This window comes from Schistocerca americana, chromosome 4, assembly GCF_021461395.2.
Source record: "Schistocerca americana isolate TAMUIC-IGC-003095 chromosome 4, iqSchAmer2.1, whole genome shotgun sequence".
Classification (NCBI taxonomy): Eukaryota; Metazoa; Arthropoda; class Insecta; order Orthoptera; family Acrididae; genus Schistocerca; species Schistocerca americana.
Window position 1 is genome coordinate 126,968,934 of NC_060122.1, and position 288,358 is coordinate 127,257,291.

At 42.2% G+C, this 288,358-nt stretch overlaps 1 protein-coding gene across 1 annotated transcript; it reads right to left on the reverse strand.

Annotated features, from left to right (window-relative positions):
- Positions 1-34,254: 34,254 nt before the first annotated feature.
- Positions 34,255-205,871, reverse strand: LOC124613298 (carboxypeptidase B-like). The gene is made up of 7 exons (XM_047141994.1): positions 205,653-205,871; positions 132,144-132,455; positions 105,145-105,232; positions 74,007-74,152; positions 66,069-66,125; positions 64,789-64,873; positions 34,255-34,463 (listed from the first exon to the last, which is right to left on the reverse strand). Exons 1-7 carry the CDS (start codon positions 205,869-205,871, stop codon positions 34,255-34,257), a joined length of 1,116 nt encoding a protein of 371 aa, XP_046997950.1.
- Between the last annotated feature and the right edge of the window lie 82,487 nt (positions 205,872-288,358).

The window sequence follows — 288,358 nt, forward strand, 5'->3', positions numbered from 1 at the left end:
ACAGTGAGTTGTATTTCTCATGTTGTTATCACATATATAACCTTACTTTGAAAAGTGTATTTAAATGTAAAGTAACATGGTGTAATAAATATTCCTGACCTACCAGTTTTTTAACAATCAAGAGAAAATTAAAAAAAAGTATCAGTGTCAGTTATTTTCACACAGGGAAAAGACTGTAGTTTGTCTTTTAATGAGTCAGAAATTTTAATACTGGCAGAAAGATTGTGGTTTTGTTATTCAATGACTCAAAAATTAAGGAGACATTTTGCTTTTATGAAAGCAAATTACATAAACCAATAGTGAGATGTGATACTGTGAACACAAACAGCTCTGTGTAATATTTTTTGGGAGGAGACTTTGAAAACAACTGATAATATACTCTCCTGGAGCAATTCATCAAGCAAGATGGATGGCAAGAACAATTTATTGCATAAAATGTTTCAACTGAGATCACAAACTACCCACTGAAAATAAAAATGCATTAAGAAATGTCTCTATTTTTTGTCATAAGTGTTCACGTCAACTCGTGACTTCAGTGCAGTGGCTCTGTTAAACATATCCTAAAAAGCAAGCATGGTATTTAATTTTGATTTCATGCTGTTCTCAATAAATTTTACACAGACTAAAAAAATCATACCCTGAATTTCTCGGTAAATAAATTTCTCACTGTAGTCAGTGTGGGTTAGTGTCATACTATTGAGATGAATTTTTTTCCCATAGCAAATCTATCTTAGGGATGAGAAGGAAAAAGTCTTTCCTTCTCACCCTATATGGTAAGTCTCCCAAGACCTGTGATTCTGGGTGACTTTCCCAAAATCTACCCCATTTTCTAGACCTCTTCAGTTCATTTCCTTCATTCATGTTCCTTCCTGACCAAGTCTTCTGCCTGAAGAGGGAGCCACTGGCTCCTAAAGCTTGCCAATTACAACAGTCTTTCATGTGTGTGTTCTGCTGCTGTTTGGCGAGTAGATTTTTTAATCTGTCCAGTTAAATAATTTTGGCAATAATTGACTGTTCTCTTTGTTATATTACTACTCAGTCATTTTAAAACTTTCGAAGGAATATATCTTACCATTGCTGGCTGTGTGTGATACTGTTCTAGGTGCCACAACAATCAATTTGTCATGAGGTCTCTACTGTTGTCACTTGTAAAGTCAGAACACATTGCTTCATTTCCAGAGTACAAATATTATTGTGACCTGTGTCAGCTCATTCCTTTATTGCATGATAAGTAGTTAAATAAAAAAGAACACAAAATACTGTTTTTTATTTTTTCATGTACAGCTCACAAAAAGGTGATGGGAGACATACAGAGCACCACAGAGTTTAGTCATAAATCACAAAAATAAAATGATCAGAAATAAATATAACAGTTGACCAAAACTGTAACATGAAACCAAAAAAGTAATTTCACTGTGTTGTTAGAAAAATGTACTTGTGTACGTGTTAAAAAGGCAGGTAAAAAGTACTTGTTATGCAATACATTGTATACAGCGAAGGATTACTTGGGTAACACTGAGTAAGAGCTTCGTAAAAAATGTAGCACAAGTAAAAAGTAACTATAATATTCATAAAATGTCTATGATTGTACACAACAGTTTCACACTTTATATTATTTTGCATCTTCTTCTTTTCCTCTCCTGGACAACCTTATACTCAAGGTAAAGTAGGGCACAACACCAATACCTTAACCTCTTTCTGAGCTCAACATCTCACTCATTATTGAGGGATGCTGACGCAGTTTTTTAGGCTAGCTTATCTCTAATGTAAAACTAACATAATAGATTTATGCTTTGTGAAAGTCAGGTGGTAATTAAAGAGAATATCGATTTCACACTGAATCTCAGACTCCATTTCATCATTATTCAACAAATTTATGTAGTAATGAGAGAACGTGCTGCGTACATTGTGTCCTATTGCAGTGCACATCAATAGCAGTGCTGCTGAGAGATGTAAGAATACAGAATAGAAATAAGTTACTTATGTAGCATTCACCTCTCACCACAAGGGAGGTTTGAGCTTATTTATATTATAAATATATCATAATGGCCTTACCTAAAGCACAATACTCAGTGCTAAAACATGAAAAGTCCATATACTTTATTATTTAATTATTTATTTACTTACCTAATTGGTCTTTGTCACTTTCAGATTACAAAAATAGTTATAAACTAATATAACTTTCACACTTAATTTATAAGGATCACAAATAATTTAAGACTGTGTAACAAATTGCACAAAACATAGATAGTAAACAGACTAGAAGTAATTAAGAAAAATGTTTTCTATAGCTCTGAGAGAAAATAAAAAATAAAAGTATTCCCAGTCTTCAATAATATAAATTCTGACTTTAAAAAAAATTGTAAGCTGCTTTATGACATAAATTTCTGTAAACATACTTTTCTAGTTCTTCTTTGGTATGTCTGAATAAACAGCAGTAATTGACTTCTTTCATGTACCTTACTCAGAGAGCAGAGGACAGATAAAGGAACTATGTACTGCAATTCTTCTTCAGTTATTTTTATATCAACATCACAAATTATACCTTGATGAGTTATTACATGGCTTGGTATACAGGCATCTAATTGACGAGTGCAAAAAACTGGAGTTTCAAGTAACAAATTATCTGCTCATGTTCAGTTTTGATCCTGCTTCTCCCCATTGATATAATATTTATAATGACACTCTTACACTTGGAATTTTTGATGAACACAAGCTTGTCCCCCAACCCCCACACCTGGGGGCTCACAACCCTTTGTAAGTATGTGCTTGGCTGCCACAGGGCCCTAAACTTTGCAGCATTACTTCTTTTTCATGCTGCATGCTTATACTTCCAGTATTCCTTGCTCACTCTGCCTCTTCATGAGATGGTTTTCTTGCTGCCAACTCAGTTTGGACCTGGTTTATGACTGGGCCTGAAGGTGCCACTTCCAGCTTAATCTACAACTTTTCATTAAATAAGCACATGGTCCCCATTTTTGTGTTTGATGGGCCACCAGTTTTCAAAATTTCCCAGAAGTTTTGATCATACAGGGGAGGTCATCCAATGCTGCAGTGTGGGCTCCACCCTTGTGCTTTTCCATCTATGCACACTTTCCTTTAATACTGTAATAAACCAACAACCCAGCTAGGTAGCCATCCAAATGTGGGAGGGTGGTGGGGGGTCATCAGATAAACGCGTGGGGTAGCCTCCTGATGACGCAGGGGTTGGACTGTTGGGACCTGAGCTGCAAACTCCCCATGCATGCCAAGGAGTATGTGCTCACTGTGATTGGGGCATGGGGACTCTTAGAAATGGATTACTGGTCAGGTAGCTCCATTGTGGCCATACGGCCCCAGCAGTCTCTATGAAAGGACACCCTCTCTCTTTCAATGCAGAGAGGTGTGACTCTAAAATTTTCCCTTCCCTTGCTATGCCATGGGAGGAACAGAGGGCTAAGAGCCAAGCAGAGAAATGCTCCCTACAGTACTTGGTTTGTAGAAGGACTGATGGTGATTCCTTCTTGGCCACAAAACCCTTGTTCTTTGTGGAGAACTTAGAAGAAAAGTTTGGAGAAAATGAACAACTAGTCAGTTCTAATGAAAATGGCATCCCCTGCTCAGCCACAGGCACTGCTTGCTGGTAAGAAGCTGGGTGACATACCGGTGACTGTTACTCCCCATAACAGTCTAAGTTTAGTTCAGGGCATCATTTTCCACAGAGCCCTGCTATTACAATCTGATGATGAGCTATGCACCAAGTTGGGGTGGCGAGGTGTACATTCTGTCTATCATACACATAAAGGACAATAAAGTTGCTACCAGTGCCTCTGTCATGGCCTTTGAGGGTGACCCAATGATTGAAAAGGTATAGGTGATGGTACACCGAAGCAATGTCAAACCATATGTTCCTCCCCCTATGCACTACTTCAAGTGCTTGAAATCTGAGCACATGTTCTTACATTCCAATGTTAGCCCCATCTGTAGTGATATGGACAAGCACTGCATGGGAATACTCCCTGTGCATCTCCGCTTAACTGCATCAGCTGTGGAAAGCATCATTCTCAACCTTACCAAGAGGCCAAAAAGAAGTACGAGTGGCTGCACCCATCATGTCAACTAATGTCATGTGCTACAGCTGTGATGACATCACCCCCTTTGTTCACAGTACTCCTGCCTGTTACACCTCCTACAGTGGGCCCTCAGGGCCACTAAAACACACCTGACCCATGATGGTTGGGGGCTCACCTCTTTCCCTCTTGCTGCTTCCCCCATGCCTAGTTTGGGAAAATGCCTTCCCACCTGCCAGGGACATTGGTCCCCATCTCTCAGCCAGAGACAAACCACCATTATACATCTTCTTTTGCCAGGAAGGGGTCCGTCCCTAGGGACACTTTCACTAAGGATACTGCCAGTTTACAACTGTACACGAGCCATTGGTTCAAGGAGCCACAGGCTTCTGGTTGCAGGGCTTTATGATCAACATCTTTACCTGATACTGATTTAGAGAAGCCCTCACAATCATCACAATACTCTAAGAACTAGAAAGACAAGAAAAAGTCATCTGAGAAGAAGAATATTCCGGTGGCCCCCAAGCAACCAGATCCTGCCTGTCCCACTCCTTGGCCAAGGTGGAGATTCCAGTAGCCCCTGAGGACCTGAATAATTGAATTTACTTGTCACTTAGACATTACAATTTTAATAGAACTTCAAGAACATTAACATAAAAATATACAAGTATGGTAACAACATACAAAAAAAAAAAAAGAAGCTAGTGATTATCATATCAAAGATTATTTCCATTCTTACATTAACATGGTTTCACACTTTTATAGAAACAGCAAGTATTTAAATGTGAGCAGTTACACATATTTATTATATCAGGGAAATATTAATTGCACTTTTATTGTCAATGATTCATAAACTCTTCAATACTGTAAAAACTTTGCTCAATAACACATTTTTTAATTCTCTTTTAAATATGTGCAGTTTTGGTATTACTTTTAGTTATTTGGGGAGAGCACTGTAGAGCATTTTGGGTTGGTATAGTACACTTTTGTGATACATAGCTGTTTTATGAATTTCTCTGTGAAAATCATTCCTATTCCTCATTTCATAGTTGTGAAATTCTCTGTTTAATGTAGAAAATTCCTCATGTTCTTTTAAGAGACATATGCTTTCATATATGTATAAGGATGGTACTGTCAAATTTCATAGAAGCTCTCCTGTGAACATTGCAGTACTAGTACTCCTGAAAGATATGATACTGCAGACACATGGCTTAGCCACAGCCTGGGGAATGTTTCCAGAATGAAATTTTCACTCTGCAGTGGATTGCGCATTAAAATTAAACTTTCTGGCAGATTGAAACTGTGTGTTACACCGAGACTTGAACTCAGCACCTTTTCCTTTTGCGAGCAAGTGCTTTACTGACTGAGAAACCAAGCACAACTCATGAACCATCCTCACACCTTTAATTCTCCCAGTACCTTGTCTCCTACCTTCAAAACTTCGCAGGAGCTCTCCTGCAATCCCAGGTTGGAGACAAGTTAATGGCAGAATTTTTAGGTGTATGGGTGGATCCTGAGTAGTGCTTTGGTAGTTCAATTGGTAGGGCACTTGGCCAAAGAAGCATTACCCCTTCATTCAAATTAAATCAAGGACAGAGTTTCATCTTGCTGAGTTCTTTTCTCACAAATTTTCAAAAAATGTTTTCAAAATGTGACGTTTCACCTATTCTGTCACTCTCAAATTATTACTAAATATCATATAACGTATATGGGATAAGCAAAAACAAGGTATAGATAACAGTGATTTTATTGTTGTAGCATGACAGCAGAACTTGTATTTCATGACAATGTCTGCACATCAATATTTATAAACCTGTCTTTATATGAAGTGTTTACAAAGAAAATTTAGCAAAATAGTTTAGATTACAGGCCGGAATTAACGTACTTAGTTAAGAACTTGTCATTTTCCTCATAACATGAATGAATTGTCTTTGTGACAACATTTTATAATGTTTTGCTTCTAAATTTATCTATCATTGAACCATCAGTATGGTAAATAAAAATATGCTATAACAAAAAATATCCTGCAAAATAGAGCAAGAAATAATTTTTGTTATATAGGATCATCATGGAAACAGTGGTAACATAAATAGGATAGACCCCAGACAGGAATGAGTAAAAACAAAATTGAAGAGCACAGTGGGAACAGAACCCAGATAGGAAAGATTTAGAACAGAGTGCATCAGAAATTAAGAATGGATACACCAAGCTAGGGAAGACACCATTTGTCATACGGTGAACCCCTACCTATATTTTTCTACTAAACTATCTGTTTTATCACTCATTTAGTCCTTCGGTTTTGATTGTTAAAAACATTTCACATTCATTAATCTTCATGTGACATAATAGATTTTGGTATACAATAACATATGACAAATTACTTTTGAAGTCTTCCGAATTATGTCACAGGACGAGATAAGTAGCTCATTCTTACATGTTTTCTTGAAAACTGAATTATTTTGTTACTTTTGTAGAAAATATTAGCCATAATCATGGCAAATGTATCAAAAACACTGAAAACTGCTTTAAGCACCGTTCATTCACAATTTGTCACTGCTATATTTACAATTTTTCTTTCATGTCTACATAAAGTACACTGATTCAGTGGGGCAATATGAAAGTCGAAAACACACACAAAATAATATTAAACACAAAAAATATCTTTCATAGTAAACACAAGCAAATTGCATACAGTACAAGAAATTGCAGTTATTTTGTGAGAAATGGTGTATTTTCTTCCATACATATTTCCAAAACTGGTTTCATGGGTGACCAATAACTCTTGGCTGCAAAATGTGCTACTCTAATGGTCATTTTTCAGCTTCCAGAGTCTTTTTTTTTACCATAAATATCATGATCAAAATTAACATGGAAATTAATTCACGAGGTCTTACTACTTTACAGTCAACAACAAGATATTTAATACATGTAAGTTATTTCCTACTAATACAAACTCTTTCTCATGCCAATGCTATGTAATCATATACCTGTAAAATAAAATGCAGACTTTTCAGTAAATCAGATCCAACTCAAGCTTCCATGAATGTCAATCATACAATCAAAGGCTAGATTAGATTAGATTAGATTAGATTAATACTTGTTCCATAGATCATGAATATGACACTTCGTAATTATGTGGAATGTGTCAGGTTAATAAAACATGTCTGTACAAGACATTACATTACACAAAATATTGCATGACGCTAATGTTTAAGTTGTTGTCGTTCGTTTTTTTTCCCTTAATTTATATCTAAAAATTCAGCCAATAAGTAGAAGGAGTTTTTTTAAATGTTAGTTGGCTATCTGACAGGCTTTTGATGCTGTTTGGTAGGTGACCAAAGACTTTTGTTGCAGCATAATTTACCCCTTTCTGTGCCAAAGTTAGATTTAACCCTGCATAGTGAAGATCATCCTTTCTGCTGGTGTTATAACTATGCACACTGCTTATTGCTTTTGAACTGGGTTGGATTATTAACTACAAATTTCATAAGTGAATATATATACAGTGAGATTACTGTGAGGATCCCTAGATCCTTAAATAGATGTCTGCAGGATGACCGTGGGTGGGCTCCAGCAATTATTCTGATTACACGTTTTTGAGCAATGAATACTTTTCTACTCAATGATGAATTACCCCAGAATACGATGCCATACAAAGCAGTGAATAAAAGTAGGCATACTAATCTAATTTACTGAGATTCTTATCACCAAAATTTGCAATAACCCTAATAGCATACATAGCTGAACTCAGACATTTCAGCAGACCATCAGTTTGTTGCTTCCAGTTTAACCTCTCATCAATGGACACACCTACAAATTTTGAAAATTCTATCTTAGCTACAGACTTCTGTTCAAAGTCTATATTTATTACTGGAGTTGTGCCATTTACTGTACGGAACTGTATATACTGTGTTTTATCAATATTTAAAGAGAGTCCATCTGCTCAGAACCACTTAATAATTTTGTGAAAAACATCATTTACAATTACGTCACTTAGTTCTTGGTTTTTAGATGTTATTACTATACTTGTATCATCAGTAAAAAGAGCTAACTCTGCATCTTCATCAATGTGGAATGGTAAGTCATTAATGTATATCAAGAACAGTAAAGGAACTAAGACTGAACCCTGTGGGACCCCGTACTTGATAGCCCCCCAGTTTGAGGAATCAGCTGATGTTTTAACATTACATGAACCACTTATTTCAACTTTCTGCATTCTTCCAGTTAAGTATGAATTCAACCGTTTGTGCACTGCCCCACTCAAACCATAATGATTTAACTTATCTAAAAGAATTCCATGATTTACACAATCAAAGGCCTTTGAGAGATCACAAAAAATACCAATAGGTGATGTCCGGTTATTCAGAGCATTTAATATTTGATCAGTGAAAGCATGTATAGCATTTTCCATTGAAAAGCCTTTCTGAAAACCAAACTGACTATTTGTTAGTACTTTATTTTTAGAAATATGGGAGGCTACTCTTGAATACATTACTATCTCAAAAATTTTTGATAGAGCTGTCAGAAGAGAGATTGGGAGGTAGTTGTTGACATCCGACATATCCCCGTTTTAATGCAATGGTTTTACAAGGGCATATTTCAGTCTATTGGGGAAAACACCCTGCTCCAAAGAGCTATTACACATGTGGCTGAGAATCCTACTTATCTGTGGAAATGCCATCAATTCCGTAAGAGCTTTTACTTTTCAGTGAGTTTATTATTTTACTGATTTCAGAGGGAGAGGTTGGTGGAATTACAGTTGTTTCAAACTGCACAGGTATGGCCTCTTCTACTAGTAGCCTTGCCTCTTCTAGTGAAGATCTAGATCCTATTTTCTCCACAACATTTAAAAGATGATTATTGAAAATATTTTCAATTTCTGATTGTTTGTTAGTACACTTGTCATTCAGTTTTATGGCACTAAAGTCTTCCTGTGCTCTTGGTTGCCCTGTTTCCCTTTCAATCATCAGATGACGTACCTCTCCTTCGGAGATTTTGGGCCAGGATCAGGCATCTCTTTCGATACCAGACTGCTGAAGGTGCACCAGGTATTACTTTGGATGGCACTGTTTACACTGACACAGGGGTCATTGCCAAACATTTTCTCTGCTCTATGCTCAAGCTACAACATCTGAGCATTATTAACCTGCCTTTCATATCCAAATCACATATTGGAGTGAATGCATTACCTTTTACCACACACATTATAGAGAAATATAATGCTCCATTCAGTGAGTGGGCGTTTGTTAGTGTCCTCTCCCACTATCCTGATAGAGCCTCATGCCCAGACTGTATCCACCACCAAATGATGAAGCACCTAGTAGTGGATCGTCAGCATTATATCCTTGCCATCTTTAAAAGCAACTGGATTGAGGGTGAGTTCCCTTTGCAGTGGCAAGAAAGTATCATTGTCCCAGTATTGAAACCTGGTAAGCACTCTCCAGTGATGGACAGTTATCACCCAATAAGTCTCACCTATGTTACTTGTAAGTCACTTGAATGCATGGTGAGTTGGCAGCTGTTTTGGCTACGTGAGTCTTGGCGTCTTCTGGCTATCTCCCCAGGTGGTTCTCACCAAGATTGTTCCTCTGCTCATTATCTGGTTTACCTGGAGTCTGCTACCTGAACAGCTTTTGCCCAATGTCAATAGCTTATAGCTGTCTTTTTCAGTCTGCAAAAGGCTTATGACACCACATGGTCATATCATATCCTCGCTACCTTACCAGAGTGAGGTTTGCGTGGTCTGCTCCCCATTTTCATCCAGAACCTCCTGTTGCAGTGTACTTTCTGGGTTCAAGTTGGTCCTTGCCACAGTACCCGCTAAATGCAAGATAATGTGGCCCCAGGGCTCTGTACTGAGTGCCATTCTCTTTCTAATAGCCATCTATGTTCTAGCAGTAGTAGTGGGTTCCTCGGTATCACCCTCCCTGTATGCTGACAACTTTTACCTCTACTATTGCTCTTTTGGTGTGGGTGTCGGTGAAAGTCAGCTGCAAGACTCCATACGAAAGGCACAGGCTTGGGCCCTCGCTCATGACTTTCGATTTTCCATCACCAAGACTCATGTCATGCACTTCTGTCAATGTCGTACCATTCACTCGCAACCAGAACTTTACCTCAGTGACCAGTTATTTGGGACTTATCTTCCACTGTAGTTGCAGGCTATCTCATTGTATTCCAGTGATGAACTCTTCTCATGTGGTCAGCCGAGTAATGTCGTCATCTTGTCACAATGTTCTGATGTGTTTTTTACCATCACTCTCAAGCAAGGTGTTGGGATGCTATCTTCTTCTGAATATGGGCAAATCATGCACCTCTGGAAACAGGAGGTGCTGAGCAGCGCAGCTGGTGGTGGGGGATCACGGGGCAGGTCTGGTATGGGTGTTGAGTCCCGTTCACTGTCCATTCTGTCCATGGATGCCGCCACCTTCAGAATTGTCATGTGACTATATAGATATGTGCTGCACAGCATCCCGACCCCATGCATGATGATGAAGAGTACAAAGTAATCGAAATGCTGTGACAAGATAACACAACCACTCAGCTGACCACCCGAGAAAGAGTTCATCACTAGTCTTCTGTTCTCAGTTGACATAGATTCCCCATCTTTGTCTGCTTCACGAAAGTACTGGCTGCACCTTAATGCTTTTCACTGCACGAGTAACACCAGCTGGGTTACAGACTACACTACCCTTCTGCAGCAGCCCTGGTACAGCCCCACCTTGATTGTGGAAGTCAAGCATATGGTTTGGCATCAGACTCAGCATTGCAGATACTAGATCTGATACATCACTGCTGGGTTTGAATTGTGACAGGAGACTTTCGAACTAGCCCTGTGAACAGCTTACTCAGGGAGGCTGGTATCCCTCTATTGTAGTTCACGTGCCAACAACAGCTTGTCAGTTATGCTACCCACATTTGTAGCTCACTTAACCACCCAAAGTTCCGTCTCCTCCTTCATAACACAGTAATCCATTTCTCACAATGGCGGTCCCAATCAGGGATTATGATAAAAATCTGCATCTGGTATATCTTCTCTGAACTCCTCTCCTCTGGATCTACCCCTGTACACCTCCACGGTGCATCCATCGGCCACATCTTCACCTTGATCTGGCACAAAGTCCGAAAGATTCAGTTCATCTTGAAGCCCTGTGCCGCCAATTTTTCTCCATCCTTGGCACATCCAAGGTTCCGAAGTTATCTATTCTGACAGTTGCTGGTCGTGTAGGCTTATCTTATACTACTGAACTGATCTACTTGCTGGATAATTGCAGTGTCTCCACTGCTGAGGTGGTGGCCACCTCTTGAGCATATCCTTTCCTACACTGGTGGGGGGGATTTTTTTCTCACCTGCAGTGAGTATTGAGCAGTTTGCAAGCCATCAACCAGTGCTACCTTTGCCATCTGTTAGTCACTGCTATCCAGGATTCTCTGTACATCCTTGAACAGTGTGGATACTCAATGACCTTGATCTGGACCCTTGGCCATGTTGGGATCCTGGGGTATGAGTTCACTGATAGCCTGGCCAAACAGGCTCTAGAAAACCGACTCTTGGGTCAATATTCTGGAAACAGACATCCAGTCAATATTATACTGTGAAGTTTTAGGTGCCTGGAATAGTGCATGGAATATGGAATGGCTTATTCTGACTTTACCAAACAACCTACAGGTGATGAAGTAGATTATGAATCTGTGGAGATCCTCCATGCTGGCCTCTCACAGGGACTCTACTATTCTTTGCTGATCCACTTTGGCCATACTTCATTGACTCATAGTATTCTCCTCCATAGCAAGAAGCCATCACAGTGTTGTCAAGGCTGTTTAACAGTGATCCACATTTTACTGGACTGTCGTAATGTAGCCAGCCTGCAGCGGACTCATAATCAAACTTGCTACCCCAGGTATTAAGTGAAAATGCCCCAGTGGCTGACTTAGTTTTACATTTTATTCATGAAGCAGGCTTTTACCATTCTCTCTAAGGGGGGAAGGGGAAACTTAACCTTATTGGCCCACTGAGGAGATGGCAGAACACTCTGTTGCCTCCTCTGCCCAGACTGGACTACAGCTGATTGGGCTTGGTGGTCCATCCCGATCCTTGCTCTACCTGCTCTATTTACTTGTTTTACTCTTCTTCCGCCTCCCACCCCCTCTCTTGTGTGGTCTGTTAGACTTGTTCATCTTTGATCTCTCTGTGCTTCTCTTGAACTGTATATGCTGCCAGTCTTTCTGAGGCAATCTCAGAGTAGAGTACTTCTGGCAAGTGGCAGAGGCTGGGGGATGTATGTCCCTTCATTGCACTCTGCTTTCAGGGGCTTCTGGCTTCTCCCTAGATAGAGCACCTTGCTTGCCTTTCCTCTTCTGTCTCCCTTTCTTCTTTTCTTCTTGCCTCAGCTTCGCTGACAGTGGTACACCTTGGGGTTTTCTTCCCCTGGGTTCTGTGCAGTAAGCTGTCTCTGATCTATAGCCATATAAACTTGTCTGTTTGAGGATGAAGGGACTGATGACCTGGTAGGTAGTCCCTTTAAGCATCCAACCTACCAAGCAAACAACAAGCTTGCCAATTGTCACTAGATGCAATCTTCCAACATTTCCTGTGCTACCTTCCATATGTATATTGAAAGTAGTGATGTAATTATCCATAAAACAGTTGTTTTTATTAATGAAATATAGGTTTAGAGATGAGGGTTTACCACTGATTAGTTCACAAGGTACTACACCACTGCAAACACTTGACATATGATGGTTTGAAGGTGAATACAAAGTTCCCTAGTGCTCTGAGGGTGTGGTCTGTATTATGCACAACAATGCAAACTTTGCCCCATATTGAGTTGATTATCTTGTTCCCTTGCAACTTCAATAAGTTTATCCATCTTCTTGCTTCAACATCCGCTTTGTTGTGGGACCACTGTTGCACTGGCAGATGTGGAGACAATATCATTGCTGACTGATGAGCATAATACATACTCTAAATAAATTTTTTCTGAAAACTATTTTGCAGCATGCACAGTGTTTATATCAGTTTGGCAATAAACGAATTCTTTGTTAGTGGGAAATGGGCTAGTGCTTTGTTAATATGCAGCAAATTTGAGCTGCAGATCATTCAGTGTCCGGTAAATAATATACTTTTTGTAAGCAAGCTCATTACTCATCCTTACTGGAATATTTCTGTCATAGTCTTTCCCAGATGTTGGTTTCTGATCTCAAAATACTCAAATAAAATCGATTTTATACATATAATGCGCTGGCTTTCTGTGGGTTTGGTGTTCATAATATGTTCACTGATGAATTGCTCTAAATTGTTGCCACAGCATGTTATAAGTGCACTCTTAAAGTGAGCATTATTATGCCTCAAATAAATGAATTCATCTGTTAACAAAGTGATGTTCTCATTTATGTCACATTTCTGCATGAGTATTTGATCTAAATGTAAATACCCATATTTTCTATTTTTGTACAGTGTTTACACAACTATATTAATATGTTACTTTGCATTTATAGCATATAATTCCATTTGCTGCTCATTTTCCACATCAACAACCGTTTAACTGTAAAAATATGGGTGTAATCATGATAAGATGAGGTTGTTATACAATTAAATTGATTACAATGTTTTTTCCGGTTTTACTGTTATTATTTGGACCACTTTTGAAACCATGTAACATGAGATGCATTAATTTTTATTATGACTGTTAAGTTTATTCCAACATAAACAGTTTTCCATTCTAGTATTAGTTAAATTCCCAGAATTGTGGAACTCACAATACATTTTTGTACATCTTCTATGAGCCACCCAAAGGCTTTTGTAAGGTCTCACAATATACCGACAGGCTAATGTGAGGTCTTGTATTGCTCTCTATATAGACAATCCTTTATGAATGCCAAACTAAGAGGCAATTAACACATTCTGCTCAGTTAAATGAGTCAGTACTCATCTTTGGTCACTTCCTCAAAGACTATCGCAAAGACTGGAAAGTGTGATGTAGTTTATCTAATGTTTTCTAGATGAATGTTACTAGAGAATACTTAAGTCTGCCAGGAAATGTGTACTGAGTCACTGACAGATTTGAAAGATAGATAATTAATTGTAATCCTATCAAGGTAAGGGGGAGGAGAAAACTGGGAGGGGAGGGAAGAATGACTGAGCTAGTTCTGCCATCTTGGATTTTGACTGGCTTTTTCATTTTAAGAAGGACTGAATAACAGAAGATGCAGTGCAAAAATAATCATTAAAATTTTTTGGCTGTTATTTTGCAAATTCTGCCAATTTTTAGAGTTTTGGGGGATTGTTACAATTTGCCTTACCATCATATTCCACTGCCCATACTTCTCCATGGACCATCATTCTCCACTGATCTTTATTCTTCCCTGACCATCATTTTCCACTAACCCTAATTCTCCGCTGAGCATCATTTTCTCTATGACCATCATTCTCTGTTGACCATAATTCTTCCTTGACCATCATTCCCCATTGACCACAATTCTTGATTGACCATAATTCTCTCCACTGACCATAATCCTCCAGTGACCATTATTCTCTCCACTGAACCTAATTCTCTCCACCGACCACAGTTCTCCACTATCATAATCCTCGACTGACCATAATTCTCCATTGACCATCATTCACCAACAGACTATTGATCATCATTAGCTGTCACAAGTAAGTATTGTTTAGCAAATATATTACAAGGAAAAGATAGTCATATCAGATAACAAAATAAAGACAATATGGGATATAGTGAAGGAGGAGACCGGTAGAACCAGACATGAAGAGGAACAAATAGCATTAAGAGTAAATGATGCATTGGTGACAGATGTGTATAGTGTTGCAGAACTTTTTAACAAACATTTTATAACTGTTACTGAAAAGATGGGGTTGTCAGGTTCGGTAGATGCTGCTATGGATTACCTTAGACCAGACATTTCAAGTAACTTCCATAATATGAATTTGACCCTCACTACCCCAACAGAAATAATGTCCATCATAAAATCTTTAAAATCAAAAACATCTAGTGGGTATGATGAAATATCAACAAAGTTAATTAAAGAATGTGATTCTGAGCTAAGTAACATATTAAGCTATCTGTGTAACCAGTCGTTTATCAGTGGAATATTTCCCGAATGGCTGAAATATGCTGAAGTTAAGCCACTGTTTAAGAAGGGAGATAAAGAAATAGCATCAAATTTCCGTCCAATATCACTGTTGCCAGCATTCTCAAAAATTTTCGAAAAAGTAATGTACAGTCGTCTTTATAACCATCTTATCTCAAATAACATACTGTCAAAGTCACAGTTTGGATTTCTAAAAGGTTCTGATATTGAGAAGGCTATCTACACTTACAGTGAAAATGTACTTAATTCATTAGACAAAAAATTGCAGGCAACTGGTATATTTTGTGATCTGTCAAAGGCATTTGACTGTGTAAATCACAATATCCTTTTAAGTAAACTAGAATATTATAGTGTAACAGGAAATGCTGCAAAATGGTTCAAATCTTATATCTCTGGCAGGAAACAAAGGGTGTTATTAGGAAAGAGACATGTATCAAGCAATCAGGCATCATCCAACTGGGAACTAATTACATGTGGGGTCCCACAAGGTTCCATTTTGGGGCCCTTACTTTTTCTTGTGTATATCAATGACCTTTCATCAGTAACATTACCAGATGCCAAGTTTGTTTTGTTTGCTGATGATACAAACATTGCAATAAATAGCAAATCAAGTGTAGTCTTAGAAAGATCAGCCAATAAAATATTTGTAGACATTAATCACTGGTTCCTAGCCAATTCTTTGTCACTAAACTTTGAAAAAACACACTACATGCAGTTCAGAACTTGTAAGGGGTGTCCCAAGAGTATATGTCTAACATATGATGACAAGAAGATAGAAGAAGTGGACGGTGTTAAATTCTTGGGATTACAGCTTGATAATAAATTCAACTGGGAGGAGCACACCACAGAACTGCTGAAGCGTCTTAACAAATCTCTGTTTGCAATGCGAATTTTGTCAGACATAGGGGATATAAAAATGAAAAAGCTGGCATACTATGCTTACTTTCATTCCATAATGTCATATGGGATTATTTTCTGGGGTAATTCATCAAGCCAAGCTAAAGTTTTCCGGGCACAAAAACGTGCAGTAAGAATTATATGTGGTGTGAACTCAAGAACATCCTGCAGAAGCCTGTTTAGTGAACTAGGGATACTAACTACAGCTTCCCAATATATTTATTCCTTAATGAAATTTGTCATTAAAAATATATCACTTTTTCAAACCAACAGCTCAATTCATGGAATCAATACTAGAAATAAGAATAATCTTCACAAGGATTTAAAGTCACTTAGTCTTGTACAAAAAGGTGTGCATTATTCAGGAACACACATTTTCAATAACTTGCCAGCAGCCATAAAAAGCTTAACAACCAATGAAATTCAGTTTAAGAGAAGCCTAAAGGATTTATTGGTGGCCAACTCCTTCTACTCCATTGATGAATTTCTGAGGAAAACCAACTGATTTGTATATAAGTACAACATAACTTCTGCACAATTTCAGTGCAGTAATGTGTTCACTGAAAATTTGTGTGTGTGTGTGTGTAAGTATAATCTAACTTCTGCACCATTTCAGTGCAGTAATGTGTTCATTGTAAATAAGTATTACAGTAGTTGTATTACATGTTTCTTACCTTATAAATAAATAAAAAACTTTTTTATTTTAAATTCAGTGCAATAGTATTTGTAAAATGACTCTTAGTGTTCATTAAAAAATGACGATCATTCCACTTGGGACCTGTGGAATGGTACATTAGCTTATTTGTTTTAGTTTAAATATTTGTCATGTATTGTTGTTTTTCTGACATGTTCCACATCCTGGAGGACCTCCTCACTACGGATCAATTGGAATGAAAGTAAATCTAATCTAATCTAATCTAATCAGGCCAAACATCTCACGAAATAAGCATCAAACGAAAAAACTACAAAGAACGAAACTCATCTAGCTTGAAGGGGGAAACAAAATGGCGCTATGGGTGGCGCGCTAGATGGCGCTGCCATAGGTCAAACGGATATCAACTGCGTTTTTTTAAATAGGAACCCCCATTTTTTATTACATATTCGTGTAGTACGTAAAGAAATATGAATGTTTTAGTTGGACCACTTTTTCCGCTTTGTGATAGATGGCGCTGTAATAGTCACAAACATATGGCTCACAATTTTAGACGAACAGTTGTTAACAGGTAGTTTTTTTAATTTAAAATACAGAACAAAGGTACGTTTGAACATATTATTTCGGTTGTTCCAATGTGATACATGTAACTTTGTGAGCTTATCTCTGAGAACGCATGCTGTTACAGCGTGATTACCTGTAAATGCCACATTAATGCAATAAATGCTCTAAATGATGTCCGTCAATCTCAATGCATTTGGCCATACATGTAATGACATTCCCCTCTACAGCGACTAGTTCGCCTTTGGTAATGTTCGTACATGCATTGACAATGCGCTGACGCATGTTGTCAGTTGTCGGTGGATCACGATAGCAAATATCCTTCAACGTTCCCCACAGAAAGAAATCCGGGGACGTCAGATCCGGTGTTATGAAATATGGCTATTCAATACCGCTTCAACCGCACGCGAGCTATGTGCCGGACATCCATCGTGTTGGAAGTACACCACCATTCTGTCATGCAGTGAAACATCTTGTAGTAATATCGGTAGAACATTACGTACGAAATCAGCATTCATTGCATCTTGTAGTAATATCGGTAGAACATTACGTACGAAATCAGCATTCATTGCACCATTTGGATTGCCATCGATAAAATGGGGGCCAATTATCCTTCCTCCCATAATGCTGCACCATACATTAACCAGCCAAGGTCGCTGATGTTCCACTTGTCGCCGTCATCGTGGATTTTCCGTTGCCCAATAATGCATATTATGCCAGTTTACGTTATAGCAGTTGGTGAATGACGCTTCGTCGCTAAATCGAACGCGTGCAAAAAATCTGTCATCGTCCTGTAATTTCTCTTGTTCCCAGTGGTAGAACTGTACACGACATTCAAAGCAGTCGCCATGCAGTTCCTGGTGCATAGAAATATGGTACGGGTGCAATCGATGTTGATGTAGCATTCTCAACACCGACGTTTTTGAGATTCCCGATTCTCGCAAGATTTGTCTGCTACTGATGTGCGGATTAGCCGCGACAGCAGCTAAAACACCTACTTGGGCATCATCATTTGTTACAGGTCGTGGTTGACGTTTCACATGTGGCTGAGCTCTTCCCGTTTCTTTAAATAACGTAACTATCGGGCGAACGGTCCGGACACTTGGATGATGTCGCCCAGGATACCGAGCAGCGTACATAGCACACACCCGTTGGGAATTTTGATCACAATAGCCATACAGCAACGCGATACCGACCTTTTCCGCAATTGCTAAAAGGTCCACTTAACACGGGTAATTTATCACGAAGCAAATACCGTCCGCACTGGCGGAATGTTACGTGATACCACGTATGACTATAACAGCGCCATCTATCACAAAGCGAAAAAATTGGTCCAACTAAAACATTCATATTTCTTTACATACTACACGAATATGTAATAAAAATGGGGGTTCCTATTTAAACAAAACGCAGTTGATATCCGTTTGACCTATGGCCGCGCCATCTAGCTGGCCAGCCATAGCGCCATCTGGTTTCCCCCTTGAAGCTAGACGAGTTTCGTTCTTTGTAGTTTTTTCGTTTGATGCTTATTTCGTGAGACATTTGACCCGGTCACTATCAATGGACCACCCTGTACTTATCGACTGCTGTAGCGTTCATTTGTCAACAGAGCATCCGCAGAGTTACAGTCACCTGTCTAAGTTCACACAACAGAATAATGGAACAATAAATTTAAAATTAGGCAACACGAAAGATATTGACTTTAATCGTTTCCCTTCTGTAAAATCGATTTACAGTAGTAACAAGGGTAACACAGTTAGCTGCTGCCGAGCTTATCCTCTTTCTCTTCTGGACTAACAGGCTGTGACAGCAAAGTATGTATCAAGTTCAGCTGTATAGCCTGTGACACCTGTCTCGAAGATAATCTCGCTGAACATGGTATTAGCCACTCCATTAGAAAATCACAGTGATCGCCTTTAATGGCCGTAAGCGATATAGAACTCGTACCAGGTGGTCACACGACCCACCACCACAGACGTAAATCGTACATCAGCACGTGGAAGTACTGTGTCCGGGCCTGTCGGTTGTGTGGAATCAGTGGCGCGAAGTCGGTCGACGTGAAGACGTGGCAGAATAACAGCGAGCAGTTGTTACATCTGGACATGCCCGTGACCGTACAGGGAATAAAGATACCCGAATTGCTGATCTATCAACACGGACTGCCGATGTGTCTACAAGGAGTGATGTAGCATTCACAGCCACGTAATATGGCGTAAATAGCGTGGTCGTGAAAAGATCGTAAATACCTTGTCAACGACAGTGATTTTCAGATCCAGCACAAACTGCTACTGGTAGTGAATACAGGTCCATGTTAACCAGTTTTCGAGCAAAGGTATCTAAAGAAACTGTTGGCAATGGACATTTGGAGCCATGTACCTCACGCAAGGGCACTGCTCATAGTGGCACGAAAGTCTTCAATAGACCACATGACACAGAAACTGGACGGTAGTTTACTGGAGGTTTGTCTGGGCACACGATTCCTGATTTCGGCTCTTTTGAAGTTATCCATGGCATCGAGTTCACCGACAGCCCAATTAGGCATGTAACCCACTGTATCTAGAAGCTTGGGCTTGTTTTTGGTATTGTGATTCGAGTCAACTTATTCAAGTGAGCATGAAGGGGAACTAGGATGTTACTCTTTCTTCTACATTTGGTATCTTGTGGACTGTCTCATTTTCTGAGATGACAACAGCCGTGTTCATGGGCGGCACACATACGTTCCTGCTATGACGAACAGTCGGGCACACTATCACACCTCGAATGGCCTGCTATAGCACTCGGCCTTAGCCCCATACAAAATGGCACTGAGTAGTAGCTCTTCAGGATCCAGTCATCAGTTTGGACGTCAGCTGGATATAGTGTAACTGGAGTAACTTGTGGATTGGTTCAAATGGCTCTGAGCACTATGGGACTTAACATCTGTGGTCATCAGTCCTCTAGAACTTAGAACTACTTAAACCTAACTAACCTAAGGACATCACACACATCCATGCCCGAGGCAGGATTCGAACCTGCGACCGTAGCAGTCGCGCGGTTCCGGACTGAGCGCCTAGAACCGCTAGACCACCACGGCCGGCGTAACTTGTGGACTCTCTTCTTCAGTGAACTGATGACACTGACAAGTCTCTAAGCGGCGCTACCAAGTATTTGCGTCATGTGTTGAGGGTGATTGCTTTTGCGTGCTTACATACACTATATGATACGGACACTCCTTCGTAATGTGGAATTGACTTCTAGGTGTCACGAGAGGCGAACTCGCCAGTATAAAATGCGGAAGGAGGAATTGTGTTGTCAGTAGAGAAGTAGAAACGGCAGATAGGGCCTGTCAGGAAGGCTCAGTGACTTTGAACGTGGAGTAGTATTTCTTTCTCGCGTGAGTAATAAATTCATCAGCGACATGACAACCGTTTTAAAGCTGCCCAAGTCGACTGTCGTGAATCACTCATGAGTTGCAAACTGCTACTTGCAGGCCAGCTACCTCCAGCGAGTAGAGACTTAAAAAGGATGATCCACAATGGTCCTGCAGTTGCTCATAAGCCAAAGTTTCTACAGTAAGTGCTAAAAGAGCTAAGCGACACCTGGTGTGTGGTAAAGAGCGACGCCACTCGGCAGAGAATCACTGAATGACTTGAAACGAATGCTTTGGAGTGATGAATCAGGCCATACCCTGAGGTGATCCGAGGGGAGGGTTTGGGTTTGGCGAATGCCTCGAGAACCTTACCCACCACCATGTCTAGTGCGAACACTGAAGTACAGAGGAGCTAGTGTTGGGTACAGATGTGGATTTCGTGGGTAGTGTATGGTCCCCTTATTCCGCTTTAGAAAACGTTAAGTGCGGAGGGATGTGAACAAATTCTACGCATTCTGTGCTGCATGCAGTGGATGAACTGTTTCAAGATGATGATTGTTTCTGTCACCATGGTAGTGCATCCTGTCACAAGGCAGCGTTTGTGTGGCAACATTTTGTGGGCAATAACATTCCTGAAATGGACTGGTCTGCCAAAATTCACAACCTAAAGCAAATGGGATAGCTTTGGATGAGCTATAATCGTTACTTCTCTCCAGATCCCAGCGTTCAACATTATTACCTACTCTAGTTCGACTCTTAACGTAGAATGGGCTACCATTCCTCCATGGAGGAAGCGTCTCCAGCAGAGTTCAATCCATCGTACAGGCCAATTGTGGACACACTCGATACAGTGTCCACTGGTAGGTGTCCAGACATTTTTTGATGAGGTGCTATACAAACTATTTCTGTTGAATTAACACCAAATGACGTGTCTTTCCTGCAATGGGATCCCGAACACCTTTTCCTGGCTCTTTAAATAACGTGGATTTAGTTATTTGAAACGAACTGTCATAGCACACATGTTCCACTGGGGTCAGATCTAGAGATCTCTCTGCGCTCAGGAATACAGCACGCAGACAGTTCATACAGAGGCGAGCTATTTTTAGAAGAGTATTATCATTTTGAAAGCTATAAAAGTGAAGAAAGATGAAAAAAATGGGACTTAACAGGAAGGCAGGAGGATAGGGAAGCCTACAAGACTGCGAAAAAGATGGCAAAAAGAGCAGTGGCAAAAGCAAAGGCTGAGGCAATGGAAGAAGTGTATGAAGAGCTGGAAAGAAGACAAAACGGCAGGCAACTCCTACGGAGTGCTGAAGTAAGAGATAAGGCGACCAAAGACATAACATCAATGAGCTGGAAAAAAGATGAATCAGGTGTAGTATTACACGACCTTGAGAACATCCTGAATAGGTGGGAGTACTTTGAAAGGCTATTGAATGAGGAAAATGTACGAGAGAAGTATGAGGATGGAGATATAAACGAAGGAATGGCCTAAAGTAGGGAAGAAATCGAACACACGATGAAGAAAATGAAAAATAGGAAGTCCCTAGGGGCAGACCAGATCCCAATAGAAACATAGAAAAGTCTGGGAGAACAGGGTATTGACATTCCCTGGGATCTAATGCAGAAGATCTGGAAAGGAGAAAGAATGCTGCATGCGTGGAGAAGCAGTATATTGGTTCCCAAATGTATGGGGAAAGGGGATATCCGAAACTGTGGCAATTATAGAAGGTAAAACTGATGTCCCACACAATGAAAATCTGGGAAAGGATAATTGCGAAGAGATTGTGTCTAGAAATTGAAGTAAGTAAAGAACAGTTTGGGTTTACGTCGGGAAGAGGAACAACTGACACAATATTTGCACTAAGGCAACTGATGGAGAGGCACAGAGAAGTACAAGCTTAACTCCATATGGCTTATATCGATCTCGAGAAGGCATATGACAGAGTGCCGACACAAGAGGTATGGAGATGTCTCAGAAGTAAGTGCCTGCCAGAAAAAAATATATCAGGGTAGTGGAAGACATGTGTGAAGGTGCAATGACAAGAGCTAGGAGGAGTGCAGGTGCAACAAAGTCATTTCCAGTGAGAGTAGGACTACATCAGGGATCTGCTCTCAGCCCATATCTCTTTGACCTTGACATGGATGTACTAGTCAAAGATGTAATAAAAAGGAGGCACCTTGGAGCATGATGTTTGCCAATGTTGCTGTAATCTGTGAACCCACCCAGGAAGCAGTTCAAGACAAGCTTTAACAGTGGAGAAATGCTCTAGAGGATAGGGGAATGGGAATTAGCAGGGTGAAAACAGAGTTTAAGTGTACAAAAGATGCCAGAGATCTATATATTAACCTGCAAGGAGAACAACTGACACTGGTAAAGAAATTAAATACCTAGGCTCTTACATGCAAGTGATGGAAGACTAGAGGCCGAAACACATCACAGGACAAGTAGTGGATGGATGAACTGGGGGAAACTGAGAGGAGTACTGTGTGATAAGAAGGTTAGCTGCAGAATAAAAAGAAAGCCTTACAAGTATGAGGTGAGGCCTCCAATGCTGTATAGTGCAGAATCTTTGCCAATTTCCAAATCCCAAGAGAAAAAGATGGGAGTGACAGAAATGAGAATGTTAAGGTGGATGACTGGGGTAGCACGAAAGGATAGACTAAGGAATGAGTATATTAGGGAACAGTGAAAGTTGGGCCCATAGGGAAGAAGATCCAAGAAAGTAGGCTAAGATGGTATGGACATGTCTGCACATGCACAAGAAAGGAGTACTACATGGGGAGAAGAGTCGAAGACCTATAGATTGAAGGATCAAGGAGAAGAGGAAGACTGAAACTGAGATGGAAAGACAAGATAGCAGAGGACCTATGGGAGAAAGGATGGCTCAGAGAAGAACCACTGGATAGGTATTTATGGAAAAGAAGGATCCAGCAAAGCAACGCCGACCCAATATGACGTAGGAAGAGGCTGAGATGATAATGACGACGACGACGATGATGATGATGATTATCACGCTGAAAAATTCCATCAAAGGCAAAAACGTATGTATGCAGGATGTACATGACATAGCATCGCGCTATCAGAGTTCTCTCAGTCAGTACTAGACATGACGTGAAGTCATTTACAATGGGTCCTCACACTATTACACCAGGAAGACGCTGGTGTGTCTCCTCCAAACACTGGAGCATCATATTCGTAAATGATGTTTTCACAGGGTAGTGCAGAACTGCGATTAAGGGCTGAACACCACGCCACGCATTCATTACTAATCTACGCTTTCTTCTCACGGCACCACTACCAATGAAGCCGTTTGTGTTGTGGTGTTAATGGCAGCCTACGCACAGGTTGGATATTTTTCGATATGACTGCCGCTCGTCTCTGACCAATGGCATGAGATGGCAGGCAGTCCATTACTTGTTCTCAGACGGCAGGTACAGATGTGAACTCAGAATGATGTGCTGGGTGCACAGTACAACGTCCTCCCTTGCGGTGGTCAGGTGTGGTCGTCCAGATGCTCGACAACATGTACGCTTGCATTCACATTCCCGTGTAGTCCGAGATTGGATCACTGTCACATCCTAATGTTTCACAAATCTTGATATTACAAGATTAGACCAGCTGGGGCAACCCAATTTCCAACGTCTGACACGCGGTGATAACGTTGACTCAGATGAGTACACTGCATCTACGTATCCTTCACAGTGACCACTGAAAATGTGTCACTTTTGACACCCCTTATATGTTCTGACAAGACTTGAAACGAAACTACACACGAACAGCACTAATGTACTCTCTTGTCAATCAATTTGCCACAGAAAATTGCATCTATAATCGTTTGCATGCCCGTAGGCAAAGTGTACGTGTACAAAGTTGTATTGACTTAATGACCATTTCTTCTGGGTCTTCACTTTTTTTACAGGCCGTGCAGTACACCTGAAGAAACGTTTGGACTCTCTTCGTTGTCGAACTGAGGCCACGAAGAAGGCTGGACGGCATTGGCCGGTATTAGTGTACTGCGTCCTGAAGCTGCCTAATTTCGTGGAGTCGACAACTAATGACACCAGCATGTCGCAGAAACTCTTCCTGCCTCTTTAAATATACACTCCTGGAAATGGAAAAAAGAGCACATTGACACCGGTGTGTCAGACCCACCATACTTGCTCCGGACACTGCGAGAGGGCTGTACAAGCAATGATCACACGCACGGCACAGCGGACACACCAGGAACCGCGGTGTTGGCCGTCGAATGGCGCTAGCTGCGCAGCATTTGTGCACCGCCGCCGTCAGTGTCAGCCAGTTTGCCGTGGCATACGGAGCTCCATCGCAGTCTTTAACACTGGTAGCATGCCGCGACAGCGTGGACGTGAACCGTATGTGAAGTTGACGGACTTTGAGCGAGGGCGTATAGTGGGCATGCGGGAGGCCGGGTGGACGTACCGCCGAATTGCTCAACACGTGGGGCGTGAGGTCTCCACAGTACATCGATGTTGTCGCCAGTGGTCAGCGGAAGGTGCACGTGCCCGTCGACCTGGGACCGGACCGCAGCGACGCACGGATGCACGCCAAGACCGTAGGATCCTACGCAGTGCCGTAGGGGACCGCACCGCCACTTCCCACCAAATTAGGGACACTGTTGCTCCTGGGGTATCGGTGAGGACCATTCTCAACCGTCTCCATGAAGCTGGGCTACGGTCCCGCACACCGTTAGGCCGTCTTCCGCTCACGCCCCAACATCGTGCAGCCCGCCTCCAGTGGTGTCGCGACAGGCGTGAATGGAGGGACGAATGGAGACGTGTCGTCTTCAGCGATGAGAGTCGCTTCTGCCTTGGTGCCAATGATGGTCGTATGCGTGTTTGGCGCCGTGCAGGTGAGCGCCACAATCAGGACTGCATACGACCGAGGCACACAGGGCCAACACCCGACATCATGGTGTGGGGAGCGATCTCCTACACTGGCCGTACACCACTGGTGATCGTCGAGGGGACACTGAATAGGGCATGGTACATCCAAACCGTCATCGAACCCATCGTTCTACCATTCCTAGACCGGCAAGGGAACTTGCTGTTCCAACAGGACAGTGCACGTCCGCATGTATCCCGTGCCACCCAACGTGCTCTAGAAGATGTAAGTCAACTACCCTGGACAGCAAGATCTCCGGATCTGTCCCCCATTGAGCATGTTTGGGACTGGATGAAGCGTCGTCTCACGCGGTCTGCACGTCCAGCACGAACGCTGGTCCAACTGAGGCGCCAAGTGGAAATGGCATGGCAAGCCGTTCCACAGGACTACATCCAGCATCTCTACGATCGTCTCCATGGAAGAATAGCAGCCTGCATTGCTGCGAAAGGTGGATATACACTATACTAGTGCCGACATTGTGCATGCTCTGTTGCCTGTGTCTATGTGCCTGGTGTTCTGTCAGTGTGATCATGTGATGTATCTGACCCCAGGAATGTGTCAGTAAAGTTTCCCCTTCCTGGGACAATGAATTCACGGTGTTCTTATTTCAATTTCCAGGAGTGTACTACTGGCCATTAAAATTGCTACAACAAGAAGAAATGCAGATGACAAACGGGTATTCATTGGACAAATATATTATACTGGAACTGACATGTGATTACATTTTCACGCAATTAGGGTGCATACATCCTGAGAAATCAGTACCCAGAACAACCACCTCTGGCCGTAATAACAGCCTTGATACGCCTGGGCATTGAGTCAAACAGAGCTTGGATCGCGTGTACAGGTACAGCTGCACATGCAGCTTCAACACGATACCACAGTTCATCAAGAGTAGTGACTGGCGTATTGTGACGAGCCAGTTGCTCAACCACTATTGACCAGACGTTTTCAATTGGTGAGAGATCTGGAGAATGTGCTGGGCAGAGCAGCATTCGAACATTTTCTGTATCCAGAAAGGCCCGCACAGGACCTGCAACATGCGGTCGTGCATTATCCTGCTGAAATGTAGGGTTTCGCAGGGATCGAATGGAGGGTAGAGCCACGGGTCGTAACACATCTGAAATGTAATGTCGATTGTTCAAAGTGCCGTCAATGTAAACAAGAAGTGACTGAGACGTGTAACCAATGGCACCCCATACCATCACGTCGGGTGATACTCCAGTATGGCAATACGAATACACGCTTCCAATGTGCGTTCACCGCAATGTCACCAAACACGGATGCGACCATCACGATGCGGTAAACAGAACCTGGATTCATCCGAAAAATGACGTTTTGCCATTCGTGTACCCAGGTTCGTCGTTGAGTATATCATCGCAGGCGCTCCTGTCTGTGATGCAGCGTCAAGGGTAACCACAGCCATGTTCTCCGAGCTGATAGTCCATGCTGCTGCAAACGTCGTCGAACTGTCTTGTAAACGTCCCCATCTGTTGACTCAGGGATCGACATGTGGCTGCACGAACCGTTACAGCCATGCGGATAAGATGCCTGTCATCTCGACTGCTAGTAATACGAGGCCGTTGGGATCCAGCACGGCGTTCCGTATTACCCTCCTGAAACCACCGATTCCATATTCTGCTAACATTCATCGGATCTCTACCAACGCGAGCAGCAATGTCGCGATACGATAAACCGCAATCGCGATAGGCTACAACCCGACCTTTATCAAAGTCGGAAACGTGATGGTACGCATTTCTCCCCCTTACACGAGGCATCACAACAACGTTTCACCAGACAACGCCGGTCAACTGCTGTTTGTGTATGAGAAATCGGTTGGAAACTTTCCTCATGTCAGCACGTTGTAGATGTCGCCACCGGTGCCAACCTTGTGTTAATGCTCTGAAAAGCTAATAATTTGCATATCATAGCATCTTCTTCCTGTCGGTTTAATTTCGCGTCTGTAGCACGTCATCTTCGTGGTGTAGAGATTTTAATTGCCAGTAGTGTACTCTCTTGACATACCACTCACAGTTTATATTCTCTCAGTAGTTGTCACTCGAGTTGCAGTGTTGTATCCAACGGCATAGCGAACTATCAGTCTAGGCATTAGCTCCCAATGGCTTCTCGACTATACGGTTTGGCTGACATGCAGTCAGGGCGGGAGTGTGGAACGTAGTGTCTTCTAATGTTTCTGAGGTAATTTACTCTGACTGAGATATCCCCAGCATAGTTCAACATCAAATTTTGGGTTAATGAAGAAGTAAACTTCCCATTTTAAGGAGATGAAGGATAAATAAAATTCACTCAAGAGTCAAGCAAATAATACTAACCGGAATTAAGCGTATTTATTAAACCAAGCAGTTGTCTTTGAGACTGTCGGAAGTGCCGATATCTATATTTTTTTCTCTCCGTTTACGTCAACGTATGTGCATCCAGAAGTCCTTCACTAGACTCACAGATCCTCGCTCGTTTCTTCATTGTTCCTTTCACGTCAGCAGATTGTAACGAATGTAAGTTATTCGGAATATGCAGAAATGTTCCCAAGTCTTTATTTAACGAGAACTTGTTTTCAGCGTGTTCTCTTCATAGAGGCCAAGAGAGTGCTCATTGACTGCAAGCATTTGCTTATAGATCTTCCAAACCGGAAATCAGAATTTATTGCACGTGACGAGAGGTAACTATCTAAATAGGGTGCACAGCTATTACAAAATGAAAAACTTGATACATGAAAATGCCTTGCGGTACTTCCGTATAGGATTTCCGATGAGTCAGAAATAAAAGGAAAGTATTACCAGTTTTACTTCACGAATGAGTTAGCCATTCGAAAAATGAGGTGTTCAACCATCAATGGAGAGATAAAATGCCGGAGGCAGTGGCCGAGCGGTTCTAGACGCTTCAGTCCGGAACCGCACGACTGCTACGGTCGGAGGTTCGAATACTGCCTCGGGCATGGATGTGCGTGATGTCCTTAGGTTAGTTATGTTTAAGTAGTTCTAAGTTCTAGGGGCCTGATGACCTTCCATGTTAAGTCTCATAGTGCTCTGAGCCATTTGAACCATTTTTCAAGAGATACAATGTTAGGAATTATTGGGAGAGACAGGAAACAAAGAAATTCTCCACGGGATAAAGAGGACTGAAATACATAATCATGACTGCAACGAAAATGGCGTGGAATTGGTAGGCGAGTGGATGGTGGTTTGACCAATAAAACTCTTTATTACATGCAAGTGATAGCGGAAGATTGAGCATAGTTGGTGGAAGGTGCATGACGTTAAAAAAAAAAAAAAAAATTCATCAGTGACACGGTCAGGTAAAGCTGAAGACAGCACCGCATAGGAAAGTCGAGATGAGACTTTTATTCAACAGTGTACGTCAAATATCGGACTATGGTGATGATCTCATAAATGTGGAAGTATTACGAAATAGTTATAACACAAGTTATTCTCTTAAGATATTTTTGATTCAAGACTCAATACAATTGAAACCTTTTTCTCCGCCCCCTCCCCTCTCAACCCAATAACATCACTTAATCGCCCGGGTACAATTGTCCCAAGTTGAACCCACTGGCCTACTACATATTCTATCCTCTCTGTAGCTCTATGTGTAGCGGGTCTGTTTCATATTAAAAATTGTACTTTGCCCTTCGGTGTGTCAGCGAATAATACACTACTGCCCATTAAAATTGCTACAACAAGAAGATGACGTGTCACAGACGCGAAATTTAACCGACAGGAAGAAGATGCTGTGATATGCAAATGATTAGCTTTTCAGAGCATTCACTCAAGGTTGGCGCAGGTGGCGACACCTACAACGTGCTGACATGAGGAAAGATTCCAACCGATTTCTCATACACAAACAGCAGTTGACCGGCGTTGCCTGGTGAAACGTTGTTGTGATGTCTCATGTAAGTGGGAGAAATGCGTACCATCACAACTTTGATAAATGTCGGATTATAGCCTATCGCGATTGCAGTCTATCGTATCACAACATTGCTGCTCGCGTTGGTCGAGATATGACTGTTAGCAGAATATGGAATCGGTGGTTTCAGGAGGGTAATACGGAACGCCGTGCTGGATCCCAACGGCCTCGTATCACTAGCAGTCGAGATGACAGGCATCTTATCCGCATGGCTGCAACGGATCGTGCAGCCACGTCTCGATCCCTGAGTCAACAAATGGGGACGTTTGCAAGATAACAACCATCTGCAAGAACAGTTCGACGACGTTTGCAGCAGCATGGACTATCAGCTCGGAGAATATGGCTTTGGTTACCCTTGACGCTGCATCACAGTCAGGAGCGCCTGCGAATGTGTACTCAACGACGAACTTGGGTGGACGAATGGCAAAGCTGTACCTGTACACGCGATCCAAGCTCTGTTTGACTCAATGCCCAGGCGTATCATGGCCGTTATTATGGCCAGAAGTGGTTGTTCTGGGTATTGATTTCTCAGCATCTATGCACCCAAATGTCGTCGTCAAAATATAATCACATGTCAGTTCTAGTAAAATATACACTACTGGAAATTGAAACAAGAACACCGTGAATTCATTGTCCCAGGAAGGGGAAACTTTATTGACACATTCCTGGGGTCAGATACATCACATGATCACACTGACAGAACCACAGGCACATAGACACAGGCAACAGAGCATGCACAATGTCGGCACTAGTACAGTGTATGTCCACCTTTCGCAGCAATGCAGGCTGCTATTCTCCCATGGAGACGATCGTAGAGATGCTGGATGTAGTCCTGTGGAACGGTTTGCCATGCCATTTCCACCTGGCGCCTCTGTTGGACTAGCGTTCGTGCTGGACGTGCAGACCGCGTGAGACGACGCTTCATCCAGTCCCAAACATGCTCAATGGGGGACAGATCCGGAGATCTTGCTGTCCAGGGTAGTTGACTTACATCTTCTAGAGCACGTTGGGTGGCACGGGATACATGCGGACGTGCATTGTCCTGTTGGAACAGCAAGTTCCCTTGCCGGTCTAGGAATGGTAGAACGATGGGTTCGATGACTGTTTGGATGTACCGTGCACTATTCAGTGTCCCCTCGACGATCACCAGTGGTGTACGGCCAGTGTAGGAGATCGCTCCCCACACCATGAAGTCGGGTGTTGGCCCTGTGTGCCTCGGTCGTATGCAGTCCTGATTGTGGCGCTCACCTGCACGGCGCCAAACACGCATACGACCATCATTGGCACCAAGGCAGAAGCGACTCTCATCGCTGAAGACGACACGTCTCCATTCGTCCCTCCATTCACGCCTGTCGCGACACCACTGGAGGCGGGCTGCACGATGTTGGGGCGTGAGCGGAAGACGGCCTAACGGTGTGCGGGACCGTAGCCCAGCTTCATGGAGACGGTTGAGAATGGTCCTCACCGATACCCCAGGAGCAACAGTGTCCCTAATTTGGTGGGAAGTGGCGGTGCGGTCCCCTACGGCACTGCGTAGGATCCTACGGTCTTGGCGTGCATCCGTGCGTCGCTGCGGTCCGGTCCCAGGTCGACGGGCACGTGCACCTTCCGCCGACCACTGGCGACAACATCGATGTACTGTGGAGACCTCACGCCCACGTGTTGAGCAATTCGGCGGTACGTCCACCCGGCCTCCCGCATGCCCACTATACGCTCTCGCTCAAAGTCCGTCAACTGCACATACGGTTCACGTCCACGCTGTCGCGGCATGCTACCAGTGTTAAAGACTACGATGGAGCTCCGTATGCCACGGCAAACTGGCTGACACTGACGGCGGCGGTGCACAAATGCTGCGCAGCTAGCGCCATTCGACGGCCAACACCGCGGTTCCTGGTGTGTCCGCTGTGCCGTGCGTGTGATCATTGCTTGTACAGCCCTCTCGCAGTGTCCGGAGCAAGTATGGTGGGTCTGACACACCGGTGTCAATGTGTTCTTTTTTCCATTTCCAGGAGTGTATTTGTCCAGTGAATACCCGTTTATCATCTGCATTTCTTCTCGGTGTAACAATTTTAATGGCCAGTAGTGTAAGTTTAAGAATACTGATCATGCTGTCCAGCGACAAACCAGTCACGTTCTGTTTGACGTTAATGACACACACTGGCAGATCTCTTGTCACTTTTCGCTGCCGGCTTTTCATTGGCGGACTTTAAGTGTAACATCCTTGTGGGGCCACACGCATTGTCACACCCGCAGCCCCCGCTTGTCAGTCCGCACGCCATTCGTTCGTTTCTTCCGTCAGTCGACTCGACCGAATCGAGTTGTTGTACTTTCCTCCGTATCACTCGTGTCCGCGTCATCGTATTTTATACGTTTCTGGCACATAGGTAGCTAACACATAACTACGAGAAAAGTCGCTGCGATTCTAGTGATCTCGATACGTTATTCTGTCCGGCATTCGTTCGAGGAAAGTCGCGAATATTCCACTGTTTTGTGATGAAAAAGAGGCTAATGGGAGAGATTCTTCAATACAAGCAAACGAGCATAGGCGCTCTTAATGATCGTGATTCTGTTACGCAAGTGCTGTATGTTTGTCACAGATCTGACTATCCTACTTTGCACACGCTGTACAAAATATTTGCTTGTCTACCTGCATCTATTGCTACAGCAGAAAGAAGTTTTTCAACATTGCGGCGTACAAAGACATGACTGAGGTCGACAATGGAGGAGGATCGACTTAGTAGCTCAGCTCTGTTGAACACTCACCCTGACACTGATTGTCCTATTGACGATGTAATTAACCAAATTGCCAGAACAATAGGCGCATAGAATTCATCATTTAAGGAAGAGAACGACAATGTAACTTTTTTTTGTATCATGAGAGGGCATTGTCTTGTATATATTGTATAATCAGTTTAAATAAAACTTTTTTAAACTTTGCATGTGACTATTTTTTATTACAGTAAAAGCAAAGGCAGCTCAAGATATCTTTAGCGCCCCCTCCTTGAAGCTTTTCTGTGCCCGCCACTGCATACAAGTGGCAAAGCGCCTTCAGAACTCGCATTGGCTATTTCACTCTGCACCGTGAATAGGTTATTGTTATTACACTATTCGACACCTGCACAGTTAAACTTTATCTGGCTAAGTTTTATGGAATTTCGAATTTCAAAAATATTGTTTCAGGTTGAGCGGTATATTATTTTTCGGCAAGGACCATTTGCCAATTGTGTATTACATGGTGTAATTACCAAGTTCCGTACTTGAGCAAAAGTGTCACCTTTATTTAAGGTTTCAAAGTAACCTGTGAAACAGGCGCTACGGACAGATAAATTATACGATAAATATAACAGTCGAGCTAAACATTCTACTCATTTTTATTTCCCTTGCTGCGTCTTTCTTTAAGTACAGATTAGCATGTAAGACCACATTGTACTGAAATTCATTTTTGTTTCATGTTTGGTGACATGGGACCACACATGGGAGAAGAGCGCACTCTGAAAGCTGATAATGGAGACGGGATACGATGTGTACTTACGTCACGGTCCTACACAATTCGGTGTGTGGCCAACAGCTGATTTCAGTAGTTCAGTCCAAACTATATGAGTAAATAATGTATCTGAGTTAATGTTCGTTTTATTGAGAAAGGAAAATGTGTTGAAAAATATATTAAATGAATTGAAGTGTATGTGTTGTAAATATCATTAAAATGGTATCAAGTGGACAACATTTTTTGGGAATGCAGCAATGAAATGTAACTGGCTCAACACTAATTGATTTAAGGCTGGATAGGGGTAAAAACATGGCAGTGTGTGTGAGAACATGTATTGAATGTTTGCTTGTAAGGTTCTGCTTAATGGATATCAGTAAAACTGTACTGTGAAATGATGAATATTCTAAGTTCAGAAGAATCAGAACTTTTGTGAATTTATATATGGAGGATATATTTCTAAATGTGGGTTTGTGGAGTCCCGGCTTGCTCAGAAACAGTTTTTCGTTTCAGTTTTCATTGAACTAAATGTTATAATTGACACTGTGCACTTTTTATTGCCTTCTATTCCATTACTAAAAATATTAATGAGCGCATTGTGGTCCAGTACGTGATTGCACAGAGACGGGTTTTTATTTACTAAAGGAGAAATCTACTAATTTTGAACTCAAAGAAAAACAAAATAAAATAAATGAAAGATAAAATTATTTTTGTTGTAGCAGTTTTGCTTGAGAATGTGTTATTTCATTTGTTCATGTACCACACAGATAAAGTGGTATATTCTTACTAACGATATTTTTATAACTGCAGCCGGCCGGAGTGGTCGTGCGGTTCTAGGCGCTCCAGTCTAGAACCGCGCGACCTCTACGGTCGCAGGTTCAAATCCTGCCTCGGGCATGGATGTGTGTGATGTCTTTAGGTTAGTTACTTTTAAGTAGTTCTAAGTTCTAGGGGACCGATGACCTCAGAAGTTAAGTCCCATAGTGCTCAGAGCCATATGTAACTGCAGGTTTGCGGACATCGTGAAGGAGTTGGCTGAAAATTACGTCCAATCCGTAAACCACAGTACAATAATGTTTTTGTTTCGTCACCGACGTGTGTGTAATGTTTGCGACTGTGCAAGGTTTCAGCTTCCAAATTAATACTTTTATTAAGCTATTTTAGTCACAGCAACTTTTTGGTACACAGCAGTAGGAGAATCAAAGGGCATTCAATGAAAATGCATGTAGGTTGCTCGTTTTTTTAATATCACACATATTTATTATATTCATTGGCAAATTTTTGTGCAACTTGTTGGGGAGAACACCTGCACCACACGGAGCTGTTCAGTCAACCACTCAGCCTGCTCCTCCCGAAGTTGTCAGCGACGTACTGACCAAAAGCTCGGACCGCTTCGAAGAAGGGCGTCACGATGCCAATGATGTCGGATGTGGGGGGGTCGAAGCCGGCGTCGCCGCCCCCTGGAAGCTCCAGTGTGTACGACAGTGCCACACCCCCCACGGCTTTCGCCCAGTCAGCGCTGGTGCCGGCGGCTGCGTCTGGAAAAAAATTAAAAAAAAAATAAAAAAAATAAAAGAAAGTCTTCACCTTATCAAGATCTACAGAATGCACCGCATTCGTGTACAAGAAGTGTTAATGCATGCATTGCATCCGTTAAGAAATGAGCTTTTCATGTATACAAATTACTGATTTAAGTAATCAGTGCACATTAATCACGAAATTACTGTTTCACAGTGAGACCTACGTCCCAACCAGTACAGAAATGGAACAAAACAGTTACAGGAATGCTCTGACATTAAAATCACTAGCTGTATTACACAGTCCAGACACATCACTGTGACCACCTTTTTCAAACGTCAGATTAACTAACTTTTGGAGCGCAGACATGCAGGAAGAGAGTCTGTGAGCTTCTGGAAGATACCAACAGGGATGTGCAGCCACGCCGACTTCAGTGCCGTGCCCAACTGCGCTGGCTTTCTCGAATCAGGATCCGTGGCGCGAACAGCCTGATGCAGGTGGTCCCACAGATTCTCGACTGGGATGAAATCCGACAAGTTTAGCTGCCAAGAGAGTACGGTCGACTCGTCCTGGTGCTGAAGCACGTACGCCGTGAGCTGTGCGACACTGTGCTGTGGGAAAGGAAAGGCATGGGAGGATAGGTGCACACTTGCGTTGATCCATTGCGTCTTCCAGAATGACGAAATCATCTAGAGGTTGCCATGAAAACATTCCCCCATAACCCTCCCTCGGACAGCCTGGATCCCTCTGATGATTGTTACAGGGTGTTAGGTTTCCGACGTTTCACGCCGATGGAGCATAGTGCGTGATTCAGCTGAAAAGGTCACACGTCTTCGCTCAGTGGACATGCAATTGAGGTCATCGATGAACAGCAGTCAGCGTGGGTGCATCGACCAGGGGCCTGCTGCTCTACATCTACATACATACTCCGCAATCCACCATACGGTGCGTGTCGGAGGGTACCTCGTACCAAAACTAGCATCTTCTCTCCCTGTTCCACTCCCAAACAGAACGAGGGAAAAATGACTGCCTTTATGCCTCTGTACGAGCCCTAATCTCTCTTACCTTACCTTTGTGGTCATTTCGCTAAATATAAGTTGGCGGCAGTAAAATTGTTCTGCAGTAAGCCTCAGATGCTGGTTCTCTAAATTTCCTCAGCAGCGATTCGCGAAAAGAAAGCCTCCTTTCCTCTAGAGACTCCCACCCGAGTTCCTGAAGCATTTCCGTAACACTCGCGTGATGATCAAACCTACCAGTAACAAATCTAGCAGCCCGCCTCTGAATTGCTTCTATGTCCTCCATCAATCCGACCTGATAGGGATCCCAAACGCTCGAGCAGTACTCAAGAATAGGTTGTATTACACTTTTATAAGCGGTCTCCTTTACAGATGAACCACATCTTCCCAAAATTCTACCAATGAACCCAAGACGACTATCCGCCTTCCCCACAACTGCCATTACATGCTTGTCCCACTTCATATCGCTCTGCAATGTTACGCCAAAATATTTAACCGATGTGACTGTGTCAAGCGCTACGCTACTAATGGAGTAGTCAAACATTACAGGATTCTTTTTCCTATTCATCTGCATTAATTTACATTTGCCTATATTTAGAGTTAGCTGCCACTCTTTACACCAATCACAAATCCTGTCCAAGTCATCTTGTATCCTCCTACAGTCATTCAACGACGACACCTTCCCGTGTACCACATCATCATCAGCAAACAGCCGCACATTGCTATCCACCCTATCCAAAAGATCGTTTATGTAGATAGAAAACAACAACGGACCTACCACTCTTCCCTGGGGCACTCCAGATGATACCCTCACCTCCGATGAACCCTCACTGTCGAGTACAACGTACTGGGTTCTATTACTTAAGAAGTCTTCGAGCCACTCACATACTTTCCAGCCAATCCCATATGCTCATACCTTAGTTAGGGATCTGCAGTGGGGCACCGAGTCAAACGCTTTCCGGAAGTCAAAGAATATGGCATCCGTCTGATACCCTTAATCCATGGTTCGGAAGATATCGTGTGCAAAAAGTCCGAGTTGCGTTTCGCAGGAGCGATGCTTTCTAAAGCCGTGCTGATGCGTGGACAGCAACTTCTCTGTCTCAAGAAAACTCATTATATTCGAACTGAGAATATGTCCGAGAATTCTGAAGCAAACCGATGTTAAGGATAATATTGGTCTCTAATTTTGAGGATCCGCCCTCCTACCCTTCTTGTATACAGGCGTCACCTGCGCTTTTTTCCAGTCGCTCGGGACTTTACGTTGGGCAAGACAATCGCGATAAATGCAAGCTAAGTAAGGAGCCAATGCAGTAGTAACCGAATTGGAATCCCATCAGGACCTGGCGATCTATTTATTTTCAACCTATTCAGCTGCTTCACAACTCCAGGGATGTCTATCACTATGTCCTCCGTACGGGAATCTGTACGAGACTCAAACGGCGGTATGTTGTACGATCCTCCTGCGTGAAAGATTTCTCAAATGCTAAATTTAAAATTTCAGCTTTCGTTTTGCTGTCTGCCAGGCCAGACTGATTAGTGAGTGACTGGATGGAAGCCTTCGACCCGCCTACCGATTTTACGTAAGACCAGAATTTCCCTGGGTTTTCAGCAAGATCTTTTGCTAAGGTATGACGGTGGTAGTGGTTTTTTTTGTTTTGTTTTGGTTTTAGGGCGCAAAACTTCTATGGTCATTAGCGCCCGGTCCGTGACTTAGGAAACAGTAGAAAGCCGAAATTGAAAACCAGCAGCAATGGGATCGAAAGTCATAAAATTGGAGAAACTAAAAGCAGAAGGAAGGCTTAAAAATCCACTACAGAAAGGGGTTGGTTGTCCCCAAAAAAAGCTGCAAATGACTGACGTCATTTCACTGGCACTAATAAACTTGAGAATGCGGTCGGCTGAGCGCGTGTCATCTGCTAAAATCGACGATATATCAGGCGAAAGCTGTAGACGGGAGCGTAACGGATTAAAATAGGGGCACTCAATTAAAAGGTGTCTTACCGTGCACAGCTGAGAGCAGTGGGGACAGAGTGGGGGAGGATCGCCGCTTAAAAGAAGTCGATGGCTAAAAAGACAGTGCCCTATCCGGAGTCTAGTTAAAATTACCTCCTCCCGACGACGCGTTCGGGAGGAAGAGGTCCAGGCACAAGGAAGAGCTTTCATGTCCCGCAATTTATTATGGGTAAGTGTCGACCAATGCGTGTGCCATAAATGAACAACACGTCGACATAGAACGCTCCGTAGATCGGCGAAGGGAATCGATTGAATAGCTGGCCGAGGAAGAGAGATTGCAGCCTTGGCTGCAATATCGGCCGCCTCATTTCCACAGATACCAACGTGTCCCGGGAGCCAGAGGAACGCCACCGAGACGCCCCCCAGGTGGAGCAAGCGCAGACAGTCCTGAATCCGGTGGACCAGAGGGTGCACAGGATAAAGAGCTTGGAGACTGAGGAGAGAGCTGAGAGAATCTGAGCAGACAACGTACTGTATCCGCTGATGGCGGCGGATGTAGTGGACAGCCTGGAGAACAGCGTAAAGCTCCGCAGTATAAACCGAACGCTGGTCGGGAAGCCGAAAGTGATTTGGGGTGTCGCCAACAATATAGGCACTCCCTACACCTAACGATGTTTTCGAGCCGTCGGTGTAAATAATTGTGGCGTCCGTCATTTGTGCACATAGAGCAGCAAATGCCCGACGATAAACAAGTGAAGGGGTACCATCCTTGGGAAATTGACAAAGGTCACGGAGCAGGCAGATCCGGGGACGGAGCCAAGGTGGTGCTGTATCCCAAGTTGTCAAGAAGGTTTTAGGAAAGCAGAAGGAAAGAGAATGGAGCAGTTGACGGAAGCGGACTCCCGGTGGTAGTAGAGAGGAGGGGCGGCCTACATACCCTACATCAAAGAAGGCGTCGAAAAAAAATGTCACGGGCTGGATTAGCAGGCATGGAAGACAGATGGCTAGCATAACGACTCAGGACTGCTCGCCGATTGGACAGCGGAGGTTCAGCAGTTTCAGCATAAAGGCTTTCCACAGGGCTGGTGTAAAAAGCTCCAGACACTAACCGTAATCTACGGTGGTGGATAGAGTCGAGACGACAAAGAATAGACGGCCGAGCAGAGGAGTAAACTATGCTTCCATAGTCCAATTTCGAGCGCACTAAAGCGCGATAGAGGCGGAGAAGGACCACTCGGTCCGCTCCCCAGGAGGTACCATTCAGGACACGGATGGTGTTGAGGGATCGCAGACAGCGAGCCGAAAGATAGGAAACGTGGGAGGACCAGCACAGTTTTCTGTCAAACATAAGACCCAAGAATTTAGCGACGTCCGAAAACCGAAGGTTGACAGGTCCTAGATGTAAGGAGGGTGGAAGAAACTCCTTACGTCGCCAAAAATTAACACAAACGGTCTTACTGGGAGAAAAACGGAAGCCAGTTTCGATGCTCCAAGAGTGGAGACGATCGAGACATCCTTGAAGACGTCGTTCAAGAAAGCTGGTCCGTTGAGAGCTGTAGTAGGTCGCAAAATCGTTCACAAAGAGGGAGCCCGAGACATCAGAAAGGAGACAATCCATAATTGGATTTATGGCAATGGCAAACAGTACAACACCCAGCACGGAGCCCTGGGGTACCCCGTTTTCTTGGGAGAAAGTACGGGAGAGAGTAGTGTTCACCCGCACCCTAAATGTGCGCTCTGCCATATTTTCGCGAAGAAAAAGGGGCAGCCGACCTCGAAAGCCCCAAGAGAACAGTGTGCGGAGGATGCCTGTCCTCCAACAGGTATCGTATGCTCTCTCCAGATCAAAAAATGTTGCTACTGTTTGGCGTTTCTGGAGAAAATTGTTCATGATATAAGTGGAGAGAGCAACAAGATGGTCAACTGCAGAACGATGCTTTCGGAATCCGCATTGGGCAGGTGTTAAAAGACTACGGGATTCCAGCCACCACGCTAAACGGTAATTCACCATACGCTCCAAAACCTTACAGACACTACTCGTGAGAGAAATGGGGCGACAGCTAGAGGGGAGATGTTTGTCCTTTCCAGGTTTCGGAACAGGAACGACGATAGCTTCCCGCCATCGTCTGGGAAAAGTACTGTCGGTCCAAATTCGATTATAAAGGCGAAGGAGGTAACGCAGACTATGGGTTGATAAATGCAGCAACATTTGGACGTGGATACCATCCGGTCCTGGGGCGGAGGAGCGAGAAGAAGAGAGTGCATGTTGGAGTTCCCGCAAGGAGAAAACAGTATTGTAGCTTTCGCGATTTTGAGAGGAGAAAGCAAGAGGTCGCACTTCCGCTGCACGTTTCTTTGGGAGAAACGCTGGCGGGTAGTTTGAAGAGTTCGAAATCTCAGCAAAGTGCTGACAAAACGAGTTAGAAATTGCGACGGGGTCCACTAATGTGTCATGCGCGACAGTGAGCCCAGAGACCGGGGAGAAACTAGGCGCGCCTGAGAACCGTCGAAGCCGACTCCAAACTTCCGAGGAGGGAGTGAAGGTGTTAAATGAGCTAATAAAGAATTTCCAGCTTGCCTACTTGCTATCGCGGATGACACGACGGCATCGCGCTCGGAACTGCTTATAGCGGATACAGTTGGCCAAAGTAGGATGGTGGCGGAAAACGCGGAGAGCACGTCGCCGCTCACGTATTGCTTCACAGCATGCCTCGTTCCACCAAGGAACTGAGGGGCGCCGGGGCAATTCGGAGGTGCGTGGTATTGAATGTTCGCAGCTGTAAGAATAACGTCGGTAATATGTGTGACCTCATCGTCGACGTTGGGAAAGTGACGGTCACCGAATGTCGCTAGAGACGAAAAAAGTGTCCAATCGGCCTGGGCAAACTTCCAGTGTCGCGGGCGCATGTAGGGCAGTTGAGGCTGCAGTCTAAGGACACATGGAAAGTGGTCACTCGAGTGTGTATCATCAAGAGCGAACCATTCGAAGAGCCGAGCTAGCGGAACAGTACCGACCGCAAGGTCCAAATGAGATAAATTTGTCGTGGAGGCAGACAAAAATGTAGGGTCCCCAGTGTTGAGGCAAACTAGATCTGCTTGGTGGAAGACGTCTAGCAATAGAGAACCACGTCGACAAGGATGTGGAGATCCCCAAAGCGGGTGGTGGGCATTGAAGTCCCCAACCAGCAAATATGGGGGTGGAAGCTGACCAAGAAGATGAAGGAGATCAGCTCGTGCCATTGGTGTGGACGATGGAATGTATACAGTACAAAGAGAGAACGTGTATCCGGAAAGGGAAAGACGGACGGCGACAGCTTGGAAGGAAGTGTTTAAATCGATTGGGTGATAATGGAGAGTTTCATGGAGAAGAATCATGAGTCCTCCATGCGCTGTAGTGCATTCAACAGAGGGGAGATCATATCGACCGGACTGAAAATGAGGGAGAACAAAGCGGTCATGGGGACGCAGCTTTGTTTCCTGAAGACAGAAGATGACCGGCGAGTAGGATCGTAAGAGGATCGACAATTCATCCCGATTGGCTCGAATACCGCGGATATTCCAGTGGATAATGGACACAGGGTGAACAGAAAATGGAGGAATGTGACCAAGGTCGCTGTCAACTCAACGACTGCTCTGAGCTTGCGACCGACAGCATGGAATGGCATTCAGCCGAAGGCAGAAGATCCTGATCCATAGGTTGGTCAGGAGCAGCTCTTGCCACCAGCGATCGGCCGGTTGATCGGCCGCCAGCAGTGCGCCTCGGCGACACAGAAGACGGCCGAGGGCGATTTCCGCCAGGTGGTGCTGTAGATGGGACACGCCTTGGCGGAGAAGGAGAGGAACTGGGTTTCTTTGTAGCCTTCTTGGAAGTATGATGTTTAGAGGAAGGAGGAACCGATGGTTGGGAAGTTGCCGTACGTAAAAACTCTTCACGAGTATGCTCTTTTTTCGAAGTCTTGGTGTCTGACTTTTGGGCTCGAGATTTAGTAGAACTCGACGAAGGGTGAGCCAGAGAGTGGGCAGGCGAAAGTGGTGAGGTTGAACGGGCGATCTTTGCGTTTGCCGATCTGACGACCGTGGCACTAAAGGTGAGGTCGCAAGTCTGCGTGGCCGCCTCCTTTGTTGGCTGAGGAGAAGCAAGGACAGTGCTGTATTTTCCTTTCTGAGGCATGGTGGGCTGTCGACTGGCGAATAATTATCGAGCAGCAAAGGTCGACACCTTTTCCTTTGCTCTAATTTCCTGGATGAGCTTTTCGTCCTTAAAAACGGGACAATCTCGAGAGGAAGCAGCATGGTCACCCATACAGTTGATGCAGCAAGGGGATGGAGGTGGACAAGCACCCTCATGGGCATCCTTGCCACACGTAACACATTTGGCTGGATTTGAACAGGACTGGCTGGTGTGATTGAACCGCTGACACCGATTGCAACGCGTAGGGTTTGGGACGCAAGGGCGAACGGAAATTATCTCATAGCCTGCTTTGATTTTCGATGGGAGTTGAACTTTGTCAAATGTCAAGAAGACAGTGCAGGTTGGAATGATGTTTGTGTCAACCCTTTTCATAACCCTATGAACGGCCGTTACGCCCTGGTCAGACAGGTAGTGCTGAATTTCTTCGTCAGACAATCCATCGAGGGAGCGTGTATAAACGACTCCGCGCGAGGAATTTAAAGTACGGTGCGGTTCCACCTGGACAGGGAAGGTGTGTAGTAGTGAGGTACCAGTAATTTTTGTGCCTGGTGGGCACTGACTGTTTCTAACAACAGGGTGCCATACCGTAATCTGGAACAAGACTTTACAGGACCTGCAATTGCGTCGAAACCTTTCTGAATAATGGAAGGGTTGACCGTGGAGAAGTCGTGACCTTCGTCAGACCGAGAAACAACAAGGAACTGTGGCAACGATGGAAGAACTGACTGTGGCTGAGACTCAGTGAACTTACGTTTGTGAGTAGACATAGTGGAAGGTGAGGAAACCATTGCGGAAGAATCCCCCATGATTACCGGCGTCTCCGATGACGCGCTCCTCCCTTGTGGGGGCCCTCTCTGAGGGCACTCCCGCCTTAGGTGATTGTTCACACCTCAGGTCACACCTCCCGACAAACGGACGGAGGGACCAATCGGCACTTTCGGAAGGTATCAGCTCGGGTAATCACCCCTCCCTAGGCCTGGTCGTTACCAGGGGGTACGTACGTGTCCTGCCTGTCTACCCGGGGTGGGGAATTACGCGTTACCCCGTCACCGGCTACGCATGGAAGTGCGTGGGTCGGCCTTCAGACACGCAGAGGGAGGACGAAAGAGAAAAGGAAAGGAAAGAAGAGAGGTCTCAAACGCCGCAGCGGAGAAGAGGGTAAAGAGAAGAGGTAAGGAAAAGAGGACAAAGGAAGGATGAAGACATACAAGCAAGGAAGGCGAAGAATGCGGTACATTTACAAGCGTCCATCTCCGGACATAGGCACAAACCATACTCCCAGATGGGGAGAAAGGGAAGGAAAGAGCCAGAGGGGAGGGGGGGGGCGAAGATGGGGGATGGGGAAGGATGCGGAAAGGGAAGGTATGCGAGTGCAACTGTCTTTGCTTCCTGAGCATTCTCCGAACTGCGCTGTTAAACCACGGTGGGTCTTTTCCGTCCGTAACCCACTTTTTCGGCACATACTTCTCCACTGCGTGATTTACAATGTGTTTAAAATTTGCCCATAATTCTTCCACTGCCGTTGAGGCCAATACACAGCAATGTTCGCTGAACGGTCATTGAAGAGACATTTGCTAGCCCCTGGGTTCCTCTGGGAGGACAATTGCTAAAGGCTGTTCCACCCCTGTGATCTACAACCAGTGATGCACAACATTGGCCTCAGCGCCAGGATTGGATAGCGCCATTTTGGCATGCACGATATGCACTGAAGAGCCAAAGAAACTGGTACAACTGCCTAATGTCGTATAGGGCCCCACGAGCAAGCAGAAGTGCCACAAAACGACATGACATGGACTCGACTATTGTCTGAAGTAATGTTGGAAGTAACTAACACCATGAATCCTGCAGGGCTGCCGGCCGGAGTGGCCGCGCGGTTAAAGGCGCTACAGTCTGGAACCGCACGACCGCTACGGTCGCAGGTTCGAATCCTGCTCGGGCATGGATGTGTGTGATGTCCTTAGGTTAGTTAGGTTTAAGTAGTTCTAAGTTCTAGGGGACTTATGACCACAGCAGTTGAGTCCCATAGTGCTCAGAGCCATTTTTGAACCTGCAGGGCTGTCCATAAATCCGTAAGAATACCAGGCGTTGGAGAACAGCACGTTGTAAGGCATCCCCGATATGCTGAATAATGTTCATGTCTGGGGAGTCTGATGGCCAGCGGAAGTGTTTAAGCTCAGAAAAGTGTTCCTGCAGCCACTCTGTAGCAATTCTGGAGGTGTGTGGTGTCGCATTGTCCTAATGGAATTGCCCGTCTGAATGCGCAATGGACATGAATTGGTGCAGGTGATCAGGTAGGATGCTGACATACGTGTCACCTGTCAGAGTCATGTCTAGACTTATCAGGGGTCCCATATCACTACAGCTGCACACGCCCCACATCATTACAGAGCTGCCACCAGCTTCAACAGTCCCCTGCTGACAGGCAGAGTACATGGACTCATGAGGTTGTCTCCATACCCGTACACGTCTATCCGATCGATACAATTTGTAACGAGACTCGTCCAACCACGCAGTCATCAACAGTCCAATGTCGGTGTTGATGAGCCCAGGCGAGGCGAAAGCTTTCTGTTATGCATTCATCAAGGGAACACGAGTGGGCCTTCGGCTCCGAAAGCCCGTATCGATGACGTTTCGTTGAATGGTTCCCACGCTGACACTTGTTGATGGCCCAGCATTGAAATCTGCAGCAATTTGCGGAAGGGTTGCACTTCTGTCACGCTGAACGTCTTTAGTCGTCATTCGTCGCGTTCTTGCAGGACATTTTTTGGTCGCAGCGATGTAAAATGATCGTACGGGAAAATCCCCACTTCATAGCTACCTCGGAGATGATGTGTCCTATCATTCGTGCCCGACTATAACACCACGTTCAAACTCACTTACATCTTTATAACCTGCCACTGTAGCAGCAGTGCCGGCCGAAGTGGCCGTGCGGTTCTAGGCGCTACAGTCTGGAGCCGGGCGACCGCTACAGTCGCAGGTTCGAATCCTGCCTCGGGTATGGATGAGTGTGATGTCCTTAGGTTAGTTAGGTTTAATTAATTCTAAGTTCTAGGTGACTGATGACCTCAGAAGTTAAGTCGCATAGTCCTCAGAGCCATTTGAACCATTTTTTTTTTTTTTTTTTTTTTTTTTTTTTTTTTTTTTTTTTTTGTAGCAGCAGTAGGCGATATAACAACTGCGCCAAACCCTTGAAGTCTTATATAGGTGTTGCCGACCGCACTGCCGTATTCTGCCTGTTTACATATCTCTGTATTTGAATACGCATGCCTATACCAGTTTCTTTGGTGCTTCAGTTTACTTTAACCACGACGGCACACAAATAATTGACAAATCTACCCTTTTAGGAAATGCTTCCACCCTTGGACCGAATGACCATGTTCGTGCCGTATTGGACTTGGGCTCCACATTACGACGACAACTGCACCGTTTACTGCGTCCTCCCCGACATGCTTCATATACCCTCCACTGCTAGTATTGGCAACTGCCGTCTGTGAGTGGTTATTGCACGTTGACGTAGAGTGTTGGCGGTAGTTACATTTTTGTGAATGGACCTTATAAAAACATGACGTCAATGAAGTTCAGTACGTTGTACTTTTGGTCTAAAATGATCTACTCTATAAATGTTATATTGTATGTAAAACTGAATGCTTACGGGAAGGATTACTATCTTTTGGTTCAAAAAATCGATTTTTTAGTTGCATTTTTGGATCAATAAAAGTGTTTAGAATCCACCATTGAAACGGTTTTTCCGAATACGGAACGGAAATGTTTGTTATTCGCGGTTGAACAAAGAATGCACCGGCTTGAAATCTGTCTTTTTCACGCACCATTTTTTTTCTTTCGGAGAACGGGTTATTGTAGCGGTGCTTGGGAGGAAACACGCAAAATTCAGATGAAAGTTTGAACGCGTGTGTTTGGAAGTTAGCCCCCAAGTATTTGCATTCTGGCGCGAAGGCTGTGGAGATTGCGACTTTCCTGACAGTGAGCAGCTTCAACGAAGGGTATTCAGCAATTCAGAAATTCTGAAGACCGTGACAACGATGTACGTCACCCTGGAACTCTATTCGACGCAGTTCGCCAAGCATTCGGACGACCACCGGATTCAAGCGGCCGAAAACCTCTTGTCACCGGCCGTACGAGTGGCTCTGGAGCAGCGCAGGATGGTCCATATCGAGCAGAACGCCCTCTGTGAGGAAGAGGAAGGACTAGTTTATGGACCCGGAACAGAAGATTGAACATAAGTTGCACAATATGGCATTTGTATGTAGTCAAAACTTCAAACGCGTTTTTCTCGAAATGTATTTTTTATCACGCGGTACGGTAACTTCAAATCTACTGAACGTATTGGCATGATTCTTTGTTTCCGACGAAGCTAACTTAATTGTCTAGCCGCTGTACCACTTTTATTCCGATCCATCAACTACAGGGTGGTGCATGAAATGTGCTAGCAATTGTTTCTTTCACAATTTACGACGCACATCAGATATCCCGCAGGGATCTCTACAGCAGTACCAGCAGATCTTGGAAAAACAAATGAGTTACGAAATGACGTGTAATTCACGATACTGCCGCTAGGAGACTAGTAAGCGGCAATGGCTCACAATGGAAAACTGACGACACAGCAACGATCGGCAATTGTGTTACTTTTTCATGAAACGAGAAGCCTTGTTGTGACTCAGAGGCGTTTTCGACAACAGTTTAACGCACGATGGGTCCCTTGCAAGAAGACCATCCACAGGTTGTACGATAAATTGATACAGGAAGGAACAGTATTGGAAGCGAAGCGACCTCGGCCTAAGCCGGGTTGTTCGCCGGAGAATATTGAAGCGGTACGAGTTTGCTGTACAGAGAAGACCCGGGAAATCGTGGTGAAAGGCAGCAGTGCAATTGGGAATATCCAGACGCTCCGTTCAACGCATTCTTAAAAGTGACCTCCATATGTACCCATACAAAATGACCTCACTGAAGAACACAAGCGAGAACTATCCTTTTAGAATGGGAGGAGCTACCCCAAAATATAATACCATACGACACAAGCGAATGAAAATAAGCAAAGTGGACTAATATAAGTGTCGAAAGCTCACTTACTTCAGATACCGTTCGAATAGTAAAAATGGCAATATTAAGTCTTTGAACAAGATCCTCAACGTGGGCTTTCCACGATGGGCTTTCCACGATAGCTTACTGTCTATCTGAATATCCAGAAATTTGAACCATTCGGTTTCACTAATCATATACCCATTCTGTGAAATTAAAACTTGGGGTTTTGTTGATTTGTGTGTTAGAAACTGTAAAAACTGAGTCTTACTGTGATTTAGCGTTAGTATATTTTCTACAAGCCATGAACGTATGTCATGAAATGCAGTGTGCTGGTGCTCTGTCCTGCCTTCAGAAACACCGAATGTGATCGCGAGTTTTACCTGATGGACTCTCACACTGTGAAGCCTAGGATAGGACCTGCGTACCGTGAACGCACTGAACTGACCTCTCCCCAGGTCCACGCTGTACTCGTGTACGTCAAAAACTCACATGCTGACAGAATATACTCTCCCCACTGAACACAGCAGAGCGCCATTTCGCCCTCCAGTCGATTCTTTCACAGCGCCAGTGTAGCCAAGCTTGGCAGAGTCGCGATGTCAGTGTCACCGTAGCCTGGCCAGACGCACACGTGATCTCAGTCCCACTGAAAGCAAACGGTTGCCAGTGGCCAATGGGGACACATCAGGTTCAACCTTGTGCTCAGAATTCTTCCCCGAATGATATTAGGTCGACCACTGCTGCTCTCACAATGCGTTGATTTTAATGTGTGTGTGTACTACGTGGACGTCCATAACTTGGTCTACGGGAGTGGGAATGTTCCACAGGCGACTGTTGAAAGAAGCACTGATACATTACGCCGAACACGTGCAACAACCTGTCCGTCCAGCCTCCCGCAGGCCCATGTTGTAACCATGTTCAAATGACTGAAGTTGTTATACTGTAATATGTACTTGTCGGCAGTGTAGACCTGTTCAACTCTAATCTCAGCAGTTATTGCCTGCAGAGTCAAAGCAGCTCATCGATGCATATTCATTGTCGATAGCACAGGTGTGGTCTTTGTAGGTGAGGAGAAAAACTAAAAATGTAAGGGTCCACAGTTGCTCAGCACAGGGCAGCGTTGTGCTTGCAGTGCAGCCTGTTGCCCGAGTACATTAAATGAAATGGTATTTACTCATGCAGAGATCTTCGTGTGACACTAGAGGTGGAGTCGCTGCAGAATATGATAACCAGCAAGAATCTCCTGCGCCCGTGATTGTTCCTCACTGTGGTGGGGTGTCACTAGGTTGAGCATCCACACAGGCACCACACAATCTGCCCCATGCTTGCTTTTACTCCAGCTGAAATTCCCCCCACCCCCACCCCCCGCTCCTCCAGCTGCCACGGTAACGCGGACAGGTAAGCAGAGGAGGCCGCCCCGCTTGTTTACTACCATCGAGCCACATGCCAGTGACCCTTGCCGGAGTGTAGGGTGGCCCTCCACACGCTAGGCTGGGCCGCTGCTCGTCCTTGACCGCTGACTCGGCAGCGTCGCATGCTGCAGGCGACTTCCTAAACTGATTCCCGGACATTCGGCTGCGCTCTTCAATCCACCCCCTATACATTACTAATGCGAACCGTGTCGGTAGTCATTCCCAACGCTCCGATTGACATAACATTTGTTCAACAACATAAAAAATTATTACGAAGGCATACGAAATTTGTATTTGACTTTATAACTCCCACTAATCTGCATAAAACAATAAAAAAATGAGATACCACCTTCTCAATCATCTACTGTGTCTAGATTTCTTAATCTATGAGCCAAAGGGCAGACAACTATTTACAATCTTGCAAACTACGTTGTACCACTGCTGATCGGTCCTTCTGGACTACGACACATATGTATGCAGTCTTATGAAGTTACAGTTTTATAAGTATCCCCACCAAGCTGAAAGAAGAAAATAAACAACATGATTGCACATTCTAAAAGAAAAGTTGATATAGTCTCAAAAAGGACTTGTCCTGGCATTCAGACTAATTACTGAAAATTTTAGGAAGCTTTACTTGTCACCAAATATCTAACTACCACAATTAAATGTAATAGCTAAGTACCGTGCTTAGTGCACCCTCCATCTCGACGATGCACTTGAGGGTTTCCTGCTCGCCGTCCTGCGACAGCGTAATAAGTGTATATATTTCGCGAGCTCGAACCAAAGAAACGACGCAGGTAAGTGTTAGTGATACACACACTCTTGCAAGGACCGATGTCACTTGCCATAAGCTGAATTCTTTTCTCTGCGTGTGCAGACGTGCCGGTGAGGCGTCACGCAGCAGTAACCAATATAACAACTGCGCCAGACAGTAGTGTCGACTGAAGTTGGTCGGGTGTCAAGGTATTTAACTACTCTTTGCTCGGATTGATTCGGGTGGTGAGTCACTTATTTTACTATATTTTCGAAGGTCTGTGTGGGAGAGAAACGCAGGACGAAGCAGCTGTGTGCGACTGCCTCCACCAAGTTCCAGGATGGTTGAGCCTAGGTGACTATGGCGGTGGTCGGGCGCTGTCTCTTTCGAAGGCGTCCTCGGTGACCGGGTAACCCAGGTCTTCCCTCGGTCTGATGGAAGGCAATGAGATTCGTGTAGACCACTGAAGGAGCCAAGAAGGCGTGCGCTACACGCAGGAAGCGGCTGCTAGGGTAGGGGAGTACTTGCGGCGTGCACAGGGGACTTTTTAGGTTAGAAAACCCCAACCTTGGGATCAAAGACGATTTGCCTGTTAGATCAGCCACAAAGACCTCAGAATCTTAGTCCTCGCAGATCAGAGGTAGAAAAGGTTAATATGATTTTAGTAAACTGCAGGAGCATCCAAGGAAAAGTCCCAGAATTAGTATCGATTACTGAAAGTTATAATGCACGGATACTATTGAGAACAGAAAGCTGGTTGAAACTAGACGACAATGACAACGAAATCCTATGTTCAGATTGGAATGTTTATCGTAAGGATAGGTTTGTCGCCAATAATGGTGGCTGTGTGTTTATTGCAGTAAAAAAAGCGATAAAAACTAGGGAGGTTATCACGTATTCCGAATGCGAATCAATCTGAGTGAAAATGAGTATCAAAGAACGGTCAGAAATGGTGATCGGATGCTTTTATAGTCCCCCTGGGTCAGGAGCGCTCCGGACAGAACTTGCAGAATATCATTAGTAATTTTCCTGACCATGCCGTGGTAATAGGGAGTGACTTCAACTTGCCAGGTATAGACTGGGAGTGTTATGCCATCAAAATTGGTGCCAGAGACTGGGATTCGTGTGGCATTGTTCTGGATGCCTTGTCCGAAAGTTACCTTGAGAAGACAGATAGAGAAGCAATTCGTGAGGGTAACGTCTTAGACCTCCTGGCAACAAACAGACCAGAACTTATTGAATCAGTTAACGTAGAGGAATGTATCAGTGATCATAAGGCTGTGACAGCATCTATGGTAGGAAGATATATTTGCTTAGCAAGGATGACAGGATACAAATTTCAGAATATCTCAGCAGTCAGCATCAAATATTCGGTGTTGAGGATGAAGATGTGGAGAACAAATGGAAAAAATTCAAAGGCATCGTTCAATATGCCCCAGACAAGTATGTACCGAGTAAGGTTTTAAGGAATGGTAAAGCTCGCTAGGTAAACTAAGAGCACTTCATCTCAGATTCAAGATAAGGAAGAACCTAGCTGACGAGCAAAAGCTGAACAAAGCGAAAATGAGCGTAAGGAGAGCAATGTGAGCAGCGTTCAATGACTTTGAAAGTAAAACGTTGTCAGCCGACCTGAGTAAAAACTCTTAAGAGATTTTGGACGTACGTAAAATCAGTAAGTAGGTCAAAATCATCTGTTCATTCTCTCAGCGACCACACCGGCACCCAAACGTAAAATAATAGAGGGATGGCCGATACACTGAATTCGGTCTTCCGCTGCTGTTTCACCACGGAAGATCGTAACACTGTCCTTCATTTCAATCGTCGTACGAACGTCTAAATGGCAGATATTGAGATAACCTATCGTGGAACTGAAAAGTGACTACAATCGCTTAATAGTGGAAAGGCGTCAGGACCAAATGAGATACGTATAAGATTCTATAAAGATTACGCGAAAGAACTTGCTCCTCTTGTAGCAGTAATTTATCGTAGATCACTGGAACAATGGAACGTGCTTAACGACTGGAGAAAAGAACAGATCATTCCCGTTTATAAGAAAGGCCGTAAAACACATGCACATAATTATAGACTTATATCGTTCACATCAATCTGTTGCAGAATTATGGAACATGTTTTATGCTAAAAAATTATGACTTGTTTGAAAAATGAACATCTCCTCGATAAAAATCAACATGTGTTTCACAAACACAGATCCTGCGAAACTCAGCTCGCTCTGTTCCTCCATGGGATCCACAACGCAGTGGACAACGGCGTTCATGTTGGCCTGCAGACTTTCTTGCAGATAGAACTCAACACGTCGTTCTTAAAAAAATGTTCAAATGTGTGTGAAATCTTATGGGACTTAACTGCTAAGGTCATCAGTCCCTAAGCTTACACACTACTTAACCTAAATTATCCTAAGGACAAACACACACACACACACACACACACACACACACACACACACACACACACACATCCCCATGCCCGAGGGAGGACTCGTACCTCGGCCGGGATCAGCCGCACAGTCCATGACTGCAGCGTCTCAGACCGCTCTGCTAATACCGCGCGGCTACGTCGATCGTAACGTAACTGTATCGACAGATGTAAAGGTAATATCCGGAGTACCACAGGGAAGTGTGGTAGCACCGTGGCTGTTTATAGTATATATAAATGATGTAGCAGAAAGCGTCTGATGCCCTTTAAGGCTATTTGTAGATGATGCAGTTGTCTACAGTAGCAACGCCAGAGTAAAGTAAGAATTTTCAGAACGACCTAGAGAAAAATGATGAATGGTGCAGGCTCTGGCAGTTGACCCTGAACGTAAATAAATGTTACAAATTGCGCATACCTGGTAAAAGAAATCCACTACTGTACATCTACTCTGTTGATGACAAACAGCTGGAGACAGCGTCTGCGGTCAAATAACGAGGGGTAACTATTTAGAACGACCTTAAGTGGAATAACCACATGAAACAGATAGTGGGAAAAGCAGATACCAGACTCAGATTCATCAGAAGAATCTTAAGGAAAAGTGACTTTTAAGGCTCTCGTTCGCCCGATTCTTGAGTATTGTTCATCTATCTGGGATCACTATCAGGTAGGACTCACAGAGGAGATAGAGAAGATCCAAAGAAGACCGGCGTGTTTAATCACGGAATCGTTTAGCTGGCGAGACAGCGTTACGGAGATACTAACCAAACTCCACTGGCAGACGTTACAGTACAGACGTCACGGAGAGATTTACTACTTAAATTTTGGGACAGGACTTTTCAGAAGGAGTCCGCCCACATACATCTCGCATATTGATCACGAGGAGAAAATTCGAGAAATTAGTGTCAATACCGTCAATCATTATTCCCACACACTATTCGGGAGTATCTGCAGTTCGTGGTCGTGCAGTAGCGTTCTCGCTTCCTGCGCCCGGGTTCCCGGGTTCGATTCCCGGCGGGGTCAGGGATTTTCTCTGCCTCGTGATGACCGGGTATTGTGTGCTGTCCTTAAGTTAGTTAGGTTTAAGTAGTTCTAAGTTCTAGGGGACTGATGGCCATAGATGTTAGGTCCCATAGTGCTCAGAGCCATTTGAACCATTTTTTTATTCGGGAGTGGAACAAGGTTGGAGGAATCAGATAGTGGTAGCGAAAATACCCTCCGCCACACACCATTAGGAGGCTTGCAGAGTATGATGCAGATATAGATGTAGATGATAATAGATTTACAACAAGTGGGGGGTGCACGATCGAGCGTGGATTCTCCCAGCGCGACGCCGTGCTCCCTGTGCTAGGTGCTAGGGCTGTTGGGCATTGTATCGACGTAGTCTGAGAATCTCGACTCGTTGGCAGCAGGGCCTCCCGTGGGCATGGTGTTGTGCCTTGTCGGTTACTCTTCCCACGCTGCGGTCTTCCCGCGCGCGCTTTCGAAGAGCAAGCTGACTGGCTGACAGCTGGCTACACTTGCCAACAAAGGAAGGCGCCACGACTTTGGGGGTGGGCGGCAAGCCTCTCAATTGAAGTACGATTTTTCATGGTGATCTGCAGGGCTTGTTGCGCGTTAGTTTGTATCCTCGACTGGCCGCTATTGGCAGTCATCCGGCTCGGTGGGGTCGGCGCATCTTAATTTTTCAGAGTTTATGGAGAGACAGAATTTTCTAGGCGGATTCTATACCGGACCAGCTGTGAGAGAAGACTTAGAGATTGGACATCTGGTCGAGATGAGAATTATCACTGTCTCGGGAGCCCGGACGGAGTTTTGTAGGTGCTGATTCGTTGTGCCGGTCCGTATAGCTCGCTTTCCATGTCGCAACTTATCGGAACATCTCCACGCCTGCAGCTCGTCGGGCCGGCTAACGATCCTGACTGCAGCCTGCAATGATGCCCATTGCCGATAACTGAGTTAGGACGAACTGAGACAAACGTTTGCTAAAGTATTCTGCAACTGCTGGAAACTACGGATTTTCATCTTCCATGAATCATTTTGCGCTATAAACAGTCATGATGCGAAACGAGTCAAAAATTGCAAATTAATTTGTACATCTGTTTGTACTCTAAACATCACCATATAATTACTTTTCCCCCCGAAGTGAAAACAAGTATAGAGATAGAGTTAGCAGTTCCTACTAACCACCTTTTACACATTACAAACATACACTCCTGGAAATGGAAAAAAGAACACATTGACACCGGTGTGTCAGACCCACCATACTTGCTCCGGACACTGCGAGAGGGCTGTACAAGCAATGATCACACGCACGGCACCGCGGACACACCAGGAACCGCGGTGTTGGCCGTCGAATGGCGCTAGCTGCGCAGCATTTGTGCACCGCCGCCGTCAGTGTCAGCCAGTTTGCCGTGGCATACGGAGCTCCATCGCAGTCTTTAACACTGGTAGCATGCCGCGACAGCGTGGACGTGAACCGTATGTGCAGTTGACGGACTTTGAGCGAGGGCGTATAGTGGGCATGCGGGAGGCCGGGTGGACGTACCGCCGAATTGCTCAACACGTGGGGCGTGAGGTCTCCACAGTACATCGATGTTGTCGCCAGTGGTCGGCGGAAGGTGCACGTGCCCGTCGACCTGGGACCGGACCGCTGCGACGCACGGATGCACGCCAAGACCGTAGGATCCTACGCAGTGCCGTAGGGGACCGCACCGCCACTTCCCAGCAAATTAGGGACACTGTTGCTACTGGGGTATCGGCGAGGACCATTCGCAACCGTCTCCATGAAGCTGGGCTACGGTCCCGCACACCGTTACGCCGTCTTCCGCTCACGCCCCAACATCGTGCAGCCCGCCTCCAGTGGTGTCGCGACAGGCGTGAATGGAGGGACGAATGGAGACGTGTCGTCTTCAGCGATGAGAGTCGCTTCTGCCTTGGTGCCAATGATGGTCGTATGCGTGTTTGGCGCCGTGCAGGTGAGCGCCACAATCAGGACTGCATACGACCGAGGCACACAGGGCCAACACCCGGCATCATGGTGTGGGGAGCGATCTCCTACACTGGCCGTACACCACTGGTGATCGTCGAGGGGACACTGAATAGTGCACGGTACATCCAAACCGTCATCGAACCCATCGTTCTACCATTCCTAGACCGGCAAGGGAACTTGCTGTTCCAACAGGACAATGCACGTCCGCATGTATCCCGTACCACCCAACGTGCTCTAGAAGGTGTAAGTCAACTACCCTGGCCAGCAAGATCTCCGGATCTGTCCCCCATTGAGCATGTTTGGGACTGGATGAAGCGTCATCTCACGCAGTCTGCACGTCCAGCACGAACGCTGGTCCAACTGAGGCGCCAGGTGGAAATGGCATGGCAAGCCGTTCCACAGGACTACATCCAGCATCTCTACGATCGTCTCCATGGGAGAATAGCAGCCTGCATTGCTGCGAAAGGTGGATATACACTGTACTAGTGCCGCCATTGTGCATGCTCTGTTGCCTGTGTCTATGTGCCTGTGGTTCTGTCAGTGTGATCATGTGATGTATCTGACCCCAGGAATGTGTCAATAAAGTTTCCCCTTCCTGGGACAATGAATTCACGGTGTTCTTATTTCAATTTCCAGGAGTGTAGAAACTCCTCTACGGAATAGAAGGAGTTGTAAAGGTGAAAGTTTCTCAATTTATTTTAAAATTTTACCTTGCTGCTTGTTAGACATTTTATATCAATGGGTAAGTGGTCAAAACGTTTTGTTGCAATGTTGTACACCCTTTTCTGTGCTAAAGACAACCTTAATATTGAGTAACGAATGTCATTTTTTCTTCTAGTTTCTAATTATTTAACTCACTGTTCCTTTTGAACTGTAGTGGATTATTTACAAAAAACTTCTTGAGGCAATAAATATACTGTGAGGCAATTGTCAGAACGCCCAACACCTTAAACAGATGTCTACAAGATGGTCGAGGGTGAGCACCACATATAATTCTTACAGCACGTTTTTGGGCAATGGAGACCTTTCTTAACTATGCGTTACCCCAGAACGTTATTCCATGTGACATTACTGAATCAAAATAAGCAAAACATGTCAACTTAGTGATATCTCTCTCTCCCAAAAATTTGCTATGATTCTAGGTCCAAATGTGGCTGAACTAAGTTGTTTTGGGAGTTACAAAATGTGTTTTTTCCAATTTAAATTCTGGTCAATATGGAAGTGTAAGAACTTTGAAGTTTCCACCATATGTATTATTTCATCACCATGTGTCATACTTATCACTGGTGCAGTACCCCTAGAGGTGCAGAGCTGAGTATGATGAGTTTTTGTGAAATTCAGGGTGAGACCATTACAATACTGGTGTCATCTGCAAAATTCTGGTTGTTGTACATTAGACGGTAGATCATTTACATACGAGAAACTGTAGCGTACCAAAGATTGCGCCTTGTGGAACCCCCACACGTGATTTCGCCCCAGTCAGAATTATTTGCCTGTTCTCTGTTGGTTGAATTACTGTTAAGTACAACTTTCAGCACTCTTTTGGTTAGATATGACATGATCCGTTGGTTGGCTATACCATCAGTCCTATAAAACTTCAACTTATCTAGGAGTATACTATGATTCACACAATCAAATGCCTTGGATAGGTCATAGAAAATACCTATCGATGGTATTTTGTTACGTAATGTTTGTAATATCTGGTGTAACATGTAAATGGCATTCTCAGTAGAGCTACCCTTCTGAAACCCAAACTGTGATTTCTTGAGGATGTTACTGTCGCCAAGGTGAGATACTATTCTAGAATAAATCACCTTCTGAAAAATTTTATGACGACGCAATCACCGTAGCTCCACGCACTGTGCCCAGGGTGGATCTGACGTACAAATGGGATTCTTAGATGAGTTCTGCTACCACCCACCCCACCCCGACCACAGTTCAAAAATGGTTCAAATGGCTCTGAGCACTATGGGACTTAACATCTTAGGTCATCAGTCCCCTAGAACTTAGAACTACTTAAACCTAACTAACCTAAGGACATCACACACATCCATGCCCGAGGCAGGATTCGAACCTGCGACCGTAGCAGTCCCGCGGTTCCGGACTGCAGCGCCAGAACCGCACGGCCACCGCGGCCGGCGACCACTGTTCCCCAAGTTAGCGAGTTAGCAATCTGTTCGGATAATCAGCCCACTCACAATAGAGAAAAGGAAGCTACAACGGTTTGAAAAGGTCCCCACTTCAACTTTGTCAACTAATTACTACTTGCTATGTACTGTCGTAATATTTGACCATTGGATTTTTTTTTTTGTTCCTTAAATTAATATATCTCATTGTGACACCAAACCTCGCTATGTCATTATAGAACATCACTAGAATATCATGCATTTAATCTGAAGTTTGATCGGGAGATTAATCAGGAACTTGTAGATAATGTAAAGGATCAAACCATTAAAAACAGGGCCAGACGGATGCTTTCGCATCGCTGAGCAAAATAGTTTCAAATGGTTCTAAACACAATGGGACTTAACTACTGAGGTCATCAGTCTCCCAGACTTACACCTAACTGAGAACATCACATACATCGATGCCCGAGGCAGGATTCGAACCTGCGACCGTAGCATCGGCGCGGTTTCTGACAGAAGCGCCTAGAACCACTCGGCCACAGCGGCTGGCGGAGATTAGTTTCACCTCACCACCAGGAACCCTTTAAACCGATAAGCGGTATACCAGTAGAGATTTGACAGGCAAACTCATGACAAAAAATACTCATGCGGTTGGTACTCTTCGCCTAAATCGCAATGGAATTCCCATAGAAATTGTAGTGAACAAACTGAAATAGCCAGAAGTGATTGCGAACGACAACTGTCCTAGGAATTGTGGTCTTGAAATGAAAGAGAAAAGAAGCGTTGGTTCTTTCGACCAGGTATTCGAGTTAAATGGAAAAAGTGACATCCAGAAGACGGATTTTGGTTCAAATGGCTCTGAGCACTATGGGACTTAACATCTTAGGTAATCAGTCCCCTAGAACGTAGAACTGCTTAAACCTAACTAACTTAAGGACATCACACACATCCATGCCCGAGGCAGGATTCGAACCTGCGACCGTAGCAGTACCACAGTTCCGGACTGCAGCGCCTAGAACCGCACGGCCACCGCGGCCGGCTACGGATTTTGGAAATCCAAAAATTGTTACTGAATATAATATGAGAAAAGCTGTTTACCTTACTGACGACGGTTCAAACCCGTGTCTGGCCATTCAGATTTAAGTTTACCATTATTTTCCTAAATCGCTCCAGGTGAAGGACGGTAGGATTCCTTTGAAAGGGCACGGTCGATTTCCTTCCATATACTTTTGACACAATCCGAGCTTGTGCTCCGTCTCTAATCACCTCGATGCCTACGGGACATTAACCCAATCTTCCTTTCTTCCTGTTGATCTTACTGATCAGATCAGTACATATTGCGCTCCATCGAGGGAGACAGTAAAATGATATCGAAAATCAGCATTCTATCTGTTTTAGGATGTGGCGAATGTGTTATATGTATTCCAAGATGCGAGGGGATGGAAAATGTAGCTCACAATATTTCGGACACAGTTGATAGATGCACCGACACGAGATTCAGAAGACGGAATTCCAGTCAGTATCGAAACAAGCAGCTAAAACCAATCGGGCGCACAGCAGCTAGAAAGTTGTCTAAACGGGCAGTACTTACCTATTGTAAATTGTGGAAATCTAAACCCCATCTCTGTACTGAATATTTTAATTAACTTCATTACAATTTTAAGGGACAGTCAAATGAAAACGTAACTCCCGCCACAACGAGTCCATAGAATGATTCCACACGAAGACAATCGCCACCCATGTTAATACATTTATACCACTGTGTGATGAAACGACCAATTTCTATTTTGCAAAACGCGGGCATCTGCACACACTCTTGCACTTGCCCGTCCTACTGAAACAGACACCCTCGTGTGCCTTTTTTCAGGCCACCAAAGACGTGAAAATCACACGGTGAAAGATCAAGGCCGTAAGGAGATGTTCCCGACCCAAACCGCCGAAGTGTAGCCTTCGTCCGGTTAGCAGTGTGGGGGGCGGCCCTTATCGCACAACAGGGAGACTTCGTCCTACAGCTTTCCTGAACATTTTGACTTTACGACGCGTCACGGTTTCTGCATAGTGTCTTCGTAGCGCCGCACATTGGCTGTGATTCTGCATTCGATGGACTCGACGAGCAGAGTTGCACACCGTAGCGCCCGTCCCTACACTGCGAATCGGACGAAGGCTACGCTTCAGCGGTTAGGTCGCGAAACGCTGCAACATCCCCCGTACGGCCTGGATCTTTCACGATGGGATTTTCGAGTCTTTGGCGAGGCGAAAGACATGCGTGGACGTCGGATTCAGTCGGAAGAGGAAGTGCAAGAGCTGGTGCGGATGTGGATCTGTCAGCAGGCGACCGCGTTTTACAGAATATGAACTGACTGTCTCGTCTCGAAGTGGGACAAATGTCTTAAGGCGGTAGGACGTCAAACAGGCCGACTTTGAGCAGGGGAGGCACCACAGGACACTGTCTATACTTTTACAAATACATTCATAAAACTTTGTCAGCATGACCAGGAAGGATTCAGGATTCACACTCTAAACAATGGAAGTTCTAAAACAAACTTTTTTTGTATGTGACGTTTTTTCACTCACTATTGGCAGCATTTGTTGCTATAGGTACACTTTTCTTTATAGGTAAGAGAGATTCTTCGATGAATTTGGCACAGCATACAAACCATACCTACAGGTGAACGACTAGCGCGAGGTTTGGTGTTCTCGTAAAGATAAGTTATTTTAGATTATAAAACACATAGATTAGTACTGATTACGTGGTAAATAAGTGTATTAGTGTGCCGTTTAAGTGTACCATTAAAGGTTTCATTTCTCATTACGTAATATAGCAGAAAACGCGAAAAGACCGTACAGTCGTATTTTCTGTTTACGTTCTGCTGCAGCAAATCTATAGAATTTCGTTTAGTTGTTCCTTGCTCTCTCCAGCAATTTAACTTAGCGTACCTCTTCATTATTTAACTAGCATTTCCGGAAAGTAGCGTAAAGTTTAACTTGTTGTTTCAGAAACTTTGCACTTTTGTTTTTGTTTACACACAGTTGCGTATAGGCCAAATTTGTGTAACCATATTTTCGTGTTTATCTGTAATTTAACTGACTTATTCTTAATAAATTATTACATTTATCATGAGTGAAAAGTGCTTGACTTGCCGTAGAATTGTTAGGTCGGGGCTTTGGTGTGATGGGTGCTGTAGTTTTTTCCATGTGGGTGACTGTAGTGGCGTGGGAACAGGGGAAGTAAATGAGACTCATCAGTGGTTTTGTAGGATTTGTAGTAGAGATAGGAAGATACTGGAACAGGAGGGGAAAATTGCTGCCCTTCAGGCTGAGTTAGACAAGGCCAGGGGAGATCTTGACAGGTTAAGGAGGGAGAAGGGTAAAGAGAGGTGGGAAGTGGCAACAGGCAACAGGAGGAACAGGCCTAGAACTTTGTCTGACAGCTTTATGGTGAATGTGGAAAATAGATTTGACCTGTTGCTTCAGTTAGAAGCTGGTGAGCCTCAAGCAGTTACAGGTGTAGACAGGGCACAACAAACTTTCAGCAGCAAATTGAAAAGTAAGAATGTAGGGAAATCAGTAAAGAGAAAGAAAGTGTTGTTGTTAGGTAGTTCCCATGGAAGAGGTGTTGGCCAACTCTTGCAGGATGAACTAGGATCAGAATACCAGGTCACCAATTTTTTTAAACCTAGTGCTGGTCTGGAGCAGGTGACAGAGGATTTAGGATCACTTTGCAAAGATTTCACTAAGGAAGACACCGTGGTTATAGTGGGTGGGGCAGGTAACAGTACTGACAGAGATCCTGGGTACAGCATAGAGTGTGACCTGGCGAAGATTGCATCAGCATCGAGGCATACCAGTGTTGAGTTTGTACCTGTTCTTGGGCGCCATGACCGACCTCATTTGAACTCTTCTGTCAAGAGAGTTAATTTGGAGCTGGAACGGCTGCTCATGTCGGGTGCGGGGTCACACATTGGTGTGGTTCATGTTGATTCTGTCAGTAGGTGGGATTATACTAGGCATGGCCTTCACCTCAACAGGAAGGGGAAGGGTAAATTGGCTGGGGAAATAGCAGGAAAGTTAAAGGGGGGAGGCACTGTCATGAGTGGTAAAATACCAGTGGTTATAGGATTCAGAAAAGACCCTTTTTTAAGGTAGGGAGGACAGAAAGAAAACAAATTTTAAGAGAGGTTAGAACTGAGACAAACCTTCAGTTTGAGAAAGAAATCAAAAAACATAATTCCAGCTTATTACATCAACATAAACAGCCATTGGTTAAGAATTTTCAACTGTCAGCAGATATTTTAACTCCATCCAATTTCAAGTCAGTCAATGTGAAATGTCAGCTATCTTTATTGCATCAAAATATTCGAGGACTGAGAAATAAAATTAATGAATTAACTATCTGCATAGATGAATTAGAGTCTTCAAACCCAGCTGACATAATCTGCCTCTCTGAACATCATGTGACCACTGGTATAGAACTTTTAAGTGTTACAGGGTTTAGGTTAGCATCTCACTATTGTAGATCAGAAATTGAGAAAGGAGGAGTTGCCACATTCATCAGGAACTGTCATAAATTTAAGAACATAGACATTCATAAATTTTGCCTAGAACAGCATATGGAAGCATGTGCAACAGAATTAGATTTTCACAAAAAATCTTTCATAATATTAAGTGTATATCGAGCACCTGCAGGTAACTTTAATCTGTTTGTAAACCACCTTGAAGCTGTACTGGCCCATTTAACAACCAAAAACAAAGAAATAGTGGTTGCTGGTGATTTCAATGTAGATTTCCTTAAAGACTCTCCCAATAAGAACCTATTTGAGTTAGTAACACTATCATTCAACTTAATTCCCACAGTAAAGTTCCCCACTAGGATAACCACTTGCTCACAAACAGCCATTGATAATATCTTTATAGAAAAGTCAAATGAACAAAATTATATTACAAAACCAATAGTCAATGGCCTCTCAGACCATGACATGCAGTTCCTTCTGTTAAATGTTAATACTGAACAGGATATAAAATCTGTTAAATCTGAGCTCAAGAGGGTAATCAGTAAGCCAAAAATTGATTATTTTAGGACACTCCTCAGAGACATTCACTGGACTGATGTTTACAGTGCTCATGGCATGAATGAAAAATATAACATTTTTGCTAATAAAGTGCTTACCTTATTTGAACACTGCTTTCCCCCAAAACTTACCAAGGTTAGAGCAAAGTCTACAAAGAAGCCATGGATTACTCGAGGAATAGGGGTATCTTGTAAAACAAAAAGAAAACTGTATCTGTCAATCCGAAACATTTCCAATGTTGATGCTATAGCACATTATAAGAAATACTGCAAAATATTAAAGACTGTAATACGGATGTCAAAGCAAATATATTACAAGGAAAAGATAGTCATATCAGATAACAAAATAAAGACAATATGGGATATAGTGAAGGAGGAGACCGGTAGAACCAGACATGAAGAGGAACAAATAGCATTAAGAGTAAATGATGCATTGGTGACAGATGTGTATAGTGTTGCAGAACTTTTTAACAAACATTTTATAACTGTTACTGAAAAGATGGGGTTGTCAGGTTCGGTAGATGCTGCTATGGATTACCTTAGACCAGACATTTCAAGTAACTTCCATAATATGAATTTGACCCTCACTACCCCAACAGAAATAATGTCCATCATAAAATCTTTAAAATCAAAAACATCTAGTGGGTATGATGAAATATCAACAAAGTTAATTAAAGAATGTGATTCTGAGCTAAGTAACATATTAAGCTATCTGTGTAACCAGTCGTTTATCAGTGGAATATTTCCCGAATGGCTGAAATATGCTGAAGTTAAGCCACTGTTTAAGAAGGGAGATAAAGAAATAGCATCAAATTTCCGTCCAATTTCACTGTTGCCAGCATTCTCAAAAATTTTCGAAAAAGTAATGTACAGTCGTCTTTATAACCATCTTATCTCAAATAACATACTGTCAAAGTCACAGTTTGGATTTCTAAAAGGTTCTGATATTGAGAAGGCTATCTACACTTACAGTGAAAATGTACTTAATTCATTAGACAAAAAATTGCAGGCAACTGGTATATTTTGTGATCTGTCAAAGGCATTTGACTGTGTAAATCACAATATCCTTTTAAGTAAACTAGAATATTATAGTGTAACAGGAAATGCTGCAAAATGGTTCAAATCTTATATCTCTGGCAGGAAACAAAGGGTGTTATTAGGAAAGAGACATGTATCAAGCAATCAGGCATCATCCAACTGGGAACTAATTACATGTGGGGTCCCACAAGGTTCCATTTTGGGGCCCTTACTTTTTCTTGTGTATATCAATGACCTTTCATCAGTAACATTACCAGATGCCAAGTTTGTTTTGTTTGCTGATGATACAAACATTGCAATAAATAGCAAATCAAGTGTAGTCTTAGAAAGATCAGCCAATAAAATATTTGTAGACATTAATCACTGGTTCCTAGCCAATTCTTTGTCACTAAACTTTGAAAAAACACACTACATGCAGTTCAGAACTTGTAAGGGGTGTCCCAAGAGTATATGTCTAACATATGATGACAAGAAGATAGAAGAAGTGGACGGTGTTAAATTCTTGGGATTACAGCTTGATAATAAATTCAACTGGGAGGATCACACCACAGAACTGCTGAAGCGTTTTAACAAATCTCTGTTTGCAATGCGAATTTTGTCAGACATAGGGGATATAAAAATGAAAAAGCTGGCATACTATGCTTACTTTCATCCCATAATGTCATATGGGATTATTTTCTGGGGTAATTCATCAAGCCAAGCTAAAGTTTTCCGGGCACAAAAACGTGCAGTAAGAATTATATGTGGTGTGAACTCAAGAACATCCTGCAGAAGCCTGTTTAGGGAACTAGGGATACTAACTACAGCTTCCCAATATATTTATTCCTTAATGAAATTTGTCATTAAAAATATATCACTTTTTCAAACCAACAGCTCAATTCATGGAATCAATACTAGAAATAAGAATAATCTTCACAAGGATTTAAAGTCACTTAGTCTTGTACAAAAAGGTGTGCATTATTCAGGAACACACATTTTCAATAACTTGCCAGCAGCCATAAAAAGCTTAACAACCAATGAAATTCAGTTTAAGAGAAGCCTAAAGGATTTATTGGTGGCCAACTCCTTCTACTCCATTGATGAATTTCTGAGGAAAACCAACTGATTTGTATATAAGTACAACATAACTTCTGCACAATTTCAGTGCAGTAATGTGTTCACTGAAAATTTGTGTGTGTGTGTGTGTGTGTGTGTGTGTGTGTGTGTGTGTGTGTAAGTATAATCTAACTTCTGCACCATTTCAGTGCAGTAATGTGTTCATTGTAAATAAGTATTACAGTAGTTGTATTACATGTTTCTTACCTTATAAATAAATACAAAACTTTTTTATTTTAAATTCAGTGCAATAGTATTTGTAAAATGACTCTTAGTGTTCATTAAAAAATGACGATCATTCCACTTGGGCCTGTGGAATGGTACATTAGCTTATTTGTTTTAGTTTAAATATTTGTCATGTATTGTTGTTTTTCTGACATGTTCCACATCCTGGAGGACCTCCTCACTACGGATCAATTGGAATGAAAGTAAATCTAATCTAATCTAATCTAAACTCTAGAGTTTATTTAATTTATGAAAAAATGAATGTGCTGTTATATTTTGAACTTCATATTTAGAAAAAAGTCTGAAATTTTATGGATAACAGATTTAGAAACTTCTAGTTTCATACTCCTGTAAGTATGGTTAGTACGCTGTGGAAAATTTATCGAAGAAAATTGTATCTATAGCAACAAATGCAGCTAATAGTTAGTGGAAAATGATGAAATTTCACGTGTAGAAATTTTTATTTTGCTACGTTTTTGAACTTCCATTGCTATGAATGTGAATTCCGAATCCTTCCTGGTCATGCTGATAGAATTTTATGAATTTATTTGTAAAACTATAGTCAGTGGAAATTAAAATGTCCTTTGGCTCCTCTCCTGCTCCAAGTCGACCCGTTTGGCGTCCTACCCCCTATAAAGCATGTGGCGATTACTATGTGTATGGAACCGTTGCATGAACCCGTTGTATCTAGTGCTCGATTTCCATTTCACTTCTCTCACACTTTTTGTTTTCGAACGCTGACACTGGCTTTCCCATGCACTGACGTCGTCCGCACGAAAAGAGCTCTGTGACTCTCCACGACTGCCTTCGTCCAATCGAAAAGTACACTATCAGTCCCACGAGACTGATGGCAGGCTTAACGTGTTAGCGTGATGGCTACTAATTTTTCTCGTGAGCTTGTAAACCGTAATGGTAAGCACACATTTATGTTACTGTACACGTAAAGAAACTTATAGCTGCGGGAGCTTGTCCCGACACAAAAACCCATATGATATACCGGTACGTACACATGGCGCCCGCGAAAGTCCCCACGGTGTAGTTGGGAGCTCCGGCTGCTACCTGCGCGGCGTTGGCGAGTCTCCCCAGTGCGTCCTGCGGAATTAAAATCATTGTGGCATAAGGACGACATGAGATTTAATAACGATGTGAAAACACGTATTACAGTTGACACGTATTACAGTTGACACGGAAGCATTTAACAAGAAGCATGGACAGTGTCCTGAGGAAGATATTGGGGAAGTACTTCATATGGAGCGTGGCATTACACGGAGCTAAGATGTGGACGCTGAGGAAAGAGGAAGAGAGAAGAATAGAAACATTGGAGATGTGGATTTGGAGGAGGTTGGAAGGCGTGAAATGGGCGGACAAGGTGAGAAACGAGAAGCTGTTGGGAAGAGTGGGAGAACAGAGAACATTTGCCTTGGTTACTGGATGAGAACAGATTGTTTTAATCTGGAAGAGGAAATACACTTGGCTTGGGCGCTAGCTGATAGATTGTTTACTGATGGATGCTAGCGAAGGAATGGTGCACGGAAGGAGAAGAGGACGCAGAAGATGCCAAGTGGTGGATAGTATCATGACAGGAAACGATTATGAGAAAACAAAGAGGGTAGCAAATGACAGGGCTGTATGGAGAATTACATGGGAAGACCTGACCTAGAGCAGAACACTGATAATGGTGATGATAATGACGACAGCATAAGGCGTTGTCTAGAGGGAAATTTAAGCTAGTGAATATCTGCTGCATGATACTATGTGGCTACAATTAAAGTGCAGGTACTCTCAGAGATACGGTGTGGGTCTTAATTATCGTACGAAAGCAAAACTTTATAGATACGTTAATATGTTAATGCGGAACCGATTTACGATGAGAAAACAGTAGTTCCAGTCATGGCCACCGGGTGCAAATCTGGCACTGTGAATGCAAGAAACGTATACTAATTATTCCATATCTAATGGATTATGAACTGGGTGTGGACAGGGATGTTTAGACAGTCAGAAAAGCATAATGTTGATTTTATTATTAATCTCCGTTTACAAAATTTGTTCAATAAGAGCACCAAAGACGTCGACGAGATTCTGTACAGCGCCAGATGTGCATCTAGTGGCCAAAATTGGAAACATTTTTTCCAGCGTAAATCAATTCCAAATTGACGCATTAACATACGTGTCATGTTTCACTGCCTTACGATAATTATAGCCCACACTGGTCCTCCACGAGTAGCTGCACTTTACGAGTACTTACAATCGCCAAGCTCATATTAAGAGGGGTCAGAAAGCAGCTTACCAGTGTTTCCCAGTCTTCAGGCGGCTCGGTGGTGTATCCCCACGGGTAAAGTATCAGCTGCAATAGAAATTACATGGTCTTTATATTGTTCACAAACATCAAAGTGGCATGTGGTGCGAAAAGTTAGAATAAGATCAGAGCCGTTGAAATGCTTACCGCCGAAAGGGAAGGAAAGAAGAGGATGGAGTGTTGCCGAAGAATGGTAGTAATTTTCAGTTAGGTGTTCAGTAAATATCAATCTAAGTTACAAGCGGACAACCAGCTCCTAATGAAGGCAGATGTGCATTCCGTGAAATATGAAGCAGCTTTGGACAGCAAGATGAATGGCTCGAAATCAGACTTGGTCAGATCTTAGCTATACCAGTGAGCCGCAATGCGTGGGGATCTGAAGTAGAACAGTGACAATCTCTGTTACAGGCAAATTAAAATTAAAGCTTCGTTTTGTTTGTAGTGTAACGGGAAATTGTAGGAAATTGCAACCTCACCACGAAAGGGATAGCATAAAAACATCTGTAGGGTCTATGATGCAACCATGTTCATCATGTAGGGGCAATTTCAGGTCTGATTAGCTCGTGATATTCAGAATATGCCTTAAGATCAGTGAGAATGGCGTGAACATGTTACCTTTTGTGAAAGAATCAAACGGTAATGCTGATAAATGCATCGAGGAAAGATATCTAATATAATTCAATAACCTATTTAAATAACTCCAAAAATAGACTGTCATCGCGAAAATAATCAGTATCCTTCAAGTAGATACACATCGTTCACCAGGAGACTATGAAGACTCAAATGATTCGTCAGTGAATAGTAGTTGTACTCTTTAGTCCAAAGACTTAATTCCTCTCTACAGTATTAAACTTCTATGCTTCCCTCCATTAATTGCCCATAAGATAACCTACTACTAATACCAAAGGAACCCTCTGCCCTGCACTTTACGTTTTTTCTGTAGATGCAGATGTACAAGACTCGATGGGTGAGCGGATAACTGTACGATAACAACTCAATAAACCTGAGGCGTCATCATCAATGGGTCATACAATTTCTTTTCTTTGTTCTTGCATCTGTCGATGCTTCGTGTGTGTGAACAAAGCCAAGTTGCACCGGGCTTCGGAGCCTGTTTTAAACTATAAGTCCCCCTACAACTGAATAGGATTAAGTATTGTTAAAGGTCTGAGCAACGGGAGGTCATATGATCTGCAGTAGAACCATCGTCGACGGAAGTACAGGATCAGCATACGGAAAAGCGCAAATAGCTTTCGGAAAATTTAAACGAAAATGCGTAAACCTTAAGAGCAAAATTAATTCCACTTTTAAATTCAGAGCAGATGGTCAATAGAGGGAACAAGTACATTGAAGGCCTCTACGAAGCTGATGCATTTTCTGACCGGGTAATACAAGAAGAAATGAGTCCGATTTGGAAAAATATGGTAATCGAGTATTATAACCAGAAATTTACATTGCTTTGGAAAACTTTAGATAAAAAAACGCAGACAGAATTAATAACATACTTTCTGACATTGTAAAATCATTCCTAAAAGTGGAAGCTAAACGATTACTCCAGTTAGAATGTAGAGTCTGTGACATTCAAACTACGCCCTCCGACTTTCGGAACAAAATCATCCAAACAATTCAGCTGATATTAAGGGGTGAAGGAAGAAATATTTATTGCACAGTCAGCTTGATGCTCATGACTCCAAGTATCTGATACAAGTAATACACAGGAGAATAGAAAAAGACCCCACATATCTTAGATGACGTTCAATCTGGCTTCAGGGAAGGTAAAGGTGCCACAGAGGCCGTTGTGATGTTCCCTTGACAATGGAGGCAAATTTTAAGAGGAGTCAAATTAATCTCATTGAATATGTCGAACTCGAAAACGCATTTGATAACAAACAGGTGCATCATGTTTGATGACCTAAAATTTAGGTAAAACATGTAGGGAAAGACGGGTAATGTTAAAACGGACCAAAACTAAGAATACACAAAAAGAATGATGCGGTAGGCTAAGAATGATAGGATTAGGAAGTACGTAAGGCAAGAATCCAGTCGTTCTCCACTACTGTTAAATCTTTTTATCAAAGAAGGAATGATGGAATTAAAAGAAATATTCAGAAGTGTGATGAAAGCTCATTGTGAAAGGACTGAATGATAGGGTTCATTATTGCTGTCCACAGTGAAACCGAATGGAATAAACAGTCTAATGAGCACAGTATATCGACTGGGAGTAAATCAAGCAAAGAAGAAAGTAGTGAGGATGAGTAGTAATCAAATTAGCAGCAAAATCAATATCAAAAGTGAAAAACATGTGGCAGTGAAGGAAAAAAAAAATGGTTCAAATGGCTGAGCACTATGGGACTTAAATGCTGAGGTCATCAGTCCCCTAGAACTTAGAGCTACTTAAACTTAACTAACCTAAGGACATCACACACATCCATGCCCGAGGTAGGATTCGAACCTGCGACCGTAGCGGTCGCGTGGCTCCAGACTGTAGCGCCTAAAACTGCTCGGCCACTCCGGCCGGCAGTAGTGAAGGAATTCTGCTACCTTGGAAGCAAATAACGCGTGATGGATGAAGCAAGTAGGATAATAGGCACAGGCGAAGAGGGCGTTCCTGGCCGAAAGAAGCCTATTTGTATCAAACATAGCACTTAATTTGAGGACGAAACATCTGGGAATATGTAGTACACCATAACACGGAAGTGAATCAAGGCCTATGTTACCACCTCAAAAGAAGAGAATTTAAGTGTTCAGTATGTGGTGTCACAAAATACTAGTGACAGTTAAGTAGAAAGATGGCATAAGGCATGAGGAGTTTCTCTGCATAATAAGGCGGGGAGACGAATGTATGGGTAAAAATAAGAAAAAGAAGAGATACATCGCTGAAATATGGTTGCTCACAGCCACAGAAACAAGACGTTTCAGTCATTAACAGACCATTGTAGGTGTAATATTACGGCATACTGAACAAATAACTATGGAAATTGCTTGAGGTGTCTCTCTGAGATGACATTGCCAGTTCAGAATATAATGTGACAATCTTCTTCAAATCAGTCGGAAACATTAAAAAGAAAAGCTCAGAATTCCACTCCCTAGAGTATGGATGTTACTACCTGTATGAAAGAGAAAAGTTTGGTACCTATTTCTAACGAAGAATTACATCTAGTGTTTAAATATTTATTAGACTCAAAAGAACAAATTCATTACTTTTCCAAGTTTTCTAGTTGAAGCTCGGTGTGCTGGTGAAATTTATTGCTCTCATCCTGAATATGGTGCATATATGTATCTTTTTCAGTATTTTAGTGCTGTTGTTCTTCATATCAATTGGCCCTGTCGTACTTGTCAGAACACCTCATGCACATAATTTACCTTTCATTAATAGCCCAGTCAACCAAAACCAGAACGGGTCGGTTAGGGGGAAAAGATCGCATAATCACATATTTTGTACAGTGGTAGAGGCGGCAGGGGAGGGTGGGGGTGGGGGCATCATGAACAAGATACTGAAAATCCTGACCTCTAGGCTGTGAGCGTTGCGAGAGGGTGGCGTTTAAACGTCACCTTTTTTTATGTTTTCCCGAATAACTAGAAAGCCGCGGCTATTAGCGAAAATGTTTACCAGTACAAAATCAAACTACATTAAATTTCCTACGAAAAAGAGACAGTTAATTTTTTTTCTAGGACTCACATTTTCCACATGGCAGAGGATGAAAAAATAGCAGATTATTCTAAATATTGTTTGAACGGTACAAAATTAATGTTTGTGTTTAAATGTGTCTACGATGTGTAAGTGCAGGCAGAGCATATTAAGAGATAAACTGCGTTGCAGGGTTTTAACAGAACGAATGGCGGGGGGGGATGTGTGGGGTAAGAAGCGCGTGGGAATGAATACCGCTGAATTATGTTCACGCACTTACTTGCTCCATAGCTCTACAAATTGAAAGTCAAGCAGGTGATTTCTCACTCTCCCTAACCCTCTACGTCACAAAAAACAACTACAGGGTGTCTCAATGTTATGCCGACCCACCACACTACTCTTACGAATCACTGACAATGCAGTGCTGGGACATGCCCAAGGTATATTTATTTTACACAAAATGCGTCGACGCTACATGGTATGCAACATGAACCTAAGAAGAGCATATGGTCAGAATCTGTGTATATTTCTGTAAACTGTTCTAAACTGCTAGAGGGGCAAATTGATTCTTAGTTATCCTGTACGGCGGATGCGGCGTTTGTCTGGGAAAGGCGTCTTCCCCAGTACGAGCGCCATTGGCTTTTCAGCTTACAGACAGACTGTACCTCCCCGCATTTCCTGTCCAGTTGTCTCGTGTGAGTAGACGAAATAAATCTTCAGTATTGACGGGGCTGTCCGATACTGGAATAGCACCCCAGGTTTTTACGTAATGGGGAAATTTTGCCTTTACCCTAGGTGTAGGTGGTCTATTGATCTGATATAATTACATTTTTGTGGAGACATATTGTGTCTCAACTTTATTTTCGATAAGGATAGAAGCTGAAGCAATGAAGCAAAATTTGTGTCAAGGCCCGGTGTTCAACCCAGGTCTCCTGCTTACTACGCACATCTACTGTCCAGTACAACACACACAGCTGGATGGAGTAGCACATCTGCCTAGCTAGCAGGAGGTCCACGTCCAAGTCCAAACCTTAGTAAAAATGTTAATCCATTACTTAAGCTTCTGAGACAATGTGCCTTCAGGAAAATTTAATTGCATCAGATCAATAGCAATTAAAAACGTAAATCTTGCTATGCTATGAAAGGAGAAAGTATAAACATGCAGCTAATGAAGTAGGCGAAAGGAATTACAGACGCCAAAAACTAAGATTGGCAGGTAGTGCAAAATGGCATTGCAGGGATTGCTAGATGAGAATCGTAGGTATGTAAAAGAATGCACAACTAACGGAAAGATAGAGACCTCCTAAAAGAAAATTAAAAGAACCTCGGAGAGAATAGGAACAGCTGTATGAATATAAAGAGGCCAGATGGCAAACCAGTACTAACCAAAGCAGGGAAGTCAGAAAGGAGGAAGGAATATTTAGAAAAGGCTTTACAGCTTGAAGACTGTATTATAGAAGAAGAGCAAGTAGTTGAAAATGTGTTGGAAGGTATGATACCTGCGAGAGGAATTTGACAGTACTGAAAGACGTAAGACGAAACAAAGGCCCTGGAATAGACAACATTCGCTCAGAATTTTTGAGCTCCTTCGGAAACCCAGCCATGGCAAAACTGACCTACTAGGTGTGTAAGATATATGAGGCAGGCGAAATACCCTCTGAATGCAGGAAGGATGTAATAATCCCAATTCCAAAGAAGGCAAGTGCTGCAGATCTATCAATTAAATTAGGCATGCTTGCAAAATAATAATACGAATTTTCTTAGAAGAATGGGAAAACCGGTAGCACCTCACCTGGTGCAAGATCAGTTTAGGTTCCAGGGAAATGTAGATACATGCGAGGCAATACTGACCCTGCAACACGCAAGATAGCTTAAGGAAACACCAACGTACCTTTATGGCGTATGTGGACTTACAGAAAGCTTTTGACAACGTTAACTGGAATACCCTCTTTGAAATTCTGAAGGTGGACAGAGTAAAATACAAGGAGCAAAAGGGTATTTACAACTTATACAGGTACCATACAAGAGTTATAAGAGTAGAAGGGCATGAAAGGGAAGCAGTGCTTGAGAAGGGAGTGAGATGATTTTATTCAAATCGTACATTGAGCAAGCTGTAAAGGAAATCAAAGGAAAATTTAGAGCAGGAACTTCATGGAGAAAAAATAAAAAGTTTAAGGTTTCTCGACGACATTATAATTCTGTCAGAGACAGCAAAGGACTTGGAGTAGCAGTTGAACGGAATGAACAGCGCCTTGAAGGGTGGATATATCATGAAGCACCAACAAAAACAAAGCAAGGATAACGAAATGTAGTCTAAATAAATCAGGTGATGGGGACGGAATTAGACTAGGAAACGAGACACTAAAAGTAGTGGATGAGTTGTGCTATTTGGGCAAAAGAATAATTGATGATGACCGAAGTAGAGAGCATATAAAATGTAAATTGGCAATGGCGAGAAAAGACTTTCTCAAGAAGATATTTGCTGACATCGAATATAGATTTGTTAGGATGCCTTTGCTGAAGGTGATTATCTGGAATGTAGCCATGTATCGAAGTTGTTGGGTTGGCAGAAGAGCCAACACCGTGTTACGGGAGGAGGCCGAAATGCACGCGTTTTAGCTCAACCAGGCTGGCGTGAGGAGGGAAGAACTATACTGACGTGAGGTCTCGAACATGACAAGGAATTAGAATTGAGAAAGCGGACGTAGCTAGTTTGATACTTAACTTTAATCAATTAATGATGAACGTCGCTCTTGACGGTACATGATTCTCAATATTATCTGTCAGGATACATTCGTAGTAACTGAATATGGCGCCTTGTTAGGTCGTAGCAAACGACGTAGCTGAAGGCTATGCTAAACTGTCGTCTCTGCAAATGAGAGCTTATGTAGTCAGTGAACCATCGCTAGCAAAGTCGGCTGTACAACTGAGGCGAGTGCTAGGGAGTCTCTCTAGACTAGACCTGCCGTGTGGCGGCGCTCGGTCTGCTATCACTGATAGTGGCGACACGCGGGTGCGACATATACTAACGGACCGCGGCCGATTTAAAGGCTACCACCTAGCAAGTGTGGTGTCTGGCAGTGACACCACAGAAATGAAACAAGGACGATAAATGGTTTGGACAAGAAAGGAATTTATGGCACAACTTGACTAAAAACAGACCAACTGATATGGCACATTCTGAGGGATGAAAGAATTGTCAGATTGGTAAAGGAGGAGTGTGTGATGGATAAAAATTACAGAGGGAGAACAAGGAATGAATAGAGTAAGGAGATTCAGATGGATTGTCAGTGGTTATAAAGAGCTGAGAATGTTGGCGCAGGATAGAACAGCCTAGACAACTGCAACAAAGCGGTCTTCGGGTTGAAGGCCACAGAACAATGTCAGTAAATGATTCTTCAAAATTGGATGAGTTTTCTCTTCCATTATTATTATGTTCATATTTTTGACCTTTCTGTCGACTCTTTCAGAGAGAATGTATGTACATGGTGACGGGTAATAATGCTAAAACATTTTATTGTATTCTACTTCCATCGTTTTAACTTAGCTTCAGGCAGTGGCACGAGCAGTTAGCTAAACCACTACGCAGTATGTGTAGTCGGCTGCCACCCTATTACGCTGAACTAGGGACTCCAAAACGGTGTTGCTGAGTGACAGACGCCAACTTTCTGCCTCAAATCCGCCAATGGGAGGACAGGGAGCCGTCACGTGAGATACGCAGGAGAGTCGGCGACGTAGCGGCTGCAACAGCGGGTCGCTCTCTTGCCTGCCAGCTTCCTTACCCTTGGACGTGTCCACCAGACCTTCCCATTGAGGGCAAAAGGCTCTTTCCGCACTATGTGCGGTTCAGGCAGCGGCCGTAGCCAGTTTTCATGAACATTGTGTCCCTTAGTGGTAGTTCTTGGGAATAAAACCCATTTTTTTTCTGAATCCTGGCATTTGTCATTTTAAGTGTAGGAAAAACACCCCGGATGCTCACCTGCTACCATCCTGAGATGCACAGGAATAAGGAAAGTAGGAGCTTCTGTACGTATCATCGTGTCGACGACGACACCGCGCTTATTAACGACTTCACGGCAGCTCAGTTGAGTAACTATTTTGGATCGAGTCGAGGGTCGTTCTGTGGAAGGATTTAGAATAAAGTGAATTAAGGAAAGCACAGGTATACTTAATCAGAATGAGCGAGAGATTATTGGCAAACCAACCGTATTTGTATAAGTTGATCTTCTTCCTTACTGAAGCGTTAAAGAGTGAGCAAGAAATGTACGAGGAGAGGCACAAGCATGTGCCGAGTCAGTACTTACAGGCCCATAACTGTGGAACGTCAGATAAAGCTTGATGCGATCGGCGTTCGCCAGAATGTAGTCCCTCAGAGCCCTCGTTTCGGGCTCGGAGAAAACTTCAGCGCCTGCGTAAGTAGTCGCACACGGGTCGTCACTAGCACCTACCTCTGGAACAGACACAGACGTAAACACAAAGCTTTAGTTTCGAAATACTTGCTTGAAAACACCCAATAATATTCACGTTCGTCTACAAAGGTCACATTCACTAACGTTCGTAAACTACGGGATTTTTGAGACCCATGAAAATAGGTAAGTGGCTACAAATAACGTATCAAAAATGGTTCAAATGGCTCTAAGCACAATGGGATTTAACATCCGAGGTCATCAGGCCTCTAGACTTAGAACTACTTAAACCTAACTAAGGACATCACACACATCCATGCCCGAGGCAGGATTCGAACCTGGGACCGTAGCAGCCGCGTGTTTCCGAACTGAAGCGCCTAGAACCACTCGACCACATCGGCCGGCTGTAACGTATCAAATGATAGATCTGTAACAGATAATATCTCAAAGCTTTTCTTTAAACACGGTACCGGGAAGTTAGTTTGGATAACCGCCGATAGGGTCGCACTGGCCGTAGTTGCTGAAGATGGCGGCGAACCAGGCAGACAAAGCATTTTACGTGCTTGCCAGTCGCTAGCGAGTGTGCAAAGAGATTACCAGTTTCATCAACAGAAAGTTTACAACAGCATAGAATAGTCGTACAAGAAATTTAGGAAGGATTGCTGTCTTTGCGATGCAAAACTTTCGTGCCGACAGGCCGTGTCTGATCAGACAATGGACCGTGTGGGAGACGAGAAGGGCCATTTATGGCCGAAGAGACGACGGTCGCTAGGGGCACCAGGTTTAAGAGTTCGCTTAAGTACCCATCTGATGGGCCTCAAATTTCACGGAAGGCCTACCGCAACAACGAAAAACTACTTCAGCACGTTACATGTTACAAAGTACCGGGGAGGTTTCTTCACATGTAACATACAACTTACACAGCTAAATCGTGTTTTGTTTAACACGTTCATATGAAATTAGATGACATATGCTGTATTTATTTCCTAGTTCCTCCGATGAAAAGTAGAATAATTTGTCAACTATTCATTTAGAAGTTGCATTAACACCCTTGTAGATACAACTCCTGATATCTTTTAAAGCTTATAGTGAAAACAGAAAGAACAAGCGAATAAAATTATTCTGGGCTTGAGGCCGCATTTTCAACTATAAAATTCCGACGTTTCGGCGACTGTTGCAAGGCGCCTTCCTCAGGGTGTATTGCTAACTGCTGAATGAGCTCTAGTTTGGTTACTTACATATTATGGAGGAGTGCTGTCATTGGATATGACGGTGAGGAGGAAGGGTATTAGGAGTTTACTTTTTGCCTTTGCGTTAGGTGTTTTCATTGGCGGAAATAGGTGTTTTCCATTGGAGTTTCCTCTATTGCTTGACATTGGTGGAAATCGGCGAATAGGAAACTGAGTGGCGACTGTAGCGTAGCGTTGTTTACTAACAGCCTAGAATCGGCTAGGCCGCGTCAGCGCTCTGTGTACCCTCCGTCGCTGTGGCCCACCGCGATCCTGTTGTTTTGCGACAGCTGTGGTTCTGCAAATCTGTCACTGCTGGCAGACAGGACGCTGGAAGTCGGTACCCGTCTTCTCTATTCATATTGTTGGGTCGCTTGGCTATTTCTATAGCCTCTCTAATCTCCCTCCTCAAATTGTTCAAATGGCTCTGAGCACTATGGGATTTAACATCTGAGGTCATCAGTCCCCTACAACTTAGAACTACTTAAACCTAACTAACCTAAGGACATCACACACATCCATACCCGAGGCAGGATTCGAACCTGCGACCGTAGCGGTCACGGGGTTCCGGACTGAAGTGCCTAGAACCGCACGGCCACCGAGGCTGGTGCCTTCCTCCTCAAACTAAACGGCTGTTTCGCCACTACGCGGGCCACTCGAAATTCGATCTTCATTTTGCACTGTTCCTGATGTTCTGCCACTGCTGATTTCTTGTATTGTTTGAGGCGGATATATCTCTCGTGTTCAGTTAACCTTGTGCTTATTGGACGCCCAGTCTCACCTAATAACACCAGCCCACATTCGCACCCGATTTCCTAAACAGCGTTCGTGTTACACCTCCACTACAGAATCTCGAAGAGTTGTGACACCGCTTTACAGCAGGTGTCCTTACCGTCACTCCTGATGTGCTACGTCCTGAATGGGCAGAATTGGACCATCGATTAGGTATGCGCCATGTGAGAAAGACTGGACCCATAGAACATTTATAAACATTGTACAAAAACTTTGAGAGTTTGTCTTTAACATACTGTAACATTCATTAAGTTGTTCTCTGCCATTACCTGTACCGATTTTTTTGTTGTGCTTCATGGATTTCATACAATGTCCAGTCACATCAGTGTGACCACACACCAGTAGCCTTTTGCCGTACGGACCGCTGCGCTAGATTTCTCGGTTGAGGACCATCGTGCGAACAGCCCGATCGATGTGGTTCCACAGATTCGAGGTTGGGGCTTTGGTGGCTAGGCAGTACGATAAACTGATCCCGGTGCTCGTCAAACGACGTACGTACGTTGTAAGCTGTGTGACACATTCCATTGTCCTGCTGCTAGATGCCGTCGTGCTGAGAGAAACAAACTGCATGTAGGAATGGCCGTGGACGCCAAGGACAGGTGCATACTTGTGTTAATCCATTGGGCCTTCCAGAACGACTAAGTTCATCCATGAAATTCCACGAAAACATTCCCCAGTCCATAACACACCATTGTAAGCCCTTGACCCTTTGCTTTCGTGCTTTTCACGTCGTACAGGCCAACGGCCATGTGTCATCTGGAGAATAAAACATGAGTCATCTGAAAAGCCACCTGGCGCAACTCAGTGGTAGTCCAGATACAATAGTGGAGGGCGAATTCCAACCTTCGTCGCTGCAGAGACCAATACACAGCAACGTTCACTGGACTGTCATTGAGGAGACACTGTATTGGTAGCTCTTTGATTTATTTGGAGTCAGCAGTTCAATAGATATACGTCAATGCGCTCGCACACATGTCGTTCATCCTTGAAGTGTATGACCTACGGTGCATCGACTTGCCTCAGCACCGTTTTTTGACACTGCTGCTTTAGCATGCACGGGAAAACTTGAACCACTACGCCACCCGAACTGTTTACAAACTTAGTTTTTCGAAAATACTTCCACCCTAACACCAATGACCTAATCGTTTTGGATGTCAAATAAATCGCCACGTTTCCGTATTACGATAACGACTGTACTGTTTTCGACGTCCCCGCCCCCTCCCACTCCCTGACACGCTTTATGTAGCCTCCACTGCTAGTACTTCCACATGTCGTGTATGAGTGGTTATTGCACGGTGATGCCAAACATAGGCGAGAGCCACATTTGACTGGACCATGTAATCGTTCAAAAATGTTCAAATGTGAGTGAAATCTTGTAGGACTTAACTGCTAAGGCCATCCGTCCCTATGCTTACACACTACTAAACCTAAATTATCCTAAGGACAAACACACACACCCATGCCCAAGGGAGGATTCGAACCTCAACCGGGACCAGCCATACGGTCCATGACTGCAGCGCCTCCGACCGCTCGGCTAATCCCGCGCGGCGGACCATGTAATTACCCTGTACACTACATCATGGTGATGCTGTGACGAGATAACATGCAAATATGTGTAACACTAAAAGATACCAGTAACAGGCAGCATAATGTGCGTGAAACAGTCGCTGCGGACAGACGCATTGATCAAAGTACTTGTACTTGTTAAGAAAGGTCGTCGACTACTGCATTTATTATGGGCTTATATAGCTCATGTCAGACCGCTGCAGCGTTGAGGAACGCTTTTATGCTAACGTATTATTATTATTATTATTATTATTATTATTATTTTTTTTTGGTCCATGAATATCTCCCCTATAATGCACGTGGATTCTAGAAGCAGATATCTTGTGAAAATCAGCTCCAACTCGTCCTCCATTACATCCAGACGAATGTAGATGATGGCGCCCACGGCGAAGCCGCATTCTGTGGCTTGTGGAAGGCATTAGACTCCGTTCCACTCTGTAGTAACATTGTGACTAGATTCTAGACTTCCTAGCAGACAGACTTCAGTGCAGACTTCAGTGCAGACATGGAACAAAACCTGCTTGAAAAACACAAACACACCATAGCACCATCGCCTCCGAATTTTACTGGTGGCACTACACACGCTGGCAGACGACGTTCACCGGGCATTCGCCATACCCACGCACTGCCATCGGATCACCAAATTGTGTACCGTGATTCGTCACTCCACACAACGTTTTTCCACTGTTCAGTCGTCCAATGTTTACGCTCCTTACACCAAGCGAGGCATAGTTTAGCATTTACCGGCGTGGTGTGTGGCTTATGAGCAGCCGCTCCACCATGAAATCCAAGTTTTGTCACCTTCCACCTAACTGTCATAGTACTTGCAGTGAACCCTGAAGAAGTATGGAATTCCTGTGTGATGGACCCTCATCAACTGTCGGCGGTCTCTGTCAGTCAACAGATGAGGTCGGCCTGTACGCTTTTGTGGTGTACGTGTCCCTTGACGTTTCCACTTCACTTCACAGTTGACCATGGGGTGCTTAGGAGTGTGGAAATCTCCCACACAGACGTATGACACAAGTGACATCCAATTACCTGACCACGTTAGAAGTCCGTGAGTTCTGCGGAGCGCCCCATTCTGCTCTCTCACAATGTCTAATGACAACTGAGCTCAGTGATATGGAGTACCTGGCAGTAGGTGGCAGCACAATGCACCTAATTTTTCGGAGTGTCCGGATACTTTTGATCACATAGTGTACCTTACAGCTATTGTGTGGAACGTAATCTCAGTTGGGTGTCCGCCATTATGGGGTCTCCCAGTTATTCTCAATTGTAACACCTTCTAGACTTCTGGCCCACCCATTCTAAAGGAGTTGCATTGTCAGGCAGACCAAGAGAAGGTTGATGCTTGTTACAACTGGAGTTGAGTCTCAACGTTAATAAGTGCAAAGTATTGCTTACTAATGTGCAGAAAGACACATTGCTGCTCTTTTATATGCGGAGCGATCAACAAATTTTTATTTGAGGACGTTGCTGCGGTGTATATGCAACGTATCGCAACTTGGATGCGACAGTATAAGCACCGGCATGTAGACGAGCGATCACTTGGGTATTCGTGTTTTTCCTAGGTGCTCTGGTTTCTTTCGACGTTGTAAGTTTATGCACTAATGTTCCGGTGGATGTCACTCTTAAAATTATTGAAAATAACATTCGACTACATAAAACTTTGAGTGAGTTACAATTGTCAGAACTTATGTCACTATTGCAGGCTGTATTCGATTATAATTACTTTCAGTTTAATGGCAAAATGTATGAGCAACCATTCGGCTTATCAATGGGTTGCCCATTAGCTAGTATCTTAGCCGACATCATTGTGAATGCTTTAGAAGAAAATATTTTCGAAAATAATCCTGTATTATGTAATATGATTACTTTCTATGCTCGTTATGTTGATGGCATACTCAATTCAAGGAAGTGACCAACATCTGCAAGTAATGTTACATGTTTTTAACAGTTTTCACCAGAAAATGAATTTCACAAAAGAGAATTCAGTTTCTTGATTTTAAACTTAAGTTATTTGACAACACGATTAGCTTCGACGTTTTTCGTAAAAATACTTTTTCAGATAATACTACCCCAGCAGATTCTTGTCATCCTCAAGCTCACAAAGTTGCCTTCTTTCATTCTGCTGTTCATCGTGCTCTGAGCACACCTTTAGAACAGAATTATTTAGAAAAAGAAATATCTTTAGTAAAATCAATAGTTACTAACAATGGATACGACCCTAAGTTATGTGACCAAATTGTTAGGAAAAAAACAGCTGTAAAATGTTCAACCTTAGGAGAAAACAGGGCGAAAAATAGTGAGGTTAATAACTTTATTTCTATTGCATTTTTGGGGAACGTATCATATAAGACACGGAGACTTCTACAGAAGCAATACGGTTACAGAGTTGCCTTTTCCGTAAATAATAGCTTGAAGCAAAGAGTGATTCATACTACTGGGGCACGGGAAGAACTTGGTACGAAATCCGGAGTTAACAAAATTTCTTGTAACGACTGCACAAACTATTACATTGGACAGACAGGTAGACCCATTAAAGTAAGATATAAAGAAAACATGCTAGGTAAAAATGGGGAAAACGTATATAATTCCACGTTTGCTGAACATATATGGCTCTTACAGCATACGCCACGTAAAGTGGATGACGTAGAATTGCTACACGAAGTGAGTAAGAGTTACAAACTTGATCTGCTCGAGGAATTAGAGATTTTCAAGCATCTGTTTCAAAAAGATGGTTTTATTCTTAATGAACAGGTGCAGCTTAGAAACAAAAATTCTTGGATAGTTTCAAACCCCTCTTTGCTCTAATGTAATATAGTCTGGCTGACTAGGAGTTAGTTTTCTTACCTGTTGATGCTGGTGAGATGCGCCTTTCCTGTCTTGTTGAGATTTTACGTATTTTTGATGGTTGCTGTTCATGGCTTTCAATGTGTATGTGTGGTTAAATAATTCTGTTATGTTTTACTCATGACGACGGATGGTTTCGTTTTACTATAACATTTTTGTTGTTTTCGCTACTATGTATTCTAGTCTTTAAGTTACGCAAGGTTGTTGCCCTCTCTCGTTTGATGTGTTACCTAGCGCAAGCTCCATCTGCTTGGCACTAGGACGCACGTAAATTGGTTTCATACTTTCTAATGTACGTAGGTGTTTTTAAATGGTTCTCATATGTATTATTTATTAAGACAGAAGGTATGAATTAGAAAAACGTTTAATAATTTTGATGTCCAGACGTATGTATCCATGGGTTTTTATTGCGCGCGAGTGTCTCACGCATACCACAAGTGCCCTCTCTCCGAGAAACTGTCTGCCCTAGGGCTTTAACACCCACTTCACGCTAGTCCAGAGGCGAAGTTCTGATGCTATGCCGTGTTCGCATCTAACTTCTCTTCATAATTATGTTGTATAAATGGAGATGATGTTTTAACTACTGACGACGTCTTTGGCACGATTGTTTTATGTATCTCCACTGCAGGATGTGATTTTAATAAGTAACTAAAAGCTTTTGTGCTTGTAATACTTTGGTAATTCTACGGTAACTTAAGCTACACGTGTTTTTTATTTCTCAGTTATCGTGCTAAGTTTTTGTTGCTGAAGGTGTCTTCTTGTTCAGGTGTATTTTGCTTCTGATGAAGGTACATTTAGATATACCGAAACCGTGGTCAAGGATTGTAATAAATCTTTATCCTGCAACCGTTTGGCTGTTATCATTTACCGTGAAGATTTTCAACAGTTCCCGTTTCAGCCGTGTTTAAAACCTTAAGTCAATATTCGCAACTCCGTCGTGCTGCTGCTAGATATTTCCCACACTAACAAACAGTACCCCCCCCCCTCCCCCCCTTAACCACGGACCTTGCCGTTGGTGGGGAGGCTTGCGTGCCTCAGCGACACAGATAGCCGTACCGTAGGTACAACCACAACGGAGGGGTATCTGTTGAGAGGCCAGACAAACGTGTGGTTCCTGAAGTGGGGCAGCAGCCTTTTCAGTAGTTGCAGGGGCAACAGTCTGGATGATTGACTGATCTGGCCTTGTAACAATAGCCAAAACGGCCCTGCTGTGCTGGTACTGCGAACGGCTGAAAGCAAGGGGAAACTACAGCCGTAATTTTTCCCGAGGGCATGCAGCTTTACTGTATGATTAAATGATGATGGCGTCCTCTTGGGTAAAATATTCCGGAGGTAAAATAGTCCCCCATTCGGATCTCCGGGCGGGGGCTACTCAAGAGGATGTCGTTATCAGGAGAAAGAAAACTGGCAGATCGGAGCGTGGAATGTCAGATCCCTTAATCGGGCATGTAGGTTAGAAAATTTAAAAAGGGAAGTGGATAGGTTAAAGTTAGATATAGTGGGAATTTGTGAAGTTCGGTGGCAGGAGGAACAAGACTTCTGGTCAGGTGACTACAGGGTTATAAACATAAAATCAAATAGGGGTAATGCAGGAGTAGGTTTAATAATGAATAGGAAAATAGGAATGCGGGTAAGCTACTACACACAGCACAGCGAACGCATTGTTGTGGCCAAGATAGACACGAAGTCGTCACATACTACAGTAGTACAAGTTTATATACCAACTACCTCTGCAGATGACGAAGAAATTGAAGAAATGTATGATGAAATAAAGGAAATTATTCAGATAGTGAAGGGAGACGAAAATTTAATAGTCATGGGTGACTGGAATTCGAGTGTAGGAAAAGGGAGAGAAGGAAACGTAGTAGGTGAATATGGATTGGGGCTATGAAATAAAAGAGGAAGCCGCCTGGTAGAATTTTGCACAGAGCACAACAAAATCATAGCTAACACTTGTTTTAAGAATCATGAAAGAGGGTTGTATACATGGAAGAACCCTAGAGATACTAAAAGGTATCAGATAGATTATATAATGGTAAGACAGAGATTTAGGAACCAGGTTTTAAATTGTAAGGCATTTCCAGGGACAGATGTGGACTCTGACCACAATCTATTGGTTATGAGCTGTAGATTAAAACTGAAGAAACTACAAAAAGGTGGGAATTTAAGGAGATGGGACCTGGATAAACTGAAAGAACCAGAGGTTGTACAGAGTTTCAGGGAGAGCATAAAGGAACAATTGACAGGAATGGGGGAAAGAAATACAGTAGAAGAAGAATGGGTAGCTTTGAGGGATGAAGTAGTGAAGGCAGCAGAGGATCAAGTAGGTAAAAAAGTCGAGGGCTAGTAGAAATCCTTGGGTAACAGAAGAAATATTGAATTTAATTGATGAAAGGAGAAAATATAAAAATGCAGTAAATGAAGCAGGCAAAAAGGAATACAAACGTCTGAAAAATGAGATCGACAGGAAGTGCAAAATGGCTAAGCAGGGATGGCTAGAGGACAAATGTAAGGATGTAGAGGCTTATCTCACTAGGGGTAAGATAGATACTGCCTACAGGAAAATTAAAGAGACCTTTGGAGATAAGAGAACCACTTGTATGAACATCAAGAGCTCAGATGGAAACCCAGTTCTAAGCAAAGAAGGGAAAGCAGAAAGGTGGAGGGAGTATATAGAGGGTCTATACAAGGGCAATGTACTTGACAATATTATGGAAATGGGAGAGGATCTAGATGAAGATGAAATGGGAGATATGATACTGTGTGAAGAGTCTGACAGAGCACTGAAAGACCAGAGTCGGAACAAGGCCCCCGGAGTAGGCAACATTCCATTGGAACTACTGACGGCCTTGGGAGAGCCAGTCCTGTCAAAACTCTACCATCTCGTGAGCAAGATGTATGAAACAGGCGAAATACCCTCAGACTTCAAGAAGAATATAATAATTCCAATCCAAAAGAAAGCCGGTGTTGACAGAAGTGAAAATTACCGAACAATCAGTTTAATAAGCCACAGCTGCAAAATACTAACACGAATTCTTTACAGGCGAATGGAAAAACCAGTAGAAGCCGACCTCTGGGAAGATCAGTTTGGATTCCGTAGAAACACTGGAACACGACTTATCTTAGAAGAAAGGTTAAGGAAAGGCAAACTTACGTTTCTAGCATATGTAGACTTAGAGAAAGCTTTTGACAATGTTGAATGGAATACTCTCTTTCAAATTCTAAATGTGGCAGGGGTAAAATATAGGGAGCGAAAGGCTAATTACAATTTGTACAGAAACCAGATGGCAGTTATAAGACTCGAAGGACATGAAAGGGAAGCAGTGGTTGGGAAGGGAGTAAGACAGGGTTGTAGCCTCTCCCCGATGTTATTCAATCTGTATATTGAGCAAGCAGTAAAAGAAACAAAAGAAAAATTTGGAATAGGTATTAAAATCCATGGAGAAGAAATAAAAACTTTGAGCTTAGCCGATGACATTGTAATTCTGTCAGAGACAGCCAAGGACTTGGAAGAGCACTTGAATGGAATGGACAGTGTCTTGAAAGGAGGATATAAGATGAATATCAACAAAAGCAAAACGAGGATAACGGAATGTAGTCGAATTAAGTCGGGTGATGCTGAGGGAATTAGATTAGGAAATGAGACACTTAAAATAGTAAAGGAGTTTTGCTATTTGGGGAGCAAAATAACTGATGATGGTCGAAGTAGAGAGGATATAAAATGTAGACAGGCAATGGCAAGGAAAGCGTTTCTGAAGAAGAAAAATTTGTTAACATCGGGTATAGATTTAAGTGTCAGGAAGTCATTTCTGAAAGTATTTGTATGGAGTGTAGCCATGTATGGAAGTGAAACATGGACGATAAATAGTTTGGACAAGAAGAGAATAGAAGCTTTCGAAATGTGGTGCTACAGAAGAATGCTGAAGATTAGATGGGTAGATCACATATCTAATGAGGAAGTATTGAATAGGATTGGGGAGAAGAGAAGTTTGTGGCACAACTTGACCAGAAGAAGGGATCGGTTGGTAGGACATGTTCTGAGGCATCAAGGGAGGGAGACCAAGAGATAAATACACTAAGCAGATTCAGAAGGATGTAGGGTGCAGTAGGTACTGGGAGATGAAGAAGTTTGCACAGGATAGAGTAGCATGGAGAGCTGCATCAAACCAGTCTCAGGACTGAAGACCACAACAACAACAACAAACAGTATTTGTATAACGTTCTATTTGATGCCATGTAGACGGCATAACAAAGATTCTGTGATACATCCACAGGGTTATAGATGAGGGAGGATGATGGCTGATTTGAAATGACTACATATAGTAGATTGTGTGCTACATGGGGAATCACTTAAGATTGCAACACTAGATTGAAGTCATAAGTAATGTATGCAATCCTATAACCAATAAACTGGCTTTTCAGATCTATAGTGTTACGCTTTCTGACAGAAATTCTGTCTGAGATTTGGAATCAAGTCTTTCTATTCAACCACACACTTCCGCTGGGTCCTATGGATATGACTTTTAATGATTACATCCACTGGTCGATCACATTCATGGCACTGTCATACCTCGAAATGAGTCACCTTTTTTGAACCTATCTGCTAAGGACCCCGCACAGCAAAACTCTAGCATGGTTGTAGAGAGTCTCTCTGCATCTTGTAACTGTTCCTCAGTCTCTACCTCACTCTCCCTGCAGCTTTATCCGTGATATTGTTCCTATTTCAATGTGAGGTCTGTTATATCTACCACTTTCTGCATTCTGTGGAGAAACAGGTTGAGCTGAGTTAATGCGAAAGGACCATGTCTTAACCACTCGGTGCAAATAGGAAAATGTTATCGTAACTCTGCCAACCATGTACAATGTGTAAGTCCAGCGCCAAATGAAGTTTTCTTCTGCAACATCAGGTAGCAGAAAAGACAATAGGAGCAGTTATGGTGGTGTTTCTTATCAGGAAAATTAGGAAGACTCCACATCATACAGGAACTGAAAGAAGGATGAGGATTTTGCTACTGCATGGTGGTGCATTTCCCAACTACATACAGGTACTACAGTCTAAAGGAGATTTGCATCTCTCAGGATGCATTCATGACTATCACCAAAACATTCTCCCCCTCCTCATTTTTTGTACCATCTAACAGAAAAAACTACGAATTATAAAAACTTTCACCACATCACCCAGCAGAGAACTCAATATGACATTACTGTGGCCACCTCTTCTCATATATCAGAAACAAATACCATCTGCGGCCTAACATCGATCCTACATGGCGATACTATTAAATACATAGGTATTAATCCGTTGGAGCAGATGGTCGGTGATCGAAGTCACTTGCAAAAAAATGGTTCAAATGGCTCTGAGCACTATGGGACTCAACATCTTAGGTCATAAGTCCCCTAGAACTTAGAACTACTTAAACCTAACTAACCTAAGGACATCACACACACCCATGCCCGAGGCAGGATTCGAACCTGCGACCGTAGCAGTCCCGCGGTTCCGGACTGCAGCGCCAGAATCGCACGGCCACCGCAGCCGGCGAAGTCACTTGCAAGACCAGTGTAAAGCTTCATCACCTGCACTGCAGGAGGACCACATCCTACAATCACAAGAGAGAGTCACTGTGTTGTTCTTTCATAAGCAGTGTAATACATTGTTCTTCTGATGTAACACATCCAAGCAGTGTAAGACTACAGCTTTGTACACTGCCATACATTTTCTTTTTCCACCATGACTTCAAGGTCTGTGTTACGCTGACATTAACTCTTGTTGAGCCATTCACTCATACAGAAAGCTGGAAATCACATGGTGTAAACTCTTCTGCTGCCACAACACACAGGAAGGTTGAAATAAAAGGCAGAGACAGAGACGGAGACGTTGACAAAAACTGGAGGACACCGCAAGGTATGAAAACTGAAAGAGTTTGCGGCATTGTGAAGCATTTCCAACAGCTGTCCAAAGGTGGTGATCTCTACATTTAATCTCATCTTCCACAGTGATGGGGTAGCAGATCTCTGGGTGTTTTGTTTTTCAAAGAGAACCTGAGCATTGATTCCTCACATTGGTGGTGCATATTGCGCCCAGGTATGTGAGCGCTGTTTCAGTGTCCTAGGTGATACTTACCCTGACCTGCAAACCTTTGGAGACTGCGCCTTTCATTTTAATAACATACAGTGCATAACTACATGTAGAACAATGGGTGTTCTGCAGGAGCCACAGAGTACAGATGGTATGTGCCATCAGTTGTCAGTCCCACTAGTGGAGGGATGGAACGATTTTCAAACACTCCGGCGAAATGTAACAACCTTCATCACACCACTTTTTTCGAATTTTCATCATTTTTACGTATTTCCTTCAATTTTCGTAATTTTTTCAGGTTTTCCGTGATTTGAGCGCATTTTACTCAGTTACTTGAGGTCCAAACTACCACTCTCGACGAGTTATTACGTCAACAAAACCTCTCACTGCGTCGATCTCATGATGCTAACAGAGGATGACATTGCAGAATGGCCATCAATTTCTGTTTCATTGATAAACCAACGCCTCCATTACTTCACGGGGGTCATATACATGTGGATGTACCATGTGCTCTGTTACACAGCCCATATCACATGATAAAAATATTGTTTTCTTAGTGTAGGTGAAAGGGTACAGTACCGCCCGACATTGAAAATAGGTACAACATACTTCATTATTTTTGTCAGAACAACACATTTTTTTGTAAAAGAACTCAATTTCAATTAATACAGCGAAGCCGGATACCAGTGTGGGAAAGAATGACAATTTATTTATTTAATTGATCACATGTGCGCTCCCTCAAAATAAATCCCTACATCCAGTTTGGTGAGATCTGTGAAATGAATGAATGTATGGTCGTCTGCTAACCGCAGATAGTGAATGTGAATATATGATCATCTTTGGACGATCCTTTGGCCACCTTTGGTTGGACCAAAGAGATGAAATTTACCTGAGCTTTGAGCGCCTGAAATGTGGCTGATTAATACGGTAGCAAGGTGCTCCCCCACTTCAGCAGAGGTGCGAGAGGACCTGAAGAACGGCCATGTTTCAGCACTCTGCCGCTGGATCTTGTGTTGTTGAGACCTGTCTTAGTTGTGCTCCGTAAAGACAAAAGAGTGGAGACATGGTATGCATGTGGAATATTTAAGATTAGTTTGAAATAATAATTTCTCTATTTCAGGAACTTTTGTTGGGAGAATTAAATGTCAGGCAGGTAATATTAATAGGATCGTAGTAATCTCCGGAAGTGACCGACGGTCACAATGAAACCACGTGTAGCAATAAGTTGAAATACTTCCGTGTGCTTAAGTTAAGCTGAATTACTAGCGTGTGTACAATAAGTTGAAATATTTAAGAAATAGCGTGTGTACCATAAGTTGAAATATTTAAGAAATGGCGTGTGCAGGACTTGAAATTAGAGACGAGTACTTCCGTGTGGTAAGTACTGTGTGAGTCTCAATCTGTGTATGAGACAAAGGATAAGGTGAAGTACTCGTCCATGGTATCAGTTGAGGACTCGCGTGTGTGATGAATATGTTCTTAATATTACTTTGCATGATATGATTCCGTGTGACGCTAGATTCAAACTCTGAGAGAGAAGCAAGGTGAGTCGGCCGTCTATCCAGCAACGCCACTTGGCTTGGATTGCACAGGAAGACGTGCATATATCTCCAGAGTTCATAGTAGGAAAGTAGAATTACAAAGTGGGGCAGTGTCGTGTGAAACTGGGATAAATACTAATTGAAGTGGGAAAGCTGAAAGTGATAGTGTTGTGACTCTTTATTGCATTGTATTCCATGTTGTAGCGTGGTGCATGTCATGTAATTTGGGTATGTGTGGTTTGCATGGGAGAGTAGCAAGGTGGTTTCAAAAGATTAGTGGGTTATGCTTGTTCCTTCGGTACCGCTCGGTCTGGAGAAAAGTTTCGTGGTGATGATTGTGAGAGTCGAAGTGTGAGGTATAATAAAAGATCCACCATCCTATCCAGAAAGTGCACTGTAGCATTAAATAATTACGAGACCATAAGGTAGAGAATCACCAATGTAAAGCCATGCCCACTGGGCGGAATTTCTCATGTGTTATTGTTGTAGGTTATAGAATTTGTGTGTTTAGGTTATAGAATTTATCGGAATAAATAAGATAGTGAAAAGAAAAAGATTGGTGGACTTTTCCTTCGAACTGTATGTTGTCATGATGTCCCGAATTTATAATGTGTGCGCCATTCATATTCAGTGCGGTGGCCACGTGTTGATAAAAGCCGTTAAATAAAAGAAAAAAGAAAATGTGGTATTGCCAGTGCGTAGTGAACAGTCAGAGTTCTGTAAATTACTGATAGTCAGATGTGCGTTTCCGTTGCGTATTATTCATACAGGAGGTTGATTAGTGACTTAATTGTGAGTACGAGAGTTCATGTTACTCGATAAATAAGAATGAATCCACTCGCTTGGCAGACCACTCATCTTGCAGGCCTGACTGCTTGATGCCACAGTATGAGCAAGGCATGTGGCTGCCTCTCATAGGAAACGGCCATCAGCAGGAAGGAGGTGAAAAAACTACGTTCATTAGCTGAAATACTTTATAAATTCCCCCCCTACTTGAATGGACTCGCAAAGTATTCTCGCAGTCGTAAGATAAAGTACGAATTTCAGAACTATAGCACTCAGTCCTGTTTATCATAACGAGCTACCTCTTCGTTGAACCTGTAGGCTAAAGACCCTGAGCAAAACTCTATATGGCCTGTCTCTATGCACCTCATAACTCTTCCTCTGTCTGTTACAAATTCTTCCTGTAACACTGCCTCCGACTTAATTTGAAACTGATCAGAAGTAGAAGGTTATTGTACCCACTACATCCGACGTCTCCTGGAGGAACAGAACGGGTTTAGTTCCATGTAATCAAGGAACTTCGTATTTTTGCTTTTGCAAAGAGCAGAGCACCTGACTTGTACTGACCGACGCTAGCGATGTAGACCTGTTTCTCATTCCAATACTGTTACTGCCTTTCTGTGAAGACTGTTTCATACCAACCTCACATCAACTGTCCGATTACACACGATTTCTTTGGATGCTTGCTTGCCGAGCAGTTTACCACATCTTATTGGTGTGTAGTAGATACGAGCCTGATACGTTTGAGAGGGTTGTGATATAACAGACGATCAAGAAGAAGAAGAAGGAGAAACATTTGAGTTATGTGTGATGGAGCTGTAGATGGAAGGAGTTTTAGACATTCTACGTAAATCACTTGTGCTGTCAGTTCTGTAGAATTGTTGCAGTGTCTGGATTCCATACCAAAATGGTACTGGGAAGAGAGAAATGATCATAGAACATAAGGACAAACACATAGCAGTGGTGTTTGGTATGTGAACGCCTTGCTGCACTAATTTCGTGAACAGAACAGACTCTCTTCCACACACGCAGCATCTCCCAAGCGTATGTACACACAGGGATTGCAGTACCTCATGAAAACCTGTCACTGACTTAGGATCACTGCAGTTATGAAACTGATGACGTGGTTTATGTTCAAGATGTGGTACAAAAAAGGAGTACTTCACACACATCTTCGTTCATCTAGAGGAGGGTGTTGAAATAGATTTTGTTGTGGCGTAACAAGACAGCTACGCCACACTGAAGTAGCCGAAAGGCACGCGTTAATCTAGAGGGGTCTGAAACAGGATACGTAATGAATGGTAGCAAGAAAAGTACGTAGCTGATGTAATACTTAACTTTTAATCTATCCTTGTTGTATACATCGTTTTTCTTGTTGAGACATGCTTTAGACGATAACTATCAAACTATGTAAGGCTAATGGCGCCTTGCTAGGTCGTAGCCATGGACTTAGCTGAAGGCTATTCTAACTATCTGCTCGGCTAATGAGCGATGCTTCGTGAGTGTAGTCGCTAGCAATGTCGTCCGTACAACTGGGGCGAGTGCTATCCCGTATCTCGAGACCTGCCTTGTGGTGGCGCTCGGTCTGCGATCACACAGTGGCGACACGCGGGTCCTACATGTACTAAATGGACCGCGGCCGATTTAAAGCTACCACCTAGCAAGTGTGGTGTCTGGCGGTGACACCACAGATTTTCTATCAATGTACATGATTCATTACACGTGCATTTGAAGTCCTTTGCTGACACTCACGTGGGGAGGTTTCCTGTTAATGTTGTAAATGGCGGCTTTACGTCAACCAAACTACACTAATTTGTACATGACTCAATCACAACTGGTACACGCTGAAAGAACAACGGAAAACATAGTTAAATGTGTGGTAAATGATCTGCAGCGGCATCCCCCTATGTCTAGAATGCATCAGTCTACCATTAAATCACACCTCGTTACAACTCCTCTCAAGTGATCAATCCATCTACTTTGTATCATCCTTTGACGCAGATCCACACCAATTTAGAGACAGATGGTTCTCTTTTCCAGGAATGAATCAAAGTAAGCAGTCGACGAGACTGTATTCCTAATACCTCAATAGACATATATCAGAATGTTACTAAAAAGCATGCAGCAACTGTTCTTTATGGTATTTGTTAGGTGACACTACATGGCAGTGACTGGTAGAGAGAATGAAGAAGAACAATGTAAATACGGTTTGTTAGGATTTAAAATCCCTAAACAGTCTTGCACAGTGTAAAACACAGCATTCATTCAGCAGTTGTATATTGTAGCCCCCAGCTGGAAAAACAACGCTCATTAGCTATAGAAACTTTATAAAAATCTATAAGGTGATTACTGATAACTTTGGGGTCATATATGGGCATGTGATCGGGTATATATAAATTTATTAATCTACATTTGGCGGTCATCCATATTAAACATTCTATTCCAGCCACCTTATCGCTTTCCGCGAATATGTCTGTTTCCCTGGTTGCCAGTGCTCCCATCTCAATTACACTACTGGTCTTTAAAACTGCTGCACCACGAACACGACTTGCTACAGACGCGAAATTTAACCGACAGGAAGAAAATGCTGTGATATGCAAATGATTAGCTTTTCAGAGCATTCACACACGATTGGCACCGGTGGCGACACCTACAACTTGCTGACATGAGGAAAATTTCCAATCGATTACTCAACACGAGGAAAGTTTCCAACCGATTTCTCATACTCAAACAACAGTTGACCGGCGTTGCCTGGTGAAACGTTGTTGTGATGCTTTGTGTAACGAGGAGAAACGCGTACCATCACGTTTCCGACTATGATAAAGTTCGGATTGTAGCCTATCGCGACTGCGGCTTATCGTATCGCGATATTGTTGCTCGCTTTGGTCGAGATCCAATGACTGTTAGCAGAATATGGAATCGGTGGGTTCAGGAGGGTAATACGGAACGCCATGCTGGATCCCAACGGCCTCGTATCCTTAGCAGTCGAGATGACAGGCATCTTATCTGCATGGCTGTAACGGATCGTGCAACCACGTCTCGATCCCCGAGTCAACGAACAATTCGACTACGTTTGCAGCAGCATGAACTATCAGCTCGGAGACCATGGCTGCGGCTACCCTTGACGCTGCATCGCAGTCAGGAGCGCCTGCGATGGTATACTCAACGACAAACCTGGGTGCACGAATGCCAAAACATCATTTTTTCGGATGAATCCAGGTTCTGTTTACTGCATCATGACGATCGCATCCGTGTGTGGCGACATCGCGGTGAACGCACATCAGAAGCGCGTATTCATCATCGCCATACTGGCGTATCACCCGGCGTGATGGTATGGGGTGCCATTTGTTACACGTCTCGGTCACCTCTTGTTCGCATTAACGGCACTTTGAACAGTGGACGTTACATTTCAGATGTTTTAAGACCCGTGGCTCTACCTTTCATTCGATCCCTGCGAAACCCTACATTTGAGCAGGATAACGCACGACCGCATGTTGCAGGTCCTGTATGGGCCTTTCTGGATAGAGAAAATGTTCGACTGCTGCCCTGGCCAGCACATTCTCCAGACCTCTCACCAATTGAAAACGTCTGGTCAATGGTGGCCGAGCAACTGGCTCGTCACAATACACCAGTCACTACTTTTGATGAACTGTAGTATCGTGTTGAAGCTGCATGGGCAGGTGTACATGTACACGCCATCCAAGCTCTATTTGACTCAATGCCCAAGCGTATCAAGGCCGTTATTACGGCCAGAGTTGGTTGTTCTGGGTACTGATTTCTCAGGATCTATGCACCCAAATTGCGTGAAATGTAATCAAATGTAAGTTCTAGTATAGTATGTTTGTCTAATGAATACTCGTTTATCATCTGCATTTCTTCTTGGTGTAGCAATTTTAATGGTCAGTAGTGTATAACTCGTATTCCTCTTGCTGTCCCATACTCGTTCCCATTTACAAGAATTTTCCTGCACCCAGAAGGAGACATGCAAGTACTCCCTCATTCCTCTCAATTTCCTCCGAATTCTGGCGCAGTTTCTCTCAATTTATACGCATTTTCTATCAATTTTCGTAATTTTATCGTTTTTATGTCACTTCTCGCCACGTATTCTAAATCTGCGACGTAGAATGGCAGGTGCGCTGTGTACAGACATCTGCAAGATGAGTGGGCTGTATGTATGAGAGTCTGCCGTCTAGCGAAGACAACTACTAGGATCACGGTTTAGTGCTACTCAGTATATAACAGTCCACTCTGTCTCGTAGTGGTATTTGTTGTTGTTACTAATCCTATCACGTGGTAGGGCCTTTCCTCCCTCTTAGCCCTGGTGTAACTGAGTGAACAAACTTAGGAATTCTACAGTGCTTTATGAAATACACTTAGCAGACGTGTAGTGGTCAGTAATTCCATAACCATGACGACTATAAACTTACGCCGAAATTTGAAATTCCAACTATGATTTTATACTGCACCACTTCCATTGAGATATAAAATTCACGATAGGTCAATTTATTATTTCCAATAGTGGTACTGCCAGAAAAGACACCAGTCCCACCATTCTGTGGATAATTCAAGGACATATCATGAGATTGAGCTGAAATTTGAAATTCTTTGGTACTTCCAACTATTGGACTTCCTACCAAACTCTGCTAGTAATACCAGTAGAAGGCAAGGGAACAAAAGTCTAGAAGGTTTTGAAAACTAGGCGCTTGTGGGTTCGAATGCTGCCAAAAATACCACTCCTACTATCCACCAATCGGATGCAAGGAAAAACTGCCCCTCACAGAGGGTATCAATTTAATTAATTAATCAATCAATGTGATAGAATGAAGGAATACTTCCAAAAGATCCATCGCTGGTGATTTAGCAGGTATCCACTGCTATGTTTATGACAATAGGAGTTAGTGTGGCACATGACAGATGCTCACTGGGCGGGAAGCAGTCATTTGAGAGCTTGAGAGAGAAAGAGAGAGAGAGAAAGAGAGAGAGAGAGAGAGAGAGAGAGAGAGAGACAGAGAGAGAGAGCACTTGTTTTGATAACAATTTCTCAGGTATCAACATAAAAGAGGTGCCACCACCCAATGCAATGTTCGGAATTCCTAGATCAAAGGAGGCCGATATGTGGTCCGTTTTCGGTGGCTTTTAGTATTGTGATCTGTAATTAGGACATTGCATGGATTTTGACCTCCATGGTTGCACCTGGACAGCAGACACATGCGTGGGACATCCCAATCAGTGGCTGCTATACTGCACTTCATTCCATTCCTCGGTGCTTACAGTTATAATGTCATGGGAAGTGGGCTCGGGAGGCAGATTGAGCTGTATCTAAGTGAGGGAGCCCTGTCTTCTGCTAACTGATTAAATAGATAATATGCACCAATATATTATTGACATTGATTTGAGATCCTACCACTCCAGCTCAGAGTGAGTCTTCATCAACCAACATTTTCTGAGAGGGGTGGCGAGGGAGTGGGTGAGGGGTGGAGCAGGAACATCCTCTGGTGGTGGCACTGTGCACTATCTCAGTCTATCCCTGCCTGTCAATGTGAACACATACCACGAAAATTTTACAACAGGTCAAGACTTGGAATCTGCAGTACTGTAATTATGTAATTAGGACATGTAATTGTTGGATATGATCTTTTCCCGCCAAATAAAGAGATTCAACCGTTGATTATTTAATTTTTCAAATACACAGTATACCCTCTGCTATGTAATTGACATTGACTTCAATTTCGTATCATGATATTCATTCTCACCAGCACATAGTGAGACCTTTTCCCACAAATTCCCAGATGAGAGGGGGGAGGTGAAGTGGGGGATGGGAGGTGAGGTCTGAGGGATTTCGAAGAGGAGGATGGATCCATTAATTGATCAATTTAATTAATTACTCAATTAATTTGATATCATAACTGTTTGTATAGGCAACAGAGAGTGGAGAGGGTTGGGTATTTTTCTGAGGGTGTGGTGGGGAGGAAGCGAAAGGGGTGATGGTTTCATAGAAGAACAGATTATCCACAGAAGGTCATAAATGAACCCTCAGGGGTCACAAACCACTTAGCAGAATCATAGGCTAAGGTGAGGGGAAGGGAACATAAATCAGTCAAGTTAGGCCCTGAATGCACGCTATCCACACTAACAAATTGGTGTAGAATGAACATCACCCTACTACACACACTACAGCCATAAAAGTTCAATCATTGTTTGGAAACATGAAGTCCACTGGTGGCTGCAAATGCTCAGCAAGTAGTCGAATGTAAAAATTTCCAGTCAACGATCAGTTCAGTTGAACCAGAGGACCCAGTCCATTCCATGTAACCATAGCACACACCTTTATGGAGCCACCACCAGTGTACACAGTGTCTTGTCGACAACTTTGGTCAACGGCTTTGTGAGGTCTGTGCCATACTCGAACCCCAGCTCTCATCAACTACGAGTGGGACACATCTGCCCAACCACAGTTATCCAGCCAGCTATGGTCATGAGCCAAACTCTGGCTCCAGTTGTCAGAGACTGTAGTCATGTGTGTGTTTGTGTGAGTGTGTGCATGTGTGTATATTGTCTATTTTGACACAGGTCTTGTTTTCCAAAAGCACACTCTCTGACAGTCGTTTTGCTGTGCCATTCTGAGACTCAGCATATCCAATATATGGTAAGTAGCAACTATCTTTTCATTATATTTTTTAAATTTATAAATCTTTATTAACAGTTACATCTTTAATTAAGCATTTATATTTGCAATGAAAACTGGAATTTTGTATAGAATATGAAATAACCATTTGAACACAAACACTTTTAATGAAAGTGATTGTCTTCTCTAAGTTGTAATTGCATATTGCTTTTAATAAAAACGATAGATACGTGTAACTAAGCATATACTTAATGAATTTTGTGTTTAAATGATTTAAGTGTGCTAACTGAACAGGGAAAAAATGGTAGGAATAATGCCCAAAAAGAGCCGGCCGGTGTGGCCGTGCGGTTAAAGGCGCTTCAGTCTGGAACCGCGTGACCACTACGGTCGCAGGTTCGAATCCTGCCTCGGGCATGGATGTGTGTGAAGTCCTTAGGTTAGTTAGGTTTAAGTAGTTCTAAGTTCTAGGGGACTGATGACCACAGAAGTTAAGTCCCATAGTGCTCAGAGCCATTTGAATGCCCAAAAAGAGACTAGAACTAGGGACCCAATGATAGGTTGTCCCGAGCGCTACAGACTTTTTTCATGTTTATGCATTGTACGCTTCGCAGAAATGATCATAGAACATAAATGTTTGGCGAAAAACTCGGCAGCAACTGGGAACAGAATCCAGGTCACACACATGGCAAGCAAGAATTCTGCTACAAAGACAGGCAGCACACTGGAAACTTAGTTGTCTTTTACAGAGGTAAAAATACTTAGAAAACTTCGAATTCGATTTTTCGAGAATTTATCATGGCTGTCTTCAACTGCTGAGGTCGATTTGTATTTGAATGCTGAACTTCAACGTAAATATAAAAAATTTACAAAAATGCGATTGCTGTGTGGCCTCCTTGTTATATGGAGAGGAATGGATGGATGTAGACGTAACATCAGGTGTACCACGCGGGGTTTGTTGGCAGCACTGCTGTTCACGTTTTTATTAGTGATATAGCAAACAATATTGTTAGTTACCTCAGACATTTCGCAGATGATACAGTTGACTACAATGAAGTGCTGTTTCAAAAACATTAGCACAAACATCCTATCAGATACTGATAAGATTTCAAAGTCATGTAAAGATCGGCGGCTGGCTTTAAATGTTTGCTAATGTAAAGTACCACACTCCACAAAAAGCGAAAAACATAGTATGCATGCGGCATCATGCGCTACCTAATATGTTCCAAAACGCCGCGCATTTAAAGTGCATTTTCTGGGGCTCACACCCTCTGGTTCTATTGGTAACAGAAATGAATATTTAAGTGTTTTCGGTAGCGCTTAGGATAGAGATCACTTGTATACTGAAGGATCACCTTGCTTTAACTGTTCTACTGTACAGGTACAAAGTTTGAATAGTACACATTACCTCCATCTCGGGAAAATGGAGCACCTCGGTTGCTTCTGTTTGCGCTGTATGTAGTCTCTGGTGTGCCTTGACGTGCCTGCGGAGGTACATGTAGTTGAAGGCCGATTCTTGATAAAACTTGAAAAACATGGTTTTTTGGGTACCAATACGGAGCCGCGGATTCCAAGCCGCCTTTGCACAGAAAATGGCTTGAATTTTGACGATATATTTTTAATATCAACCATGAACAAATGGTTCAAATGACCCTAAGCACTATGAGACTTAACACCTGAGGCCATCAGTACCCTAGACTTAGAACTACTTAAACCTAACTAACCTAAGCACATCACACACATCCATGCCCGAGGCAGGATTCGAACCTGCGACAGTAGCAGCAGTGCGGTTCCGGACTGAAGCGCCTAGAACCGCTCGGCCACAGAAGCGGGCCCCAACGTTGATCATTTTATTGTTATCTTAATCCATTTCCGAGATACAGAGATTCAGAGTTACCTTACTTGTACACATAAAAAGCTCACTAAAATGTTGTCTGAGGCGAAAATGCAGTTTATAGAGTGACGTGACACAGAGAATAAGCTGTGAAGTGTCTCCGTTACCATCAGAAAGCTTCCGGGAACGCCATGTTGTAGTACTGAAGGGCTTGAAATATTTTTGTGCACGTAAAATCCGGTCTGAGACGTAAAAATAGTTTTGCGTTATTTCAAATCAAATGGCTCTGAGCACTATGGGACTTAACTTCTGAGGCCATAAGTCCCCTAGAACTTAGAGCTACTTAAACCTAACTAACCTAAGGACATCACACACATCCATGCCCGAGGCAGGATTCGAACCTGCGACCGTAGCGGTCACGCGGCTTGAGACTGTAGCGCCTAGAACGGCTCGTCCACCCCTGCGTTATATAAATTTGATATAAGTAAACTATCAAAATTTTACTGACTGATAAATTTCTTTTCATATACCCTACTGTAGCAGGGAAAAGAAGGGAACCAGTGGAAAAATACTCCTATCGGAGCACAAAAAAGGCTAATATGCTCCTGTTTTAAAAGCTGCTGTCTGAAACGTGGTGTAGCAGGGGTCTCATTCTACGTACCTCGTGTTCTTTAAAAATGTCCCCAAAAAGTTTGGCATGTGAACCTACTCGCAATTCTTACGCTAGGAGAGAAGGACACATTGGCAGTAGGTAACCGAAGGAAAAGAAATAAATACTGGAAGACATCAGACTGTGGCTGAGGTATAGTAAGAGCGATGGAGAGAAAGGTGGACAGTGCCGGTAGAACATAGTTGACAGTGGCTGAACAGGACTAGGAAAAGAGTGAAGGTGACAGCGCCAGTGGGAGAGGAATGGTTTAAATGGTGCAAATGGCTCTGAGCGCTATGGCACTTAACATCTGAGGTCATCAGTCCCCTAGACTAAGAACTACTTAAACCTAACTAACCTAAGGACATCACATACATCCATGCCCGAGGCAAGATTCGAACCTGCGACCGTAGCAGTCGCGCGGTTCCGGATTGTGCCCTAGAACCGCTCGGCCACCGCGGCCAGTGGAGAGGAATGAAGAGAAGAGAAAGTGCAAGTGGGTGAGAGTCGGTGATAGTGAGAGACAGAGTCTATGAGAATGACACCGAGGAAGAGAGAGAGACTGACAGTGAGAAGAGACAGCAGTAGTGGAAGGAATGAACGAGACTGCAGAATCAAGAGAAAGAGGGAAATAGTGTGCAGTGAAAGGAGGCAACATTTGTAGGATAGAACGTAGGGGACTGTCGCTGTGAAACAGTGACAGAGACACAAATGACAATGAGTTGGGTCGAATGAGAGTGAGAAAGCATATGTGGGAACGGATGGGTGTGAGCGACTTACAGTGATGGACAAGTGGGTGTGAGCGAGTTCCAGTTAGAGAAGCTTGTGGGGGTGAGAGGTGAGTTGCATGTAAAAAAAAAGTGCGCTATGTTCGTATACAAAAACTTTTGGGGAATGTTTTAATGGCGCTCAGGAACGTAGAATGAGGTAGCTGGTGCCACACATTTCAGTCAGATTCCTTTAATAAACAGGAGCTTTTTTCCTCTATTACCAATCGTCTGATATAATTGTGTAAACTTTTTAGCCAGTTTCACCTGTGCTCGCAGTTTTGTGGTAATATTCAGGCTGATAATCTCCGAGATAAGCACGTACCAAATCAACAACCTGCTCCAGCTATTGAAATTGTCTCACTAGGCCCCACGAACATCTTCATCAACAGTGGACGACCTGGTTTCACAGTACAGGCAAATGACTTCGAGGAAGTAGAACAGGTGGTGACGAGAGCTTTGGTAGCGTTTGCTGATTACCATGACAATAATCATCTGGATCCAGACCGACACAAAGCTCAGACCTGCGCTTTTGACCTATGTAACAAACAGGCAGGAAGAAAACTACAAGTGATTTAGAAAGGCATCGAGCTGCAGCACTGTTTGAAATCCAAATGCCTTGGAGTTACCTTATGCAGATCCATCACTTACTAACGGCACAGCGTGGAAACCAAACCTCATCCGGAAACTCGTTGTTAGTAACTTGGGGGGAGGGGGGGGGGGGGGCAAACCCTGGTGGCCCGTACGTCTGCTGTGGCACTCCCTGGGCTGGTGAACATGTCTGCCCAGTGCGTTATAAATCCGCTCACTCGAGAAAAGTAGACGTAGCCCCCAATGAAACTGCAGGGTCAATTACTGGGTGCCCGAAACCAAGACCTATTGATAAACTGTACGGTGCGGCAGGCACTAATCCTCCTCTCGCAAATTCCGAAAGGAAGAAAATGAGTTACACCCACAGCATGTACATACTCCAACGAGACCTAGATTGAAGTCTAAGAAGAGCTTTCTACTGTCAACATCTGCACTGAATGCATCAGCCAAGAAAGCCAGAGAAAAGCTATGGGCAGGGTTTAAGCCAGTAGAGTACTTACACGCCACACACAACTTGAACTGGGCCACATGGTGATCACTGAAGATGCTACGGACGGGCGTTGGAAAATCTAAGGGCAATCTAATGAAACTGGTAAACTTACAACACTATGTGAATCTGGAGAAAACACACAATGGAACATCTGCGGCAATGTTTATGTTGCCATGCTTCTTGCAACGAAGAGGAATTGTTCAAGGCAGAAAAAAATGATGTAGTTGCCGCTCGTTTCTGGGCAAAGATCAGGTTATTTCAATTTTATTTGTGTGAATATGAACACTGAAGCTCCAAGAAACTGGTATATGCATTCGTATTCAAATATGGAGATATGTAAACAGGCAGAATACGGCGTTTTGCTCGGCAACGCCTATCCAAGACAACAAGTGTCTGGCGCAGTTGTTAGATTGGTTACTGCTGCTACAATGGCAGGTCATCAAGATTTTACTGAGATTGAACGTGGTGTTGTAGTCGGCGCACGAGTGATAAGACACAGCATATACAAGGTAGCTATAAAGTGGGGATTTTCCCGTACGACCACTTTACGAGTGCACCGTGGTATCAGAAATCCGGTAAAATGTCAAATCTCCGACGTCGCTGTGGCTGGGAAAAGATCCTGCAAGAACGGGACCGACGACTACCGAAGAGAATCGTTCAATGTGGCAAAACTGCAACCCTTCCGAAAATTGCTGTAGATTTTAATGATGGGCCATCAACAAGTGTCAGCGTGCGAACCATTCAACGAAACATCATCGATATGGGCTTTCGGAGCCGAAGGCCCACTCGTGTTCCTTCGATGACTGCACAACACAAAGCATTCGCCTCACCTGGGATCGTCAACACCGACATTGGACTGTTGATGACTGTAAAAATGTTGCGTGGTTGAACGAGTCTCGTTTCAAACTGTATCGAGCGGATAGACATGTACGGGTATAGAGACAACCTCATAAATCCATGTACCTGCCTGTCAGCAGGGGACTGTTCAAGCTGGTGGCGGCTCTGTAATGATGTGGGGAGTGTGCAGTTGTAGTGATATGGAACCCCTGATACGTCTAGACACGACTCTGACAGGTGACACGTACGTAAGCATCCTGCTGGTCACCTGTATCCATTCATGTCCATTTTGCATCCAGACGAACTCGGGCAATTTCAGCAGGACCATACGACACACCACACGACCAGAATTGCTACAGAGTGGCTCAAGGAACACTCTTGTGAGTTTAAACACGTTCACTGGCCACAAAATTCTCCAGGCATGAATATTATTGAGGAAATCTGGGATGCTTTGCAGCGTGCTGTTCAAAAGAGATTTCAATCCCCTCGTATTCTTACGGATTTACGGACAGCCCTGCGGAATTCATGATCTCTATTCCCTCCAGCACTGCTTGAAACATTAGTCGATTCCCTATCACGTCCTGTTGCTGCACCTCTGCGTGCTCGCGAGGCCCTACACGATATTAGGCAGGTATACCAATATCTTTAACTTTTCAGTTTATAAATTCATTTCATTTTATTACCTGAAATTGTAAATTTATAGAATCCTCTGTGTATTCTTCTGACTGTAGTAAATAAATAAGCAATGGATGAATTTCCATATCCAGTTTGCCACTCAGAACAAGGAATTAGGTAATGGTGTGATATTTAAGGCAGGGTGGGCCGGAGTGACCGAGCGGTTCTAGGCGCTTCCGTCTGGAACCGCGCGACCGCTACGGCCGCAGGTTCGAATCCTGCCTAGGGCATGGATGTTTGTGATGTCCTTATGTTTAAGTAGTTCTAAGTTCTAGGGGACTGATGACCTCAGATGTTAAGTCCCATAGTGCTCAGAACCATTTGAACCATTGAAGGCAGGTATCTGAAGGGAGGACAGACAGCATGACTGGTTTAAAAAGTTGCAAAAAGAATTTATTCCTTTAGTTCAAAGTAATAGCTGAATTACCGTACCATCATAAGAAAAGTAAAATTTCAGTCAGCTCTGCAACAATGCGTTGTTCCTCAGCTTTCCTTTGAATTAAGAAATTTATTTGCTTCGGCTCTCTTCATATCTGTAATCGTAATTTCCAACAGCAATTGCCCAGTCCAATTTAATTAACTATACAAATAATGAACTATTTTCGATTTTCATAGAATAATCAAACGAGTTTTATCAAAATGGTGTAAATCTACAGCGCTTCCTGTAGTTTCAATCGCAATGCCCGCTTTTGACATGCATTGGATTACGATAAAAAATTTTAATTGCTTGCCTTCGTCACATACGGCCAAGAATCACTGAGCAACAATAGGATCCTGTTTTACTTAAATTTATGGGCATGAAGTATACAGACTTCTGCCAACATCTACTGAGCCAAACTGGGTTGCTGGAGCTCACTATCAAAGTTACAATCTGAAACAAAAGTTGGGTAATTACTCATGTTCTGTATAGTAGACAGTTTTAATGTGATAAATAGTAATAAAATAATATCGATAGAACTGAAGAAAAGATTTGAATGGATGTAAAGACAGTGTGAATAAATAGTGCTGACTAATGGCTAATAACGTTCAGAATAACATTGGTACTACTACTGCTGACGCTGCTAGTTACACTGCCACTACTACTACTAATAATACGGATTGTATTGTATTGTATTGTGTGTTAACCGGGGGCTTAGAAACGACGGAGAGGATCCGTCCCCGCCGCAACCGCAGTGGTCCACAACCCAACGACGACTACCACAGTACACTTTACCCCTCCGCCGCCCCACACCGAACCTCTATTTCAGGGCTATTGTGCGTTCGGCACCCAGTGGATAACCCCCCCCCCCCCCCCCCCTCCTACCCCCAGGGAACATCTCACACCAGACGAATGCGTGGTAGAGTAATGGTGGTGTACGCGTACGAGGAGAACTTGTCTGCGCAGCAATCGCCGACATAGTGTAGCTGAGGTGGAATAAGGGCTCCAGCCCGCATTCGCCGAGGCAGATGGAAAACCGCCTAAAATCCACCCACAGACTGGCCGGCTCACCGGACCTCAACACAAGTCCCGCCGGGCAGATTCGTGCCGGGGACCAGGTGTTCCTTCCCTATCCAGAAAACCGTGCATTAGACCACACGACTAACCAGGTGGGCAATAATACTGATAGTGGCAGATACTAAAAGTGTTTATAGGTTTACAAAAGTAGTATTTTCTGGCATAGTTTTCCGAGCCATAGAAGCTTACATACACAATGAGGTAGCAGAAGTCATGGGATACCTCCTGATATTGTGTGTAATCTCCTTTTTCCCGGTGTAGTGCAGCAGCTACACGTGGCATGTACTCAACAAGTCACTAGACGTCCCCTTATAGCCCTTCTTAGCTGCGAAATCGTTCCCGGTGCAGGATTTTCCGCACGAATGGAGCTCTATATTATGTTCATAAACGTTGGATGCGATTCATGTCGGGCGATATGGGTGGCCAGATCATTCGCTCGATTTGTACAGAACTATTGGGGCACGGTGACATGGCAACTGTTATCCATAAAAATTCCATCGTTGTTTGGGAACATTAAGTTCATGAATGACGGCAGATAAAAGCCGAACATAATCATTTCCAGTCAATGATCAGTTCAGTTGGTCGAGAGAACCCAGTCTATTCCATGTAAACACAGTCCATATCTTTATAGAGACACCGCTGGCTTCCACAGTGCCATGTTGACAACTTGGGTCCATTGTTTCGTAGGGTCTGCGCTACACACGAATCGTACCCTCAGCTCCTACCAACTGAAATCGGGACTCATCTGACCAGGCGAAGGTTTCCCGATAGTCTAGGATCCAATCGATATGGTCACGAGCCCAGGGGAGATGCAGCAGGTGATTGCTGTTATTACCAAAGGTACTTGTGTTGGTGATCTGCTGCCATAGTCCATTAACACCACGCGTCGCACCACTGTCGTAACCGATACGTTCGTCGTACGTTCCACATTGAATTCTGCAATTATTTCACGCTGTGTTGCTTGTCTGCTAGCACTGAAAACTCTATGCGAACGCCACTGCTGTTGGTCATTAATTGAAGGTCGTCGGCCACTGCGTTGTTCTTGGTGATAAATAATGCGTGCGTGCGTGTGTGTGTGTGTGTGTGTGTGTGTGTGTGTGTGTGAATTCCTAAAGGACCAAACTGCTGTGGTCATCGGTACCGATAAGTAATGCCTGAAATTTGGTATTGTAGGTACAAACTTGATGCTGTTGATCTCTGAATACCGAATCCCCCAACGATTTCGGAAATGGAATGTCTCATGCGCCTAGGTCCAACTATCATTCCGCGTTCAAAGTCTGTTAATTTCCGTTGTGTGGCCATAAACATGCCGGAAACCTTTTCACACCAATCACCTGAGTACAGATGACGGCTTCGACAATGCACTGCCCTTTTTTATACCTTATGTACGCGACACTACCGCCAGGTGTATGTGTGCATCTCGCTGTCCCATGACTTTTGTCACCTCAGTGTACTACAGCACTTAAGAAATTAAGAGCTCTTTGACACAGTGAAGAATCCATTGGAGTAACGAGTGCGTACAGCGACAAAGGTAGGCATTTTTGCTTCTTTACTAGATATTTCATTCACTATCTTTTGAAGCTTAAGCTGTTATTCAGTTCCCTGACACAATAAGCGAGATGATTTCACAGTCGGTATCATATTACAAGAAGGTGTTGGAGAAACTGAATGAATGATGGAACGGGACAGAAACGATTTTGTTCTGATGAGAACTAATATTTCTGCTGTGTTTTTCAGTTAGGAACCTTAAGATCGAGGAGAGATATGAGGGAAAGTGTACTTTCATGAGTCAGTAGAAGACGCAGAGTATGTGGAAATTCTGCGCCTGCCTGCACTTAGTCGAAATAGCTACTCGTAAGATGGAGAAATAAGATTAGAACGCCGCAGACACATGGAATGCAGGTATTCATCACCAGTTCCACACACCGGCCCTTTTCCTGAGGAAAACCTTGCATGCCTGTTATTCCCAACTGCATTTTCATTGCACATTACTAACATAACTTTGATGTTTCTAGCTGTCTTCTTCTTCTGTGTTTGGGGTTATATACGTGACAAAGCATTCATAACATCTAAGAAACAATATTTTCAAAGTATTATCAAAGATTTATTAGAAACAGCACAATAAGAAATTAATTTCTGGAACGCCTTCGGATGCGCTAATTACGAAATGTCAGTCAGATGGAGAAACGTTAAAGTAAATCAACACTAGATGTAATGAATATTTGTGAATACTTACCCATCCAATGGAAGTCGAAGTTCCTGTTCGCATCCACTCCTACGCATTCAGCAGATGTTGGAGATCGCGTCTTTCTCCACAGTCGCTCCTGTAACATTTTGAAGGACGATAATTGGTGAGAATACGGAGGTGATCAAGTATGACATAGTCAAAATGAGGATGCAGCTATTCATATGCTGTAAACTGCAGTACTTGTATCAGTCTGTGACCCCAACAGGCTCTGTTATTTCATTTGATTTCTATACCCTTGGTCTAAATTATTGAGATCCAAAAAATGGTTCAAATGGCTCTGAGCACTATGGGACTCAACATCTGAGGTCATCAGTCTCCTACAACTTAGAACTACTTAAACCTAACTAACCTACGGACACCACACACATACATGCCCGAGGCAGGATTCGAACCTGCGACCGTAGCGGTCCCGCGGTTCCAGACTGTAGCGCCTAGAACCGCACGGCCACTGTTGAGATCCCAAGAAATTTTGCACGTGTGCAATATAAGTTACAGTAAACAAAACCATTGGTTAAAATGATGTTTGCCAGCATCAAAAAAGGCCGAAAACAATGATCCACCTCAGAGTCATCAATAAAACATCTGGTATAATAAACTTTGTCATTTGGATGTTTCTCTGTGTACTATTCAGTTTGTTACATTCGCTTCTTGTAGACACGTATCACTAAACGAGTGCTCTTTTCCTGATTAGGTGTGTGACATCAATGGTACTGTTGCGCTGTACCGAAAGGAAACGAATTTAGTTTAGAAAAACGAGTGCAGATAAAGCTTTTGCAAGAGCAAGGGAAATCCCAGGTGGAGATTTCGAGAACTATGAAGTGTTCCTACCGATTCGTACAATATACTACTGAGCAATTCGCCATGGCCGAATAATATGTTAATAGGCCCAGAACAAACAAAATGTATTAATTTCAAAACCCATGAAAGAATTGTCTACAATATTTATTCACATTTCAGATTTTTGTGTAACCTATGACTATTGCCGGATGGGCAAGGACGTTGTGATCTGAGGCTGCATGAGCACTGCAGAAGTGGGACAAAAGGTCATGTGTAAATCTGCTGTAAATCTGCTTCGGGAAAATATCATCGAGCTTCTGGACTGGTCTGCCCAATCACCTTACCTAAACCAAAAAGAGAATTTACAGAGTTTATTGAAGTGCCAAGGCAGGCGGCACACAATTAAGAAGAACTAAAAGACTGCCTGCGCCTTGAGTGTAGCGCCATAAGTAACGAAGATTGTGAAAGGCTAGAGTTGTCTCTACCAAAAATAGTTTCTGCTGTAATAAGGGCTATAGGTGGCCCCAGAAATATTGATTTAGTGTTACTAATAAATATTAAAAACTGTAATAAATTGTTTCTACCTACTTAATACTCTTATTTTTGACAACTCTCAAAGCTACCAAGGGGCCCAATACTTTTGGTCAATTGTGTAGGTCCATCAGCAATGAGCAGCTTCAGTATTGTGTTCTGTCTTTAACATGCTGACAACAAGCATTTTGGTATTGCCTGTCTTAGCGAACAGGTGACTATGTAGTGTATCACCCAAAGTTATGATGCAATGTCGACAGCAGATTTATTACCTAGTCGGACTGCAACTGCTGTGTTCGTACGCAGGCTGAATTGGCATCCCTTCGCTCCCAGCTTCAGGCAGTGTTGGCTTCGGTCACACAGCTTGAGGCTGTTGCCAATGGGCATCACTGTGGGGGTCCAGATGGGGGTTTGTCGGGGATGGCCACCTTGTCCCACGCATCCTCCAATCGGACTACGGCTGTGGCTGCCCGGGACACTGCCCACATTGAGGCTGACCCCTCACCCGTGGTAGAGTGGGAGGTCGTCTCGAGGTGTGGCAGGGGGGAAAGACATTCCAGAGGGCTGAACGGAAGGCTCTCCAGTTTGTCTGATGAACCGGTTTCAGGCTCTGTCTCTGGCTGATACTGATCTTCGGCTGGACATGGCTGCTTGTCCTGTTCCAGAGGTTGCCGCTCAGTCTGCAAGATGCGGGCAGTCGCAGAGGGTGGGCTTACTGGTAGTTGGGAGCTGCAACGTCAGGCATGTAATGGGGCCCCTTAGGTATATGGCAGAAATAGAGGGGAAGAAAACCACTCTGTGTGCATACCGGGGGGAGTCATTACACATGTGGAAAGGGTCCTTCCAGATGCCATAAAGTGTACAGCGTGCACCCATCTGCAGGTGGTCGCTAATGTCGGCACCAATGATGTGTGTCGCTATGGATCGAAGGAAATCCTCTCTGGCTTCCGGTGGCTATCTGATTTGGTGAAGATTGCCAGTCTCGCTAGAGGGATGAAATCAGAGCTCACCATCTGCTGCATCATCGACAGGACTGTCTGCGGACCTTTGGTATAGAGTCGAGTGGAGGGTTCGAATTAGAGGCTGAGACGGTTCTGCGACCGTGTGGGCTGCAGATTCCTCGACTTGCGCCATAGGGTGGTGGGGTTTCGGGTTCCGCTGGATAGGTCAGGAGTCCACCACACGCAGCAGGCAGCTACACGGGTAGCAGGGGTTGTGTGGCGTGGAATGGGCGGTTTTTTAGGTTAGATGGCCGCGGGCAAGTACAGAAAGGGCAACAGCCTCAAAGGGTGCGGGGCAAAGACAGGACATGCGGGGACCAAGCAGCAATCGATATTGTAATTGTAAACTGTCGAAGCTGCATTGGTAAAGTACCGGAACTTCAAGCGCTGATAGAAAGCAGCGAAGCTGAAATCGTTACAGGTACGGAAAGCTGGCTGAAGCCAGAGATAAATTCTGCCGATATTTTTACAAAGGCACAGATGGTGTTTAGAAAGGATAGATCGCATGCAACCGGTGGTGGTGTGTTTGTCGCTGTTAGCAGTTGTTTATCTTGTAGTGAAGTAGAAGTGGATAGTTCCTGTGAATTATTATGGGTGGAGGTCAAACTCAACAACCGAGCTAGGTTAATAATTGGCTCCTTTTACCGACCTGCCGACTAAGCAGCATTAGTGGGAGAACAATTGAGAGAAAATTTGGAATATATTTCACATAAATTTTCTCAGCATGCTATAGTCTTAGGTGGAGATTTCAATTTACCCGATATAGACTGGGACACTGAGATGTTTAGGACGGGTGGTAGGGACAGAGCATCGAGTGACATTATACTGAGTGCACTATCAGAAAATTACCTCGAGCAGTTAAATAGAAGTCCGACTCGTGGAGATACCATCTTGGACCTACTGATAACAAACAGACCCGAACTTTTCGACTCTGTAAGCGCAGAACAGGGAATCAGTGATCATGAGGCCGTTGCAGCATCCCTGAATATGGAAGTAAATAGGAATATAAAAAAAGGGAGGAAGGTTTATCTGTTTAGCAAGAGTAATAGATGGCAGATTTCAGACTACCTAACAGATCAAAACGAAAATTTCTGTTCCGACACTGACAATGTTGAGTGTTTATGGAAAAAGTTCAAGACAATCGTAAAATGCGTTTTAGACAGGTACGTGCCGAGTAAAACTATGAGGGACGGAAAAACCCACCGTGGTTCAACAACAAAGTTAGGAAACTACCGCGAAAGCAAAGAGAGCTTCACTGCAAGTTAAAAAGCAGCAAAAACCTCTCAGACAAACAGAAGCTAAACGATGTCAAAGTTAGCCTAAGGAAGGCTATGCGTGAAGCGTTCAGTGAATTCGAAAGTAACATTCTATGTACCGACTTGACAGAAAATCCTAGGAAGCTCTGGTCTTTCGTTAAATCGGTAAGTGGATCGAAACAGCATATCCAGACACTCCGGGATGATGATGGCACTGAAACACAGGATGACACGTGTAAAGCTGAAGTAGTAAACACCTTTTTCCAAAGCTGTTTCACAGAGGAAGACCGCACTGCAGTTCCTTCTCTAAATCCTCGCACAAACGAAAAAATAGCTGGCATCGAAATACACTCCTGGAAATTGAAATAAGAACACCGTGAATTCATTGTCCCAGGAAGGGGAAACTTTATTGTCACATTCCTGGGGTCAGATACATCACATGATCACACTGACAGAACCACAGGCACATAGACACAGGCAACAGAGCATGCACAATGTCGGCACTAGTACAGTGTATATCCACCTTTCGCAGCAATGCAGGCTGCTATTCTCCCATGGAGACGATCGTAGAGATGCTGGATGTAGTCCTGTGGAACGGCTTGCCATGCCATTTCCACCTGGCGCCTCAGTTGGACCAGCGTTCGTGCTGGACGTGCAGACCGCGTGAGACGACGCTTCATCCAGTCCCAAACATGCTCAATGGGGGACAGATCCGGAGATCTTGCTGGCCAGGGTAGTTGACTTACACCTTCTAGAGCACGTTTGGTGGCACGGGATACACGCGGACGTGCATTGTCCTGTTGGAACAGCAAGTTCCCTTGGCGGTCTAGGAATGGTAGAACGATGGGTTCGATGACGGTTTGGATGTACCGTGCACTATTCAGTGTCCCCTCGACGATCACCAGTGGTGTTCGGCCAGTGTAGGAGATCGCTCCCCACACCATGATGCCAGGTGTTGGCCCTGTGTGCCTCGGTCGTATGCAGTCCTGATTGTGGCGCTCACCTGCACGGCGCCAAACACGCATACGACCATAATTGGCACCAAGGCAGAAGCGACTCTCATCGCTGAAGACGACACGTCTCCATTCGTCCCTCCATTCACGCCTGTCGCGACACCACTGGAGGCGGGCTGCACGATGTTGGGGCGTGAGCGGAAGACGGCCTAACGGTGTGCGGGACCGTAGCCCAGCTTCATGGAGACGGTTGCGAATGGTCCTCGCCGACACCCCAGGAGCAACAGTGTCCCTAATTTGCAGGGAAGTGGCGGTGCGGTCCCCAACCGCACTGCGTAGGATCCTACGGTCTTGGCGTGCATCCGTGCGTCGCTGCGGTCCGGTCCCAGGTCGACGGGCACGTGCACCATCCGCCGACCACTGGCGACAACATCGATGTACTGTGGAGACCTCACGCCCCACGTGTTGAGCAATTCGGCGGTACGTCCACCCGGCCTCCCGCATGCCCACTATACGCCCTCGCTCAAAGTCCGTCAACTGCACATACGGTTCACGTCCACGCTGTCGCGGCATGCTACCAGTGTTAAAGACTGCGATGGAGCTCCGTATGCCACGGCAAACTGGCTGACACTGACGGCGGCGGTGCACAAATGCTGCGCAGCTAGCGCCATTCGACGGCCAACACCGCGGTTCCTGGTGTGTCCGCTGTGCCGTGCGTGTGATCATTGCTTGTACAGCCCTCTCGCAGTGTCCGGAGCAAGTATGGTGGGTCTGACACACCGGTGTCAATGTGTTCTTTTTTCCATTTCCAGGAGTGTAAGTGTCGAAGGAATAGAAAAACAACTGGAATCACTCAACAGAGGAAAGTCCACTGGACCTGACGGGATACCAGTTCGATTCTACACAGGGTACCTGAAAGAACTTGCCCCCTTTCTAACAGCCGTGTACCGCAAGTCTCTAGAGGAGCGGAAGGTTCCAAATGATTGGAAAAGAGCACAGGTAGTCCCAGTCTTCAAGAAGGGTCGTCGAGCAGATGCGCAAAACTATAGACCTATATCTCTGACGTCGATCTGTTGTAGAATTTTAGAACATGTTTTTGGTCGCGTATCATGTCGTTTCTGGAAACAAAGAATCTACTCTGTAGGGATCAACATGGATTCCGGAAACAGCGATCGTGTGAGACCCAACTCGCTTTATTTGTTCCTGAGACCCGGAAAATGTTAGATACAGGCTCCCAGGTAGATGCTGTTTTCCTTGACTTCCGGAAGGCGTTCGATACAGTTCTGCACTGTCGCCTGATAAATAAAGTAAAAGCCTACGGAATATCAAACCAGCTGTGTGGCTGGAATTGAAGAGATTTTAGCAAACAGAAACACAGCATGTTATTCTCAATGGAGAGGCGTCTACAGACATTAAAGCAGCCTATGGCGTGCCACAGGGGAGTGTTATGGGACCATTGCTTTTCACAATATATGTAAATGACCTAGTGGATAGTGTCGGAAGTTCCATGCGGCTTTTCGCGGATGATGCCAAGTTGCAGCATTAGAAAATTGTAGCGAAATGCAGGAAGATCTGCAGCGGATAGGCATTTGGTGCAGGGAGTGGCAACTGACCCTTAACATAGACAAATGTAATGTATTGCGAATACATAGAAAGAAGGATCCTTTATTGTATGATTATGTGATAGCGGAACAAATACTGGTAGCATTTACTTCTGTAAAATATCTGGGAGTATGCGTGCGGAACGATTTGAGGTGGAATGATCATATAAACTTATTAGTTGGTAAGGCGGGTAGCAGGTTGAGATTCATTGGGAGAGTCCTTAGAAAATGTAGTCCATCAACAAAGGAGGTGGCTTACAAACCACTCTTTCGACCTATACTTGAGTATTGCTCATCAGTGTGGGATCCGTACCAGATCGGCTTGACGGAGGAGATAGAGAAGGTCGAAAGAAGAGCAGCGTGTTTCGTCACAGGGTTATTTGGTAAGCGTGATAGCGTTACGGAGATGTTTAGCAAACTCAAGTGGCAGGCTCTGCAAGAGGGGCGCTGTGCATCACGGTGTAGCTTGCTGTCCAGGTTTCGAGAGGATGCGTTTCTGGATGAGGTACCGAATATATTGCTTTCCCCTACCTATACCTCCCGAGGAGATCACGAATGTAAAATTAGAGAGATTCGAGCGCGCACGGAGGCTTTCCGGCAGTCGGTCTTCCCGCGAATCATACGCGACTGGAACAGGAAAGGGAGGTAATGACAGTGGCACGTAAAGTGCCCTCCGCCACACACCGTTGGGTGGCTTGCGGAGTATAAATGTAGATGTAGATCATGAAGAGTAGGCTGAAGTTTAAGACAGTCTTCGCGAAGGTTCATTGTGTGATGAGGATGGTTAGTGAGGTACTGTGGGACGATGATGTGGGTCTGAAATTCTCTGAGGTTGTAGATAAAAAGAGCAGTCAGAGAGGGATGGACAAATATAGATACAATTAGGATTAATAGATGATATACTTCAATTGATCGACGAATCAAGACAATGCAAACGTTTTTAGTAAAATGATTGATTACAGCAGCGTACGTAACTGAGGAACGAAATTAATACTAAATGTGGGGAATATAAAGAGAAATGGCAGCAGAAATAATGTGAAACAATAAAAAACGAAATGGTTATCAGAAGGGAGTTGTTTGACTCTGGGAAAGATTAAGGCACCAGTGAGACATTTTTGACGTTTCGCTGACCAATGGAGGCAAGAGTTCAGAAAAAAAGACAATTTCATAGAGTTTGTCGATGTAGAACAAGTGTAAAGTATAAACTGCTGCTAGATGTTTGAAATTCTAACCGTGAGGGCACAACATAAATGGAAAATGAGGAGAGAAGTCCTCGGATTAATAAGTGCGTATGGGGGAAAGACCCCTCCTGCTCAGTTTGTATGTCGAAGAGGCAATGACGGAAATAAAAGAGAGGTTCAAGTGTGAGGTCAAAATTCAGGGTGAAATATGTCAGTGATGAGATTTCCTGATGCTGCCTTTTTCTCAAACTGAAGAAGTATTACGCGATCATCTAAATACAATGAATAATGTACTGTGCACAGAATGCAGAACAAGAGTAAATGAAAGCTAGAAAACAGTAATGGGAGACACCAAATATTAGATAAGTGATAAATTTTACTTCAGTACTGAGTATCAGTACTGAAGCAAAATAAAATGGGGAGCAAAATAACTGATGATGGTCGAAGTAGAGAGGATATGAAATGTAGGCTGGCAATGGCAAGGAAAGCGTTCCTGAAGAAGAGAAATTTGTTAACATCCAGTATTGATTTAAGTGTCAGGAAGTCATTTCTGAAAGTATTCGTATGGAGTGTAGCCATGTATGGAAGTGAAACATGGACGATAAATAGTTTGGACAAGAAGAGAATAGAAGCTTTCGAAATGTGGTGCTATAGAAGAATGCTGAAGATTAGATGGGTAGATCACATAACTAATGAGGAAGTATTGAATAGGATTGGGGAGAAGAGAAGTTTGTGGCACAACTTGACCAGAAGAAGGGATCGGTTGGTAGGACATGTTCTGAGGCATCAAGGGATCACCAATTTAGTATTGGAGGGCAGCGTGGAGGGTAAAAATCGTAGAGGGAGACCAAGAGATGAATACACCAAGCAGATTCAGAAGGATGTAGGTTGCAGTAGGTACTGGGAGATGAAAAAGCTTGCACAGGATAGAGTAGCATGGAGAGCTGCATTAAACCAGTTTCAGCACTGAAGACCACAACAACAACAACATCAGTTAAATTCAATATCTGTTGTGTTATCCAAGGGTTCCTACTACACTTTGTCTTTTTACCTGTTTGAGCCACAGCTGCCTTTACTATTTTATTTATTTATTTATTTATGCATTTATTTTACCTGGCAAGACGCAATTTTTCTCCTCCCAGTAGATGCTAGAGGAGGTTGGTTCCCGAAAGAATTTCTTTTAAAACTTGATTCTGCTTTTACACTAAAGACAGTGACTGTAGACCCCATATTGGGCAGACTGACTGTTTATGACTTGTGTGAGACTGTTGACGACTGTTGTGTGCTTGCATTCTGGACTACATTTAGGATGTGCTTCACAACTTATGTCGAACAGGGATCATTAGATTGTGTGCACACAGGATGTAACCGACATAAGTGCAGATAATTCTATTGGTGACTGAGGACTGTGTATTGAACAACATTACATCTGAATTAATGTCATTTGCAGACTAGAGATTGTTGCAACTGCAAATCGTATGATTTTAGGTTGGTTGGTATCTCCAAGTACGTGTGGCTAGAGAAAACCATTAATACTTATTCTCCCATGGGCAGCATGTCAAGTGTTGAAGGGTTGACGTATGGACGCAAAACGGCTAGTCAACACTGAAGGCGGTAATTCATTTTGTGGTGCAGCTGCAACCGTGCGAAAAACATCAGGTCAAAAAGTTTGAGGCGTGTTTGTGGGAAGAGTACTCGATGTAGAGAAAAAAGCAACAAGCACACTGATATGTGTTCATATTAAGGTACCACAAAGGAAAATATCTGTGTGTATACCCTAGCACCCTGTATAGTACTCATTGTTTGTCTTTGCTCTCTGGATACCTAAAATGGTGGGATGTATATATCTGTGTCTACTGCAGATACTGAATTTTCATGCACAGTTACATTGTTCACACCTTGACCATGTTCACAAAAAGAACAATTACACTTGAACACAGCACCCCACTTCTCATCAGTTGAAAATGAATGTTCAGTCTCCTGATAAACTATTCCCAGATTTGGGAGAATTATCGTTGAAATTTTAGCAAAGAATTTTATCGTGGCACAGTTTTGCACCCACTCATAAGAACGAAACTTACAAACAAAAATGTTTCTCCGAGCCATTGGACACTTTCGTTGTTTTATTACGGCACCTATACCAATGAACCAAAACAAAACTGCCATTTGTATCAGCACCATCTTCGTGTCGGGGTGATAAATTATCTCTCTAGTCTCACAGTCTTCAAAATCATTTACATGTATCTCAGTGCTGAATACTTTCACTTTACGAAGGTATAATGCTATTTCCAGAATGGGCATATTATTCCAGTTTTCTAGTCCCTTAGCATGATTTCATTTATCCATATGTCATGTATTTCACTAATTAGAGGTTGAGCGCCAGATTTTATAATTTGTGACACTATCCCACCGTCACCAAATGAAGCTTCTTTTTCAGTTTATATTCATTTGGATTTGCTTTCCTCGCATTTTCCGTGTCCTCTGTTAAAATTATTGCATGCAAAGTCCCACTGTTACGAAAACTGTTTTTTCATGTGATCCAAACATGTTTCAGTGGGTTTATTTATTCAGATCTGTGAAATATGAACATTTTTTTAAAATGATAACTATTGTACAAAAAATTAAGCTTCGAGCAGTTTTTGTTTATTTTTTTCATTACCTTAATTAATTACGTAGCACCATTTGTACATTATCATGTACTGGTAGCTTATCACCAGGCAACAAATGACGTTAATGTGTATTCGGTTAGCAAATTAACACATCACCTTATGTTTAAGTGTAACTTTCTTATGCCAGGCTATTTGGCAAAAAAATATTTCTTGTTAGTTACGTTTTGTTTTGTCAGATCCTTTTTCTTTCGATATGTTATGGTTAACAGCAAATATGTGATCGAAATATCTTGACACCAACAGAATTGACACTAACATAATTTGGTTTCAGGTGACAAGCTGTCAGTACATAACGAAGTTCAAATAATTCCGCATCACCATATAATGTAAAATTACAGTAAAGAGAAATAGAAATAAAATTATTTTCACATTTCACAAATCAGAATGAAGAAAAGCCACTGAAGATGGTATAGAGACGCTGAAACATGTTTGGGTCGTATGAAAAACAGTATTTTGCATTAACAGGCAGATCTAATATTCAATAACTTCAATTTAAATACTACCAATTGCCCCTCTTGCATTGCTGGTCTCCTTGCTTCTTCCCTTTTCTCTTCTCTTGCGTCTATAACCTCCTCCTGCGCTTGTAAATCTCTTGATACGTGGTCTGAATTGATATTGAGCACGTCTTCAAAATACACTGCCATCGTTACAATATTTTTCGTTGTTCTCTGATTATCCCGTATGTAACCAAAACTGGTCAGAAGACTGTTGCATAAGAAACGAAAGCAACATGTCAAATTTAAAACAACACAAAATCTTCAAGACTGGCGATGTTTTACTGAAGCTCTGAACTTAGTATGGACTGAAATGCGAGATGCTTTGAACAGCTTCCACAACGTAACTCTACATCGAAATCTGACAGAAAAGCGAGAGAGAGTAAAGTAGAGGAATGGTAGTATTATCGATGACAGCATCACTAAAGTGGGGTTAATAAACAAATTTTTCCGAAATTCTTTCACCAAAGAAGACGAAGAAAATATTCCAGATTTCGAACCGGGAACAACTGCCAACAAGAGTAGCTTAAAAGCAGATATTCTCATCGCATCACTAAATAAAGATGTTTTCCGGTCCAGATAACATACCAAAAAGATTACTTTCGGAGCATGGTAATGGAATATCCCCATACTTAGCAGTCATATGAAACCGCTCGCTCGACGAACGATCCGTATCAGAAGACTGGAAAGTTGTACAAGTCTCACCAATACTCACGAAAGGAAATAGGAGTAATCCGCTGAATTACAGACTCCTATTACTAACTTCGATTAGGAGTAGGGTTTTGAAACATATAATGTGTTCGAACATTATGAATTACTTCGAAGGTGTTATCGACAGTGCCCAAAATTGATTCCATATTTTTAGATTTCCAGAAGGCTTTGACAACGTTGCTCACAAGGGACTTCTAATCATTTTGCATGCCTATGGAGTACCGTCCAGTTGTTCAATTGGATTGGTGATTTTCTGTCAGAAAGGCCGCAGTACGTAATAATAGACGGAAAAATATCGAGTGAAACAGAAGTGATTTCCGGCGATCCCCAAGGAATTGCTATAGGCCCTCTGCTGTTCTTAATGTACATAGACTGCTTAGGAGACAACATGAGCAGCCCTCTGAACTTGTTTGCAGATTACGCTTCATTTACCGTCTAGTAGAGTCACCTGATGATCAAAACAAATTTGCAAAATGACTTAGACACGACATATGTATAGTACAAGACATGGTAGTTGACTCTCAATAAAAGTGTGAGGTCATCTACTAGAGTAAAATGGAAATCCGATGAATTTCTCTTACAGGATAATTCACACAAATGTAAGACTGTCAGTTCGACTAAATACCTAGTGTTACGAACAACTTAAACTGGAAAAATCACATTGATAACGTTGTGACGAAGGCAAACCAAAGAATGCCTTTTATCAATAGAACGCTTGGGAGATGCGACAGATCTACTAAAAAGCCTGCCTACACTACTCTTGTTTGTTCTCTGCCAGAGTATTACGGTGCTTTATGGGATCCATGCTACACAGGATTCGAGGAGACACGTACATACGAGTAGTTAAAGGGGGATATCAGTGGGGTTTGGACACCCGCCCCCCTCCCCCACATCATAAATGAAGTTACACACCACCTAACTGCCGTATAAAGAAACTGAAAAAAAATTCATTTTCAGTCATTCGACGATCTAGGGATATGCACCATAACCAGTCAACAAGGTCTTAGATAAATTTAAACTATCGATATTTCGATAGTATTATCGGCTGTCGCCCATCCCTACTTCAGTTCTGTCTTTAATGTCATGGAAAGAGAAGAAAAACGAAGATTTGTACTATGGATATCAAATATAGTTCAATGGAACTTACAGGTGTATATACACAAATTTAATGTTATTCAAGAAAATCAGTGACAAATTTCAATCACGGCAAACATTTCTGTGAGTAACTAATCATCTAAGAGGTTTGTCTTTCATGTAAAAGAATGGTTGTTTAGTTGATAGACCTGTCTAATGTCCAATCAATACTCTCATTTTGTATGACATGGATAGAGTAAGCAAATACACTGAAACGCAGAAGAAACTGGTATAGGCATACGTATTAAAATACGGAGATATGTAAACAGGCAGAATATGGCGCTGCGGTCGGCAGTGCCTACATAAGACAACAAACGAAACTTCCTGACAGTTTAAAACTGTGTGCCGGACGAGGCTCGAACTCGGCATCTTTGCCTTTCGCGGGTAAGTGCTTCGGAATTAAGGCAGTAAGGATGGATCGCGAGGTGTGCTTGGTAGCTGAGTCGAAAGAGCACTTGCCCGCGAAAAGCAAAGGTCCCGAGTTCGAATCTCGGTCGGGCACACAGTTGTAATCTGCCAGGAAGTTTCATATCAGCGCACACTCCGCTGCAGAGTGAAAATTTCATTCTGAAGACAACATGTGTCTGACACAGTTATTAGATCGGTTACTGCTGCTACAATGGCAGGTTGTCAAGATTTAACAGAGTTTGAATGTGGGGTTATAGCCGGCGCACGAGCGATGGGACAGAACATATCCGAGGTAGCGATGAATTTGGCATTTTCGAGTGCGACCATTTCACGAGTGCACCGTGCTATCAGGAATGCGGTAAAACATCAAATCTCTGACGTCGCCGTGGACGGTAAAAGATCCTGCAAGAATAGGACGAACGACGACTGAAGACAATCGTCCACTGTGACAGAAGTACAATCCTTCCGCAGATTGCTGCAGATTTCAATGCTGGGCCATCAAAAAGTGTCAGCATGGAAGGTCCCGAGTTCGAGTCTCGGTCGGGCACACAGTTTTAATCTGCCAGGAAGTTTCATATCAGCGCACACTCCGCTGCAGAGTGAAAATATCATTCTGGAAACATCCCCCAGGCTGTGGCTAAGCCATGTCTCCGCAATATCCTTTCTTTCAGGAGTGCTAGTTCTGCAAGGTTCGCAGAAGAGCTTCTGTAAAGTTTGGAAGGTAGGAGACGAGGTACTGGCAGAAGTAAAGCTGTGAGTATCGGGCGTGAGTCGTGCTTCGGTAGCTCAGTTGGTAGAGCACTTGCCCGCGAAAGGCAAAGGTCCCGAGTTCGAGTCTCGGTCGGGCACACAGTTTTAATCTGCCAGGAAGTTTCATATCAGCGCACACTCCGCTGCAGAGTGAAAATATCATTCTGGATTCAACAAGAAATCAGCGATATGGGCTTTCGGAGCCGATGGCCCACTCGTGTACACTTGGTGACTGCACTATACAAAGCTTTACGCCTCGCCTGGGCCCGTCAACACCGACACTGGACGGTTGATCACTGGAAGCATGTTGCCCTGTCGGACGAGTCTCGTTTCAAATTGTATGGAGCGGATGGACGTTTGCGGGTATGGAGACAACGTCAAGAATTCAGAGACCTTGCATGTCACCAGGGAACTGTTCACGCTGGTGGAGGCTCTGCAGTGGTGTGGGGCGTGTACGGTTGGAGTGATATGAGACCCCTGGTACGTCTAGATACGCCTCTGATAGGTCACACGTATGTAAGCATGCTGTCTGATCACCTGCATCAATTTATGCCCATTGTGCATTACGACGAACTTGGGCAATTCCAGCAAGAGAATGCAATACCCCACACGTCCATAATTGCTATAGAGTGGCTCCAGGGACACTCCTCTGAATTTAAACACTTCATCTGGCCATCAGTCTCCCCAGATACGAATATTATTGAGCATATCTGGGATGCCTTGCAACGTACTTTCCAGAAGAGATCTCCGCCCTCTCGTACTCTTACGGAGTTATGAATATCCCTGCAGAATTCATTGTGTCAGTTCCCTCCAGCACTATTTCAGACATTAGTCCAGCCCATGCCACGTCGTTTTGCGGCATTTCTAAGTGCTCGCGGGAGTCCTACTTGATATTAGGCAGGTGTACCAGTTTCGTTGGCTCTTCAGTGTAATTTTATGAATGTTCTTCATCACTTAAATTAATTGAAGAATTATAATTTAAATGAAGGGTACTTTAGTAAAAGTTGTGATTGAATTGAGAGATATGGGACGCTTTGTTGTACTAACGGAATTCTGGCTTCGTTTCAGATAAGTTTGGTTTAAAATTTAAATACAATGTTGTAGAAGGGGAAATATAGCAACAGTCAAAAGAGATTTGAACCCATTTAACATTATAATTTTTTCAACCTTACATTAGAAGGTGGAGCTGTGTTTTGTTAGCAATATTAGAATTACAATTTGTATCATTCCTGGATGTTTTGGTTAGATGGGAGAGTTGGGGCTCTCTGGGACATTCTGTTTATCGTAAGTTTACTCATACTGACTTGCACTCTTTAAGTTGCCATTACCCATCCCAAACTGTGAGTGTACTTAAAACCGTTATACACAGGGCCCATCTACTGCAGGTAGTTTACTTGAAACGCTTGATCATTTATGGACGCTGTTCAGAGGCAATGGTCCCTCGGACCGGAAAGATAACAGGCCATTCTCAGCTAAATCCAAGAACTGGTTAGTGGACAAAGAAGACAGTGCGTCAAAAAGTACCTTGCTTTTCTTCCCTTCGTTGAAAATATTTCTATTAAAATAACAAGAGTCCTTAATAACATTCAGGTAAACGTGATTTTCCCCCCACCATCTAAGATTTCGGACCTGCTGGGATCAGTGCGGGATAGCTTGCTATTGCGGGAGGCGGGAATGTACAAAATACCTTGCAAGTGTCTCATGACCTATATACGACGAAGAGCATGCACAGAAGAAGAACGCCGCAGAGGACATAAACGTTGCTCTCACCTTCTGCAATCCAGAAAGTCTGCAGTTGCGGAATATTGTATCTCCAACGGACATTCAATGGAGTATGGCAACATCTTCTTGGGACTCCTTTATAAAACAATCCGTTGTAATACGCATCGCGGAAAATCTAATGAACCGTGACAGAGGCTACCAGCTGGATAATGGACGGAATCTAGTCATCTCCGAGATTTTCTCCAGGCGGAAACGCCAGAATACTCCGATGACAGCTGATCCCTGCAGTCCCACGAGCGAGGGCGCTGCCGCCGGGCGGTGTGGTCCTCGTGTCACCGTGACTGGCGCATGCGCGGCAGTACTCTCAGCGCACTACGTAAGGCAGAACAGAGAACGCCTTCGTCTCCCCCTCCCGAATGTTGAACTTCGCTGTGGCATCTACCCTTCCTTCCAACTGTAACCTGGCCTTGTTCCCTCCCCTCCGCAGAGCCCGCTTTTCCTCTCCCCTCCTCTTCGCAGAGCGGATTTTCCTCTTTTCCCCTCCTGAGTCCCAGCATCCCCTCTTCAACTGTGACCCTCCCACGTCCTTCCCTCCTCAGCCCTCTTCGACGCGCCCCCGCCCGTCTCTCCCCCTCTACCCCCTCTGACTCCCTTCTACCCTTCTCCCTCATCTCCATGCCCCTGGCAGATCCTGTGTTTTGCTCATCGTCATCAGTATGCTACGTCAGTGTTGTATTTAGTGCTGTTTCTCCTGTGCGTCAAGAGCTGTGATTTTAATTGTGTGCTGGACTTGTACTGTACTGTGCTTGTACTGTCAGTGATCGTTATGTGCTACGCCGTCCATTGATGCTTTTGTGCTGCAGCCATACTTCGCCTTCTGTTCTTTTAATCGTCCCAGGGTGAGGTTTTTTCTGCACTATACTTTTTTAGGGTTTTTATCTCCATTTTACAGGCGCCCCCTTTTTGTCTGTACTCTTCTATTATGTTTCCCCTTTTTTATATTTTTGTCGGCCATACTTTTTCCTTTGTAACTTTAAACGTCTTCTGTTGTGTTATTATTGTCTTTTGGCGAAGAGCAGCGCATATGCTGCAGCCAGCCCGCCCCAGATGGGGAACTGAAGTACAGTAAAGGAAAAAAGAAACAAAAAAACGTCTTCGTCAGTCTTCGATGGCTCACCTGAAGATGACTGGCGGGTATCCATTTGAAAAATCGTAGAGTGAAGCTTACGACTACCGGCTGCAGTCCCGACATTTAATTCGCGGGGAAAATTTTAAATTTCACAATGGAATTCCTGTTTCATTATCAAGATGCTTGCGACGTGTATACATATGGGTCCAAGTCTAGTGACGGTGCAGGTAGTGCCTCTTGTGTGGACTGAAACCAACGACGAAGCCTATAAAAGTTGGGTCCAAACTCCACTCTTATGATAGCTCAGTTGACTGTCAATTTGGGAGTCCTGCTGTTCGCACAGACGACCACAGCATACACAATAGCCAAAATCTCTGCTGTATGTCAGCTCTACAACTGTTTAGAAACCATTGTAATAGTTGTACCAAATCCATAGATGCAGCAATTATTGATGTTGTGTGTCAGGTGCAGAGGAACTGTCGCAACATCATGATTGTTTGTATGAGAGGCCACTCTCAGATACCTGGAAATGAACAAGTGGATGTCCTAGCAAAGCCAGCAGCTCTGCATGTAGCTATTAAATATGATAAACTCCATCTCACAGGTATGACACCCGTGCTTAGAAGGAGGTTGTCATCGGACTGGCAAGAAGAATGGTAGAGAACTTTTAAAATGAAAGGCAGTATTACACACTCATCCATCCCCCCAAGAGCACCACGGCGTAATAAGGCACAAAAATCAAGGAGCTTCACGACGATTATAGCATATGTGAAATTTAATCACCGGAAGTTCTAAAAATACTTCTATCAGCTCAACCTAAGTTTGTGAAGAAAGAGAAGATCCGGACCATATACTTCTATAATGTCCTCGGAATATATATCACATAAATGTAATTCCAAGTAATCTGTGGGTACTTGGTCATCAGTTCCAAATGGCTCAAATGGCTGTAAGCACCATGGGACTTAACATCTGAAGTCATCAGTCTCTTACACTTAGAACTACTTAAACCTAACTACCCTAAGGATATCATAGCCATCCATACCTGAGGCAGGATTCGAACCTGTGACCATAGCAGCAGTGCAGTTCTGGACTGAAGCGCCTAGAACCTCTCAGCCACAATGGCCGGCTCATCAGTTCCTAAGCAGCCTCCAACCCCTGTTAGCATCCCACGATATAGCAACATTAAATGAAACAACAAGTTTACTGTTACCCGTCACCGTTTTATTTATTTCCACGACGCGTTTCAAAGGTTTAAACCTCCATCATCGGGTGGATTTATATTAGTTAGTATGACATTTGTGTGTGTGTTGTGTTACGATTTTTTGGAGGAACTTGTGGCACTGCCTCCAGTGGTCACAGGTTCCTTTTGCTGTCGTAACACATCACATGTATAGTGTCACATTTGTAAACGCCATGGTCATTGGAACTGTGGTCCCAGGTTATGTTCAAGGATGAGTCGAGGTATAGTCTGAACAGTGATTCTCGCCGGGTTTCCATCTGGCGTGAACCAGGAACCAGATACCAACCCCTTAATGTCCTTGAAAGGGACCTGTATGGGGGTCGTGGTTTGATGGTGTAGGTTGGGATTATGATTAGTGCACGTACACCTCTGCATGTCTCTGACACAGGAACTGTTACAGGTCAGGTGTATTGGGACGTCATTTTGCACCAGTATGTCTGCCTTTTCAGGGGTGCAGTGGGCCCACCTTCCTCCTGTTGGAGGATAACGGACGGACCCACCGAGCTGCCATCATGGAGGAGTATCTTGAAACAGAACATATCAGGCGAAAGGAGTTGCCTGCCTGTTATCCAGACCTAAACCCTATCCAGCACGTCTGGGATGTTCTCGGTCGACACATCGCTGCACGTCTTCAAACACCTAGAACACTTCAGGAGCTCTGATGCGAGAGTGGGAGGCTTTACCACAGCAGATGCTCGACCACCTGATCCAGAGTACGCCAACCCGTTGTGCGGCCTGTGTACGTGTGCATGGTTATCATATCCCATATTGATGTCGGGGCACATGCACAGGAAACAGTGGCGTTTTGAAGCACATGTGTGTCAGGACGGTTTTCTCAACTTATCATCAATACCGTTGACTTACAGATCTGTGTCGTGTGTGTTCCCTATGTGCCTATGCTATTACCACCTGTTTTGTGTAGTGCCGCATTGTGTGGCACCACATTCTGCAATGATCCTTAATTTATGAGCATGAGTGTAGATACTGCATGTTCAATCTCAAGCTACTGCCAACATAATTTTTCTTTCCTGGGTAGCAAAGTAGGCACGAGGAGCTTCCACTAAGAGAGATTTGCTCTTTGGTATCGCCATGTTAAGCTCTTGTAAGCTGATGGTCCACTTCTGTATGTTCTCCTTAAATTACAACCACCACAAGGGTACTGTACGCGATATACTTAGCTTGAAGTACGCACTTCCCATTCCTTTTCAGGTAATATCTGTTGTTTCAGACTAGAAGAAGTCCTATTTTCCGTTGATTTAGTTAATTAAATTGGGTAGACCGCTTGATTACACCATGGCCCTTTGTCTTCTGCATTAGATTTGTGCGTGTGGTGCCTTAACTTGAGACATTCCGACGTGTACTAGGTTAAGTTGAGAATACATGTGTGTGACGTGTACAACTGATATTACAAGCTTTTGAATTCTTTTGCACGGACAAGCAGGCACCGTGTGTAAATACATTGATCAACCACTGTCGCCAGCGATCCTCATGGTCGCAGACTAGAAAGACAATAAGGAGAAAACGTGCTTGATACGATTTCAGTTCAGGTTAACGCATGAGGGATTGTGTTAATATATCCAGCCTGTGACTTGTCTCCATTTCTTGTAGATCTTATTTTGGAGGGGAAATATTTTACGAAGTTTGCTCAGAAACTAATGCACCGCATTTGTTTTCTTCAACAATCTTTATTGAACATAATGAGAATTACACACACGAAAGAATGGTGTTTAATCTACACACACTATCCCGTTGTACAGCCTTCCACCAGCGCGAATCAAGATGTAATATATTGGTTATTCCTCGCTACTGTAGTGTTATCTTGAAGCTGTGAGAAATAAGGAATGGCGTTCCAAGGCGCGGAAGCAGATACGATGCTGAGAGCAGACGAAACTAGGAGATATATTGTTACATGAAGTAAACCGTAAGGGGAGAGCCTTGTGAAAATGCAGACGCCCACAGACGCGGTCCCAGGGCGTTAGTTACTCTTCAGGGAATTAACATGTAACTTCATATGTTGTCTAGACGCTGTGGTAGGTTGTTACCGTAGAACTTTGTAACCAACAGGCACGTACTAGTGTATAAAGCCAGTTTGAGAACAGCAACGTCAGTAGACTCACAAGGGTTAGAAAGAGAGCGAAATCGCCAAAAATTGTTGACCTAGCAGTCCCTACTCTGGGGAGTTGGCAGAGCAGTTACGCTTAGCTTTCAGCTGGACAATGTTGATACCAAATACGGACTTAGTTAGTGCAACTGCATTAAAATCCTCGCCTTAGGAGCAGCAGAGGGGACCTAACTAAACCATGATTGGCAGGCACCTGTAAGAGACCTACGGGATTGGCTGGGTGGCTTTAAGTGGGAAAAACAGTGCTCCCATGCGACTCTTTAAAACCCCTAGATTCCGCATTTTGGCAGAGTTCTCAGTCAGACGATCCGGGCGCCGAATCCGCGTCCGTCGACTCCAGCCTCGGTCCAGCTCCGCGTAAGTCTGCTGTCTCTCTCTCTTGGAGTTCATTATGTTTTGATTTGCTACTAAGTTGTTGCCGCAAGCTGCTGCTAGTGTTTGCTACTGTGGTTAGCAGTCACTCCTGGGACCTCCACTGGCTTCTATTGTAACAGTGTTATTCGTGCTTTTTCTAACTCTAGAAGTAGCCTCCATTGCATCAGTTAGTCCTATCTGCAATAAACAACTATTTCAAAATCCTGTTCGTCCAAGAGTCTCCACAACGAGTTCCCTACCGAGTCTCACCACCTGCATTTCTAGTTAATGCCCCTGTACCAGTGTTGGCTCAGATAGAAGAAAACAATCAAATGCCTTCACTGTGAATTGTCCTTCTGCCTCCTGCTTTGTACCGCTCGGGAGCGTAGACTGACCAGCAACCCCTTTTTCCCTCTCCCACCTATGTCAGGACACGACAAATGGCCTGAATGCCCTCTCGGTACAAATCCTTGTCCTGATGGCGGAGTCCGTGCAAGACTGTGTGAATCACCTCCTCATCTTCCTCAAAATGTCTTCCACGAATGGCATCCTTCAATGGCCCAAACAAGTGGAAGGCCGAGAGGGCTATCTCAGGGATGTAGGATGGATGGGGTAACACTGTCCAACCCTGTTTTGCGATGTATTCAGCAGTCCTCAGACTTGTGTGGGTCCGAGCGTTAACGCATTGCAGCAAAACATTTCCTGGTTTGCTGTGGTGCTGAAGTCGCCAGAAGCGCGTGTTGAGTTTTGTTAGTGTGTTGACATATGCTTCTGAATTAACGGTACCGCTTCTTGGCATCACATCGATTAGAATCACACCATCACAGTCCCAGAACAAGGTGATCGTGACCTCTCAGGTGGAAGCTGTCGCTTTGAATTTTTATTTCTGAAACTAATGTTGCTGTTGTGAGAGTCGAGAGAAATTAATATTCGTAAGAGACCAGCTTGTTTATTAGGGGATAATGAGAGAGATAACTATTTCCCGCTAAGTGCTGGTCTTAGAAATACTGAAGTTCATGGTGTTCAAATAACTAATAGGGGCGTCCATGTTGTTTCGCAACCAATACCAAGTATTCTTTCTCGCCATATTTTCACTGTATGACTGCCATCATCAATGTGGCGTAAGTAGAACGAGCTGTGTGCCTGCTATAAGACGGATGTGGACAATCATTCATTTAGTGCCTCACCGTGGTAATATTTCACTGAAGATTATCTTAGCATTAACCGTTCCACGATCACCATAAAATTTGGTCTTATAATTACTGACGACAGATATTTAACTGTGATACACTTTTATTTCTGTTTCGTGAAAGATATGCAACAATGGGTGGACCTCATATATACTGGCGAAAAAAAATACGCAACACGAAAAAATAATTAATGTATAGTAATGAAATTGCGGAATAGATTTGTCTAGGTAACATATTTAAGTGATTAACATTGCAAGATCGCAGGTGAACATAAACGCGAGATAAGCCATTGAAACACGAAATGCTCGTCTATTAATAGCTGGTGTGGCCACCAGAATGTTGAATGCAAGCATACAAACGTGTTGCATTGTGTTGTACAGGTGCCCGATGTCAGTTTGTGGGATGGAGTTCCATAGTTGTTGCACTTGGTGGGTCAAAACAGGGACGGTTAATGCTTGTTGTGGATGATGCTGGATGTGGTTGTCGTCCAGTGATGTCCCATATGCGCTCGACTGCAGAAGAGCCGGTGATCGAGTAGGCCAAGGCCATAAGTCGACTCTCTGAAGAGCATGCTGGGTTGCACCAACGGTATGTGGGCGTCCAGTATTCTGTTGGAAAACACTCCCTGGAAAGCTGTTCATGATAGGCAGCACGACAGGGCGAATCACGAGATTGACATACACATTTGCAGTCAGAGTGCGTGGTGTAACCAAGAGAGTGCTCCTGCTGTTGTACGAAATCGCACCCCAGACCATAAGTTCGGGTGTAGGTCCAGGTGTGTATCAGGCAATCAGGTAGACTGTAGGCCCTCAACTGGTCTCCTTGTAACCAACACCGATGCAAAACCAGTTTTCGTCAGAAAGCACAACAGTCCCTGACTATGCCCTCCACTGGGCTCTCTTGACATTACTCAGGTCGCAAATGGCGGTGGTTTGTGGTCAGTGGAATGCAAGCTAAAGGGTGTCAGCTGAGAGCTGTCCTTACAGTAACCGACTTGTAACAGTTCGTTATCTTACTGTGGTACCAGCCACTGCACAAATAATTGCTGCAGTTGCAGTACGATGGGCCAGAGCCACACGCTGAACACGATGGACTTCCTTATCAGTAGTGCCACATGGCTGTCCGGAGCCCGGTCTTCTTTCGACGGTACATTCTCATGAGCATCACTGCAAGAAATCATGTAAAGTGACGATATTCTTGTCAAGTCTTTCTGCAGTTTGAGGAAGCAACATCCAGCTTTTTGCACCCCTATACGACCTCGTGGTCTAGGGGTTTTCGGTCAGAAGGTTACGTGCCCTCTGTAATAAAAAAAAACTGAGTCAATCGATCAACAATGAACAAAATGGATGTCTTACGACGTCCGCCCCGAGCACATGCAACGAACAAAAACGAACAAGATGAGAGAGCAAAAAAATAAATAAAAAATAAATAATCAAAAACGTCTTCGGTCCCGGGTTCGATCCCCGACACTGCCTAAATTTTGATAAATAATCAGCATTGGCGGCCGAAGACTTCGGGCATAAGAAGTCAGCCTCATTCTGCCAACGGCCTTATCAAAGAGGGCGGAGGAGCGAATAGAGGTTCAGGGCACTCTCGTGTCCTAGGGGTGGGAAATTGCCCCTAAAGGCAGAAGAATCAGCAACGATCAACGACATGAGGATGCAGAAGACAATGGAAACCACTGCATTAAAGCCACGTAACGTGTATCCACAGGACACGTGGCCTGTAATTGAAGAAGTGTCATGATGATCTCTCCATTGGCAAAAGATTCCGGAATAGTCCCCCATTCGGATCTCCGGGAGAGGACTGCCAAGGGGGAGGTTACCATGAGAAAAATATTAAATAATAAACGAAAGGATAACGTTCTGCGAGTCGGGGCGTGGAATGTCAGAAGCTTGAACGTGATAGGGAAACTAGAAAATCTGAAAAGGGAAATTCAAAGGATCAATCTAGATATAGTAGAGGTCAGTGAAGTGAAGTGGAAGGAAGACAAGGATTTCTGGTCAGATGAGTATCGGGTAATATCAACAGCAGCAGAAAATGGTATAACAGGTGTAGGGTTCCTTATGAATAGGAAGGTAGGGCAGAGGGTGTGTTACTGTGAACAGTTCAGTGACCGGGTTGCTCTAATCAGAATCGACAGCAGACCAACACCGACAACGATAGTTCAGGTATATATGCCGACGTCGCAAGCTGAAGATGAACAGATAGAGAAAGTGTATGAGGATATTGAAAGGGTAATGCAGTATGTAAAGGGGGACAAAATCTAATTGTCATGGGCGACTGGAATGCAGTTGTAGGGGAAGGAGTAGAAGAAAAGGTTACAGGAGAATATGGGCTTGGGACAAGGAATGAAAGAGGAGAAAGACTAATTGAGTTCTGTAACAAGTTTCAGCTAGTAATAGCGAATACCCTGTTCAAGAATCACAAGAGGAGGAGGTATACTTGGAAAAGGCCGGGAGATACGGGAAGATTTCAATTAGATTACATCATGGTCAGACAGAGATTCAGAAATCAGATACTGGATTGTAAGGCGTACCCAGGAGCAGATATAAACTCAGATCACAATATAGCAGTGATGAAGAGTAGGCTGAAGTTCAAGACATTAGTCAGGAAGAAGCAATACGCAAAGACGTGGGATACGGAAGTACTAAGGAATGACGAGATACGTTTGAAGTTCTCTAATGCTGTAGATACAGCAATAAGGAATAGCGCAGTAGGCAGTACAGTTGAAGAGGAATTGACATCTCTAAAAAGGGCCATCACAGAAGTTGGGAAGGAAAACATAGGTTCAAAGAAGGTAGCTGCGAAGAAACCGTGGGTAACAGGAGAAATACTTCATTTGATTGATGAAAGGAGGAAGTACAAACATGTTCCGGGAAAATCAGGAATACAGAAATACAAGTCGCTGAGGAATGAAATAAATAGGAAGTGCAGGGAAGCTAAGACGAAATGGCTGCAGCAAAAATGTGAAGACATCGAAAAAGATACGATTGTCGGAAGGACAGACTCAGCATATAGGAAAGTCCAAACAACCTTTGGTGACATTAAAAGCAACGGTGGTAACATTAAGAGTGCAACGGGAATTCCACTGTTAAATGCAGAGGAGAGAGCAGATAGGTGGAAAGAATACATTGAAAGCCTCTATGAGGGTGAAGATTTGGCGGATGTGATAGAAGAAGAAACAGGAGTCGATTTAGAAGAGATAGGGGAATTTAAAATAGCTTTGGAGGACTTACGGGCAAATAAGGCAGAAGGGATAGATAACATCCCATCAGACTTTCTAAAATCATTGGTGGAAGTGGCAACAAAACGACTATTCACGTTGGTATGTAGAATATATGACTCTGGCGACATATCATCTGACTTTCGGAAAAGCGTCATCCACTCAATTCCGAAGACGGCAAGAGCTGACAAGTGCGAGAATTATCGCACAATCAGCTTAGCAGCTCATTCATTGAAGCTGCTTACAAGAATAATATACAGAAGAATGGAAAAGAAAATGGAGAATGCGCTAGGTGACGATCAGTTTGGCTTTAGGAAAAGTAAAGGGACGAGAGAGGCAGTTCTGACATTACGGCTAATAATGGAAGCAAGGCTAAAGTAAAATCAAGACACTTTCATAGGATTTGTCGACCTGGAAAAAGCGTTCGACAATATAAAATGGTGCAAGCTGTTCCAGATTCTGAAAAAAGTAGGGGTAAGCTATAGGGAGAGACGGGTCATATACAATATGTACAACAACCAAGAGGGAATATTAAGAGTGGACGATCAAGAACGAAGTGGTCGTATTAAGAAGGGTGTAAGACAAGGCTGTAGCCTTTCGCCCCTACTCTTCAATCTGTACATTGAGGAAGCAATGATGGAAATAAAAGAAAGGTTCAGGAGTGGAATTGAAATACAAGGTAAAAGGATATCAATGATACGATTCGCTGATGACATTACTATCCTGAATGAAAGTGAAGAAGAATTAAATGATCTGCTGAACGGAATGAACAGTCTAATGAGTACACAGTATGGTTTGAGAGTAAATCGGAGAAAGACGAAGGTGATGAGAAGTAGTAGAAATGAGAACAGCGAGAAACTTAACATCAGGATTGATGGTCACGAAGTCATTGAGGTTAAGGAATTCTGCTACCTAGGCAGTAAAATAACCAATGACGGACGGAGCAAGGAGGACATCAAAAGCAGACTCGCTAAGGGAAAAAAGGCATTTCTGGCCAAGAGAAGTCTACTAATATCAAATACCGGCCTTAATTTGAGGAAGAAATTTCTGAGGATGTACGTCTGGAGTACAGCATTGTATGGTAGTGAAACATGGACTGTGGGAAAACCGGAACAGAAGAGAATCGAAGCATTTGAGATGTGGTGCTATAGATGAATGTTGAAAATTAGGTGGAATGATAAGGTAAGGAATGAGGAGGTTCTACGCAGAATCGGAGAGGAAAGGAATTTGTGGAAAACACTGATAAGGAGAAGGGACAGGATGATAGGACATCTGCTAAGACATGAGGGAATGACTTCCATGGTACTAGAGGGAGCAGTAGAGGGCAAAAACTGTAGAGGAAGACAGAGATTGGAATATGTCAAGCAAATAATTGAGGACGTAGGTTGCAAGTGCTACTCTGAGATGAAGAGGTTAGCACAGGAAAGGAATTCGTGGCGAGCCGCATCAAACCAGTCAGTAGACTGATGACCAAAAAAAACGACATCGTTCAAACTCAGTGAGGTGTCGATGACTGCGTCTTTGTTGCCATAAAGGCATTCTCGACTAATATTAACTCACAGCATCCACTCTCAAAGGTAATTAATGTTCATGACCGTTACTGAGTTTCTTTCTTAGCCTACCAGCTTTGCATCCTCTTAGTGGCACTCTTATGAGACTGCTGCCAAATGTGAATAGACATCATCTTTCACATATAAAAACACACGTGCCAAGTATGGTGAATGTGACATAGTTCCATCTTGGTGCTGAATTATTTTTCCGCCAGTGTATAAATGATAGGGGCCACCTCGCACTTGTCCACATCACCTATCTAAGGTGGTGCACCTTAGATAAACTAAGAGATGGGTTTCGATGTGTCATAATCAGATTTAGTGACAGTCAAACAATAATAAGAAGTAATAGAAAAAATTAGTAGAAACAAAAATAATTGTGACACCACGTCTCGTATTCACGTGCTTTCTCTCACATGACATTATCATCATACCATTTCGAAGCTGAAAAATGTTCATTCATACATGACACGTGGCCCCACGGTATGGCTATGTGATGTTGGGGCACACTAGTGATCAGTGAGACCCTCAGTAGAGCATGTGTGGCATCAGCTCAGTCCCAGTGCCTGTGTCCAGGATACCAGTAACCACTTACAACAGTTGTGCGCCAGAAGGGCAAACAACCGCTTCATGATGCCCTTCCCAACGGAATCGGGGCACGCATCCATGCCGTAAGCAACGGCCTCTCTCCTCACTGATAAGTGGGCTCATACTGCCCAACTTCTTTGCAAATCTCAATCGATTTTATAATCACTGAAATAATACCACAGTCCATCTGAATCTGTAATAGTAGTAGCTTTAATCATCCATAGATCTATTTTTACAAGGATATAGGACATGTCAAAGTATTTACAAGTTTAGATCAATTTGAAGAAGTTCCTTTCCACCTCGTCTTCCCATTCTGCGTAGTTCACTATAATTTTCTGTCAGGTAGTGTATGTTCATGATGACTGTCAAGAGAGCTACACCGGCCCTACCGGTACATTACCGTTGTGAAGGTGTACTCGTATCCATCAGGGTTGAGCACCGGTATGATGTGCCAGTCGATGCTGTCTGCGAGGGCGCTCTGCGTCGCGTTCTCGACCAGCTGCTGGATGACGTAGAGAGCTGCTGCAGGCGCGATCCACTCGCGGGCATGGATGCCCGCCTCTACCAGGATCACTGGTGCGGAGCCGTTGGCGCCAGTTCCAGACGACACCTGGATCATATCGATGGGCCGGCCCTCGTACGTCTGGCCTATGGACTGCACCGTCACCAAGCTGGGATAGTTCGATGCCAGGTCTGAGAGGTACTGCCGGATCTGTAAGAGTACACTGGGGCATTTAGAGGGGACAATATAATTCCCTTTGAGTCACCATTCATTTTACATCGCCCGAACATCGATTTAAAAAGTCGATTGACATGGAATCCAATGTTTCAGACTGAAAGCCATTTGACCACGATACCCAAAATTTTCACGTACTTAAAGTTAATTCTGACGTAATTTTACAGACAGTTGCGTATACGACATCAAATTACTTGAAACTGTTCGTCACTTCTCATACCAATATTTTTGCTTGTATTGGTCACCTAGTGACTCAAATTATTGCTGTTTGTTCCATTTTGAGAAGTTACGTTTAGTGTCAGGGGCCTCCTAAATTTTGTAGAAAATCAGAAATGGCTTTCACTCGTGGTGAGATTATTGCTTTGGTGGAGAGGAGGGCAGAGAGGAGGTGGTATCATCCTCTATGAGCTAATTTCTCCAAGCCTGCCCCACTGTTTTAGACACTTGAAGAAACAGAGTTTTAGCAGTTGAGTTATCACAGTCGAAAGAGAAGCTCAAATTACATCGAGTCAGTCAACTAGTAGCACATAAAATGCAATGCTTTACTCAAATCAAGCAATGGAAAATCCAGGATGGAATGTAACAATATGGCAGTGTAGTTTCAGTTGCCTGATACTGCAGTCGCGTTTGTGTGTGTGTGTGTGTGTGTGTGTGTGTGTGTGTGTGTGTGTGTGAGCGTCTACGTCTATTGTCGACAAAGGCCTTAGTGGCTCAGAGCTTTATTTGTGACAGACTTTTTGTTGTACCTGTCTGCGACTCAGCATTTTTGTAATATTGTTACAATGCTTTACTCAATATTAATTAATAAAAGTGTGAACACAAATACGTCGGTAACTTTCAAAGTATACTCCTTTGACAAAATCCTATTGCATACATATACGCCCTACAACAGGTACCATTTTATAGTAAATTTAGTTTTGTTAGAACAAAATCTATGGGAAAGTGCGGTGGAACATTGCATTAGCAGCCAGGGGCCAGTGAGTGCGGTCTGTCGAAATTTGGGTGAAGACAATGACCATGCGATAGCATTGTGAGGCAGGCTAGCCTTTAATGGTATAATTTAATAGTGTAGCGCTAATGTACACTGCAAGACAGGTGATGCCTCCATTATGTTTCCAGTGGTTTTGCTGAGTACATGACCAGGATCGGCGCACTGAGACAACAAGTGCACTGTAATCTGATAAGATAGATAAATCTTGGTTTTGTATCACAGTCCAGGACGCAGGAGCCACGCCAGCCGAAGAGGCGACACAGAGCCACCAGCCACAGTCGCAGGTTCGAGTTTCCACCGGGATAGCAGCTTACTGCACTAAGTCTGTACACTGCACTTGTGGCCAACAGAGCAGCCATCCTGGTGATCCACTCCTGCAGCAGACGGACTAGCCAGTGGGTCACATCCCGGATACAGCAGCCACCTTCTGACAATGCGGTGAGCACATCTCTTGCCACTCTTCTTGGCCACTTGGGTACAATAATTCATCGTAGAAGGACAACGCCTGCAAGATTCTCGTAGGCACCGGTGATATCGGTACTGTGGCACATGCAGCATAGCCGTGGGCCTGTTATCGAATGCAGACGTCAGTAAACCAGGGTGCCAACATGTCTTTCTGCCAGCTGGATGACGCTAGCCACTTGCTCTTGCTGACTGACCACCAGCCCACTCGGGCGGGAGGGGGGGGGGGGGCAGGAGCGTGAACGCCTCCCCACCACACCGCAGAACCAATGTATAAGCTGGAAATAAAGTGTTAATGAACACAGCCGCTTTTTCCTGGGTCTCACAGGATTGCCATCCAGTCTCACTCCTCAGTCAGCCAGCCCTCTCACAACATGCAAATCCCAGGCTCAGAAATAGTGGTGTCAGATGTACTGATGTCGCCTTCACTGGGCCTCCACACATCCTGGACCCCGATCTGCAGAATCAGCATGGCGTGGCAGGGTGAGTGGAGCAACTGTTACTTTCTATATGTGTGGCAGGGATGGGATATAAGAAGGAGTATCATCAAGACATGGGGGTTACTTTGCTTAGACCAGACAAACAGGCTGATGTGCCAGAATTTCGTGGCAGCGGCAAAGGGCATTATTTAAAACCTGTGAGGTGTTCACAGTGTAGTCTGCTTGGGCATTCCACACAGTCTTTATCTGTAACTTGTTTCATGTGTCATCGTCTTGGACATCTTGTGAAGCCGTGTAGAGAGTCTAGATGGTTGATGATAAGGCACAAGATGAACTGGTTTCTTTTTTTCAGTTGGTAAATATTTGTATTTGTATTGTGTATCAATGAAGGATAAAGTTATTGCAATGTGGAGTCAGAGACGCAGGTTGTTCCTGGGCTGGAGGCAGTTCAGACATTGGTTAATGAGGTAGCGAAACGAAGAGTGAAAATACGGTCGTCTGAGGACGTGATGCTCATGGAAGATCTGATAACATCAGCGAGTATTAGTGGTTGGTCCGACAACCATTTATTGCAGGTACCAAAGCTTCTTTTAACAGGAGATGCAAAAATCTTTGTTAGATGCACATAAGAGTTGAACAATGAAGATACGGTCGAGCAATTCAGAAAGGGGCTTCTGCAGAGGTGTAAGAAACAGAACAGCGATTCATTTGGGAACAGATGAGCGCTATTACTAATATGCAGAGGAATTTGTAGGAAGTTTTGCTGAGAGAATAAATAAAGTGAATGTACAAACATATGAACTGACTCAGAGTGATGAAGTAAATAAAGTTTTACTGCAGGAGGCCAAGCAGAGGACGCATTGATGCTTTCATATGGGATTTATTACCAGATATGTCGAGGGGCTGCACACAGGGGCGCCTAAGGATCTTCACTCAGCTGTGAGATCAGCAATGGAGTGTGAGGACTCTGATGTGTCGATAGGTATTATGGGTAAGTGTGGTGTATTCTCTGCAAAATTTGAAATCTTACAATTGTGGGCATGTTCAGCAGTGCCACCAATGATGGTGGAAAAGGGGTGATATAGTTTATCAACAATATTATGGTAATGATAGTAGGGGTGGACAGGAGGGAAGCAAGCAGCTGATAACTGCAAGAGGGAATCCGTAGTCTTTCTTAAGGTTTTCCCATTAAAATTAGATGCAACACGTACTTATGCAAAGGTGGAATGTGCAATGGTGGATGCGATGAAGGGAGCGAAATAAAAGATTTTATTAGACACATGGACACAATTGTCAGCAGCCAGTAGGGCCTTGTGGGTTGTAGGTGATGGAACCCACCATGCTATGTGTGGGGGATAATGGTATAAGGCCACTGGGTTGAAGAAGTCAGGCTTAAGCAATGCATAGAAGTAGTGCCTCATGTAAGCAAGGGTTACAGGATGATCCGGAGATTATGTTACCTGCATCAACATCATTCCATGATTGACATTCAGTGATGTGTGGTGAAACTTAGTGGGAAGACATTCCACTTATGGAAAGTCGTTGGCAATGTAGATCTGTCTTGAGGTGCATCCATGGTAACGGGCAATGTGATTAAACCAAATACAAATCTGTAAAAGCTTGATTCACATGTAGTAGCAGGAAGTCACTTTGGGTGAGCGTGTAGCCACCCGATACGTTGTGCATAATAGACCCCTCGGTGGGATAATGTATTAGAGTCAGTGAGTTGTTTGGTTAAATGGAGTATTGTATGTATGCGGGAGAAGGTGAGTCGGAATACTATAAATATTCACAGTTATGGTGCCAAATAAGTAAAGTTGACAGAAGAAGATGTTGATAGCAAACGTGGAAATTTTGGAGAGGGGGACTGATGCACAGAAGGTGTAAGCCATAAACAGCTACAGAATGCCTCTAAGACTGCATTACACTGATGGAGGAGCTTTAGTTCGAATTTGAGGATTTCTTTTTTCCTCATAATCCATTGCCTGCAAGGCCTGTTACCTTATACAGAATTCAGACAGAAAATGAAGCACCACCGTACTACAAACGATACAATATACCTCGCCATTTGCAACACACTCTGGATGAGTTTATTGACCAATTGTTTGGGTTGAAGCTCCATCAGCGTCAGCATTATCTTGGCAATATAACTGTGTTCTCAAGGGACGTGGAAGAACACAGACAACGTCTGAGAGAAGTATATAAGAGGTTTCAGGCTGCATCATATAGACACGTGTCATTATGTTAGAGGAAGCAAGATACTTACCCCCTGTGATTAGTAGAGATGGGGTGAGAATGGATGCAAGACTGATACAGGCAGTGCAAGATCTACCAGTGTCAAAGACAAGTAAAAAGCTATTGTCAGTTTTATTATAGAAAATTTGTAAATGGATTCACTGATATAGTGCGGTCACTCTTGCAGCTGTTCAAAAAGGGTGTGACATTTGTGCAGATGGTGCAATGAAAGGGAATGTTTTTAGGAGCTGGAGAGAGTTTCGAAATTGAGTCCAGTGTTGGTGTCCCCAAATTTTCAGAGAAAGGTCCTGTGATGCATAAATCATGCTCTGGCGTGTGTTCTGAGTCATAAGATCATCAGTGAGGAACACGCAATTGCTTTTGCATCAAGACAAGATAATATTCATATGACCCGAGAAATTATTCGAACATGCAGAGAGAATGCTTCACTTTATATATGTAGTGAGGTATTTTTGGTGTTACCTTTACAGGAGGAAGTGAAGTTTAAGGTGGTGACCGATCATGCTGCTCCAAAATGTTTTATTTGGCTGAAAGACCCATCCAGCAGACCAACAAAATGGGTGCTATGGCTCAGCGGATTTCACAAACGAGGAAATAAACATGGGAATTCATTTCCATTAAACAAGAAATAACAGTAGTGCAAGTACTGAGTCAGACCCTTGCTGGATGGCCAGTGGTGCAGAATGCTGACAGCGCAGGAAGCAACCACAGTTGAGCATGTGTGACACTCTGTTGTGCAAGGTAAAAATCCGCAGGACGAACAGGGCCAAAAGGGGGCTGTCAGTTACACTCAAACACATGTAACTTTATTTAGTGGTCCAAAAAATACAGCGAAAATTTTTGAGCTTAGTTATCGGCTGAATAGGCCACACTACCTTATGCCTTAAGGGCCCAAGCACTTAAACTTAATAACGGCTGAAAGCCATTAACTTAAAATTCAGATTCAGAATATTTAGAAGGCAGAATGCCTCACGTAAATAAGTTCTATAACTTGGCTGAAGGTCCAACAAATCTAACACTTGCAAAGCAATCAAGTTTAATATAAAGACGGCCGAAGGCCCATGAATTAAGATTGCTGGTAAACTTAATTTTTAAAAACACAAGGCAAAGGGTCTTACCTTCAATTAGGCAGAAGGTCCCACACAGTCTGATACTTGAAAGACAGACTATAATTTAAAAACGGCTGAAAGTCGAAGACATAAAACAACTAAAATAATTTTTAGTAGGCAGAAGGCCCAAAGCTTTATCTTTAAACAATATTTTACACAGGCTGAAAGCACAAACAATCTAAGATTTAACAAGTAAGGAATTTAAATTTTAAAGTGGCTGAAGGCCCATTATTGAAAAACACAACTACAATAAATTTTCAAAAGGGAGAAGGCCCAAAGCTTTATCCAAAAAATATTTTTAAAGAGGCTGAAGGCCAGAACAATGCAAGACTTGACAAGTGCGGTACTTTCAGTTTTAAATTGGATGAAGGCCCGTTATTTAAAACCCAACTGAAAGCATACTAAATTCAAACCATCCGCTACAAACCATTAAAAAACACAATCAAACATCAATAAGAAAGGGCAGTACAGCCAGCGACGCTCAGGAGTTTCCGGGGGTTAGTCTGCACTTGAAACATTAATGTTCACTTAGGGGAGACAAGTAGTCGGCCCAACTTTACGCGATCCACCACAACCCAGCCAAGAGACAGTCAATGGACCCACCGACAAGGCGACCTACTTTCCACCTGACCAGTGCACAAGGAAATGTAAAGCCAAAAAGTAAAAGGTGTAGCCCCCCACAACCAAGTATGCGTAAGCTGTCAACACTACACACACGATTTGGACAGCAACAACACGGTGAGGAAAGGACACTGCCTGAATTTTACATCAGCGGCCAGGGCAGGTAATCGGAACGCTAACGACCACAAGGCAGAAAATTCCACTGGTGCACTTGGACTTCAAATAACCAAAATACAGTTTAGCTCCACTGAATGGTGGACAAACATTCGCCAACTTGAACTCTCGCTGCTGCTCACGGGAATATCCCCATCAGCCAACCATGAAAACCAACGGCACAATGTGAACAGTTTGTCTTCGGTAATTAAATCACGACTCAAATTTGATGTCCTGGGTCGGTGAGCCATGAACCCCATAGCAATCGGAACAGCTCCCACACACTCCGACACTGCGTTGAGACAGCCAGCAGGCCGGGCCCACTGGGCCGCGAGATTTCCTGGCTGATCCACACCATCTGACCAACTGCCGCACTTCAGCACAGAGGGGGCACTAAAATAACTGAGTAGTCGACATCAAAAGCTACACACAGTTTCACGAACACTTGCACGAAGGAGTTTACCACACTAACGGCAGCGACTGTGCAATGACAAGAATGAATTACGAGTCGGCACACGCATGCAACCCATAAGCGATTGCCGGCCAACATACACGTCATCCGACAAGACGAACAATCGACAACTAACCAAAGTGGTCTGCACTCAAGTGATATGTATCGGCAACCGTTGGGTTAGTCCTGGCTCTCCAGACCTCACTGCAGCCGTGCTCTGACTGAACCCCTGCCGTGTCCTAAGTCAAACACTGCCAGGTCCGAACTGCACTGCTAGCACCACCCAACTCACTGGCAGATCGAAACATACTCCAAACACATGACAACCGGGAAGAAATAGCAGTCAGCAAAGATAATATGCCAGGGCTTATATCGCAAAGCGCCGCTGCTGCCGCTCACGGGCAGGCAAAGCGGCAACTCGGTGACACCAGTAGTTGAAATCAACATTACGAGGTGGTAGTACAACACAATCAGGATGTCAAATGACATATGGCACGAACACGAGCAATGCATGGCTCAAGTATTCGCACGAGCAAAGAGATAAGATGAAGTTCTAATGGATGTCCATGATTGTGTGTTATCTGGACGTGGAGGATGCAGTGCAACAAAGTGTAGGATAGTAGAAGAATAACAGTGGAAAGGAAGAAAAGATGTGTATCAGTAGGTGAAGAATTGTGGGCAGTGAGTGCAGTGTGTGAAATTGAGTCATAAGCATGTTTCATTACAGAGACTGCTAGAACCTTGATGACTGTTTGCGATTATTGCAGTGTATGTGTTAGGACCAATTAACTGGACTCTAACACAGAATTGTTTTCTGTTGACAGTGACTGATCATTTCTCTTGCTATAACGAGATCATATCTATGATAAGCCAGCATGCAATTAAGTCACACAGGTGATGGTCGATAGGTAAATACTGAAGTATGTAGTACCAGAAACGATGACTATAGGTAAGAAAACAAACTTCATGTCAGACTTGATAAATGACTTATATCGTTTGTTACATGTGAAGAAATTATGAACTACACTACTGGTTATTAAAATTGCTACACCACGAAATGACGTTCTACAGACGCGAAATTTAACCGGTCATAGAGGCAAGGATGGGGAGTCAGTCCATGAGTTCACGGGAACTATGTGATTGGTGTAGAAGTGAATATAAGATGAACATCACGGTATTTGAGATACAGGAGGAAGCTGTAAAATTTGTGGGAAGGTTACTGCGCTACAGAGGGTGGCAGTGTTGATGTTGTTTGGTCCATATACACCAAAAAGCAAGACAAATAAATGTGTGGTGAGGTACCAGGTAATAGAGACCATGTTGCCAGTCAGTGTTATCCTACATTTACCGACAACGTCGACAGCGGTGCATGTTAGACATCTGCAACGGTTTAGAGGTGCCCCAGTGTCGATCCCAATGAAAGTAAGAGTGGAACCAAAGGAGAAAGTAAAAAGGAAAAAGTGAGGCAGTACATGGGGAAGTGTACATGAACCTGTGCAAAGAGCACCAAACGCTTTGAGATTAAGGAAGTAGAAGGTGAATTTTTATTTTGTTTTTGATGATTGTTTAGGATATTATGTGTGTGGCACTGGAAGTAGAATGTTAATACTGAATGTATTAATTTTTCATTGGAATAAGGATTATTCAGTCTCGTGTTTTGACAGATGCAGACTGCTAGTTATGGTCCTAGTGTCAGGTAGACATGCGCATTTTAAGCGGTACATCACACACTCCTATCTGATGAAACTGGAAACCATAGGAAAAGTTGCGCAGCTGAGGACAGGTGGTGTATTACTGATATCTGAAAGGGAAGAGAGTCATGCAGTGGCAACAGAGGAAGAACTGCAACAATTTCAAAGACAGAAATTTACAATATGTATAGCTCATGTGACTCAGATGTTAGCAGTAGCGAGTTGCTATGAGCAAGGAAGGCTCATGGGGCAAGACAACTGGAACTGAAAGATAATGGATTGTCAATAAACGAGACAGAATGCAATGTAACAGGGACATTTCCATCTAACAGCCACAATGAGCTGGGATGTTCAACTGATGATAACACTATTGGGGATTTACTGGCCGGATAAGCCATTGGAGATACTCGCTAAGCAGAAACATACATGGAAGAAAGACGTGATACATTCCCTGAACCAATTAATAGCCGCAAAAAGAAGGGCGAATCTGTTGAACAATAGATGCAGCGTGTTAAACGATATAAGGAAGGGTGATTACGAGAAACAGTGATCTTGAGTGTTGCAGTAACTAGCGCCGAAGTTACTGAACCTGTGCTTTGCACAGCCTTCATCTGTTTCAGATGTGGGGCCACCCAGCAGACCGATCAACCTGTAATACAGACTCTGGAAAAGTGGATTCCTAGAACATGACCGTGAATGTGGTGTAAAATTATAGTATCTGATTTTAGACGAGTAGGTAGCAAACGTTTGCAAACTATATAGCACATATCGTTTGACAGAATGTAAGAAAGAAACACAAAGTGATGAAATTTCTAGAGCAACAAATGGTGTGTTAATTTGGGTAGAAACAACTAAACAGCATCAGGAGGCGTTAACATGTTAGGGTTGAAGTCAAATGAGGACTCTGAGCAGAGAAAATTGTACCAGCATGTGTTTTGCAAGGTGAACTTGTGTTGCATATACGACACACCGCGGGTAACCAAGCTTAAGGAAGATTGGAAAGGCTGGGCCTTCTCCATGGAGCCGGCCGGAGTTGCCAAGCGGTTCTAGGCGCTACAGTCCGGAACCGCGCGACCGCTACGGTCGCAGGTTCGAATCCTGCCTCGGGCATGGATGTGTGTGATGTCCTTAGATTAGTTAGGTTTAAGTAGTTCTAACTTCTAGGGGACTTATGACCTCATCAGTTGAGTCCCATATTGCTCAGAGCCATTTGAACCATCTTTTTTCTCCATGGAAGGGGTAATGTAGCGCCACTGCCAGATTAGGACTATAGTTTCGGAGAAGGTGCAGTGGGTCATTGCATTAGCCACTGGAGATTGATGAGCGCGACTTGCGTCGTTGGGTTTAGATAACAAGCCAACAAGCAAGAATTTGTTATGACATGGGCTAGTCTCACTCAGTGTAACTTGCCAGCGCAGCAGCAATGCACAGTGAAGGCATGGTGACGTCACCATCGGCGTCAAAGTGCAGTTGTCAAACACGATAAGTTTCAACTAATTTTATGGTGGCAACACTAATACCATTCACCTTGCAAATTGAAGCAACGTGTGTTTCATAAATATGTTTCTGTCTGAGCTGAAAGTGAAAAATTAAACAATAAACAAACAAACAACAACAACAAATAAGTAAACATCACTTGTTTCATTGCACCCATACAGCTTTCATGGATAGTGTGTCTTATAGGACTTGCAAATGGTAAAGAGTATGGCAATTAATTCGCAAATAACGTTTATTTTAAACTAAAACTCTACAACCGCTTATACATGGTCAAGTCGCATTAATGTGACCATTGCCTATGATCGATGTCAATGTTCCATATCTACTCACAGATGGCAGGTGGCAGCACTAGCAGTGGAGGGTATATAATGCGTGCTGGGTGCCACAGATGACAGTCCAGTTGTTGTTGCAATTTGGGAATATCTGAAGTCCAGAGCCATTATTGGCTTTCCAGCCAAGGATGGAAGCACTTACGAAACGACTAAGTTTGGAAATGGTTTGCTTGCCACCATGCTTGGAGTACACAATGCATGGCAAAATGACACTACTCAGAACCGACGCTGAGACAAGTGTGGGGCACCAAGGGCCATAGATGACAGGAGTGAACGATGGCTGTGGAGTTGTGTATGGGTGAACAGACGTAAAACGCCACTCTCTCGGTTGTTAAGTGAAGGCTGTCAGCCACTGTGTTGTCTATGGTGAAATGTAACACCTGACATTTGGTATTCTCGACACATTCTTGATACTGTGGATATCGGCAAATTGAATACTGTAACGATTTCCGCATTCAAAGGCTGCTGAACAGCTTTAATCATGTCGGAAGCCTTTTCACATGAATCACGTGAGTACAAATGACATCTCTGCCAATGCACTGCCATTTTATACCCTGTGTACCTGATATTCCTTTATACGTTCATTCCACGACTTTTATCACCTCAGTGGATTTCAGTCTGTGGGAGTCATTCCCCAATAAGACATATCCTACCACACTCTTTGAGTAGCAGGATTCAGACTCTTGAATGATTTCTCTCATTATATCAGGCAACTGCAGATTCCAAATGTGGTTCACGACATATATGCTAAAGCAACAGTAGCGTATACTTCTATTCCTGTACTCACTCATTACTAAATTACAACTGACAAAGGAACAATTCCAGATATAAACCAACAATCTTAATAAAATCTAGTGGGTGTGTAGAAGGGTCGAAATAATGCAATACGTATTGTTTCATTTTTGTCCAGTTTCACTTTTAAGGGATAAAACGCACTCCAAAACGTAATTTCAAATGTTATGTTCAGAGGGAATACCGATTAAATCACGATAAATGAAAATTATCTTTAATTGTAGATAAAATAAGAGTTGTTGCACACCACATACATCCATGCTCAATAAAGTTGGTTTCTGAACGATAATTATTGGAAAATAAGCTGTACACATTGTGCTTTCTTTCACACAGATCATCTCAAGAATCTAACGATAATACAGACTGTGTAAGAAAACCTCTCTGAAATATCTTTTCACGAGTACAGACGTTAGTTTACCACATTTTCCTTCCGTTTCGAGCTTCAAAAAGAGACCTCTGGATTCTCAGTAAAACTCCTCATCAATTTATTTTAAAACTATATTTCAGAAACCAACTTTATTCATCATGGATGTATGTAGCGTGCACCCACCTTTACTTTATCTATAACCAAAGATCATACTTGTGGTCAAGGAAACTGTTCATCTGCCAATCCCAGAAGTCAGGATGAGATGGGTACAACAATGGTATCTATAGGACATTCAATGTTGGTGAGAAGATTTTCCGATCGTGTTTTACTGAATGATTATGATGTCAACTCCACTTTAAAGTCACTATTATATAAGTAATTCCCTTCACCAAAGTTTTCAACTGCACTGAAAAATGTCTCTTACAAATCATAATTTTTAGGGGAACACTAATTAAAATTTTATAATCCTACTGAATCTAGCTTATATTGTGTTGCCCATCATGCCTTTCATGTGAAGATATTGCGTTTGTTTTATTTGCATGGTGTTAAAAAGCTACATTTCAAACTTTTCTTTCCAGATTATAACTACTGCCATGATTTTCTACCATAGTAGTGATTTACTATTATTTTCAGTTAAAAAAGTACACATATGTGAAAAGGTAAGCGAAAAATCAAAATCCATGGATGTAAAACATAAAACACCAATTTCAAAGATGAAACCCAACCATCAGAATAATACTGAATGTTTAGATAATTTAATTATGCGTTTGGAAAATTCTCGTTCAGCACACTGTGTAGGGCCTACAGCTAATTTCACAAAAATGATATTTTCAAAACCAACTTTTTTTCACATGGATGTATGTTATGTGCAATCTTCTTTAATTTATGTTGCAATAAAAGTTTTCATTTTTCAAAATGAATTCATAGTGACTGGGCATTTTGAAAAATTACAAATTATTAGAAAAGTTGATTACACAGTTTACAACAATGTTAATCACAATTACCTTTTATGTGAAACACATTTTTGTAAATAATGATTTAGAAGGTATTCGCCTGAAACATGATATTCCAAATTACATTTTGGGGCGTTTTCTACCTCTTAACTGGGTAAAAACAAAAATTTGTACTGCATTACTTGCACACCTCTACAGATAAGGTAAATTTAATCAAAATCGTTTACTTACATCTGGGAATGTCCCCTTGTAAGTATCCTTTCTTCCAATAAGACTTTGCTCATTTTATAATGCTCTTAGGAGATGTTGTCTTCTTAATTTTCTCTCCCTTACAATTCACTGTTTCAGAAAATGTAACATTTATACATCTACAAATACATTTTGTATCAGTTACAATTGTTAATATTGTTTTTATTATTATTATCGTTATTATTACTAGCAGTAGTAGCAGCAACATTAGTAATCTGCATTTTCAACTTTTTGCGGCGTAATGAATACTCCCTTACATTTAGGGCATGTAGGCGCAAAAATAAAATTTCTTCCACTGGTATTTCGGCCACGTATCGTCCGGCCATCCTCAGAATGAGACGATACAAAGTAAAACAAATAAATAACATACCATCACTTCTTCTAGTTAGTGTTTTCTGAATATTATGTTCCAAGGAGATCCAGCGCACGGGGTGATGGGGGAAGGCGGGGGAGGGGGAAGGGGGAGGAAACTTTAGAACCCTTCCGTAACGCAACATAGCAAACAATTAGGTAGTCTTCTTTCCAAATTTTTCCACAGCCCATGATTCATTTTCGTATCATACCTTGCTCCAAACGAACATTCTCAAAAAGTTTCTCTCTCAAATTAAGACCTGTGATTGATACTTGTAGGCTCCCAGTTGGTGGAGAGTCGGCAGTCCAGCGGGTATAAGCTGTAAAGAAACGATGGGACATGCTCCCACCACTTCACACCAAGATGATGAGTAGTAAAAGACATCGAACCATTGTGACAACATATTGCCAGGACTGAGCTGATAAGCAGAGAAGAGTTCATCAATGAAGTTATCCGAGAAAGCCTGCCTTCTCGTGAAGAGTAGCATTATTTAATACCTTTTGTCATTTCTCATAATACGGTTAATAGAGATGGGTACCTCGTCGTAGCGGTGGTATTCCGTGAACGATATCCGTGATTCGCCACCAACAGCAGTCCCAGTCTTCACCTGCTGGTAGTTCAGCTCTCTCTCTCTCTGGAGAACACTAGAACGAAAAGTAATGCTGGCATTTGCAACACAGGCAAACCGTCTTCAAAACAACTTTGTGCAAGAGAATAATATGATGAAATGAAACAATATTATGACAAGAGAAGTTCCTACTCACCATATTGCGGAGATTCTGAGTCGCGGATAGGCACAACAAAAAGACTCTCACAATTATAGCTTCGTCAACAGACAGACAGACATACGCGCGCACACACACACACACACACACACACACACACACTCGCGTAGACGCAAATCACGCACACGACTACAGTCTCAGGCAACTGAACTGAAACTGGTGGTTTCAGTTGCCTGACACTGCTGTCGTCTGCGTGTGTGTGTGTGTGTGTGTGTGTGTGTGTGTGTGTGTGTGTGTGTGTTTGTGTGGGCGTATGTCTGTCTATTGTTGACTTTGGCATTAACGGCAGAAATCTGTAATTGTGAGAGTCTTTTGTTGTGCCTATCTGCGACTCAGAATCTCCACTATATGGTGCGTAGCAACTTACCTTCTCGTAATATTGTTACATTCCATCCTGGATTTTCCATTGTTAGAATAATATGATGATATTTTCAGGAGTTATTACCATTTCTTTATCAAGAAAACCCTGACATATTTAACGCCGTTTTTACGCGACATATAAAAAGGTTACATCGTTAATCTAGCTCTTCACAAAGTTATCTGTGGCGTTTAGACACCTGCTGTAACGGTGGACCAGCTAATGCGTACAGTTCTGCCAAGTCAGCGACCTTCCATTATTCGACATCCCCGAACGATGACAAGTGAGCCGGTGACGTCAGCCTTCGGACTCGCCCGCCAGCTCGCCGCCACTGTGTCCCACACTGTCAACTGAGAGGTGCAGTGGGGCAGAGAGCCAGTGAGCGGTGTCTGTTGGAGCGAGTCTGTGCTCATCTTATCAGCAGACGACCCTGCAATCGGAGCATTGTAATTTTTTTATATTTATGGTACGTTAAAGTCAGAACTCAAATATCAGTCTGCCATGCCGGTTCTGTGCAACTATCAAAAGTTTTCAAGAAAATCGACTTTGAAATTTTCTAAACATCTTTAATGTAGTAAAGTTAAGGCGATTTTTACAATTCGTCATGTGGATCACTCAGCAAGGTCAGAAAATACTTCTGGTTGGAGTCTTCTTACGGTCTTCATTCTTTTTTTCCTTCAATTTACAGCATTTACATTTGAAAATCATCAAATGTACGCTAATTAGTTATTCATGATTTTGTATGAAAATTGCATGTCTTACTGTTTCTAATTACATACTGCACACAAAATCCCAGTTTTCATTGCAAATAAATAATCTTAATTATCGATATTTTATAAAACATGGTTAATTCATTTGTAATGTATTTTTAATTCAGACAAACTTAATTATCAATTTCTTGTAAAGTATTGGTAATTAAGGATTATTTTTTGCAATGTGTGTATTATGTAATTACAGACAAGAAGATATCAATTTTTATAGCAAAAGACAGGTATGTGTTAATTGGCATATATTTGATAACTTTTTATCTAAATTGTTGTATTCGAATTGAACGAAAAAGCTGAACAGAAGAAAGACCATAGTGGGATTCAAACCAGCAGTCCACTGCTTACCTTGTCACTATTCCCGATATTACTGAGTTTCTTTTTACTTAGGTGAATTTTATTTTTCTTATCCAATAATATGTTTGTTGGTTTACAAGCTGTGTTTCTTCTACATTACATGTGACAACCTCCAGTGAAATAACTCTATTAAAACCTTATACATAATCGTTAACTAAACCTCTATTTACTACCAAGCACTGAAGTATTTATCGTTTTGTCATTAAATAATTTGAAGGAATTTGTCATCAACTAACAAAATGGTTTTTCTAGTTTTTCCTGAAAATATCAACACAGTAGGCAGTTCTTCTTAACACCATCACCTTCATGTCACCTTCACTAGCGGGGCTTCAATGCCAATGAAATCACTTCAATGGCGTGTACAGCTAACTTCAAGTGTGCGGTGCGTCATGCAAATGGCCTTATATCTCTTTAATTAAAGTTCCTGTGGAATCTTCAAAGTCGATTTTTTCGAGAATTTTTGAACGTTGATAGAACTGCTTGCAGAGACTAATATTTGAGTTCTGAACTTCACGTGTCATAAATAAAACAATTACAAAAATCCGATTGATAGGTGCTCTTTTCGTTTGACCGTAGGTAACCTAGACTGCACTTGCACTGAGTCAAGCGACAGGGGTCAGACAGCAGAGTTGATGCGAGAGGTGGAGCAAGCATATATACTTTCAATCATTTGTAGCTGAAATCAAGTTCTGACTTTAAGAATAAAACGATGTAAGTTACTTTTGCAGTTAACCTAATTTCCTCAATATTAACGTGACAGTCATCGTTTTACATATGACCAGCTGAAACAGTAACAAATAGCTGATTACTCAGTGAATAATGACATTTTTTACGACTTGTGGTGAGCACCTTCTTAAAGTATACTGTATTGACACTTTTTTTCCTTTTTGCAGGCAACAGAATTACAGTTCTTCACTTAATTTCTGTATTTCTTGCACTGCAATTCGCTTAGCTTTCATTGCTTGCACGGCTGTTTTGACAGGAAGTATTAGATTTTCCTCTTCAACACATGTCAAATGTTTAATTACATTTCTATAAAAAAACGACATCTGTTGGTATCTATCAGGTCCGGTTAGAAAATTACAGTACGTATCGTTTCAGTTTTCATCTCCTAGATAACCACTTTGCGTTCTGTTAGACATCTTTGGACTATGTGTAGCTATTGCAACCTACTACAGAGAGCAAACCACGCTGAAATACGTTATGGTATGGGATATTACTCGATTCTCCACCGTTAATCAAATTACTTTGCGTTGTATAAATTACATATCGTCTTTTATTTATATATTTTTGCTATTATATGTATAATAATCACACTTTACTGCAATATTATTAAGAAATTATGTCATACGCTGTAAGGAATCGCTGTAAATTACGCCAAGTGGGCGGAACCTCCACTACATAACCTCCAGTGGAAGTCCGTTGGTCAGGTATGTTTACTGTCAGTCACTCCTCGCTTCACTCTCAAGCCATGATCATGGGTAGATGTCGAATCGGATTTTACATTAAGTACATTGTTTACATTTATACGTAAGTATTGTCCTCTGAATCTCTGTATTACTCTTTTCACAGACTTTTAAAGGTCTGATGATGATCTTGCCATGATCGAAACTGGTCACCTGATTAATAAATGGTAAATTTTAACAACTTACATGTGATCCAAGACTTTTTTTTACTTTTATCCTTACCATTCACTTCGTAGTATTTAGACATGAATCGATTCTCTTAAAAGAGGATGACATTCACATCTGCTTGGTAACGACATCATTCCTACCATCAGACTGTAAATTCACTGGCTTCATCAGAAAAAATTTCTTCGCATTGTTTTGTATTCTTGAAACTGTCTTATGTTTGTAACAGAATATTACTTGCTTTCACACATCTTTCGGTGCGACTAAGTGCTGCACAAGATAGCAAGGGAATCTCTTACCAGTTTAACGACGAGTTGAACAGTATTGCACAGTCGCCTGGAAATGAATGCCACCACCTGGAGATGTTGGTTTCAAGCACGGCCGGCTAGAGATACAGCCCTTTGCTGACATCAGGCTGGACAGAGGCAACTAGTGGTCCGTGAACTGAGCTACACACAATCTCGCATACTTGTCTTTCATGCTACACTACATTGAGTACAAATGAAGTAATTATTTCAGGGTTATTATTTACTCTTGAAACAAAACTTACACTAATTTTATTAACTGCTTCAGTTGTGAAGTAACCCAAATTTATATCCTCAGTGACACAAAGGATGTGTTGTTGTTGTAGTCTTCAGTCATGAGACTGGTTTGATGCAGCTCTCCATGCTACTCTATCCTGTGCAAGCTTCTTCATCTCCCAGTACTTACTGCAACCTACATCCTTCTGAATCCGCTTAGTGTATTCATCTCTTGGTCTCCCTCTGCGATTTTTACCCTCCACGCTGCCATCCAATGCTAAATTTGAGATCCCCTAATGCCTCAGAACATGTCCTACCAACCAGTTTCTTCTTCTTGTCAAGTTGTGTCACAAACTCATCTTCTCCCCAAGTCTATTCAATACCTCCTCATTAGTTATGTGATCTACCCATCTAATCTTCAGCATTCTTCTGTAGCACCACATTTCGAAAGCTTCTGTTCTCTTCTTGTCCAAACTATTTATCGTCCATGTTTCACTTCCATACATGGCTATACTCCATACAAATACTTTCAGAAACGACTTCCTGACACTTAAATCTATACTTGATGTTAACTAATTTCTCTTCTTCAGAAACGCTTTCCTTGCCATTGCCAGTCTACATTTTATATCCTCTCTACTTCGACCATCATCAATTATTTTGCTCCCCAAATAGCAAATCTCCTCTACTACATTAAGTGTCTCATTTCCTAATGTAATTTCCTCAGCATCACCCGACTTAATTCGACTACATTCCACTACACTCCCAGGCCCTTGTTTCGACTCAGGTCTTTCAGTGCTCTGTCAAACTCTTCACGCAGCATCGTATCTCACATTTCATGTTCATCTACATCCTCTTCCATTTCCATAATATTGTCCTCAAGTACATCGCCAATGTATAGACCCTCTATATACTTATTTCACCTCTCTGCTTTGCCTTCTTTGCTTAGAACTGGGTTTCCATCTGAGCTCTTGATATTTATGCAAGTGGCTCTCTTTTCTCCAAAGGTCTCTTTAATTTTCCTGTAGGCAGTATCTATCTTACCCCTCGTGAGGTAAGCCTCTACATCCTTACATTTCTCCTGCTTAGCCATTTTGCACTTCCTGTCGATCACATTTTTGAGACGTTTGTATAACTTTTTGCCTTCTTCATTTACTGCATTTATATATTTTCTCCTTTCATCAATTAAATTCAATATTTCTTCTGTTACCCAAGGATTTCTACTAGCCCTCGTCTTTTAACCTACTTTATCCTCTGATACCTTCACTACTTCATCCCTCAGAGCTTCCCATTCTTCTTCTACTGCATATCTTTCCCACATTCCTGTCAATTGTTCCCTTATGCTCTCCCTGAAACTCTGTACAACCTCTGGTTTAGTCAGTTTATCCAGGTCCCATCACCTTAAGTTGCCACCTTTTTGCAGTTTCTTCAATCTACAGTTCATAACCAATAGATTGTGGTCAGAGTCCACATCTGCCCCTGGAAACGTCTTACAATTTAAAACCTGGTTTCTAAATCTCTGTCTTACCATTATATAATCTATCTGATACCTTCAAGTATTTCCAGGATTCTTCCATGTATACAACCTTCTTTTATGTTTCTTGAACCGAGTGTTAGCTATGATTAAGTTACGCTCTGTGCAAAATTCAAAAATGGTTCAAACAGCTCTGAGCACTACAGGACTTAACAGCTGTGGTCATCAGTCCCCTAGAACTTAGAACTACTTAAACCTAACTAACCTAAGGACATCACACACATCCATGCCCGAGGCACGATTCGAACCTGCGACCGTATCTGCAAAATTCTACCAGACGGCTTCCTCTTTCATTTCTTACCCCCAATCCATATTCACCTACTACGTTTCTTTCTCTCCCTTTTCCTACTCCCGAATTCCAGTCACCCATGACTATTAAATTTTCGTCTCCCTTCACTACCCGAATAATTTCTTTTATCTCATCATACATTTCATCAATTTCTTCATCATCTGTAGAGCTAGTTGGCATATAACCTTGTAGTACTGTGGTAGGCGTGGGCTTCGTGTCTATCTTGGCCACAATAATGCGTTCACTGTGCTCTTAGTAGTAGTTTACCCGCACTCCTATTTTTAATTCATTATTAAACCTACTCCTGCATTATCCCTATTTGATTTTGTATTTATAACCCCGTATTCACCTGACCAAAAGTCTTGTTCCTCCTGCCACCGAACTTCACTAATTCCCACTATATCTAACTTTCACCTATCCATATCCCTTTTTTAAATTTTCTAACCTACATGCCCGATTAAGGGATCTGACATTCCACGCTTCGATCAGTAGAATGACAGTTTTCTTTCTCCTGACAACGACGTCCTCTTGAGTAGTCCTCGCCCGGAGGTCCGAATGGGGGACTATTTTACCTCCGGAATATTTTACGGACAGCATCATCATTTAACCATACAGTAGAGCTGCATGCCCTTGGGAAAAATTACGGTTGTAGTTTCCCCTTGCTTTCAGCCGTTCGCAGTACCAGCACAGCAAGGCCATTTTGGCTAGTGTTACAAGGCCAGATCCGTCAGTCAACCAGCCTGTTGCCCTGCACTGCCCCCCCACTGAAAAGGCTGCTGCCCCTCTTCAGGAACCACACGTTTGTCAAGCCTCTCAACAGATACCCCTCCGTTGTGGTGCCACCTACGGTACGGCTATCTGTGTCGCTGAGGCACACAAGCCTACCCACGAAAGGCAAGGTCCATGGTTAATGGGGGGGGGGGGGAGGCAAGGGATGTACGCTATAATTGCTGAGTTGGGAAGTAACTCAAATATATATTCTCAATGACACAAAGGATGATACTGATTCAACTGCAATAAAAGAAAATCAACTTCAACGAGATATATTTGATTGTCAGCAACTTGTTACATCTGCCACAGTTGTCTTGAAAATAACCTTATCCACACACAGACACTCACACAAACACAGTCACGCACACACCCACTCACACACACACACACACACACACACACACACACAGATCTTTAAGGGTCCAGGACAAAATGAATATGTCCCAGAATCTGTAGCACTCACACAAAAATTAAAACTGGAATTCTTTCTTGTGTTTATAAGATTCGGCAAACTTAACAGTTCTACATCTTCATGAAGGTGAAGTGGGAGGGAAAGACTGAAAAAAATGGCGTTTACATATTCTATTTTAGAAGAAACTAGGTAGGATTCGTAGGTCACATGATTATGGCAGAATGTGTTGCGTCGTCGAATATGGGATGCCTAGGAAACCTACTTTCTAGGATGGATAGATAACAATTCAAGCAAATCAAATTAATGAATTTCTTTTTACAGTAAGATAAATGAATACTCTGAGAATTGACATTGATGTATCGCAAGCAATGGTCGACACAAATCTCATCAGTATAGACAATGCCTAATACACGTGAAGTTATACACTTCCTAAGACGCAGCTGTAGAGCTCGTAGAATGGCTAGAACTCAAATGGGACGCGGCCAGGCGGCGCGGCGCTTATGTTCTCTTCGCCAAGAGGCCGCTGCTGTCTCGGTGTCGACCTAGAGACAAGTGTCTAAGCTTACTATTGGCTGACGTCTTCTTCACAGCCCTCTATGCTCTAACATTCCTGCCGGCCCCTGGTGGCCGAGCGGTTCTAGGCGCTTCAGTGTCGAACTGCGCGACCGCTACGGTCGCAGGTTCGAATCCTGCCTCGGGCATGTATGTGTGTGATGTCTTTAGGTTGGTTAGGTTTAAGTAGTTCTAAGTTCTAGGGGACTGATGACCTTAGATGTTAAGTCCCATAGTGCTCAGAGCCAATTTCTAACAATCCTGACCGACGTGTCGGCGCTTCACTTTACGCCGGAACAATGTTCAGCCTGGATAAAATCGAGGCTATCACGCAATTCTTGGCACCAAGAACCAGGTAAGAACTGAGAGGACTCTTAGGTCTCATTCGTTTTTATAAGCGTTTCATGGAGCCAGACATACTGGCAACAGCATGTCGGTGGCAACTTATGGGCAAGAAAACACCTCGGGTGAGGGACGCAACAACAGAGAGAGGTTTGCGTGTGTTGGTGGCACTGATACTGTCACACCCAAATTTAGCGAAAGATTTTTGCGTGGCCAGTGACAGCGCAAAGACAGGCCTCAGCGTAATGTTTTTTCAAGAATTCGAGGAAAATGGAAAGTGTGAGCACAAAATCATAGCCCTTGGTAGCCGTGTCCTGACTAAGGGTGAGAAGAATTACTCTCTAACTAAATTGGAGGCACTGGCTGTACTACGGGCCTTCGAAAAGTTCTGGTGCTTCCTGTACAGATGCAAGTCTAGAATGTATACAGATTACAAGGCACATGAGTCCTTGACCTACAAAAGGTTAACGTTATGGGTATTTTACTTACAGGAATATTATTTCTGAGTCACCTGTGTACCAGAGGAGACAAATATCACTGCAGATGCTGTCTCCAGATTACTGTAAGTATTAGTGAATGAGATAAACGAAAACAAAGAGGAAAATCACCTTAGCTTGTTTCTGTTAAGAAAGGCAGATCTCAGGAACTACACAACAACATTGATGACAGAGATTGAAAAAGAACAGAATAAGGACCTGGCACTCTTGCAGTCAAAAAATAAATAGAAAAACAGAAATCAGGCAGTCATCGGGCAATTCTGTTTATTAAGGAAATAAATTTTATTCTATAGGAGATGTGTTATCGATTCACTGTGCGTTCTGTCTACACCTGGGAAGTTAATCGATAAAATCACATAGTATTTACAGCTAAGCTATGTCTAATTCCGACTGAAGAAGTGGTTCTCAAATTAAAGATATTATGTCATTTTAACGGTATGGAAAGACGGATAAGAAGGGATCTTCATCAGCAAGGCATGAAAAATCCAAAACGGTCGACTAGAGTGACTCAAACACCGCTGTCCCCAGTTGTGCCAAAGAAACTAAGACTACTCGCCACAACTGATTTAATGGGACACAGCATAGTTTCTGTCTATAACAAATTTGGGTATGAGTTCAACTACCACCAACGCTCACAACATTGCGGAATGGCGCTAACAGTATCTAAGGCACAATGCAAGGATTTCCTCATGGAAGTTGGCTGTATGGACCAAATTATCTCCAATAACAGAGTCTGAGGCTGAACTATAGAAAGCCATATTGACAGGACATTGAAGGAAAGCTGTTTAGATATATCTCAGTGTACCACTCGAATTTGAATCCCACAAGAAGTATAATGAAAGATTAGGAAACCTGTGAAGAATATGCTGCAGAAAAAAAAAAATACTATATGGGATGTATTTTAAAGACTTTCAAGATGTAATGAATGAGATTCCCCACAGTACGACGTTCCTGCCCCCTTTGACTGTGTTAAAGAAGCGTAACCACCACATAAAATGAGAGAAGTAGTAAATTTTCTACCAAGGATGCGACAACACCATAAGGCATTGGTCGATCAGGCGTTGCACAGAATGCACAGGCTGCAAACTAAGGAAACGTGCTGGCAAGATTGCTACAATATCATGTTGGTCTGAAAGTCCTGTCGAACAAGCAAAAGAGGTCTGCCACAAATACAATGGATCATTAAGTATATGTTGGATTGCACATGAGAATGCATTCAAGCTGGAAACGATTAAATCAAGAAAATCGGGATGTGTGCACCACGTTAGCCACATCACTTACTGGAGTACCATACAAGATACAGACATAGGGCAAGCAGCTACGGCAAACGAAAGTTTTATTCTGATGAAAATATAGTTGTGTAATGAGCCAGATCGAACAGTTACAGTCCACAGTATCATTCCATGGTGTAAAATTATGGTAGTTTACTGGTGTGTAAGAAGCGACATAGTGTTTAGGATTACAGAGTAAAAAATGGGAGGCCATCTCTGAGGATGCTGGAGTTTTTAAAATAACGAGTAATTTCTGGTTGAGGAAGATATATACAAGTTTACTGGGATCCACTGGCGTCTGCAAAGTCCACTGAAGAAACAAGGGTATCACAGAGACGTGAAAATCCAGATATGGTAATGTTGGATATGAGTTATGGGATTTGCAGTGCACCTGGTGTCGCGTTGGCAGTTGTACTGAGAAATTTTATACTGGTCCATGGTATGTGGGCACCATGGTATGCGGTCACCATATTTTTAAGTATTGTTATAGTTGCGCTTAGCTGGCAATTGCTATCTGAGCAGGTTCTTATATGCAAGGTGGTCCATTGATCGTGACCAGGCTAAATATCTCACGAAATAAGCGTCAAAAGAAAAAAACTACAAAGAATGAAAGTTGTCTATCTTGAAGGGGGAAACTAGATAGCGCTATGGTTGGCCCGCTAGATCGCGCTGCCATAGGTCAAACGGATATCAACTCCGTTTTTTGTAAATAGGAACCCACATTTCTATTACATATTCGTGTAGTACGTAAAGAAATATGAATCTTTTAGTTGGACCACTTTTTTCGCTTTGTGATAGATGGCGCTGAAATAGTCACAAACGTGTAAGTACGTGGCATCACGTAACATTCCGCCAGTGCGGATGGTATTTGCTTCGTGATACATTACCCGTGTTAAAATGGACCGTTTACCAATTGCGGAGAAGGTCGATATCGTGTTGATGTATGGCTATTCGGATCAAAATGCCCAACGGACGTGTCCTATGTAAGCTGCTCGGTATCCTGGACGACGTCATCCAAGTGTCCGGACCGTTTGCCGCATAGTTACGTTATTTAAGGAAACAGAAAGTGTACTGCCACGTGTGGAACGTCAACCACGACCAGCAACAAATGATGGTGCCCAAGAAGGTGTTTTGTCTGCTGTCGCGGCTAATACGCACATCAGTAGCAGACAAATTGCGCGAGAATCGGGAACCTCAAAAACGTCGGTGTTGCGAATGCTACATCAACATCGATTGCACCCGTACCATATTTCTATGCACCAGGAATTGCATGGCAAAGACTTTGAACGTCGTGTACAGTTCTGCCACTGGCCACAAAAGAAACTTCGGGACGATGACAGATTTTTTGCACGCGTTCTATTTAGCGACGAAGCGTCGTTCACCAACAGCGGTAACGTAAACCGGCAAAATATCCACTATTGGGCAACGGAAAATCCACGATGGCTGCGACAAGTGGAACATCAGCGACCTTGGCGGGTTAATGTATGGTGTGGCATTATGGGGGGAAGGAAAATTGGCCCTCGTTTTACCGATGGCAATCTAAATGGTGCATAGTACGCTGATTTCCTACGTAATTTTCTACCGATGTTATTACAAGATGTTTCACTGTATCACAGAATGGCGATGTACTTCCATGATGGATGTCCGGCACATAGCTCGCGTGCGATTGAAGCGGTATTGAATAGCATATTTCATAACAGGTGGATTGGTCGTCGAAGCACCATACCATGGCCCACATCTTCACCGGATTTGACGTCCCCGGATTCCTTTCTGTGTGGAAAGTTGAAGGATATTTGCTAACGTGATGCACCGACAACGCCTGACAACATACGTCAGCGCATTGTCAATGCATGTGGGAACATTAGGGAAGACGAACTACTCGCTGTTGAGAGGAATGACGTTACACGTATTTCCAAATGCATTGAGGTTGAGGGACATCATTTTGATCATTTGTTGTATTAATGTGGTATTCACAGGTAATCACCCTGTAACAGCATGCTTTCTCAGAAATGATAAGTTCACAAAGGTACTTGTATCACATTGGAACAACCGAAATAAAATTTTCAAACGTACCTACGTTCTGTATTTTAATTGAAAAAACCTACCTGTTACCAACTGATCGTCTAAAATTGAGAGCCATATGTTTGTGACTATTACAGCGCCATCTATCACAAAGCGAAAAAATTGGTCCAACTAAAACATTCATATTTCTTTACATACCACACGAATATGTAATTAAAAATGGGGTTCCTATTTAAAAAAAAACGCAGATGATATCCGTTTGACTTATGGCAGCTTTTCTAGCGGGCCATCCATAGCGGCATCTGGTTTCTTCCTTCAAGCTAGACATGTTCCGTTCTTTGTAGTTTTTTCGTTTGACGCTTATTTCGTTAGATATTTGGCCCGGTCACGATCAATGGACGACACTATATATTCACTGTAGGAAAAAAAAATTAGTACACCTTCCTAGAAGTTTCCAAATCCCACAAGATTTATTGTTGCAACAGTGCCTATGGAGTACATCAAATGATTACATTTACAGATCAGTAGCACAAGAGGTTCTCGGGTACCAGGTATTGACCCACGCTGAGACACCCATGTCAGTTCGTGGTATAGCCTCCACAGGTAGCAATGCAATAGCTGACTCTGGGATTCAGACGATCGTACAGATGGTGACTACTACCCACCTGCTCGACTTGTTCAAGTAGTTCTGCAGCAGTTGTTGGTTGATGAGTCGCACGACTCACTTCTCTTCCCATAACATCCCACATGTGCTCGACTGAAGACAAGTACGGAGATCGTGCTGGCCAGCGAAGTCTCTGCTCGTCTTCCAGAGCGTGTTGATTTTCACGAGCCGTGTGTGGGAGAGCTACAAAACAGCTTCCTGTTCAAGAACGGCAAAAGAATGGGTCTAACAACGTTTTGTACAGACTTAGTGTTGATTAGGGACTACTCCAGAAACATCAAAGGTGAAGGATACTTGTAGCTTATTTCACCCCAGACCATAAGGTTTGGGATGCGTCCAGTGTCTCTTGGAAGAATGCACTCTATGAGACAGCTGTCACTAGTTCTATGTCTTACGCACAAACGACCATTACTTAAGTGCAGGGAGAATCTACTTTCATCACTGAACACCACGGCGCGCCATTCTGTCTTCCACGAGATCCTCTGACGGCACAAGTCGAGCAGTGCACCTCGATGCTGTGGCGCGAGTGGAAGGTGGGTAGAGGTGTGCGGGCCCGTAGTCCCACTGCTAATGACTGATTCTCAACAGTTGTTGTGACATGTCTGGGATCACAGGCCCTCTTATCTGTGCTGTGGTAGCTGTACAATCTGCCACTGCAGACCTTACAATTCGAAGATCCTTGCAAGTGTCTGTGCTACATGGACGCCCAGACCCTCCTCTATGGCTATGAGAATGTTCAAATGACGGCTGACATCAGCATCATTACACAACTGACACCCCACGTCCAACTCGTGTGGCGGTTCTCCGAAAGGACCGTCTCATCACTTGGAAGGCAACAATTCGACCTCCTCCAAACCCACTCAGTTGGCTGTAGGAAGAACGAGTATGTCTCCATTCCACGATGGCCTACTTGCTTCACACGTCTGCATCACACAGAGCTTTCTGGCTGTGAGCATTCCCTACTAAAGGGAAGATACAGATGGCGTTCTGGTAGCTATGCCACTAGGCTATCTGTTGGTGGACAACGTCGAAACTACTATCCCCAGGCGACAAATACTGTTATTGGATCAAAGTTGACATCATTTTTCCAGGATTTATTGGCTTATGAGGAACGAAAAGGACGTAATTAAATCAAAAGAATACTAATTACGCTTTACTGAAGGAGACGAACATCGGTCTACAGCAATACTGCCGACAGCAAGAGAATATTGAACTTGATATGGAGAGCATTATATAATACGTTTTGTATATTTATTTCCTTAAAATTCAGCAGATAGGAAATGAACGAGAGAAGGGAGATCATGTTGGCACAGAGTGATCACAGATAGGAAAATAGCGCACACACGGCTAAAATGAATAAAATGGAGAACATGAATAAACACACGAGCACATTAAACGAGAAGGTACATACTACACTAATTTATAGGAAAACATCGCCAGTACTATTGCTGAACCTCGACTGCGATTCGTATAGGTAGTTTGAATTTTAATGCATAATCTGTGTTCGTCATTTGAGTGAGATATTGTTGACAGTTGGAGAATACAATGCGAAAATCATTTGAGAAGGAAAATCATTGTGGCAAAAGAATAAGAGACAAGTATACCTGCCATAAACAAAATTAAAAAAAAACTTTCCAATCGTCAAGTAAACACAGACCCAGTAGGATGGAAAGAATAATCTGCCAAAAGTGCAAACAGCAGTATCCACACATCGGTGACATGAATCACCCGTGACAGTCTTCTTATTTTCTAAATTTTTACTTTTAATTGCTTTGGGTAGGGGGGGGGGGGGAATAACTAAACGTGATATATCGAGCATGCAACTAATTATGCTTCTTTGATTCTACAAGGTAGCAGGAGTAGAGGATAATAGAATAGTACTAATCATCCAACAATAACACACTAACCATTATACTAAACATTAACATATGTGTGTAATGGACAGCCAATATACATAACAAAAGAAACTAGAAATTTATAGAGAATGGTAGCATTATCAAGGCTGTGTGACTTCATTTTCCTGAATGTATCTAAAGCACTTCTGCAAGGGAGCAAGGTGATGTTTCTTTCCTTTATAAAACTTACTGGATTGCATCAACGTGTACAAGTACGGAAAGTAACTGTGGAGATTTTAAAATTTGTTTTGATAATCCTTATATTGGCTTAGTTTCGTGATGGATCTGGTTTCTGGTATAGTACAGAGTCACAAGCGAGGAGTGCAGACGAGATGGATACTTGGGCAAGGGAGCGAGAATAAAAGGGCCCAGGTGTTTGCGGCAGTCATGAACACAGCTGGTAGTGGGGGAGTAGGTTGACAGACAGGAACCGGTTACAGCGGCTCGTTTACTTTCACTGCCAACTGAAGAATGAAAAGAAGAACAGTAGGACGCTGGCTCATCTGGTGGACAGTCCCAGTGGTCTGGAGAAGGAGAACTACTGAACGGAATGGAGGCTTCACCGTCAAAACATGGTTGTGTCATACCTCAGGACACCACAGATCTTGATATTTACACTGGCAACCTCATGTGCTAAGTGACGAGATTGCCAGTCGTATTGGCTCTTTGGACAGTAGGAAATGAACATTTTCCCTACAGATTATCTTACACACAAGAGACTACATTAAAATGAACTGATAACCGCTCCTCCATGTGAGAGATTTCTGGCGTAGCCAGTTCGTACCACTTGGTGGTACTGTGATATATGGCCACTGTTTGTTTACTATAATTTTCTCTCCTAGGGAGAACATCCAGAAGCTATCATCTGTAGCAGCCAGTACTGATCAGCCTACTCGCTTCAGTCTAAACCCATGGACAGCAAGGAGCCACCTGTTCACGCTATTACACAACTCTAAACTTTTCAGCTCTCTGTGAAGCCATTAACACCTCACTGTCATTGTGCAGTCAAGTTGACGGTGAAGCCTCCATTCCGTTCTGTAGTTCTCCTTCTCCAGACCACTGGGACTGTCCACCAGATGAGCCAGCGTCCTATTGTTCTTCCTTTCATTCTTCAGTTGGCAGTAAAAGTAAACGAGCCGCTGTAATCGGTTCATATCTGTCAACCTAATGCCCCACTAGCAGCTGTTTCCATGACAGCCGCAAACACATGGGCCCTTTTCTCCTCGCTCCTTGCCCAAGTATCCATCTCGTCTGCACTCCTCGCTTGTGACTCTGTACAATACTAAAAACTAGATCCATCACGAACGTAAGCGAATATAACACATTAAAAATTATGAATCTACCGAATATAAGAATGAGAGGATAATTTTCTTTTACATTTAGACTTTCTATAACACTAGCGAATATTAGTTTCTCTTAGATCCATCACACGCTGTTGGAAATTAATAAAACGACATACATCTTTTTTGTCATTATCAAATGGTTCAAATGGCTCTGAGCACTATGGGACTCAACTGCTGTGGTCATAAGTCCCCTAGAACTTAGAACTACTTAAACCTAACTAACCTAAGGACAGCACACAACACCCAGCCATCACGAGGCAGAGAAAATCCCTGACCCCGCCGGGAATCGAACCCGGGAACCCAGGCGTGGGAAGCGAGAACGCTACCGCACGACCACGAGATGCGGGCTTTGTCATTATCGCAACAGGTCAATTAACACACACAATGTTTCCACACTACTGGTTTGCATGTGTTATTTCTAGAGGCTTGAAAGTACAGAAGCCACACATGAAAACGTGGGTAGTTATATAGTAAGTTATGATTTTTCACATCCCTTTGCGACGAATCAGGGAACAAAAGTTTGAGATGGGTCGAGTACCGTACATCTACATCTATATCTCCATGGTTACTCACTGGACTCGCATTCGGGAGGACGACGGTTCAATCCAGTCTCCATCCATCCTGATTTGGGTTTTCCGTGATTTCCCTAACTCGTTTCAGGCAAATGCCGGGATGGTTCCTTTGAAAGGGCACGGCCGATTTCCTTCCCAGTCCTTCCCTAACCCGAGCTTGCGCTCCGTCTCTAATGACCTCGTTGTCAACGGGACGTTAAACACTAACCACCACCACCACCATGGTTACTCTGCAATTCAAACTTAAGTCCCTGGCAGAGGGTTCATCGGGCTATTTTCATACTATTTCTCTACCATTCCACTCTCTAATGGCGCGTGGGAAAAAGGAACACCTAAATCTTCCCGTTCGAGCTCTGATTTCTCCCTACACAGGTGGGTGTCAACAAAATATTTTCACATTCGGAAGAGAAAGTTGGCGATTGAAATTTCTTAAATAGGTCTCGCCGCAAAGAAGACCGCCTTTGTTTCAATGACTGCCACCCCAACTCGCGTATCATGTCAGAGACACTCTCACCCCTACTGCGCAAGAACACGAAACGAGGTGCCCTTCTTTGCACTTTTCCGATGTCTCCGTCAATCCTACCTGGTAAGGATCCCACACCGCAGAGCAATATTCCAGTAGAGGACGGACAAGTGTAATGTAGCCTGTATCTTTAGTGGGTTTGTCCCATATTCTAAGTGTTCTGCCAACAAACAGTCTTTGTTTCGCCTTCCCCGCAATATTATCTATGTGGTGTTTCCAATTTAAGTTGCTCGTAACTGTAATTCCTAGATATTTAGTCGAATTGACAGCCCCTAGATTTGTACGATTTATCGTATACCCAAAATTTATCGGATTTCTTTTAGTACCCATGTGGATGACCTCGCACTTTTCTTTGTTTAGTGGCAGTTCCCACTTTTCGCACCATACAGAAATTCTCTCTACATCATTTTGTAATTTGAATTGATCGTGTGATTATTTTATTAGTTTTTTTTTTTTTTTTTTTTTTTTTTTTTTTTTGTCATCAGTCTGATGACTGGTTTGATGCGGCTCGCCACGAATTCCTTTTCTTCATCTCAGAGTAGCCCTTGCAACCTACGTCCTCAATTATTTGCTTGACGTATTCCAATCTCTGTCTTCCTCTACAGTTTTGGCCCTCTACAGCTCCCTCCAGTACCATGGAAGTCATTCCCTCAAGTCTTTGCAGTTGTCCTATCATCCTGTCCCTTCTCCTTATCAGTGCTTTCCACATATTTCTTTCCTCTCCGATTCTGCGTAGAACCTCCTCATTCCTTACCTTATCAGTCCACATAAGATTCAACATTCGTCTATAGCACCACATCTCAAATGCTTGAATCTCTTCTGTTCCGGTTTTCCCACAGCCCATGTTTCACTACCATAGATTGCTGTACTCCAGACGTACATCCTCAGAAATCTCTTCCTCAAATTAAGGCCGGTATTTGATATTAGTAGACTTGTCTTGGCCAGAAATGCCTTTTTTGCCATAGCGAGTCTGCTTTTGATGTCCTCCTTGCTCCGTCCGTCATTGGTTATTTTACTGCCTGGGTAGCAGAATTCCTTAACTTCATTGAATTCGTGACCATCAATCCTGATGTTAAGTTTCTCGCTGTTCTCATTTCTACTACTTCTCATTACCTTCGTCTTTCTCCGATTTACTCTCAAACCATACTATGTGCTCATTAAACTGTTCATTCCGTTCAGCAGATCATTTAATTCTTCTTCACTTTCACTCAGGATAGCAAGTCTTCAGCGAATCGTATCATTGATATCCTTTCACCTTGTATTTTAATTCCACTCCTGAACCTTTCTTTTATTTCCATCATTGCTTCTTCGATGTACAGATTGAAGAGTGGGGGCGAAAGGCTACAGCCTTGTCTTACACCCTTCTTAATACGAGCACTTCGTTCTTGATCGTCCACTCTTATTATTCCCTCTTGGTTGTTGTACATATTGTATATGACCCGTCTCTCCCTATAGCTTACCCCTACTTTTTTCAGAATCTCGAACAGCTTGCACCATTTTATATTGTCGAACGCTTTTTCCAGGTCGACAAATCGTATGAAAGTGTCTTGATTTTTCTTTAGCCTTGCTTCCATTATTAGCCGTAACGTCAGAATTGCCTCTCTCGTCCCTTTACTTTTCCTAAAGCCTAACTGATCGTCAGCTAGCGCATTCTCAATTTTCTTTTCCATTCTTCTGTCTATTATTCTTGTAAGCAGCTTCGATGCATGAGCTGTTAAGCTGATTGTTGCGATAATTCTCGCACTTGTCAGCTCTTGCCGTCTTCGGAATTGTGTTGGATGATACTTTTCGAAAGGCAGATGGTATATCGCCAGACTCGTATAATCTACACACCAACGTGAATAGTCGTTTTGTTGCCACTTCCCGCAATGATTTTAGAAATTCTGATGGAATGTTATCTATCCCTTCTGCCTTATTTGACCATAAGTGCTCCAAAGCTGTTTTAAATTCCGATTCTAATATTGGATCCCCTATCTCTCCTAAATCGACTCCTGCTTCTTCTTCCATCACAACCCGCATCTCGTGGTCGTGCGGTAGCGTTCTCGCTTCCCACGCCCGGGTTCCCGCGTTCGATTCCCGGCGGGGTCAGGGATTTTCTCTGCCACGTGATGGCTGGGTGTTGTGTGCTGTCCTTAGGTTAGTTAGGTTTAAGTAGTTCTAAGTTCTAGGGGACTTATGACCACAGCAGTTGAGTTCCATAGTGCTCAAAGCCATTTGAACCATTTTCTTCTATCACATCAGACAAATCTTCACCCTCATAGAGGCTTTCAATGTATTCTTTCCACCTATCTGCTTTCTCCTCTGCATTTAACAGTGGAATTCCCGTTGCACTCTTAATGTTACCACCGTTGCTTTTAATGTCACCAAAGGTTGTTTTGACTTTCCTGTATGCTGAGTCTGTCCTTCCGACAATCATATCTTTTTCGATGTCTTCACATTTTTCCTGCAGCCATTTCGCCTTAGCTTCCCTGCACTTCCTATTTATTTCACTCCTCAGCGACTTGTATTTCTGTATTCCTGATTTTTCCGGAAGATGTTTGTACTTCCTCCTTTCATCAATCAACTGAAGTGTTTCTTCTGCTACTCATGGTTTCTTCGCAGCTACTTTCTTTGTACCTATGTTTTCCTTCCCAACTTTTGTGATGGCCCTTTTTAGATATGTCAATTCCTCTTCAACTGTACTGCCTACTGCGCTGTTCCTTATTGTTGTATCTATAGCGTTAGAGAACTTCAAACGCATCTCGTCATTCCTTAGTACTTCCGTATCCCACTTCTTTACGTATAGATTCTTCCTGTCTAATGTCTTGAACTTCAGCTTACTCTTTATCACTACTATATTGTGATCTGAGTCTATATCTGCTCCTGGGTACGCCTTACAATCCAGTATCTGATTTCGGAATCTCTGTCTGACCATGATGTAATCTAATTGAAATCTTCCCGTATCTCCCGGCCTTTTCCAAGTATACCTCCTCCTCTTGTGATTCTTGAACAGGGTATTCGCTATTACTAGCTGAAACTTGTTACAGAACTCAATTAGTCTTTCTCCTCTTTCATTCCTTGTTCCAAGCCCATATTCTCCTGTAACCTTTTCTTCTACTCCTTCCCCTATAACTGCATTCCAGTCACCCATGACTATTAGATTTTCGTCCCCCTTTACATACTGCATTACCATTTCAATATCCTCATACACTTTCTCTATCTGTTCATCTTCAGCTTGCGACGTCGGCATGTATACCTGAACTATCGTTGTCGGTGTTGCTCTGCTGTCGATTCTGAATAGAGCAACCCGGTCACTGAACTGTTCACAGTAACACACCCTCTGTCCTACCTTCCTATTCATAAGGAATCCTACACCTGTTATACCATTTTCTGCTGCTGTTGATATTACCCGATACTCATCTGACCAGAAATCCTTGTCTTCCTTCCACTTCACTTCACTGACCCCTACTATATCTAGATTGAGCCTTTGCATTTCCCTTTTCAGATTTTCTAGTTTCCCTACAACATTCAAGCTTCTGACATTCCACGCCCCGACTTGTAGAACGTTATCCTTTCGTTGATTATTCAATCTTTTTCTCGTGGTAACCTCTCCCTTGGCAGTCCCCTCCCGGAGAATCGAATGGGGGACTCTTCCGGAATCTTTTGCCAATGGAGAGATCATCATGACACTTCATCAATTACATGCCACATGTCCTGTGGATACACGTTACGTGTCTTTAATGCAGTGGTTTCCATTGCCTTCTGCATCCTCATGTTGTTGATCATTGGTGATTCTTCCACCTTTAGGGACAATTTCCAACCCCTAGGACAAGAGAGTGCCCTGAACCTCTATCCGCTCGTCCGCCCTCTTTGACAAGGCCGTTGGCAGAATGAGGCTGACTTCTTGTGCCGAAAGTCTTCGGCCGCCAATGTTGATTATTATAAATATTTAGGCAGTGGCGGGGATCGAACCCGATTATGAATCAAAGACACTACCTCCCTTTGCTGATCGTTGTGTTTGGTCGTTGCGGACGTCACATGACATCCAGTCAAGTTCGTTTTTTGATCCTTCCACTCAGTTTTTTATGATTGAACACGTTGAGCTACCGTGCCAGCGCCCCTAGACCAGTAGTCCACGCTGGGTTCAATTTCTTTACTAGTTATGGACTTTTAAACAGAGGATACGCTTTTTGGACCCTTCTGTATGTATCCCTTACTGTCATTTCTTGTGTGCAGTACACTGCTGCATCCATTTTCAATAAACTACCACTAGAATTCGTGGTTGATGGTGTGGGTTCCTGTTGTCATGTCCTAGTTCATGAACCACGGGCAACGTATGAGTGGCCAAGTAAGTGGTCCTGACAGTCGGGATACCAGTTACTTTGGAATAAGGCTGACATCTCGGACATATTCTGAGTCGTGGTCACCTTTGTGCTCAGATGGCAAAGACCACTAAATCCACCGGTTAGTCCCTCAGCCGTTAGTGGTAAAACTCAATGGGACCTGGGGCAAGTAAGGCTAGCAACCTGCTTCCCTGGTACTTTATTTATGATGCTGACAACAATCAGAGCAAAATGCCTCGGACCTTTGGAAGTGACGGAGTCCCACCTCTAATTGACAAACCAGGGACTCCTAAGACACGACTCGGCAAACGAATGGTAACGAGATGGGGAGCTATTAATATCAATGGGGGCTACTCTGGGAAGAAGGTAGAGCTGGCAGAGGCTGCAAGTAAGATGGGGTTGGACGTTTTAGCTGTTAGTGATATTCGGGTAAGGGGTGAGAAAGAGGAGGAAGTGGGAGAATACAAGGTCTACCTGTCAGGAGTCAAAGCAGGAATAGCACAATGGGGTGTAGGGCTTTACATCAGGAAAGAAATGGAACCCAGCGTAGTTGCAATAACGTATGTAAACAAATGACTGATGTGGATAGATTTGACAGTGTCCAGCAAGAAAATTAGGATTGTGTCAGTATATTCGCATTGTGAAGGGACAGATCAAGATAATATGGATAGATTGTATGACGCACTCAGTGATGTAGTTGTAGAGTAAAGGACAAGGACAGTGTTCTGCTCATGGGTGATTTTAATGCCAGGATTGGAAATCGAACAGAAGGGTGTGAAAAGGTTATGGGTAAATTTGGAGATGATATGGAGGCCAACAGGAACGGGAAACAACTCTTGGATTTCTGTGCCAGTGTGGGCTTAGTAATCACAAACTCCTTTTTTAAACATAAGAACACTCACCGGTGTACTTGGGAAGGCAGGGGAACCAGATCTGTCATTGACTATATAATAACAGATCAGGAATTCAGGAAAGCTGTGAGGGACACACGTGTATTCAGGGGATTCTTTGATGACACTGATCACTATTTAATCTGCAGTGAAATTGGTATTGTGAGGCCCAAAGTGCAGGAGGTCAGGTCCACATGTAGGAGGATAAGAGTGGAGAAACTTCAGGATAAGAAAATCAGGCACAAGTACATAACAGTGCTCTCAGAAAGGTACCAGTTAGTTAAATGTAGTCAATTACAGTCATTGGAAAAGGAATGGACAAGGTACAGGGATACAGTACTGGAAGGGCTAAAGAATGTCTTGGAACAGTAGTGTGTAAAGGTAGGATGAAGCAAACAGCTTGGTGGAATGACACAGCCAAAGCAGCCTGTAAAAGGAAAAAGAAGGCGTATCAAAAATGGCTACATACTAGAACTCAGGTGGACAGAGAAAGTTATGTTGAAGAAAGGAACAAAGCCAAACAGATAATTACAGCATCCAAGAAGAAATCTTGGGAAGACTTTGGAAACAGGTTGGAGACTTTGGGTCAAGCTGCTGTAAAACCATTCTGGAGTGTAATTAGCAGTCTTCGAAAGGGAGGTAAGAACAAAGTGACAAGTATTTTGGACAGGTCAGGAAAACTGCTGGTGAATCCTGTTGATGCCTTAGGCAGATGGAGGGAATATTTTGAAGAGTTGCTCAATGTAGATGAAAATACGATCAGTAATGTTTCAGATTTCGATGTACAATGGGATAGGGATGATGATGGAAATAGGATCACATTTGAGGAAGTGGAGAAAATGGTCAATAGATTGCAGTGCAATAAAGCGGCTGGGGTGGATAAATTAAGTTGGAACTCATCAAATACAGTGGAATGTCAGGTCTTAAATGGCTACACAGGATAATTGAAATGGCTTGGGAGTCGGTACAGGTTCCATCAGACTGGACGAAAGCAGTAATCACACCAATCTTTATACATGGAAACAGAAAAGATTGTAACAACTACAGCGGTATCTCTTTAATCAGTGTTGTGGGTAAAATCTTCTCAGGTATCGTTGAAAGGAAAGTGCGAGTGTTAGTTGAGGACCAATTGGATGAAAATCAGGGTGGGTTTAGGCCTCTTAGAGGTTGTCAGGACCAGATCTTTAGCTTGCGGTAAATAATGGAGAAGTGTTATGAGTGGAACAGGGAATTGTATCTATGATTTATAGATCAAGAAAAGGCATATGACCGGGCTCCTAGGGCGAAGTTATTGTCTGTTCTACGAGATTATGGAATAGGAGGCAAGCTTTTGCAAGCAATTAAAGGTCTTTACATAGATAGTCAGGCAGCAGTTAGAGTTGACGGTAAATTGAGTTCATGGTTCAGAGTAGTTTCAGGGGTAAGACAAGGCTGCAACTTGTCTCCACAGTTGTTCATATTATTTATGGATCATATGTTGAAAACAATAAACTGGCTGGGTGAGATTAAGATATGTGAACACAAAATAAGCAGTCTCGCATATGCGGATGACTTAGTTGTGATGGCAGATTCGATTGAAAGTTTGCAAAGTAATATTTCAGAGCTACATCAAAAATGTAGGGACTATGGTATGAAGATTAACATCTCCAAAACGAAAGTAATGTCAGTGGGAAAGAGATATAAACGGATTGAGTGCCAAATAGGAGGAACAAAGTTAGAACAGGTGGACGGTTTCAAGTACTTAGGATGCATATTCACAAAGGATGGCAACATAGTGAAAGAACTGGAAGCGAGGTGTAGCAAAGCTAATGCAGTGAGCGCTCAGCTACGATCTACTCTCTTCTGCAAGAAGGAAGTCAGTACCAAGACTAAGTTATCTGTGCACCATTCAATATTTCGACCAACTTTGTTGTATGGGAGCGAAAGCTGGGTGGATTCAGGTTACCTTATCAATAAGGTTGAGGTTACGGATATGAAAGTAGCTAGGATGATTGCAGGTACCAGTAGGTGGGAACAATGGCAGGAGGGTGTCCACAATAAGGAAATCAAAGAAAAACTGGGAATGAACTCGTGTAGCAGTCAGGGCGAGCAGGCTTAGATGGTGGGGTCATGTTACACGCATGGGAGAAGCAAGGTTACCCAAGAGACCTATGGGTTCAGCATTAGAGGGTAGGAGGAGTCGGGGTAGACCAAGGAGAAGGTACCTGGATTCGGTTAAGAATGGTTTTAAAGTAATAGGGTTAACATCAGAAGATGCAGCAATGTTAGCACTGAATAGGGGATCATGGAGGAATTTTATAAGGGGGACTATGCTCCAGACTGAACGCTGAAAGGCATAATCAGTCTTAAATGATGATGATGATGATGACCACTCGAATTCAAAAATCTTAGCAGTAATCAACGCGCTTTCAAAACGAAGCTGAAGAGTTTCCTCATGGCTCACGTCGAGGAGTTCCTTGAAAAATTAAGCCGGTTCTTGTTGTGTTGTCGATTGCGATTACTTAAATTTATTAATCGATTTTTTCGGGTTCATAAACATTTTATTTTTATCTATTATGACTATTATGTTGTAATTTCATGTACTGGCACGTTCCATGACCTTGGAGGTTTGCTCCTTAATTTAATCCTACGAAACTTGACGTGTTAATAAATAAATAAATAACAGAGAAACAGTGCATGAATGGAGTAACGCAGAAGCTCTGATGTTGGTAAGGTGTACCTGCACCACAAACTGGTCAGTGACAAACAGAGAATATACACTGTCCAATTACAATAAAGTGACCACCTGTTTGAAGCCTGAATAACTGCCTTTCACAGGACGGTCCGCCACGCGGGATTAGCCGAGCAGTCTAAAGGCACTGCAGCCATGGTCTGTGCGGCTGATCCCGACAGAGGTTCGAGTCCTCCCTCAGGCATGGGTGTGTGTGTTTGTCCTTAGGATAATTTAGGTTAAGTAGTGTCGAAACTTAGGGACTAATGACCTTAGCAGTTAAGTCTCACGACATAAAAAAAACCTCCCTCCGATCAGGCCATGAAAGCCCAACGGTACTGACCGGCCGCGTGTGATCTTCAGTTCACAGGCGTCTCTGGATGCGGTTACAGAGAAGCATATGGTCAGCACACCGCTCTCCCGGCCGTATGTCAGTTTACGAGACCGCAGCCGCTACTTCTCAGTCAAGTAGCACCTCAGTTTGCCTATAAAGGGCTGAATGCACCTCGCTTGCCAACAGCGCTCGGCAGACTGGACGGTCACCCATCCAAGTACTAGCCCAGTCTGATGGCGCTTAACTTTGGTGAACTGACGGGAACTGGTGTTACCACTGCGGCAAAGCCGTTGGCCTGCCTAATGGTACCGTATTTCCAAAGACTGCAATAGATCTCCTGTGGCACCAAACAAATTATCTTTCAATCATCTATCACATATTGTAAGGTTCAAAAATGGTTCAAATGGCTCTGAGCACTATGGGACTCAACTTCTGAGGTCATTAGTCCCCTAGAACGTAGAACTACTTAAACCTAACTAACCTAAGGACATCACACACATCCATGCCTGAGGCAGGATTTGAACCTGCGACCGTAGCGGTCGCGCGGTTCCAGACTGTAGCGCCTAGAACCGCTCGGCCAACCCGGCCGGCACATATTGTAAGTTCACACGAATGTGAGCGGACGACGCGCACGTCAAAACGTCAGAATAACTGAACGCCTATTTTCATGTCACACTGCCCAAGCTGTGAGGTGTACTCCATAAAGACACACAAGATTAGAAAGCACATCTGAGAAGTGGTTATGGCTTCAACCTCAGAAGCCAAGAAAATTCGCTGAAGAGGCCTTTGGAAATTTGCTCGAATATGAGACTACAGAAAAGTAGGTCTCCTACTGTTTTAAAAAGGATTTGTTACATCAATAAATTCATGTTTTGAACTTTTCAGGGATGTGAAAAGAATGCTGGAAGAACTGCCAGACTGAATCAAGATTCCCTCGAAAATTTCAGTTCCAGGATTCGTTGGCTTGGTGTATTTTAAAATCATACCACGCACTTCGATGTGAATAGCAGAGTATCCCTACTAATAATTGGTGGCAATGCGACGAATATACCTTTTCCCCTTGGTGTTTCCACTGCAGAAAACAAATATTAAAATCCTACAAAAGGAACATTGGGGGAATTCGAGAATTTTATTTCTAGTGAGTGTTAACAAAGTAGCTGACTTGTCACATGACGATGTTTCGGGTGAAGAAGATTTACTTGCAGGTTGCGATCTTAGTGATGCAGTGAGCTCCAGTGAAGACGTTACTCAAGATGCTACAAAGTACTTGGATGGATACACCACATTCAAGTACAAGAGCACCGACATTTCATTACAGTAGCAAAATGACTTGTCGGTGCAAAGTTAACAGCTTAATAACATTGGATAAGCGTCCTTTCCTAAGATAGGCTTATTTTTCCATCGCCAGAATAGTTTGCTACAATATGAGATCTAGAGATTATTTTTGCATCTTTTCAAGGAACAAATATTTCGCTTTGCAAACGCATGATAGAATTATTAGCAGTACTAGTACAATCAGTATTTCACACGATCGAATAGAAAGTCATTGACTTGTACCTAAGAACGAGAACTTTCATCCGCATCAGTTTATTGTATAACAGAGCCAAATGAGATGCAATGAAGAGGATTTTGACGAAAAGAAATGCTCTCAGGACTGCGTCGTCTTCAGCAACCGAGTCAAATATCCTGTATCAACATCAGATGGTAATATTTGTCATCTCTATATTCTCGAAATGTGCCTTAACTAAAGTAGTTTTTAAAAAACGGTGAAACATTCAGTTCTTAAGCTGGAAGGATTAGTGGCATTCATCTGCAATTAACTTTGGGAATTGAAAAATGTTATCGTGACTGCTTTTGCAGCTTAAAAATATCCTTTTGAATATTCCAAGTACTAATTCTTTTGATTCACCTTTAACACCACCAATGAGATACTCAAAATCGAATGAAGAGACGCGAAGAAATTGTTTTACTGTGTGAGAATCCCATCAGCCTTGCGTGACTGCGCGAGCGCTGGCTGCCAAGTGATGTAACGCGTCTGTGACAGATTAGGGCGTAACCTCCGGAATGGAATACCTTTCTAGTCTACGCACGCTGACACTGACGCCACCTCCCAGTAAAGCCGTCGGCACACCGACCGTGTTGTCGAACGTTAACGTGGAGCGTGCCAAGTTCAACGTGCTGCCGAACGCTCAGGAACGATGCAACTTGTGTATACGGTACGTAGGCCCCAACGTGGTGTACACGATCGCAGTGCACTCTAGCGGCAGTTGAGGTATGTTTCTAGTTCGTAAATCACACTGTTTACTCAACGGACGCGCGAAAAATTCCCACGTTAGCTCTATTAAAACGCACATTTAATCCAATGTCCACGAAAAGGAAAGTACCATGTCCAATCAATAAGGACATAGGCTTATAAAAGTTCCATTACAAACAGTGCGGTACAAATTTGGAATACTTCTCGGCGTAAGATAAACATTATTTCATCATTTCCACATTTTAAAAAAATGTTCAAATGTGTGTGAAATCGTATGGGGCTTAACTGCTAAGGTCATCAGTCCCTAAGCTTACACACTACTTAACCTAAATTATCCTAAGGACAAACACACACACCCATGCCTGAGGGAGGATTCGAACCTCAACCGGGACCAGCCGCACAGTCCATGATTGCAGCTCCTGAGACCGCTCGGCTAATCCCGCGCGGCTCCCACATTTTAGTAAAACCCCACGGTCAGTCCTACTTGATCACTGTTCCTACCCAGTAGCAGAATCTTTGGAATATGTGAATTACGAAGCGTAAAAGAAAAAGGAGCAAAATATCTTTATACAAATAGCGCAAGCTGTCCCATAGATTCAGCCAATCGAACAAAGTCACCCATCAAGAAAGGTGAACTTGTATTTACATAACATCAAGTATTATAGCATATACTTATATTAATCCAATAATAAAGTATCAGAACCTAAAAAAAACGCGTATGTTAACGAAAAAAAATTGGAAGTGTTGAGACACGAACCACCGCCCCAACAAATACTCATTACGCTAAACCAACAACACGCTTCTTATACTTCATCATATTGTTTTACCCCTTGATAAAAATGTTAATCACAGATAATTATGTTACAAATTGAAATTATAGGAAATTATACCAAGAACAATGCGTTTTGGGTGGATCTGCAGTGTGTCGCTGCCTTCAAATAGTCTACTCTCATAATACGTAAGTTACAATAATTCTTTTGCCATGAATGCGATGTTTCTCATTATTTTATTGGAACGAATCACACAACTAACAACGGGTTTTCCAATTATTCACAATTTGCTGGTGCTCAGAGACGGCATATATACATTTGGGCTGGAAATGAATGCCAATATGGCGCCTCACAACTCAGTACAGAAGAGAGACAGCGCGCCTGTACGTAGGTGGCATTGTGCCATCTCATTAGTCAACGCTGAGACGCACGCTCACAATATCTGACATGCCAGATATTGCTCTGCACCTTCGGAAAGATTCCCGAACGTGCTATTCCACCCTATGACGTCAGAAACTTGGCAGCTCAACGCTCAACGTTCGGATGCACAGTCCGTGTGCCGACGACTTAAGCGTCTAGTAACAACAGACTCACCCCCGGTAGGAGAAGGCGGCCGCTGCCGATGCCATCAGCGCCGCCAGCGGCAGGAAGCGCAGTCCGGAACAGCGCATCGCAGTTTGCTGTACGTTTCTCTGGCGCTGTTCGCGACAGTTGACGGTATTTATAGTCGGCCCTATCAGGAGGGAGCGCACCGCAGAAGCAAGACGCCACGCTCCTAAATCTTCCGCCAGTCGTGTATTCGACTTCAGACAACGACCCTTAGGCTAAGCGCAGACTGAGACGTGTATAGCACGTGTGAAAAGACACGACTCTGCAGCGCGACGCGCACGTTCCCACATGTGCGGACAGTTAACGGTATTTATAGTCGGCCCTATCAGCACGGACCTCGCAACGCAGAAGCAACGCGCCGCGCTCCTAAATCTTCCGCCAGTCGTGTATTCGACTTCAGCCAACGACCCATAGGCAAAGCACAGACTGAGACGCGTATAGCCCGTGTGAAATGACACGACTGCAGCGCGATGCGCACTTTCCTTTGAGATCTGGCATGCCTTTACGATGCAAACAGTGACTCGCCCCCTCTCATATTTATATCTTACACTGAGTAACTCGATTTGGGGAAGTATAGCTGTGTATGATCATTACAAGGCTAGTATTGAAAACACAAAAGATATGAATATTTTCCTCTCTAATTGCATGAGGCGGAGAGTTGCTATTCCTTCACAAGCGGACTTCCAACGCAGCGTCTCTCGTCCCCCTGGTGGTCTGGTGACAGGCGGGTTTGCCGATCTTGAAAGGGTTATGCCGATGGGTGCGAGGGAGTCGAGTGGACGCTGTCCAGACGCTGACATTGTCATAAGAGCGGGGTCGACACGCCCACAGGGGCCTGAAGGACTGGCTGGTGTTGTTGTTGTTGTGGTCTTCAGTCCAGACACTGGTTAGATGCAGCTCTCCATGCTACTCTATCCTGTGCAAGCTTCTTCATCTCCCAGTACCTACTGCAACTTACACCCTTCTGAATCTGTTTAGTGTATTCATCTCTTGGTCTCCCTCTACGATTTTTACCCTCTATGCTTCCCTCCAATACTAAATTGGTGATCCATTGATGCCTCAGAACATGTCCTACCAACCCATCCCTTCTTCTAGTCAAGTTGTGCCACAAACTTCTCCCCAATCCTACTCAATACCTCCTCATTAGTTATATGATCTACCCATCTAATCTTCAGCTTTCTTCTGTAGCGCCACATTTCGAAAGCTTCTGTTCTCTTATTGTCCAAACTATTTATCGTCCATGTTCCACTTCCATACATGGCTACGCTCCATACAAATCCTTTCAGAAACGACTTCCTGACACTTACGTCTATACTCGATATTAACAAACTTCTCTTCTTCAGAAAAGCTTTCCTTGCCATTGCCAGTTTACATTTTATATCCTCTCTTCATCGACCATCATCAGTTATTTTGCTCCCCAAATAGCAAAACTCCTTTACTACTTTAAGTGTCTCATTTCCTAATCTAATTCCCTCACCATCACCTGACTTAACTCGACTACATTCCATTATCCTTGTTTCCCTTTTGCTGATGTTCATCTTATATCCTCTTTTCAAGACACTGTCCATTCCGTTCAACTGCTCTTCCAAGTCCTTTGCTGTCTCTGACAGAATTATAATGTCATCAGCTAACCTCAAACTTTTTATTTCTTCTCCATGCATTTTAATACCTACTCCGAATCTGTGTTTCGTTTCCTTCACTGCTTGCTCAATGTACAAATAGAATCAGGGAGAGGCTACAACCCTGTCACACTCCCTTCCCAACCACTGCTTCCCTTTCATGTCCCTCGACTCTTGTAACTGCCCTCTGCTTTCTGCACAAATTGTAAATAGCCTTTCGCTCCCTGTATTTTACCCCTGCCACATTCAGAATTTGAAAGAAAGTATTCCAGACAACATTGTCAAAAGCTTTCTCTAAGTCTACAAATGCTAGAACTGTAGGATTGTCTTTCCTTACTCTAGCTTCTAAGATAAGTCGTAGGGTCAGTATTGCCTCACTTGTTCCAATATTTCTACAGAATCCAAACTGATCTTTCCCGAGGTCGACTTCTACCAGTTTTTCCATTCGTCTGTACAGAATTCGCGTTAGTATTTTGCATCTGTGACTTATTAAACTGATTGTTCGGTAATTTTCACATCTGTGAGCACCTGCTTTCTTTGGGATTGGAATTATTATATTCTTCTTGAAATCTGAGGGTATTTCGCCTGTTTCATACATCTTGCTCACCTGATGGTATAGTTTTGTCAGGACTGGCTCTCCCACGACCATCAGTAGTTCTAATGGAATGTTGTCTATTCCCAGGGCCTTCTTTCGATTCAGGTCTTTCAGTGCTCCGTCAAACTCTTTGCGCAGTATTGTAACTCTCATTTCATCTTCCATTTCCATAATATTGTCTTCAAGTACATCGCCCCTTTATAGACCCTCTATATTTTCCTTCCATCTTTCTGCTTTCCTTCTTTGCTTGGAACTGGGTTTCCATCTGAGCTCTTGATATTCATACAAGTGGTTCTCTTTTCACCAAAGGTCTCTTTAATTTTCCTGTAGGCAGCATCTACCCTACCCCTAGTGAGATAAGCCTCTACATCGTTACATTTGTCCTCTAGCCATCCCTGCTTAGCCATTTTGCACTTCCTGTCGATCTCATTTTTGAGACGGTTCTATTCCTTTTTGCCTGCTTTATTTACTGCATTTTCATATTTTCTCTTCTCATCAATAAATTCAATATTTCTTCTGTTACCTAAGTGTGGTGTCACCGCCAGACACCACACTTGCTAGGTGGTGGCCTTTAAATCGGCCGCGGTCCGTTAGTATACGTCGGACTCACGTGTCGCCTCTATCAGTGATTGCAGACCGAGCGCCGCCACACGGCAGGTCTAGTCTAGAGAGACTCCCTAGCACTCGCCGCAGTTGGACAGCCGACTTTGCTAGCGATGGTTCACTGTCTATATACGCTCTCATTTGCCGAGACGACAGTTTAGCATAGCCTTCAGCTACGTCATTTGCTACGACCTAGCAAGGCGCCATAGTCTTCAAAAATGTATTCTGAACCGATAATATTGTGAATCATGTACCGTCAAGAGCGACGTTCATGACTAATGGATTAAAGTTAAGTATCAAACTAATTACGTCCGGTTTCTGAAATCCTAATGCCTTGTCATGTTCCAGATTGCATGTCAGTATAGTTCTACCCTCCTCACACGAGCCTTCATGAGCTAAAACGTGTGCATTTCGGCCCCCACTAGTAACACAGTGTTGGCTCTTCTGCCAACACAACGTTGGCGACGAGTGTAACTTCGGTGTTCTAATCTATACTGCCCTGATTTCATTGTCTCATGGCTTCGCGACAGTCTCCAGATGTACTGCCCTAATTTTATCGCTTACAGAATCAGCAGACACAGGAATACTGGATGCCCTTGAACAGCTCGTCCAGGATCAACGTGCAATGCAAAACGATGCGGCAGCCGCCGCTCCACCACTAACGCAGCCATAACACGCAGTTGCACCGACCTTCCGAACTTTTGATCCTGCACTGGAAAGCTGGACAGAATGGTCACACCAATTTGGATTCCATCTCGCCGCCTAAAGGGTTCAAGTTAACGGGCAGCAGCCTTTTCTTTTATCATCCGTCGGTGTGCAAACCTTCCATGTGATAGTCAAGTTATTTCCCCGACGGGACGTAGCAACTCTGTCCTACGAACAAATTTTGTCTGGATTAGATGCATATTTCAAACAATGTCAATGTAGTTGCGAAACGGTATACCTTCTTTCGTACAAAACGTATGGCAGGTCAGACTAATGGGCAGTGGGTTGCAACCTTGCAAGGCCTTGCTAGGGATTGTGGTTTTGAGTGTCAATGTGGACTCCCATGTTCAGACACTATGGTACGTGATGCAATTGCACAGAACATTTCTGATGTTTGTATAAGGGAACAGATTCTGAAGCTAGTCAGTCCCTCCCTTCAACAAGTGATGGACATATTGGATCGGCAGGACACACTGGACTTTGCTCAGCAATCATTTGAAATTTCGCCAGCCGTGTGTCAGGTTAACTGGCCCGCCAGGCGAGCTGCACGGAGCAGTAAACAACCCTCGCGCCCGGCCACGCCGCTGCCACCAGGCTCGCAGCCACATGTGCCGCGCCGGCAAGCAAATGAAGTGCTTAAATCATGCCCGCGGTGCGCTACTAAACATTCGCGTGAGAATTGCCCGTCACGCCAAGCTATTTGCTTTTACTGTAAGAAAAAACGACATGTTCAGAGTGTTTGCCAGTAAAAGCTCAGATCAGAAACTCAAAACCATTCCAGGCCCTTTGCTTCGCGCCGTAATCGGAATGGAACCTAGGATACTCAGGCTCGCAAAACTTCGCCCATGGAAATTCATGTCGTTCATTCCGCTCCGCCCAGTGTCACTCTCTCTAACAGTGACTGTGTTTGTCCCACAAATAGTGTGTGTCGACACTGATGGAACTCCCATCAAGTCGCAAGTGATTTTGTACCTGTGTCAGTTCACGTTGCACGAGACAGTCGCTCTTGTCGTCAGCAGGTCAATAAACTTTTTGTAGACTCGGACATTAACGACAAAGTGATACCATTGCAGCACGATATCGGAGCACCAGTTTCACTGATCAATCAAGACACGTACAAACTGCTGGGCACACCTCTGTTGTGTGCTGCAAATGTTAAGTTAACTAGCTATTCAGGTCAACGGATCCCTGTGTTAGGACAGTGGAGCCTTCTTGCAACATACAAAGGACAAACAAAACTTGTCTCATTTTACTTCCTTCGTTCTTCTTCTGCCGTGAACTTGTTTGGTTTCGATTCATTTCAGTTTTTTAACTTGTCTATAGTAAATCAGATCCTATAAGTGAATCAGACTGTGCCTTCAGACAGTGTTTATCGTCTATGTGAAGAATTTGACGACATTTTTGCACCAGACCTCGGTTACGCTAAGAAGTATAAAGCACATTTGGAACTGAAAGTAAGTGCGCAACCGAAATTTTTCAGAGCGCGCAATGTTCCCCATGCATTGTGTGATGAGGCTGCAAAAACATTACACGGTTTGGAATCACAGGGGGTAACTGAACGTGTGCAGGCTTCTCTCTGGGCATCACCCTTAGAAATTTTGCAAAAACCTTCGGGAACATTGGGACTTTGTGTGGACTTCAAGGCATCAGTGAATCCACAACTAGTGATTGTAACTTTTCCTTTACCCCGCCCGGAAGATCTTTTTGACAAACTGTGCCTGAAGTTGGACCTAGCAGATGCGTACTTGCAAATACCGGTGGACGAAGAACCCCAGCGCGTTAACACGCATCTTGGTTTGTATCAATTCAAATGACTGCCATTAGGGTGTGCATCCACACCTGCATTGTTTTAGCAATATCTACAAACTTTTTTTGCGTCGGTCCCTACTGCAGAAAACTATCTGGTGGATATTGTGTTCTCTGGAAGGAGGTCTTGCGACAAAATGGTCTTCGCTTACGGAAGGACAAATGTGTGTTTTTTGCTCGTGACTTGCCATACCTGGGCCTTGTACTCAATGCCCAAGGCATACATCCCAGTCCCACGCACCTCCGTGCCAAACAAGACTTGCCTTCACCGTAGAATTTGCAGCAGCTACAGAGTGTGCTGGGAAAAATCAATTATTATCACAGATATGTGCCGCATGCCTCTTCCATTTCAGCTCCGCTTCATCGCTTACGCTGTTAAGGTATTCCGTTCGTATGGACGACGGAATGCGAATGCGCCTTTCGCCTGTTGAAATCGGCATTGCTTTCCAATACTTGCCTTACGCCATTCGATCCCCAGAAGCCCCTTTTGTTGATGGTGGAAGCATCGGATTTCGGGATCGATGCTGTGCTTGCGCACAAAGATGGCTCGATCGATCGCCCTATTGCTTTTGCTTCCAAATTGCTCTCGTCTGGGAAACGTAATTATTCACAGATCGAGAAAGAAGCATTGGCTCTCGTATTCGGTGTTACAAAGTTTCATGACTTCTTGTATGGTCGTCACTTTACCATAATCACAGACCACAAACCTTTGAAATCGCTTTTTCATCCGAACAAGCCTGTACCTCCACGTACAGCGCAGAAATTCATTCACTGGTCTAATTTCCTCTCACATTACCGCTACGATATCTTATATCGGTCCACTGCTAAGCACGGAAACGCCGATGAGTTGTCCCGTTTGCCTGTTGCTGAGGATAGGGCATTCGATTCCTCCGAACTTTCTTGCATGTTCATTGATTCGGAAACCGATGACGTGGTCGAATAGTTTCCGACTGATTTTCGTCGTGTAGATGCAGCCACAACTGCCGAACCTGTCCTTGCTACCGTTCTGCATTTTGTTGCTACGCAATGGCTCGTGTCAAAGTCACTGATCGGGGACCCGTTAGTTCGCCGATTTTTTGCTCACAAGGAGAGACTTTTTGTTCGAGTTGTGTTTTGCTTTTGAGTTCTGATAATGATCAGTCCAGGGTCGTGGTCCCACGTTAGTTACAGTCGTCTGTCTTAAAGCTTCTTCACCAAGGTCATTGGGGTATAGTGAGAACGAAACAACTTGCTTGTCAGCACTGTACTTGGTTCGGAATCGATGCCGCGATTACGAATATGTGCTCTTCTTGCATGGTGTGTGCCGAACAACAGTCTGCACCACCACGGAAGTTCTTTGCATGGCCAAAAGCCCCTTTCCCTTGGCAACGCTTACACATCGATTTTGCTGGTCCATTCTGGAATGCTCGATGTTTGGTTGTGATAGATCCATTCAGTAATTTTCCTTTTGTTGTCCGGATGTCTTCCACGACATCATCTGCCACCATCCAAGCGTTATCTGCTATCTTTTGCATTGAACGTCTTCCAGAGACAATTGTTTCCGACAATGGCCCACAATTCATGTCCGCAGAATTTGTCATTCCGCAAGGCCAATGGTACTCAACACCTGACGTCTGCGCCGTTTTCGCCACAGTCAAACTGTGCCGCTAAACGATTGGTCAGGACTTTCAAGTCACAGATGTTGAAGTTGAAAGAGTCGCATTCTCGAGAGGACGCGTTATTGCTATTTTTCTCCTCGTATCGCTCTCAGCCCCGAGATGGTCGCTCGCCGGCTGAGTTGCTCCACGGTCGCCATCATCACAACTTGATGTCTTTGCTACGTCCGCCGCATAAGGTTCCTGTGCAACGGCAGATACCTGCTTTTGCCCCAGGCGACATTGTCTACTACCGCCACTATCGAGGTTCACGGCGTTGGCTCGAAGGGAGCATTCATTGCTGCCTCGGACGCGCTATGTATCTGGTTTTGGGGCCTCTGGTGAGGTGCGCCGGCATCTCCAACAGCTGTGTCTCTGTCGTCGCACGGGATCTGCCGCTCGCCGTCTGCTTTCAGCACGGTGCCATCCGGTCAGCGCCCCGGGGCCCATCTACTGGCTCGCCTCAGCCCCAGGTGTTACCGACGCTGCCTTCCATTTTGCCCCATGGCGACGCGCCGCCGCCTATGCCGCCTCATGTTCTCCCGCAAGCGACGCCCGCAGTGGACGTGTCGCTACAGCCGTCGGGCGCCTCCCTGGGTCACGCGCGGCCGATCGCTTCCTGTGACCAGTTGTCCTCCGAAATGGGATTCTTGCCCCTCCGGATCTTATGTCGTCTTCGGTCGGGTGCCCCGGCTTAATGGAGGTCGACCCTTCGGCCCCTCCTGTCTCTCTACGGCGCAAACACCGCATTGTTGGCGTGCACTCTGGAGTAGGTTTCAGGCGTTCTCTAGCTTCCCGCGGTCCGAATGGCAGGGCGCGGGTGGCACAGCCTCGCCTGTTGTTAGGCTCCCCATCTCGTCGCATACGTCAACATGGTGTCCTCCCCACGGCGGGCGGAGGCTTTATACCACAACTGTCCGCCGATTTGCGGGGGAGGAATGTGGTGTCACCGCCAGACACCACACTTGCTAGGTGGTAGCCTTTAAATCTGCCGCGGTCCGTAAGTATACACCGGACCCGCATATCGCCACTATCAGTGATTGCAGACCGAGCGCCGCCACATGGCGGGTCTAGTCTAGAGAGACTACCTAGCACTCGCCCCAGTTGGACAGCCGACTTTGCTAGCGATGGTTCACTGTCTACATACGCTCTCATTCGCAGAGACGATAGTTTAGCATAGCCTTCAGCTACGTCATTTGCTATGACCTAGCAAGGCGCCATATTCATCAAGAATGTATTCTGAACCGATAATATTGTGAATCATGTACCGTCAAGAGCGACGTTCATCACTAATGGATTAAAGTTAAGTATCAAACTAATTACGTCCGGTTTCTGAATTCTAATTCCTTGTCATGTTCCAGACCTCACGTCAGTATAGTTCTTCCCTCCTCACGCCAGCCTGCGTGAGCTAGAACGGGTGCATTTCGGCCCCCACTAGTACCACGGTGTTGGCTCTTCTGCCAACACAACACCAAGGATTTCCACTAGCCCTCGTCTTTTTACCTACTTGATCCTCTGCTGCCTTCACTACTTCATCTCTCAAAGCTACCCATTCTTCTTCTACTGTATTTTTTTCCCTCATTCCTGTCAATTGTTCCCTTATGCTCTCCCTGAAACTCTGTACAACCTCTGGTTTAGTCAGTTTATCCAGGACCAATTTCCTTAAATTCCCATCTTTTAGCAGTTTCTTCAGTTTTAGTCTACAGTTAATAACCACTAGATTGTTGTCAGAGTCCACATCTGCCCCTGGAAATGTCTTGCAATTTAAAACTTGGTTCCTAAATCTCTGGTGTTAGTGAGTCCGTTACTTCGCAGAAACTTAGTGACAACACTTTCTGACGGACTACCAGCCAGGCGTGGGAATAACTTGTGTTCCCAGAGAGTCTTGGTGGACAAATTCCCGCGTTTTCTGCAAAATCATAACTGTGATTGGCTTGCGCAGGGGATATCTCCGTAACGTAGCAAAATCGGCGCAGGAATTGTCGCCAAGTATCTCAATTGGTGGAATAGCAGTGCTTCGGCAATAGAGTGGAATTTTCCGCCGGTTTTCGAGTTGCTGAATGGCGCGTTCAACCACGGTCTCTGTTGTGGGGGCGGTAATGTTCTGTGTTCGACTTGTACGGGCACTCTTGAGGGAGTCGGCTCTCGCCTTTTGGTCGGAGTAGGTTACAACACTGACTCGCTGCTCTGGACAGCCTGCCTTTCGTTGGCTGTGTAATATAATTTCATTTTAGTTGTAACTGTTTGACGAAGATGCTGAAGTTTCGACTTCAACCTAACTTTTCGAGTACAGTTGGCATTTGAGTGTTCAGCGTACAAGTGGCCTATGTTGCCCGTCTTGAGCAGTTTTGGCTAAAGTTTACTATATCGGAGTTACTGTGTGACTTCGCTTGCTAAAATCAATCACTGTACCGTCAGTGATTGTGTGGCAAGCCTTCTACGTCTCCCTCAGAGGCACATTTGTATTGCTAGGAAGTCTTTAGTCTGGAACAATCACACCAGGATAATTTGTTTCGGGCTATACTCGCGACATTATCATCATCACGACGGGACGTCGAAGCAACCAGCCATCGCCTCCGGCACACCAGATCGTGTGCGCCTCCAGTACACAAGATCGTGTGCTTGCAGTTAAGAAGACAACTTAGTAATGTATGTCCGCAGCACCGGCAGATTAGGGAATTTTGCTATGTGATAATCAGAGCTCAGCAGAGTGCGCTTGTTCCCGTCTTTCCTAACGTGATTCTGTCTTGGGTGTTCATTGTCTGAGTTCACTACCGTAACAGCAATTAATGTTGGGTTGGGTGGGTATTTCTCTTAAGATTTGAGTTGCAAGGAATTGGCTCCACATACCAGTTGGTCATAAATGTCACAAGCTACTTTACGGTCAACTTCACCTTCAGAGCATTTATTTGAGTATCCAATTTGACGTATTGTAAATGTTTCATGTGTTTTGTTTAACATTTTTAGTTTAGCCATAATAAATCAAATTGTTATTTTGGACAGAATTTTCATTCTGTAGATCGGTACAGCACTCCTTTCATTTCTCACCACGTTAAGCAGGTGCCAAACTCTTTTCTACTCCACTTGCAGGGTCGATTACAGTCAGTTCGCGTTTCTTCTTCATCCATGTGCAACAGCAAAAGTCGGAGTTAGAAAAGGGGGGGGGAGGCTTAGAGCATCATTTCCATATGAAGATTCTAGACGAAGTTAGTGTTGAATACACTGCTAGCCCCGGCACCTCTCACCTTCACATGCAGGCAGATCCTGCGGATATTGAGGCGGGAAGCCATCTGTGTCCGCACCTGTTGGCGACGCACAGCGCTGACAGAATCGAAGCACAAACCCTGTAACTTATCTCAAACTATTTTACGGGAACAATTCAGTAAAGTTATTTATTTTTGCTTTACTTGTAATTTCGTGTGTCAGTTCTATGGTGACGTGACCGCCATCGCGCCAATGGTCGTACTTATTGCGATACATACAGTTCCTTAAGACACTGTGTAAAATCGGAAAAGTTTGCAATGGAAATTAGGGGTCACAATCATTTTGCGTTTGGTGCATCTGTTGCTGCATACGAAATCTAGCTAACATACTGAATTTTTCTTTGTAGTTGGAAGGAGGTCTTTATCTGTCTTTGATCTTGAGAAAATGGATCGTATGTAGCACGTAAACTCTAGGTTGCATAAACCGGTCGAGATAGCGAAGCGAGATTTTGGAGAATAATAGCGTACAAAGAAGAAAGTATCTTGAGAAATCGTTAAGACAAGGAACTTTCTTGTCTACAGCGATATAGCAGAAGTTAATGTTTTTGTTTGTTACAATTTAGTACATTAATTTTTAAGAGTCATTGACATATACTGAAAAGAGGATATCCTAGTACGAAAATAAACATGAAATTTATCCTCTTGTGTTACTGCAAACGGACAGAACAAGGTTTTCCAGTACCTATTGACCTCTCTAGTCGCCAGTTGCTTGTTTAATGAGACGCTGTTCCACAATTCTGTCCCAAAAGCCGCTACAAGGAGGTATGTGGGCATTGAGGAGCAGAAGCCATTGATCGACCGCACAACACGATGGTCAGTCCACAGCCAGCAGCTGAGAACAATGTGCGCGAAACGAAAGTGGAAGCTAGCCAGGTGTGCTTTGTGCGTGGAAGAGTTCGTAACGTCGAAAAACATTGGCGCGAACGTGGCAGCAATACATAGTAACAAATTAAATATATCACTATACTTTTTCAGGACACTCATACTTTCAGAATAATACCGACAACATTCGTCGTTGGTGTAACCTATCGTGTAGTTAGTTAAGTGATGCTGACACCATGTATGCAACCTCTGAAATTCTTTTTATCATTACTACGTGTCAATTAAAACATTGTCCTTCATGGGGGTTTCCTGTTACTTCTAGATTGGAGTGAAATGTAATGTCCACATGTGTGTAGTATAATGTCTCTTACTACAATTCATATCCAAGCATTGCATACCGGTACTATGAGCACATGTGAAGACTGCCCTATCTCAGTCTGTAATACAGCTGACTTAAAAGCAACAGAAATGGGATAAAACTCGGGTTTAAATGTAGGGATGAGTGGACTAGAAGTTACCGAGGTAAATTGTTCCGGTTGAAATAACTCCGCGAGGGAAAGAGATATGAATATGAAGTAAACACGTCGTGAAATGAAACCCCACAGCCCATCGACGGTAGCCATCATAACAGTATAATGGTCCCCGGAACACTGGAACGACGACAGCACGTGCGCCGCCGTTTCACATAAGTAAATATTTTGATATTAGGTTCAAAAAATGGTTCAAATGGCTCTGAGCACTATAGGACTTAACATCTGTGGTCATCAGTTCCCTAGAACTTAGAACTACTTAAAACTAACCAACCTAAGGACATCACACACATCCATGCGCGAGGCAGGATTCAAACCTGCGACCGTAGCGGTCGCACGGTTCCAGACTCAAGCGCCAAGAACCGCACGGCCACACCGTCCGGCTGATATTAGGTATTTTTTATGTAAGGATTTATCTACAGTATTGGTATACAATGCGTAAATTATATACGTTTCGTGACGCAACCAATATCTTGCTTTTATTTCCACATGTGTGATTTGGGCTACATGTTCCGTTTTTCGGGGGCACATTGTGACCTCGGAACAGCATGCCCCAATTTATGCATACGAAATTGTAAACATTAGTACAGATAAATGACAAATCGTTGATTCGCCAGGATCATCAGAGGTTGCTAATCTGCATGGATCTTCTGGTGTCATAGAACAACAACTTGGAGATGAATACTTTTTCTCTCTAAAAGCAGTGCGTTCTTTCCCGAAGGCACCACCAAGGATTGGAACAAACAAGAGATGTTCTAGAAAAACCGCTATTTTAACCGATACTCCAGTAAAACAAACCTTAGCAGAAGAGCAAAGCAATAAAAGGAAAGTGAACATCAGCAATGAAAAAGTGAGAAAAAATAAAGAAAAAGGGAAAGGTAAAACAACACAAAGAAAATGGGAAAGGGAAAGGAAAAGTCTGTTAAACGACAAGTTTTACAAATGAGTAGTGAAAGGTCTGAGGGTGGAGTGGACAGTATCAGATATGTCAACTAATACTGTTGAAAACCTATATATTTCATGACTCTTTACTGCTAGTCAGCATTGATGATCGTTGCCTTGATCAAGTCCAGGGCAGGTGCCAAAGTGTATTTTAGTTAGTAGTGGCTACGTCTGATCGGTTTCTGTTCAGATCCAGAACAAAAGATTTCGTCATGTCATTTACGGTTCAAACATGCGGGCAAAGAATATTTCATAAATAATTACTACAGTGACATTGCTGATTATACTCATTAATATTGCGGTTTGTATAGAGCGTTTACCGTTGTTTATCGCGTTTTCTGTAACTAGTTCCTTTAACGACCAGATTATGCAAAAACCAATCGTCACTGGGACATTTAGCAGGTGCGGGAAAACCTTATACAGAGGAAAAATACTTTGAAATGTCATAGACCTTTATTAGTCCAGACATTGTCTCAGAATATCTTGTTCATTCAAACATTTACTTTGTTTAAGGATTGCTACATAGTTTATGTTCAATTGTTAGTTGTTTCAGACCTTAATGAGATGGTAACGCTTTTGAAAATCATTGTAATCTGTACAAGCGTTAGGGACAAACTCATCTCTAATTACGTGTTTTTCTAGTTTTTGCAGTATCATGGTGTGATGTTACATCGCACTGATTGCCTTAAGAAGCAGTTTTGTCGAGTGGTCCCTTGTGGTATCCATTTTGTATAGTCGAACGACTGTACCGAAAAGCGATTAGAGTACCCGCTAGTCAGATACGTTATACTGGTTGCATGCAAATCATGCGGATCACAATTCAAGTCGTTCGGATACTTTTGCGCATGATAGTACATTTGGTCACCCGTTGATTTTTGTGATTTTGGCTTACAAGGGGAGGCCGCCAATTGTGAAATTCAGATTCAATTCATACTGCGCATGATAAAAGCTCATGGCCAGAGGTGTAATGTGGCAAGGCACCAAGATGCACTTCTCAGCCGTTGTCGAGAAAATCGACAGTTAAAATAAACCGTTGCGGTGAAATACTCTCAACGATTATTAATTGTCGACAGCATCGTAGCGCAGCAGTAAGCGCTCGGGTTTGTAATCCGAAGGTCGCTGGATCGAATCTCGCGCCATGCAATTTTTTTTTTTTTTTTTTTAGTATGTTTTTCGTTATTCAAATGTGTCTATACACACACACACACACACACACACACACACACACACACATATATATATATATATATATATATATATATATATATATATATAATTCCCGGCAATCAGTTGCAACAATTATGCATATAATAAGTTGTTGAAGGTCGTTTGTCGTGGAAAAACTGGCGACTTCGAACATCATTATGTTTTCAGCAAACAAAGTTGTATTTCACAAATGTTTTTAATTGTCTTCATAATGTTAACCACGTACAGTTAACGGAAGACGTAGAAACGATATTCCGAAACGAATACGTATAGCGTAAGTCAAACGTTCGAATTAGAATAGAGACCCCACGAACACAAATTTGCTGTGGCAGGTATGAAATATAAGCTCCGTTATTCGCTCGTTACACTTGAAGGACAGATGTTGAATGGGCCGAAACGAGCCGCCGCATAAAAGCGTAGTTGCCTGCTAACTTCGAAAGAAGGTAGATGCGGTCCCTAGCGCAACTTATATCATCGTCGAAATCAGTGCGGACGTGAGAGCTTTGGTACACCCTGTTAAACAAACGGAGAAGTGGAGGCGGTACAATTGGAGAGCGATCCGCCTTCACCAAAATGCATAAGCAATTCATTAATAGTTTTCATATATATATATATATATATATATATATATATATATATATATATATATATATGAATTACAAAAACCTAATAATAAAAAAAAAAAAAAATGTTACATGGCGCGAGATTCGATCCGGCGACCTTCGGATTACAAGCCCGAGCGCTTACCGTTGCGCCACGACGCTGTATAAAACTACTAACCGTAGAGGGCATTTCACCGCAACGGTTTATTTTAACTATCGATTTTCTCGACAGTGGCTGAGAAGTGCATCTTGGTGCTTTGCCACATTACACCTCTGGCCATGAGTGTTTATTATGCGCAGTATGAATCGAATCTGAATTTCACAATTGGCGGCCTCCCCTTGTTAGAGCACGTAGTGCTGAATACATCCGGTATTTGAACTTTCACCGTTGCATGTAAATGTCGCAAGATGTTGCAATGACCACAGTTGCTTCACATCTGCTTCTCGAGCACACTGAAGTGGATGACAGTGGATTAGCGCAAGTAAACGAATTTCATCATATGCCGACGTCTTCCTAAACGTGGAGAGTCACTAATGTCAAAAAGATCCTCCCTAAAATGAGAAACCATTTTCCTCCAATGGCATTACCCCCACACAAGGCGGTAATGTTTCTGGCAGCCTGTGGTGCTCTCATACCCCTACTGAAGTCAAACAGAATTCATAACTTGATAAAATAAATGAAATGTCTGAGATGTCTGGAGTAAGTCGGCTTTCTAAGCGCTCGGGCTCTGGATATAGGCGTCTGTGGAACGGAGAGGGGACGAGGGAGAAGAGGCGGTGCAAGCCTGTGGAAAACAGAACATGCAGAGATAATTATTTTTCTGTTATTCGAGTTAACGTCAAGGCTAGCTGCCTTGCACTGTTATCTTTTATTGTGAGGGAATTTCAACAACTACTCCACATGTTGATTATATGTTCCATAACTCAAAATTGATGTCTGATTTTTCTCTCTCTCCCTTGATTTCTTCGGGTGAAACATTTCTCCTGTTTATCAGAAAGCAGTATCATATGAGTATAAACTCGACAAGGTCATAATGTATGACCAAAATTATTACAAATTCCAGCATAACAATAACTCAGGCTACTGCGAGTTGTTCTCATGTCAGTCCAGCGATTCTGGCCTCGTGAATCACGATGTGTGACGTCAGGATGATCTTTAAGATGAAATTTCATAACACGATGCGTCACAGTTGTGAAAGACTGTTGAGCTCAGTCGTATTCCTTTGTCTGGCTGCTGCTACATTATCTGCAAATTTAGAGATTACATTATTACAAAAGTACGAGAGCTACTTTAAGGAACTAGGTATTTCTAATATTACTTTTCATCATTATACTATCATGCACTTTCTCGACAGTACTTTGAAACACAACAATGTAAACTTAGCATAAGTTATCTCTCCTTTGTAATTGGAAATGTTTACGTAGGTTAACTTAGCTCCGCATGGGAAGTGGTGTAGGATCCCATTATTCATTTTGTTGTGATAAGGTGCTGTCACAAGCCACAGACTCCACACAGCCCCCCTCCCACCACTCACCTCATCTAACACCATATCAATATGTAACAGCTGTATGTTTCATCTCATCTGAAACAAAATACCTCTTTGCTCCTCTCAGGAATATCTCTGGGGTCACAGAACACTTAATTATGGTTCCTACTAACGGTGGCTGCGCTATGCTTCCCTCGCTGCGCACTAAAACAGTACTTGGGCACTGTCCACTTCCCCCAGAAAGTTTCGTGGAAGCCTTCCGTACTTACGTGTCTTTGCGGAACTGTTAATCGAGTTTAGGAATTTAATGCTAATCATCTCCTCGCTAATTCGTCAACGCTTTGTACTCGCTACCCAGTGTCTTTGAGGTTCTCAGGAACAGATCGGCATTAGAACCAGCAATGTGCCACATGACTGCTCCTGATTGAAAAATGACGTTACTCACTCCAGGAAGCGGTCTTTGACTTGTCCTGAAGGCTTGAAAATAGTGGAAAGGTTAATCAAGTTTGCAATATTATCAAGCTACTCATGGTCTCCGCTTTGATATACGAGCTGTCACTTGACTTTACTGCGCACACTTAACCTCGATAAGGACCTGTTTCATCTGCTTCGTCTGAGGCACTGTTCAACGACCCAAACGTATCCAAGTCGTAGAACGTTCGCTGACCGGTATCAGTGACTCTGGAAATCACCTCGCGAGATTAGCAGAGGAGAACTCACCTATAGAAATGCGGAAGTTACTGCGCTAGCCGTCTGAGGACCCAGGAGCATGTGATGAGAGAGACCCGTGGCAAGTTGTGTGAATTAAAGTATTTAAAATATAGGGACGTATCAGATGGCGGGTTATGGGCCCTGTGGTCCATCGCTTCGTGCGTGGCAGGTATATGAACAGAGAGTGTTCCACACTCAACTTCAAAAATGGCCTACGAACTGAGAGATTTCAAATTCCTTTCATTCTTGGCAAACATGACCATACTACCTTTATCTTTCGCCATTTCTCTCAGTCATTCTATTAACGCAAGCACAATTCTGTAGTTCAGTGGCATCAGTAGTTTTAAAATCAGTTTCACAGGGATACAATGATGTCCCGTAGAGGAAGAGCTTCAATATCTCTACATGAGTGACGACCCATTTATGTTGCTCCTCACTGCAGAATCTTCGCACAGACTTCGAGTAACACTGGATCTCTAAATTTACCCAAAAGGATTTCGCAAGGACAACGGAAACCTTAGACTTGCTAAGCTCCATAGGCATTCCGTTCGTACTTTCCTGTGAGTTGTACAGTTAGTTACGAGCCTTGCCGCGTGTCTCCGAACTCTTTCAAGGTCTGCTGCTATGTCTGCTTGGGAGTCAAAACATTGGGCAATAGTCCAGGGCTGTTCACATTAGTTGAGCCGTGCGTGGCTCGTGTTCCAGCCATCATGTATTTAAACCCCGTTTTTTACTTCCAAATCAATACGTTAATTTAAATTACTACACTCCTGGAAATGGAAAAAAGAACACATTGACACCGGTGTGTCAGACCCACCATACTTGCTCCGGACACTGCGAGAGGGCTGTACAAGCAATGATCACACGCACGGCACAGCGGACACACCAGGAACCGCGGAGTTGGCCGTCGAATGGCGCTAGCTGCGCAGCATTTGTGCACCGCCGCCGTCAGTGTCAGCCAGTTTGCCGTGGCATACGGAGCTCCATCGAAGTCTTTAACACTGGTAGCATGCCGCGGCAGCGTGGACGTGAACCGTATGTGCAGTTGACGGACTTTGAGCGAGGGCGTATAGTGGGCATGCGGGAGGCCGGGTGGACGTACCGCCGAATTACTCAACACGTGGGGCCTGAGGTCTCCACAGTACATCGATGTTGTCGCCAGTGGTCGGCGGAAGGTGCACGTGCCCGTCGACCTGGGACCGGACCGCAGCGACGCACGGATGCACGCCAAGACCGTAGGATCCTACGCAGTGCCGTAGGGGACCGCACCGCCACTTCCCAGCAAATTAGGGACACTGTTGCTCCTGGGGTATCGGCGAGGACCATTCGCAACCGTCTCCATGAAGCTGGGCTACGGTCCCGCACACCGTTAGGCCGTCTTCCGCTCATGCCCCAACATCATGCAGCCCGCCTCCAGTGGTGTCGCGACAGGCGTGAATGGAGGGACGAATGGAGACGTGTCGTCTTCAGCGATGAGAGTCGCTTCTGCCTTGGTGCCAATGTTGGTCGTATGCGTGTTTGGCGCCGTGCAGGTGAGCGCCACAATCAGGACTGCATACGACCAAGGCACACAGGGCCAACACCCGGCATCATGGTGTGGGGAGCGATCTCCTACACTGGCCGTACACCACTGGTGATCGTCGAGGGGACACTGAATAGTGCACGGTACATCCAAACCGTCATCGAACCCATCGTTCTACCATTCCTAGACCGGCAAGGGAACTTGCTGTTCCAACAGGACAATGCACGTCCGCATGTATCCCGTGCCACCCAACGTGCTCTAGAAGGTGTAAGTCAACTACCCTGGCCAGCAAGATCTCCGGATCTGTCCCCCATTGAGCATGTTTGGGACTGGATGAAGCGTCGTCTCACGCTGTCTGCACGTCCAGCACGAACACTGGTCCAACTGAGGCACCAGGTGGAAATGGCATGGCAAGCCGTTCCACAGGACTACATCCAGCATCTCTACGATCGTCTCCATGGGAGAATAGCAGCCTGCATTGCTGCGAAAGGTGGATATACACTGTACTAGTGCCGACATTGTGCATGCTCTGTTGCCTGTGTCTATGTGTCTGTGGTTCTGTCAGTGTGATCATGTGATGTATCTGACCCCAGGAATGTGTCAATAAAGTTTCCCCTTCCTGGGACAATGAATTCACGGTGTTCTTATTTCAATTTCCAGGAGTGTATATTCACTGAGTTGCTGCTTTGTCTGACCGTGAGGGGCGTTAGCAGCGCGTATCGATATACCTCATTTCGTAGTATCTTTGCTCGACTGCTATTACTTCCCGGTCGTGGTCTGTCGTAAGCCAGTTCATGTCGCGACTCTGGGCTGCCAGTAAGTGGAAGGGCGTCTGGAGCGCAGTCCGGACCTGCCAGCAGGGGAGTTGCAATGCGGTACTGGTGCAGTCGGGTTGGAGCAGCAGTGAGGTCTGGGTCGACATGGCTCGCCCGACCATTGCCGCCACGCATCACTTTGAGCCGGGACACGTTGGTCGGTCGTCCTACCGGACGACCCGTTTTGGCTCGCCGATCGTTCATGAGTCGGTTTTGTGTGTGTGTGTGTGTGTGTGTGTGTGTGTGTGTGTGTGTGCATCGACTCCCGATGTGTCTCCGTGCGTGCTTAGTTACTGTTGAGTATCGTTCAGATGTTCGTGCAGTGTCTGGTTTGTCAGGTTGCGTATATACTTGCCGTTATGTCCACTGACGACTATTTTAGATGTTGTCGGCATACTGGGGTGGTTGGTAGGTTTCCGCGCACCAGGGAAGTTATCTCCGCGTGGTGCGGTCGGCTGGGTCCGCTGCCGGTCCCTGCGCAGTGTCGGAGCGTGTGTGGAGCTGTCTGATCGCTACGAGCTTCGTGGTTCACTGATCCAGGACGTTAAAGTTGAGTAGTGGTTTCAACTATCCAAGTCACGTTCGTTCATTTTGTAGTGGTTCGTTTTCGGTGGTACACTGTTGGGGAAGTTTTCCTGTGAGCAACACCGAGTGTTTCTATTAATGAAATTTAGCCGCCATGCGGTGCAATTAACTATATTGGTTGACTACAATTCAAGTGTACCAGCGGAATTTTCTGCCTTGTGGCCGTTAGTGTTCCGGTTACTGGCCACTAACGTAATGTCAATCAGCGTCCTTTCCTCACCTGTTGTCGCTGTGTGTAAATTTGACAGCTAATACATACATCGATGTGGATTATCACGTTTGTAACCTTTTGTGTTTGAGTTCTCATTGTCGTGGAAAGCAAGCAATGTAGGGGAGAGTGGACTAGAAGTTACCGAGGTAAATTGTTCCGCTTGAAATAACTCCGCGAGGGAAAGAGATATGAATATGAAGTATACACGTCGTGAAATGAAACCCCACAGCCCACCGACGGTAGCTATCATAACAGTATAATGGTCCCCGGAACACTAGAACGACGACAGCACGTGCGCCGCCGTTTCACATAAGTAAATATTTTGATATTAGGTTCAAAAAATGGTTCAAATGGCTCTGAGCACTATGGGACTTAACATCTGAGGTCATCAGTCCCCTAGAACTTAGAACTACTTAAAACTAACCAACCTAAGGACATCACACACATCCATGCGCGAGACAGGATTCGAACCTGCGACCGTAGCGGTCGCACGCTTCCAGACTGTAGCGCCTAGCACAGCTTGAACAGCCGGCGCACTATTGCCAACGCATGTTGAACCATGTCTTCTGTCAGTTGATTGTCTACCACGGTGATGGAGTGCTGAACTTCGTACAGTTAATATTATTGATGGATGCCTCATTCACCTGTGATGCTGCGTTCAACAGCCACAAGGATACGACTGGAATCTCCAGCCCCACCCACATTGGTGGCCACCAGCAGCAATTCACAGACAAAGTGAATAAACAAGCCAGAACTTCATGAATATAAACCACTAACACTCACACTAGTAATTCCACACAAGTAATTTCCCACTCTTCAGCTATCAGACGCAATTCTGAGGGAAGGAAAATTTTATGATGGCAACGCCAGTATGGTCGGGAATTGCCCCACATTAGCTAACGGGACATTATTTGCTGCCTCCCCTTTTGAGTGGTCCTTGTCAGTTGGTGTTTCTGCGAGGTGTGCTGCCACATTCCTTGGAGACTGTAACCTTTGTTGACTACGAAACGACGTGATTTCAACAAGAAGATTTCCCAGCCCACATCGAGCACTTAATAGACATATACTCTCATCGTTGGATTGGAAGGGGAGGTCCTGTCCGATCGCTGTTCCTCACATCTCTGGGCTTTTTCTCCTGGGGTTACGTTAAGACGTTGATGCATGGAACCCCCGTAGGAACGGACGAAGACCTGCTTGCGAGGGTCCAAGCTGCCTGTCTCCTGCTACAACAGACACCAGGCATCCTTTAGGGAGTGCAGCAGACGTTCATGCCCCGCTGCCATGCATGTATTGAGAATGGCGGCCATCACTTTCACAATTACTATGAGTTACGTTGTTGTAATATGGTGGACGTTGTGCATGTCTATAAGACAATAAACATCCGGTTTCGATGATTGATTCCCTATCCCACTATCACGTATTTAAATTTGACCCAGGTGTTTGAGACATCCGGCACATGGAATTATTGCACTATGTGTTTTTCATTCAAAAGTCAGAGAAGTGTAGGAAATCGTCTCGTGTCTCTTGAGAGAAGGAGGAAGGTCTACCAACGTGTTGACAGTGACAGGATGGTGGCCTGTCGAGATTGTGGTTTATATTTCGGCAACTTACATGCTCACAGTTGTTGGTATCTCATGACTCTCATGTGCATATGGAATCAATGCGTTTAGGAAAGCTATAATCAGCGCCATGGAAGGTATCAACAGCCCCAAATCATTAGTGCACCAGAGGAACTGACGTACTCTTCACTATGCTCAGTAAGATTACGCAGCCACGTTACGTATCCTCAGCCAGGTAATGGGCTTGATTGCAGGCTATTATCCTCATGTACAGTACGAGTAAGAGTGGAGCTACCCAGACTGTCAGCATGCTGACAGTTCTTGCCTTTTTCCTTCATATGACGTAATGGTGCGCCTAGGTCACCCTACCTACAGCAGTGACGCCATGCCGCCTTTTCAGACGTGCCCCGGTTCTGAGTGCAGCATCACGATCGACGTACATTTGTGTAAAGGTACCGAGGAGTACGGAAACCGAGGAGGACGAGCATTGCCAGATACCATTCACCAATGTCATACCGGCCCAGTAAACGCCGTAATTCTATTGGGTGCCATTGGCTACACACACGATCGACTCTGGTTTGCACAGCAGTAGGTTTCGAAAGCGCAGCTATTACTTTCCGACTTATTAAGCCCGTCAACAGTAAAATAGATTCAAGGTAGATGTCACTTAACCTTCAAATAAGATAACACAAGACTGTATGATGCTCGAGTTGTTCTATATTGAAACAATGAATATTCCGAAGTTGCTCTGCCCAGCAAGTTCTGTTTATCAGAAACATGTTGAACAGATCTTGGTCATTGGTTGCTGAACGACTGTCGCGGAAAACCCTCAAAGGCCGCTTGGATGCATGATCACTGGTACAGAGCTGAAGCAGCATGGAAGTTTCCATATCTTTCTTCAAAGCTTAGTTCAGCTTGATGCCAAATGGGTTATGACCGCTATTTGTGCCAGTGGTGTCATCTCAATGTACTAAATTTCGTACCCTGTACACTCTCACATCACCTAAGTATGTAATCATGTAGCCTTCATACCACACTGTCTATCTACAGTAAGAAACATTTTGCTGTTTGCTATTTTTCTGGAGTTGCAATTTTAGTATGCAACAGGTTATATTAATGTCAGTGGATGTCAGTGGTAATGCCGCCATAGACACACATGTGTCAGATCATAGAATTTAAGCACCGTTGGGTAAGATAGGCACTTGGATGGGTGACCATCCAGGCCTCCATTCACTGTTGGTCTGCCAGAGTGCACTCAGCCTCGTGATGCCAATTGAGGAGATACATTAGCGAGTTGCAATGGCTCCAGGTCACAAACCGACACCTGGTAATTAATGGTAACACTTCTAACCATGTCACCGCTTTTGGGATTTGATTAAAAATATTTAAACACATGGCTGAAGATGACACCTCTAATTTGTTCATTTGCCATTGTCCCACTCTCCATCCGAAGTAGAGGATGCATACACAAAAATAAAACTGACAATGGACAGTACTGCGGTGTGAAGACCCGACACCTCTCCAAATTTCGGCCCCATGACACTAGTTCAATAGTGACGATAAGGCGGTCAGTCGATCCAGCTGAGGTACTCGAGACTGATTCGGATGGAGTTTTGTTTTAGTGTGTACTTATTCTGAATTAGTACAGACGAACTTAACTGTAGCCTAGGAAATGCCAGGTTGCAAATTAAGGTAAACTTTAATGTGGGTACTGCACGTTGGTTTATAAATATCATTGAATTAACTGTGCTGGTCACATTATATTTAATCTTCACTGAAATCGGATTTTACTTTACAGTAACGTAGTGTGTTAGTTGACAGTGACATGGAAAACTTATAGGAGTCAGGCACTAATGGCACTCCCTGGTATCTGTCTATAATTTATGGGCTCTGCCTCCATCTCGTCAGTGGCTTTGGGTAAGTGTGAGGCTTTGAAGTTTTGATATGTTATGTAGGTTCGAAAATAGCACACCGTTATGCTGAAGGGCAAACTCTGAAAAGTTTAGTAAGATTTGTATACTGTGCAAGGTGTCAAACAAATAATACACATTACATTGAATTCCTGTAACAATTCTGATTAAACCGATATGTCACATGGCATAGTTACATAAAAATGTACAAATTATTCATAGACAAAGTGAATAAACAAGCCAGCACTTCATGAATATAAACCACTAACACTCACACTAGTAATTCCACACAAGTAATTTCCCACACCTCAGCTATCAGACGCAATTCTGAGGGAAGGAAAATTTTATGATGGTAACGCCAGTCTCAATGTTAGGCCGAAACCCACAGAGCGGGACATCTAGCTGACTGGGTGAGATGTCAGAGCCACTGCGCAGGCCTGGGGATTAACAGTCGAGAGAAATTTAGAATAGATTCTCAGGTTCACAGCTCTCGCCGACAGCCGCCAATGCAGCCGCCGACGAAAGGTAAACACGTGCGCTCACGGTACGCCAGCAAGTGATATTCAATTAACTCTCAGAACTGCGGAAGTCTCCGTCTCTCCTATTCCTTTTTTTTTTTTTTTTTTTTTTTTTTTTTTTTTTTTTTTTTGTGTATTCAACCATACCCTGCAGTTAAACATATTCTCTTCAGTGGTCGTTGGTCCCGTTCTTGCAGGATCTTCTTCAGTCTGAAGCGATATCGGAGATTTGATGTTTTACCGGATGCCTGATGTTCACGGCACACTTTCAAATGGTCGCACAGGGAAGATCCCCACTTCATCACTACCTCGGAGATGCTGTATCCCATCGCTCGTGCGCCGATTATAACAACACGTTCAAACTCACTTAAATCTGCCGTACTCTGCCTGTTTACATATTTCTTTATTTGAATATCCGCGCCTACACCAGTTTGTTAGGTGCTTCGCTGTATCTTATGCACTGATCCGCTCACACAGATTTGGTATGTGCCATATACAACGGAAAGAAATGTCACTTAATAATGCGTACATTACTGCTATAGCGGTAGTATCTCTTTTCGAAATATATGTCTCATCATGATGTAATGTATCGGGTATGCTTTTTTTATAGGCGTTGCCGACCGTTGCGCAGTATTTTGCCTATTTACACACGTATCTCTGTCTTTGCATACGCATGCCTATACCGTTTTATATATATATATATATATATATATATATATATATATACAATGTAGTACTTGCAAGTATGTTACTAAGTTACCTTTTCTTATATTATTCTCTTCCTTTTAGCTAAGAAACTACTTTTGCCGCACACGTTTTGTGAGGTTAACTTATTATTTGGTGTTATTTAAGATTTCAGTGTTCATTTGTGTGGTTCTGGAGATGGGTTTACTGGTTCACCACGCTCTACGGGACCTATTACACATTTATTACATCACCTTACATGCATTTTTCACTGTCTTTTGAGCGTGTGTGTGTGTTCAGAGTGCGTAATGTGGCAACTGCAACAGTCAGTTAATCTTTCGTCTCTTGCTTGTGTGGTGTATGTGTGAATTGATATTTGTATGTGTTTTCCTTTTGTCACTGTTTTTCATTTGACAGTGTTGCATTATGACTTTGTTCATCTGTTTTTCCAGATGGTATAATGGTGCATTCTTGAGATTAATTACAGGCCTCACTGGAATAAGTGGTTTGTGAACTTTTGCTTGGCTCTTGATTACTGGAGCCTGTAGGATATTCAGTGTGATGTGTTGTTTTTATCTATTTGTGATTATGTTTTGTGTCTTGCAGGTTGTTTAGTATGTGGTTTTCGAAATGTGCTGCTGAATCAGATTTCAGTTTTACGATATTGCTAGAGGAGATCAAATCTTTGGTTTTTTTGTATAAAGTTTGCTATCGATCAGTACTGTACCAATCACTTTGTCAGCTATTGTGAATAAGATATTATTTGGTTGCAGTTTTTCTGATTTCTTAATGCTGTTGTTTTAAGTTTGAAATTTCCCACTTTGCTCATTCTTGATATGGCAATTACAATGTTAGTTTCTTTCTTCACTAGTCTCATGTTAGTCCAGCATTTGCAGGTTATTTTCTTGTTTTGCTCTATCTGTTAGCATTATTTGTGTTACTACAATGAGATTTTTTGTTTGTAGGTTGTCTGTCTATGTACCAATGTTGTGTTTGAAGTCTTTTTATAATTGATGTCTTTCTGTCTGTATTCATTCTTATCTGTGGGGTTTATTAGTTTTGGATGGAATTTCTGATGATAAATGTGGTGTACTTTGTGTCTTTCTTTCTGGTTTTAATTTTTAGTTTGTGTTTGTTCTATGTACATGGGATTGTTCTTGCTGTATTCTGTTTTCTGTATAATGTTGATCATCACCCTTGGATACTTAACAATTGCATATAACTCAAGATGAGCACGATATTACATTTTGATAATCATGAATTTATTGGTATAAAGCGTCTTGATTTCCTTATCTAATCAAGTCTTTCTGCAAACGATGTCATTGTTTGCGCTACCATAGAGTTGTTTCTGCCATTTACATTACCACAACATGGAATTATATTATTTATTTTGCAAATCTCTCCTCTTAGGTGCCAGTCGTACAAGGATGCTGATACCCTACATGCCATTAAGTACGATCCTGCTCAATCCTTACATTCCATATTCACATGGCATTCGTGGGATGCTCAAACAATGTGAGCAGCAGTATCACAGAAAAATAATCCTAAGTTCCTGACAGTGCCAGTAACTGTTACCCCTAATTACGTGAGCCATAAATTGGAATTCGATTTCTGAACACAAACACCATTAAAGGCAGAATGTACATGGCAGTCTTCCTACCTCTTTGTGTGATTGTGCTGAAATGGTGATCGTTTTCTGATTCATGCTTGTAGTACAGATGGTCATGCAATCACTAGAAATGAAGCTCACCTGTCGTGTAGCACTAGATTGTGGTGCTCAATCAACACAATCAAGACCATTAGTTAACAAAGCTTGTCCTAGAACAACTTGAACACCGGTCAAAACAAAGTCAAAACTTCCTCCACGAAAAACCGTTAGACCTTGCAAAACGTCAATAAGCTTAGCAGCTTCAACGTTTATGTTATACTCCGTCTCAAAATCTAAAACGGTGTTGTAGATCGTGCGACGCCATCTGTAGGTGCTATGTATGAGTAGGCGCGGCATGTCGACTGACGAAGCAGTTGGTAGCCCTCCACAAGGCCGCACGTATGGAGGCAGAGCTCTCGTGATAGATAAGTGACTTAGGTTGTAATTAATTGTAGTTGAACACGTTTAACTAATTAAATACGTTCTTTAGTGTACTCTCAAGCTCACCATTAAAAGTTTTTCTTTTATTAGCGTAGTGTTCTAGTAATCGCGAAAAGTTCGTTTGTTTACTTATTGCGGCTTAGGAGTAATTTTTCGATTGTGCATATTTAGCGTTATACCGCAATTGTAAGTGCATTTGCTGTAGTTTACCAGATTAAATACGTTAATTAGGGTGCTTTTCAGGCTCATCATTGAAGGTTTTTCTTTTATTTGCGTGTTGTTCCAGTAATCATGAAAAGTTCGTTTTGTTTATATTTCGCGGCTTTACATTACTTTCCGAGTGTGCATAGTTAGCGTTATACCGCAATCTTAAGTGCATTTCGTATAGATTAACTAATTAAATAAGTTCATTAGTGTGCTCTTCAAGCTTGCCACTAAAGGTTTTTCTTTTATTTACGTATTCTTCCACTAATCGCAGTAAGTTCGTTTTGGTTACATTCGGCTGTTTAGGCTTATTTTTTGATCATATATATTTAGCGTTATACGACTAATTTAAGTGCATTTGGCAATAGTTTACTTACATATTACTTTCGAAAACATATTTAGTGTCCTTTTGCATCTGTATTTAATATATTATCGTTATTACTTAGTAAATCTCTTAACTAATTTCCAAACTACCATGGATACTAAGTGTGTGAGCTGCAGTAGGAAAGTTAGTTCAGGAGTTCTGTGCTTCTGTTGTGACAGGTGGTTTCATTGGGGAAACTGTAGCGGCGTGGGAATTGATGTAGCAAACGAGACTCTTCCATTCTTTTGCAGGATTTGCTCAAGAGATAAGATTATAGGTGAACAGGAGGAGAAAATTAGGGCCCTTCAGGCTGATTTGGACAGAGCGCGGGAGGAACTGAAGAGGTTAAGGGGGGAGGTGGGTAAACAGTGGTGGGAGATGGTAGCTGGGAACAGGGGCCCCAGAAAGAGGACAGTGTATGACAATTTCCCAATTGGCACAACCAATAGATTTGCCTTGCTACTACATTTAAGTAAGGAAGAGGCTCCGGTAGAAGTAGATGTAGTTAACATGCAACAGAATCTCAATAGGAAACCAACTGTTTCAAAAAAAAGTAGAAAGTAAGACAAATGTTCTGTTTGCTACGTAGCAGCCATGGAATAGGTATGGGCCAGATTTTGCAGGAAAAATTAGGTGACAGGTACCAAGTCACAAACTTTTTCAAGCCAAGTGCATGACTTAGCGAGGTGATAGAGGATATAGGTTCCTTGTGCAAGATATTCACAAAGCAGGATCATGTGATTATAGTGGGTGGAGGGGGAAACAGTATTGATATGGATCAGGGTAACAGTACTAAGTGTGACCTGGTGAAAATAACCTCGGCAACGACCCATACCAATGTTGGGCTGGTGCCTGCTTTCATGCGGCGTGATCAGCCCCAGTTGAACCACTCTGTCAGAAGGGTAAATATGGAGTTGGATCAGTTGCGTAGGGAGGCCACTCTGTCAGACATTGGATTGGTTCCTGTCGAGGCTATTGACTGGGGGAATTTCACAAGGCGTGGCCTACTCCTCAATAGGAAAGGGAAGGGTAAACTGGCAGGGTTGTTAGCGAATTCCGTAAGGAGGGACACTAACACTCATGGATGTAATTCGTTTTTAGACTAATATCAGCGTCCAATGAGAAGTTCAGGCAGGCACGTGCTAAAGAGGTCCATAACTCACAAAATTATCACAACAGGAAAGTAAATAATAATGTTACCATATTCAACAAAATATATTGGTGGATTAAAGAAAAAAGTAGATTGTCACAAAAGAAAGTAAAAAGTAAAGTTACCATTTTTCACCAAAATATTCCAGGATGTAGATGAGCTTGTGGTATGTTTAGAAGACACTGAATTTGATAATGTAATAGATATACTATGCCTGTCTGAGCATCACATTGTGTATGATACGGAACAGGTAAATCAGCTGTTATAAACTAGCTGCACATTTGAGTAGAGAGAACAAATTGAGAGTAGGAGTTGCCTTGTTGTGCTATCTGTAAGATAGGGGAAAGTAAATTATTATTTGTGGGGACTTCAGTGTTGATTCAGTGAAAGAGTGTAATAGGAAGAATGACCTGGAAGTCTTGCTCGGTTCTTTCAATCTGACATCTGTCATTAATTTTCCTACTCGGGTAGTAAAGGACAGCAGCACATTGATAGATAACACTTTTACAGACCAAGATAGGTTTCAAAACATAAATTCTTGTCTTGTTGAGAATGGCCTTTCTGATCATGGTGCTCAGCTAGTTAGAGGATATGACATAGCTCCATTCAGTAATTCAAAACTACCCTCCAAAGTTGTGCATTCAATTAATGACTCAAAAATTAGAAATTTCAGAGAAAATCTTCAGCAGTTAGACTGGGATAAGGTGTACAAGTAACCCGATGCTAATTTAAAATATAACTTATTTCATGATACACTTGTAAGAGAATTTGAAAACTGTTTCCTCAAGAAAGTAGTTAAATCTAATTATAAGAAACCATGTAAAAAACCTTGGCTTACTAAAGGAATAAAATTAACTTGTAACCACAAAAGGGAACCGAATCTACCAACAAGAAAGTGTAATGACCCATAAACAGCCAAATATTATAAAAACTACTGTGCTACATTAAGAAAGATTATTAAAAAATGCAGAAACACGTGCATCATGTCTGAGATTAATACCTCTGATAACAAAATCAAAACAATTTGGAATACTATTACAAGGGAGACAGGGCAACCAAGAGTACAGGATGATGATGACAATACCATCAAAGCGAATTGAAACTTGACACACAACAAGCCAGAAGCCGAAAACAATTTGAGTGATCGTTTTTTAAATGTTGTAGAGAAAATAGGATCTAAATGTACATTAGAAGAAGCAAGGCAGTTAATGGAAGAGGCCTTACGCACACCATTTGATAGAATTGTAATTCTACCCAATTCTCCTTCTGAAATTAGGAAGATAATAAACTCTTTCAAGAATAAAAGCTCACATGGAATTGATGGCATTTCCAGCAGGATAATAAAAGCTTGTTCTCAAGAAATAAATGGGATTCTTAGCCACATATGTAATAGATCTCTGAAGCAGGGTATTTTCCCAGATAGACTGAAGTATGCTACTGTTTAACTACTGCATAGAAAAGAGGATACGTCTCATGTCAACAACTACCACCCAATCTCTCTTCTGACTGCCTTATCTAAAATTCTTGAAAAAGTAATGTATTGTAGAGTAGCTTCACACCTTTGGAAAAATAAAGTTTTAACAAAATGTCAGTTTAGTTTCCAGAAGGGTTTTTCAACGGAAAATGCTATACATACTTTCACAAATGAAATATTAAATGCTCTGAGTAACCAGAAGTCACCAGTTATGATTTTTTGTTGTCTCCCAAAGGATTTTGACTGTGTAACTCATGAAATACTTCTAGATAAGTTCAAGTACTGTGGTATGAATGGGACTGTGCTCAAATGGTTTAAATCATACCTAATTGGAAGAGAAAGTTGAAATAAGCAGTTCACATAATATGCAAAAAATGGTGATTTCTCAAACTGGGGAACAATCATGAATGGGGTGCTGCAAGCTTCGGTCTTGGGTCCTCTGCTGTTCTTAGTGTATATTAATGACTTGCCATTCTGTATTCACGAAGATGCAAAGCTGGTACTTTTTGCCGATGATACAAGTATAGCTATCACACCCAACAGACAAGAATTAACTGGTGATACTGTAATGATGTTTTTCAGAAAGTCATTAAGTAGTTCTCTGCAAATGGGCTCTTATTTAACTTGGAGAAAACACAGTGTATAGAGTTCCATACAGTAAATGGAATGACATCATTAATAAATATAGACTTCGATCAGAAATCGCTAGCTAAGGTAAACTATTCAAAATATCTAGGTGTATGCATTGATGAGGGGTTGAACTAGAAAAAAAAAATTGAGGATTTGCTGAAAAGTTTGAGTTCACCTACTTATGCTATTAGGGTCATTGCAAATTTTGGCGATATACAACTCAGTAAATTAGCTTACCACGCCTATTTCCATTCTCTGCTTTCGTATGGCATCATATTCTGGGGAACTCATCATTGAGTAAAAGAGTGTTCTTTGCACAAAAGCGTGCAATCAGAATAATTGCTGGAGCTCATCCAAGATCATCCTGCAGACACTTTTTTAAAGAGCTAGAGATCTTCACTGCAGCTTCACAATATATATATATATATATATATATATATATATATATATATATATATATATATATATATATATATTCACTTATGAAATTTGTTATTAACGAATTCAAAAGTAATAGCAGTGTACATGGCTACAACACTAGGAGAAAGGATGAACTTCACTACCCAAGGTTAAATATAACTTTGGCACAGATGGGGGTAAGTTATGCTGCCACAAAAGTCTTTGGTACTTACCTAATAGCATCACAAGTCTGACTCATAGCCATATAGCATTTCAAATGAAATTAAAATAATTTTTTCATAGCAACTGCTTCCACTCATTAGATGATTTTTTGGATATAGTAAGAGGGTAATGTGCCCATCCCCCACAAAAAAAGTTAAAATTAAAAATATTAAGTGTTATGTAATGTTTTGTGTAATGTAGTGTCTTGTATATACACCTTTTATTAACCTGACACGTTCCACATCATTACGAAGTGTCGTATTAATGATCTATGTATGCAACATGTACTAATCTAATCTAATCAATAGGTTGATTACTTATATAGAACTGTAGGAATAGGATGACGTATACGAGGTGCGGACGTTAAAATTTTATTGCTCTGGTGCAAATTTTACATGCTGTCATGACGTTGTTATAGTTGTAGCCTCGAGCAGAGCAAATAAATCTGTCAGATGAATGACAAACGCAGATACACAACGAATTTCGCGCGAACATAATGAGTTCGTACTTTAGTGGAAAGGAATTTATAAATCAAGACACAAATTACGCACACTGTCGTCATACCTGAAGGAAAAAATGTGAGAAGCAGAGCGGTGAAGGTCGTTACGACAGAAATGAAACCCGAGACGACTCTCAGATCGAGAGTGAGCACCCCCAGCAGCCTGGTCGTGGGTCGAGCAGAGAACACCTGCAGCGCCAGCAGCCGCAGCTCCCTCTGTGTGTCGTCCGCCGCACCCCTCCTTCCCAGCAGCAGCTGCGAGCACAGCCTCACTGTGCGGTCTGCCTCTGAAGACACAAACTGAGCAGGTACTATGAATACTGCCATTGTGCTTGTGTTGTAAAGCAAGAAGAACCACGTCTGCCGCAAGATGTTAATATCTTTCATGCCGAGGAACACTGGTTGTGTCGCAATGTAGTAAATTATTTCCACAACTAATGACGCTAGTGCTGCGAGGTAAAGTACCAAAAAAGTCTGGTGAATTAACGTCACCACAAACGACATCCCACACAGCACCACATACACCCGACTAAGTGTTCGCACAGAGAGTGGTGTGCGCAGATCGCCCCTGTTCTTTACCGAACACTTGTCTGAGTACTTCTGCTTATCTGCTGCTCAGTGTATCAAGTTCATCAGACAATCGTTAAGTGAAGACAGTCTGTTCTTGGCAACCAACTGTAGGTTTGTGAATCGTACGAGTGTTAGTACAGCCGTTATTAAATTGGTCATACCGAATACAGTGCTCAGTTTCTCATCCAGAGTAACATTTGCAATCAACAGTTCACTAAAAATCAAGCAACAAACAAAAACTGCTATAGATAACTGCACCTTCACAAATCTTTTAGGTGATGTTGTTACTCGTCCCATGTTCGGAACCAGACATTTATCACAATCCACTAACAAGGAAAGCAATTTCCCATATTTACTTGTGTGCCAGAATCTGTCAGCAATTATCACACCAAAGGACAGGAATGAGTACTGAAGAACTCCTATTATTTTAAGAACTTCCATTGTAGAAGACGTCAAACTCACGTGTAACGCAAAATACGACGAAGCGCAGGCACAAAGGAACTGCAGTGAAATGGCGACGTTAGCCCAGGTAATATGGGACTGCGACCTCCTCAGGGTTGCAGTGTGGGCGTCAACCGTAAACGGCATCATGCCAAATAACTTACATGCGAAGTGGAACGGTTTCCCAGCCAACAGGAGCTGCTCGGTTACTTCCGTTACTGGCTTCATCTGAAACCAAAGCAGATTAATGTAGGAAGATGGTACTGACCTGGATCAGCATTATTGTTACTCATTTATGTTTCTAATGATAGGCAATTGGGCTAATTGGGCTCTGTTGTTCAGTAAGATACCATTTTTAATTAATTTTATACACAGTGAGGTGACCTTTATAAAACAAGCATTGCACTAACAGCGAAAAGTTTATAGTTTTGTATGTGATACGTTCTATTTAACGTTGCACTCGACGACCAACATTTCACTAGTTATTTTATATATGAATTTCTACCACTACTAGTTGTGTTTGTAAAATAGTTAAATATCATTCGTATGTTCGAAACCGGAGTTACAATTCCTGTGTTACCGATTTTAGTGCACAAATGAGTAACAATCTGAGTAAAAACAGATTATTGGTAGACAATGATAAACATCATCACAGAATAGAAAATCATCTAAAACCCATCACCAAGGGAAAAGGCTATTCCATCTGGAAGAACAAAGGAACAGGAACAGTAGAGGTCGCAGGAACAACGAGGGGTACGAAACTATTGGAAAATTGGGCAGATGATTCGAGTTTCCAAGCGGGATCGTCTGACATATGTATGTCATTATGAGCCTATATGTCAGATATAATACTATTGTCGATATCTGAAAGACATCTTATGACCACGTCTTATGAACTTCTTGGGAACTAGGATATCATATTTTACAATCAGTATGTCTACCGAACGCAGAGATTATTAAACTCAACACACTGTGTACTCAGTCCTTAACCGTGCCACCGCTGCGGTCGCAGGTTCGAATCCTGCCTCGGGCATGGATGTGTGTGATGCCCTTAGGTTAGTTAGGTTTAAGAAGTTCTAAGTTCTAGGGGACTATTCACCTCAGATGTTAAGTGCCATAGTGCTTAGAGCCATTTGAACATTTGAGACACACTGTGTTCATTCTTGTAAACAGAGGGCAATAAATGACACTGTCAAGCACGGTACAATATTGTTTGACCTCCATAAGGCAACTGATACACTTATGCACTGCTGAAATAATACGAGTTTATTGCTTATTGGGCATTTTTTTAATGATTTGGGACTTCCTGCCATTTACAAGTAGAACTCAGCCCGTCTCTCGTCCAGTATCGATATCGTCAGATCTAAAAGTAACTTTCACAGCAGGGCACATGCAAAATAGCTTGGCCCTTCACAGAAGCACATTCTTGGCCTGATTCCTCAGTCCCAATGGGGTGGTCATCCCAGTTGACTGCCGCCTGCTGAGTTTTGCACCATAAACTATCTGTTTGCTGCCTCTTTACTATGTAGCACCTAACCACATCCTTCACATACTAAATGTTCAGAGTAAATTCTTCCTAATGAAGGACAGGTAACTATATGGAATTCCATTAAATTTATCCCAGAAGGGACAAATGCAAAAGAATGATTCACATTAAAAAGTGTGCTTGAGAGTGCTGCAGGAATTGTTATGTAGTTATCACCCCTGAGGTTAAGGATTTTAGAGGGAGGCTGAGCAGATTATGATGTACCCTCGGCCAGGCACTGTATAGTAGCTTATGAAGTACATGTTTAGACGCAGATGTAGGCTGTTCGTGGATAGTGCAGTTTTCTATAAGAAGATAACTGTGCCAAAACACGGTATTGAATTGCAGATGGTCGACTGTTGCTACATGGACTGCGAGCAAATACATGAAACATACTGGACATAGAGAGGAGAAGGAGTCCTGTGCTGTTTGATTACACTATTTGTGGAAGGAGTAACAACCAAATACAACGCCTAGGGCTAAGCATCTGCAGCGGCATAAAGTGGAATGACTACTTGCAGTAAAAGTATATAGGAAAAGTGTAAGTCAGGCTCATATTCATTTGGAGTAACCTTAACGAACCGTATTCCGTCACATCCGTATTCCTTCCAGTTCGATGCGAAGTCCTTCTTCGATAGTTTTTTGTATTTCTCTTCGGCCTGGTGTAGACTGCTACGATGTATAGGTTTGTTTAGCTCTTATTTGCGGCAAATTACATGCTACAAGAATTCCGAAATGGCTGTGTCATCAGTTACACTTAAGTTATATACGTAACCCTTCCGATCCACATTCTTTTGAGGTGTAGCAACTGCACAATGGATGTGTATTCCAGATAGACCTACCACCACAAGCATGCGAGTTGCCGTCTGAGATGGTTAGGAGCGGCAGCACCGGTACGAGGCAGAGGATTTGGGTTAAATGATGGAATGGTACTACTGCAGCAGGATCAGAATCGCCAAGTATGCTAGGAAAAGTGTATAATGGCAGTTATAATAGAGATACGAGAAACCAGACATGGGAATTGTAGTGTGGATGTCAAAACATCTTTTGGATCGACCTGTGTGTACCAACTGAACGGTCACAAACCCTGTGCACGTGTGCCAACATTATCAGTTTCGGTTTTCTTCTTAAAATATGGTCTGCATTTCGTCTGGAAGACACAGACAATGCTAATATTCACTAAAAGGTTTTTAGGTAATTTTTATCAGCTAACATACGCATAATGCAGGTCACAAAGCGTATTATCATGCAGATAATGGGAGACAAGTCCGCATTTGTGCAGTGTCTGTGAGAAATGAGGAATACCCCACCCTAGGTGAAATCTGGTATCATGCAGATACTTCAAATGGTTCAAATGGCTCTGAGCGCTATGGGACTTAACATCTGAGGTCTTCAGTCCCTTAGGACTTAGAACTACTTAAACCTAACTAACCTAAGGACATCACACACATCCATGCCCGAGGCAGGATTCGAACCTGGGACCGTAGCGGTCGCGCGGTTCCAGACTGAAGCGCCTAGAACCGCTCGACCACCTAGTCCGGCCATGCAGATACAATACTAAGCACTGCATAACTGTAACTATCGTAAGATCCTACATGATACATCTCTGACATGAGGATACACTGTTCACAGAATGACATAAATCTACGTTATGTGTCTGATCTCATTAGGTGCTTAGTTGACTGGGGTAGATTAGTCATGTGGAGCGTTAATAACTAAGCTTGTGTCGCAGTCGCTATCTAGATTCCTGTGGTGCAGCCCGCTCTTCACGTTCTGATGTGTCTGTTGATATTTTACTTTGGAATGAGACACGTTAACACTTTCCCCTTACCACAGAACGCAGTTGCCTGTTTGGGATGTATTATCTTCTTGGGAGTGACACCTGGCATCAAAAAGACAATCAAGCTAATTCTTTAACATACACCACAAAATTTCCTGCATGCAATCGAGTCTGCTGGAGTACAATTCAATTTCTACGATTTAATATCTGAAGTAATACACATTGATTAAATGAATATCACAATAAACTAATTTGGGATCATTCTATTGAGTTACCACGTAATATTCTGCTTCACAATTGTTTTTCATAATATGAAACAAACGAAAGCTGTGCATTGCCAATGGGCATCGCATTAAAGACGCAATGAGGAGTATTTGTTTGTACTGATTATAGTTACAAATTGTAAAATCGAAACATCATATATCTACCAAAGCTCCAGAGAAAACGCACATCTTTAAATTTAAGAGAGACAGCCAGTTCAGTTGGTAAATGAACCTCATATTAATGTTTGCTAATGGATGTCTGGCTACATTTGATCTTGTTGTGTATGCAGAGTGTAGATTAGAAAGGAAATTCATGAATGTGATACATGATTGCCATACAGAAGTTTAATGCTTTTTATAAGGTTTAGAACAAAGTGTGCCTTAAGGAAGAGAAACCTTCCTAGGCATAGTATGTATGTTATGGTAATGCATTACTAACATTAATGTCTCATTCCGGAAAACAATACAGTTATTAGATTATCAGACCTACTTATACAGTAGTTGTTTGCTGTGCACGTCTTTATCTTAGGCCCTGTTTGATGTAGAAAGAATAAGTGGATTGCTTCCATAGCTGCGATAATAAATGGTAGTACAAAATGGAATGTAAAGAATCGATTTAATGTCGCGTTGTCAACAGCAAATCCCCCACCCATAGATAAGTAGCAGCCTGTTGGAAGAAGATTCAACTGTCTAAAGACCCACTGAGGCCCTCTGTCGCCATATATTGAGAGGGACTTTAATTCTGTTATTTCAGGTGCACTCACTGCTAGGAAGTGAGTGAATTTTGGCCAGTGGTGCAAATCTTCCATGGATGTGGAGGGACAGCTGCCCTTGGAACAGCTGCAGCAGCAGCAGCACTGGAGGAGAAAACTGATGATTGACATTTCATGAGAAGATCCCGTCGCAACGAAAAACGCCTTTGTTTTAAAGATTGCCACTGCAATTCACGTATTATGTCTGTGGTACTATCTCCCCTATCTCGCGATAATACAAAACGAGCCGCCCTTCTTTGATCGTTTTCAATATCATCCGCCTGTCCCACCTGATACGGATCCCACACCGCACAGAAATACTCCAGAACAGGGCGGACACGTGTAGTAGATCTGCTGCGCTTTCTATGTGTTCTGCCAATGAATCACAATCTTTGGTTTGCTCTACCCACAACATTATCTATGTGATCGTTCCAACAACAATGATTACAGCGATACAATATGTGCACGTTACCAAAGTCTTAGAGCACGCGTTAAATTATGAAAGGCGAACAGATAGGAAACGCGTTCTGTACATAAGCAGAAACTATAAAGCTTTGTGGAGTAAAATAATTAAAAATGTTAGTGATTTAACTTCACTTCAATGATTACTTGTTACACAAAAATGTGTACAAACCTGATACTAAATATTCAAATGGAACGCACAACACTCACGTTCAGTCACGGTAGCTTATCACTTCCGATTTTACTGGACATGGATATATGTTGGGCTCCATAAAGGAAACTGCTAAAAAGGGAGTGATGAAATATGTTAGTATGAGTGAACTGGCACTAAGCGGTGTCATCATTTCATCTAGTTTAGTGAGACGCGGTCTCTGCATAATGCTAGCAACTACCGCACTGATTTGCAGAAAGCTACCACTGATGTATCTACTGTGACGGATAGGAAGAACCCTTAAAAGTTAAGCTAGATACCATCGCTGTTTGGTGTAAAGTGTAATGCGCCAGTTACAAAGTGCTTAACTGTTTTTGTGCTATCGTTATGCAAATGATATAGCGACTCTACATCCGACCAATATTTATTTTCCCACTAAAGTTCTTTGCTGTAGCTGTGGCTGGTACTAACGCTTATGGTTGGGAATAAACTTTTTCCTTCAGTTAAACCGAAAAAAATTTATACAGCTACATCAACATGCCGGCTGCAGATAGTACTGAAAGTCTTATGTACATCAACGACGTTCAGTGACGGCCTGAGTACGGAACAGCTGAAGAGAGTGTGCGTCCTCTTTAGTTAATTGTCTATTAAGAGACTATGATTCTATCAGCTAACAGATCGAAACGTTTCTGAGTCTCGTTTTAATCAGAATACTGCGAAAATATTGATTCCGGTCAGTAAAATAACATGTTTCGTCTTGACTTGTTGCATGACGGTGTAGACCGTCGTTAGCCCCCTGCTTCATTGTGTAATATTTTATGATGTGGAGTACGCTAGTTTGTTCAAAATAGGAAGCCAATCGTACCTACTGATTATTAGTAGAATAGAAATAATATTGTTTGTTTTCCATCTTCATGCCATCTACATGGTGATAATTATTGAAATATATGAAAAAAATGTGAATTAGTTACGGACTACGGAGTGCACACACTTTATTCAACATGTAAGCGTCACGACAGATATTCGGATTTAGGTTATGACTTGTTCCATATGCATGCTGTCATTGGCTATGATATGGTACAGACGAATAGCGCTGGTGTCGGAACATCAACGTTGTCGAGAACTCCTGAAGGCTCTTCTGAGTTCAGCAATGTTTATGGGGTTATTGCTCTACACGTTGTCTTCAATATAGCCCCCCAAAAAGGAGTTGTATGTATCTATATTTGGAGAAGATATCGGTCAATCGAGGCCCATGCCAGTGGGTACCCCAGAGCCAGGATGCGTTCTGAAACATACTCCTGCTGCGATGGGGTCGAGCTCCGTCTTGCGTGAACTACATCTTTTCGGAATAAAGGTTATTTTGGAAGATGGGGATGAAATCATCTTTCAAAACCTTCACCTAAAGTTTGGTAGTCAAAGTGCCATCAAGGCATATCGCACCGATTATTCCGTGACTGGGCATTGCACACCACACTGTCACCCAATGCGGGTGAAGAGACTTGTCAACAGCGAAATGCGGACTCTCATACCCCCAAATTCATCAATTTTGCTTATTGATGAACCGATACAAATGAAACGGGCTTCGTCGCTAAACCAAACCATGCCTGCGCTTACTAACTCTAATCAAGCCCCTCGGCAAACCGCGCAGTTTGAACGTTCTAACGGAAAACGTTCAATCTGGAAACGCAAGACCGCTACGGTCGCAGGTTCGAATCCTGCCTCGGGCATCGATGTGTGTGATGTCATTAGGTTAGTTAGGTTTAAGTAGTTCTACGTTCTAGGGGACTGGTGACCTCAGATGTTAAGTCCCATAGTACTCAGAGCCATTTGAACCAATTTCCTAAAAGTCAACGTGATGAAAAGCATGACAATAAAAAGGTCAAATACAGGACATAAAACTGCAACAAAAACAGGGGCTACTGTTGATATACATAAAGCATGACCAAAAATGAGCAACAAGCTTGCTTTCCATTAGAACGTTCAAAAGAGGGTATTAGCTGTAAAAGGCAGCCCGGGTGGCTGACTAATCGTATAAGGGTATCATGTAGAACAAAGTGGGAATCAAAACGGTGGAAGCAGTCACAACTGAGGCACAGTAGCCCATTACCAACAGTACTGTAAGGTGCTTAAAATGTTATTAGGAAGGTAAAGAGTATGTGGTATACAAATACAATAGCTAATTCACAGAATACAATGAAAACCATATGGTCAGTAGTGAAGTAATTGTCTGTTCAGCAGCACAAGGCCGAACACTGAAAGTCAGTACGTATTAAAAAAAGTTTCTGGTACTGATAAGTCATACATGTGTACAGTATTTAGGAATCACTTTCTGAATCTGATCTGCAAACCAATTCCCATGTCTTCCTGAAATGTGACAGTGTTAGAAAACCATTAGAACCTACATATGATGGTCCCTTTCCTGTCATTTCAAGACATTAAAAATATTTCGCTATTAAAAGGAAGTCAAACACATAAATGTATCAGCGGATAGACTTAAACCAGCGTACCGCCTGCAAGAAAAATAGGAATCAGAGAAGGAACTTCCAAACATTTCCAAGGACACTGGACCACTACATCCCACAGAGGAACCATCTTCAAATATCAGAGTATCGAAGTCAGGACGGATTATAAGGTCCCCACCTTGATTCTTAGAGCAGTTGTCTCTGTGGAGAATTAATCAAATATCATACCAGAAATTGTAAAAAGTTTTTGTAATTATTTTGTGTCATATATTTTGTCATTCCAATATTTTTTTATTGTTTTATGTTAATGTTGTGCTGATTTTTTTTAAAGAAAATTCCTTCATCACCATGTACTAATTCGTAACCATGTTACTGGTGGCGAAGTAGTGTAAAGGCGTCAGTGATGAAATCTAAATGGAATTTTTATATTTTATTAAGTTGCTAAGACCGTTAATAGTTATAGTTCATTACTCATACCATGATGTAATATCTTTAAAAATTTTTTGTTTATTCTTTGGTAGCAAAGATGCGATGATTCTGGGATAGCTGATAAGTAAAAAGACAATAAATAAGTCTTAAGCAGGTCAAGTGGCGTGTGTTCTTGGTGATTTTAAATTAGACTAAATATCGTAAAGCAACATCTTTTGGGAACTGTAGCAAATATTACGTCACAGCAGTTACAGATATCGCTCTTAACGGCTCCTCCGTTTCGTGGCACGAAGGGTGGTGGACAAGAGTCTTGTCCCGTGTACGACCCACTTTGCGTTCTTTTGCTGTTTCGGCTTCGGATTTCCTGCATAATCATTTGAGTGACCGGAAAAATATATATTTGTCGGAGGTCGGAATGTATTCTGGGTCATGTAGTTTACTGTGTTGTCATTATTAGCAAAATGTGGTTGTCCTACACTGGTCCCATGCCATTCATGTGATATCCACTCACGCGTCCTGTTAAAGGCTCGTCCGCTCTGATGATTTCCGTGCTGTGGTGGTTTGTTTCCTTACTGATTTTGTGGATAATTGTGTGTTGAGTTTCTGTACTGTGGCCGTTGTGTACTATCCATTGGATTGCACCATTGTTTATTATTATCCTTCTGTCGAAAATGTCCATTTCCGTCGACACCTGTTGATTTTTCTAAAATGGCTCTGAGCACTATGGGGCTTAACTTCCCCTAGAACTTAGAACTACTTAAACCTAACTAACGTGAGGACGTCACACACATCCATACTCGAGTCAGGACTCGAACCTGCGACCGTAGTGGTCGCGTGGTTCCAGACTGTAGCGCCTAGAACCGCTTGGCCACAGCGGCCGGCTGATTTTTGTAGCCGCCGGACGGTTGGTAGTAAGCGTCGCTACCGCGCGTTCGTCCCTCATTGCCATTGTTGACCGCGTAACCTCCATTGTTTCGCCTGCTCACGTAATTCGGAGCGCTGCCAACATTTGCTACCTCGTCTTCGCGAATCAAATCCAGTGAGTCCAATATGGAAAGAAATGTTTCATTATCGTCCTCGGAAATATTAACTTATTTCTCCCTTGTAGAGATGGGGAATTTAGTTTTAAAAATCATTATCGCGTCTTTATTTGTATTTGGCGAGTCCCAGAATTTAGTTTTTGTTTAATTTTTTTCGAAATATTTTCTGAAACTCCCTTGTTTCTAATGGAACATTTTGGCATTGAAGACCTCTTTTCATTAGCGCTACTGAACATCATCACTCCAAAATTTATTCACAAACATCCGCTGGAATTCATTATATGTGCTGCACTTGTTTGTCATTTCTAATTCCCATATGGCGGCATCTCCTGTTATATACCCTATTACAAACTGTATTCTTTGCTTGTCTGTCCAATTTTTCGGAAATACTCCTGAGAAGTTTCGCAAAAATACGATCGGACGTATGGCACCTTTTTGCGAGTGAAAGGTTGGAAATGTTTTGTGTATCAATCCGGCTGTTCACTTCAGTGTGGTTATGCACTGTGTCTGTCGGACTGTGGTATGGCGTATGATCACATTCGCTACCCATCGGATGTGAGGGACTTTCCACTTTGTTGTTTAGTGTCTGCACCTCTTCAGTGACCTGCTGCTTCTATTGAGGAAGGTCTTGTGCCACAGTTCGCCTTATCCGTCCTAGTTCAGATAACACGGTGTCTCCCGATTTTCCTGGTTCCGTGAAAAGATCATAAGTAACTTCCCTTACTACTTCCGTCAGTTCTGTGTTTAACTTTTTTTCTATCAGATGGTCTTTGGTTTTTATCCACTCTTGTACAGGTCTGATAACGCTTCGGCGAGAGCCTTTACCGTACCTTTTACCTGCTCCTGAATGTCAAGTGGTTCTACTTGTCTCGTCACATCATCTATCTCCTTTCCCATATTGGTGAAAAACAGTTTCACGGCGCTGACCTCCTTTGACCTGGTATAACAATTACCCTTTAATGCTACAGCTTCGATATGGTATGTTTCTACCGTGGCATTAATTTCACCCTTGGTAGCTCCAAGTGTTGCATCAAATTTGCTAGATACCTCCTTGATCTCAGCCTCAACCTGTTTACGGATCTCAGTTTTTACTGCTTCAATTTGCCCACTTATCTCCGACTTGGGTATTCAGATCAGTTTTCAAGTCGGTAGTTATTTCAGTTTTCACTGTGTCAAATTTTCCTTCTACAACTTCAAATTCTTCATTTACCGCATGAAACTGTTTATTTAAATTGGTAAAAGCTCGCATTAGTCCTTTTTTGTTTTCCACTTCTCGTTCAGCTCTCTCTCTTGCTTTTCGTTCCTTATCAAACCGCAATTGTTCCTTTTCCGTATCATTTTTTGCCATCCAATTTTGGATTTGAAGGAGCGTTGCATTCGTATCTACAGTTGGGTTGCTACCCGCGGGAATCGTTTGAATTGTTTGGTCTTTGTCCATCATATCACCGGCGTTAGCTTCCGCCTCTACTCGCATGCTAATTGCACGTGAGCGCAACGAATATTGAGTGCTGTTGATATCATCACTGTCACCTGCTGTAGGGATTAATTCCTGTTTACCCTCCGCCATCTCGCGGGGTCTGTTTGTCAACAGTACTACGTCAGCTGCACGTGGTCTGAAACACGGTTCGTCTGTTCTTTTTCGTGTGACGTCAGGTCGCATGCTGTCTGTCAAGAATGGGGGGGGGGGGGGGGGGGGGGCGGGGGTTGCACTCGCTTAACAAACGACTGTGAACTGAGGCGGAGAAGACAAGATGGAAGACGGGCACACTAACCAACAGAATTAGCACACAGCGGTAGCATTCTACATGTAACACGACGCCATATTTACACATTGAAATCAAGACTCAACAATAGGATTTAGACACTACGTTGCACAACCTACTAAATTTTGAGTAAAAATAAATTTGAAGCTGATTTTTTAAATGTGCAGATGGAAATAAAAGGAAGAATGGTAATGTAGCTCGAAAGACAACTGTACTACTGAAACGTCACAACCGCATATGAAAATTTTTTCGTAACTTACGTTTGTCTTGAAAGTCGGCAACTGGATATAAAATTTCTGCGTTTTCCGGCTCGTCTTTCCTCTTTGAAATTTTCGTCCACAGATTTTGAAGCGCGTAGCGTGCACATGAAAAATAAATATATTGTAGATACATGTATATTAGTAGCAAACACAAGAGGACTTATTTTCGTGATTTCAGTCGCGTCCCTGTTCGGGCGATTAGTGTGATGTTTTTTCTTTAAAAAAACTATATTTTGATTAAATTATAATTCTCTTGTGAAGATTCAGAAATCTGTTTTGAGTTTTGCACCACTTCTCGGCGGGAAGTGCCAAGACTTTTCAAAAAACCCGTGTACTGTATTTGATGTTTACATGTCACCTGAAATCGTTTGCAGAATGCGTTGCGTTCTCAAGATCGAGAACAGAGTTCGCACTGCCACTTAATTAATTTGTATCGTGATCATGTTCGACCGCGACCGGATATGAGACATAGCAACTACGAACAGAGAAATCTAAGGGGCCAGACAGAGCTGGAAATTTTCTTTGCTATACTATACCTCACGCTAAAAGAAATTGGATTTAAATCACTAACAAGGTAAATGGCAATGCGCCTTCTGCCTTAAATACGACGTTTGCCGACATGCAGTCGGTCCCTGGTAGCTGTATGAAAACTATTAAAAAAACCGTTATTTCTGTTGCCGTTAATAGGAGATGGATAGCACAGCAATACTTCTAGTAATAAAGAGGCACTACAGCATTTGAGAGCACAATAACCAATTTAATTGCCTTAGTCAGTATTGCTAACAATAGGCTCCGTAACATTTCAATTTTATATCTTGCTGGGTGTTTCTTTAAATAAAGTCCTTTAACATTTTCGAAATTTCATCTTAGCTGCACACACAAATTCTTACATAGCACTGAACGATAGTAATATTTTATAACTAATTAGTAATTGTGGGCCACACCACATACGCCTCCACCGTCTTTAGAAAGAATACAAGAACTGTGGTAGCAGAAGAAGATTACAATTCTTCAGCTGTCAAAATATAAGAAACACAAAATATCACAATCGATAAAATTTATGAACAATTCGTATTATGTGCCGTGGCGCGTAAGATATTGTTTGAAATATCAGGAGGTCGCTGCTCAGCGACGATCTAAGAATTTTTACACAATTTGTATGGCTTTTATTAGCTTGAATGGTTAGATTATCGAGTGTAAGTTTACTTAAGCTATCGAAACAGATATATTACAGTCCGCAGGCAACGATAATTTCTTAACAACAGAAGTAAGCATTGTGACACGTTAGTTTCCCCTGGCATATACAATGTTCAAATTACTTAGGGGAGTGCAGGCGGGTGACGTCGTCGACAGATTAGACGCTGCGTTATCGAGCACCAGGTGAGCGATGATAATACCGAGGAGGCACCAGTCTATGGACTTTCTGACTTATACAGGGAGCATTTTGAAGAGGATTTTTCGTATTTTGCGGAAATATCAGGTTATGCGTGGTTTTCGACCACTATATAAGATCACGGTCCTTTTGGACGCTTAGAGAATCATCTTTGCGTAAGGCGACTGTCTACCGTATTCATTGCTGTTGTGGCATGTCATATATTGGTCAGTGTGTCAGAACTGTGGAGGGCCGGTGTCTGAGTATAAGCAGCACACACTCTTACAGCAACCGAGCAAACCCGCTATTGCAGAACACTTTTTTGGCACCGGTCATCCTATGGAATATAACAACACGGAGATTCTTTCACGCACTTCCACCCACTGGGAAGGTGTTCTTAAGGAAGCTGCTGAGATTAATTGAGCAAGTAACCTTATAAGTAGATACGGTATTTTTTTAAAAATTCTGCATGCAATCCTGCTGTTTCCGTTGTCAAGAAACAGAGGGACAGAGTTGGCGCTATCCCACCCGTTGATTATCAATTGCACTATCGATAATCGATCATTTCTGACGTCGGTGAACTTTTGTTTGTGATGGCGCATGTATTTACAGTGTGTTTGTGTGTGTGTGTGTGTGTGTGTGTGTGTGTGTGTGTGTGTGTTATCAATTGCACTATCGATAATCGATAATTTCTTACTTCGGTGAACTTTTGTTTGTGATGGCGCATGTATTTACAGTGTGTTTGTGTGTGTGTGTGTGTGTGTGTTTTACCATTGCAGAGTTTCTGTGGAAATAGAGGTTTCAAATTCACTTGAACAGCGCTTATGTGCTGCAGTTTTGCCTTGAAAATGGTAGAGTGCCCTCATGTCGAAGTATCTATGGTTGTCGACGATGTCATCTGGCTGCATTCCCGTATTTGAACATTGTAGCCCCCGGGAAAAGATAAGATCTCACAATCAGAGGTTGTGTGACGATATTGCTGCGGTGTACTGGATGGCGTCGAAGGTAAGTGGCTGTATGATAAGACGACTTAGGCAAACCCTCTGGTTAGTATGATGATTGGCAGCTGGCTCTAAATGTAGGAATATGTAAGTTAATGTGGATGAGTAGAAAAACAAATCTTCAATGTTCGGATGCAGCGTTAGTACTGTCCTGCATGACGCAGTCACGTCGCTTAAATATCTGGGCGTAGCGTTGCAAAGGGGTATGATATGGAGGATGTGGCAGGAGAGGTGAGTGGTCGACTTTGGTTTATTGGGAGAATTTTAGGAAAGTGTGATTCATCAGCACAGGAGACCGCATATTGGACACCTATTCTTGACTACAGTTAGGGATCCGCTCAAGGTCGGATTAAAGGAAGACATACAAGAAACTGAGAGGACGGCTGCTAAATTTGCTACCGGTGGGTTCGAACAGCACGCAAGCGTACGGAGATGCGTGGGGAAACAAATGGGAATCTCTGGAAGGATGCTGATGTTCTTTTCGAGGAACATTACTGAAAACATTTTGAGAACCGTGGTTTGAAGCTAACTGAACAACGATCCTACTGTCCTAACTTATATTACACGTTAAAATCACGAAAATGTGATACTAGAAATCAGTGGTCATGCGGGGGCATAAAGACAGTCAATTTTACCTCGCTATATCTGCGAGTGGAACAGAAAAGCACAGAATTAGTATTGACACAGGGTACCCTCCCCAACACTCTGTAGTCGGGCTTGCGGAGTGTGGATGTCGCTGTAGATTAATCCTGTGCAAAGTGTCACACAAAAGTTAAGTCGGACGGAACAGTAACTATGCGACTTACTCACACAGCAGAAATGAGTGTCCGAAAGGTGAAGGTGTGACATCCTGAAGCAACAAAAAGCTCTGACAAACGGACAAAACTAGGACGACAGTTGGCCGCCCTGCAGCCAGGCGGCTAGCGCGAGTTTTGGTGTTCTCTTAAAGATAAATCATTTTGGATTATAAAAGCATATGGTTTAGTACTGATTACGTGATAAATAGGTGTATTATTAAGCCTTTTATGCGTAGCATTGAAGGTTTCATTTTTCATTACGTAATACAGCAGAAAACGCGAAAAGATCGTAAAGTCGTAGTTTCTGTTTACGTTTTGCAGCAGCAAATTTATAGAATTTCGTTTAGTTGCTCTCTGCTCTCTCCAGCAATTTAACTGTAACGTGTGTCTTCATTATTTATCTCAAATTTAGGTATAGGCGAAATTTGTGCAACCATATTTTCGTATTGCTGTGGAATTTAACTGACTTATTCTTAATTAATTATTAGGTTTATCATGATTGAAAAGTGCTTCACTTGCCGTAGAATTGTTAGGTGCTGTAGTTTTTTGCAAGTGTGTGACTGTAGTGACGTGGGAATAGTGGGTTCTATTAGGATACGTAGTAGGGATACGAAGATACTAGAACAGGAGGGGAGAATTGCCGCCCTTCAGGCTGAGTTAGACAAGGAGGGAGAAGGGTAAAGAGAGGTGGGAAGTGGCAACAGGCGGAACAGGCCTAGAACTTTATCTGACAGCTTCGTGGTGAATGTGAAAAATAGATTTGACCTGTTGGTTCAGTTAGAAGCTGGAGAGCGTAAAGCAGTTGTAGTTGCAGACAGGGCACGACAAACTTTCAGCAGCAAATAGAAAAGTAAGAATGCAGGGAAATCAGTAAAGAGAAAGCAAGTGTTGTTTTTAGGTAGTTCCCATGGAAGAGGTGTTGGCCAACATTTGCACGATAAACTAGGATCAGAATACCAGGTCACCAATTTTTTGTAAGCCTTGTACTGATCTGGAGCAGGTGACAGAGCATTTAGGATCACTTTGCAAAGATTTCACTAAGGAAGACACTGTGGTTATAGTGAGTGGGGCAGGTAATACACTACTGGCCATTAAAATTGCTACACCACAAAGATGACGTGCTACAGACGCGAAATTTAACCGACAGGAAGAAGATGCTGTGTTATGAAAATGATTAGCTTTTCAGAGCATCCACGCAAGGGTGTCGCTGGTGGCGACACCTACAACGTGCTGACATGAGGAAAGTTTCCAACCGATTTCTCCTACACAAACAGCAATTCACCGGCGTTGCCTGGTGAAACGTTGTTGTGATGCCTCGTGTAAGGAGGAGAAATGCGTACCATCACGTTTCCGACTTTAATAAAGGTCGGATTGTAGCCTATCGCGATTGCAGTTTATCGTATCGCGACATAGCTGCTCGCGTTGGTCAAGATCCAATGACTGTTAGCAGGATATGGAATCGATGCGTTCAGGAGGGTAATACGGAACGCCATACTGGATCCCAACGGCCTCGTATCACTAGCAATCGAGATGACAAGCATCTTATCCGCAAGGCAGTAAGGGATAGTGCAGCCACGTCTCGATCCATGAGGCAACTGATGGGGACGTTTGCAAGACAACAACCATCTGCACGAACAGTTCAACGACGTTTGCAGCAACATGGACTATCAGCTCGGATACCATGGCTGCGGTTACCCTTGATGCTGCATCACAGACAGGAGCGCCTGCGATGATGTACTCAGCGACGAACTTGGGTGCACAAATGGCAAAACGTCATTTTTTCGGCCGAATCCAGGTTCTGTTTACAGCATGATGATGGTCGCATCCGTGTTTGGCGACATCGTGGTGAACGCGCATTGGAAGCGTGTATTCATCATCGTCATACTGGCGTATCACCCGGCGTGATGGTATGGGGTGGCATTGGTTACACGTCTCGGCCACCTCTTGTTCGCACTGACGGCACTTTGAACAGTGGACGTTACATTTCAGATGTGTTGTGACCTGTGGCGCTACCCTTCGTTCGATCCCTGCGAAACCCAACATTACAGCAGGTTAATGCACGACCGCATGTTGCAGGTCCTGTACGGGCTTTCCTGGATACAGAAAATGTTCGACTGCTGCCATGGCCAGCACTTTCTCCAGATCTCTCACCAATAGAAGACGTCTGGTCAATGGTGGCCGAGCAACTGGCACGTCACAATACGCCAGTCACTACTCTTGATGAACTGTGGTATCGTGTCGAAGCTGCATGGGCAGCAGTTCCTGCACACGCCATCCAAGCTCTGTTTGACTCAATGCCCAGGAGTATCAAGGCCGTTATTACGGCCAGAGGAGGTTGTTCTGGGTACTGATTTCTCAGGATCTATTCACCCAAGTTGCGTGAAAGTGTAATCACATGTCAGTTCTAGTATAATATATTTGTCCAATGAATACCCGTTTATCATCTGCATTTTTTCTAGGTGTAGCAATTTTAATGGCCAGTAGTGTAGTATTGACAGAGATCCTGGGTACAGTATAGAGTGTGACCTCGCAAAGATTGCATCAGCATCGAAGTACTCTCGTGTTGAGTTTGTATCTGTTCTTGGGTGCCATGACCAACCTCATTTGAACTCTTCTGTCAAGAGAGTTAATTTGGAGTTTTAACGGCTGCTTATGTCGGGTGCAGGGTCACACATTGGTTTCTCTTGATTCTCTAAATAGGTGGAATTATACCAGGCATGGCCATCACCTCAACTCTAAAGGGAAGGGTAAGCTGGCTGGGAAAATAGCACGAAAGTTAAAGGGGGTAGGCACTGACATGAGTGATAAAATACCAGAGGTTATAGGGTTCAGTAAAGACCCATTTTTAGGTTAGGGAGGACAGAAAGAAACCAAATATTAACAGAGGTTAGGACTGAGACAAACCTTCAGTTTGAGAAAGAAACGAAAAAACATTATTCTAGTTTATTACATCAGCATAAACAGCTATTGGTTAAGAATTTTCAACGGTGAACAGATATTTCAACTCTACTCAGTTTGAACTCAGTCAATGTGAAATGTCTGCTATCTTAATTTCATCGAAATATTCGAGAACTGAGAAATAAAATTAATGAATTAATTATCTGCATAGATGAATTAGAGTCTTCAAACCCAGCTGACACTATCTGCCTCTCTGAACATCATGTGGCTACTGGTATAGAACTTTTAAGTGTTACAGGGTTACGTTGGCGTCTTACTTTTGTAGAGCAGAATGGAGAAAGGAAGATCATGTCACTTTATGTTTGCTTAAGGCAGTATTACTACTTAGGGCATATATTGGTTGAAAGCACCGATGATGGCTGTTAATCAGTTGAAATCGATTTGCAAATGTGGATAAATAAAACATGATTTTGCGACTGGTTGCTGCATATTTGTTAATTTTAAGAAATAATTTCCAACATAAAATCTTTAAAAACGTAAACCTCTATTCGATATGATGAAATATCAACGAAGTTAACTATAGAATATGATTCTGTGTTAAGTAATGTATTAAGCTATCAGTGTAATCAGTCGTTTATCAGTGGAATATTTCCTGAATGGCTGAAATATGCTAAAGTTAAGCCACTGTTTAAGATGGGAGATAAACAAATAGCATCAAATTTCTGTCCAATTTCACTTTTGCCAGCATTCTCAAAAATTTTAGAAAAGTAATGTACAATCGGCTTTATAACCATCTTATCTCAAATATCATACTGTCAAAGTCGCAGTTGGGATTTCTAGAGGGTTCTGATATTGAGAAGGCTATCTACAATTACAGCAAAAATGTGCTTAATTCATTAGACAAAAAAATACAGGCAACTGGTTTATTTTGTGATCTGTCAAAGGCATTTGACTGTGTAAATCACAATATCCTTTTAAGTAAATTAGAATATTATGGTGTAACAGTATATGCTGCAAAATGATTCAAATCTTATAGCTCTGGCAGGAAACAACGAATGTTACTAGGAAAGAGACATGTATTAAACTATCAGCCATCATCCAACTGAGAACTATTTAATGTGTGGTCCCAAAGGTTCCATTTTAGGGCCCTTATTCTTGTGAATATCAATGACCTTTCATCAGTAACATCACCAGATGCCAAGTTCGTTTTGTTTGCCGATGATGCAAACATTGCAATAAATAGAAAATCATGTGTAGTCCTAGAAATATTGGCTAATAAAATATTCGTGGACATTAATCACTGCTTCCTAGCCAATTCTTTGTCACTAAACTTTGAAAAAAAAAAAAAAAAACACTACATGTGTAAGCAGGCTGTTTAGGTTATCTTATTGGTAAGGCCACATAGCGCTCTGTCTATGCCGTGTGCAGTCTGTGGCTGGTTTGCATTGTTGTTGTCCATTGTAGTGTCGGGCAGCTGGATGTTAATAGCGCGTAGCGTTGCGCAGTTGGAGGCGAGCCGCCAGCAGTGGTGGATGTGGAGGTGTGCCCATCAGAAACAGTACATTTGTAAGAATGGATCTCATGAACTGCTATATATATTATGACTATTAAGGTAAATACATTGTTTGTTCTCTATTAAAATCTTTCATTTGCTAACTATGCCTATCAGTAGTTAGTGCCTTCCGTAGTTTGAATCTTTTATTTAGCTAGCAGTAGTGGCGCTCGCTGTATTGCAGTAGTTCGAGTAACGAAGATTTTTGTGAGGTAAGTGATTTGTGAAACGTATAGGTTAATTTAGTCAGGGCCAGTCTCTTGTAGGGATTACTGAAAGTCAGATTGCGTTACGCTAAAAAAATATTGTGTGTCAGTTTAAGCACAGTCATGTATAATTTTTCTAAGGGGACGATTCATATGTCGACCCTTAGCCGAGGATATCTCACTGGAATCTTCTGATTTTTTCTTGTAGTTTGTGTAATTAATGCAGCCTTTGTTTGTTGCTAGCGCGTAGTTGTAGAGAGAATTTATTTTGTAGTTGTAGTTTTTCTTCCTTGTACAGTAAAACAGTTGTGGCATGCACGCAGATTTGAACCAAGTATTTCGCAGCTGCGCTTGCAATTAACGAGATATTATTGTCAATGCTATGTTAATGTGTTTTCTTATTTTGCTCTTCAAATTGTGGTTTTCTGTTTTGTCGTGTGAAATATTGTGACAATAATGGCGTGTGAAAAACGTAATACTAGGCTCCAAAGTAAACTGAGAAATGACAGTGAAGACGAAAGCAGCGTGTTAGCGCCGCCGAGTAATGAATTAACTAATGTTCAAAGTAGTAATTTGGTAATTGGGCATAGGGAAATGGAGTGGGCTGCAAATAAAGGTGTAGGCAGTGAAACAAGCATTATCGATCGATCGGTCGGCAACAGCTCGCCTCAGGAATCCGAAGTGACAGGACACAATCTTGCAAATACTCTAGATTCAGGTTTTGCGTCCTCACCGTTTTCTCAGATAAGTCAAGACACATTTTCTGCTTGTCAAAATGTTAATGTTGCCGGTGCAAATGCAGTGCCGAAAAGCATAGACGAACTGATTCCAGACACTAATACATTATTATTGCAAATAATGCAACAAATGAAACAAAATCAGAGACAAACACAGCAACAGTTAGACACAATGGAACAAAATCAGAGAGAAATCTACTTAGTTACATAAAATCGAATCGAAATGTCAAAAAGTCTGTAATGACGTAAAAACTCAAATTTATGAGCAATTCTAACCTATTTTTTCGCGGCGTGAAAATACATTACAGAATCACGAATTAGCCATAAAAGAACTGCAAACTATTGTTCATGAAAATCATGAGACCTTGCAAGCTAAAATTGACTCAGTTGCATCTACCGATTCGGTTACGCAACTTGCAAAAACTCTGGAAAACTTAAAGGACTCAGTAGGTACGATTTCAACACAAATGGACACTCTGAAATTTGGTTCAGAAAAACACACTGAGGAAATAAGTACACTATCGGAGAAAGTAGCCGAACTTTCGGATCAGTTCACTAACTTATCTGTAAAGGTAGATGATGATCTGAATGACACAAGACCTGTAGCCATCACTGACACAGAAGAGTATAAACAAATTAAGAAATTCATACAAAATCAGAATCAAATTAATACGTAACACAAAAGAGAAATCCGGGAATTACAAGATCAGTTGGCACAAGTAATACAAAAATAACATATTTCAGAGGACACTCGCGCTCCAACACGGGAAGAGGGACTTAGAAATACGGAAAAGCCACAAACACGTAAATTCAAACATATAAGAATTCTGGCAACGACATTCTTCCACAAGCGTGGCTCCATCAATTCTCTCATTGTTTTCCTCCCAACTGGTCATTAGAGCACAGATTAGAATTTATGTGTGGCTATTTAGAGAACGAACCAGCTGTAAGAAAGCGATCGGTCATTCACGATTGCCACAGTGAAGGAGAATTTTCTCATGCCTTCCTCTCAGCATATTGGTCTCAAGCTACACAAGAACGAGCAAAACATAGCATCATAATGAGGAAACATTTCGAACAATATGAATTTTCCAGTCTTGTGAAATATTTTGAAGGCATGTTGCACAAGAATCAGTACCTGTCAAACCCATATAGCCCCTCAGAACTCATCCGCATTTGCTTAATCAAATTACCTGAACATTTACGACATATTATTTTGGCAGGACGTTGCAAAGAATCAGTACCTGTCAAACCCATACAGCCCCTCAGAACTCATCCGCATTTGCTTAATCAAATCACCTGAACATTTACGACATATTATTATGGCAGGACGTTGCAAAGACGACATTGAAGCTTTTCAGGGACTCTTACAAGAATCAGAAATTGACACCGACAATCGCGGAACGCGAAAACAGTAACACAGGTTCCGCGATGACAGAAATAATAAATGGACACGACAAGGTTATTCTTACAACGTAAATCGTGACCAAAACAGACACCACCCTTATGACAACCGTTGGCAGAGGAGTAATAATTACAGGGAAAGATCACCTCTCCGCAGTAATGACTATCACAGAGACAATCAGAGGAACAGATAATATGGGAACCAAACTAATTATTATCAAGGTAGACAGAATAACTTCAGACGCAACGGTCCAGCGTGCAGTTACGATTCTGGGAGAAATTCTCCACCACGTGACCGACAAGAAAGAAACTATGGAATCTACCGACATGACGATAGACGATATGATCGTAACGATAGACCTGAATTGCGTCAGAACTGGCGGGATGGAAACAGAGCAGGGCCCTCTCGACAAGGTGAATTTGTAGAAGGTAGGTCTTCAAATCCCAATAACGACGCGCGCCAACAAAGAGACAACAGGCAGTGACTCATACCGCTGGCAGCCACAAAACTTACTTATGAAACTGACGACGCAGCTGCCGTAGCTAGTAATTACGTAGAAATGGAAGACATTCGGGACATCTTACTCCAGGAACACGACGTAAAACATAACAACATTGCATATCCTGTGATTCACATTACAGTAAATGACGTAAAATTTACAGCAGTACTTGACTCTGGCAATCCCATTTCAGTAATTAGTGAAACAGCCTTTAGCAGATGTAACAAATCGAACGATTAAATTACACGGTGCAATCTTTGGAAAAAGTGTAGATGTACGGCAACAAACCAACTTAGAATTTTTTGTCAAAGCCACAGCTTCTCTATGAACTCTCTTATTGTTACATTATTGTCAACGGAAATTATATTGGGAGTAGACTTTTTGAATGAATACAAAGCAATCTTAAACTTTCACGATGCTGAAATAAGTTTAGAGAAAGAAGGTAAGTCAATAGCTTTGAAATGAAGATTGGCTCTCAAACCATGACGAAGAAATTAATCGGCTTTACCTCCTGTTGGACAACAGTTCGGTATATTCGACGGAACTTGGCACTAACAATCACTCTGCAAGTACTGACAGGGATGATATCGACGGCGCATTTGATACTAATGAGTTAATTCAGCAAAAAATTCAAACAATTGGGAATTGTAATGATACTGATAGGCAAGAACTTTTTGAGATTTTACAAGCACATTCCACAGTTTTTACTCACAAAACAGGAACAATCAAGGGATTTCAATACCAATTTCGAGTTCGTGAGCATACTAAATTTTCTGTTAGGCCATACGTAATTCCAGCACATTATAGGGACCGTGTTAGAACAGAAATACAATCTGTGTTTGACGAGGGCATTATTGAGCCTGCAGTAAGCTCATACAACAATCCATTACATGTTGTTGAGAAGAAAAATGGATCGATCAGACTTGTCTTAGGTTCGAGACAAGTCAATACTATCATCATTCCAGAAACAGACAGACCGCAAACGTTGGAAGAATTTCTTCAAAATTTTAATGGCGTAAAAGTGTTGTCTTCTATTGATCTCAGATCCAGCTTTTATCAAATCGACCTTCATCCAGAATGTAGAAAATAGACAGCTTTCCTTTGTTTCGGCGTTTGTTATCAGTTTCAGAAACTTCCTCTTGGTTTGAACATTTCTTTGGCAACATTCTTTCGCCGGCTAAATTCCGTATTACCTGAGTTCTTAAAACGTCACATCACCTTATATGTGGACGATATTCTGATAGCAGAAGCCTCATGGGAACAACACAATCGCATCCTCAACAGCGTGTTACATATTTTTGCAGAATCTGGAATTACAGTTAACTTGGAAAAGTCTGAATTCGGTAGGACAAAGGTGAAGTTATTGGGACATATTATTTCTTCTGAAGGTATTCAGCCGGATCCTGAAAAGTTAGAAGCAATCAGTGCCATTCCAGTTCCAAACACAAAAAAACAAGTCCGTAGTTTCCTAGGTCTCGTAAATTTTCACTGTCGTTTTCTGAATATGCAAATTCTAGTAACACCAAAACTTTATTCTCTCACGGGAAAAAATACTATTGGGAACTGGCACGAACAAGCACAGTTGGAATTCAATTCTTTGAAAGAAGCGTTACTTAACGCGCCAATACTAGCTCATCCAGATCTGTCACAAGATTTTTGCCTTAGCACGGATTCTTCTAAAGTCGGTCTTGGCGCCCATTTATTTAAAGAAGCCATAGAAAATGACACTACCGTTCAGAAAACCATTGCTTTTGCGAGCCGAGTGCTAACAAAATCTGAAAAAAAATTATTCCGTTACTGAATTAGAAGCTTTAGCTGTCGTTTGGGCTTTTAACAAATTCTGTTTCCTTCTTTCTTGTAAGCACGTAAAAGTATACAGTGACCATCGTGCATTACAATTTCTTATGTCTTAAAAATTAAATCATGGCAGGTTAATACGTTGGGCATTGTTTCTGCAAGAATTCCACTTCAGAATAGTCTACATTCCCGGCAAAGAGAACGTTGTTGCGGACGCACTGTCACGCGCACCGTCTGGGCTTGAGAAAGGTAACACAGAAGGCAACCTCGAGAAAAATTTCAGTATTCTTTACATTCAGAATGTCGCCTTTGAAAACTTCATCACCACATCTTTAAAGGACATTGCTCATGAACAAGATAAAGATCCGATTTGGAAAGACATCAAAAGTAAATGGCATCAAAAGACACACACACAGATTCGGCATTATTATCTGGTTAGAAACAACATACTGTTCAAATGCTGCACTGTTGATCACAAGCTATGGGTACTTTGCATTCCTGACGATTTTGTTAATAAGCTCATTTGGTACATTCATTTCAGCTGTGCACATTTTGGTCCACGAAAATTTTATCATATTCTTCGGACGACTTGTTATTTTAACAAAATGGAAAAGAGAATTCGAAGAGTCTTGTCTATTTGTAAACTTTGTCAAAAGGCTAAACCATCTACTGTCTCATATCGTGCTCCGTTGTTTCCTATCATTCCTTCTAAATTAAAAAAAATTGCTGCTGTTCATCTCTTGGGACCCCTTGTAAGAACATGTAATGGATTTTCGTACGTTCTAGTCGCTGTTGAACTTACGTCAAAATTTGTTTCTTTCACTCCGTTACGTAAAGCCACTGGACGGTCTGTATCCAACGCCTTTGTTAAAAATTTCTTACGTGAAGTTGGACACTTTAGTAAAGTCATTTCAGATAACGGACCGCAATTCAGATCTGCTGTTTGGTCACGCATACTTCGGAACCATAAAGTCAAACCTGTTTTTATTTCATTGTACTCACTTCATTGTAACCCATCTGAACGGATTATGAAAGAAATCAATAAGCATTGCAGACTTTATTGTCACAGAAATCATCAGTATTGGGACAGATATTTACACTTATTTCAAAACGTGCTGAATGAAATGTCTCATGATTCCACTGATTTACCACCTATTCTTGTACTGAAGAATGAAGAATCACCGAACAGAATCAGAGATCTTGTACCTTTTCCGAATACACGTAAATTTCGACACAAAGACATAATTGATTCGGCTATTAAAAATATAAAATCTGCAGCAGACAAAAGGAGAAAACTACACGGCAAAGCAAATGCAAAGAAATTATATATTGGTCAGAAAGTTCTCATTAAAGCTCATTCATTGTCACATAAGAAGAAACACTTGAGTCACAAATTCTCTCTAGTTTACAATGGACCTTACAGAATCCGACGTATACCACATGATAATTGCGTTGAAATTGAAACTCTACGTACTAGGAAGAGCAAAGGTTTACACCACATTTCACATGTAAAACCGTTTATTGAAAGCTGTTTTTTAACTTAGTCTTTACCATAAAACTTTTCACTTCACGCTACTAGTACAATTTGTCACACTGAGAAACTGTTAACATGCAACAATGTTTTGAAGTTAACTATCCAGCCTAGAACCTAGGGAACATTTTTAAACAGAAATTACGAATGCATTGTGATAGTGAACAGACGACACAGTGTTGTTATTTGTACATTCTTGCTTGTTAGTTGCACGATTACGTAACGACTATCAGGCTTACATACTTAGAACATATACTGGCACTGATAATGAGATTTTAATGGAACATTTTGGTTTACTTGAAAATACATTCTGGATTTACAGTACTTTCTGTGAGATACCAGATGACACAGTGGTTAGTTTATGTGACAGCTACACGATTTTATCTGGACGCTACTAATGAGTGACCATTTACAATGTTGCTTTTGAGGTGTTTCTGTTTTATATCTGCATTCTTCTGGAACGTAAAACATGTTTTAGTACTAACTTTTGTGGTATAGCTACAATGAGACAGCCTTTTTCGTAGCACAACAATACGTTACATTATAGTACTCTCTTGATCACGGTAAGGTACGTAATAGCTACGATATCTGTACCCAAAGCATTTCACTTTCGTTTATGATGAGGTAAGTACATTGATTTCAGCAGAACTTTGCTTACAGAGGACGATAACCCACGAACCTACTACGGTATCATAGCAGGCGGAGAGGTGATACTCCGACGTGGCGTGTCCCAGGTGGCGGATAGGGGGGTCCTCACCGGTTTACCTGCGGACTTGAGCGAAATAAAATAGCTCTCGCGGACCAAACACTAAACAACCTCTACGGCTAACAACCCTAGTTGTAACTCGGAGCTTGCTCCATACAAGGTTGACTACCTTTGAAAGTCAAACATGGAAGGAAATCTTTCAAGGAATAATCCATCGCTTGGCAATAACCAAGGAAGACTGCACTCGGATACGGTGGGCAGTCACCTGAAAGATAACTTGGATGAGTCGGAGCATCTGAAAATACCCAAAACGGACAGACGACCAAAACTCAAGACAGGACAAATAAACTACATTGCGACACACAATATAAATTCCCTCCTACAACCAGGCAAACTCAAAATTCTGACGGATGAAATGGATCGCAAGGGGATTCTCATAACCGGACTTCAAGAAATGAGCAATACTGATCAGGAGCCGATAGAATCACAAGGATATAGGATTTATAAGGGAATACCAGGGAAAAGAGTCATGAAACAGTGGCCACAATTTGGAACAGGATTCGTGGAGAGTCTGAAAATAATAGAGTCCATAATAGAATTTAAAGCACAATCTCCCAGGCTCTCAACATTAACTCTAAAAGCTGCGAATAAAATGTACACAATAATAAATGCCCATGCCCCAACAAATGATAAAAATAATAAAAAAGAACACAGAGAAGAGGTAGAAAAATTTTGGGAGCTCTTAGATCAAACGACGAATAACATTAATAAAAATCACATCAAAATTTTAATTAGAGACTTCAATGCCCAGTTAGGAAGGGAAAAGAGATATAGAGACATAATAGGGAAATGGACAGCACAAAGAAGAACAAACAAAAATGGCATAAGACTAGTGGAATTTTGCAGAAACCATGACATGATCTCAAAGTCGACGTATTTTAAGAGAACACCAAGTAAACTAAAAACTTGGAAACATCCAGACTGGAAAAAAGGAGAATGGCAACTGGACCATGTCTGCATGGATAAGAATTACCACAAGGAAATTTACAATGTGAAAGTACTGAGAGGGACAGATACCGGATCAGATCATTACATGATAAAAATTAAAATTAAATTAACCCCATCAGCAAAGAAAAAATCCCACCAGAAGAAGAAGAGAACCTATGACCCTCATAAACTGATACAAAATGAGGATTATGAAGCACAAACCAGGGATATAAAAATAACAGATGATCTGGAAGAAATAACTCCCAAATTCAAACAAATAGCTGAACAAGTTGCCCCTATAAATCCAAGGAAAAAACACCAGTGGTGGAACGGTGAATGTGATGAAGCAGTGTTGGATCGACACCAAGCCTGGTTAAGGCATCAAAATGAAAAACAGAGAAATCATATTTGGAACTCACAAAAGAAAGGAAGACAACACAAAAAATAATAAAGAGAGTTAAATGTCAGTACCAGAAAGATATACTTCTAATGATAGAAACAAATAGTGAAAAAACAAACTCAAGAGACTATTACAAAATATTTGGCAGAGAATTACAAAGATATGATCCTCCAACATTAATGTTAACAGATATAGATAATAACATAGCCCATAGCAATAGTAAAAATACAGAAATTCTAGCAGAAACATTTAACAAATTACTAAATTGTGAAGATCCCCCAGAACTTCTTCAGATAAACACAGAAACCCCAATTAAAACACCAGCAGAAAATATAAATCCACTTACAATTAATGAGGTCCACAGAGCTCTGAATGAACTCAAAAACTACAAAGCAAGTGGAGAAGATCAAACATTTGCTGAACTTTGGATATATGCAGCAGAACCAGTAAAGATAGCATTACACCAATGCATAGTAAAAATCTGGAATGAAGAGAAATTTCCAGAAAATTGGACTACTGCTATAATACATCCATTACATAAGAAAGGAGAAAAATCAAATCCAGACAACTATAGAGGAATTTCCCTTTTGGACTGCACGTATAAGATCATGTCAAGAATACTATACAACCGCTGTAAAGATCAATTAGAACTGGAACTGGGAGAATATCAAGGAGGATTTAGATCCTGGAGAAGCTGCCCAGAACAGATAATCACCTTGAAGTTAGTTATGGATGTCTACAAAAGAAGGCAAAAACAACTAGTCATAACCTTTGTAGATTTCAAAAAGGCATATGATTGCATCCATAGATCTTCAATGATGAAAATATTAAGGAATTTTGGACTTCATCTTAAATTAATAAAAATGATACAGTTAACCTTAACAAACACCAAATCCAAAGTAAAATTTAGAGGAGAAATATCTGAACCATTTACGATTAAAACAGGGTTGAGACAGGGAGATTGTTTATCACCATTGCTATTCAATTGTGCTCTTGAATATGTAATGAGAGAATGGTACAAGGAAAATCCTATGAATATTAAAATTGAAACTAAGAAAGATAAAATAAACCTAAATTGCTTGGGATTTGCTGATGACCTAGCATTACTAGCTAATAATATTCAGGAAGCCACGAAACAAATAAAAAGCTTACAAAATATAGCACAAATATTAGGACTCCAGATATCATTTGAAAAGACTGAAATAATGGTAACGGATCCACTTGTAATAGATCACATCACAGTGAACAATAGGGAAATTAAAATAGTGAAACAATTTAAATACCTGGGTGAAATTATAACACATAAATTGGACGAGAAACCTGCATGGCGAGCAAGAACTAATAAAATGATAAAAGCTCAAAAACTAACATGGTCTACGTACAATAAAAAATGTCTATCAATTAAAACAAAATTAAAACATTACAAGACGGTGGTTCAATCAGAGGTTACATACGGAAATGAAACTCTTTTTAAAGTCACCCAGAAAAACAGAATTGACAAAATTTTAAAAGTAGAGAGAAGAATTGCTAGAACATGCATAAATAAGAAATATCAAAAAGCTGGGCAATGGCGGATAGTTCCAAATGAAGTGGTATACAGAGAACTGGAGCCCATCACTGATACTATACGAAAGAAAAGGATCTCTTTTTGTGGTCACATTCTGAGGACACCAGAAACCAGATTATCAAGGAAAATTATTGAGAAACTCTGGAATTTGAAACAACAAGGAGGATGGCTTAAGGAAATAAGAGAGGATATGGAAGAACTGGAAATAACTCTGGATGATTTGCAGAACAAAACGCCAAATTTAAAGAAGTTGAGGGACACAGAAATAAGATTTAAACCAAAAATTGACAAACGACATACAATGAAAAGGGTATTTACAGATAAGGAACGACGAAAAGCATCGGAACGAATGAAGACATACTGGGCCACTCGGAAGGGGAAAATACCAAAGAAGAGGACCAGAAATGATTGACTGAAGTGGTCCAATGAGGCCGTAAAAGCAGAAGAAGAAGAAGAAGAAGAGGACGATAACTACTACACTTCCACAGAGATTATATTACAACAAGATGCACAGTTTAGCGCTACAGTACACGTATTAGAGTGATTAATTTTGTACTTAAAACTTTTATTTTTAAAGGTTTTTGAATTACAAAGATACAAAGTTTTTCCGTGATACATTTCATTCCATTGCTGTAATCTGTAACACCTGAGGGTATAATTACATTAATCCTCAGGGGGGTACACGCTTACTTTGTGTACCATGTGTTTGGCAATCACAAGGAGACCTAGCTAATATGGTATTTGCTTATACAACTTTACACATCGGTACCATTTTTCTCTAACACAGAATTACACAGCTATCTGATTATTTAACAGAGAAACAAAAAATTGTTTACTATGTCAGTGACACATGTTTACACAATTACACAGTTGGATAGTTTCACACTTATGAAATTGTATTTTGTCTGTACTTTGTGAACAGTTCTTATTTTTCGGAACCATTGTGATACTATGAGAGCTTGGAATGATGTATTTGGTATGGGATAATGATTTTTAAAGTATGTTTGAGGTAGATGACACTATTGAAATGAGCAGAGAATTTTTTTTAGGTTTTGAAATTGTTACAGAAAGCTACGACGTTTTTGAGATTTGGCTGAGTTTTTATGATGTTATTATTATTATGACAATGTGTATTATGCTGTTGAGGTATGTTTATGATCAATAAGCTGATGCTATATGAGGAATTTGATTATGCTATGTATTTATAATGATGAAATATTGAAGTGTCACCGCAAGATTGACGTGTCGACGAGTATGTGTATATGTAATAAAGTAAGGAGTAATGAGTAGTGGTTAGGGACTCTGTTTTGTGAAAAAGGATGTTGGAAACCAAGAATCGTCCTTTAAGAGTTATGAAATGTGTGTAAAAGCGTGAATGTATCACAATGGTGGCGAAAATTCTTTGGGCACTGCTATATTTATAGGATTTAGTTTCTACAGATTTGTAACGCTAATATTTCGACCTGTGAAATTTTATTTGCATCAAACTGTCACTGTAGCGGTGAAAAAAGTGGAGAAAAAAGGAGGCCATTATCCTCGCTATTGACATTTCTTTGTAGAAAGCATCGCAAATACGACACGCTCACACTTGATAACATATGATTATACTTTGGAGCTCTTAATTTATGTTATTTACTAAAATGCCTAATGAAATGATGAGAAACATTTTACATCTATTGTCTTTCTAGCTGGGGGATTACTCACTTTGTTTAATATCTAGGTTCTAGCTGCACTGCAGCATTGGTTAAAATCAAATTTAATAGATGTACTAATATAGATATTTTATGCCAACAGATCCAGTAAATAATAACTTCATGATCCACTTAAAAAAAAACGAAGGAGCAAAAATAGACATTTCCCTTCACAGGAATCGCATAAATAATTTTTTAATGACTTGGTAACTTTCTTGCAGAGTAAGTTCTTGTGATGCATCACTCTAATGTTAGGATGTGACATAGGTATTATACATGTCCATTTTTACTGTAATATTTTCTTCTACTTGAGCTTTGTCATGTTTAGATATAAGTTATTTCATTTGCTGCTGCTGTTTGTCAGGCACAATGTTACTGAATTTGACTTTGTATTACTCTGTTAAGCCAGTTTTACTACACATTTCTTTTTCTTGTTTGCTGCGTATTGCCTTATGTTAGTTGTAATATTGCATTTGCTTTGTTAATTTATGCTGCTTGCTTTGCCAATTTGCATTTTTTATCATTGCTGTTTGTGTTAATGGTTTTGCACTGCTGCATTACCTCGTCCCTTAGTTTAGTATCCAAACTCAGTAGTTTTAAGTTAGCTTAAGATGGGGTAGGGTATATAAGAGAATGAGTTGTGATGAATGGAACGAAATGCATTGAGAAGCTATAAGAAAATGGTTTGGCCCAAAATGTATTTTGATGAGGATAAGAACAAAAAAGTAGGGTTTAGGGACAACAGGTTGAGGTAGGATTTTCTTGGAAATAAATGATGAGGTAAGATAATGCAAAATAAATAATGAGGTAAGAAATATGTGAACATATAAATACAGAAAGCATGCTTGGATAGGATTTTTTTGGTGGAAACAAATGTTGAAATAAGAGGAAAGATCTATGGAATGAAGTTTTGGGTTGGACTGCAGTACCAAATGTTACACTGAAAACAAACCCTGTCCTTTCCTCCTGTGTTATTCTGCTATGTGTTTGTGTACTCTTGCATATTTGTGTTCTTCCTGTCTTCACGTGATTATCTGATAAGATTTATATTGTAGAATTTTTCTAATTCTCAGCTACTTCACTATGATGAGGAATACTGTTATCCTCAAATATAATTTGCATTAATAATATGTTATTTACTTTGTAAAGATGTTTAGACATGGTTAATTCTGTTCTGTTTCAATGCCCATATGTGAAATTAATGTTTCAGATACTATTCTCATTATTTTATATATTTACTTATGTCATAATTCCCGTAACACTGATGTATATGTTTATTTCTATTCTTTTGTAAAGCCTGTATTACTACAAATGTTATCTGTATTATTATATATTTAATGATGTTTTCTGTATCTCTGTAATTGTATTCTCATGTTATAAAATTGTAATTGACACCAGTTTATCAAATTAAGTAACTTGTAAGCATTCATTTCACTGCACACATTTCTGTTGGTCATAGTATAAGCACAATGTGTGAAAAAAAGAGGACTGTTAGTGTTTGCACGCGTGTTAATAATTCAGCAAGGGACTGGATAACAGCATTGCTGGTTCTAAGGACATTTCAAACAAATTTTTTGTGAGTACACAAGTGGTGGTTCATGGACTTGCTATATTCACCGCAAGACTCTTCAATGGTGATTGTGCACCTGCACAGTCACAGTAGACTGCAGTGGGTCTGCACCTCTGGTGGCCCACCAATACCATACTCTCTACCAAGACTGTAGTGGGTCTGCTCTGTGATGACCTACCTACCAATATTCTTCGAAACTTCGAATGACTCTGCTGTGTGTTTGCTCTGTTGTGGCCCATTTTCTGTCGGCATGTCAAAAGTCAACACTGTCTTTGCGTTGGAAGGACAACACTACTTCTTCAAGACTGCATGGAAATCTATTACTTCCATGTGCATTTTCTTTTGCTGCTCAGACTTTGAGAAAAACACTGCTATTTTACTTTGATGAATGATCAGGACTGTCTTTATGGACTGTGAGAAAATTTTATCTTTTGACCAACATTGTATCAATAAGTGTGTGCATTTGATTTCTTTTTTATTGTAATTGTGAAAAAATTTTTAACAAATATGTACTGGCCAGTGCCAAAAACCATTTTTAAAATTTTTTCTCGAAGCATGGGGGCTATGTAAGTAGGCTGTTTAGTTTTTCTTATTGGTAAGGCCACGTAGCGCTCTGTATGAAAATCACTGGCTGTGCTGTGTGCAGTCTGTGGCTGGTTTGCATTGTTGTTGGCCATTGTAGTGTTGGGCAGCTGGATGTTAACAGCACGTAGCGTTGCACAGTTGGAGGCGAGCCGCCAGCAGTGGTGGATGTGGGGAAGTGAGGTGGCGGATTTTTGAGAATGGATAATCTGGAGGTGTGTCCATCAGAAACAGTACATTTGTAAGAATGGATGTCATGAAGTGCTATATATATTGTGACTATTAAGGTAAATACATTGTTTGTTCTCTATTAAAATCTTTCATTTGCTAACTATGCCTATCAGTAGTTAGTGCCTTCCGTAGTTTGGATCTTTTATTCAGCTGGCGGTAGTGGCGCTTGCTGTATTGCAGTAGTTCGAGTAACGAAGATTTTTGTGAGGTAAGTGATTTGTGAAACGTATAGGTTAATTTAGTCAGGGCCATTTTCTTGTAGGGGTTACTGAAAGTCAGACTGCGTTGCGCTAAAGAAATATTGTGTGTCAGTTGAAGCACAGTCATGTATTATCTTTCTAAGGGGACGTTTCACATACAGTTCAGAACTTGTTAGGGGTGTCCCACGAGAGTATGCCGAACATACGATGACAAGCAGATAGAAGAAGTAGACAGTGTTAAATTCTTGGAGTTACAGCTTGATAATAAAATCAACTGGGAGGAGCACACCACAGAAGTGCTGAAGTATCTTAACAAATCTCTGTTTGCAATGCGAATTGTGTCAGACATATGGGATATAAAAATGAAAAATCTGGCATACTATGCTTACTGTTATTACATAATGTCATATGGTATTATTTTATGGGGTAATTCATCAAGCCAAGCTAAATCTTTCTGGGCACAAAAAGGTGCAGTAAGAGTTATATGTGGTGTGAACTCAAGAACATCTTGCAGAAACCTGTTAAGGGAACTAGGGATACTACCTACTGCTTCATAATATATTTATTCCTTACTGAAATTTGTCATTAAGGATATATCACTTTTTCAAACCCACAGCCCAATTCATGGAATCAATACTAGAGGTAAGAATATTCTTCACAAAGATTTAAAGTCACTTACTCTTGTACTAAAATGTGTTCATTGATCAGGAACACACATTTTAAATAACTTGCCAGCAGCCACAAAAACGTTAACAACCAATGAACAGTTTTAATCCGCCAGGAAGTTTTGTATCCACGCACACTGTGCTGCAGAGTGAAAATCTAATTCTGGCAATGAAATTCAGTTTCAGATAAGACTAAAGGATTTATTGGTGGCCAATTCCTACTGCTTCACTGATAAATTTCTCAGTAGAACCAACTGTATAACTTCTGCACAATTTCAGTTTACTAATGTGTTCATTGTAAATAAGTGAGTGTGTGTGTATGTGTGTATGTCTAAGTACAATCTAGCTTCTGCACTATTTCAGTGCAGCAATGGGTTCATCGTAAATAAGTATTATACTAGTTCTATTACATGTTTATTACCTTATAAATAAAACGACTTTAATATTTTAAATTTAGTGCATTGGTATTTGTAAAATGACTCTTTCATATAGTGTACATTAAAAAAATTACGATCATTCCACTTGGGACCTGTGGACTGGTACATTAGCTTATTTGTTTGAGTTGTAAATATTTCCCATGTATTATTGGTCTTCTGACATGTTCTACATCCTGGAGGACCTCCTCACTACGGATCAATTGGAATGAAAGTAAATCTAATCTAATCTTTTCCCAAATGGAAGCCGCTGACGGCCGACGCTCCACTCGTATCATTGCTTTCTGTCTTCTGTGGAGTAGCAAGTTGAAGCAGAGAGTCCTATCTAGAGGGACTTCGTCACTTTGAGCTGTGATGTCAGCTACTGACTAGAGACCGATGGGGATTTGTGGCCATCAACGTCTGGCAAGCCTTCAGGAGGCCCGACCAGTAGGACCTGTGAGCAGATCGTATTCCGTCATCGTGTGGTCGAGCCACTGCTGCGTCTCGCTTCTGTTCTTTTGTCGGACTTCCATGGCACCATTCTCTCTCTCTCTCTCTCTCTCTCTCTCTCTCTCCCGACGGAAGGTCACAATATTTCTCTGAGTATCTTCACGTACTCTGAGCATAGCTGATAGACGCCTACCCTGGGTGCATAGGTGGCCGGGCGGGGCCTCAGTTGGCGTAGATGAGGCGGAGCGCAAACGCAAGCAACGTTGACTTCACTGCTACTCAGCCGACACGCCACCAACTGCACACCAAGTGCTGACCAAAACACTCCACGGCGGTACACTACTGCCAACCTTATCCACACTGCTGCCTGATCGTCGAAGCAACAACTGCTGTATTATGTAGACGGTAAATGTTTGATATTGTAATACTCTTTCCATTACGTCTCTGGACGTCAGACAGGCATCTACCTGCACACGCATCTCTTGGGTGGTCAGACATCGACGTTGTTCTGACCTCTACCCGACCTAAATGCACTACTGACTGTATTGTCCCTTCCCAAGGACGTCTGAATGCATTGGTAGTCCGTGATTCTTATCTTCTGAGCCGAAGTCAATTAAGTAGGGGATAGAGTACTTACTAATGTAATTAAATAGGGGTAGGAGAAAGCGTTTATCGACGATGTGTCATCAGTAAGGCTGTGCAAGCGTCAAGTGTTTCGATCTCTTAGTTGCATAGTTGGTACGCCGTGAGACTGCCAACTATAGAAATAAAGTATTTTCAAAAAGTTATTAAACGTCCCTGTTGTCCATTGGAGCCGTAAGTATCCCTTGATAAGTTATTTGCTCCTTTGTAGAAATTTTAGTTAACAATACGTAGTTCATGAAAATATAGTGTACTGGTGACCATATATTATGCTTGCAGTCAATCTCTAATATCCTTTAAATTATTGGCTATAGAAATTACAAAACATTCAAAATCGCAAATATGCTTCTCGGGTTTGGCGCCGGATCGTATCGTGTGACTCGAACAATATTTTATCGATGCAACTGCTCGTCATCATCAGGTGGTAGTAGTTGCTGCTGTCACTGCTGCAAGGCGTGACTGATGAGTCCCGATTTCAGTTGGTAACATCTGATCATAGGGCTCGAGTGAGGTGCAGACCCTCACCCAAGATGTCAACAATATAATGATTTTGGCTGTGGATACATGGAATAAACTGGCTCCTCGGTCCATGTGGACCAATCACTGACTTGAAATCGTCATGTGCGTGTACTTGGAGATCATTTTCAACCATTCATGGACTTCATTTTTGCTGAAAACTACGGAACTTTTATGGATGATAGTGTGCCAGTTCATAGTTGTTCGCGATTGGCTTGAAGAACATTCTGGACAATTCGAGTGAATGATTCGTTCACCCAGATGAGACAACTTGAATCCCAACGAACCTTTATGAAATATTTTCCAGGAGTCAGTTCGTGCACAAAATGCTGCACCGACAACTATTTCGCAATTATGGAGATCTGTAGAGAAACCATGACACAATATTTTAATCGAACCAGGTGACCTGGCAGGAATCCCACGGAACATTTATGAGATATTTTCGAGGGGTCAGATGGTGCACACAATCCTGCACCGACAACATTTTCGCCGTTATCGACGGCTGTACAGACACCATGGCTCAATATTTTTGCCATGGACGCCTGATGACTTGTTGAGTTCATGCGACGTCGAGTTGCTGCACAACGCCAGGCAAAAGATGGTATCGATATTAGGAAGTATCGATATTAGGAGGTATCCATGACTTTTATCAACTCAGTGTATAACTTAAAAATCAACTACTGGCGGCTACTGTCCCTTGGCTATTAAAGCAACAAGGATTTGTCGACTCCACTGGCGAGATGGGCGCTGAGGGTTCATGCGTATAAGCCACAGATGTACACTACAGCTGACGCAAGCATAAGATTGCTGCCTGCCTTTTAAGGACTCCACTGGCAGAACAGAGTAGTGTGAATAAAATCTAAATCATCGTCATATATGGCGTTACTTCTGAAGAGAGGGAAGACCCAACACTGATGAAGCTACAGGAGCACTGAAGAAAGAAGTAGTGACCAAACGAGACTTCCAGTTAACTAACGGAGTATTGTATCAGAGGATCTATGATCCAGTGGGGCAGAAATGGTTACTCAATATCCTAACTCATCTAGAACCAGCTGTCCTGTCGCTCCAACTTCTCGTCCCCTGAGATTCGTGAAGATTGTGGACAGAATTAGATGCTGGTATCACGGACGGGTTTCCAGATATCTGTTAGAAATCATGTGGTCCACTGTATGGAATTCCAACGACGGAAGCACATACTGTGAATACATCTGCGGCGTTTGGTAACAACCACGCCTACAGTACCCCCATTCAAACTAGCCTGAATCTATCTCTTTGGGAGGATCCCTAAAATGCTAAACAGGAATTGTTAAGTAATGGGCTGCATTGTTTCCTAAATTACAACCATGTAGGACGGAACACAATATTATCTAGTCATTAGCTTGACCAGAAGTGATTATTCTCAACCTGACAGCATGTTATATTAGCTGTGTGACGTTGACCTTCAATACGTAGGAAAATCTGTAGTTCTTAAATAAATACTGTGATACAATGGCTAATAATCATTCACATCCGAAGGATATGAAATCCACCTAGAAACCGCTGCGTCACTAGTCTCTCGGGAAATTTATTCTTCGAAGTCCAGCGAGTCCATCCTGCAAACAGACCTCTCGCGTTACCTCATGCCACCTTTCACTTTCCCGCCTAAACCTATCAGTAGCAGAGGGACTTCCCTCGATCTGTTGTATTTAACCTAATTCTATATTCCAAAGGCATGAACCTGTTACATATAATATAATTTAGCACATACACCACATGAAATGAAATAGTCTCAGATAAAACGTTTACAAAATATTTTTCTAATTACATAATCTTTAATAGTGAGTAAAGTATTTACATGTATCTCAAGTGAAAGAAGTTAAGGACTACAGGCGTTCTGCATCTACATCTACATCTACATCCACACTCCACAAGCCATCTGACGGTGTGTGGCGGAGGGTACCTTGAGTACCTCTATCGGTTCTGCCTTCTATTCCAGTCTCGTATTGTTCGTGGAAAGAAGGATTGTCGGTATGCTTCTGTGTGGGCTCTAATCTCTCTGATCTTATCCTCATGGTCTCTTCGCGTGGTACACGTAGGAGGGAGCAATGTACTGCTTGACTCATGGGTGAAGGTATGTTCTCGAAACTTTAACAAAAGCCCGTACCGAGCTACTGAGCGTCTCTCCTGCAGAGTCTTCCACTGGAGTTTATCTATCATCTCTGTAACGCTATCGCGATTACTAAATGATCCTGTAACGAAGCGCGCTGCTCTCCGTTGGATCTTTTCTATCTCTTCTATCAACCCTATCTGGTACGGATCCCACACTGCTGAGAAATATTTAAGCAGTGGGCGAACAAGCGTACTGTAACCTACTTCCTTTGTTTTCGGATTGCATTTCCTTAGGATTCTTCCAATCAATCTCAGTCTGGCATCTGCTTTACCGATGATCAACTTTATATGATCATTCCATTTTAAATCACTCCTAATGCGTACTCCCAGATAATTTATGGAATTAACTGCTTCCAGTTGCTGACCTGCTATTTTGTAGCTAAATGATAAGGGATCTATCTTTCTACGTATCCGCGGCACATTACACTTGTCTACATTGAGATTCAATTGCCTTTCCCTGCACCATGCGTCAATTCGTTGCAATCCTCCTGCATTTCAGTAAAATTTTCCATTGATACAACCTCTCGATATACCACAGCATCATCTGCAAAAAGCCTCAGTGAACTTCCGATGTCATCCACCAGGTAATTTATGTATATTGTGATACGTTCCTACGTATTGAAGGTCAACGTCACGCATCTAATATAACAAGCTCTCAGGTTGAGAACAATCACTTCAGACCATGCTATTAACTAGCTAATATTGTGGTCCGTCCTACATGGTTATAATTTAGGACTCTCTTGAGTTCTGAGGCGAATACAGAAATTCTTGGTGGATGCTTCGGCTGTATATCTCTCACATTACGATGTCAAAGCACGGATTAATCTCCAAGTTACTGTATAACGGGTAGCGTTTACTACATCATCGTCGACACCACAACTATTAATCAGTTTTCATCCACTGTTTGGTAAAGACCACTGCTTTACTTCCTACGGAAAGTTATACTTTTCAGAGGTTGTATGGACGTATTTCCTGATGTGAGTTATTTACTTTTCATAGGTCGTCGTCCCAGTCAATTTGAACTCCAATAAGACCTGCAGTGCACTAGCTATCCACTCGCCTACCTATATCCGACCCATTTAATTTAATTTTTAGTACTGAGGAAATTACGTCTGTGCTCCACACCTTTGCTCGTTTTTCTCTCTCGTAGAAATTCGCATCATGCATATATGCATCTACCACAAGTCAGCATGCACATATCCGCTTCTCACACAGTAACCCTTAGTTTTTAAAGGAGTCCGCAGTCTCACAGTTGTCAGCCAGTGTTTGGAATACAAATTCATGGTTTCAGGTACATAGGAAGCTTCATTCTGAAATTTCAGTTTAGTTTATCAAATGAATAATAGGAAAATTTTGCTCTTCTGGTCACTCAGTGTGCTGATCACCTTGTCTTGTCAGCAGTAATCATTTCTTGTAACAACTGTATTCATTCATTTGGGAAATCAGAAAGTAAGTGTGGAGCTTTCATTGAACGACGGAAGATTTTAAGACGATGACAAGCAACCAAAGTCCATTCTCATGGACACCGCAGATACAACACACTGGTTAGTAAGGTGTTGGGCAATGGGTTGTGTCATCTGAGTCTTTTATATGATACACTTTTTGTCAGGTAACGAAATATATTCCTTAGGATAGTGGCATTTAGTATATGTTTTAAAAGTCTCTGCATGTGCAGTTTATATTGTTTTAACTATGCTCCATTTTATAAAATCAGTTTAGGTCCATATGTCGGCAGGTATAAGATCAATTTAAAAATAGTCTCACTTCATATTGAAAGCCAATGAAAATCAGGAGCTGGAGATGTTCGACAATGGTAATGGTCAGATTCACGAAGACAAAGTAAAATGGACTGAAGGAATGGATGTAGCCGATTGTTGTTAGTGTGACAAATAGGATCTGCACAGTGAAGCAGATGACTGGAACTGGAGGTACGATACCTTACGGTAGTTTCTGTACATTTCAAAGAGGTATCAGGTAACCCCTCGTAATCAGATTACATGTAAAGTTGCAGAGGAATCAGAATAACATAATGAATAGCTTACTTAATTTTTGTTGAAAAGATGTTCGTTAGTACACAAGTAATCTTTCACACGGATAAGAACAACGGTGATTAACTTAAATACTCAAATTGATCCATGTTAAGCGTGGGGAGACCTCCCACAATTCATTTTCAAAACATTGCTTAGCATCCCATATACTGCGATTTAAATTTATTATTTTGAATCAGCAGTTGAGGTCAAGATCAGTCCTGAACAGTTAATGCCCACAACATGCACTGAGAAAGTGTCCCTGTCGAGTGACTTTTCGTATATGCTTAGTGTACAGTTACGTCAATAATGACAGTGTACATAGTACTCCACATAGACTATGCTGGCAGCAGATGAGACTGTCAGTTGCTCCACGCTGGAACACACTGTTTACTATGCATCCGTCAGATTCTTTGAGTAAGACTTAGTGCACACAAAGCTGCCTCATCGCACTTGAATAGGGCTTTAACCTTTGTCCCAACAACACCAGTTGGATAACATTTTGCTGATCTCAGCTCAGGTAAATGCAATATTAATTTTTATTGGTGTTCCAATCTGGTTGTCCATTTCTGCAGACGCTAGGACGATACATATTTAGGAGTGTCTTGTAGTACTTTAGTAAATGCATCTTAGCGACAAGCTTGGATGTCAGTTTTATGGTGAAACATTTGCAGGATAAATATGTACATATTTCAGTCAAAAAGATACCCATGTTTTACAATTAACAGTAGACTTCATACCATGGCGTAGATCTTTACCACTCTGTGCTGACATATTAAATGTTGATATCAGTTTGTACCTTACCATTCAGGTAGGGCAGGAGAATACTATTTATTCATTTAAAGCACATAATTACCAATTACATATTTGCAATAAACTCAAACCCAAGAGTGAAATCATAACAGAAAACATCAGGAACAGCAAAAAAGCTCAAGTCCAAAATATTTACTTAGAAACTTAAAAACGGTAAATCACTGTTCCGAGTCGACGTATATCTAGTAACAGTATCATTCACGTATCTTTAAGTGTCATTAATACAGAATCAAAAATTCAGCTAAATATCAAGGAAACAGTTATATTATATAAAACAAATGATTAGTAGTAAAGCATTTCCTTCATAGCTCAAGCTCTGATCTCATTTTAGGCGCAAGGAAAGACAGATAAACCAAATACTTTACGCAACAGAATTTTTAAGGGTATGAAAAGAGATGGTCTGATGCAGAGAGTCTACCCCAGGAATTGGAACATCTTCGAAAAAATAGGTACTCAGAGTGGCAGATTCAACGTGCTCTCCGCCCAGCCACTGCAGTACAACCTGTTGAGATGGATGAAGTCACAAGCGAGGAGGTAGGCACTGCATTTATTCCATACACAGGCGCACTCTCGGGGAAAATCGCCCGCATTCTGAAAAAACACCGAGTCGGAACTGTGTTTTGTCCTCCAAATAAAACTCATGCACTGATGGGGAGCGTCAAAGATGACCTCGGTTTGAAGAAGGCCGGCGTGTACCAGATTCCGTGTCAATGTGGCAAGTCGTATATTGGTCAGACGATGCGTACCGTCGAGGATCGATGCCGTGAACACCAGAGGCACACTCGACTGATGTATCCGAGCAAGTCGGCGGTCGCTGAACATTGTTTGTCGGAAAATCACGCCATGGAGTATGACCGCACGAGGATTCTGGTACAGACGTCGAGATACTGGGTCAGCGTTGTTAGAGAGGCCATCGAAATTCGCACAAATGACGACCTCATAAACCGTGACTGTGGCTATAATCATAGCAAGGCTTGGGAACCAGCGATTGGGTTGATCAAGAGTAAATCGAGCAAACGTATAATTGTGACGACCACGGCGGACAGAGCCATCACACCGACGTCATCTCAGACGCCGTCGCAATCTGTTCCACCACGTGACCGTGGCGCGGGGCGCGGACGACGGAGGGAGCGCGCCGCGGGCGGAGGGTATTTCAATCGGCCGCCGCCGCGACCGAAACCAGTTCCCTCTCAGCAGCCATACCGTACGGATCTCCGTGCCGGCACGTTCACAGGAGCTCAGTCCGTCAGCTCACCTGATGATGGCGACATGGATGATCGCCGAAATATTGTGCCCGTTGGACACTATAGACCGGCAGCACACCCGTGGATTTTTTGATTATCAAATACGCCGGGAGATACTCAAGAATCACATGGAACAAATTGTTTACACAGTAAAGGATATGGTTTTATAGGCAAATGTCTCTCCTTTTTGGGAATGCAAGTAGAGGTTCTTTAAATAAGATAACATCAAAGTAATTTTACTAAACTGGCAAAGATAGTTGAAATTCCTTGTGCACATCATGACTCTGTACATAGATACTGGGGGATGGTGCTGAAGGCAGTTCTCTATGTCGTAGTTTACAGTCCACACAAGCTACACACCAACACCAACGTATGTTTCATTTGCATCTGTGCTAGGTAACATTTACATATAAACATTTCAATTAGGCATTTTGAGACACAGCAGTGTCCAATATTCAGCCAATCTCATAAGCACAACTATAGTGGCGAACATTTTTTGTGCACTAGCCATCTAAATCATCCATAAGCAGTAAGCGTCCAACTGTAAACAGCTCGGCGGCCGACGTGGACTTCTCCGATCTTATATGTATTCCTTGTGTAAACAAGGTTCTAACATTTTCTCCAGGAATCATTAATTAAGTTAATTACTAACATACAACTAAATATTCATGTAAACAGAAACATTTGTGAAATTCAAACAGGATTAATCATCAGTGTGGATAGTTCGTAATTTGACAATGGGAATGGAAACCCTTTATTTTGTTGGTTCCAGGATCGGCTAACAAGTTGCTCCAGTCCTAAGTAATCCCGATTATTTTAGTAAGACCTGTGTAAAGTAATTGCTATTTGTGGATCTTACGGTGGAGAAGATAAGATTTTTGATGTGTTTTCACAATTATAGAATCTTCTACCGGACACATGAACTAGCCTCTTAGCATAATAAGTTTTCCTCAGATGTGCTTGTTCTTTAAGTGTCACTAAAACTTGTATTACTTTATCTTTCGAAGACCATTCTTCCGTTGGAAGTCATGGAAGAGGATCTGTAAACTTGTTCCTTTCCCTTACCTTCTAAAAACTTTAGCTTGCAATTACTTTCTAGTACAGAGTGGCATACTGTTTATTACCTGCTCGAATAATTCACAACAGTCTATCCAACATCCCTGTTTGTTATATGTATTATTAAGTGCACATGTAGCTGTCAAGCTCACGTGAATATTTCTTAATTTTGAATACCTAAAAAATGTTCTCCATTTTCTGCCGGTGAAATCTGATGCATTGTCGGAATGTACGTCAACAGGCTAGCGAATATTTGGTACAAAGGCAAACAGAATTCTTTTGACAAACAGACTTGCTGTGATAGACTTTTGTGGAATATAATCTGATATATTTTGAATAATATGGGTTAAAATGTTATTAGGTACATGACACCATCACTAGCTGAAGACAGAGCTCTGGCTATATCAGAAGACATAGTTTGCAATTATTTGGTTGGTAGTACAAGGTGCACTTCCATATGACAACATTTGTTTGATGGTTCTTTTTTCTGACAAACCCTACAAGTTTTACAAGGTGTTCCACATGCCTCCACATGTTGGGGAAGTAATAGTAAAGATTTATATTTCCCAAACGCTTTTCTACACCATAATGTCTCCATCCATGATGTGCAAACCAAATCAAAGCCTCCCGACAAATAATGCACATACAAGCACAAAATGTGTCGGACTGTACACTTCGCCTATAGAAAACTACTTCATTATGTATTTTATAGTGGTGGGTTAAATGTACAGAAGGGGAGGGGCCCATATGAATTAATGAATTTAACATTTTTCTTCTGGTCAGCAGCCGGTAAATCTGCCATGTTCCTACACATGTCCAAGAAGTACTGTGCGTTATTGCTGTCTTCCTTCAGTAACACTCTGTAACCTGAGATGTTTTCTGCAAGTTCAGAAAACTCTAGTAAATTCTTTGGTGACCTGCCACTACATACTCGATTCCACGGGCATGTACTGTTTCAAAACCATATTTCTGTAAGAGTAATGACCAATAGCCTTGTGTGCATGAAGCATTTTATACATCATAAGAAAACCAAAGTGATTGATCACAGAAAACTTGAAAAGGTGTACCAAAAATATGGTAATTAAAAGTTTTAAAGGCCCAGACTGTGGACAGAAATCCCAGTTCTGTCACACAATAATCATGTTGGCATTTTGAAAGGGTATAGCTAGCAAAAACTATTACATTAACATCAAATTTACCATTTCCTTAATTAAATTTAATTATATATGCCACCAAGCCTGAGGAAGAGGTATTAGCGCCAATAGAGATATCTTTATCCATATAACAGTGCAGTAAAATTTTAAAATTCACCAGCATAATTTTGATTGTCTTAGATCATCCTGAACGTTCATTTTTTTCGAAATCTAGGATAGATTTTTTCTTTAATATTCTTAATAATGCTCTAATGTTTTGTAGTTGATCAGGCACAACATGTCTAAAAATGAATACAGTCCTAGCAATGTCTTTAGCTGTTTCCTAGTTCTTGGATTTGGAAAAATTGTTATTGCACTTATCTTATATGGATCCTGTAGAAGGAGTCACATGGCCATTAAGTTTGATTTAGTCTCTCCCAGACATTGATTTCTGGAGATCTGCTGTGACTCTTGCACTTAAAAAGTTTCGTGATGTCCTTTCTAACAAATCAATATACTTTTCTGAGGATGATATAGTTATGTATAAATTGTCTACATGTAAGGTTATCATGTCCAGTATGTCAGTACCTAATACAGTGTCTGATGCAGTAATAAAGACACCTGAACCTACATTCAGACCAACACAGTTAAGTGATATTTTATTCTTGCAAACATGAATGCTGAGTATTTTGTAGATTCTTCTGAATGGCTAACCTACCCATATGAATTACTCAGACCACTGACTGTAACGAACTTTGCACCAAAAATTTTTTGTAGTTGTTCATATAGTGTGAACCAGAACATTGATTTGATTAAGAGTTTATGCATTTAGTATGAGGCAGACATTACCACTGGGCTTTTATCTACTGCTAATAAAGAACTGCATTAAGGTTGCAGTGATAGTTCAATAATTCTCCAATCTAACATCTAAGGTATATCTTTGGTGCTGACCTTCTTTTTCTCCATGGGATAGAGTATGAAGTTTGACATTAAACTTTATGTGCCAGTTCTTCCATTCAGTATTCATAAATGTGATACCAAGCTCCTTATTAAATACTTCTATGTGTTTCAGTAACAAATCTTCTAGTCTGGTCTGCTACTGGTCGTTAATAGTTAAAGATAATACCACTTTCTCATTGGAGAGTTTTGTCATTTTTCAATAAATTACAGTGAGAAGGCTGGCTACTGATTTGTGCACATTTTGCCTCAATAAGCTTAACTCTGATGCCTTGCCAGTATTTACCATGTTTGGCTTTCGTTTTTATCAAATCTACAATAATATTTTCGCCATTGACAATGATATAGTACCTGATGTAGTTGAAGTTTATATTTGTATATCTCTCCCTCAGAAATTGTATGTAAAAGTGCATTCGACTATTAATCCATATACAAATAGGAATGTGGCAGACTATGGCTCTATTTCCTAAAATCACCTAAATCTGTGTCGGCCCTTCCACACGTCACGACCTTACCCCATTCGCCACAAAAAGCCATCTAGTTTTACCCTCGAAACCTCACTGATTTTATTAAAATAATCTCTTGCACATCACATTCAATGTAGCACAAGTGCCAAGACGACTGCAGTGGGAACTTTACCCACAATAGAATTAATGGTAACTCGAATTATATCTTTAAATTGGTCATGGCATATATAGTAAGTACAAAACTCTTCTCTGATGCCTGCCTTCTTTAGACCTCAACAGGTTCACTCAATTATGTTCTTTGCCCCATTCCATCCAATGATGATTTATAGAGCGCATAGTGCACACACATCCAGTTTGGTAAATTGGTCATAGTTGAGTGGGTTTATTCTGTCACCTCAAAAATATTTACTGTTCGGTTTTGTTCTTGGAAGCTCACGTCAACGGCGTAGATTTATACTGGACCACTTTGCTGGCGAGTACCATTTATATGTATCTAACTGAGGTTTCCAACATAGTTATCCCATCGATTACTATTGTTGTTGCATTGCCACTGACCTACTTCAGTAATGAAATATCGAGGATGGTACCTATCATCAGTTCTTCGTCTTTTTCTTAGAATTCGGAACACTCCAGTCAATAGGCTGACCATTAAGCAGTGAAGACGCTGCTGGCTGTGCCACAAAGTGAATACAACGGTCTTTTGGTGTTCTGTAGTTACAGAACCGTGTGTGTGCAGTAGAGTGCACTGACCCATACAACAGTTAATATTATTTTTATCATTTAGCTTAGAATCTTCATGTATTAAATAAACAGTGTCTAGTAAGAACATGAACTGTTCTAAATTTGTCTCCAGAACATGGACTAACATTTCTCTTATATCAAGATCCAACTTCACTATTAGGAATCGTAGCACATTTCTGGGCGAAATAGGTTCATACGAATATCTATTGAAATACTTTTCGAAATATGTTAGAAGACTTTCTTACTGTGGAGTTTCCCTGGGTTAAAGACATCTTTGCCAAGTCTTTCCCACATACAATATGACCAGTACTTCTTAAACAATTCTTTCTCGAATTTTTCATATGTTTGACAGCTTACAGTCGTTACAGTTGCCGAAAGGGCAGCTTTCCCTTAGCTAAAAATTGCTGTGAAATTAATATTTTGTTGATCTGAACAGGAACTGGGTAACACTCCCTTGAAAAAATTTATGAACACGACAAGATGAACACCTGGAACTGCAAGTGGTACTTCTAAATTTAGTTTTTAATTAATCTGGATGTCCTTGTCGGAAATCCACCTCGAAAAATCCTGTGGGAAATTTTCCTTCTGTATGTGAAACTATCCCATTATCTTAAGCTCTTGTTGAGCAATAAAATGATCTACTTTTGTGATTAGCTTGTGAACAGTTTATGTATGTTTGTTTGCATCTTAGTTTTATTGCATCAGGAATGCCCTGGTATTCAGTTTTCAATTCTGAAATTTCAGTTGTAAAAGCAACCTATTGGGATGAGAGTTCATCGGTTTCGATGATATTTCATTCTGACTGGACAACATTTAATTATGCTTCGTCGACATTTCATTTTGCCTATTGATTACAAATCTAAGTAAGTAACAATGATTTGTTCATGTCTCTGCATAAATAATTTTTATTTCCTTTCGTTGATCAACAATAGTATTTTTCTTCTCTTACCCACATTTTCATCGCTTTCATGTGCCATGTACAATTATTTGTCTGTTCACTCTATACGATTATCCCTATAAGATATATAGTTACTCTTTAAATGAATCACCTACTGTGGTATTCAGCATCACAGTACCTACAGTTTCAAACATCATCATACACATACGTCATCATTCGTCAGTATTTCATTGTCTCACTTCCCTGTGTGTTGATTTTTACTATAAATTCCCTTACAAATAGGCTTTCTCTTCTATGAGTATCAGACACCACTGGGGATTATATGGCGTCAGTCGGGGGTTTAGGGGGTTGGTGGAAAGTCGTAATGGAATTCAAATACATTCTAGAACAATTGATTGACTATTTGAGGAAATATACTAATGGATGTTGATATGTGGATAGCCTCAGGATCACTTGTCAACATTTTGATACAAAGCCTTGGTAAAAACCAAGTACACATTCGATTAGATACAATGAATACACACCTGCGTAAGAATTTATCTTTACACTTTTGGGCGAAAGTAAAAAAAAATATTAGCAGTTGTTTTGATAAATTAATAATGTTGTGAAGTATAGACTTCATCTCAAAATGAATTTACCCTTACGCATGGTGGGGAAAGTAACCATGAGAAAGTGTTAGCAAGATATTCGGTGAAGCGGAATGGAAAGAAGACAAAAATTTCTGATCAAGTGAGTATAAGATAATATCAACAGCAGCAGAAAATGGTATAACGAAAGTAGGATATGTTATGAATTAGAATGTAGGGCAGAGAGTGTGTTAATGTGAATAGTTCAGTGATAAGGTTGTTCTTATCAGAATCGAGAGCAAACCAACACCGACAACGATAGTTCAAGTGTACTACATGCCGAGGGCGCAAGCTGAAGATGAAGAGGTAGAGAAAGTATGTAAGGATACTGAAAGATTAATCGAGTACGTAAAGTGAGATGAAAATTAAATAGTCATCGGGAACTGGAATACAGTTATAGGGAAAGGAAGGGAAGAATAGGAATTGAAGAATATTGGCTTAGTACAAGGAATGAGAGAGGAGGAGGACTAATTGCATTCTGTAATAAATTTCAACTAGCAACAGCTAATACTCTATTCAAGAATCAGAAGAGAAGGAGGTATATTTGGAAAGACCGGGAGGTACGGTAAGATTTCAGTTACAGGATGGTTAGACAGAGATTCCGAAATCAGATGTTGCATTGTAAGGCGTATGCAGAAGCAGATATAGACTCGGGTCACAAAATGGTAGTGATGAAACGAAGGGTGAAGTTTAAGAGATTAGTAAGGAAGAATCAATACGTAAAGAAGTGTGATACGGAAGTAGTAAGGAATGACGAGACACGCTTGAAGTTATCTGAGGCTATAGATGCAGCAATAAGGAATAGCAGTACAGTTGAAAAGGAATGGACATCTCTAAATAGGCCCATCACAGAAGTTGGAAAGTAAAACATACTTTCAAAGAAGGTAACTACAAAAATCCCACGGGTAACGTAAGATATATTTCAGTTAATTGATGAAAGAAGGAAGAACAAAAATATTCAGGTTAATTCAGGAATACAGAAATACAAGTCGCTGAGGAACGAAATAATTAGGAAGTGGATGTCTAAGACAGAATAGCTGCACAAAATGTCGGAAGAAATTGGAAATGAAGTGATTGTCGATAGGACTGACTCTGCTTATAGGAAAGTGAAAACAACCTTCGGTGAAATTAAAAGCAAGGGTGGTAACATTATTAGTGCAACGGGAATGCCACTGCTAAGTGCAGAGGAGGGAGCGCATAGGTGGAAAGAGTACATTGAAAGCCCCTCTGAGGGGAAAGATTTATCTGATGTGATAGAAGAAGAAACAGAAGTCGATTTAGAAGAGATGGGGGATTCAGTAGCACGAACAAAATTCAAGAGAGCTTTGGAGGACTTAAGATCAAATAATTATGAAATCACTCGGAAGTGACAACCAAACTGCTACTCACACTAGTGTGTAGAAAGTGTGAGTTTGGTGACATACCATCTGACTTAAGGAAAAATATCTTACACACCTTCCGAAGACTGGAAGAGATGATATGCACGAGAATTAAAGCACATTGAGCTTAACAGCTCATGCATTTAAGTTGCTGACAAAAACGATTTATAGAAGAATGGAAAAGAAGTTAGAGGATGTGATCACGTTTCTCTCGTAATGGGGAAAGAGGCACATAGTAAGAGAAGTATTGACTTCCAACTGAGCTTTCGTAGTGAATATATTATTTGTGGTCTAGTAGTCAATGTCTTGCAGGGCAAACACAAAGCAGTATTGTAGGACCCACCCTTTTCCTTTCGTTTTATGCTGTATACCGTCTGTCTGGTAAGAGCATCAGACTGACAGATGGTCAGAGACAGTTGAATTCATTTTCTAAGCAGCCAGTAATATAAAAATCTTGCAGAAACACGTTTGTGAAAGGTCTCTTTGTTGCCCGTCATGGTAAAACCAATATCAGTGCCATCAGTCTGCGGCCGCTTGGTACAGACCAGCGTCCACCCGAGTTATCGCGAAACTTTGGGCATAGAGCCTGTGAAGTCCACTGGAATTTTCTGCACTCGAATTAGCAAGTATACCATTATCGTCGATTATGATATAATGTTATGTTTCAGCATGCTCCATGGCGATATTGTATGGCATGTTGCTTTAAGCGTGTTTAACTATGGTTTTAGCTTGTTTAACTTTGTAGTATAGATCGTGCGGTGATAACTAGGATATTTCCCATTTTAATGTAATGGGGAGCCTCTTTCATACATTAGAAAACAGAGTCTAAAGCAGTGTAAGGTCTTACATTTGTGACAGCGTGCTCTGCTTGAGTTTAACAAAATGATGAGAGCAGTGGAGGGTAATTCGAAACACCTGTGGCCCGTATGGTGTTTGTGCTGTCGCGAAACCCAAGTTGTATCATTTCCAGGACAACCGTTTTCAGATTAATTAATCACCACATTCAGGAAGATAAACGGGCGTTGTGCTATTTACTACTACGGTCAATGACAGTATATTCGATAACTGGCAGCTGTGTCCAGCAGTTAATTTTCATGCAATATTTCCCATCAGTAGTCATATTGAGGTTAAAAGAGAGATAGGAGGGCTATGGTACAGCGTCTCGCCGAAAATAAGATTAGACGCGAGGCAGAAGCTTAAACTGTGTCCTTTGAAAAGGTCTGTCCTGGCATTTACCATAACAGGTTTAACGAGGTCACCGTACACCTAACTCAGTGCGGCCTCATTGCGTATTGAAATACCATATGCTAACCTCATAAGGAGGATATGCCAGCCTCTGTGACCGAGCGGTTCTAGGTGCTTCAATCCGTAACGACGATGCTGCTACGGTCGCAGGTTCGAATCCTGCCTCGGGCATTGATGTATGTGATGTCCTTAGGTTAGGTTACGTAGTTCTAAGTCTAGGGCACCGATGACCTCAGATGTTAAGTCCCATAGTGCTTAGAGCCAGAGAGGATATAGTGGATGAGCCACAACATTACCTCAAACGATAGTCTGCTTCCGTCCGCATAATGTATTGTCATTGATACACATCTGGGTGTTTCGTGCTAGGAACTGCTTCACAGGGATGTGCCCTTCACATTTGACATTTGTAGCCAACAAATGAGATGCCTTGCAATCACAGATTAATAAATGCACCTCGAAGACAGGGCCTAGGAGCTTGGTTGGTAAACACGCCTACCACGTCTTCTAACCTGGCACCCGCGTGCGTTTACCTTTCTCGCCTCATAGATCTACCACCAAGGAAGTAAATTTTTGTTTTCTTTCGTTGGTATTGTTTTGACGATTGCGCTTTAAAGATGGCTTCACTCAGAATTAGCAAATCGCATTATGCGTAGGATCATAACTTCCCTCTTAGATTTGTGGCCCCTAATGAGATTTGGCAGGCTTCGAGAAAACGATAAATTAAACAAATTTGAGGGTTACAGATTTAAAAAAAGTCCTAGAAGATACAAATGAAAACAACGTCAGTGTGAAACATCACATGTTCAGGTGACGGTGAAACAAGTGTTGGGTTATTGGCACAACCTTTAGAAGATCCAAGAAGTCTATTAAGAAAGCCAGCACCATGGTTTTTCGAACGATTCTGGAATATTTCAGAGCACTGTGCACTCATTACCTGACAGGATTGAGGGAGAACATCGAATGCGTTGAAAGAAGGCAGCTGATTTTGTAGTATAGCTAATTAGAGGAGAAAGTGTCATGGATGTTTACTTTTCCTTGAGACTAGACGGTGGAGAGGGCAAGGGGCTACTTGGATGTACAATACGAAAACAAGCGATTTCTCCTTTGCCACGTTATTTCCGTGACATTTCAGCTACCATCTTCCACTTCCTAATGAAAATTTTTTGTTGCCACCGGTGTGGAAACTATGACATTGCAACTGTAATAACATAAGAGAAATTAGAAATCGCGCATAAAGATTTTGTTGTTCGTTTTCCTCGAGCTTCCTACGTTAGTTGAATGGTCGAGGAATTGTAGCGATTTTGTGAACCCTTTACTAATAAGTTAACTGTGAATTACAGTGTAATTGCGTATCATTGCATTGTGAATGAAGTGCTTCTGCAGACCATAATTTCTGTGGAGCAAACTTATTGTTTCAGACACACTGAGTCTACTTTATAAGTGTTCAAAATTCGAATGATATGCTATTCCTACACAATTACACACATCAAAAAAAGTTTTGCATCACCTCAATTCCGAGGTTTCCGGAACCTGTACAAAAAATTGGAATAGAGGTCAACGTAAACATCATTTCCACCCCTTTTATTGATCATGAAAAATCACACATTACATGTTGTACCAGGCAACGGCCTTGAAACAGTGGATACAACGGTTCCCGTGAGATCACCGAAGTTAAGCGCTGTCGGGCGTGGCTGGCACTTGGATCGGTGACCATCCAGCCGCCCTGCGCTGTTGCCATTTTTCGGGGTGCACTCAGTCTCGTGATGCCAATTGAGGAGCTACTCGACCGAATAGTAGCGGCTCCGGTCAAAGAAAACCATCATAACGACCGGGAGAGCGGCGTGCTGACCACACGCCCCTCCTATCCGGATCCTCACCTGAGGATGATACGGCAGTTGGATGATCCTGATGGGCCGCTTGCGGCCGGAGTGCTGCATGTTGTACCACCATACAGTGAGACCTTCGGAGGTGATGGTTCAGATTGCTGTGTTCACCGGTGCCTCTCATACCCAGTAGCACGTCCTCTTGCATTGATGCACGCTTGTATTCGCCTTGGCATACTGTCACAACCTCATCAAGGCACTGTTGGTCCAGATTGTCCCACTGCACTACGGCGATTCGGTGTAGATCCCTCAGAGCGGTTGATGGGTCACGTCGTCCGTAAACAGCACTCTTCATTCTATCCCAGGCATGTTTGATAGGGTTCATGTCTGGAGAGCATGCTGGCCGCTCTAGTCGAGCGATGTCGTTATCGTGAAGGAAATCATTCACAAGATGTGCACGTTGAGGACGCGAATTGTCGTCCATGAAGACGAGTTCCTCGCCAATATGCTCCTGGTATGGTTGCATCATCAGTAGGAGGACGGCATTCACGTATCGTACAGCCATTACGGCGCCTTTCATGACCACCAGCGGTGTACGTCGGCTCAACATAATGCCAGTCCAAAACAGCAGGAACCTCCACCTTATTGCACTCGTTGGATAGTGAGTATAAACCGTACAGACTAACTGGGTTGCCTCCAAACACGTCTCCGACGATTGTCTGGTCGAAGGCAAATGCGACACTTATCGGTGAAGAGAACGTGATGCCAATCCTTAGCGGTCCATTCGGCATGTTGTTGGGCACATCCGTACCGCGCTGCATGGTGGTGTGGTGGCAAAGATTGACCTCCCAATGGGGAATGAAGTTGTGCATCATGTAGCCTATTGGGCACAGTTTGAGTCGTAACACGACGTCCTGTGACTGCACGGAAAGCATTATTCAACATTTGCGTTGGTGTCAGGCTTCCTCCGAGCCATAAGCCATAGGTAGCGGTCATCCACAGCAGTAGTAGCCCTTGGGCGGACTGAGCGAGGCACGTCATCGACGGTTCCTGTGTCTCCTCGATGTCTAAACAAATCCCTTTATCTCACTCCAAGACGCCAGGACACTTCCCTTGTTGAGAGCTCTTCCTGGCACAAAGCAAAAATGCGGATGCGATCGAGCCGCGTTATTGACCGTCGAGGCATGGTTGAATTTCGGACAACACAAGCCATGTACCTCCTTCCTGATGGAATGACTACAACCGATCGGCTGTCGGACTCCTTCCATCTAATAGGCGCTGCCGATGCATGACTGTTTACATGTTTGAGCGGGTTTAATGATATCTCTGAACAGTCAAAGGGACTATGTCTCTGACATAATATCCACAGTCAACGTCTATCTTCAGGAGTTCTTGGAACTGGTATGATGCAAAACTCTTTTTGATGTGTGTCTTTGGCAAAGTTGACACCACAACTGATTATTTTTAAAATCCGCTTTGTTATTTTGGTGGAAGTCATATATTCTTAAGTCGAGACCAAATAAAGAGCGTTTATAAGGAATAACAGTTTCCTGCGTCATGTTATTGGTAGATAGTTGCAATATTTTGTGGTTGTTACGTTTATCATATATGTATTATTTATATTCTGTTTAATACTTGAATGAACTGTAAAAGCTAGATTTGCCTGTTCATGTTATAACAAAGTAGCTCCAATTGCGTTAGGGTATACTACACATTTGAGCAGGGTAGACGAAACGTTTGATCCTTCAAGGGGAGAGCGTGGCTTTCTGGCCTGGCACTGTGCTGGCTGTAAGTCGTGGCTACGGCCAGCTAGGCTGGAACAGTGATGGGCTGGCTGGCCTGGTGCCGAGGCGAGACTAGAGTAAGAGCCAGCGCTGGTGGGTCGAGATTGCCCCTGCATGGGACAGACTAATAGGACAGGAAGCTCTACCGCTTTTTTCTACGTAAATATGTCTACTTCCTCTCCTGGCATAAGAGGGCAAGCAGAAATATAGATGAGGCTCTTTGTTGCAGTGGCTCACTGGGAGAGATCAACTTGAGATAGAGTCATCGCTCTTATTGAAGCAGTTGGATGCTCCATCAAAGAAGCTGGCAAAATGTTTTGAGTGTCGCATACTATTGAAACAAAGTGGCGGAGCAGCTACCTTGACTGAGGCACTACAGACAGAGCTCCTGGCACATTCAGGGAGAGAGTGAGCTCACATGGCTCTGAGCACTATGGTACTTAACATCTGAGGTCATCAGTCCCTAGAACTTAGAACTACTTAAACCTAACTAATCTAAGGACATCATACACATCCGTGCCCGAGGCAGGATTCGAACCTCAAACGTAACCGTCGCGTGGATCCAGACTGAAGCGCCTAGAACCGCTCGGCCACTGCGGCCGGCAGTGAGCTCACTGCAGGAAGAGAGTTAGCTAGTGTCTAAGAGCTGAGAAAATTCCTTTCTGAATGTATCGCAGTTGCAGCGAGAGACCAATTTCCCTGGCTGTGGCGACACGATGCTCAAAAGGCTGTGAGACGCAGAGTTGCGTGCATGACGATCCACTGTAAAACAAGAGCTCAACGAATGTTTCGTGGGGAAACGTCATTTTCACTGACTTGAATGTGTTTCGCACGAATAACGACCGTCCAAGTGTTGTTTACAGCCGCAAGGGACTCGCCCTCAACGATAGAAGGAACTCTCAACAGCGAGAAGTATGCCCACAAATACAAAATGTGATGCTACGTCAGTGCGAAAGCTGTACGCAGAAGAGAAGTTCGTAATGCAAGAGGACCATTCTCTCATTCACAAGTCTGCCTTTTGTTCAATAGCAGCTCTGCATATTGGTACAACGTCATAGACTGGCCGCCACATGTACCCTGTGGAAAATATGTGCGCTTAGATCGCGGGTGCGTTAACAGAGAACTGGCCACGACATCAACCAACTACAGTTAACACTCTTTGGGGCTGCTTTCTTGAAGCCTGGGAGGAGGTTGTTGCTTCAGTGTGTTATGTCGAACAGGTTATAAATCCTCTGGGCAGCGGCCTTGCCGCAGTGGATACACCGGTTCCCGTGAGATCATCGAAGTTAAGCGCTGTCGGGTGTGGGCTGGCACTGGGATGGGTGACCATCCAGGCCGCCATGCGCTGTTGCCATTTTTCGGGGTGCACTCAGACTCGTGACGCCAATTGAGGAGCTACTCGAACGAATAGTAGCGTCTCCAGTCAAAGAAAACCATCGTAACGACCGGGAGAGCGGCGTGCTGACCACATGACTCTCCTAACTGCATCCACAACTCAGGATGACACAGCGGTCGGATGGTCCCGATGGGCCACTTGTGGCCTGAAGACGGAGTGCTTTTATAGATTCTATGTCAAGACGCACGACGGAAGTACAAAATAATGCGCTATTCTAGATAATATATTAGAGTCTTTAAAACTTTTTTATGCCGTCTTTTTCTTCTATTTTCCTCACTGAGATCCAGTGAAAGGTCACATAGCACATATAAAATAAAATTAGTGCTAGTTTTTTCTTTGAGTTGCATTTTTAATTGAAATGAGTTTCTTTTGAATATATGGTTTGTTAAATATTCTCTTTTTATTTCATTTATAGCAAGTCTAGGTACTTACAAAGTAATCAGTTCAAATGAAGTTTTGAAAAATATTTTGTGTTATTTCAAATAAATGTCTCTCTTTCCCTCCATCCTCCAAAAATTGTGCAAACGATTTCGTCTTACATTTATTCATTGTTAATTTCTGCTCCATTCTCTCTCTCACTCTCTCTTGCCTCTCTTACATCACACCATAGTTGCCGTTCTACCCTATTCTCCCAACACATTGTGAACAAATGTAACGGCTTCCATTGTAAGTAAACATTATCGTTTCATTTCTTTTTTCTTTACTGTCTTCTACCAGTCCCCTCACAACCAATATCCTCTTAAGTATAATGCATTCTTCGTTCTGCCAACATTCATTCCCTTTCTCTCTGTCCTAAGGTAAAACGAACTTTTGCATACCTCTAAGTAACGAATGCTTTGAAAACTGTACACACATTTATATTGCTCTTCTGTAATCCTCCGCATTGCTATATCCCTCCCTCCTTCCTGTTACCCCTCGTTTGACTGCGTCAGCCTGAATACTCTGTAATTCACAGCTAAGTGCTTCGCAGGAGGTCTCTGAAACATTATAACATTATTCCTCTATCATTCTGCCCTCAAAAAGTGCATGCGAACAATGAACAACTGAACCTTACAGTGCGAGCACTGACGTCTCTTATCACAGCGGTGAGGTCTCCTTTGTGTGTTGTGGTAATGAAATTATCGTGGCTTTCAGCGGAGGAGGTTGGCCATTGAATTTAGTGAAAACACCTCGCCTCAATGTGATACGCCTACGTTTCAGTGACTTTCATTCGTTTACTACATCCGTGACACAATCTCCCCTATTCCCTGATGATACAAAACAATGTGCCCTTCTGTGAACTTTTTCTATGTCTTTGGTCAGTTCTACGTTGTAGGGACCCGATGACACGCAGGAATACGCATAAAGAGGTCAGGAAAGTGTGTTGTAGACGAGCTACAAACGGCTATACCAAACTGAGAAAAACATCTTTAGAAGTGGTGTCATGATAAGGCATCTTGCTGCTTTCAATAAACAGTAGATATAGAGATAAGATAAAGAAAATACTGCGGAACTGCAACTGAAAATACACGAATACGTTGATGAAATAGTATCACTGAAAACTATGTTCACTGTGTTTCATTCAGCAACTACCCTACATTGACGTATATATGTCGTTGTCCAAAAATGCTACTGGACTATAACAAAAGACTTCATGTTTAACTTAGTACATAGCACAAAACATCTTAGCTGTGCCACCAGATGTATAAGAACAATTCATTTTACGGACGTATACAGATAATCATTTGAGTTAATGTTTGTTGTGGTTTACTCACTAAATTATCCTTACTAAATTACCATATGGTACTTCAAATCGCCATCAGGCCGCACTGATTTAAGTTTACAATGACCTCCTTATATCTACTAAAACAAATCTAAGGATCAATCGTTCGACAGGGCACAGCCAACTTTCTTCTCGTCCTTCCCAACTCGATTACTGCTTCGCGTCTAATCTCGTTTTTGACGAGATGATGTACCGTATCCTTCCTTTCTTTTAACCCCAATGTGCCTACTGAAGGCAAGTATCACCCAAGGTTAATTGGTCGTCAAACCTGCCTAATATCGGATACATTGTCATTGATCATAGTTGTAAATCTCAGAAATTTCTTTCCTGAATGGTGATCAATTTAGCTCAAAAAGATTGTAGTTCAAACGATTCAACTTGAGTTCCTCGAAACCGCTCACTCCATACAGGGCGCATTCTACTTATCATAGCACAGTCTACACTACAAAATTGAACAAAAGACCGTAGTTAAACTCGCTTAAAGCAACATAACATACAAAATCTCCATGAAGCAAGCTGAAACATAGCATTTCATCACATGAGGAAATAATGTCATACTCACTAATTCGAGTGCAGGAAAGTCCACTCGAGATAACGGGCTCTATGCCCAATGCGTCGCGATAACTCGGGTGGACGCTGGTCTGTATCAAGCGACCACTAGCTGATGGCGCTGAAATGGGTCTTATCATGACAAACAACTAAGAGACCTTTCACAAACGTGTATCCGCAAGATTTTTCAATTACTGGCTGCTTAGAAAATGAATGGAACTCTCACTGACCTTCCGTCAGGCTAATGCTCTTGGCAGACACATCGAATACAGCTTAAAAAGAAAGGAAAACGATAGGTCAGATATCACGGTTCTGCATTCGCCCTGCATGACCTTGACTACCAGACCACGAATAAGTTATTGACAACAAAAGCTCAAGGGGAAGTTAATTCTTCTCGTACCATGTGCTGCGTATTCCATTATGACAAAAAGATGACACTAGGACATCTGAAATTCTGTGTCTGATAGGACTCAGGCTATGTTCTCATATCTGAGGTGTGGGTTCAAATCCCGCCGAAGTTACTAGTATTTAACAGCCACAAACATACGCTCTTCACCTCCAGTAACGCCAGGGAAAGAGCTTAGGACTGTGGCATGGTTCCAAATCAACATTACAAAACTTATCTTGATTGTTGTCTGTCTGGAGTTTAGGTTAAAGCCAAAGTCCAGACAGACGACAATCAAGAAAAATAAAATAAAACAAGCTTCATGTACAGTAAATAGGGATAAAGCCTAGGGTAGTATCAATTTACTTCATCAAAATATCAAGGGAAAGAAAATGAGCTTTTAGTGTGTTTCGATGATCTCAAAATTAATAATGAGACTGATATACTTCATCTGTCTAAACACTATGTAACTGTGGGGAAAGTGTCACTATAAATTAGTATAATTCAGCATCTTACCCTTGCAGATCTAACACAGGTAAAGGAGGAGTTCCATTTACACAAAGCAGGGGTATAAATACAAAACTATAGACGTCAGCAAATTTTCTGTCGATTAGCACTTTGAAGTTTGTGCTTGTGAACTACAGCTAGATGTTGTAGTTTTTATATTAGCAACAGTGTACAGGTCCCCATTAGGAGTTTGGGAGAAATTCATAAAAAAATTTTATTACGTATTATCCTGTCTTAAGACACAAGAAGAAATTATTAATCTGTAGTGATTTCAATGTAAATTTTCTAAGCAATTCTGACGGGAAAAGTGAACCAGACATGTTATTAATGACATACAACTTAGAATAAGTAATCAATTTCCCAACAAGTATAGCTCAAGACAGTAGCATTCCAATAAATAATGTATTTATTCAGCAAGAGGATGTAATACTAACACACGCTTTCGCTGCGATAAATGGATTATCAGACCTCAATGCACAATTAACAAACCTTAAAAACAAAGCAGCGCGTACAGTTCAGAAAACATTAAGTAAAAGTGTAAGGTTCCTCAACCCAGAATCTATACAGCACTTAAGAGAAAGCTTAAGAAATATTAACTGCTGATATATATACAGTGAGCCAAAGGTTAATGATACATGCAACATATTTCTTGATAAATTTATATCAGTTTTTGAAAATTGTTTCCAAAAAAAGTACCAAATATAACACCAAAGAGTTTACAAAGAAATTTTGGATTACTATAGGTGTTAAACTGTCTTCAGAAAGAAAAAGAAAACTGTATGGGACAGCAAGAATTAGTAAAGACCAAGAAGTAATTTTACACTATGAAAATTATTGTAACATATTGAGAAAAGTAATCAGTAAATCAAGAAATACGTGTGTTACAGATGAAATTAACAGTATGGAAAATTGTTTGAGGGGAAACAGGATAAGCAACCACTGGGGTAGGTAGTATTACAATTAGAATGAGACCATCTTAATCAACAGTACACAAGTAGCTGATGTATTTAACAACCATTTTTTAAGTGTAGGCGAAAGAATTGGTGAGACTAGTTCAAAGGAAATAGCTAAGCCATACACAGAAGAGTTGGAGCATAATAAGTTTTTGGGTGTATGTAGAGGTAAGAATCTTAAATGTAAAATGAATATTTCATATTTCCTAATGTGACTAAGTTCAGCAACTTTTGCAGTCAGAGTAATTGCCAATTTTGAGGAAATAAAAATTAGTAAGCTAACATTCTTTGCATACTTTCGTATCTGATGTCATACGAAATAATATTTTTAGGTTACCCAGCATTAAGGCAAAAAGTATTCACTGCTCAAAAGAAAATGGTTAGTGTAATGTGTGGGGCTCATAGTTACACATCTTGTAGGCATCTGTTTAAAGGGGTAGGAATTCTTACAACAGCCTCACAACACATTTACTCAGTAATACATTTCTTCTCAGCAACATGGACCAGTTAAAAAACAACAGTGATATTCATGATTATAATACCAGAAGAAAGAATGATTTACACTATACTTTACTTAACCTATCTTTGGCACAGTAAGGGGTAAATTAAGCAGCAGTAAAACTTTTCGATAAATTGCCAGATGAAATAAAATGTCTGACAGACAACAGTAATATTTTCAAAAATAAACTGAAACTATATCTCCTCGGCAACTCCTTCTATATCGTAGATGAATTCTTGAATATGGATGAATAGATCGATAGGTATAATACATGCATTCTGTGCCATTTAAGGCAATGGGGTAGGTAATAAAAATTTTAAGCTTAAAAAAGCCTTGATACATGTGTGCATTTCTTATGCACTTCACACATTCCACCTCATGATGGCTACCGTGAGACTGATCAGTGGAACACGTAACTAACTAACTTAGACAAGTTCATTCGCTACTGACAGGAACAGACTTGGATTGATTTTGGCTCACAGAGGTGGAAGTTGCTGCTTGCAGAGACTATGTCTCTGGTAATATTTCTTGTACTAATAATGTTATTTCAGTTCACAAGCCAATCGTCATGTACGGTCATACAACATTCATTTCTTATTTTAAGTGAGCTTGAAATGTTGAAAATGTTGACACTAATGGGATTCGAGCTCAGATTCCAATTTTTATCTGGTTTTGAACCATTCGAGGAGATACTGTCCCATAATTTCAATCTTTGCTCTCAATGCCAAACTCCTCCACGTCCCTACGAATGGCGCCATTGTAACTACTAGTGAAAGGGAATTTGATAGTTGACGCCTCTTCCTGTGGGTTAACAATAACGAAATGCGTGGTATCTGAGTCTCAGACAGCACAGAACTATTTGTTGCATTACCTCTAGCCAGACAAGTGCACATTTTGCTACTGGTGAAGATAAAATACATATTTCTTGTCTATTTGTAGATGTAAGACAACAGCGAAAAGTGCTGTGCTCCAATTCTTGCCAGGATAAAATCATTCATAACGTCATTTCCAGTTCCAATATCACGCTATTGGTGAACATATTTGATATTTTTTTTTCTGTGTTCTACTCCCCAGCCGTCACCACAACCTTACTTCATGGCGATTCACACGTGTGTCTTGCAGATTATTACATACCTTTCGTGGTTACTTCTCAGGGGCAATTTAAACTTTATGGGGTTCCTGGTGCAGTAATAAGAGTATCCCCATCTATTTCCCGGTTCGGACATTCATCACTGTAAACTGCCACTGGTGAAAACTTCAGTATTTTACGTCTCTTTGCAGTATCACGTATTGTAATGTAAATTTATAAACGTTAAGGACTGTCTTATCTCCAATAACGTGTTTCCTACTATTTCTTTGACGATGGTATTTGTTTACATCTGCCATTCAGAGCAGGCTTTTCTTGCAGTCTCTCGTGGAACCCACTGCTTTTTTATTGTCAGACGACCGTACTGCAGAGGGTTTTGGCGTTTAGAGGACCTGCGATAGTGCTATGCTATGTCGGAGGTATGAATTAAAAGACGCCTTCAGTCACAACTTTTACAGATGTTTTTGTACATGGTGTAGTCAAAAATGAATTTACTTGTAATGATGAAGATGTAACTATTAAACAACTGACATATGGAGGAAACAGTTGACATAGGCAGGAAATAACATTAGAATAGTTCTTTAAAATTATTGAAATAGCTGTGGGTTGCGAAATCTGTTTGTTCATTTACCGTATATTCTGTTTCTTTTTATTTTTATCTTGTGGAGTTATATTCTAGTTGTTCAAACAGGTTTCATCATATAACAATACCAAATTGTTTTTTAGATTGTTGATGATATGTTTCGTTTCCAACAAATGTTGTGCAATGACTGATTTTTTAAAGTGATTGAGCCTGAAAGCATTTGTGTGTTCTTGAAAATGGGTTTTGACATTTCTGCCTGTTTTCCCTACTTAGTCGGCAGGACAACTGGGGCATGGTATTTTGTACATTCTACTGTTGTATTTTTGCGTATTTGATTTCATGTTACGTCCGAGTAAGTGCCCTAGCTTATTATTAGTTGACAATGAAACTGTTACACTTATTTTTTTTAAAGAAAAGGTTAGCAATTTTTTGTGGTATGGAACACAGGTATGGGATACTGGCTAATATTTGTTCTTCTTTCACAATGTGGCCATTCTTTGTCTTACCCTTGTGTATTTGTCTGTCTTTTGTTTTGTCTGGGTACACATTGCTTGCTCTTTGTTGTATCTATTTCTTTCTTGTGCGTGTTTTCTTCCAAGTCAAGGAAGTGTACTCTGTGTAGCATGGACCTAAATACAGAATTTCTCAGTGTGGTGGAATGGCATGACCAGTTGTCCACTGTTTGTATATGTGCGTTTCTGTGCATGCTCAACTTATTTTTTGTTGATGGTTGGTGATTTTAATCTAGCAAATTTGTGCTTTTGTTATCCTCGTGTTATATTGTGAATTTTAAGTTTTTGTGGAAAGAAATGAATACTGCTAGTAGTTCTTCGATCTCACCTTTTATTCCGTGGAATAGCAGCAAGGTATCATCAACATGTCTCCAGTAATATATTATCTAGGTTTTGATGCTGTTGTCTTCATTAAAGAACTTACTTTCCACATGACTAAGAAATATGTCTGCCAGGAAACTTTATACGCTACTACACATGGCAAGACCCTCATTCTATCTGTAAACTTCCCCATTAAGTGTAAAGTAATTGTGAGACAGTATTAGCTGTAACACGTTCTAGACTTCTGATGTTTCTACAATTGACAATATTTTGTCTTTTATTAAGTTTTCAAAGATTATGTCTATTATTTCTTAAGTTGGTACATTTGTAAATAGGATAGTTTCATCAAAAGAGGTAAACCTGCCACCTGAAGGAATATATCTATCTTTAATTTTAGTTGCCAATTCATTTGCATTCTTAACTACGATTTCTCAAACATATACTACTGTTTCAGAATTTCGATCTGTAATTGGGGGACTTTGGAGGCAGGTGTATTTTTAGAATTAACAATAGGCCTCAATGGGACATGGGGTTTATGGGTCTTGGGTACAGGTCTCAGTCTTGGAGCTGTGGGATTCATTAATATGCATGTTTTTGTTTGTTTTTCTGTGAAGAGTAAATTTCATTTAATAACCATTTTTCTGTTTCTTTTTTGTTATTTTATAGTTGGATCTTGTTTCAGCTCTGTAATGTTGTTTTCAGAAAAGAAAGTCAGTGTTTTAGTCATTTATTCCCTTTGACCATAATTATTATACAATTGCTTTTGTCAACTTTCATTACCATGGGACTGTTAGTATTGAGTTTCATGTTTGTGCTGTTTACTAGCTTTCTCTCTCGATAGACGGCTTTAGGGTCTCATTATGGTTACTTACGCTCTTCTGTACAATTTTATTTATGTTGTGTGCTACGACAGTCTGTTCAGTGTTATTTATTCAGCTGCTTTTTTAGTGTGTATGATGAGGATTTTTAGTTAATTGTTACTTAATCCAGGTTTTGCATTGTGTTTTAGCCCTTTCGTGAGTAGATGTTCTTTTCCACTGAAGGTGATGTCAGTATAGTTAATGACACTTTCATAAAACTGTGTTTTGTTGGATGTTTAGCTGTCCTGTTGCTGATGCAGTTTTAGTAGCATGGCTTCTAATTTCTTTTGGTGCCTGTGTATGATTTCAGTTTGAATTTTGTTTACAATACTTTCAACATACTCTTCAGCAGCTTTTAGTTCTAATGGGTGTAGTGACTGAGGGCGTTTTTCATTCATTGTCACTAATTTTAATTCGTACCTCCAGTGTATTGAATGCAGCCATGTTTGAAGCTGCGAAATAATGACAAATTTAAGAAAAAAATGCTGTGAGTGTGTTGGTTGCATACAGTCAGGTGCATCCTACACATTGAAATGCAGGAGTAGCCCGCTTTTTTTGCTGTCAAGTGTACTTCTACATCCATGTCGCCAGAAATGATGAGGCTATTGTCACGCATTGAACTTTTCATCTTTGGGTCAGTAGAATTAAAACTCTAATAACTAGATATCAATGGCAGTCCGATAATGCTTATGCTAGAATTCTATGGAAAAGCTGCACATCAAAATGAAAAGAAGGAGGAGCCATACTTCCATAGACAAGGAAACAACTAAGTCAGTTAGCATGCATTTGAACCAAATCTGCTGTGTGAACAGCAGACGAAGAGCTGGTAGAGTTGAATGGATAAGGGTACAGATATAGTAATGCATTCGAAGAAAATTGAAATAATAAGTATCCCAAAAATTTCAAAAGACTAAGCTGCTTGCAAAGAAATAGGAAGTGGATGACGACACCTTGGGGAGTCATATTTTTATGGTCCCAGAAATAAAAGGAAATTACTCAGTATGCATTCGAATAAGGTGTCTGCATTATTGTCCACAATTCGAACGGGAGACAACTACTCAGCATAAAAAAATGGACAAAACTGAGTAACGTACAGAGATATACTACTGTACGCAAGGCAAAGAGAAACTGTACATAACCCAAATTTGCAGAACGATCAGGTTACTGTGGATCTTCGTCAAAAGTGGAATAACAAATCAGTTCTGTCGATAACTCAGCTAGGATTTCTTTAAACCTCTCAGGTCCACTATATTTGTTGCAGTAAGTGATTGCTAAACTGATAAAAACTCAATGGCAGTCATATACCTTGTGGTTGCTGTAGCCTGCAACAGAGTGGCACAAAGGTTTTTCGTATAATTTAACAAAATTAAAGCATCTGTGGTATAATGTACGATCAGTTAGTTTATATCTTAATGATTGTGTAGTTAATCTCTTAATTGCTATTTCAGCGTCTTATGTCTAATCTATAAACGCCAGAAAGTCGCATGGATTGTCACTAGTTTCTGTTCTTCGTTCGACAATGTTAAATGTAGTTCTCTAACTTACTTCCCGATGACATGGTTTCCTTCCCTGCTGATAGAGCAATTTAATCATACATCATCGTGTAACGAACATTTATGACTATATGTATACGAAATGCAGACAACTTTGTTTGCCCTTCACATGTCATATGAGCAAGTCATTGTCCCACATGTAACATCACAGTCTTCCCCATCTTATCAGTGATGTCTTCACTATTACCAGTGACATATGACCTCTGTCAATGACATCATCATTATGTGAAACGCCAGTATATCCCATCCCATTCCCTCCCCAACAATTGCAGTATAGTGGCAAAGTAAAATAGTCAATTACAGGTAAGTGTTAAAGTGAAATCACAATATAGCCCCAGAGCACTCATCCTCGTTACTGTCAAAAGTATCTGAAAGATATGAATTTCTTACTTCACGTTCATGACTATTTAGCCAATAAAGTTCACAAAATACACAAATGGCAAAATTTCTGCATCTAAAATACATCAACAAAACACACACACACACACACACACAAACACACACACACACACACACACACACACACACACACACACACACACAAAGAAACACATATCACTCAGAACTTATTCCTAGAAAATGATTCTGAAGGCTGAAATGAAACGAGTGTCCCAAATATATTTTCATTTACAAACACATTTCGTTTAAAAAGAACATTGTAATCAGGCTGATAAACTTAATGCATGGCCTAATTTAGGTAACATAGTGAGACTAGTCTTTACAGAGTTATAACTGCAGATACCACATCCTGGCTCAAATACTAATCTCATCACGCAAGCACATAAACAAACAGGCCTTCTGAATTACTGAAAGTTAGTGAAAGAATGTAATTGATTCCATTACTTAGCTCTACTTATGGTATAAGGCACAATGAAGCCTCAAATTTAATGTTTCCTCATCCAAATTGTTCTATGATGCTTGTCTAGTATTGAAATGGTTTCTTCACATCTAAAATACACAGAACGTTGTCATTTAAATCTGATGATATGTAATTGGTGGTTCATTGAACTAAATGATATTACCTATCATTTTTACAAGTTTTCAGTAATGCTGAGCTGTAGGAAAAGTTAGCATTATCAGCAAAATATGGTCAACGTGTTGTACTGAAAGACGAAGGTAATGCTCTACCATGTGTGTCACTAGGACGTCAGGCTGAGTGTTGTGATATCAGTTATAACCAAAGTTAAGCAAATGTTTTGAGAAGTATAACAAACAATTATTAGTTTTTAAACTGTGATACAATTATCTCGCTAAACTTGTTAGTAGCTACAGCTTAATCTGAAAGGTATATCAGCGCTGTCAATGTATGTGCCATGCATAGTTCTTAAAAATCTTATATAACAATTAAGCTACTTCAGTATTGCCATACTTGCTTTGAATATGTTACTGCTGTACTTTCATACTAAGAAAATAATCATATTAACTGATAAATATATATGCACTTCCACCATTAATAAAAACAAAACTATATTTCCTATTAATAATCTTAAGTATGTTTTCTTCATCATTATCTTCTCCATCTGTGAGAAGATGCTTTGCCATGTTCACTTTTGTTCATAGCTTCACTTTGGCTTTAGATGCATTGTCAGCTGCGTATTACTACACTACTTTATGTTTAGCTACATGTTGTCTGTGCTATTGTACAATAGTTGAGATTTGAAAATATCACTACACACTTCATTTGAGAGTGATAATTATGTACTAGTCTTTAAGTGTAAGTTATACAATAAGTTCACTCTTATAGTAGCTGTCATCTTATTTTTAGTTAATATGGGTTTTATAGAAGATTTAAGACGAAGATAAAGTGTCAACTGTTACTGCAGAATGTATTGTAGCCACATGAGTTTGGTACTGTCACATAATAATTTGACATGTAAATGGCATTGGAGGCTCTTAATCCACAGCCATGTTTCAGGTGTAAGTGTTAATTAAACAATAATTGCTCTCTTCTAGTAGTTGAAGCATTATTATAACTAATAAATGTTTCAACATCAACAATACAGATAATTTTTGTACGGAAATACCATTGAGGCGTTTAATTTGGGGGTCCAAAGACGTGGTAATGGGTCAAGTGCCAGTTACATAATATTCTTCTCTTTTTTTAGCTGAAGATATGTTTTATAGAAACACAGATAACTTCAATGTTTTCATATAATTATCATTTTGTGTGTAATTATGTTTAACTAATCAATAATACAGACATGTGAATACTGTGAGCTACATCAATATATATACTGAACATACAGCAGTATACTTATGTATTTTTGGCAGACACTTTATTTTAGATATGAAAATAAAATTATAACTCCTGACAAGCTTATAACTTTTTGAGGATAAAATTTAGTCATCAGTAGCATATTCTATTATATTAATAATTATATTATGGTATCTAAGACGAGTTCTCTGCAGTTGTAAAAAACTAATGCAGAAAAAGTAGCAGAAGCAGAATGTAAAATTTCGATACATAATGCAGACCTTTTAGATCTGTAAATATTTATTTTAATGTCTATTGCACCTTACAACGAGTGTGGCATAACTTTGCTTGTTGAGGAACGCAGCTGACAGTTGGATCAGTGAGTATCGGACGTAATTTAAATAAATAACACAGAAATCTTCCCCACGGAAATACTGTAACTTATATCAGAATCGTCAATAACTTTACGAATTTTCGATTAAAAATACAGGTCGCTAGAATAATTTTGCGCACTGTGCAAATTCCAGATTGTTGAAATACTTTTGAATAGGATATCATAACTGCCATTAGGAAAAATGAGCTAGTTGCACCATCTTGGACTTTTCAAAATTTCCTGTCCTTTTTACTTAAGACAACTGGGTTGAATTCACCATCTTGGAGGGCTTTTTCTTAAATAGTTTCTGAATGGTTTTGAATTTTTCCCCACCGCCATATTAGCTTTCGATTACTGCTTGCTGCTTGAACTGGGGACCAAGTTAATACATTGCTGTGTTACTGAGGTGGAACATGGGTGAACTGGAATGAGCCGTCGTTGTTGAGAGTTTCAGAGTCGACATTAGGCCACGTTGGACTTCAGCAGAGAAATAACATACTACAGAATAATAATGCGAGGTGAGATAGCGTAGGCACCACAGGAGCACCTAGGTAAAAAGTCAAGTCCTCGTTGAAATCCCTGGGTAACGAAGGAGATACGAAATGAGGCAATATAAAAACTGTGAAAATGAAACACGCAAGAAGGAACACAGATCTCGGAAATGAAACTGAGAGATAGTGCAAAGTGGCTAAGCGGGAATGGCGAAAAAGGCTAAATACGATGTTGTAGAAGTATACATAAGTGTGGGAAAGACATATCCACCTAAAGGAATATTAAATAGACCTCTGGAGAAAAGTAGTGTTATGAATATCAAGAGCTGAGATGACAGGCAAATAAGGGAAAGCTGAAAGGCAGAAGTAATATATAAAGGGGCTATATAAGGGGAACCAACTAGAGGAAATTTTGTAGAATGAGACCAGCAAGTGGGAGAAGAAGAGATGAGAGATATGATACTTCCAGAGGAATCTCACAGAGCAATCGAAAGCATAAGTGGGAACAAGACCCTTGGAATAGCCGTCATCCCCTCAGAAATACTGAGATTCTTCGGAGACCCAGCGATGGAAAAATTACTGCACCAGATGTGCAAGATGTAGGTGATAGGTGTAAAGCCCACAATCTTCAGAAAGAATGTAGTTATTTCAGTTTCACAAATAGGGGGTGCTCACATTTACAAGTCCAGCCAATCCTCAGTTTAGTTAGTCAAGTTTTGAAAATACTGACACAAACTATGTACATAAAAATGGACGAACCTGTAGAGGGCGACATTGTGGGGCATGACGTTGGGTTCAGGAGAAATACTGGAACACACAAGACGATACTGACCCACGACTTCTCTTAAATGACTTCTCTTAAATGACAGTTTGAATGGTGACAAACACACGTTTATAGCACTTGTAGATTCAGAGCAAGCCTTAGACAATGTCGACTATACTCCACAAACTCTTTGAAATTTTAAAGGCAACAGGGACAGAAAACGGGGTCCTAAAGGTTATTTAAATAGCACTGTCAGAGTCGAAAGACGTGAAACAGATGCTTCAGCTATAAAGGAAGGGGAACGGGTTTGTAGCCTCCCCCTAGCCTTCTCTAATTTGTACAGCTTCCGGAACTCTCGGAACCGAGATGATGCAAAACTTTTTATGTGTGTATATCTGGGTCTGTTCTTTGCTGTCATTGCTCATTGTATCGTAGTCGGTACCTGTACTGAGTCATATATATGAAGACTTCTTCCTGTTCCACTCACGGCTGGAGTTTGAAAAGGACGACTCCTCAGTACAAACAATTAATACTCCAGTATTATCGGTATGCGGTATTTTCATAAGTGGGCATAAGAATGTTCGTAATGTTCAATCTGGCACCCATATTTTGACGATTTCAATGCACTTTTCTAGCGAAATAGGGCGTCTATCTTGGAGAATTTTCCGCACAGTATTCTGCTGCACTTACACTCTCGTGGCAATAATATAACCCTGTAACTATTCGCACTCTCCTTTGTACATGCGTTTATCCACTTGGTATTCCGACCTGCAATCGAGCCTTACATTTCATTAATATTCAAATAAGGGTCATGCCGTTGTTTTTAAATTATTTATTTCTAAGAAAAGAACTCAGCTTTGCTTTAAATGTCGTAGATCTCTATGTGTTCTACCGGAAACAGTTGCCTAATCGTTACATTTCGTATTACTATGCTTTGTAAATCGCAGACATTGTGATGAATTATCTAGTTAGCGGCTGCTATGAATTTGCTTTTCGTGAAGTACAGCACTTTAGTCATCTACATTATGGGGAACTTTCCAGTTTTCATACCACATAGACATTTTCCAAGATTATCAGATGGCATCATAAATACTGTCACACGGAAGTCCATAGATAACAATATGTGAATGGTCTGAGATTGCAAATAATACAAATAAATCTCTGTCGTCAAGTTTGAGTAACGATGATCTTGTTGCATTTACTGGGTAACACCTGATATTCCTTCTGTAGTCTACATTTAGTTTTACGGTTTCCACTTATACTGTTACGAAATTTTCAATCCAGTCCCCAGAATCGTGAAATGCTCCACACGAATATATTTCCTAGTGCATGCACACTAGTGGTATTGAATCAACAGGTTTTCTAAAATCTAGATGCACGATTTCCATCTATGACCTTAAAATGTGGAAAGTAGCATATCGTTGGTGTAGATCAATGTTTAGATTTGAGATGATCCATATTTTCCAAACCCTTGTCAGTGTCCATATGGAGGGTAACTTTGCTCTTGGTACTTCGATATGAACAGTGCACCTGAGTCTTTTCTTACGAGGAAACCTCCCAATCGCACCCCCCTCAGATTTAGTTATAAGTTGGCACAGTGTATAGGCGTTGAAAAACTGAACACAGATCAATCGAGAAAACAGGAAGAAGTTGTGTGGAACTATGAAAAAAATAAGCAAAATATACAAACTGAGTAGTCCATGCTCAAGATATGCAACATTAAGGATAATGTAAACCTAGGAGCGCCGTGGTCCCGTGGTTAGCGTGAGCAGCTGCGGAGCTAGAGATCCTTGGTTCAAGTCTGCTCTCGAGTGAAATGTTTACTTTCTTTATTTTCGCAAACTTATGATCTGTCCTTTCGTTCATTGACGTCTCTGTTCACTGTAATAACTTTAGGGTCTGTGTTTTGCAACCACACCGCAAAACCGTGCAATTAGTAGACGAAAGGACGTGCCTCTCCAATAGGAACCGAAAACATTCGATCGCAAGGTCGTAGGTCAACCGATTCCGGCACAGGAAAACACGTCTGATATATCCTGTACGGCACTGGTGACGGCATGTGCGTCACATGACAGGAATATGTTGTCGACCCACCTAACTTGTACACCTGGCGAATGGGTAAAAAGATTCTTCTCCCTTGCCCGATTTAGGTTTTCTTGTATATGTGACAATCACTCCCAAAAAAATGATTAAAACATAAGAGTTTGTCACATAAACTGGAACAAATGAATGCAACAGTTTCACAGTCGCACAGTTTTCCCTGTGCTCTTCAAAACATATGTTTTTAACGTTTTCAAATTCTTTCGTGTGTAGACCTTCAAATCCTGCATATGTCCAAGCAAATCTGAACATGTCCTGGAATTTTGGTGACCGAAGTGTGAGTGCCTGAACATTGGTAATTGTCTGAAAATAAAAAATTAAACTTTTCACTCCAGGAGAGACTTGAACCAAGGACCTATTGTTCCGCAGTTCCTCGCGCCAACCACGGGGCCACGGCGCTACTGTACGCACATTATCCTTGATGTTGCATATCTTGCACATGGACTACTCAATTTGTATATTTTGTTTATTTTTTTCATAGTTCCACACAATTTCTTCCTGTTTTCTCATTTGATCTGTGTTCAGTTTTTCATGGCCTATCCATTGTGCCAACTTATAACTAAACCTGAGGGGGATGCGATGGGGAGGTTCCCTTGTTAGGTACAGGCCCCTATAATAGCCTGGGGAAGACAATCCAAAGGTCAGAGGAAGGCAAAGCCAATAATAGATCCACGACCAGTAAATCATCCCTAGTGTTACAACAACTTTAGGCTTACAGATGTACCTTTTCTTACTAAAAGATGCTATTTTGTCCTTGGACATATTTATATTACTAGAGCTTAGTGAATTATCAGTTTGGAGTTAATCATTATTAGATCTATAGGTTCAGTACACATATTTCTTTACTGCAGCTTCTTTCTTACAAGCGGGAGAACCACCCTCTTACCCATTTTACTGGTTATGTAGACTTTATAGCTATTTGTACCTTTGTAACTCGCAATATTCATTGACTTTTTTACCACGCATATTGATTATTGTGGTAATATTGTTTGAGGTATTAGATCTCTTGAGACTGGCCTCGGTTTCCTACAAATTCTCACTTCTCAAGGCTAAAAAGGAGATTGAGATTTTAGACACAAAATGGGATAAATCACGGATTCCTTCACTTGCATACCTCCAGACACACCCGTCCGATTATCTTATGGTATGGCTATCATCCTTTACAGTTTGAGTCATGGCCGTAATGGAATGAAAGAGCACAGCTAAAGCATGCAGAACCGTTTAGGTGATTGTTTCAGCGAATAGTGCGTAAAATATAACCATCCAAAGGATAATAAATTAAACTAAACTCCCCTCGAATAAGCCATGAAGACCCAATGGTACTGACCGGCCGCCGTGTCACCCTCAGCCCACAGGCGTCACTGGATGCGGGTATGGTGGGGCATGTGGCCAGCAGCGTGCTCTCCCGGCCGTATGTCGGTTTACAAGACTAGAGGCGCCACTTCTCAATCATGTAGCTCCTAAGTTTGCCTCACAAGGGCTGAATGCGCCACGCTTGCCAACAGCGCTCCGCAAACCAGATAGTCACCCACTCAAGAGGTAGCCCAGTCCGACAGAGCTTAACTTCGGGAACCGGTGTTACAACTGCGGCAGTGCCATTGGCATCCAAAGAATAATGTCCGTCTAAAGTTGCTGGATGTATCTGAAGCTGATCTGATAAACATGTAAATGTCGTAACTGAACCCTCGTAAGAAGCATTGTGGTTGGTTCTGCAAAGAAATTTACCAAACATTCTCTTCCGTGACGTCGCTTAAGGAATGGCAACAGTGTCTTCGCGAGAAAGCAGCTGCAACGAGTGAGAGTCTATAGAAACCGACCCTTAGAAGCTTTCAAGCTATGCTCTATTACATGGACCTTGATGTTAATTTATGAGGGGTCACATTATTGCATCTAGCAATACATAAAGAGAACGTTTTGCCCTTGCCTAGTGTAACACCAACGTAAAATAGAATATTCCTCAGGAGCTTACTTTGTCGGAAATAAAAATAAATGTGTTCATTTCCTTTCGGTTCAGTTATGAAGCAGTTCATGTCTGCACGACTGAGCATTACGTTTCCATTCCTGTTGCAGGTACGGCAGCCCAAGCTAAAACGTAAAAGCCTGAGAAGTACGCTTCCTATGAGAGAAGGACGCCATCTCATCACGACACCGCTGTGCTTCGTAGAACAAATTCTTCTACTCTGATAATAGAAAGACGCCGCATTATCTTGAAGATGTGCAAATTCATCTATATGAAGAAACATAACGGATAGTTTTTTTTTCTTTTCAAAGTTTCGTGTGATCTGTGAAGAGAAACCTCCGCTAATGCCTCCAGCAACGAACAGTATTGATCAGTCACTAAATAATTAATGAATCTATGAACAGAGAAATACACGAAAATGATTATATAAGCATGGGCATCACCAAAGAATCTGGATATGCAATATTCTAATTGCCAAAATACTGATAACTGAAATGAAACTATTATATGTGCAGTTTGTAAGATAAGTATAGTAAAATAATTTTCCAACTTCAGGAATGTCAACTTACTGTACTATTCATAGAACATAGTTGCTGCAATACTTAGTAAGAGGCTAATAATACTTATGGAAACTTTTATCACGGACGCACTATTTGAATTATAGCCAACAACGTCATTGAGAAAGTCATGAAGTTTATATATTTGTGCTGTCAGAAAGCGTGTCACCCAATCCCTAGACCAAATCTAGCAGATTTTTATATTTCGTGGAACTCTGGACAACAGAGTAAGGAAACAAGCTATGTATTCTTATGTAATACGCTGAGGTGATAGCAGTCATGGGATAGAGATAGACACATATACAGGCATGGCATACTCAAGGTATAGAAGGGTAATGCATCGGCGGAGCTATCATTTGTACTCATTTGATTCATGGAATAAGTTTTCGAAGTGATTATCGCTACAAGACGGGAATTAATTAACTTTAAACGCGCAATGGTAGTAGGTGCCAAACACATCGAATATTGCATTTCGGAAATCATTAGGGAATCTAGAGTGCCAAGTCTGTGCCGAGAATACGAAATTTCAAGCATTACCTCTCACCATGGACAACACAGCAGCCTACGGCTTTCAAATAACGATAGCGAGCAGCGGCGTTTACGGAGACTTGTCAGTGCTAACAGACAAGCAACACTGCGTGAAATAACCACAGAATTCAATGTGGGACGTACGACGAACGTATCCGTTAGGACAGTATGGAGAAACTGGGCGTTAATGGGCTACGGCAGCAGACGACCGACGCGAATCCCTTTGCTAACAGCACGACGTCACCTGCTGTGCCTCTTCTGGGCTCGTGACCGTCTAAGTTGGACCATATCTGACTGGAAAGCCGTGATCTTATCGAATGAGTCAGGATTTCAGTTGGTAAGTGTGGGTGGTGGAACTGGAATGTGGCTCTGACCCCACGAATCCATGGAGCAGTGTTGTTGTCCGTGAGGCACTGTTCAAGCTAGTGGTGGCTGTATAATAGTGTGGGCTGTGTTTACATTGAGTCGACTAGTTCCTTTGTTATGTTCGGATACTTGGATTCGACTTGCATCCGTTCATGGACTTCATGTTCCCTAACAACAACGGAAGTCTTCTGAATGACAATACACCATCTCACCGGGCCACAATTCTTCCCGGTTGGTTTGAAGAAAATTTCTGGACATTTCGAGCTAATTATTTGGCTTCGAGAGAATGGTTTGACCACCCTGATCGCCCAACATGTATGCCATCGAAATTAATAATCGAGATATCAGTTCGTGCTCAAAATGCTGTACCAGCAGAGTTTCGCAATCATGGACGGCTGTAGGGGCAGCATGGCTCCATGTTTCTGAAGGAGGCTTCCAGCGACTTATTGAATCCCTGTCACGTCGAGTTGCTGCAATACACTTCGTTAAATGAAGTGCGACAACTTATTGAGTGGTATACTACGACTTTTGTCGTCTCGGTGTAGTACGTATTTGCTGGATATATTTCTACAGTTTCTACAATCGGCGATTATCATTCTAGTACCATGGAAATGTTATTCCTCGATGTCTCGTCAATGCCTTCCAAATCCTGTCCTCGCCGATTCTGCAGAGAACGTCCAATTTTCTTATCTTATCACCCCAAGTAATTTCAAGAAAATGTAGCAGCAACACGGTCTGCAGAGGTGAAAAACGTGTTAAAAAAAAGTAAATTTCTTGCATCACCTATTGTTTGCTTAAATATTTTCATTGTTTTGCAGTCTATGACATTTAGACTGTGCAGCCGTTCTCAAGTAAGAATTATATGTAATTAATGGGTTAAACATTTCACCTGCTATATGCGTAATTACCTAGTTAACCCTCCTACTAGCAGAATATTTTTGTTACACTGAGTACCGCTGGAGTCAATATGACCCCAAGTAATTAACGCTGGATATATTGGCAGTATTTTATTTATATTAACGAACTGAAGTCAAAGCATACATTAATTATTGACACCGGGTAATGTATGTAAACAAGCACATACAAATCTTGTCTTAATCCTTGCTCTTATAGATGGTCACATTTGAAACAAAGGAACTCCTTTCATTTAAAACAAAGACAGACAAAAGAGAAGCATCTTCTGCACATTTCTGAATGTTTTCTATCCACAGAACGCTCACATAGGAGCACCGTTCACGTTTTGCCCCCGTATGCACTTCTGCTGAAGAAGGAGGACGAGGAAGAGAAGCTTTCCTGCGCCGACTTTTCTTTTTCTGTACTAGACTTGTTCACAGTCCCACAAGAAATTCTCTCCTTTTGTAGTGCATCTTTTTTTATTCCAGTCAGGATTTAAGTCCAGCCAAATTATGAAAGCATATAGGGCACTAATTTATAAAATATTATGAAATATAACCATGGTCCATCTTCTTGTCATACGTTTTGTGGTTTAGGTCCTGACTAACTTGCCCATTGTGTCTACACCTGATCACCTGATTTAGTTGCATTATAGTCTAGGATTATAATAGTTTTTCTGCTTCGCCGTCACCTATTTGCTCTCTGAAATGCATAGTACTCAGCAATGTCACTATCCTACCCATTTTTGGGCAATGGGAGACTCTTGTAGCTGATTACTAGAATGCAAAGAGACATGAAGCTGCTTCGATAAATTCTGCAGCTAGTTCACGCCAACTCCAATCTTGCAAAGAAATTAACTGTTGTGATATTTCTATAACTCCCACATAAATATTCAAACACTACTCTTTTTCCGTCATTGATTTCCCTAGGCTGGCCTTCACCCTTTCCTGTGTACACCTGCAGGTGTGTGACAGTAATTATTGATATCATATGCAGCCCATATCTTTATCGCGTACTTTCCTGGTTTTGAGCGGATGTACTGGGGAAATGAACACCTACTACTAAAAGTTACCAGTTGTTCATCAACTGTAATATTCTCGTGTGGTTCGTATGCATCATGTAATGTGCTTACTCACTCTTTAGATAAATCCCTTAAAGGAGCCGATTTATCAGGGCTACGATTCTGTTGCCGGTGCTGAGCGTCACCAAACCGAACAGAACGTGATAATTCTGTAAAGGGGTTCCTTGCCTTAGAACTATTGAAATTAGATAAGCCATGCACTTCATTCCATAAATTCTTTAAGCCCTCATTGTGACCTTTGTACACTCCCGCAGGATAAGCAGGCCAAGAAAGCATTCAAATTCTTCTCTGTCAAGATCTGTCAATTTGGTACCGAAAGTAATGTTACCTTCTTCGTTGATACACTTCAAAATATACTCGAAAATGCTGGACTTCATAAATAATTCAAATACTGACTGCACAGTATTTTCGTTCCTTACAGTATGCCTCGTGGGACCTGGAGCTGTCTTCCATATATTTCGTGCTGGCTGTCCCCCATGTGATCTAACAGGATGTTCTCTCCATGTTTCATTTCCATTTCTCGACCTGAAGAAAATGAGATTACTACTTTACGTATATACTTACATATTATTATTATTATTATTAGTACTATCATTAAAGTATTTGCAAACATACTGTAGATTACTTGAAAACATTCTGATTTGAGATGTCAGCAACTTCAGGAAGTAGAGTTTCCAAATCTCCAACATTTTCATCAGAATCTTGAGTAGGATAAATAAAATAAATAATAGCATCAATCTCTTCATCGTCATTAGATGGTATATCTCCTAATTACTCTTCTTCATTCAAAATTGCTTGTATTTCAGCACTAGTCAAACGTTTTCTAGTAATAATGTAGTTCATGCTGATGCTGAGGCAAAACACTAGCAACAACAGAGGCACTACACAACAGCGGCTGAGGCAAGAAACTGAAACAATGGGTATAAATAATGAGCGGGAAGTGTTAGTTTAATTGTTGCAAATGTTTAGTATAAATCTGTCCAATGTAACATTCGTCATTCTCTTTCCATAATGTTACATTCAAGAAACAAAACAAAAATTTAGATCGGGGTCATGCTGCCCCAGTGGTACTCAGTGCATGAATAAATTTTAATATGTTGTAAAGGTAAAACTGAAAAATATGTCATTGCATACAAGCAACTCAGAAAGACAAAGTCATAATTTTTGAAAATAACAGTTTTGAAAACAAGAGAGATATGTATTTCAAAAGTGCTTGTGGGGTCATATTGACCCCAGTGGTACTAGGAGGGTTAAACATTTTGTATAAAAGTAGCTACACAACCGAAACGTCGCATCATGCCAAATAAAAATACAATGAAAATCTAACAGGCGACACAGAAACATCCTTCTACGGCAACACGACTCAGACCTTTCAGTTCTCTTCTTTTGCTGTTTTCCTACAGCCTATGAGTCACTATCAGGCAAATCTGTACCCCACAAACACGTTCTGAGAAATTTCGATTTCAAGTTCAAAATGGCTCTGAGCGCTATGGGACTTAACATCTGAGGTCATCAGTCCCCCGACCTCAAGTTAAGGCTTAGTTTTGATACTAGCAGAAAAATGACCTGTTTTTGCTGTGCCTGCTTACTTGTCATAACCCTCTCACTTCGTTCCTCTATTTCGTGGCAGCCAACTTTCATATTTGGTTTATCATTAATCTTATTTCTCTTTCTCCTTGTTTCGTTCGCATTCTTTGTTTCCTCTTAGTCAATATTTCTTGCTCGTTAGATTACTCATTCCATTCAATAGATCTTGCAGTTCTCTCTTACTTTCACTGAGTATATCAACGCCATCAGCGTATCTTATCGTTGATATTCTTTTACCGTAAATTTTTATCTCACTCGTGTATCATTATTCGTTATTGCTACCCTGATGTACAGATTGAGCAGTAGGGTGAAAACTGTATCATTGTGTAACATTTTTTTAATACCAGAAATTTTAGTTTGGTGTTCCAGTCTTATTTTTCCACTTCTGTTATTGTAAATCTTACGTATTACGCGTGTGTCCTTTTGGCTTGTTTCTATTTCGAAAATTTTTCATAGTCCAACACTGTTTCGAGGCCGAAACATCCTTTGAATATGTTTTCATTCCTCGTATATCTTGCTTCCACTAACAAGCTCGATGTGAAAACTGCCTTTACTTTTTACTGTTCTATAAGCTAAATCTGTGTATTCCTTTCGACTTCCTCAAGGAAACACTTTCTCTGTTCCACAAATTTCTTCTGCGTTACCATTCATGTTGCTACATCTGTCCCTCCAGTTTCTATGTTTGTCCTCCTTAGATATTCAGTTTCTCTTCAACTGAACTAGTTGTATTTTATCAAAGTACCTACAACCTCAGAAATCATGAGTTCTTAGCACTTTACGATTCCACTTGTTTCCACATTGGATCTACCGAACTCTTCTCTTAAGCTCCGGTTACTAGTGCAACTATTACTAAACTGCGGTCTGCGCCTCTATCTGCCCCTGAGGATGCCTTAAAATACAGTATCTGATTTCGCAGTCTGCGTTCGACCAAGATGTAACCCCACAGGATGTTTCTCGTGTCTCAGGGCGTTCTATGGGTACTCGAACTTGTATTCTTACATAGTTTATTCGTTCACTAGCGAAAATTTGTTGCGGTACTTAGTTAGTATTTCTCCTCTTTTACTCAGTTTCCCCACTACAACGTTTCAGTCCTCCATGGATATTATTTTTCATGTCCATTTAAGTACTGAGGTTCCGGTTCATTGTTATCGTGTAAATTAGTTTTTCATCTTCTCCTTGTGAAATCGTCGTGTATACTTGAACTATCTGTCGGTGCTGGTTTGCCGTTGATTCTGAGCGTGTCACTAGGCTGTTCATGGTAGCTCACACACGTCCTGCCTTCCTAATAACGAATCGTTGTCTCGTTAAGAAATTTTCTGATGTTGTTAACATCACCCTACTCACTGATACAATAATAAAAAGTAATGAAGAAGAGAAACAACTGGCTAAAGGACCTGCAACTCATGCCTGGCTGTAGGAAAGCTAAAGCAGTTTGGTAATACAAACCAGTAGGTCGATGAAGACAATGATGCCCCTGGAAACACAGCAGGGTCAATAAGCAGCGACAGACCTAGTGACCTATCTCCTGAATGATTCTGCGTGAGTTATATGCATGGAACATATTCCAGTCACATTTTAACGAGAATAATTGTGGGAAATAGCCTTCAGCTGAAGGATATGCTAAAGTATATGAGATAGCCAAAATAATGTGAAAAGTGGTAGTAATGGGATGGTTGTGTTTGATGGCCAACAACGCAGGTAAGGCACGTGTCGCTCTGGACTGCGCGTGTTCAATACGGACGAGGCATAAGTCAAGGTTTCTTAGAGCACTGCACACTTCGTATTTGCATTCAGAGACCAAAGTCGACGAGCAACGAAAGACCAAACATTGTTCCGAAGAGGGAATGCTGTGTTGGCCCGATTAGCTGGAACATCAGTAACCAAGACAGCGGACTCATCGAATGTTTCAAGATCAACTGTTACAACATTCATGACAACCCACACGAAACATGAAAAGATGTCATCGTGTAAACGTAATAGAGGGCGCAAATCAAAACTAAATAACAGAGATCGTTGTACGCTAATACGAATTGTGTAAAAACAACACAAAACTACAGCTGCTAAAGTAACTGTAGAGATCAATATTCATCTTCGAGACCCCGTATCTATCGACACTGTCCGCCGAGAACTCCATAATGCAAATATTCGTAGACGAGCTGCTATATCGAGACCATTATTGACGACAACCAACGCAAAGAATCGTAAAACATGGTACCAGGAGCATAAATCCTGGATGGCTGATCAGTGGAAACACGTCATATGGCCCGACGAGTCAACGATTTCGTCATTTCCAGCATCGGGCCGAGTTTACGTCTGCAGAACGCCAAAAGAAGCCTACAATCCTGATCGCTTGATTCCAAAGTTCAAGCATGGAGGTGGAAGTTTGATGGTGTGAGTAGCAATATAAAGGTATTCTGCTGGTCCCACCGGTACCCTCAAAAGCCATCTTACAGCCAACAACGATGTGAGCATTTTAGGTGATCAGGTGCACAACATGATTTAAATGTCGGTCCCCAAAAATGATGCCATGTTTCAGGACGATAATGCACCCATCCATATAGCCAGGACAGTACAGTCGTGGTACGAGGAGCATGCAACTAAACTGCAGCGTCTTCCCTGGCCAGCACAGCCTACAGAATTTAACATCGTCGAACCCTTTTTGGCGTACTGGAGCGCAGGTTCAGGAGCAGACGTTAGAAGAGGTTCTGATCGAAAAGTGGCCTAACATTCCACTGGAGACTATAGAAACGTTTTATGTCAGTATTTCAAGAAGACTCGCAGCTGTGTTACGGGAAAATGGGGGTCCAACCCTTTATTAATAAACCATTTTCAAGTAAGTACAGGTGTGCACATTATTTTGCTTATCCCCTGTTGATACATATTTCCGATACAGTTGGACATGTTCCGTCAGCGTGACTTGACAAGGAGTACTAACCTCGAAGAAATCGTGGTCTCGGGAGTTGAAAGCACCGTTATTTAGTCAGACAGGTGGGTGCTAGTGTTGTGTCAGCTTTGATATTCCGTTGCTGAAACGTTTAAAGTATTAGTAGACCTGAGAATTCAGCCAGTATGGAGCAACGCGGTATGTAGGTACCGTGACAAATTAATAATCCATTGTACATACAGAACACATAGTGACAGATAACAGATAATAATAAAATATTGTGGTATCGAGCAAGTGAAACCATTCTTTCATATTATAATGACGGGAAAAATGATAAATAATGGTAAGAAATATTTTAACTTCTTTCGAGGTGATGCTACGATAATATCTTTCCCGTACATGGTGGCACTCACAAGGTATAGGTTGAACAGTACGTAGATGCGGGATTGGTCTACTGTCTGACAAACAGACCATGGTGTGGTATAGAATTCATAATTCATCCGTTGGAGCAGACACACATTTGTATGTGTAGGTTATCGTCTACGTTCACACTGTTCCTCCAGTTGTCTACTACATCTTGCGTTTTTGCTGGACAAATAATGCATGTAAATTGTATTTACCTTTACCTTGTTTAAGAGTATTCATCGGTAAAAATAGTATCTGGGTAGAAGTTCTGTTTGGCGAGGATTTGCTGATGTGCCCACTGACTTAAATGTAGACTGTTCTGCAGATCATTTGAATGCAATTCTTGGTGTAAGTGATAAACATGGGAATTGTGACGTGTTAGTATGTGGTGTACATTATTTTAGGAAATGTAATCTCCTGTACGACGGTGGCCTGCTCTCCTATGGATTAATTGTAATAAAACTAATGGAGATATATATGGGGCTCTAGAATAAAATTTTCACTCTGCAGCGGAGTGTGCGCTGGTATGAAACTTCCTGGCAGATTAAAACTGTGTGCCGGACCGAGACTCGAACTCGGGACCTTTGCCTTTCGCGGGCAAGTGCTCACTAGCTGAGCTACCCAAGCACGACTCACGACCCTGTCTCTGTCTGTGGGGCCCTGTTTGTAGGATTTCTACAACGACTGCCCTGCCCAGAGAAGAAACATCCCCTTTGGTTGGTTGGTTAGTGTTGTGTCGGCTGCTGTGGCAACGAGCACCGACACAACCAAGGTAGGAGAGAATTCAAAATGATCTGTACAAGGATTTTCAAATTAATATAACACTTTATTTCTAAAAAGGAAGGAAACATAGCTTAACATATCGTTATGAAGTGGCTTGATGTATTTCCTATGCCTCCTGCATAAAATTACATTTCTCTATTATTACTCGTAAAATGCAGGCTCAGTATCGCCTCTTTATTACACGGTACCGACGCTGTCGAAGTCTGTGACCGAACTAAGCCCGA

Bases quoted from the DNA above. Each gene is read 5' to 3' on its own strand.
- LOC124613298 (XM_047141994.1), bottom strand. From the start codon at position 205,871: ATGGCAGTATTCATAGTACCTGCTCAGTTTGTGTCTTCAGAGGCAGAC. The intron at 66,126-74,006 runs GTAAGTACTGAC...TTTCTATTGCAG, and splicing joins CGTTCCACAGTTATGGGCCT to CTGATACTTTACCCGTGGGG. The intron at 34,464-64,788 runs GTACGTACCGGT...ATTTTTTTCCAG, and splicing joins GACTTTCGCGGGCGCCATGT to ACGCAGCCGCCGGCACCAGC.